The 288,358-nt window shown below is 40.2% G+C and overlaps 1 protein-coding gene across 4 annotated transcripts; it reads right to left on the reverse strand.

Moving 5' to 3' along the window:
* Positions 1-67,780: 67,780 nt before the first annotated feature.
* Positions 67,781-221,216, reverse strand: LOC149191246 (cold-regulated 413 plasma membrane protein 2-like). 4 transcript variants are annotated; one of them, XM_089406206.1, is made up of 4 exons: positions 220,980-221,215; positions 170,488-170,595; positions 68,963-69,033; positions 67,781-68,557 (listed from the first exon to the last, which is right to left on the reverse strand). In XM_089406206.1, the coding sequence occupies exons 1-4, from the start codon at positions 221,087-221,089 to the stop codon at positions 68,355-68,357; spliced, it is 492 nt and encodes a 163-aa protein (XP_089262332.1). In that variant the 5' UTR covers positions 221,090-221,215; the 3' UTR covers positions 67,781-68,354. The 4 variants fall into 4 exon arrangements, with proteins under 4 accessions (XP_089262332.1, XP_089262331.1, XP_089262333.1 ...); XM_089406205.1 differs by having other exon boundaries at positions 67,781-68,602; positions 220,980-221,211; XM_089406207.1 differs by lacking the exon at positions 220,980-221,215 and adding an exon at positions 220,616-220,953 and having other exon boundaries at positions 67,781-68,602.
* Positions 221,217-288,358: the final 67,142 nt, after the last annotated feature.

Genomic DNA, 288,358 nt, shown 5'->3' on the forward strand with positions numbered 1-288,358 from the left:
CAGCATCATCGGCATCACGGGCATCGGTATCATCGGCATCACCAGCATCAACATCATCGACATCACCGACATCAGTATCATCGACATCATCGGCATCACCGGCATCAGTCAATATCTGTCAGATCATCTAGATCAACGACATCAGTCAATAAACTAGGGTAGACAATATCTTGCAAACCGACTGTTGGATCAACTTGATTCCTTCACCAAAAAATGCAGCCTTCTGAGGAGAATAGATCCACCTACAGCGCAGTTTAGAGAGGGAGAAAGATGGTCAATGTTGGTCAAACTTTCGATCTACAATTGTAGCCCTAAATCTGCATCCTTCCTTCCACACATGTGAGAGAAGAGTCTCTTTCTGCGTAGTAGGAGAAGAGCCTCTTTTCTGCGCAAGAGAGAGAGAGAGAGAGAGAGAGAGATGTGATGAGAGAGTGTGTCCAAATGAGGAAGAGACCTCCTGTATTTATACACAACTGTTGATGATTGAATAGATGCGACTGTTGGGCTTCTGAGCCTACATGAGTTGTTGGTCGGTTTGATAAGTACTCCATAATCAAAATAAATTCATATCTCCATAAATACTTATCAGAATCGGATGATCTTTAGATCAATCCTACACCTCTTGACGAGAGGAATCTAATAAAAATATTATCAGCCATGAATAAGATGACCCACATGGAGTTTGGCCCTAGTTTCCAATTTTAACACTCCCTCTCAACTAGGGAGAACTCCATATGCAATCTTGTCTTTCAGTTGCTACTATTCATCCATCAAATGCACTTCCCTATATAGCTTGACCCCTGCCCTGCTCTGCTCTATCTTGTTCTGCCCTGTACTGATCTGCACTGTTCTATTTTGTTTTGTTCTGCTCTACTTCATTCTATTCTACTTTGCTTTTGTCTGAATTATGAAGAAGAAGAAATGATCGAGGATGTACCACTAGTCCCAGACCAGTCTCAGCTGACTCGAAGTTAGTGTCATAGTGGGTACAACTCCTATCACTGCTCTCAGACCAGTATCATCCTCCACTGACTCAAAGTCAGTCTCAGAGTGCATACCACTGGTCCTAGACCAGTCTCCACTGACCCGAAGTCAACGTCATAGTAGGTACAACTCCTAACACTGGTCCCAGACAAGTATCATTGATCCCAGATCAATGAAGGTCATCCTAGCATAGGGATTACAATAGATATAGCGATGCGTCCATTGGTACTACTATGGTCCCTATCTTCATTTCCCTACTCATTGATCAGATGAGAGGTACTTCCCATGAGTCCTGGACTGCATAGGTAGGATGCCTTGTCAAGAGAACTTAATCAATCCTGTCCTCACATGAGAACTAATCATCCTGCTACAATTTCATGGAGAACACATCATCCAGACATCACAGGAGAACTAATCATCCTGCTACATTTGTCATGGAGAACACATCATCCAAACCTCATAGGAGAACTAATCATCTTGCTACACAAGAGAGCAAATCATCTTGTCCACAGGAGAGCGAATCATCCTGTCCACAGGAGAGAGAATCATCCTGTCTCACAAGGGAGCGAACCATCTTGTCCCAATGCACACCACCAAGGGAGGGTGAGTCACCCTGTGGTCGTATGTTGCTCCAGTAAGAACTGCAAGCCCCCAGAGCTCCCAGAGCTCAATGTATGCAACATGCAGGACCCTTTTACAAGGGTCTCTCGACGACTCTAAGTCGTTCTGGAAAATCACAAATTTGATCTTTCCCCGGGGCTTTGTCAAAATGTCAGTGACCTGTACATCAGTCTCAATGTGATGGAGCCTCCTTGCTCATCGACTTAACATATCCCAGATAAGGCAACATCTGATGTTTATCTGCTGGAGCAATCATCGAATACGGGATTCCTCTATAATCGAATCCCACCTCTAGTTGTCATAGAGAATAATAGTGGTATTCATCATGTGTACAAGCAGCTCACTGAAGAGCTTCCGCAACCAGACTGCCTCACAGGAGGCCATGCTAGCAGCAACGTATTCTGCCTTGGTGGTTCTCAGAGCCACCGAATTTTGCTTCCTGCTCATCCAATATATCGAGGTAGATTCCGAAGAGAACTAGCACTGAGAAGTGCTCTCCACACTGCCTGCTCACTCAACATTCGAATAATCATGCAGTTTCATATTTCCGGCAGTGTATCTCAATCCATGAGAGATTGTGCCTTGAAGACATCTTAGAATATTCTTGGCGTCAATCCAATGAGGCTCAACCAAATATGAGCTCACCATGCTCATTTCAAAACATATGTCCAGATGGAGGTTCAACAAGAACATCAACGTGAATGAGTTTATGAAACTCAGAGGCATTTCTCAAATCTTGTCCGACATCACTACCATATAACTTCTGAAAGTTAAGATCCTTGAGGTAGTCACAGGCTTGCAGTCCACCATACCGAATCTTTCCAATATCTTCACCACATATTTTCCTTGAGATAGGAAAATTTCCCTTGGCTTCTGTCAAACTTCAAGTCCTAGGAAATAGTGTCAGCTCTAGGTCCTTCATTTCAAATACAGAAGCTAACTCCCTCTTACATTTGTGAATGAGAGGGTATGCACCTGTTAGAAAGAGGTCATCCATATGCAGCACCAGTATGAGAGGTTTTTCATCTTCAACCTTAGAGTAAAGGTTAGGATCGACATCACTCCTAGTGAATCCCAGCTTCATCAAGTAGCTATCGATCCTCTCATACTATGCTCGGGGTGCTTGCTTCAGCCCATAGAGAGCCTTATTCAACCTGCATACACGAGATTTTCAATCATGAATCTCAAATCCTTCGAGCTGCTCCACGTAGACCTCTTCTTAGATCGAACCATGTAAGAACGTTGTCTTGACATCCATCTGATGTAGGTTCCATCCTTGTGAAGCCGCAAGGGCTATGATCGAGCAGATGGTGGTGTATCTGGCAACAGGTGCAAATATCTCGTCATAGTCTATACCTTCCTTCTAGGAGAAGCCATGAGCCTTATATTTTTCCGTACTTCCATCTGCTGCATGCTTTATCTTGTAAATCCATTTATAAGTGACAGTTATCTTGTCCTGGGGTCTGGGAACTACTTCCCAGACATCATTCTTCGTAATAGACTCATATTCTTTGGTCATAGCATCCTTCCATACTTGATGCTTGACGACATCTGAGAATGATGAAGGCTCATTTTGTATGATTGTGCTCATGATGGTCAGGTATCCCTGATACCTGTTGGATTTCTTACTTTCATGGAAGGTTCTTCAGGGTGCAGTGTGTCCTTTAGCATCATCGAGTAAACCCCTAAGCCAAGAGGGCCTCTTCCTGAAAGAGGAGGGCTCAGGTGGATCAATAGGATCCATGGGTTCTTCCACATCAGGCATTGTTTCATCATCCTTTTCTTTCGGTTCCCTAGTGTTGGCTTCTTGAGAGCTCCTCAAAGTCAGAATATTGTCCACCTTACTGAGGGCCATATCTTCATCAAAGGTGACATCATGACTAATCACGACTTCCTTTTGACCGACAACATAGATTCTATAGCCCTTAGTATTTTCACCATAGCCCATGAAGATTCCTTTCTTTCCAGATGCACCCAATTTATTCCTTTTCTCTTTCGGCACATGAAAATATACAAGGCTTCCAAAAATTCTAAAATGATATACGTCAGGTTTCTTACCGGTGAACATTTCTTCAGGAATATTGGAACCCAATGCTTGATGAGGGCATCGATTTTGTACATATACGGCAATGTTTGCAGCTTCGACCCATAGAAACTTCGGAAGTCTTTGATCATGGAGCATGGCATGGACAGCTTCCACAATCGTACGGTTCTTCCTTTCCGCCACACCATTCTGTTCAAGAGTATATGGTGTAGTAGTCTCCCTCTTGATGCCAGCCTCTTTACAAAGGTCATGAAACTCGTTAGACTCATATTCAGTCCCATCATCAGTCCTTAAGATCTTGATCTTCTTTTCGGTTTGATTCTTGATCAAGGCTTAGAAGTGTCGAAACCAAGAGAACACTTCATCCTATTTTTCAAGAAGTATATCCAAGTCTTTCGAGAATAGTCATCTGTAAAAGTAAGGTAATATAAATATCCTCCCAAGGAGTTCACAGGCATCATACCAGATATGTCTGAGTGAACCGACTGTAATATATCGGAGGTCTTCCTTTGGCTTGAGGGGAATGGTCCTCTTTTGAGCTTTCCTTCGGAACATTCTGGACATACACCTTCTTTCTCTACTCGGAATTCCGGCATCCCTGTCACCATTTGTCATACATCGGGTAGATCTTTATAATGAAGGTGTGCAAACCTCCGATGCCAAAGTTCGGACTAAACAGATGTGTCACAAGACATGACACCTAACAGACTTCCATCGACCTGATATAATGAATCAACTCGAAACCCAAGAGTAAAGGCATCTTTAACTTTAAATAAACTCACCTATCTATCGTAGATTTCCTTGGAGGTGTTCAACTCAAAAACATAGGCCACAAAGTGCTTGTCGACAGAGTCCTGGATGATCTTCTTTGTTTTGACTTGATCGGTTTTCCATTTGTTTCTAGCAGCAACGGGTGCATTTGATGGAGGCTCAACAATATGCCTCTCACATGGTCCAACACTCCTTAATCTTCTAAGGTTAGATCAAGAGACATCTTCCATCCGTGACAGTCAGCGTTCTCACGGAGCTTGTCTTCGGTAGGGAAGGGTGTAGAGGAGCCCATAGTTCTTTAGGATAGCCTTGCCAATCTTTTCTTCGGTGATTGCTCTTGCTCTTGCTCGGGCTTTGTCTTCACCTCAACTCTGATACCATGTTAAGTTATGGTATGTTCTATGCTTAGAGTAATTTACTTACCTTTCTTATTATTTTCCACAGATTAGCAATCACATGTACATAATTAAAGTGCAGATAGAACATTAAACGATCAACAGAAAACAAGCCAAGACAAGAGACACAAGATGTGGCGGCTAGCCAGGGACAAAACCCAATATGGGGAAACCCTTTGATCAAATCTTCTTTTATCTTCAATAATTCAGCAGAGAGAAATAATACAAAAATCTGATTTATATCAGTAGCAAACCCTAGATCAGTGACATCAGCATTAGCACTATCAGCATCATTGGCATTAGCGGCATTAGTATCATTGGCATCACCGACATCACCGGCATTAGCATCATTGGCATCACCAATAGCAGTATCATCGGCATCACCGACATCATCAACATCACCAGCATCATCAACATCACTGGCATCAGCATCATCGGCATCACTGGCATCAGTATCATCGGCATCACCGGCATCAGCATCATTGGCATCAGTATCATCAGCATCACTAGCATCATCGGCATCAGTCAATATCTGTCAGATCATCTAGATCAGCGACATCAGTCAATAAACTAGGGCAGACAATATCTTGCAAACCGACTGTCGGATCGACTTGATTCCTTCACCAAAAAATGTGGCCTTATGAGGAGAGTCAAATCCACCTACATTGCAGTTTAGAGAGGGAGAAAGACGGTCAACGCTAGTCAAACTTCCGATTTGTAGTTGCAGCCCGAAATTTGCATCCTTCCTTCCACACATGTGAGAGAAGAGTCTCTTTCTGTGCAGTAGGAGAAAAGCCTCTTTTCTGTGCAGGAGAGAGAGAGAGATGTGATGAGAGAGTGTGTCCAAATGAGGAAGAGACCTCCTGTATTTATACACAATTGTTGATGATTGAATAGATGCGACTGTTGGGCTTCTGAGCCTACATGAGTTGCTGGTCGGTTTGATAATTATTCCATAATCAAAATAAATTCATATCTCCATAAATACTTATCGGAATCGGATGATCTTTAGATCAATCCTACACCTCTCGACAAGAGGAATCTAATAAAAATATTATCAGCCATGAATAAGATGACCCACATGGAGTTTGGCCCTATTTTCCAATTTTAAAACCCCCTAGCTCTAGTACTAGCTGATATGTTTGCTTAGTACGTAGGCGCCGACGTACAGAAAGCTATGACCTTCTCTTTTCTTCTAAGGACCACGTTTCATAAATTTTCAGACTGGATCCATCAACAACATCATTCAATCATCAAATATATCTACATCAACCAATCTCCTTTTGAACCAACCACAACCGAATCAGTTAATCATTTTGACAACCCATCAATTAGATCATTCAGAATGCTATCACCAGAATACAGTAACCAGAACCCAAAAATTTGCAACAGTAAAGAGAAACAACTGAAATAAATTTTATAAGGTATACGCTACTTCCATGTGTCGAACCTGCGTGTACACACACTTTGCTCAAAGCCAACCAGCGTATACATCTGCAAATATAAATTCAGAGTTTTGCAGCTATTCTAGACTTTAGTTATACCCAGATCATATCATTTACAGAATAATATATGCGTCAGTATTCAGATCTAGAATATACATGAGAAAAAACACATAATGATAGTTCATTTTACGCCTTAAGTTCTTGATCCATCATTAGATTTGATCTCTCATCATCAGCTAAGGTTCATCCTTGGTTTAGATCCAACAATGCACCATAACCCAATAACCTGCATACTATATCTCACACTTCATCAGATATTCGATACTTTCACACCTTGGCCTAATGATCTTCTCCTCCTTTTATAGCTTTAGGCCTTTCTCAATACCATGGAACAAAACCACTTAGGACCAATACCTTGGACCAAATATCTAGGGTCAATACCTCGGACCAGATACCTTGGACCAATACCATGGATCAAAATACCATGGACCAAATATTTCGGACCAAAAATTTAGTTTTCTAAGGTATACGCGCTTTTCCTTCTTTGAAAGTGCGTGAGTATGTATATGCGACTTGTATACAGTGAACCTGCATGTATACACAGTTTGGTCAATGGTGAACTTGCGTATACCTCTCTTTCTTCATTCTGTGAAGACTGATCTGTAATTCTTTGCTATATTGTGATCTTTCATCTGAGTGAGTTTCCTTCTGAACTGATTCCTTGAAGCTGCCCTGCATTTCATCACATCTGTAAACACTACTGTGATGCATTATGTCACATCTGATATCTCTTCTGTAGATTCATCTAGTTACCATATACAAGTGAGTTGTTCTGCTACAAGCGGGTTTCCATCAAGTACAACAAAAATGCCAACAACATGAAAAGTATATGGGAACACTCTCATCAAATGGTTACGCATTAGACAATACTACTACAAACTACACTTCCACGTATCGTCTAGTATATTTTGGAAGTCCCTTATAGGTTGTTATCCTCGCCATAGGTAACCGAGTCGGTTGCCTTATATACCGTGATACATCGAACACAACATCTGGGGAGATTTCATGCACGTAAGTTAAGTCCTTGGTTCGCCAAGGTGTATATTGTAGTTCATGGTTTCTTGGTAATCCTTTTACCTAGTTTACCCCTTTTTATTTTTATTTTGTGTCTTTAATTTCTAAAATAAATTAATTGATCGTGAAACAACATCCTCCTCGTGGAACAACTCCTTAGTGGATCTTAGGTTGATACTAATGGCGACAAATCCTGAGTCTACCAATCAAGGAAAACCCTCTGACGGGAATCCCATTCCTCTTCCTTCTTTTGGAAATATTGGTGCTCCTTATATGGCAACGTTGTCCCTTCCCAGATTTACCATTGGTTTTCCATTTTGGTTATTTTTGACTTCTTTGGTTTTGAATGTCCAAACTGGCTCTCAACCAAGTTCTCCTCCACCTGAACAATATCAACCTCAAGATGATCCTAAAATTGACCCTTTGCCATATTTGCCTGTTTAGTCTTCTTCCTCTTCTTCCTCTTCGTTTGGTGAAAGCCTCAAAGTTAGTAACCAAGTGGATAAGAAGAAGAAGAAAATGAAGATTAAGAAGAAGAAAAATAAGTAGGGAGACAACCAAGCAATCAATGCTATGCATGCAACTAGTATGAAGGAACCTTCCAATCAGCCCCGCAAATTTAAATTCCTTTGCAAGATTTGTAAGGTTGATCACCTTCTAAGAGATTGTCCTGGTATTCCGAAGGTGTTAGAAGTGTGGTCCACATGCTCACATCAGCCTTTGTCATCAGCCTTTGGAGATCATGCTGATGACAAATATTCAACTAGTGATAGTAAGGTCCATGGGAAAAAGGGTAAAGTCAAGTTTCCATGTAGGTTTTGTGAAGGGAATCATCTTATTCACATTTTTCCTTATATGGATGAAGCCTCAAAAGTGTTGGAAAACCCTATAGCTTCTCACCTTGTCTTTCTGCTAGTTATTGAAAGTTTTCTCCAAATTCTCCACTATTTATGAAGTGATTGATTAGAATCTGAATCCAATCAATCCCACTCTCTCTAAACATGAATCCCATGAGTCCATTCTTGACCAACCATTGGTTGAGAAAATTATTGACCTGATTCCACCTTCAGATGATCATACTTTTCCCATAGAGAGTGAGGATCATACAGATAGTCATCCAGTCATGAGTCCACCATTTTTCATCTATGGAAGTGTCTTTTGATCAGTGTACATGTAATGTTAGCTTATGTGATGAGTATGGGTATGCCTCCCAAAACAAATATTTCATGATGTAAATGAATTGTAACAGATGATGATCTCGCTAGTTGTTCTTGATCCCAACTTGTCACAAGGTAAAGCACTTCAGTCATTAGTTGTCATTTATGACTGCGCTTTAGGGGACAATCTGTTATAGTCCATTTTTTCGTATCTAGTCAATAGGCCTTCAAAAAGGATCATTAACATCCTTTGAACACTTTGTCATCCTCCCTACACAAATCCCTAAGTATGCCTCTCTCATATCCCTAAATTTCTACCTGAAACTGCTTCATTTCAGTGATTTTTAGGACCAATGCACCCTAGCCCCTCATTGGTCTGCTTTGACTACCAGGTTTCCCTACTCTGGGATTGCATTGATCACCAACAGGTTGCTCAATATTGGGGCGTGTTGATTCTAGAAATTTGGGAAAAAAAACCCTCTTCCAGAAGTTTACAGGATCTGTTGTAACTATTTACCTTGGATAAAAGTCTCGAACCCTATCCTATCCTACCTTGGAGTTTTCATCCCTTATCCCTTGAGCTCATCCTCCCATCAAGAGTGGATCTTAAGGCCAGATTAGTAAAAGGATAAGAATTCATGAACTACCTCCCTCATCTATTTATTTACTGCCATCCATAGGAAAGGGGTTGGATTTTGGAGATTGATTCTACCCTTCTGTTGTTGTTGTGAGATATCATTCCATGCATTAGGGTGATTAGAGGTGCACTTTGTGGAAAGGAAAGGATAAGTCAACTTGGAGGAGCTCTTCTACAAGATCAACACCTATATTTGGTTATAACTCACTCCATTTTTATTAATGCAAAGAGTTCTTTGTTTTCCTATATATGATGTTATGATTTCATGTATTTCAATCCCATGTTGATCTATTGAAAAAAGTGATTATATGATGCTACATAGATCTCGTAGATCGTTGGCTTGTGTTTTCTGATTGTGCGGGTTCTAATTATAGCGATCGAAGCTAGGATTGGAGCATTCAAGCCAAGGAAGGAGTGAAGCATATGACATATTCCAAGTAGGATTCATCCCGTTATCTATTTACTTTAAGGAAAACAATAGTCCCTTTGTCTTTTTGTTGTTCTAGGTCAATCCACCAGGGCTAGGGAAGATACTTATGTCCGTAGTTGTAGATTACATATAACAATTCCATTCCAAGTAAAAAAAAATATTCATCTTGATAAAAAAATTATTATATTTTTAATATTCTTTATAAATTTTCTTCCCTTTCTTTCAATCAAAACAGGGAATTTTAATATTATAAATTTGTAGTTGGGAACATGGTCATACATCAAAGAGTATAAAATTGGTAACTATTGCTATTGAGAACTATATAGAAGTAGGCCCTATGTGCATACAAAAACAAAAAATTTCTAACAACAACAAATCCAAAACTAATTCATTTAGTTACATTAATCCTCCAGAAAACATTCAAAAACTTAACGCATTTATAATGCATGGGCAAGATTTTGTGAGAGTGTGTGTTACTCTTTGCCTAGATCAATGTCATAAAAAGGATACATTGATACATTTAAGTCTAGAAGGGCAATAGTGGAAAAAATTACTAAATCTCCTAGAGAAGACCAACACAAATGATGTTGGCTGACAAAGAATTGGTGATCATTGAGTTGTTGATGGAGGGAAACAAGTTCATCTTCCATACTTTGCAATAGAAATCTATGGCTCCACAAAATTTCCATAGTAATAATCAAAGTGTATACTATCTAGCTATGATGGATTTGTATATGAAACAATTCTTGTTACAACCGATCAATGTCCTTAGCCCACTTTGAAAGGAGGACCTTCCTTAAACCCTTCTGATCCATATTTCGATCAATGAGATGGAAAGAGGGGAAGGGAAAAAAATACAAAAGCGGCCCTCGATATAACCTCTTAGAGAATACTTGAGATAAGGTACCCAAATTTCCTATCCTTTGAGGCCAACTATCGACTTTTGCATGATCACAGTAAACTATCAAGACTTCCCATAATTATAAAGTGAGAACCCGATACCCAAAGACTAAATGAAAACCCATTTGGTCCAATTACTGAACATATAAACAAACCTAATGAAAGAGAAAATACCTAGACACAGGAGATATCCTTTGTTGATGGGGGAAAGGAGACCCAAATTAACAGTCAAAGAGCATGACTCTCATGGAAAAGACATATAACTAGAGAGGAGTGACCCAGAATTCAGACAACCACTTATGGAGGAGAAATTCAAAATTGAAACACCACTATTAAGGAATAGAGAGAACAAGGAGAAGGTGGAGGAACCCCTAAGACTTTTCTACCCAAGCAAGGACTAAGCAGACTAGTCTAGCAGCCTCAACGCAACAATTTCCATCATCTATCAAAGCGAATGGAAATTTATATTAATTTTCATGCCACTAAGAACCAAATTGAAGTGATTAATCAACACAATCATGCCAGGGGAGTGACAAAGAACTAACAAACATGTAGATTCCCACAAGGATCACTAAGGATATAGACGCCCATCTCTCCCTTGTTCTCCTAAATACTCTCATTCCCACCATCTCTCATGATAATTGAATGCCACCTCGAGAACGCGAATCTTGGATTCCCATAGCTCCAAATAAGATAGCTCATACCAAGGGTCAATAATATCATCTTGCTCAAGTTGCACATAGGAAACTTGTGCCCCCACCTGTGTGTATTCATTTCTGCATCAATATTATTTTCATCCCGTCCTTTGCAAAACTTTATATGGAAGACTAACCTCCATCTCATCATCTATTTTTTCTAATCTTCCTACAAAACATTATTTTCTAGACAAAGGCTTATTCATGGGATAAGGTGATAGCTTGTATGATCTTTGATAAGGAATGATCCCCCCCGCATACTAATTTCCTTGTTTTCGATTTGATTCACCATGAGATTATTATGTTAGAGAATATGATAAAAGATAAAAGATGTAAACTTGGAAAGAAAATACCTAATGAAAAGGTTAAACTGACTTATATATCCTTGTGGATAGTACCCTTCCGACAGTGCTTATAATAATTTTTGAATCCCCGATAATTATTATCCTTGTAATCTCTTTATTCTGAACTACATATACCATATGCTTCTGCTCAATTATTGATGGCCTACCCTAAACCCCAAGCAAAATGAAGATCCATTTGTACTCTGGAGAACCCAACACCCCCCTTACCACATGTTTATACACCCCCCTTACCACATGTTTATAAATTTATTTTTCTTGAAAAGAAAAGGAAAAACTATTAATTTTTTTTAAATGTTTTTTACATTAAATTGATACATTTTTAAAATAAATAAATGAATGATATATATATATATATATATATATATAAACAATTATAATAAAAAGATAATAGTTAATTTAAAATAAGATAGATTTATTTTTTTAATTTATATATATTTTTAATAAAATTTTAATAATTATTCAAAAAAAAATTACATATATTTTTCTTATTATTTACCTCATAATAAGAAAAAATCAAGGTTTGTTTTGCTTTTCTCATAAAATATTAAAATAATTTATATTTTCTTACTATTTACTCTTTTTCATGCATTTTTTTTTCTCATTACACCCCTATTAAAAAATTATTTTATATTTTTCTTATATAATTTTTCATTTTTCTAATATAATTTTTAATTTTATAAAATCAACTTAATTTAACCATATTTATTTTATATTTTTCATCTATTGGGGACTCTTCAATATTTTTTCGTGTCTCTTTCTCAATATACTTGAACAATTTGATAGATTAGTCTATGTTAATTTCGATCCTGAACAATGCCAGCTTTTTCATAGTTTTAGATGTCTTGTTTTCTATTAAAGAGTGGTAAAAGATTTAGTTTTTTATTAACTTACAATTATATTAATGACTTTTTCGTTTTATATTAAAGAGTGGTAAAAGATTTAGTTTTTTATTAACTTACACTTATATTAATGACTTTTTCATATTCTTTCATAATTTAAATATATGTACTTTTTTCGCGAGATGTCAATGTTTTTAGCTAATTACTTAATTAGTATTATAATTTTTATTTTAACATATTGATTATCTTAATGGTATGTGTTAATGAGAAAATGCACCATTAATAATAAAGGGTCTCTCAGTGTGAAGTTTCAATTAGACCTCAGATTGGTTGGGATAGGAGCTCCATCTAGTATGTGGGTCTAGTTGTCATCATGATATTTTTATTCTTGACTATTTTTTGAAGAGAAATTAGCATGAAGCAAGAGTGAAATGCATAACAATGGGGACGAAATCAGGCCACCATTGATAACATGCAAAACATAAAACAAGAATATAACAACAAAATAACAAGTATATCTCAAGGAGTTTGTCAGCTAAAATCACCTATCATATACACAAATGAGAATGTACAAGTTTACTGCAAATTAGTTCATAATAAATTACTAGTATAGCGTGGAATGAGAAAGCAAAGATTCAAAGAAAACATATAAGACACAAGCCACGAATTAGTTTGTCAACATATACCCAATGTGTAAGCACACATGCACCCATAGTAAAAATACCAGATAACCATTACAAATACCATAAAAATGCATAGGAATTAATGCAAAGAGTGAAGAACTTCTCATTAATAACGTTGCAAACTCAAGTACATGTCCAACAGGTCCATCAAAATCTAATAGTAGAATGTAGGCCACTCACACCATCTTCAAGACAAAACCCTAGCCTCGCCACAACTCACCCTACTATCTACCAAGAGTAGAGTGCTTCTAGCTCCCTAAGCACAAAATAGCCATCTAATTGATAGCCAAGCTTAAATGAGGCATGGGGGTATGTTTATACAAATGAGGAGGTGGCTTTTCACCTTCCCTGTGACCTTTTGTATTCCTTATGACCATTCCTATTCCTTGTAGTCACAGTCGCAGTGACACTTTGTAGCCATAGTCACAAATTCTATTCACAGTCGTCCTTTGTAGTGAAAGTCACACTTTCTAGTCATAGTCACCCTTTGTAGTTGCATTCGCAATTTCTAGTCACAGTCACCCTTTGTAGTGAAAGTCACACTTTCGAGTCACAATCACCCTTTGTAGTCGCAGCCGCAATTTCTAGTGGCAATGGCACTTTGCAATCACAGTCGCAATTTGTAGTGTCAATCGCAGTGGAAAATTGTGACCAGAATAAGTCGCATGCGATGAGGGCAATGAGTACTTGCAAGTCACAAATCTAGAGGATAGCCGGTAAGTCACAAGGAACTGCAAATGCGATTTACAACTTGAATTGTCTCTCTAGCCTTTAGTCACAAGTCATAAGTCACAAATCTAAGTCACAAGTCGCAAGTCACATTTCTAGAAGGTAGTAAGTCACTAAACACTACAAGTGCGACTTTCCACTTGGGAAAATATCATATAGCCTATCGTAAATCGAAATTATAGATGTTAGAGTATAAGTCCTTAGTAATTAAACTTGTGATTTGTGACTTTGTGAAATTAGCCCTATAGCCTATGTCATAAAACGCATTTTTAGAGGCCATGCAGGGTAGCACTGCAAGTTGCAATTGTTACTTGTGACAAGGAAAGCAAAAACACAAATCTTTTAAGGCATAAAGCTAAACCTACAAAGGTGAAATGCGATTAAATTCAAGTCAAAGGAGAAATGAAATATTGAATAGGTAATAGGAAAAGAATCCTAAGAAAATTTCAAGTGGAGGGGACTCCAAACTCATTATCGCATGTAACATCACAGACTCATTGCCACTTGTAAACTCAAGTATGGATGAAGCCAATCTGATCTTTGTAGCAATATGCCATTAATGAACCACTGGTGGACCATGATGAATCTTCTAATGTCGTTGACCTAATAGTTTTTTCTTCACATTAAGAGCTACTTCTAGTAGTAGTAAGCCTTCTAGTATGATTGCAGCATCATCCAAACCCTGAACATACAAAAGGAACACATAAGTATAGTCTCGACAAATTCTTCTTAAAAATATAATACCCTTCACCTATATAAACCATGAATGGAGAAAGAGGGTTGATAAATATTTTAATTGATTGATTGCAAATGCCATAAACAGTAATAATGAGGATGAAGCAATATAGGTAAGCATAGGAAATTTGTCTCATGAAAGTACACAGAACTATAGCTTCTGATAATAATTAGGTCATTAGAGGGTTTTGACCAAGAGGGTACCATTAAAAACCTTGCTAAAGCAAAGGAGGGACCCAAAATTTAGGTAGACTAGACGAAAATTTTGGGGGGTGTTGTAGTGGCTACAACAATATGATAATAACGAGAAGAGTCACCTTATTCTTTTTATTAGTCCCTTACGATATAGGACTCTAACAATGATTTTCTAGTTAATAATTATTAGTTTAGAATTGAGCAATGCAACTTATAATGTTTAATTTTGAAAAATAAATATTTAATTTTCAATACTATTTAAAAAAAAAAACTATTTTTCAAATATTTGACTGGACCATAACTCAAAGGTCACTGCAAAGTAGGACTCTAGCAATGATTTTCCTATTGACCATTATTAGTTTAGTATTGAGCAGTGCAACTTATAATGTTTAATTTTGAAAAATACATATTTATTTTTGAACAATATTATTTAAAAATATATTTTCAAATATTTGATTGGACCATAACTTAAAGGTCACTACAAAGTAGGACTTCATCAACGATTTTCCTATTGACCATTATTAGTTTAGCATTGAGAAATGAAACTTATAATGTTTTATTTTGAAAAATAAATATTTATTTTTCAATATTATTAAAAACTATTTTTCAAATATTTGATTGGACCATAACTCAAAAGTCTTAATGTAGGTTTTGTACAATATAATACCTCAACATATTTATGTCCACTAGTGGGATGCTATAGTTTAATTCTCCCAAAGGTGGCTCCCATCCTCAACCCCTCCCCGTGAGATTTGAACCTATGATTTGGTGGGGATTAAACCCTGAACAAATCAATTAGTTTACACTTCATGGGTTATTTTAGCATATAGATTATCTATATCATAATAACCAGAAGACTCATCTAATTCTCCTTATTGGTGCCTGCCAAAGCATGACTCTACATATTTACCATTAGTTACTTCCCACCATAATTTATGCAAATATTTGCATAAAAATGGATAGGAATAAGATGTAAATAAATATACTTACTAAGAGTTACTTCCCACCATTATTTATGTTCTCCTCCGCACTTATGTAGAAGTAAAATTGTAAATGTGTAGACTTAATAGTGGTTACTACCAACCAAAATTTATGGAAATAATTCATACTCAGGTAAATAACATATTTACCATTAGTTACTGCCCACCATAATTTATGCAAATATTTGCATAAAAATGGATAGGAATAAGATGTAAATAAATATACTTACTAAGAGTTACTTCCCACCATTATTTATGTTCTCCTCCGCACTTATGTAGAAGTAAAATTGTAAATGTGTAGACTTAATAGTGGTTACTACCAACCAAAATTTATGGAGTTCTTGTGCCTGAGAAAGTAACTAATTTATTCACTTCATATCTCAATTTATTAATTCCTACCAAATCAAGACTATAGAATTCAATTTTCCTAGTGACAACTATTAATTTAGAATTAAGTAATGTGAAGCATATTTTTTTATGCAATTTTTCCCTAAGCATAGTTTCCAACTTGAATGGTGGGGAGTACTCTGCAACACTTGTTTTCAATAAGGTTATAATAAAATAATCTAAATTATTAATCGAAATAATAATTGGTTTTATTAGTCCACGGGGTCTTGGATAGATGGTAATCTGGTGCTCTCTTAAGGCTCTCCTTGATGTGAAGTCATTGGTTCAATTCCTCCCCCCAATTGGGGTGATATATTGGACATGATGAAGATGTAGTCGTGCCAAGCTTATGAAAAAAAATTGATTTTATTAATATATTTTAAAATTTAATCTGCAAAAATTGATTTTATTAATATATTTTAAAATTTAATCTGCAAAAATTTGTTTGAGATTTCAAAAATTTTCCGTAACAAACTTAATTAAATGCATCAATTGATTGACAATAAATAATACCTTATAAGCCATCAACATTTTGGTTTTTGCAACAATAATAACTCCAATTACATCTTGTAAAGGAAGATGAATCTTATACTCACTAACCACCTCACATTTATATTTCCCATGAACAATGGAACGTGACAACTACAAGTGTATCTATTTAATGTGGTTTCATTATATTTAAGTCATATCTTGTGCCTTCATTAAACATGTGACTTTGAAGATATGGAACTTATAGCCTTAGCAGAAAAAACCAAAACCATCTACTTGATTTGGAAGTATCTATATATTCAATAACCCAAATATATAGACTAACAAAAACATTATATCTCGACAACCCGTATTTCAATTCTCAATATGCATTCTACCTAAACACATTTACCATTAATCATATATATGACACACCATTTATGCCACATATATTCATCAAACTACTTTTGGAATGATCTCAAACTTGTGTAATAAATCTATTAGCATAATGGTAAGTTTGGGGATTGAGGGGTTAAAGAGCCTTCATTCAAATGAGTTTTATGCTCTATGACTTTAGGTAACCCCACCCACATAGATATAGATAGCTTCATAAGGGAAATGAGCTTAAATTACCTCTGAGTTTAAGAAATGAGAAGTGTATAAGCTATTTATTAGTGAAGGTCATCAAACCAGTGTAAGTAAGCTCTAATGTCATGCTACTGAAAATGTGATCTAACACATGACAAAATTCAAGGTTAATGTAACTTTATTATAACGTGAATTTTGAATATACGACCTTGGAATGGAAATGTTTCATATAGCTCAAAATCCCATGTGTCACACATGATGACGATGGCTTAGATTTGTAAATGTGGTTTGAAGTATAAGCCGCAAGCAGCATGCCTTAGATTATAACTTGACTAAGAATTATTTGATATGCCATATGATTAGCATGCCTTAAAATTTTAGATAACTTATTTTCTTTTTAAGGGTTTATGAATAAATAACTAACAAAGGATTTTGATGGCTAATCAAAATGAAATTTAACCGTGCAATAAAAAAAAGTATTGATATAAAAATAAACTCTCTTAAGGATTATTAAGGACTATTGGATTAGTATGAAATAGAGGATTATTGTTATGTCTAGAGACAACTTTATGAATCCTTAAGGACTATTGGATTAGTATGAAATAGAGGATTATTGTTATGTCCATAGACAACTTTATGTGCTCATTAAAGATTAAAAATTGATAGATTGAAGGAGACAAGCATTTTACATTGGCGACTGTAAATTTGACAATATGATAAATACAACATCTAATTATATAAAGCATTTTAAACATTAGAGCCCTTATTCTCTCGCGCAAACAAGTGCCTCCCTTAACAAAACTCAACTAACCGTTGATTCATTGATTCTAATAATATTTCTAATTCTAGAATCAAATAAGAATCCCCATTTAAATCTAAGTCCAAGGGAATCTCTAAGTCAAATACAAGTAGATTTTCGTTTTAGTGTAGCTCAATGAATGTTGAAAGTTAAGAATCATTTAGGTGTCTTAGAAATGTGGTCATTGATGGCAAAGGTGATGAGGATGAAGGCAAAGGAAAAGAAGATGATTGGAGATTGTGAGAATATGTTGTCAAAGGAGGTGCTCATTGATGTCAAGTATTGATATGTTATTGTTGACAAAAGTGTTGTTGGCAATAAGAAGGATGTCAATGATGGTGTATCCATATCAAAGGCAATGAAATGGAAGAAGCAGAGAATATTGCAAAAAGAATTAAGATCAACTCAAGGTATGTAAAAGGAAAAAGTAGAAATAGTGCAGAAAATTTGAAGTCATTTTCAAGTAAGAAGATCATTTTAGACGCAGTTGGGACCTACTCAGATGGATAAAACTCTGAAACAGATTTTCAGTGGTATATGTGTTATGAAACCAACTCACAAAAAGATAGAAAAATAGATGAATGCCTTATAAATAAGCCTCTTCGAGGGGGCAACCTCCTTTACATTACACAAATGAACAATTCTTCGATGATACAAATGACAAGACCTCCTTTCTATATATAGGAGTATAAGGCGTCATAATATAATCAGAGCCGACATAACAATAATAATGTAAGGGCACAATAATAACAATAGTGGGCTTCTATGGGGCGCAATAATAACAATATGGGGACTACATGGGCACAACAATATAGTAAGGGGGTTGTACTAATAACAATAAGGGGTTACACTAGTAGTATAGGGACCTAACATGCCCCTCTCCTTCAAAAAGTGTTGTCCCCAACGCTTGAGTAGTTCTTGATACTCCTGTATAAAATTTTTGTCCTCCCATGTGGAATCTTCAGCTGGTAAGTTCTTCCACTTGATGAGATACTCTGAAATTGATCGATTTCGTAGCTGTCGGGTTCTTGTTTCTATGACTGCTCCAGGCTCCAATATGATTTTTCCTTCCTCGTCAAGTTCTGACAATATTGTTTGGACTGGGATCTTCTGCAACTTTCGAATAAGTGACCACACTTCTTCATCCTTCTTCCATTCATCCCTTGCTTTGTTTATCCAATCTAGTTGGATAATAGAAATAGCACAAAACAATGCTTGCACATCCTCATCCTTTCTTGAGAGTGCATCTGCAACAACATTTTGCTTCCCTTTTTTGTAGATGATTTCAAAGTCGTAACCCAACATATTTGTGACCCATTTTTGTTGTTCTTCTAAAGATAATATTTGTTCTAAAAAGTATTTAAGACTATCATTATCTATTTTTACCTTGAAGTGTCTTCCCATTAGGTAGGGTCGCCATTTCTTAAGTGCATGTAGTATTGCCAACATTTCCTTCTCATAAATATCTTACTTGAGATGTAGCCGTAAAAATACCCAATCGCCTACATCAAAACTTCTTTCACTGTGATGTTGATCTACCTGTTGTTTCATTCGATTCTGCACCAAAATGACGTTATCCTTTAAAAGTTGGAGAACTTGTCATTAATGCTCAATGTGATCTTTCAATGCTTGAATCTTTTTCATCTTGTTATGTCCTTCTATATTGAGAGTTTGGGGAGTGGTAATTTCTTCCAATGCATTACAAGATATGGTCGGATTCATTACTTGATGCTCGATGTGATCTTTCACTTCTTGAACATTTTTCTTCTTGATATGTCCTTCTATCTTGATAGTTTGAGGAGTAGTAATTCCGGCCAATGCATTACAATATATGGTTGGATTCATTTCTTCTTTCTTGATGTGATCTTTCACTTCTTGAACCTTTTTATTCTTGATATGTCCTTCTATCTTCAGAGTTTGAGGAGTGGTAATTCTTATCAATGGTTTACAAGATATTGTCAGATTCATTTCTTCTTTCTCTGGGGTTGGATCCTGGTATATATCCTCTTCTTTTGATGTTTCTTGATCCTTTTCTTCCTCCTCTTCATAATCTATGTAAAATACTTTCTTCTCTGCACACTTATGACCTTTAATGTATTTGTTATCACAATTGTAACAAAGCCCTTTTTCTCTTTTTTCTTCCAATTGTTGTGGTGTAACCCTTGTAGGTTGTGGAAGGCTAGGAGAAACAACACTTCCATCTTTATAATTGTGAGGGGTAGACTTCCTTTTTGCCATAATTTTGCTTTCAACTTTGTAACAAATCCCTTTTGCTCTTTTTTCTTCCAATTGTTGTGGTGTTGCTCTAAAGAAGGTGTTGCTCTTTGTATCCTCATAATGTGCTATCATTTCCTCCGTGAAAATTGACCATGTAACAAGTTGTTTACAAGAACAAAACCTTTTATACCATAAAAATTGATTCAGTTCTAAATATGAAGATGCAATACATACCTTTTGTAACAATGGTACACCATGTAGATCAAAATATTGTTCCATCTGTAGTATCCAATTTACCGAATCCTTGCCATCAAACTTCCTCATATCGTCTTCTCCTGATTTTAGGAGCTCAAGCTTGAAATGATTGTAACTCTGTAATTTCAGATCTCAAAGTTCTGAAATTGTATTCTGTAGTAGCCCTTTGAGTCCTCTTTCTAACCCCGCAAGTCTGATCAGAATTTGATTCTCCAAGAAAAAGTTATGCCCAATCTCCTAAGATGACCTGATTATATAATGCTTCAGTAGAGAAAACTTGTATGACGTGCCATGTGTCACTGTTTCGACCTTCAGATCTGAAAACCATGCACAGAAAACTAGAGTCTGTCCTCTTTTTGTAACTTCTTACGAAATTTCAATTTGTTGCTCAGAGAGAAAGTTATGACGATTTTCCCAAGGTCACCTATTTGAAATGTAATTTGAGGGTCTCCAAAACCCTAACTTCCTCAGCTTATATCTTCGAAAATATAGCGAGACAGAATCTGAAATTCGGAGCCGCAGTTCAAACTAATTTCTTCTCAAATGGGTTTTTTCTTAGCTTCTAAAACTTTGTAGGGAAAGAGTTATAGTGCAAATTCTACGATGCCCTGTTTTAGATGAAATTCTAGAGCTTGCAAAAGCCCTAACTTCTTCAGATCATATCTCCGAAAATATAGCGAAACAAGGTATGAAATTCGGACCAGAGGTTCAACGAGATTTTTTCTCAAATGGGTTTTTTTTTTAGCTTCTGAAACATCATAGAAACAAAGTTATAGCAAAAATTCCACGATGACCTGTTTGAAGCAGTGAAACCCTAGAATCCAAAGCTCTGATACCAAATGTTATGAAACCAGCGTACAAAAAGATAGAAAAGATAGATGAACGCCTTATAAATAAGCCTTTTTGAGGGGGCAACCTCCTTTACATTACACAAATGAACAATTCTTTGATGGTACAAATGACAAGACCTCCTTTCTATATATAGGAGTCTAAGGGGTCATAATATAATCAGAGCCGACATAACAATAATAATGTAAGGGCATAATAATAACAATAGTGGGCTTCTATGGGGCACAATAATAACAAGATGGGGACTGCATGGGCACAACAATATAGTAAGGGGGTTGTACTAATAACAATAAGGGGTTACACTAGTAGTATTGGGACCTAACAATATGGGAGTTCCAAAATGGCCTCTTCGATCAGAAGATATTGTTAATAAAATTCATGTACCTCAAAGTCGAAAGTTGCAGAGTTATTATTATTGGAGGGCCATTTAGAGCAAGACAAGTTTCAAAGTTTGGCCAAACATGGCAGAGATTTTTAGTGGAGCAAACAAACAAATGGACCGGGTAAACTTGGCCTAATAATGATGTAGCGGGAAGCATTTTTATTGGCATGGTTGAGGTCCCACCCTAAGACTTCAGCCCGATGAAGGCTTTCCCGAAACAACATAAAGCAACGCACATAGGGAAGCCTAGAATGATTGAGCGTCAGACTAGCGTGGCAAAGAAAAGTGGCAGTAAAGGACCAATAGAGAGGCAGTCGGGCATTCGTGGCAGTCACAACAGTGTAAAACCTTGAATCTGGTGGTTTTTACCTTAAATATTTAATAAATAAATTGGTCGAAGAACACAAGGTCTGGGACCCTTTTCTCTCTCCTCTCTGACAGGCATGCGGCAACATTTTATTGGCCCAAGATGATGTTAGCATGACTTCAGTAAGGACACATGGCATGTAGATTCAACATTTTTGGGTGGCCTAATAGGCCAAATCTGAGTGACACATGTCACCACTCAGATGGTACCATGTGGCATTGGTGATGTAAACATGACATCATCCTGGAAGGGCTTTCCTGAAATATTTAAGGTGCACAGGAAGGTATCATTGAGCTAACTATACATCGGGCAGATGTGGCAGGTGTCAAAGACAAATCATCCCAACAATATTTTGATTCGTCCACGAGTGCAGTGGTGGTACCCACCGATGAAACTCATCCCTGTCCCCTAGCCCCAAAAGAACTTAAATGAGCACAATGGAGAGGCACCAAGCTGACTATGCGTCAGGCACATGTGGCATTGACAGTTCAATCTGGCCTTTTCATTGATTGGTTCTTGTATGCAATGGACGGACCCACCAGGACACATCATCCCAGACTTGCGATCCCGGAAGGATTTTAAGAGAACAAAGGAGGAACCTCCGGGCTGAAGAGGCTTTGGGACACAACAGAGTACAGAGAAAAGTGCAGCGACCAATGAAAAGAGAGCACAAGGCTGACCCACTAGACACGTTGTTACACAGTAATTTGTCATTGCCTTCATCCCAGTCTTCCTACTGTGTCATGAGTCCAAATCATTCATGCCCATGCTCTCTGATGTTGCCAAATGACTGACTTTGCCAAAGTTTTTGCACCATCGCGACTGTTGTCAAAATACACGCGCTGATGAGCACTCTAAAACAGACCGAATGCGTTGCCATTGCGGAAGTACACGTGATCCCGCGATGGTCAGATTTCATGAGACAGTGCGACTGTTGCTTATATTTGATCGCGATGACATGACCTTCTTCGTTATGCAGTAGCGATGTCAGCGCTCCAATACAGTTATGTACCCGCGATGATCCAGTCTGGGCGAGTTTGTTCTAACAGTCGGCCTTCCAGATGACTCCAGACCTGGTTGTTGGCCTTGTATATGTCGCCCTCCCTTCTCTGGCATGTTTGTTTCGTCATTTGAGCCACCTTCCTTGGAGATAAGCTCATTTTCCCACCATTCATGGAGACTCCTTCTCTTATTTAAGCCTGCACCATTGCTATGAGCTGCTAGTTTGGAATTCATAGTGTTTGGAGTGTTGTTGATAGTGTTGTGAGCTTGATAGGTAGCTGGTGTGACAAGTGTGGGATTGTTAAAGAGCTTAAAGACGGTTGTGAAGTGTTTTGATCTTGTGTAAACTTGTGAGTGAGAGAGTTTTGTCTTGGGAGATCTATCATCAAGGGTGAATGCTTGAGGAACTTGCTGGCTGGACCCTCTTGAGAAGGATTTGACGTCAGAACTATGGTTGTATTCTTCTTTGTTTATCAATAATAGACGACTATCATTATGGTTCCACTCTTATTGTCTTCATAATGGTGATTGAGTTATATCCTTTCTGACTGATATATAGTTGCATCTATTGGATTTTATGCTTGTGTTTGTATCATTCGTTGCATGTGCAGGTGTCTATTCACGAGGATCGTGGGGATTGTGACCAGACGGAGCAAAGGAACGAGAGTGACGACTCTTCTACAAGTACTAGCGTTGGAATCCAGGTAGGCCTTCATAATCGGTCTTTAATTTTCAATTAGGAACCTGCGTGTTAGCGTTGTTTTATTGTTGCTAGACCCTATTTGGACTAGTAGGGATCGCCTCTGTTCGCAGAGGGGATTTACCTCCACAACAATTTGGCAACTCCACTGGGGATGTTTACCTTGTTGTTTGATTTGTAAACTTTAGACGGAGCCTGAAGCATGGCCAGGTAGCCTTCGAAACGCTATTGCTCTGCATTAGCGAAGTAGATCAACGCCACTTCAGTCAATCCCCGGTTTGGTTTACAAACTGAACAGCTTGGAGCTAGCCTTTGTCCCTTTTTGTTCATTCTTTCCTTGAGTTTTTGTTTTTGGTCTCTTTTCAAAATTTGGGGATTAGTTCTTTATTTCTTGGTTTCCTGGTTTGGTCTGGGAAATGCCTTGTTTGTTTAAAGATTAACTGTCTTGGTTTGGGAGTTTTTGGCTCGATTGTAGCTGTTTTTGAACATCATCGCGGTTTATAATTAAACAATTGCGCTGTCATCGCGCACCCCTTTCTGTGATCTCTTGTTCATCGCGTTAATACACCTAACAGTTGCAATGGTTCTGTAAATCTAACCATTGCGGGTAAGGCATGTACTTCCGCGCTGACATCGCATTGTTGCTACGCGTAGTTCTTTATCAGTGCATTGTTGTTGTGTATCACCCGCGCTGATTCATGTAGAATTGAATTTCTTCAATTATGCCTCCTGAACCTGTTGGTCTTGCTATCCCCTGCTGTTCTCACTTGGTTTATGACTTGTTCTTCACGGTCTGGAGGTTGAAGCACTCCCTTGTGAGTTTTGTTGAGAGAATCTTGCCTTTTTGCTTTGTGACCTAGTTTTATTATTCCAAGTTTGTTGGATCAGCTTTGCTTGGTTACTCGTTTGCAAAGGTTTGTTTACTGCTTGCTATTGGTTTGATTGAGCCTTCCTCTTTGCTTGCTTTTGGTTGATTGTTTAAGTGATCATTGTTGAACCAATCTTGACATTGTTTCGATTTCTTTTCACTACCCGGACACAGATCACAGTTGTTTGGGGTCAACCGGTTTTCCACATTTGTTTGTTATCATTTCTCAAAGTTTGTTTAATGCACTTTGCCATCAACAAAAAGAAAAATCTCTTTTGCTTTGTATTAGTTAATGAGAACTAGAAGCTTTTCATTTTGATTAGTGATTAGTGATCTTGAAGAAAAGTTTGTGAATTTCCATTAGCTGCATTAGGGAAGTTATTTGTTGTTTTGTGATCATTTCATTTGCATGAAAGCCCTCAAACCCTCTCGTAACTAGCATTCATCGAATGAAATGACATATTTTGGCATATAGTTCGCATTTAGGGAATTTTGAGAGATTACATACAGTAAGGCCTGAAAACTGAAACCTAATACAAAATCAACCTTAAAATGAACTGAATGAACCTAAAAACGCATTGGAACATAACGCACACTGTTTAGAGGTCTAGGCTAGAGACGTGCTCCGGCGTCGTTAAACCTAGTCACTTTTGTTTCACTCAAGGTTGGGTGATTCCTCCTTCTGTGACTCAATAGTGGTCTAGCACGGATTTGAGCTCCCACGTACCGTCGAGTATATGGGGAGACCCCACTAGGTTATCATCCTTTATCCATAAGAAGCCGTGTCTGCCGCCTTACAAGCCATAACACACCGAACACAGCATTTAGGAAGATTGACTGCCGTACGGAAAGTCCTTGGTTTTCATATGACTGCCAAGGTGTATATGCAGTTTTACGGATTTGTTTGGTAAACCCTTTTGCCTAGCTCTCCAGAGTAGTCACTTTCGTTCCTTTTCGGACTCCCTAAAAGAAAAGGTCCATCTGAGCACTTGTCACTTCAGGCTCATTAAACATTCGAAGGCGACTAGAGTCATCTTTTGTCCTTTTCTCGTCTCTTAAAAAATGAAAAGGTCAAGTTATGTCCTTGCGTCTTAAAATTTATTCGGCCACGATTAACATTTACCCGGTTAGATCTTGTTTGCGTTAGTTTGAGTAGGGTCCTTTCTCGTTAGTTTCCCTAGGATTTTTTGAAGTTTGTCATCCTAGCGGAATCATCGATCCCGTCTCCCGTTCCAAGTGACCAAGGGTCTCCTTCTTCTGTTGCTCCTGAGGTACCGGTTGTGAGTGATACTCTCCCTATTATTCCGAGTATCCAACCGATTAACTCTCGCACTCCAGATGACGAGGCTTACGAATTTCACTGGAACCCCATTTGGGAGCCTTACGAAGACGATATTCCTTTTACCCCTACTGGTGTTTCGACCCCAATGTCTTCCTCTGACATGGATGACACATCTCCTAGAGCGAGTGAGACACCTGTTTTGTCAAGTATCGAAACTCCTATCCCGGCCACATCCCTGGTACCCTCACGCTATAAGTCTTTGAGGGATAATATGGGTACTAGGAACCCCTCTTCAAGTACCATGTGGGATCACCACATCACTCCCACTACGGGATCTTTTATTCCACAAGTTCACAATACACCCGTCACTTCAGTTCCAACTGTTCCGACTGTTTGTGTAGCGTATTCAACACTAGTTGTTAGTGTCGTTACAGCATCTTCAGCTGTGACTACTGTTGTTGGTCCGTCTCACGGCCTGGTAAGTAGTAGCTAGCCGGCACATACACCCAGAGTTGTTCATCCTGCACAAAGTGCCCCGCCCTCTTCTGGTCCCACTCCAGCAGGGGGGCCATATGATCGCTATTTGCAAGTTGTCCAGGATCCGAGCTCGCAAGGTCCGTTCTATTACTACGATTCCACTAGTCAGTACCTTTATCTTTCCAGGCCCTTGTCGTCTTAGCCTGTTGTTGAGGTCTCTGTATCATTATCCGTTGCTTGGGGCACCACCACTTATCATGGTGGCTAAGCAATGCCTGCACAGCTTCAGAGACTGCCTAACCAAGGCCAGTCGTCTTACGTGAAAAACCCCCAACGGCAGTAGTATTACGGCCAGTCTCACCCAGGGCAACCTAGGGGCCCACAAGGACAACCCTTTTAGGGATAACCTTCGGCCTCTGGTGGTCCGTCTTTCACTTATCTTGCTCAACCTTCTGGTAATCCGGGGCAACCTGGTGTTCAGCAAGGTTACCCATCTGGGCAACCAGGACAACCTTACATCCAACAAGGTCAACCTGGTGTCCAGCAAGGTTATCCATCTGGACAAGCAGGACAACCTTATATGCAACAAGGAAAACCTGGAATCCAGCAAGGGTACCCTTCTGGGCAGGGTGGTCAGCCTTACGTGCAGCAAGGCCAACCCACTGCCCAGCCTAGTCATCCATCTAGACAAGTTGTTTGACCTCAGGGTCAACCGGCCATCCAGTCCGCTTAGGCATCTGTTCTGCAAGGACAACCCTCGGTTGTACAAGGACAACCTAACACCCAGCAAGCTCATCCTTCTGGGTAAACGGGTCCGTCCCAAACTCAACCAGGGCAACCTTCTGGCTAGGTGGCCCAATCTCCACCCTTTCAAGGACATCCTTCTGGGCCCCACACTCAAACTGGTCTTCAGATGCAAGGTGGGTTTCAATCCCAACCTTCTTACCAAGCGCAGCCTGGTCACCAGGCTCAGTATGGAGCTCAGCAAGCGTATGGTTACCAGCAACCCCAGGGGCAAGCTCAGTTGGTCCCGTACCAAAATTATCAACAAATGCAGGTCACTCCTTATCAGAATTACCAGCAACAATATGTTGCTCCTGCAGGTCAAGTTGGTAACCAAAGGGGTGCTGGGGGGCAGATCCAGAGTCAACCGTCCGGTTATGGCTACAACCCCTATGAACAGAATCCCTACGGACATAACCCTTATGGGCCAGGCCCGTCCGGACAAAGTCCATGGGGGCAACCACCACCTGGTTGGAACTCTAGTATTACCTCTTATCCACGGCCACAGATGTCCTTCAATCCTCAGTTACCTTTCTTAGCAACATTGGAACTGCCGGATGTGTCCAAATTGACTAATGATCCTATTCTTCATAATCCATACTGGCCCCCAGTTCCAACCAAGATACCCGGTGATTGTCCCAAATTCGATGGCAAAGCTGGAGAGGACCCTCAAGCCCACGTCATGACTTATCACCTTTGGTGTTCGTCAAATTCGTGGCTTGACGATTCCATCTGGCTCCGCCTTTTCCAAAGGACTCCCACCGACTCGGCTGCTAAGTGGTACATTGAGTTGAATCGCGGATCCTTTCAAGATTTCAACTCGTTGGCAATGGCATTTCTAACTCACTTTCAGTTGCCCATTCGGTATGAGACGGGAACGCATCTCCTCACGTCTCTTAAATAGGACACAGCCACGCACATATCCGATCATATACATGAATGGAGACGGCGTCGTTGTTTGATCAAGTTCTGGATTCCTGATCAGCTCCTGACCGATTGGTTTACAACCTCCTTTGTCCCTACAATCGCGCGAGACATTGCTATGGGAGCTTGTGTAACTGAAGAGCAAGCTATCGCGTGTGCTCAGTACCTCGACTTAGTTTATTCTCAGTCAGGTACCTTATATGATTATTTGCTTGATGCCCCGAGACCCGGAACATCCAAAGCTCCGCCAAAGCCATCTGTTGACGGTGTTATTGGCTCTGTAAATCCATCTTCGAAGAAATCATCCGCGAACCCTGGGAAGCAAAAATCGAATGCTTCAAACGAAAACACTTCTCAGGGTGTATCTAATTCTGGAAATACTTCCGAGGTCAACGTCGTCCAGTCCACCACGGCAGATAAATCCTCAAAAGGAAAGAAGAAGGGGAAAGCGAAGAATAAATCTGAGCAGCCCAGAAAGGACTCCCCTAAACCTCCACTCGAGGAAGGAGCCAAATGTAAGCCCAAGTATCCTTGTCTTATCTGCGACGAGAATCACTATACTAAAGACTGCCCCAGGCGGTCCGAAGTTAGTCGATTGTTGAAAGGTGCTCCCAGGACTCCTGCTGTGCTCAAAGAACCTTTCCCCTCACAACAAACTCAAATGGTGGCTGATCCATCACAACCCTCTTCTTCATTTGGCTCTCAAGTATTTATGGCTAGAACGATCCCCGTCCACATCAGTACTCGGGCAAAAGAATATCCGTCGCATGCCCGGAAAGAACCTGAGGTCCCCTCCAACGCTCCTCCGTCCAGTTCTGGTCCGCTCCATATCGAGAGACCTAGCACTGAGACGCCCATCCGACCCCCTCCAAAAGGTGTACTCCGGAAATCTTCTTACAACCCTAATGCTCGTGTTGCCCAACACTACAGCATCGTTGAGGACTTAGCTCAGGCTCCGTCTGCTATGTCCGCCTTAGAAGTACTCCAGAGCTGCCCCTCCCAGAGGAAGTCCTTGCTATCGGCCATCGGTGGCATAGACCCGACCGACTCGGATCTAATTACTTTTGACCTCGAGGGCCATACACCGAGACTGCCTCACCAAATCGCCTTCCTCATACAGGTCATTATCAACACCAAAGCGATTCATCGTACAGTCATTAATGAAGGTGCTTCAACTTGCATCATGTTTGTTGCTCGTTGGAAGGCTATTGGTTCTCCGATGCTGAGCCAGTCTCCTACAACCTTGGAAGCCTTTGATGGAAGAGAGTCTTGTCCTTATGGTATACTCCAACGTTTGCCCATTTCTTTGGAAGGGAAGACGGTCGAAGTGGAAGTTGAAGTGGTTGATGCTAATCTTACCTACAACCTCCTCCTTGGACGTAGCTGGACATACGCCATGCAAGCCGTGGCTTCGTCTCTTTTTCGTGTCATTTGTTTCCCTCATCAGGGGAAGATTGTCACCGTAGACCAGCTCTCCTTCTTCGCCTCCTCTTCCGAAGGCAACGTGCCTTTTGTGGAGCATACCTCCAAATCATGTGAGAGTGTGGGAGCTGGACTTTTTAAAGATCCTGCCCTGATGGGTGTCTTTTCCCTCCCACCTCCTAATCTCGCTCCTATTAATATGATTTCCGTGCGCTCTAATCCGTGGGTTCTTCCCCCCACTAATCAGATAGAATATTGGGGCGATATGATGCCGTTGAGTCCTGCTGAGTTCAACTACGTTGAAATCATTGCTGCATCGGCTCCCCCTCCTGAACCTGCTCCTTCGAGCAGGGCTCCCGACTCGTATGTTCATTCCCCTTGGCTTGGAGATGACGCTACTTCAGATCCTTTAAAGGAAATATTTCCTTCCAATGAAGCCATTATCGAGACCATGTCTCTCGAGGAACCTCCTTGGTCTGACCATCACCATCGTTCCTCATTTCTCCCTGCCCATCAGGAAATGATCACTTGTCTCGAACGGTTAGCTCCTTGTCTCCCATGTCAACCCCTTCAAACACCTATCCATGTTTATCAAGTGTCCTCTGAAGGAAATATGGGAAACATCACGTAGACCCAACCCATCGACATCTCTGCAAAACCAGGGATTGTCGAGCACATTCACATTGGAGTCACTTGTACTCCGGAGGAAATTCAGCTCTATACCGATCTTTTTCGCGAATTTCGTGATGTCTTCGCTTGGTCCTACAAAGAAACGCCCGGCATTGACCCTAGCATAGTGGTACATGATATACCTACGTATCTGGGTGCTAAGCCTGTTCGCCAACGTCTACGGCCCGTGCACCCCCGAAAGGCTGCAGCCATTAAAGCGGAAGTTGAAAAGCTTCTCAAGGCTGGTTTCATTTACCCCATTCCACTCCCAGATTGGGTTTCCAATATCGTCCCTGTGAACAAGAAACAGGGTACCATTCGAGTCTGTGTTGATTACCATGACATTAACTGGGCCTGTCCTAAGGATAACTTCCCCACACCCTTCATTGATCAGCTCATTGATGAGTGTGTGGGGAGCGATATGTATTCATTTATGGACGATTTTTCTCGATATAACTAGATCAATATTGCGCCCGCTGATCAACATAAGACTGCTTTTATCTGTCCTTGGGGCACTTTTGCTTACAAAAAGCTCCCTTTCGGCTTGAAGAACGCCGGTGCTACCTTCCAACTTGCAATGTCCTATGCTTTTCATGACATCCGTCACATTGTACAACCGTACCTGGATGATCTACCAGCTCATTCAGTCAAACGCCAGGACCACCCCACCCATCTTCGTGAAATCTTTCTCTGCTGTTGACACTACCGCATCAGGCTTAATCCTCATAAATGTGTCTTCTGCGTTGAATCAGGCAGACTACTCGAGTTTATCGTCTCCTGAGAGGGCATCCGTTTGGATCCCCTTAAAGTCGAAGCTATTCTGAATCTTCCTCCCCCTGCTTCTTTGCAGCAATTGCAGAGCTTGCAGGGCAAAGCAAACTTTTTAAGACGATTCGTTCCGAACTATGCCGAAGTGGCTAAAGGCTTTACACGGTTATTGAAGCGAGATACCCCTTTTCATTGGGATGCCATCGCTCAAGAGTCTTTCGAGTGTCTCAAGGGTCTCCTTGTTTCTGCTCCATTATTGCGTCCTCCGAATTACCATCGCGATTATACTCTGTATTTGGCCGCCGCCGATACCACTATCGGCATGGTTCTCATGCAAGACGACGATGATGACACTGAGCATGTCATATATTACCTCAGCCGCAACCTTTTAGACACAGAAACTCGATATGCTTACGTCGAGAAGTTGGCATTGGCCGCCGTTTGTGCCGTCCAACGTTTCCGGCATTATATCTTGTTGCGTACTACGACCGTGATTTCTGATTGCAACCCGATGACATACATTTTGTCACGTCAGTTGCTGGGGGGCAAATACTCAAAGTGGATCGTCATCCTCCAAGAGTTTGACTTGGAATTCACCACTGCCAAGTCTAAGAAGTCCCTGGTCTTTGTTGAGTTACTTTGCTCTTTGCCATCTCCTACCGCACCCTCTCACTCAGAGGACCATATCCCGGATGAAACTCTATTCCTAATCAGCACCCTCGATCCCTGGTACGGGGATATCATTGTATATCTGCAGACGTCCTCTTTCCGTCCCGTTGTGTCCAAGGATGCTCGGCGACGGATCCGTCATCAGTCTCAACCCTACCGTATTATCAGGGACACCCTGTACCGTCTCGGCGCTGACTCCGTCCTCCGCCGATGTCTAACTCTTGAGGAAGTTGAGCGAGTCCTGAATGACTGCCATTCTGGCGCTTGTGGTGGTCACATGTCCGGATATGCCATGGCTCAAAAAATCCTCCGCGCCGGTTATTTCCGGCCCTCCATCTTTAAGGATTGCATTCTTGTCGTCCGTTCGTGTCACGAGTGCCAGATATACCAGCGGAAGATGCATGCGCCACCAGCTCCGTTGCACCCTGTTGTCACCGTTGGCCCTTTTGCAAAATGGGGCATTGATTATACAACCTGTAACCCTCGCTCGGCCAAGGGGCATGGGTATATTATCGTTGCCGTCGATTACTTTACAAAATGGGCCGAGGCGATGCCCACATTAACTAAAGACGGTCACACAACGGCGCAATTTTTGTTCAACCATGTTATTTCACGGTTCGGAGTTCCTCAGGCCATCGTCACGGATCACGGGAAGCATTTCCGTAATCACATGATGACCGAACTAACAACCCAACTAGGCTTACGACATGATAGTTCGACTCCATACTATCCTCAGTCCAATGGCCAGGTTGAAGCCGTCAACAAGGTTTTGGTTACGATGCTTCAACGTACCGTTGGCATGCATAAGTCTAATTGGCATTTGATGTTGTTCCCCGCCTTGTGGGCCTACCGAACCTCTGTGAAGGATGCCACCGGTTTCACTCCATTTCAATTAGTTTATGGACTGGAGGCTACCCTTCCTATCGAATGCGAAATCCCTTCGTTAAAATTGGCTGTCGAGTTGCTTCCCAACACTACTCCGGTAGAGGAATGTCTTCTTTACCTAGAACGGCTGGACGAGACTCGTCGGCTAGCCTCTCTAGCTATCAAAGCACAGAAGAAGAGAGTTAAAACTCACTTCGACCATACCATCCATCCTCGTTCCTTTGTTGAGGGAGATTTAGTCCTGCTATACGATCAAGCGAATGATAAGTTGGGGGCAGGCAAACTCGAGCCCATGTGGCTAGGCCCTTATATTGTAAAGAGAGTTTTGCAGAAAGGGGCATATGAGCTAATTGACTACGAAGGTAATCCTCTCGATAAGCCCCGCAACGGGCTGTACTTGAAAAAGTACTATGCGTGATTCCATGCACTTCGGTTTGTACATGCGTGTGTTTTAGCAGGTGTGTTGTATGTGTATGTTTTCATGTTTTTGGCTTGATGTTAAGGCGTGATTTCCGCTTATTGTGTCTTTTGCTTCCTGTGCAGATGTCTGGTACACCTTACGTTGGTTTCGCTGATGGTGCCTGCCGTAGCACTTGCAATTTGTCTTCTATGGCGTGGGTGATCTACGATCCTCACGGTGAGTTGATAGATCTTCAAGGTGTGTGTTTAGGCTGTACCACAAACAATGTCACTAAATATAGTGTTGTGATTGAATTACTGGCCGAGGCAATTAATTTCAATATTCGTACATTAGTTGTGAACCTGGACTCTCAACTTGTCGTCCACCAGCTCAATGGGCGATATTCCGTCAGAGACCATCACATTTTAAGGTTGTATTTACGTGTTAAATTGTTAAAGAGGAATTTTGATTTCATTACATATCAGCATATTCCACGACGATTAAACACATTATCTGATGCATTGGCTTATCATGTATTGGACAGACATTTGCGTAACATATAATCAAAACATCATACAAGAAAGCACATAAAAGCACAATAATAGACCATAGGAATATGTATATATATATATATATATATATATATATATATATATATATATATATATCGTGTGGCGCACCAAGGCGCTCAAAAATAAGTGTACATGTCTAAATAGGGTCTGTGTTCCCTGTACATTTGAGACACATGTCTCTCAAAAAATCACCAGTAAGAAATAAAGACCTAGATATCTATTGTGGCGGGTTGTGCTCCCTATACTGCACAGCCGCTTGTGCCACCCGCCTCAATAGGCGGTGCATCCTAGGTTCTACTCCTACTGTATGGATCTGGGACGCTATGGGGACCTCCTCTATCCCCATGTAATCTGGAATCCCTGTTAGCAGGCCCTCAAGGTTCCGGATCACTGTCTCCATCGTATCATCTCCCGGAGGAGCCAGGGCTAGAGCTCCAATGCCCTGCGCGTCCCTCTGCGCCTCTGGAGCCAGTCCAAGGGGTCTCGCCGGTCCTACATCTACATACCATAGCGTTCGTCATTAGGACATGTGCATGAAAAAATCAAAAACATCATAAAAATCAAAAAATGAGATCAAGTGTCTTACCACCGTCATCCCACTACTCTCCAGTGGGCAGCTGCATGTCAGGGTCTCCGCAGAAGTCTAGGCCGGCATACAGCCAGTCCTCCACGAAGATCGTCTGTCGCTCCAACCACTCTCGGAAGTATGTCCCCCATGCCACTGGTCGGCCGCCACCTCCTCGTGGCATGACATGGGCCCATCGTGTGGCCCTCGTCTCGCGTGGCCTGGGTGGGTCCAAAACCATGTCCTGCAGCTGCAGTGTAGGCACTCGCTCCAGCATGAGCGGGAGTAAAATCGATCCATAGCCAAACTGTTTCGTCTCACCGCGACGACAGTTGGTCAGTTGTCTCTTCATGTTTGTCGCTACTGCCCCTGCCCAGTTAAACATGGTGGGATTAAGGCATTCGAGGGCCAGTCGGAGATGGGTCTTCGAGGCCTCGTGTTGGGCCTGGGAGCCCGCTACCCGTGTCACCATGAAGAGCATAGCACGAAGGATTATGTCCTCCACCGTAGGAATTGCCACTTTTCCGCTCCTCGACTTGCGTGCCTGTGGGCACACCTGAGCCATCAGCATATCTAAAGTATCACCCCCGGGTCGCTGCCCCTCCAGAATAGGCATCTCACCTCGACGAGACAGCCCGGTCAAAAAATAGATGTCTGTATAATCGAACTCAATATCTCGGCCTCGGATAACAAATTTCCCATCCGTGGGATTCCAGGCCCTGATCAGGAGCTCCAGAAGGTCAGGCTGTGCCCGTAAGCGTGGAGTTAAGAAAAATTTGAGCAATCCGCACCCCCGCAATGCGTTTCGGCACCCGGCATCAGCAAAAGCCGCTATATCATCGTTATCATGAGCGCGTTCTTGCCAAACGAACGCCATTATAACCCTGCATGACCAAAAATCTCATTAGCACCCTGCTTGCAAAGTTTCAAACGTAAATTTTATTAAAAAACTTGTTGCGCGGCATCAGCGCGACTGTTTTTAAAACAGTCGCGCTGATAATGGGTGCCTTTGTTATTTTTCCCGGGTCAGCGCGGAAGTACATCACTTTTCCGCGCTGATCTGGGCGCGGCCTGTGGAAATTTGTTTCGGTCATCGCGAACCCGATAGCGAAATCCACGATGACCGAGAGCGGAATGCAATTCAAAAAAATGCCCAAATGACCACATCCCACCGTCAAAATGCAGGAAAAAGACATCAAAACAGAGCGTAGGGCAATGTGTATCTACCTGGAACTGGTTTCGGGATGAATGATGCACGTACGGGGCCGAATTTCGTTCGCCAACCTCAATGCTCCAAGTCGCTCCACAAAGGCTCAATGGTAACAATGGTAAAAATATGGTTTAACCCCCCCTATTTATGGTAATTTTGTAAAATTAAATATTATTTTCCATAAATATTGGTTTTTATCATGGTTTTTACTATATGCATGGTCGAAATATGTTTTTTTACTATGTTTTGATGCACATTGTTTATATTATCTTGAACGGGTTTACGTGTGCAGTGTTCCTTGTGCAGGATCTCAGGTGGTAGAATTACGACAGTTTTATACGCACTTGGTCCCGAGAAGTCGTCTTTAAGCTTTTTTCCGACGTGAAACAAGAAAAGATAGTCGAGTCTCCCTCTCAACTCGTTAAAAGAAGCGAGAGGCGGTCGCCTTTAAGCTCTCTTTTCGACCGTTTAAACTTAAAAAGATCGTCGGATTTTTGTCGTTTCAGACTCGTTATTGGCTATGAAACGACGTGCTTCTGACCGTTTTTTCACTTTTTCGGGTCAAAGTTACTACTTACGAAAAGTACTCCTCGATCATACTGGTCGGGCGGTTCTTTCAAGCATTGTTTTATACTTTTTCGGGCTCGAGAGACACAACTTTACGAAAAAGGACCCCCCTGGAGTTTCCTTTTCTGCTGTCTCTTCAGACTCTCTAAACATGAAAAGGCGTCGAGTTCTTCCTTTGTCAAACTCGTTAAAACTTAATGACATCGGATTCCGTCGAAATGACGCCTTTCAAGCATATGCTATCCCTGTCAAGCTTGTCATCAAAAAGTAATCGGGGTACTCGCCAGCAATGGTGGGGAAAATGGAACCACAATCATTGTCGTGTTGCCAGTATGTCGCTCTTGAACATGGCACTTGTCTGCATTCGTGTCTGGGTGGGGACATCTCATCTTGTTTTTTTTACACTTGCCTCTGTGGGTTTGGGTTATCCTGTTTGACCTCTCATCTGCTCATTGCCTTGTCACCATGACCCCTGATAATTTAATGTCAAATACTGCCAAGTCCATTGTCGTGCCGCCGATATATTCAAGAGAAGTTGATCTCTGCAAAATACTCAACCTCCCTCTGATACCTTACACAAAACATCTTATCCTTCTCTGTCTCGTGTCGATGATGTGGGAAACATTATGGCCCACCTTCGATCAAGGTCACTTCCTGTCGACTTCAACTCATTATCCAGGAAGTTGACCTAGAGACTCCCTTCAGGTGCCTTGGAGCCTGCATGCCTCAATGGCAGGTTCTTCGTGTTCGACGCGAGGTTTTCATCATTGGCCTCCGATCGAATGATTCTACGAGTGTTCGACGCCGGCTCACTGATTCGCACACCGTAGATTGTACCTATAGTACCTTGAGGACCATTGTCATTATTGGTGGTACCTCTCGCGTCTGTTAACAGTTTTCATCATTAACTGGTAATCAGACAATGTTCTTGCATATTCAACTTCAACTCCCATATTTGCATGCTTGAACTTGTACTTTATTCGGGTAGAGATAGAGCGCAAGACCCTGGATTTTGTCTGTTGGGATCCAGGTTGCGATTTTGTGGATTATTATGATCATTACATGACTCGTTGATGGATGGCTGCGACCATACCTTTATTATCATCATGGTCTCATTAGCCGGGTGGCTACGTCCATACCACAGACCTATTCCATATGTCTTTTGGATGGCTGCGCCCATGCCTAGACTACATGTAATTCGTTATCAGAGATATCAGTTGTACTTGCGTGCAGGTTCTTCCCGGTGGTGTTCCAGTTCAGTCAGTTTCGTAAAGCATTTCACCCCTCCCACTCTCTCGGGCTTCATACTTTAGGGGGCATCTATTACACAGTAATTTGTCACTGCCTTCATCCCAGTCTTCCTACTGTGTCATGAGTCCAAATCATTCATGCTCATGCTCTCTGATGTTGCCAAATGACCCACTTTGCCAAAGTTTTTGCATCATCGCGACTGTTGTCAAAATAAACGCGCTGATGAGCGCTCTAAAACAGACCGAACGCGCTGCCATCACGGAAGTACACGTGATTCCCACGATGGTCGGATTTCATGAGACAGCGTGATTGTTGCTTATATTTGATCGTGATGACATGACCTTCTTCGTTATGCAGTAGCGATGTCAACGCTCTAGTACAGTTATGTACCCGCGATGATCCAGTCTGGGCGAGTTTGTTCTAACAGCCGGCCTTCCAGATGACTCCAGACCTGGTTGTTGGCCTTGTATATGTCGCCCTCCCTTCTCTGGCATGTCTGTTTCGTCATTTGAGCTACCTTCCTTGGAGATAAGCTCATCTTCCCACCATTCATGGAGACTCCTTCTCCTATTTAAGCCTCCACCATTGCTATGAGCTGCTAGTTTGGAATTCATAGTGTTTGGAGTGTTGCTGATAGTGTTGTGAGCTTGATAGGTAGCTAGTGTGACAAGTGTGGGATTGTTAGAGAGCTTAAGGAAGGTTGTGAAGTGTTTTGATCTTGTGTAAACTTGTGAGTGAGAGAGTTTTGTCTTGGGAGATCTATCTTCAAGGGTGAATGCTTGAGGAACTTGCTGGCTGGACCCTCTTGAGAAGGATTTGACGTCAGAACTATGGTTGTATTCTTCTTTGTTTATCAATAATAGACGACTATCATTATGGTTCCACTCTTATTGTCTTTATAATGGTGATTGAGTTATATCCTTTCTGACTGATATATAGTTGCATCTATTGGATTTTATGCTTGTGTTTGTATCATTCTTTGCATGTGCAGGTGTCTGTTCACGAGGATCATGGGGATTGTGACGAGACGGAGCAAAGGAACGGGAGTGACGACTCTTCTACAAGTACTAGCGTTGGAATCCAGGTAGGCCTTCATAATCGGTCTTTAATTTGCAATTAGGAACCTGCGTGTTAGCGTTGTTTGATTGTTGCTAGACCCTATTTGGACTAGTAGGGATCGCCTCTGTCCGCGGAGGGGATTTACCTCCACAACACACGTAATCCCGGAAGGAAAGAAATCGGGGGGCTAAAGCTTAAGGACTAGGACTTGGTTTCGTGTGTCATAAATACCATAGACATGGGTGCATGTAGAAGAAAATAACCCCTCGATGCTAAAAATGAAAAAGCACCCAATAGAGGTTGTGTACAGTATTAATATGTATTGGCGTTGAGGCCCAACAAAGGACTAAAGTTATATTTGGCAGTGTTAAGGCCTTCGGGCACATGGAATTAGTCAGCAGCTTGGTGTTTTATTAAGAAGAGCTTGGGCCCGAGATTGTTATATGGTAGTGGAGTTTTATTAAAGCGCTTTGGCCTATGTTGAAGACTTATGCGTGAATGAGTCAGTAGCTTGGTGTTTGGGCTTATAACAAAGGGTTAGAGCCTAACACATGGAACAAGTCAACAGCTTAATTTTGGCATTATACGCCATATTTGGATGGAGGAGTCGGCAACTTTCAAATTTGGCTTATATGCCAAATATAATAAAGCACAGACTTAGAGCTAAAAAGAAGGCATGAACAAGTTGGCAACGCCACTAGCGGCATGGATATATCTGGAGGTAGATTTGGTAGTTAAGCTAAACTTGGAGTTCAACCAAATTTAGAAAGTCACTACTAAACCCTGTAAAAATTCCAGAATAACAAATTTAAGCATATGAACTTCAAATTTCTTGTAGTGACAAGTGACAAGTGAGTGAATACTTGAAGAGCACATTCAGAAGACTCAATTGAAGCAGGGCAAAGGAAAAAATAAATATTTATGCATTAGGAAGAGTGAAGATAACAAAATCTTTAATTCTAAAAATATCGGTCCAAATTTCTTTACAAGCATAATTTGAGCAACCAAGGTGAAGGCGTAAGAGGTTTTGGTGCAACAAGATGCATAATGTTAGTATGCATCAAGGGTAAATCAAGCATCAGATTTGATATCTAAGAGGTGGAGAATGCAATTGGTGATATTGATTTAATGGTGTTTTGGTGTATTTAGCAAAGGTGATTTTATGGTGAAATTAACAAATTGCTAAGGATTGATGTTGTTGATGTGTTTGGTGATTTGTTCAGTAATTAGAGATTGTTGAAAGTGGTGTTTATGGTAAGTGGTTGAAAAAAGAAAAGTATTTGTTTATGAAAGAAAACGACTTATTGATTTGAGTTTGAAAATGGATGAAAGATGGATCAATAGGGCTAGCAAGTGGTAGCTTGCATTCTAGGGGAAAGAGTCCCTTTCAGCAGTGGCTGATAAATGATCAGAAGTAAGAATCCCTTTCAGTAGTGGTTGAAAAACGAGCAGGGGCAACAATCCCTTTTAGTGAAAGTTGATAAACGAGCAGGGATAGAAGTTCCTTTGAGTAGCAACAAATAAACCTAAAAGGTGGAAGCTTGTGGGGCAATGATGTAATAGTGAATTGATGTTTCTATGTGCCAAAGAAATAAAAGGAAGATTGATGTCTTATATATATATATATATATATATATATATATATATATATATATATATGATAATGGATATAATGTTATGTTTCACATGATTGAGATATGTTGTTGATTCATGAGTGATTGAAAGTGTAATTTGTCAAGAGTTGTATAATTTGGTCACACCATTGATTAACCCCCCTCTTAGCAGTGTCTTGGTTTCCATTGTTTCTAACAAGGTGTTTCTCCCTTATTACCACATTACAAATTTTACCTTCCCCAGCTTATTACATCTTTACGTTATTTATTTATTATTATACACTCTATTGTTTTGTTTCACTGTTGATGGTAAGGCACACATACTAAGATTTTGGAATTGAAGATGTTACAACATCATTATCTTACCCATGAGGTGTAGATCACTTGGCTTGTGTGGGCTTTAGTCCCCATTAGATTTCAAGTTCAAATATTGTGGGGAAGGGTTGATGGTGGGAGAAAATTGTGGGGGTTACACTATTCCAAGGGGCATCCAGGCTCGACCAAGTCTCACACAGTCCTAGTGACAATAGCTTGTTGTTGGGTAGATCATTATTCCATCCAACATGTGGGCTAGTCATGACCTAAAAACAGCCTAATGATAAAGGGAAAAAATTACAACATGATTGTTTTCATCAAGAATAGCTTATAACATTAATATTATTTCCATTTCATATAAAACGTGACATTATTTGCATCCCTTCTTGTTGAAAATGTTGAGAGGGGGGTTAATCATATTTCACTTACAATTAGTTAATATTTTCCTTTCGGAGCATTAATTATTTTCATCATCAAATTAAAATCATAAATGCACAGAATCAAAGACAGTAGACACCAAAAATTTAGGTGCAAATCCTTCTAGGAAAAAAACCATTGAATGCTTCTCTAATAATTTATGAGTGCATCAATGCTTTAACTCCAACTAAAAAGGGAAACCCCAACTCCCTAGTAATTTATAGAAGGCGTTCTATTTTTATCAAGCAACTCCAACTCCTGAAAGGATGTTGCAACACATTGCTTTACCAGCAACCACTGGAAGGATGCTTCAACACCCTCGGCTCCAACTTGCCCTAGCACCACCCTACCACCCTAAAGTGTTTTCAGGCTCCAACCTGAAGGTGACTTCAACCACCTTCCTAGCACCACCCAACCTTCCTGAAATGATAATAGATAAAATCAATTATTGTGGGTTCCCATACCAAGGACAACAACCCACTTACATCAGAAAAAGATATAACAATGAAATCCCAAATACTGAAACCCTTACTACAAAACCCTGACAAATCCCTTACTACAAGATTCAGCTGATGACAAGTAACTCTTTCTGCCAAACTGTTGTAAGTAATAATGCCAATGAAATGGTTGTACCTTTTGATTGATGAGACTGCTCTACCCTTAATTTAATTGCAACCCTGACAAGATTCTTATTGCAGATGCAACCTAACAAAATAACTCTGTTTGCCAAAGATAATTTGATGTACCTTTTCAATTCAATGTCCTTGAAGAAATGATAAGACAGTTGTGAAATGAAGAAGCCTTGTTGATTGACGATACCCTTATTGTTGAAGATGCAAGGCTTTCCACAGACTGTTTGAAATGCCACAACACAGATCTTTGTTATATGAAAGGGAATGCCACCATAGGTTTGTTCTTATTTTATTACTTATTGCTGCTAATAATAAAAACCTTTATTGTTCTTAGATATGAAGCTTCTCGGAAGTGATTGTGATCTTCAATCTCATATTCATATATTCACCGAACCGAATTTATTTAGGCATAAGGAACAATAGTATATAATTGCAAACTTGTTAATAATCATATTGCACATTTCATAACTTTTGAATCAAACGTATCACTATGTATGGATCTAGGCATATCGCAAGCCCTTCTTGTGGCATCAACAAATCTTCAAAGATCAACAAAAGTATTAGCCATAATCATATTTTCATCATCACAATTTCATTGTTTTGATTTCCTTCACAAGTCACAACATTCAGAAGAGATCTAGGCTGCAAGCTGCTACAAGAGGTCTCCTCTTGATGCTACAATAGTGAAACGAATTAATCCTTGGTTGAGAACTGTATGCCTTGACTATTTGATTTGACCAAAGAGGAACTGCCACATCATTACCCTTTGGGTTTTTTTCCCACAGGATGGGGGCTTCATCTTCAAATGAAGATATCTCTCAAACAGTGAGGGCTCTCAGAGCATGCCACATACCACCAGAATCAGCTTGACAAGGAGAATCTAACAAAGATGATCCAGTCTTGAAAAGCCATGATTTTCCATGTCATTTTGGTCGACAAAAGGCAGGGCATATTTGGTGTTGCTTAGGTTAACATCAATGACACCATGTTTGTTAGGTCCCTATAATACTAGTGATTCCCCCATTACTATTGTCATTGTAGCCCCTTATTATTATTGTTGTGCCCCAGTGGTCCCCACATTGTTATTATTGTGCCCCATAGAATCCCACTATTGTTATTGTTGTGCACTTATATTATTATTGTTATATCGGCTTTGATTATATTGTGACCCCTTAGACTCCTATATATAGAAAAGAGGTTTTGTCATTTGAATCATCGAAGAATTGTTCATTTGTATAATGTAAAGGAAGTTTCTCCCTCGAAGAAGCTTATTTTGAAGTCGTTTATCTATTATTTCTTCTATTTTGTAAGCTGGTTGCATAATATTTGGTATAAGAGCTTTGGATTCTAGGGTTTCGTTGCTCCAAACAAGTCATCGTGGCATTTTTTATAACTTTTTTATATGACGTTTCAGAAGCTAAAAAAAAACCCATTTGAGCCAAAATCTTGATGACCCTTGGGTCCACATTTCAGACCTTGTCGCACTATATTTTCAGAGACATGATCCAAGGAAGTTAGGGTTTTTGCAGAATCCCGAATTACATCCCAAACATGTGACCTTGGAAAAATCGTCATAACTTTATCTTTGAGTATCAGATTGAAATTTCGTAAGAACTTACAGAAAGATGATGGACTATAGTTTTTTGTGTGTCGTTTTCAGGTCTGAAGGTTGAAACAATGACACGTGGCACTTCGCACAATTTTGCTCTACTGAAAAAGTGTATAATATGATCATTTGGGATATTGGGCATAACTCTTACTTGGAGAATCCAATTTCGATCAAATTGGTGGCATTGGAAAGATGACTCAGAGGGCTACGATAGTTCGAAATTTCATGCCTTGGAGATCTAAAATTTCAGAGATGCATCAGATTCAATATCAATCTCCTACAAATAAAAAAAAGATATGTAGTATTTTTAAAAATTTGCATAGGTTTTGTTTGAAAACTTAGTTTGAAGTGATTAAAATGGAATAGTGAAGAAAATTATTATTAGTTGATGCCCTGAAAAAAGAAAATGGCAACACCTAGTAAGCAACCCGAAAGCTATACTATGATACATGAAGAAGAGGAAGAAATGCAACATGGTATATCAAAATTACGAGACCAAGTGCAACAAATTTCTCTCTCACAAAAAGTAACATAAGTTAAGATGGATGGCTTGAAAGACAACATTGAAGATTGGAAGAAAGGCATGGAAGGTTGGAAGGAAGGTTTGAAAAAGTCTCTACAAGAAAGGCTTCCTAATGGCGAAAAGGTAGTAGAGAAAACTCATAATGAGAACAAAATAAAGGTTAATCATGATTCGAAGAAGGACAACATTGAATATTTGAAGAAAGACGTGGAAGGTTTGACAAAGTTGCTACAAGAAAGGCTTCCTAATGGCGAAAAGGTAGTAGAGGAAACTCATGATGAGACCAAAATAAATCTTAATCATGATTTCATAGATTCTCACGTTGGAATAAATACCTACCATGTTCCAAAGATCGAAATGAGGAAGTTTGACGGCAAGGATCTCGTAACATGAATACTACAGATGGAACGATATTTCGATATCCATAATGTGCAAAACACACAAAAGGTACGCATTGAAACTTTATATTTGGAACCCAATCAGTTTGTATGGTATTAATGGTTTTTCTCTCGTAAACAAATTGTCACTTGATCAATTTTTATGGACGAAATGATAGCACATTATGCGGATACAAAGAGCAACACCTTCTTTAGCGAATTGATAAATCTCAAACAAAAGGGTTCAATGGTGGAGCACATTGAGGACTTCCAAAAATTGAATATAATGGTAAATGATATTCCATAGGAGCATAGGATTGATGTGTTCATAGGGATTTTAAAGGATAACATCCAACATGAGGTTCTCCTTTGGGAACCTGATTCATTGGAGAAGGCATTCAGGTTGGCAAGAAAAATTAGAAGCAAAATTATGGAAACAAGGAAGCCTACCACTCACAACTATAAAGATGGAAGCGTTGTTGCCCCTAGCCGTCCACAACCTACAAGGTTGACACCACAACAATTGAAAAAAAAAATAGCAACGGGGCTTTGTTACAATTGTGATATAAAATACATTAAAGGTCATAAGTGTGTTGAGAAGAAAATATTTTACATAGATTGTGAAGAGGAGGAAGAAAATGAACAATAAACATCAAAAGAATAGGATATACATCAGGAACCAACCCTAGAGAAAGAAGAAAGGAATCCAACCATATCTTGTAATGCATTGGCATGAATTACTACTCCTCAAACTCTCAAGATAGAAGGACATATCAAGAAGAAAAAAGGTAATAGTGTTGATTGATTCGGGTAGCACCCATAATTTTATTCATTTTAAGATAGCCAAAGAATTGAATTGCTTCCTATATCCAACACCAAAGTGTCAAGTGATGATTTCAAATGGAGGAACCATAAATTTCTCTGGAAAATGCCATAATATCAAGCTATCCATGGGAGAATATGTATTGAATAGTCCTATGCTTTCTATTCCAATGGGTGGTGTTGATGTTGTATTAGGAGTCCAATGGCTACAATCTTTGGGTACGATAGCTTTTAATGTTCAATAACTTTTCATGAAATTTTGTTGGGAAGGAAAGCAATTTGAATTAAGGGGTATCGCAAAGAAACCGGGAAAGATAATCAGCTCTAACGACATGACAAATCTTCTAAAGAAAGAACAAGAAGGCGCAATTTCACAATTATGTTCACTAGAAGATCCCACATTGAAATCATCTATTTCTCCAAATATCCAAAAAGCCTTGGACGATCATTCCAAGGTGTTTGAGACTCCCAAAGGCCTTCCACCAATCTGTGATCATGATCATGTTATTCATTTGATTCCAAGAAGTGTTCCTCCAAACATCAGACTTTACAGATATCCCTATGCCCAAAAGAGTGAAATTGAACGTATGGTTGCAGAAAGGCTAGAGGCTGGTATAATTCCACCTAGTCAAAGTTCTTTCTCTACTCCAATAGTATTGGTGCACAAGAAGGATGGATCATGGCGCATGTGTCTGGATTATAGGGAGCTCAACAAGCTCACAATTAAAGATAAATTTCCCATTCATATCATTGATGAATTATTGGATGAATTACATGGAGCAATTTACTTCACCAAGTTGAATCTTTGTTCAGGATATCATCAAATCAAAATGAAGACTGGAACATTTCGAAATCAACATTTAGAACTCATGAGAGTCATTATGAATTTTTGGTCATGCCTTTTGGCCTTACCAATGCACCTTCTACATTTCAAGGTTTGATGAATTCCATTTTCAAGCCCTTAAAAAATTTGTGTTAGTATTTTTTGATGATATACTAATCTACAACAAGTCTTGGAAGGATCATGTTCAACATGTTGACAGGGTGCTCAAACTATTGGAGGAGAAACAATTATATGCAAAAACCTCCAAATGTTTTTTTTGAAGTAAAGGAGGTGGAATATCTGGGTCATGTTGTATCTCATGAAGGTGTTAAGGTAGACCCTAGCAAAATTAAAGCCATTAAGGAATGGAAAATCCCCACATCCATAAAGCATCTGTGAGGGTTTATCAGGTTGACAGGGTATTATCGTAAGTTTGTTAAGAATTATGGGGAAAATAGCAGCACCTCTAACAACATTACTGAAGAAAGATGCATTTTCTTAGACTCCAGAAGCAATGAAGGCCTTTGAATATCTTAAAGAGGCAATGTGCCAAGCATCAGTCTTAGCTACGTTAGACTTCACAAAAACCTTTATTGTGGAATGTGATGCCTCAGGAAATGGAATTGGCGTTGTTTTAATGCAAGAAGGAAGACCAATTTTTTTTTAAAGTCGTCCAATCAAATGAGAGTATTTACACGAAGCTATTTATGAGAAGGAAATGTTTGCAATACTACATGCACTTAAGAAATGACGACCTTACCTAATGGGAAGACACTTCAAGGTAAAAATGGATCATGATAGTCTTAAATACTTTTTAGAACAAAGATTATCTTCAGAAAAGCAGCAAAAATGGGTCACAAAGATGTTGGGTTATAACTTTGAAATCAACTACAAAAAAGGGAAGTAAATGTTGTTGCAGATGCACTCTCAAGAAAGGATGAGGATGTGAAAGCATTGCTTTGTGACATCTCTATCATCCAACCAGATTGGATAAACGAAGAAAGGGATGAATCGAAGAATGACAAAGAAGTGTGGGCACTCATTCAAAAGTTGCAGCAAGATCCCAATACATCTGATAAATTTAGCTAAAAATCGTTATAGTGCAAAGATCACTTATACCTCTATAAGAATTCCCAACTCAAACAAAATATTCTTCTAGAATTGTACACCTCTCGCTTAAGAGGGCACTCAGGATTTTTAAAAACTTACCATAGGGTTAAGAAGGAATTTTTTTGGGATGGCCTTAAATCTTATATTCAAAGGTTTGTGGCGGAATGTTTGGTCTGCCAACAAAATAAAGTTGAGACAAGTAAGACCCTGGGTTTGTTACAACCTTTATCCATTCCAAGTCAACGTTGGGAGGAGGTTTTGATAGATTTTATCATAGGTTTACCCAAGTCTGAAGGAAAGAGTGTCATCATGGTGGTAGTTGATAGACTTACCAAGTATGCACACTTTTATGCATTATCTCACCCATTTAAAGCCCGTACAATTGCTATTGCATTTATGGAAACAATTCAAAAGCTACATGGAAACCCAAAGATTATTATACGTGACAGAGATCCCATTTTCACTGGAAATTTGTGGACTAAATTACTTTCTTGCCTGGGTACTTAGTTAGCTCATAGTTTATCTTATCATCCTCAATCTGATGGGAAAACTGAGATAGTGAACAAATGTTTGAAAGGATATGTTCGTTGCTTTCTATCTGATAAACAAACACAATGGGTCAAGTGGTTGCCTATGGTTGAATGGTGGTATAACACTTCCTTCCATACTACAACAAAAATGACCCCATTTATGGCACTTTATGGATATCATCCACTTTCCATCACAACATCTTTAAGAGAAAATTCGAAGGTTCAAGCAGTGGGAGATCACATCGAGCATCAACCGCGGGTTCTCCAACTCTTAAAGGATAACCTCACTTTGGTGCAGAATAGAATGAAACAACAGGCAGGGCAACATCGCAGTGAAAGAAGTTTTGATGTAGGTGATTGGGTATTTCTACCACTACAACCATACAAACAAATGTCCCTCAAGCAAGCTAAGAAGGATAATAAGTTATCACCAAAGTATTATGGTTCGTACAAGGTGTTGCAAAACATTGGTACTATGGAATACAAATTGGAGCTTCTTGTATCTTCCCGAGTGCACCCAGTTTTCCATGTTTCATGCTTAAAGAAGGTTATAGATGACAAGCTCGCAGTTCAAACAATATTTCCAGAACTTGATGAGGAAGGAAAAATCATATTGTACCTGAAGCAATCACAGAAACAAGAATTCGACAGCTACGAAGTCTATCAATTTCAGAGTATCTCATCAAGTGGAAGAACTTACCCGCTAAAGATTCCACATGGGAGGATGAGAATTTTATACAGAAACATCCAAAACTACTCAAGCGTTGAGAACAACATTTTTTTTAAGGAGAGGCATGTTAGGTCCCTATAATACTATTGATTCCCCCATTACTATTGTCATTATAGCCCCTTATTGTTATTGTTGTGACATAGTTGTCCCCACATTTTTATTATTGTGCCCTATAGAAGCCCACTATTATTATTGTTGTTTCCTTATATTATTATTGTTATGTCGGCTTTGATTATGGTGTGACCCCTTAGAACCCTATTTATAGAAAGGAGGTTTTGTCATTTTAATCATCGAAGAATTGTTCATTTATGTAATGTAAAGGAGGTTTCCCCCTCGAAGAGGCTTATTTTGAAGTTGTTTATCTATATTTACTTCTATTTTGTGAGTTGGTTACATAACAATGTTTCAACGATCGCCCCCTTTGTCATTGATGGAAACACATGTACTCCCCTGCGATCACTTCTCCCCCTAACATGATGCCTCTAATCTTCCTATCTTGCTTTCTCTCTCCCTTTGACATCAATGGAAAAGGGTGGCTCCCCCTGACAATCTGCATGTTGTTGGTACCTATAACCTGCCTCTGCCCCCTGTCTACTTGGCTGGATAAAAGGCATTTTAATGTGAACTTGGAAGAATCCCAAGTTTTTGTCAAAGATACTCAAATGTCTCAAGCGATAATGGTTTGGTGAAATTATTAGCTATTTTCTCCTTTGTCCTAATATATTCCACCTTTATGTTCCTTTCGCTAACCTATTCTCTAACAAAGCGATATTTGAAAGGAATATGTTTTGCTTTTTAATTCATCATAGGATTTGTGGAGATGTTGATGGTGTTGGTGTTGTTAAATAACGTCATGATGGGTTCACCAACCTTTATTTGTAGATCTTGCAACATTTGTTTCATCCAGAGGACTTTAGTGCAACATGCTACTACTGTTATATATTATGCTTCCGCTCTAGACAAGGAGATTGAAGACTTCCTTTTACTCAAACACGATACAAGACATCCACGCAAATAAAAAGTTGCTCCACTTGTGCTCTTGCGATCATCAATGCAACTTGCCCAATCTGCGTAAGTATAAGGTGTAATGATCAATTCATTCCCCTTAGGATACCATAGACCAAATTTAATTGTCCTTTGAGATATCTGAAGATCCTTTTTGCAGCAAGGACATGAGATTCTTTTGGTGTTGCTTTGAATCGTGCAACCTGTCCAACTACCTACATTATATCAGGTCTAAAAGGTGTTACATACAATAGGCTACCAATCATGGATTTGTATAATTTCTAGTCAACTTCCTTGGATTCATCGACTTTGCTTAGCTTGCATCATCTCACATGGGAGTGTTAACTAGTTTGCAATCCTCCATTTGGAATTTCTTCAACATGTGTCTGATGTACTTAGATTAAGAAATGAATTTCCCATCTTCTTCCTAAGAAATCTGAAGTCGCAAGAAGAAATTTAATTCTCCAAGTAAGGACACCTCAAACTCCTTTTGCAAGTCGTCGGAAAAATTCTTACTCAACTCATCATCATTACTGCAAAAAATTATATCATCCATGTATACTTCTATGAGTGTTAGGTTGTCTTGTTCAAACTTAAAATATAAGTTTTTTTTAGCACTTCCTTTCCTGGAACCTTGCTGCTGAAAGTATTTATCCAAGCAGGCATACCATGCTCTTAGGCATTGATTGAGACCGTACAATGCTTTCTATAACCTGCAAACATAGTCATTCTTATTAGTAAGTATAAATCCTTCAGGCTGCTCTATGTAAACTTCTTTCAATTCTCCATTCAGGAAGGTTGATTTGACGTCCATATGATATACTTTGACCTTTCTAGAATAACCATATGTCGAAAACATCTCGATGGCTTCCATTCGAGCTACTAGAGTGAACGTATCTTCAAAATCAATTCCTTCCGCCTGTGCATATCCTTTACAAACTAATCCAACTTTATTCATGGTAATCTGTCCATCTTCATTCATCTTGTTCCTAAAGACCCATTTTGTGCCTATGACATTTTTTTCCTTTGGTCTTGGCACAAGTTCCCATGTGTCATTATTTTCAATCTAATCAAGTTCTTCATTCATGGCCTTGACCCAATGTTCATCTTTGCTAGCTTCATCAAAACTACTAGGATCAAAGGTGGATAGCAAGGCATAATGTTTTTCTTCTGCCACATGTACTTGTTGCCTTCTTCTAGTTCCAATTCCTACATCTATGTCTCCAATTATTTGTTCTAACAGATGATTTTTCTGGTACCATTTCTTAGGTGCTTTAGAGGATGCTTTGGATGTTTGTTGATCAGTATCTACTTTCTTATCTATTGATATGGCTCTTCTTCTAATGGCCCTTCCTTCACCTTCTCTTCCTTCCTTGGTTCTTCTATCTTTGGTTCTGTTGAATCTTGTTTGGTTTGTGTTTTACAGCGTTCATCAAATGTCACATTGATGCTTTTTATTATTTGTTGAGTCTCAGATTGTAAAATTTGTACGCCTTGCTTTTTGCGGAGTATTCAACAAATATACCTTCATCCACTCGAGAATCTAATTGTCCAATTTTTTAGTCATCCCTTTTTATGTAGCATTTACTCTTGAAGACCCTGAAGTGCTTGACATCAGTTGGTCTTCCTTTTCATAATTCATAAGGAGTCTTGTCACTATTTCTCCTAAGCATCCCTCTGTTCAAAATATGGATTGTAGCTTCAACTGCTTGGACCCAAAATATATTGCTTAACTTTCAGTCACTCAACATGGTCCTCGCCATTTCAACTACAGTGGTATTCTTTCTTTCTGTGACTCTGTTTTACTGAGGTGTCTGAGCTGCTAAGAACTGCGTTTTTATGCCATGTTCTTCACAATAGTGTTGGAATTCTTTGGATGTAAATTCACCTTTGTTTTCCGAACTTAAGCACTTTATTTTCATATCAGTTTCTTTTTTAACCATTTCTTTATATACCTTGAAATTATTAAAGGATTACAATTTCTTCTTAATGCAACTGATAGTTGTCATTCGAATGTAATCATCAATGAACAATATGAAGTATAACTCATATTTCAACCCTTTAGTTCTCATGGGTCCACATAAGTTGGTGTGCGCTAGTTTTTCCAATGGCTTTGATGTAAACTGTTATTTGGCATTAAATTCAACACTAGTATGTTTTCCATGCCGATTCACGCATTTCTTTGATTCCTTCCTTCTTGTTGACTTTGACAAGGTAGTCAAAGTGAATGTGACCCATTCTTTTGTGTCATAGCCAACTTTCATCTTCCTTTCCTACGCAACATGTTTCCTTACCAATTGTATCTAGATATAAATTATTATGTCCTTGAGATGTTGTAGCCACCACTTTACCTATCTCTTTCTTCCTTATTCACATTTTTTAAGTCAAAAAGAATTGTGTGCCCCTGGTCGCACATCTGACTCACAGTCAACAAGTTGTGATTAAAACTCTCAATGAGCAAGGCATTTTTTGCCTTGGCACCTTTACCTCCAACCTTAACTATGCATTTTCCCAAAACTTTGGATGATCCATCATTTCCAAATGATATCGTTCCATCTTTATCTTTTCGTTGTTGACATAGATTGTCATTGATGTCAATATGGCAATATTCGAGGAGCCAACAGGAGCAAACAGAGCTATTGGAGGAGCAAAGAGCAGACAGAGCCATCGGAGGAAGCAAACAGAGCTATTAGACCAATGAATGCCAAAGAATACACTATCGGGATCTATCGGGAGCAATATAGCATATATATAGGCCAAATACACAATCGGAGGCGCAAACACATATATATAGGCTATATGCACTATCGGAGGCAGAAAAACTTATATATATGCAAATACACTATCGGGAGGTGGAAAACATAGCTATAACAGGAATGCACTATCGGGAGTGGAGAAATATATATAAATAGGCAAATACACTATTAGCGGATCGGCCTCGGCAATGCCACGAGGCAAGGGAAAGACCCCCGGGGCCATGCAACATGCGACTGCGATGATTAGCGATAGCAAAATCGCATCACCGCGATGCAAAGGAGCAAGGCCCAATTACACAGGCGGACCCGATGGGTGTTATAAACCAGACTGTATAAAGTTTGAGTTCCGCGCATAAAGGTTTTTGTGTGTATTAACGGGTTTCGGTGTAAAAACCAAAATACAAAGGAAAATCCCCGAAGCAATATGTTGCGGACCCAAAGCAACATTATAGTTTGGCTTAATGTATATGTCGCATCCAACACATCGCAAGTTCTTAAGGCCTTGCACCCCTGAAAGCGTCGATTGTGATATACACAGCAAACCCAATAATGAGCCACGGTGGATGGCTCGAAACGTCGATGCAAACAATCATGGATGCGAGAACTCCAGAAGAAAACTACACACAAAACACTGATCACAGAAGCCTCAAAGCAATAAGACCTGATAAAGTTATAAATGTGGGCGAAATAAATTTGAAGTCCGCCCGTTTAGCGTTTTGGTAATTTTTTCATATGTTCCCGTATATTACATTTGTGACCATAAAAAGGCGGGCCTGCATTACTTGAGCATCCGACCCTCCACCGTTGATCATCCCTTTGTAAATCCAACGGTCTACATATATTTCGGGTGTACATATAGCTCGACGAATACCCACCCGAAAAAGTGGTATCCTCTTCCTTCCTATTGCTACGTGTCGCCTGTCGAGTGGAATCGGAAGCCATCTGCTGAATACCAGTTCCTGCTTAAGGCCCTTCCTAAATACCACTTGTCGTATAAGAATAATTATATTGCGCGAGGTTTTTTTTTTAGGCCAAAAGGCTTATGATAACAGTTTCGATAGTTTAGTTGGCCTGAACGAAAGCCGATTGCGATTGCAATTGGGATGTGGCTTGTGGGTCAGTCCTAATTGGTACAGTGTCTTCGTTAAACAATAAAGTCCTATATATGCCTATTATCATTAAAAGAAAAAGGGGCTCTGTTATAGTTTTAACATGCAACAGTGTGCACGAAGAGGCAGAGCAAGCCACAGCAACTGAAAAGCCAGGAAGTCGAAGGGTAAGCCAGGGCAGAGGAAACCGAAAAGCCAAAGCAATGAAGAAGAAGGAAGCCAAAGGAAAATCCAACAGAGAAGAAGCTGAAGCGAGCATTGAAGAAGCTGAAGAGCCAGTGGGAAGCGGAAACGAACAGTCAGAGGCATCAGGAATACAAAAACAGGAAAAAACAAGGAAGTGGGTGCGAATAATCAGTGTGAGAGGAAGCTGAAGTTCAGGCAAAGGCAGGAGAGGCAGGAGAGGCAAGATAAGCAGGAGAAAAGGAGTGAAGTAGGAGTGAAGTAGAAGCTCAGCAAGTTTGGGAGTAGAGAACTACAACAAAACAGTTTATACCAGGTTTGGGTTGGAGCCCACGGGGTTGGAGCCTCAGAACTGAAAGGATTGGAATCCTTGGGAGTTGGTGCTCCTAAGTGCAGAACTATTGCCTTGGAAGAACAGAGTTGGTGCTCTAGAGGTTGGAGCCTCACAAAAGTCCAAGTTAGTGCTTGGCAACTGATTGCAACCAATTATATATTGTATTTATTTCATTGCACTGTTTGTGTTAATAAAAGCATTTATTTCAGCTATCTATTTCTGTGTTCCATATATATATGTTTTGGTGATAAAAAGAACAATTAGAAATAAATATTGATTCAACCCCCCCCCCCCCGCTTCAGTGTTTCCAACAATTAGTATCAGAGCAGGCTTCTTCATATTAGCCTAACAACTTGAAGAAGGATTCGTAGTCATGATGAGAAATCATGAAGCATCAGGAAAACCTCCTCTGTTCGACGGCACCAACTTTGGTTTCTAGAAAAAGAGAATGACCTACTACTTAATGTCCCTTGGACCTGAAGTCTGGCATTTCATTCTAAATGAGTACCAAATTCCTACCACCCTTCCAACAGATCAAGACGAGAGGAAAGCCTACATTGCAAATGCAAAAGACTTGAACTCCATCACTAGTGGAATCATTGATTCCAAGTTTACAAAAGTCATGAATTGTAACTCTGCCAAAGAAATGTGGGATAAGCTAGTTGGCTTATACGATGGAGACTCAAAAGTCAAGAAGGCAAAGCTTCAAACTCATAGAAGGCAATTTGAAAGTCTGAAGATGGAAGATGAAGAAGATATTTCATCATACTTCCTCCGAGTAGCTGAAGTGGTCAACTCCCTTAAAGGATTGGACGAAAAGATTGAAGAAAGTACCATTGTTCAAAAGGTCTTAAGATCTCTTCCAGACAGATTTGACTCCAAAATAAGTGCCATAGAAGAAGCAAAGGATCTAGATGCTCTCAAGATGGATGAAATCCATGGAATCCTCACTGCCTATGAGATGAGAAAAGGTGGCCCAAGATCCAAAGATGCAGCATTCAAGGTCTCAAAATCAAAGAAGGGGAAAGAAAGGAATGACTGTAGTGATGACTCCGATGTGGAATCCGAATTGTCTCAATTTGTACGAAAGCTGAAGAAAGGATCTAAGCTAAAAGGTAAGCACCCTCTTATCTGTTTCAAATGTGGAAAAATAGGTCATTATGCTGCAAAATGTCCTCATAAACATGATAGTGATGATGAAGAAAATTCTAAAAGAAGGATATACAAAAAGAAAGGGACCAATAAGAACTTCTTCTCTAAGAAAGATGAGTCTGATGAGGATGAATTTGTAGTCATCAAAATGAAATCAAATGAGGAAAGTGACCATGATGAAAGCCAAGAAACATTATTCATGGCATTCACAAATGAAGATGACTCGAGGCTAAAAGGAAATGTAGATGAACTGTTAATAAGTGCCATGGAAGAAAATGAGAAATTACGAAATAAAATCATTTCTCTCAAGGTAGAAAACGAGGAAACAAGAAGAAGAGAAGATCTCTTGGAAACAAAGCTAAAAGAAAAAGAAGAGACTTGCGAAGAACGTGAAGCCGAAATAGTATCTCTGAGGAAGGAATTGGAGCAAGTTCAAAAAGGTTGGAAAAGCTCTCATATACTTGAGACTATCCTGAAAAGTCAAAAACCTCAACATGACAAGTCTGGAATAGGTTTTAAAGGAGAATCATCAAGCACTAAGAATAGTGTGAAAAGCTATGCCGATGCACTTTCCAACAACCCAAAAGAAGAAAAAGTATGTCATCAAAGGTGCATCCTAGATCCAAAGAATGAAGAGAGAATAACACCAAAGAAGAAGGTGGATTCGAATCATGGATACTATAGCAAATACAAACCAGTATTCCAACAAAGGCCCATCTCAAATCCAAAGAATGAAGCAGGAGTAATTCCAAGGAAGGAAATTGACTCAACGCGTGGCTACTACAACAGGTACAAAACTATCTTTCTTGGACATTGTTTTCATTGTAAAAACTTTGGTCATCAAGCCAGACATTGCATGGCTCGCAAGAGTGAAACACCAAAGCTAAAGGATCAAATAATCAAACCATATGGCCCCAAAAGGCAACGACAAATCAAAAACTTTAATTCGTTTAATCCCTTGACCAAATTTGATCTCATTTGTTCATTATGTTACAATAATGGACACTATGAACAAAACTGCCCTCTCAAACAAGGAAAAGCAAGTAGTGAGAATCCCAACATGGATAAATGTGGCCTGGATCTATATGCTCAATATAATGAAAATCATTGGTTTGTGGATAGTGGGTGTTCCAGACACATGATAGGAGACCAAAGGAAGTTTGTCTCATTGAGCAAAAAGGAAGGAAATGTGTCCTTTGGAAGTGGATCTGGCAGAATTGCGGGAAGAGGAACTGTTACCCTCATCAATGGAAAAGAAAAAGCTCAAGATGCTCTACTAGTAGACGGGCTCAAACACAACCTCCTGAGTGTCAGCGAAATCTGTGATCAAGGACATAATGTTGTCTTTAGCATCAAAGACTGTGAAATAAGGAACTCTTCCTCAGGGGAACTTGTGGCGAAAGGGGTTAGAACACCAAACAACATTTACATTCTGAATAAGAGTCAAGAGAATAAATGCTACCTGAGTCAGACAGATAAAAGTTGGTTGTGGCACAAGTGATTTGGACATACAAGCTTCGAAAATCTTATCAATATCAGCAAGATTAAAGCACGAGACATCCCAAGGCTATTCAAACCAAATCAAGGAGTATGTGGTCCCTGTCAACATGGAAAGAAAACCAGAACCAGCCACAAGATCAAGGAGCTCTCTACATCAAAGCCCGTGGAGATCATCCATGCTGATTTATGTGGACCAACTAGAAATCAGGCACTCCAAGGAGAAAGGTACTTTGTCTTACTTGTTGATGACTATACTAGAATGATGTGGATATATTTAATAAAATATAAATCTGAAACATATGAGTGTTTTAAGAATCTAAAAGCACTTGTAGAAAATGAAAATGACTCAAAAATTAAGTGCCTCAAAACAGATAGAGGGGGAGAATTCACATCAAAAGAATTTAATGAGTTCTGTAACTTACATGGAATTAAAAGAGAATTCTCTACTGCCAGAACACCCCAGCAAAATGGGGTAGTTGAAAGAAGAAACCGAACAGTTCAAGAAATGGAAAGAACAATGTTATTAGCAGCAGACTTCAGCCAAAATTCTGGAGAGAAGAAGTCGAGACAGCTATCTATACCTTGAATCGAACTCAATTAAGACCAAATTGTGAAAAAACTCATGAATTATGGAAAGGAAGACCTGATTCAGTAAAGTACTTCAAGATCTTTGGAAGCAAGTGCTTCATAAAAATCAATGATGGCTCACCAGGAAAGTTTGATTCTCGGGTTGATGAAGGGATATTCCATGGATACTCTACACGAAGCAAAGCCTACAAGTGCTACAATTTTTTACTAAAGAAAATAGTGGAAAGTATTGATGTAAAGATTGATGAAGACCTACCAGAAAAAGAAATTGAAGAACATGAATATGATCCTCTCATTGAAGAAGAAGAACCTAAAGAAGAAGAAATAGATTGGGAAGAAGAAGAAGAGGAAAAAGAACCACTTCATACCCCTTCAAAATGAAGTTTCTCCATAAATATCATCCAAAAGAGCAGAGTATTGGCAATAGAGATGAAGGGATGCAAACCCGAAGAAGGATGATAATTACACCAAAGAGAAACGTTATTGCTCTTCTATCCATGATAGAACCAGAAACATTTGCACAAGCAAGGATCCTCATTGGGTAAAAGCCATGGAAGAAGAAATGTCCCAAATTGAGAAGAACAAGACATGGGAGCTGGTACCTCGTCCAAAGGACAAAAACATAATAGGAACCAAGTGGGTATTCAAAAATAAAATGAATGAAGAAGGACAAGTTATCAGAAACAAGGCAAGGCTTGTCTGCAAAGGCTATTCACAAATTGAAGGAATTGACTTTGAAGAGACATTTGCACCAGTAGCTTGTATGGAAGCTATCAAGATGTTCTTGGCATTTGCTTGCTCAAAAGGATTCAAAATCTATCAAATGGATGTAAAATCAGCATTTCTGAATGGGGAACTCAAGGAAGAAGTCTACATGGAGCAACCAGAAGGGTTTGATCTAACGGAAGGAAAAGACTTAGTCTGTAAGTTGAAAAAGGCATTATATGGGCTGAAACAAGCTCCCAGAGCTTGGTATGCAAGATTGGATCACTATCTACAACAACAAGGCTTCAAGAAGGGAGTGGCAAGAAGTAATCTCTATATAAATACAAATGAAGGTAAGCTACTAGTCGCAGTTGTTTATGTTGATGATATGATTTTTGCTAGCAATAATGATGAAATGAGCCATGAATTTTCTCAAAACATGTCAAGAGAATTCGAGATGTCAATGATAGGAGAGTTATCTCACTTCCTTGGACTATAAGTACCTCAAACCAAAGCAGGATTGTTTATATCTCAAGCCAAATATCTTAAAGACATGCTTAAAATATATGGAATGGAAGACTGTGCAGCCATGAGCACACCTATGACCACAAATTGAAAATTGAGCAAAGATGATGACTCCCCTCCAGCAGATGCAACTCATTACAAGTCAATAATTAGAGCCCATCTGTACTTAGCTGCTACAAGACCCGATATAATGCAGGCAGTGGGAATGGTGGGAAGATTTCAATCTGGTCCTAAACAATCCCATTTGTTAGTTGTAAAAAGAATTTTCATATATCTGGAAGGAACTCCTGATTTTGGTCTTTGATACCCTAAGAGCTCAACACTGACTGTAACTACATACACCGATGCTAATTGGGCCGGAAGTGTAGATGATCGGAAAAGTGCCAGTGGAAATGCATTCTTCCTAGGAGACTGTTTAGTATCTTGGCTCAGCAAAAAACAGACATCCATATCATTATCCACAGCCGAAGCCGAGTATATAGCTGCAGCAGACTGTTGTACTCAAATACTATGGATGAAGGAAGCTCTAAAAGATGTCAACATAGGTACAAATCAACCAATTACCATCTATTGTGATAACACAAGTGCTATCAGTCTCAGCAAAAATCCAGTGATGCACTCAAAGACCAAACATATACCAATCAAGTATCATTTCCTTCATGAACAAGTCGCTGAACAAAACATCATCTTGGAATATATCAATACTAAGGAGCAGATAGCTGGTATTTTCGCAAAACCTCTTCCTCAAGAAGCATTTGAACATCTTCGTCAAAAGATGGGGGTTATTTCTTTAGCATCACTCAAGTTCATTCATAAAGATGTTGCAGGACAGGGGGAGCAGTTCTACAGGGGGAGCAGTTCGACAGGGGGAGTCCATATGCATTCCTTTGCCATTGATGTCAAAGGGGGAGAGAAGAAGAATATTGCCATCAATAACAAAGGGGGAGATTGTTGACATAGATTGTCATTGATGTCAATATGGCAATATTCGAGGAGCCAAGAGGAGCAAATAGAGCCATCAGAGGAGCAAACAGAGCTATCGGAGGAGAAAAGAGCAGACAGAGCCATCGGAGGAAGCAAACAGAGCTATCGAAGCAATGAATGCCAAAGAATACACTATCGGGAGCAATACACCATATATATATAGGCCAAATACACTATCGGAGGCGCAAACACATATATATAGGCTATATGCACTTTCGGAGGCAGAAAAACTTATATATATGAAAATACACTATCGAGAGGCGGAAAACATAGTTATAACGGAATACACTATCGGGAGTGGAGAAATATATATAAATAGGCGAATACACTATTGGCGGATCGGCGTCGGCGATGCCACGAGGCAAGGGAAAGACCCCCGGGGCCATGCGACATGCGACTGCGATGATCGGCGATCACAATATCGCATTGTCACGATGCAAAGGAGCGGGGCCCAATTACATAGGCGGACCCGATGGGTGTTATAAACCTAACTGTATAAAGTTTGAGTTCCGCACGTAAAGGTTTTTGTGTGTATTAACGGGTTTCGGTGTAAAAACCGAAATACAAAGGAAAAGCCTCGAAGCAATATGTTGCGGACCCGAAGCAACATTATAGTTTGGCTTAATGTATATGTCGCATTCGACACATCGCAAATGCTTAAGGCCTTGCACCCCTAAAAGCGTCGATTGCGATATACACAGCAGACCCGATAAAGTTACAAATGTGGGCGAAATAAATTTGAAGTCCACCTGTTTAGCGTTTTGGTCGTTTTTTCATATGTTCCTGTGTATTACATTTGCGACCATAAAAAGGCAGGCCCGCATTACCTGAGCATCTGACCCTCCACTGTTGATCATCCCTTTGTAGATCCAACGGTCTACATATATTTCGGGTGGACATATAGCTCGAGGAATACCCGCCCAAAAAAGCGGTATCCTCTTCCTTCCCGCTACTACATGTCACTTGCCGAATGGAATCGGAAGCCATCCGCTAAATACCAGTTCCTGCTTAAGGCCCTTCCGAAATACCACTTGTGGTATAAGAATAATTGTATTGCGCGGGGGTTTTTTTTTAGGCCAAAAGGCTTATGATAACAGTTCTGATAGTTTAGGAGGCCTGAACGAAAGCCGATTGTGATTGCGATTGGGACGTGGCATGTGGGTCCGTCCTAATTGGTACAGTCTCTCCGTTAAACAATAAATTCCTATATATGCCTATTATCATTAAAAGAAAAAGGGGCTATGTTAAAGTTTTAACACGCAGCAGTGAGCACGAAGAGGCAGAGCAAGCCACAACGACCGAAAAGCCAGGAAGCCAAAAGGTAAGCCAGCGCAGAGGAAACCGAAAAGCCAAAGCAATGAAGAAGAAGGAAGCCAAAGGACAAGCCAGTGGAGAGGAAGCTGAAGCGAGCGTTGAAGAAGCTGAAGAGCCAGTGGGAAGCGAAAACGAACAGTTAGAGGCATCAAGTATACAAAAACAGGAAAAAACAAGGAAGTGGGTGCGAATAATCAGTGTGAGAGGAAGCCGAAGTTCAAGCAGAAGTAGCAGAGGTAGGAGAACAGGAGTGAAGCAGAAGCTCAGCAGGTTTGTGAGCAGAGAACTACAACAAAATAGTTTATACCAAGTTTGGGTTGGAGCCCATGGGGTTGGAGCCTCAGAACTGAAAGGACTGGAATCCTTGGGAGTTGGTGCTCCTAAGTGCAGAACTATTGCCTTGGAAGAACAGAGTTGGTGCTCTGGAGGTTGGAGCCTCACAAAAGTCCAAGTTGGTGCTTGGCAACTAATTGCAACTAGTTATATATTGTATTTATTTCATTGCACTGTTTGTGTTAATAAAAGCATTTATTTCAGCTATCTATTTCTCTGTTCCATATATATATATATATATATATATATGTCTTGGTGATAAAAAGAACAATTAGAAAGAAATATTGATTCACCCCCCCCAGTATTTCCAACATTCGCAAGTCTATAAACTTGTCCTTGTCTCTTGTCATATGCTTTGAACAACCACTGTCAACTAACCACTGATGTTTATTACATTCAGCAACGAAAGAAAGGCTGCATATCTCATCTTTCTTTTTCCATACTTTTGAAGGAGCATTGAATTATGGCTTTGTCTCTTTCAATGGGGCGCTCATCCAACAGCCTTGTCCTTTATGTCCAAAATTATTGTATTTATGGCATTCAACTTAATTGTTTAGTAATGCAAATCTATTGTAGTTTCGATCTTCATGAGGTCTCCTCAAATAGTTGTCATGGGTTCTATTTATGGCACTGCAATTCACAGCTTTGTGCCCAAAATTGTAGTAAGAATAACAAATACCAAGGAAAATAGTTTGATAATTGGCAGAAGAGAATCTTCTTGGTGGTGTGTTTCTCCATGAACCTTCATGCACGTTGTCTACTGGTTGTTGCTTGGGAATACATCTAGTTGGTTGATCGTGAGTTGAAGATGTTTGTTCCTTCTTGATGGGCTCTTTAACAGCACAAGCAAAAGTTTTGTGTTCATCTTCCTTCCCTGTCATGGAGCTTGATCCTTTAACAAAGTTTGTATTGTATCATAACCCAGTTTTGTCATCACATGATCATTGACTACCTATGATCTCTTCCAACAGTTTTGAATTGTTCAAGAAGTTTTTCTTATGGGTTTCCCTTCGAAAGGAGACTATTTCTACTTCTATTCTTTCTCTCATCTTGGAATTTTCTTCCAATTCTTTATTGAGTGATTCTTCAATATTTTTCGCTTCTTCTAATTGTGTTTTCAGATTGATGATGAATTTTTCAGATTCCTCGGATTGTTCTTTTAATTTAATTAGCTCCTTTTTCAATTTTTTGACATTTTACCTTCAAATCATCGAGATCACTTATCAATTTGCCTTTCAGATCAACTTCTCCTTCCACATTTTCTTCATCATCAAGGACATCTTCATTTTCAAAAGCCATAAACAATACTTGTTCTAAATCATTGTCGTTATCACTATCACTATCAGATGCAGAACTATCTTCCTTAGAGTAAAAGCTTCTCTTAAGAATTTTCTTTTTGCCTTGTTTCTTATTCCCTTTTTTATTCTTGTTTTTCTTGGGAGCTTCATCCTCTTCTTCACTGTCAAATTGTTTTTCATAGGGGCATTTTGAAGCAAAATGACCAATTCTTCCACACCTAAAACATTTCGGAGGGAGCTTACCTTTGTACTTGTCAGTTCCTATCTTGAGTTTCCTTACGAGGTTGGCTACTTCTTCATCTGAATCTTCACTATTACTTTGGTTGGGCTTCTATTTTGGTTTTGTTGTAGCCGTTACAACACCACCCAAATTTTTGGGCATATTCAAAATTTTGGGTACCCCACCACTCGCCCCAAGCTACTAGGGTTTTAATAAGACCCCAACCAGTTGCTCTCCCCACGACCTTGCCTATCCAACCCCTTTGGTGTGCCCACTCACATTTCATGCATTGCATTCACGCATCATGTTTTATCTCAAATATAGGCCTTAGGATTGCATTAGGGTTTCAAAGGTTAATGGCTTCATTGATGCGTTAAGAGTCTCTCATGATTTTAAAACTCATCTTCGCATGATACGCATCGTGATCAGTGGATGTCCTATATTTGAACAAGCATGCGTTCAAGGTGGCTTCCGAGTGACAATATTAGGGTTTGGGAGAAACCCTAGATTGTCAGAAGAGTGATCCCCTCCCTATTGTCACCAAATTTGCATGCCTCTAGGGGTGCACTCTCATCGACATCACATGGTATCATCGTGGGAGTCATAGCAACACATTTTCCTCAGGACCTTGATGAATCCTTCACCTCAGCATGTGCATTAGGGTCTGTGGGAATTATAGCTTTCCCTTACATCCTTATAACTCTGGAATATGTGATTGATGGTCCAACCCTATTCTGAATTAGTCCTCACTCTCTAAGATGTGTGTTAACAAATATTCCTAGGTGTTTATCCTATGAGTAGGAAATTTCCTTGGGCCTCATATAATACCATGATCGCTTGTAATTAGTAAGCCCATTAAGGTGCTTGAATGCTGAACTGATTTCCAAATTAAAGCATGATTCACTCAACCATACAATGTATGACACCTTAATTTGGAATACTTGGGATGCATGTTCCTTTAATGAGTTATTTCCATTATTTTCATTAAGTTCCATGCTTCCACATGCAAATATATACATGTGTATGTTGTTTAGGTAAATTGATTGGTTTTGTTTCACCGTCTCTGCAGGGATCAAGGGGAGGTGGCTCGGGCACATATCCAACGAGGCAACCATTTACCAAAAAACTAATGTCAAATGTGGACTTGAAGGGTTTTGACAATGAGGAAACGTAAGAATGGAAGATTGTTTTGTTAATATACATATATATATATATATATATATATATATATATATATATATATACATATATATATTGGGCATAACGTTGGTTGTTGTATATGTGTGTGTGTGTGTGTGTGTGTGTAGAAACAACTCTACCATCGTCTTTCTCTCAACCTAAGCACTAATACAAGGAGTTAGGAAAGTGCTCATTATGGGGTAATTGTTAAATTGCCTCCCATTAAAATAGCGCAAGGATACGCATCGCACTCAAGGTGGCGAGAAGGTTATGATGGAATTAACGATGGGTGGCCCAAATGATGCATTTGGAAGCAATCTCAAACCATACCTGTAATGCCTTTAATGCCCATGAGTGTAGGCATGCATTTCCCAGAGTCCAACCACGCCACGTCAGATCGAAATATGCCACAGTTTTATGAATATTATGCGTGTTACTAGGCACACAATGCCAAATGTGCACTCCTATGCAAGCCATATGTTTTAACCCCAGAATAAACCAAGTCAGAGCAAAGGTGTGGCAATTTCTACCTGCTTCAGGTGATGGAAGACACACGAGGATGCAAGGGAGAACCTCTTGTCAACAAGTTTACATTGCCTTGGCTCTTGTCCATGGTCAAACGCATTAAAGGAAATGTAGTCAACAATGGGTTCGAGAGATTTATTAAGGCATATAGTAACCATTTTCAATGTCCTGCGAGCATGGGATCTGCTAAAAAAAAACATAAGGAACGGTTTCAACCTATTCTTGACAGAGCTTCTTAGGAAGCATGAGTGCAAGGATATATGTTTCAAGTGCCCGAGGACGTAGAACGCCTGAGAGTGATGGTGAAAATAAAGAGAATACCACACTCCCAAATTCTACAAACATCAAGATCAAAGGAGGAAGCCACAATTGATGAAATGGATTGATCCCAAAGAGTAAGTAAAGAAACACAGTATTGCAGCAGTTCAGGAACCTCCCATGCAGCGTTGGGTTGTTTGACCAAGGTTGGAAAAGTCGCACGATTAAAGCTCAAGGAAGTGATCCCGAAATGCGACTAGCTCGATGTTGCAACTAATACCTCCAGTGGGTCGCATTTCCACCCAGGTAGCGCGGTCGGACCTCAAGCAAGCCCCTAAGACGTGACCTCCATCAGATTGCGACTATGTGACCTCCACAAAGACGCACTCCCACTCACAGTCATTGGGTCGTATTTTAACATCTCTAGCGAGCCTTCAAAGAGCATGACCTGGTTGAGATACTAATTTGCGACCTCCAAGAAGTCGCTCTCCCACTCATAGTCGTCGATTGCATATTAAATCCCCAGGGATGCAGCCATAAGTGCAACTAACCATTATCTACAACCATGCAACCCCTAGTCGCAGACCCACACTCTAGCATGCAGCCATAAGTGTGACTTTCCCTCAAATGCAACTAGGCGACATATATCACAACAAAAGCGACTCTCTCTACGCTCCGACTATGCGACCTCTTCGATAGAGCTACGACCTAAGGAATATGCATGTCCAACTCTTTGTTTTCCAATAACATCTTCTTCATGGTAAAAGGAAATGGGATAGGAGGGACGTACTACAACAATGCGTAGGCCCGAAAGGTCAAATTTAACGTTGAAAAGCATATAGGTGGTCAGTTAGTCTTATAATTGTAGTGATCTCTTGGCATGAAAAAACAGAAAACTCCATTCGATACAATTTCACTAAGATATCAATATCTAATAGGTCAATATTCCAACTGTCCTCCAATAACAATTTCCACTAGTAAAATCTAACTTGTTTACAGTGACTAATTTCCACAGTTTAATACTAACCATATTTTTAGCCAGGTCTGGTCAAATATTGACCTGGTTAATCTTGCTCCTTGTAACCCTTCACTGTCTTAGTATGCCGCAGTCCTGGTTGCTTCCTTGATCTGCCACAGGTGATTGATCCGTCGTTCCTATCCAGCCCGCTTCAGATGCCAAGAGATTTTATACTTCGGCCCTGTGGTCTGCAGCCCCCTAGCAGAAACCTCAGATGCCTCACTGCTACAAAATCCACTCACTGTGCATCAGAACCCTTGATGTTTGCTTTAGGGGAATTCGGTAGGGTTTTCACCAGGGTTTTTCCACTAATCCGTCCACAGAAGATTATCCCTTGCACCTATCAGATAAACCATGGGAGTGATTTCCCTTTAAAAGATTATGCTAAACGAATAAGAAGAAGAAAAAGGTCGACTTGGGTGGAATGTTTCACCACAAAATTAGAGAGACTAGCTAGGGTGGGATCACCTCCATCGAAACTAGAGAAAGGAAAAGTTGTCTTAAAACCCTCAGAGCCTTAGGCTCAAAGAAAATATAGGTAATCCAATTCAATTCCACGATGAGAAAATGATTCAATCACTCCTTTATTTATAGATTCCTCATGGGGTTTTCTCTTAATCTAATGTGAGGGGTTACAAGTGCAACCCCCAATTTAGGCTTTTTGCTCCAGCTACCCCAAAATTTACCCAATTTTGCCCCAAAACATTGGATAGTGGGTTTCCCCCTTTATCAATGACTATAGCCTACAGGGTTGGATAGCCTACCGTGTCCTCCATTGGGCCATTAACAGGGAAAATTATAATGTTTCTAGGAAAAGAAGACCATGCAGCAGAGGAAAATGGAAATGTTGTTGAGCTGAAGAATTGCAACTGCAAATCTGAAAGAGACACAGACGAATGAAAGATGTGGCCATAATGTAGAGTCTAGACAACCACAGAAGAAGGAATGAGACAACAGCAGAGTTCGCAGAAGGAAGATTGGAGCTTAATGGCAAGATGAAGTACTTGTACAACCAGAAGAAGAAACGGTGCACAAGAGGGAGGAGAGGGAGGCAATGATACACCTTGGACCAGAGTTGCCACAAATTGAAGAGAAGTTGAAGCTGAAGCTGAAGATGATGAAAGTTGTAGACAATAGAGTCAAAGCAAACAAGGAGGCAGTGGCTGATATTGCAGAGCAAGGTAAGAGGAAGTCTTCAGAAGAACACTTGTGGATGTTGGAAAAAGAAGTTGGTAGAGAGTGTTGGTTATATGCAAATTTTGTTCACCTACCAATTGAGCAAGATGTTCAAATTTTCCAGCCAAGTGAGACTGATGTAGGAGCATCCCTGGCTTTGAAGGCTATCTTGCATAAAATTTTGAATTCAAAGTTAGAGTGGTAGGCTTAAAATTATGTCTAGGGAATTTCAGGTCTTGCATATGCCTACTTTTCTTTAAGCAAGCATGTTTGGAATATTTTCACAGTACAAATATTGTTCATATTAACAGTGGAAGAGTGTTATCATGGCATATGGAAAAATTTGTTTGTAGAGCATTGAATAAATATTCCAAAGCATTTTAATATTTTATAGAATCTGATTTGGGCTCATAACCATCCTTCAGTGTGCATTTCAAGCAGCCATCTGAACTTGATTTTCATTCTCTATATAATAAGCAAATTTGTGTTGTTTTTGCACTGCCGAGACTTTTTGGTATAGGAATGTAATTTTGTTGTGTAAAAAGCTCTGGAATGTTAAGGAGAACACGCAGCAACTTGAACCTCTCAAATTCAACCTGTATTGAAGCATGGGCATGTATTTTCATGAAATCAGTGCAAGTACCCAACTTGGAAGATCAGTTGCATGCATGTGGTAAGGATGATGGGAATTCTGCAATCTGGTTTTGTAGACTGAATGGCCAACTATCATCTTGCACTTCCAATTTTCCTTGTGTATTCATCTAAACCAGCCGTGTATTTGTATATGCCCTCATGGCATTTTTTAATCAGTGTTAAATTTTTTACGAGGTTGTGAACGACATGCAATATGTGATTTGCTGTGGTCTTCTTTTAGGCACCTTTGTGCCATGGCACAACTCGAAACGCCATGATAAGTGAAAAGAGGATGTGTGGGTGGTTGAAATGGAGTTTTTTACCAATTGTTTTGGATCAGCTGGAGCACCAACTCAACAGCTAATAGATACACATTGGCGCCAACACTTAGTCTCTGTATAGAGTATCAACCAGGGAATAAAACTGATGATTTGTAACAGGTTTTATACGTAATTGAAACTTTCAGGCACTTGAACAGATTACAACATAGTAAAAGCTTACTCAAAACACTGTGAAGAGACTTGTTCTCTGTACGGCTTTTTTGTAGATTGCAGATTTCACAGTTGCTTGAATCAGTATTGGGGCTTTGCATCACACAAATGTATACAGGGAGATAGTGGCTTCTGCTGACCATTAATAAAAGCATTGATTCTTTCTTCCATAACCTTTGCAATTCGTGATCATATTGCTGTGATTTCATGAGTTACTGGTGCTGTGCATATTTCATCATAAGTTTAGTACTTTGATCTACAGAGGTCTTTCGACCCCTTGCATCACATGGTTGGTGTTTATATCCATTAAATACCAGAACTTACTCAATGAAAACTCACCAAAAAATGTAGGAATGCTTTCCCCCATGGTTCCACTTATTTTTTCGCCTAAGTTACAGATTTTATCTCTTTTAGTTTCCTAAGTATCAGACACAGACCAGCTATAAGAATATCTTCTGATTTCAACTATTCTTTAAACTATCACCGTACCCAAATGCCAGCACAAGTCAATATATTGATCGCTGACAGCTTTAAACCAAAACATAAGAATTGTCTATTCTGTATGACATTGACAACTTCTGTTGCAGCAAAGTTCCAGGTAATTAGAGGACAAAGATTCAAGGCTTATTACAGGATTTCTTATAATATTTACTGGAGATTAATTGCAAATCTTATATTATTAACACTACCATCCATGCTAAATATCATATCATAAACTCTTGTGAAGTTTCAGAATTGGGGTACAAATATAAGAATATTATCTGGGTGTTTGAAAAAAGCCCTGATTTCTAGCAAAAGGCCTGCACAGACCATGTTGATTAGATATGTCCATCATAATGCATGCACTAAAGTTCACCCTTGTGATGGCTACAATATTAGTGAACAGAGAGACAAAACATGAAAAAACATCATTATCAGCAAGACCAAAGTACAAAAGGAAAAACCAGTCATATTATTTATTAAAGTTGCCCGTTCTTTAGTTCATGGAATTTCAGTTCCAATTCATACAAATCAAATCACTTCCAACACCAAGACTTAGCTGACTTCAAACTGTATTAAAAAATCATTTCAGATTCATACTAGGCCATATTGTTCTAGTATCTGCCAGTTCTTACAGCGCCGATAAGAATTTACATGAAATAATGGAGATACAAAAGGAGGAGATGAGAATACGGATAAAAGCTAGAGTACCTGAAGTTTGAACACCCCTTATTTTGCAGATGTCTGACCCACTAAGTAGCTATGCAGCAATAATTGCACATCTGATCCTTCCCATGCTAGTTTTAGAAACCATTACATACAGAAACAACAGCATGGAAGGAAATCCAAGTAATCTGTCTGGAAGATTCCAACGCTTTGAATTTATTGACGCCAGCCATCTCTTCCAGACCAAAAGGCAACTCAAACACAGCTATCAAGTGCCAGACTTCAAGATTCACCTCAAAACTTATCTAGCATATCATTTTAGTATCTATTTCTTACTAGAATGCCACCAAAATATCATTAAAATAAGTTGTAAAACTCCAAAAATGGGGAAACAAGCATCAGCATAATAGCTAGGGTGTTTGTGCAACCCCATTTTTCAGTAAAAGCCTGCCGAGGTCCTCTAGAACGAATATGCTCATCAAGAAGGTATATGCCTATAGCAATGCTCATGCTGACCCCAATGATATTATTGCGAAGGAATATCATCAGCAAGTGTGGAACTGTAACCAATGGCAACAACAGAGCTGTAGGAAATCCCAAATAATCTGCATGATCCCTATAACTTTTAGATTCATTGTGCACATAGAAAAGTTAATTTACATTAACTCGACATGTGTGTTTGAACTTTGTCTAACGCATGCATACTAAATATATGCTGTTATTTCTGCTTTCCAATGCAAATATAGAAGATTACAAAAATCCAAACCTCTTCGACTTCCTGGACAAGATAAATTTAGTATATGTTTTAATGAACATGGCAGAATTCAAATTTAAACCACAAATGGAGGACAGAATGTGAAGAGAGAGGGAAGCTGGAACTGCTTCAGAGAACTTAGTTTCACTAATAACTGATTTAATTAAGGAACATTTTCCATCTCAAGACTGGTAAGGCAGCAAAAACCTACCCAGAAAAAACTGTTGGAAGAAGAGATATGTCATGATGACCATTGAGGCAATCCACCTGCCAAGATCGCCCCTTTAAATTAAACAAAAATAAATATATCAGTATGGTAGTTAATTTAATCGTTTGCATATATAATATTTTAGATTTGTAGTTGTGCCAGAACAATGAAAACAACGTATAAGGTATCATAGAATAATATAAACTTTTTTCAACATATTGCATGAAATAGCCCATGTACAGATCTGTGGAAAACAAATTATGTTTATATGCACCCTGAAGATGAGAGCCACATGTCACCAAGAGTCTCTCCAAACGTCACCACCCAAACAATTTCATGAGTTCCAAATATGTAAGTGAACCTGTTGGGGGATGGTTAATCTAATGGCAATTCAAACTTTAAAATATGCACCAATGCCACCTTGTGAAGAATTTTGCATAAAATGAATGATCCAGATTACTGAGATTTTCCTAAAAAGCTTCATGGTTAAATAGCTACAGGGTATTGGGTGTAAAAAGCAGTAATCAAACCCAACCATTTACACATAACCAGAAAGGTTTTGTTGCGACTCAAACTTTCACATAAGGGAAAAAATCCTAACCTCAGTGGGAGGGCCAAGAGGCAACTCTCAAGCAAGCTACCCATTGTCACCTCAGTGGCCTTGCCTCTCAGTTTAAGGCTAAGGAAGGAGCTTCCTAACCTAAGGAGAGTGTTCCTATGGGTCAAACTAATTCAAAAATATCATTGAGTATTGAAGGGGAGCTCTGTTAATTTTCTTGAAACTCTGTGCACATGAATTGTTGAAAACAAGGCAAATGAAAACTGAAACCAAATTTACTTTCACCAAGATACAGAGTTTCTTAACTTTCAAAAAGCAGCGAAAAAACACCAGAGATAAAAACACATGCACACAAAATTGACACGCTTGTTTTACCCAGGAAACCCAAAAGGGAAAATCTGCTTTCTTTGTTGTGGTATGTTATTGATCATTCTTGAGCAAATGGATCTATTACAATTCATGCTGCTACTGCAGCCAGCAATCTGTCTCTGAGAAGATAGTCTCGACCTGCCCTGAGAATCCTGATCCCTTGCTCCACAATCCTTGCGCACTATTGCTCCTATTTCCTTGCGCGCTTGGGCTCCTATTTCCTTGTGCACTAGGACCCCTATTTCCTTGCGCACTCGAGCTCCTAAATCCTTGCGCACAATTGCTCCTCAATTATGTGCACTCCACACACAAAGAATGATCTGTGAATTATGTACCTTTGTCCTTCTCTTTATAGATAAAATTTGATGCATGCAAGTGGCCTAGTCGAATTTCAGTTCACACTAGTGTCACGAGTTTCCTTTGCTAGTTAACTAGAGCAAGTCCCAGTTAACTAGCTCGAGTTCCTCCTTGATTTAGTCTAGTTGTGATTGCGAGTTAACTAAGAACTCAACTCGTTCTCTCTCCAATCAACACTGAAGTCTTAACTCGTTCTAACTCAACTTGTCACTGCCACCTCATACTGTAGTCTAACTAGAGAAAACTCCAACTAACTGCAGCTCCAACTCTACGCATGCAAACTTGACGACCATTCCAGTGAATTGGAAATCAACTCATTGTAACTGAAGTCTATCTCATGAATTCGCATCCATGCTAGTGAAAGACTAAGACGAGATCTTCACTGCTAAGGCACAAGCCAAAAGACCTTCCATTGCTACATTTTCAACAAGCTCTATGACTTGGTTTCAATTGACAACTTCATACCACCCACTGTCATGGTAAAGGGCAAGTTAGTGAATCAAATTGCCAAATGTAAACAAGCTTAGGAAATTCAACTTAGACAAGCAATGCTTGTTTCATATATTGTAACACTTGGGAATGGAAAACAAAACTTGCTCAATGGTTTATGACAAGGAAATCACAAGTATATCACGTGAAAGAGCAAAGGGATATTAGAATCTTAATTCATTCATTCACCATTAAGAATCCAAACACAAGAGACTATGCCAGCAGAAAATTGGAAAAATGTTTTTTCCGATAACAATGAGATGACAATGAGTGAACCTGAACCATTTACCAAAGATCCAGTGTAATATGAAAAATATATGGACTCATCTTATTATGTGTCAAAGGTGCTCAGATCATCATTTAGAAGATATTTACTCCACACATTTCACAGTCAGTAAACAGAGATAAATTCCACCACCCAAGACACATTCATTATCATGACTTACTGCTGAGTTTCATCACAGAGCATGAATATAAGCAGTTGTCAAACTGCAAGTACTCATTAAAAGAAGTTACTATAGTTTATAACTTTATACTAATGAGTAAATACCATGCAATCTGGCTTAACGCAGTACTTGATGAGAGAGCAAGGCCAAAATGTATCAGTTCTGGTGAGTACTTCTAATGCATGATCATAGTGCCAAATAAACAATGATTTGTCATATATCCACAACCTTTACCAAAGGAGGAAATATACCAACATCTAGAGCGAATTTGCAACCAATAAAAGGCTTCAAGGTATATCAAAATGATGCCATTCAAAGTGAGCCCCAAAATGATCTTTCATGTGGCATCAACTATTAATTATGTGAAAGATAAAAGATTTACAAACATTCAACTGTGAAGTTAAGAGCAGATAATCATTAGTCCAGAGAGCTCTTAACAACCAGGGGAGCACATTTTATGAGTTGACTTTTTATGCAAGACTGCCAGTATAACACGTGCTTGTTACTGTATAATTTGAGCAGATTTCAAAATGTATCACTACTGTACTCAGAGCAGAAATTCCTCATTCAAAACAATAAAAGAACAGTGAGCACCGACAGTACTTTAAAGAGAGTTACTCAGAGCATATTCATAGTTATCAGCAGATTGCAAAGCACAATGGTTACCAAAATAGTGATGCGATATCCCCCAGAGTTTTACTATTTAGAGCTTTAAGACATGTATGATCTGATGTCACAAAGGAACCATAAACTTTAGCAAAAACCAATAGAGAAAACTCTTTAAACAATGATGAATTTAGTGGGATGCTGACATCATTTATTAGGGAATTTCTTCTAATTTTGCATCAGTTTGCACTAGAGGACATTCAAGATCACAATGAGCCCCAAAACACTGCAAAGGGAGGACTAACAAGTCTGAATGTACCATTAAACATGAACAAGCCTCTGTCCGCAGTAATAGGAAATAACCTGAATAATATCACATGTATTCTGTTAATTTTGGCAGCTTAGTGACAAATTCCAACCATGGGACTAGGTTCCTCTTTTCGAGAGGACCAATTTTGACTATTGAAGTGCTCAATTTGGACAAGGGGAAGTATACTTACGAAGAAAACCCCACATATGCACATTTGGACAGTTCGGCCCTAACAGGAAATTGGTCACCGTTGAAGCCCATAAAATTAAATACAAGTGACCTCAAGCTCATTTGGACATCACCAAGCATCTTCTTCTTCTCTTCTTCATTGATTGGTTCACACAAGTCTGAGGCAAGGTCGAGGAAAGTGGTTCGCATAGGTCCGAAAATACAGGGTCCGAAGCTCACACGTGTTCTAAGGTTTTGGGTCTCAACCACAAGCTCGTCAAAGGCAATTTTCGGCTATAACCACAAGCTAGCAGGCTCAAGGGTGGGGTTGGAAGGTCTCAGTGCATGCACAACTCTTCCTCCATGCAGTTGGACTCTAGGGCAAAAATTTGACAGCTGACCGCAGTTGACCGAAGACAGGGCAAGTTGACTTTGATCTGGGTTTGATGCTAGAAACATATTTTTGAATGTTGTTGGGTTAATTTTGTTGGATGATTTTTTATTGGGCTCATTGTACTCTCTGTTGAACATTTTATGACAATCTAATAGAAGAAGAATTTTCAAAGGGTTTTCCCCCTTATGGGGTTTTTCCCTGGTCTTTGACCAAACTTGGTGTCTCTTGTTGATGTGTTGATTGTCTCCTTTATCATTGCATTTATTATTCTATCTTCAATTACTGTTGATGATTGGAAATATTAATTGTTATTGAAAATATTGCTAATTGAAGAATTGAATTGGGCTAAAAGTAATTGAAACAACATAGAGCAGTGTGAAAATTAACATATTCAACTTGTTTGGTTCAGAGACAGACTTGTTCTCATGTTATATGCTAAAACACTCGGATAAAAAAAACCTCAAAACCTTGGATGTCATATTTTTAAAGGATAAAACAGTCCCAAAATGCAAGTCATTTGCCCTAATTTGGCATAGATTTTCCCTTCATAATGCATAGATCATGAAGCAAGAGCAAGTTAGATATTTAACAAGTGCTTCCGAGCATGATAAACTTAAAAGATACATGAAATCAAGTACCTGAAGAACTAAGCAAGATAAACAAGATCCATGCCTTAGCTTATACCAACCAAGAAGAATATATTATGAACATACGGTTAGCATGGGTTAGATCCATGTCAAATGAAATCTAGTTAATGAGAAAAAGAACTTAGATCTTAGCAACCTAGATCAATAGATTATTCAAACAAAACACTAGGCTGCGAAAACAAAATGAAAAAAGGGGGAAAGCGAAAAAATGAAGTTTCGTTTAATTTTATTTGGGTTGTTTAGTTGAAGAAGATGATAGACCGGTACCTTTAGAAGGCTATGGGGTTACTACACAAGTTCTAGGTGAAGCTTAGGACTTAGAATGAGACAATCTTGACGCCACCAAAGAGGATTGCCTCTCAAGCATTGGCTAGGGCCACTAGGTTTTCTTCAAGGATGGATGGGGAGATTGATCCTCTAGGAAACCTCTCCAATTACTAGCAAGGTGATCTCAAAGGCTGGCAAAGGCAAGAGGGAAGAGCCCTAGGATGTCCTACCTCAATGCAATGGAACGATTCTCCAATGGTCAAAGGGGGAAGGAAAGAAGACTATATTAGAGTCTTAAAGTCACAGTGATCAAAATTACTCTTTTCACTATTGGTTATAGTCTTAGGTCAAATTATAATATTTTCAAATTAAATTTGACATCTCTCTTGGTTGTCAAATGGTTCCAAGTCATTGTCTAGGTGTCATTGCTACTCCCTCCACTTATTCAAGGTCACAAACAGCCATCATAGTCATGTCATTATTTCCTGTCATAAGTCATCAAATGAGTTAGTTGGTCATCATACTGGTCATAGAATCATAAAGTGCATACTTTGAGAGTTAAAATTCTAAGTCATGGTTTAGGATATGCATTTGATGGTCATCGTTATCTCAGTCATCAATATCAATTTAAAGAGTCATGTCATCCATTATGGTCATCATCATGGGAGTTAGCAAAAAAGAAAATAAAGTACATCAAGAGAATCAAGCTACATCTATGTCACATGGAGGAAAAGACATCTGCAGCTGAAATAATCATCATATCTTTTGTATAAATGTATCATCAAGCCTTATCTTAGCTCAAATCATCCAAATGACGGAGAAATTGGTCATCATGACAAAGGGAGGTAAAATTTGAATTTTCAAGTTATAAAATGCTTCAAGGAGTTTGAGTTGCTTCTATTAACAATGATACGCATTCAAGGAGCTCAAATTCAGCCTCAGAAACTTTGCAACTTGGCCAAGAAAGAAGAATTAAAGCAGCGCTGCGCATCTACTGCGCTTCTGGGAAGCTGCTAGGGTTTTTGCTACACTTTCCTTCTTCCATGGTTCATAGCTTCATTCAAGAGTCAAAACCTTTCTTTTTATGTTCACACATCCTCCATGACCCTTCATTGAGAATTTTCCATCATTCCCCTCATTAAGATCCTTTCATTTCATTATCTTCCCAAAAAACCCTAGAAATTTGCTGCATTTTTACCCTAGGTTTGTGTTTTGCCCTTTTCACCCCTTATTTCTCGCTTATTTCGAGAAAAACCACCTTCATTATCTTCCTAACATCTATCCCTACCCCCCTTTCCACTCATTCCCTTCCCCCAAGTTGTTGCGCTTTTAACTCTGTTTTTCTATTCTACAGAAACGCAGCAACCAGTTGCTGCGCTTTTTCTCAAAAGGTTAGAATCAAGATTGTCAAACATGAAAAGGATTGTTGTTGCGCTTCTGGAAAATCAGTTTTGGGATCAAGTTTGAAGAAGCTAAAATCATGTTTTTTAATGGTTTAAAGGCTCCAAGGTGTAGTGGACATCTCCAAGTTTCTTCACAGGTCTTCAGCAACACTCAAAGCTCTTTCCAAGCTATCAAAATTTCAAACCAAACAGTTGTTGCATTTCTGCAAGATTTGTTGCGTTTTTGTGTGACCAACTATCAAACTTGGATTGTGGGACAGATAGCATGCAACAGCAAGCATGCAAAGGACAACAAGAAAGCAAGATGCAGCCAGCACATAAGTCAGTATGGCAACATGGTGCAACAATGGCACATAATGCAGTACAGTGATGGGTACAGTCATGATTAATGAAGCATGATGAGATGCAGCATAGCGATGATGGGTGCAGCATGGTGCAGCACGGTGAGGTGCAGCATGATGGCGAAATGCAACACAACGATGGGTGAAGGAGTCACCTTGGAGAATCAGTTGAAGCAACATGTCTTCAACTGATCTCATGTATCATCTTCTTAAAGATGATCTGTGCTCTTATCTAGATAAGTCAAAGTGTTGACTTCTGTTGTAAACGCACTATCTCTCTCTCTCTCTGCTGAACTATTGAAGAACATATAAGAAGAATTAATCAAGGGTTTCCCCACATTGGGGTTTGTCCCTGGCTAGCGCCACATCTTGTGTCCTCTTGCCTGCGATTTATGTTTATGTTCTATCTACAGTTTACTTTAATGCTGATGTGATTGCTAATCTGGAAAAGATATTGAGCTAACTGTGAAAATTGAAATAAATTGCTCTAAGCATAGAACATACCTAAACTTAATAGATTCTGAACAAATGGGAAAGTATTTTTGAAAACTGGAGGAGGTTTCTGTTCATAACATACCCAAATACAATAACCTCTCTCAGTTTCTACACAGGTATCATAGATTAGGAGATATTCAACTTTCTTGGAGGCCTATTTCAGAAAATCAAAATTCTCCCATTTTTCTTGTTTGTTTTAGCTATTATTTTGTGGCACGGATTCAGAGCAAATGGAAAGGAATTTCCAAAAACTAAGAGAGGTTTTTCTCAAAGACAACCTTATCTACTAAAACCCCTTCCAGTTTTGTAACAAGTGTTATGGTTAAAGAGATATCAGTTCGTTTTTGACCCCTATTTTTCGCTACGCTTCTGGGATACCAAGCACAAACTTCAGTTTTTGAGGTCGTTTTCTTCATTTTTGAGCAGGATCAGCTATGTAGACATCAAGTACACATCCTCAGCTTTCAATTCATGTCTTCAGCAACAAAAAATTCATCAGAGAAGGTCTCCAAACTAGCATGCAAACTTTCGCTACGCTTTTGTTACATTTTTGCTACGCTTCTGAGTAAAAAAACAGTGTTACTTTTCTAATTTGTAAAAGTCATTTTGGATGCATGTAATCAATTAAACTAAGAGTTTATCTAAGGAGCGTTAACATTTTGGTGCTGTTGTCGGGGACCGAAATGAAAGTTAATCTTCTCCGGGAAAGATTGTTCACGTTGTAGATCTGATTGTTGATGGTGGACAATAGTCAAACATATGAAGGATGAAACATTCACCCGACGACTCTAACTTGATCCAAAGACTCCACCGACAATAGGATCCAGAAATCGAAATGAGTTCTCAATCTAGAATGTATGCTCCTATGCATTGAGATCATGTTCCAGGCTTTCCAAATTGTATGCCTCAGGTAAATTGGCAAACATACTTGCCAAATTCAGAGATGGAAAAGGTGATGATACTACACTTCATTTAATAAGATTTCATATGCATGTGCGTAAGCTGAGGATTAATTTTCATGAAGATTGTTTAATGAAAATGTTCATGATCACATTAGAAGAAAGAGCACGATTTTGGTATGAAAGCTTGCCTCTTGCTTGTATTTATTCTCTCAAGGATTTTCACTCAATACTTTTTGAGAAGTATAGAGAAGCCTATCCTTCTTTGCTTTTGATTGAGGATTGTTGTGATCACTTTGAGAATTTTATTCAAGAGCTGGAAAGTGCTTATGGCAATGAAGAGTTTATGGATGATGAACTCTTGGATGCTTTGAATGAAAACACTTTTCACCACCATGAGAAGATCATGGATTCTACCCTGGATGACAGCGAACTTGAGCAAAATTCTTCAAAAGATGACATTGATCTTCCATTTTCCGAAGTTGATGATAATTCGCAGCAGTCTTGCCAATTTTCAAGCGATCAAGATATATATGAAGATGTTTTTTCTACCTTCCCTTCATTCCTTTCCTCTTCTGAGTTTTTAATTCAGGAGGAAATATGTGCAGATCAGAATTTTGAGTGTGCTTGTATAGAAACTCTAGAGAGTCATGATTTATCCATTGAGGTTAAAAATAGTGTACAACAGGTTTGTTGTCTTGAGTTTGATGAATATGATCAGCAACCTTCAAAAGATCAAGATATAGAATTTTTTCAAAGCCAAGACAATTTTCTTTCTGATAGACATGAAAAGCCACTTGTAGATATTTGTGTTGATGCTGATTTGGCTACCTCAATTGAAGATCAAGAACAGAGAAATCTTGTCTCTGATCTGGATCATATGGAAGATCACACTACTGCATTTCCATTTAAGAGGGATCAACCAAATGAAGAAGAACAATCAGCCATTATATTTGAAAGCATCTCCCTTCTTTTTGCTGATCCACAAGAGGTAATGTTTCATGATTTTCAAGACCCCTTGGGCAGTCTTTTGGAAGCATCAGAAAAAGTGGAGTTTGTTTTATTCACCAACACAGGTTTTGGACTCAGGTATCATTTTGAGTTGCCATCTTCTAAATCTTTCTTTATGCCTGGTGGAGTTGAATACAAGCATCAGTCAAGTAGTCACGTACTTGATTGGTTACACTGGATCTTCGACTTCACTTGATCAAATCACTTATGGATCAGTTAGAGTAGATAAGGTGTGATGAATAAGCTCAACATTATGAGCATCTTTTTTAGTGTCAATTTCCAGTAGAGTTTGTAGTTGATGGTTCAGTTCAGTTTTCAGTGTAATTTGAGTCAATTTCAAGATTGCCGCTGCAGTGACTCCATTGCCCAATGAACAAGGCTACCTAGTCTACGGTGTTCTTGACACCTCCTAGAGAGTTGTCATCCCCATTGGAGCCAATGTTAGAGTCTTAAAGTCACAGTGAACAAAATTATTCTTTTCACTATTGGTTATAGTCTTAGGTCAAATTATAATATTTTCAAATTAAATTTGACATCTCTCTTGGTTGTCAAATGGTTCCAAGTCATTGTGTAGGTGTCATTGCTACACCCTCCACTTATTCAAGGTCACAAACAGCCATCATGGTCATGTCATCATTTACTGTCATAAGTCATCAAATGAGTTAGTTGGTCATCATACTGGTCATGGAATCATAAAATGCATACTTTGAGAGTTAAAATTCTAAGTCATGGTTAAGGATATGCATTTGATGGTCATCATTATCTCAGTCATCAATATCAATTTAGAGAGTCATGTCATCCATTATGGTCATCATCATGGGAGTTAGCAAAAAAGAGAATAAAGTACATCAAGAGAATCAAGCTACATCTATGTCACATGGAGGAAAAGACATCTGCAACTGAAATAATCATCATATCTTTTGTATAAATGTATCATCAAGCCATATCCTAGCTCACATCATCCAAATGATGGAGAAATTGGTCATCTTGACAAAGGGAGGTAAAAATTGAATTTTCAAGTTATAAAATGCCTCAAGGAGTTTGAGTTGGTTCTATTAACAGTGATATGCATTCAAGGAGCTCAAATTCAGCCTCAGAAACTTTGCAACTAAGCCAAGAAAGAAGAATTAAAGCAGCGCTGCGCTTCTGGGAGCTGCTAGGGTTTTTGCTGCACTTTCCCTCTTCCATGGTTCATCGCTTCATTCAAGAGTCAAAACCTTTCTTTTTATGTTCACACACCCTCCATGACCCTTCATTGAGCATTTTCCATCATTCCCCTCATTAAGATCCTTTCATTTCCTTATTTTCCCAAAAAACCTAGAAATTTGTTGCATTTTTACCCTAGGTCTGTGTTTTTCCCTTTTCACCCCTTATTTATTGCTCATTTCTAGAAAAACCACCTTCATTATCTTCCTAACATCTATCCCTACCCCCCATAATTTTCTCAAAAATTTTCCTACCCACATTTCCACTCATTCCCTTCCCCAAGTTGTTTCACTTTTAGCTCTGTTTTGCTGTCCTACAAAAACGCAACAACTAGTTGTTGCGCTTTTTCTCAGAAGGTCAGAATCAAGATTATCAAACATGAAAAGGACTGTTGTTGCACTTCTGGACAGTCAGTTTTGGGATCAAGTTTGAAGAGGCTAAAATCATGTTTTTGAATGGTTTAAAGGCTCCAAGGTGTAGTGGACATCTCCAAGTTTCTTCACAGGTCTTCAGCAACACACTCAAAACTCCTTCCAAGCTATCAAAATTTCAAGCCAAACAGTTGTTGCATTTCTGCAAGATTTGTTGCGTTTCTCTGTGACCAACATCAAGCTTGGATTCTGTTAAAATTGGCAACTAGGGCCAAACTCCATGTGGGTCATCTTATTAATGGAAGCTGACATTTTTCTTGGATCCCTCTCATCGAGAGGTGTAGGATTGATCTAAAGATCATCCGATTCCGATAACTATTCATGGAGATATGAATTTATTTGTGTTATGGGACAATTCGTCAAGGTCGGCCAGCAACCAAATAAACCCCACTTGTGCTCAACGTTTTAGTATAAATAGAGGTGGCCTTCAAGTCATTTCAACACATTTGGGATCTCTTCCTCTCTACTTGTCTTTGGGTTTTAGTAGGAGGAGAGATCCTAAGGGATAACGCTGCCCTAATCTAGAGGGCAGAATCCGGAACTGCCAGAACTGCCAGGAAAAGCTGTAATTCTGAAACTGTCGGGAATAGCCGCAATTGCCGGAACTGCCGGGAATAGTCGAAATTGTAGGAACTGCCGGAACTGCCGGGAACTGCCGAACTGTCAGAAATAGCCGGAATTGCCAGAACTGGTGGGAACTGCCGGAACTGCTAGGAAAAGCCGAAAAAGCCGGAAAAGTCAGAACTGCCGGAACTGCTGGGGATTGTTGGAACTGTCGGGAATAGCTGGAATTGTCGGAATTACCGAAACTGCCAGAACTGTTGGGAATAGCCAGAATTGTTGGAACTGTCGGAACTATTGGGAACTGCCAGAACTGCTAGGAATAGCCGGAATTGCTAGAACTATCGGAACTGTTAGGAATAGTCGCAACTGCAGGAACAGCCGGGAAACCTAACGCGGAGGGCAGAAGCTGGAATTTCTAGGAACTGCTAGGAAAAGCCGAAATTGCCGGAACTGCCGGAAAAAGCCGGAATTGTCGGAATTGCAGGAACTGTCGGGAAAAGCCAGAATTGTCGAAACTGCCGGAACTGTCGGGAATAGCCGGAATTGCCGGAAGTGCTGGGAACAGCCAAAATTGCCGAAACTGCCGGAACAGTCAGAGCATCTATCTCTGAAGGAGAGTAGCATGCAAGGGACAACTAACTAACATTGGGACAGTTGTATGGTACTTAGCAGCAAATACACCAAGCATGCAATGTTACAGCTAGCATGCAACAACAAGCATGCAAAGGACAACAAGCAAGCAAGATGCAACCAGCACATAGGTCAGTATGGCAACATGGTGCAGCGATGGCACATAATGCAGTTCAGTGATGGGTACAATCATGATTAATGAAGCATGATGAGATGCAGCATAGTGATAATGGGTGCAGCATGGTGCAGCATGGTGAGGTGCAGCATGATGATGAAATGCAGCACAACGATAGGTGAAGGAGTCACCTTGGAGAATCAATTGAAGCAGTATGTCTTCAACTGATCTCATATATCATCTTCTCAGAGATGATCTATGCTCTTATCTAGATAAGTCAGAGTGTTGACTTCTGTTGTAAACGCACTCTCTCTCTCTCTACTGAACTATTGAAGAACATATAAGAAGAATTGATCAAGGGTTTCCCCACATTGGGGTTTGTCCCTGGCTAGCGCCACATCTTGTGTCCTCTTGTCTTGGCTTGTCTTCTGCGATTTATGTTTATGTTCTATCTGCAGTTTACTTTAATGCTAATATGATTGCTAATCTGGAAAAGATATTGAGCTAACTGTGAAAATTGAAATAAATTGCTCTAAGCATAGAACATACCTAAACTAAACATGGTATCAGAGCTAAGGTGAAGACAATGCCCAAGCAAGAGAGAAAGAGCAATCACTGAAGACAGTTGGGAAAGGACAAAAGGATCAGTGGATTCCTCATCCCTCTTCAAATTCACCAAGGGTGAAGTCGAAGTAGAGAATATTATTAGAATGGCGCAGCGGAAGTTTCTGATGGCCTACCTAAAGATCACTTCATTGGATAGTCTGAATCTAAGGGTGGAAGTAAAGGCAGATGCCTTGGTTGTAATAAGTTCAACCATTATGCGAAGGAGTGTCTTAGGTAGAGACACATCACTTGATGAAGATAATAATCATTCCAGGGACATCTTCAATGATCAAAGGAATGATAGGTAATGCAAGTCATCAAGGAAATGGCCGACTCTTCAAAGAAAGCAAGGAACCCCAGGTATGAAGAATCAAATGTTGTTTCTGAAAAGATAAAGAAGCGTAATCTTGTATTGGCCCTCTCCTTCAGATTCTTTGGGAATCTGGCTTATTGATTGTAGTGCTTCAAGGCACTTCATCGAATGGAAGGGTGCACTCTCTAATTTGGTAGAGATGGAAACAATCGTGGGATGATACTTGGAGCCGATGCCACCTATCCCGGAAAGGGTGTAGGGAATGTTACCCCTCAATTGAATGAGGGTAACTCGATTCATTTACAGAATCTCTTTTATGTACTTGATTGCAAGAAGAACCTGGTGTCCATTTCAGCGATGGAAGTCAAAGGTTACGAGGTGGCACTCATCGATGGAAAGGTACGTGTTTGAAAATAGAATTTTCAAAGATGTTCTTGAGTTCAGGGTTGTATCAAGTTGCTGGAAGTCCACTGGGAACCATGTCCATTAACACATAGCACCGGAGGTCTGTGAGTCAAATGGTGATAGGGATGCCTGAATTCAAAAAGAGCATGAAAGTACATGTCTGAGATGTACCGAAGGAAAATCTTACAAAGGGACCATTCCCCTCATGTAGCAGGTCCACAGGTTTGGTACAACCCAAGGAGTTTGAGATTCATGATCGGGAATCTCATGTATACAGGTGGAAGAAAGCCCTCTATGGCTTGAAGAAAAACACCCTGGGCATAGTATGAGAGGATTGATAGCCGTCCTATGAAGCTGAGATTCACTAGGAGTGAACCCGATCCAAACCACTGTTTGAAGGTTGTGGATGATAGACCTCTCATACCAGCACCTTATGAGGACGACCTATTTTTGACAGGTGCAGACCCTCTCATTTGCAGAAGTAAGAGGGAGTTGGATTCCGGATGTGGAATGATAAACTGCAAGCCTGTGACTACCTCGAGGATCTTAACTTTCAGAAGTTATATGGTAGTGATGTCGGACCAAATTTAGGAAATGCCTTTGAGTTTCATAAACTCATTCGCGTTGATGTTCTTGGTGAACTTCCATCCGAACATATGTTTTGCAGTTAGCATGGTGAGCTCATATTTGGTTGAGCCTCACTGGATTGGTGCCAAGAATCTTTTGAGATATCTTCGAAGCACAATCTCTTATGGATTGAGATACACTGTCGGAAATATGAAACTGCATGATTATTCGAATGCTGACTAGGCAGGCAGTGTGGAGGATCACTAGAGCACATCTCAGTGCTGGTTCTCTTTGGATTCTGCTTCGATATCATGGATGAGCAGGAAGAAGAAGTCGGTTGCTATAAGCACCACCGAGACTGAATACATAGCTACGAGTATGATCTTGTGTGAAAATGCATGGTTGCAAAAGCTCTTAAGTGAGCTGTTTGAACTTTGTACACATGATGAATACCACTATGATTCTTTGTGACAACTAGAGGGGGGATTCGATTATTGAGGAATCCTGTATTCGATGATTGCTCCAGCAGATAGACATCAGATACTGCCTTATCTGGGATATGGTAAGTCGATGAGCGAGGAGGCTCCATCGCATTAAGACTGATGTACAGGTCGCAGACATTTTGTCAAAGCCCCAGGGAAAGGTCAAATCTATGACTTTCCTGAATGGCTTGGAGTCGTTGAGAGACCTTCTTATAAGGGTCCTACATTTTGCATGCATTGAGCTCTGGGAGCTCTAGGGGGCTTGGGGTACTTACTGGAGTGACATACGACCACAAAGTGACTCACCCTCCCCTGGTGGTGCGCTATGTACAGGATGACAGGTTCAACCTTCACCTGTGATACCCCGTGGCGACTGTGGAACAGGATGATTAGTTCGCCTGTGGGCCGGGATGATTAGTTCTCCCGTGGCAACTGTGAAACAGGATGATTAGTTCTCCTGTGGGCCGGGATGATTATTTCTCCCGTGGCAAATGTGAAACAAGATGATTAGTTCTCCTGTGAGCCGGGATGATTAGTTCTCCCATGGCAACTTTGGGGCAGGTGATTTGTTCTCCTGTGGACAAGATGATTAGTTCCCCTGTCAAGGTATCCTACCCATGCAGTCTGGGACTCATGGGAAGTACCTCTCATCTGATCAATGAGCAGGGAAATGGGGTTAGGGACCATAGTAGTACTATCGATGGACGCATCGATGTATCTACCGTACTCCCTATTCTAGGATGACCTCCATTGATCTGAGATCAATGAAACTGATCTGGGATCACTATGAGTGGTTTGAGACACTCTCTTGTGATATTGATTTGGGATCAATAAAACTGACTTCAAGTCAATAAGAGTGATGTGACACACTCTCTTCAGATGAAATTGACTTCCGGTCAGTAGAGAATGGTATGAGACATTCTCGATCAATTCTTCTTCTTCATGGTTCAGCAGAGCAGAGTAGAGCAGTGCAGGAAACTGATGGCAGAGATAGTACAGTCGGGCATATGGATCAGCGGATGGAGTTCTCCCTAGTTGAGAGGGAGTGTTAAAATTGGCAACTAGGGCCAAACTCCATGTGGGTCATCTTATTAATGGAAGGTAATATTTTTCTTGGATCCCTATCATCGAGAGATGTAGGATTGATCTAAAGATCATCCGATTCCGATAAGTATTCATGGAGATATGAATTTATTTGTGTTATGGGACAATTCATCAAGGTCGGCCAGCAACCAAATAAACCCCACTTGTGCTCAACGTTTTAGTATAAATAGAGGTGGACTTCAAGTCATTTCAACACCTTGGGATCTCTTCCTCTCTACTTGTCTTTGGGTTTTAGTAGGAGGAGAGATCCTAAGGGATAACGCTGCCCTAATCTAGAGGGCAGAAGCCGAAACTGCCAGAACTGTCGGGAACTACCGGAACTGCCGGGAAAAGCCGGAATTGTCGGAACTGCCGGGAACAGTCGAAATTGTCGAAACAGCAGAAACTACTGGGAACTGCCGAAACTATTGGGAATAGCCGGAATTGTCGGAACTGTCGGAATCGTCGGGAACTGTCGAAACTATCGGGAATAGCTGGAACTACCAAGAACTGCCGGAACTGTCGGAACTGTCGGAACTGCGGGAATTGTCGGAATTGTTGGGAATAGCCGGAATTGCCAGAACTATCAAAACTGTCGGGAATAGCCGGAACTGACGGGAACAGCCGGAACTGCCGGGAATGCTGACGCAGAGGGCAGACGCCGGAATTGCCGGGAACTACCGAAACTGCCGGGAAAAGCCAGAATTACCGGAACTGCCGAACTGTCGGGAATATCCGGAATTGTCGGAACTGCTGGAACTGTCGGGAATAGCCAAAATTGCTGAAACTATGGGAACAGCCAGAGCATCTGTCTCCGAAGAAGAGCAGCATGCAAGGGACAACTAACTAACATTGGGACAGTTGTATGGTGCTTAGCAGCAAATACACCAAGCATGCAATGTTACAGCTAGCATGCAAGGGACAGCGAGCATGCAAAAGGACAACAACAAAGCAAGATGCAGCCAGCACATAGGTCAGTATGGCAACATAGTGCAACAATGGCACATAATGCAGTACAGTGATGGGTACAGTCATGATTAATGAAGCATGATGAGATGCAGCATAGTGATGATGGGTGCAGCATGGTGTAGCACGGTGAGGTGCAGCATGATGACAAAATGCAACACAACGATAGGTGAAGGAGTCACCTTGGAGAATCAGTTGAAGCAACATGTCTTCAACTGATCTCATGTATCATCTTCTTAGAGATGATCTGTGCTCTTATCTAGATAAGTCAAAGTGTTGACTTCTGTTGTAAACGCACTATCTCTCTCTCTCTGCTGAACTATTGAAGAACATATAAGAAGAATTATCCAAGGGTTTCCCCACATTGGGGTTTGTCCCTGGCTAGCGCCACATCTTGTGTCCTCTTGTCTTGGCTTGTCTTCTGCGACTTATGTTTATGTTCTATATGCAGTTTACTTTAATGCTGATGTCATTGCTAATCTGGAAAATATATTGAGCTAACTGTGAAAATTGAAATAAATTGCTCTGAGCATAGAACATACCTTAACTTAACAAATTCTGAACAAATGGGAAAGTATTTTTGAAAACTGGAGAAGGTTTTTGTTCATAACATACCCAAATACAATAACCTCTCTCAGTTTCTACATAGGTATCATAGATTAGGAGATATTCAACTTTCTTGGAGGCCTATTTCAGAAAATCAAAATTCTCCAATTTTTCTTGTCTGTTTTAGTCATTATTTTGTGGCACGGATTTTGAGCAAATGGAAACGAATTTCCAAAAACCGAGAGAGGTTTTTCTCAAAAACAACCTTATCTACAAAAACCTCTTCCAGTTTTGTAACAAGTGTTATGGTTAAAGAGATATCAGTTCTTCTTTGACCCCGATTTTTCGCTACGCTTCTGGGATACCCTGCACAAACTTCAGTTTTTGAGGTTGTTTTCTTCATTTTTGAGCAGGATCAGCTATGCAGACATCAAGTACACACCCTCAGCTTTCAATTCATGTCTTCAGCAACAAAAAATTCATTAGGGAAGGTCTCCAAAGTAGCGTGCAAACTTTTGCTACGCTTCTGTTACATTTCTGCTATGCTTATGAGTAAAAAAACAGTTTAATTTTCTAATTTGTAAAAGTCATTTTGGATGCATGTAATCGGTTAAACTAAGAGTTTATCTAAGGTCAGTACGTTTACTAGTGGTTACTATAGTAAAATATCTTGTAATCAATGTATAGAGAGATAAGCTCTTATGGTTAAGATAAAGGAGGAAAGTTTGTTCTAACTCCTCCTAGGTTTTAGCAGAGATAGGATAGGTGCATGTGCCTGCTTAGTTGACTTTTTGAAGATAGAATTCGACCTCCTTAGGAGGAATTTGACCTCATCTCCTATATTAGGTTGAAATGTAATGTAATAAGGAGTTGGATACTTGAAGCTCATACATTTTGAACTAGTGTACTTGATTTTGGCATAAATAATATACAGTTGCAACTATTTTTATGGGATTCATGTGTTGTGGTCAGTGGCATTGTTTTTCTCATGTTTTCTTATGTAATTGATTGTTAGATGTTTCTAGCAGCCATCTATACTTCTTCTTATGCTTAATCTCTTAAGTGTTAAACATAATTCATTGCCTAAATGCTCTGTTTTGTTTGAGATTAGCATTTAAGTGTTTTCCTTCTAGATAAGTGAATTCATGCATGTATGCTCACTTAGTTTCTTCTATCTAATTTCCTCACTACCATACTACTACGACAGATCTATTTGTGTCTTTGATTACATCTATATTGCCTCATTTAATGACTACAACTGATCTTTTGACCTACTTGGATCTATTTCCTAAACCTAGTGCTTCTTATCCAACAAAACCTAAATCGAAACCCTACTGTGCAAATATCTAGCCTAAAACCCTAATAATTCCAACCATATTTTGGTTAACTTCAGAGAAAACCCTCTCTGATTTGGTAGGGCTAGCTGCCAAGTCAAAAGTTTGGTCTGAGGTTACCTCTTTGGTTTCCTTTCTCAGCCTTGGGAAACTAAGGAGCGTTAACAAACTATACCTTCAATTACCTTTAAGTGGAGCAAGATGCCCTTCTTTGGCCTTGTAGTAGCACTATCCTCTAGCAAACCTGAAAAAATATCCCAGTCTAACCCTTAGACAATATATAAACAATCCCTTAGAAAAAGGTAGATGCACAATAGCTCTTATGCAAGCTTTCTCATTAATCTCTTACAAATAAACATGAGATAGCTCTCCCCTTTGTATAGATAGGATGCCTTCTCTATACACAATATGTGTTTAGCCCAAACTATCAGCAAAAATCATTCACCCAAGTGCACCTCCTTCAAAAAAGACCAACATCCATCAAAATAAGTGAAAAAATGGTTAACCAAGGGCCTTGTTACCCACCACCTGTGGGTAATGTATATAGGAGAAAAAAATTCCCCTAGATGGTCCTCATCCAGCAGCCAACATCCCCTTGCAGCGATCAGATAGCTCGATGTGCCATTATCACCGCCACCTAAGCCAACTATGTGGTCCCACGCCCACTTGTTATGATTGTATGGCTTTTCATTGGTATAGTTGAGTAATTTTCCTTACTTGTCATGGGCACTTTTGGGCATGGATTTGGTGGGGGGATTCGGCAGAAAGAGTGGGATAGGTATGTACTCTCATCTCCATTGCCCAATTTTGTGGTTATTCTTGTATCCTAGTCTCATGGGATCTCCTTTACTAGCCATTAGCTTTAGGGTTGGCACTACATAGGAAATCCCGATTTTGGTTGCATGATCCCGCTCCCCAACACCATATACATCACTCCCTTCCACTATTTTAGCCCCATTCATCTCTTTTCCCATCCAGTTCCACATAGGGTTAGCCTCCCACTCTCCTTGTCCACACCTTGGATCAGGCCTGGAACGATGCCCAGAGGTTGATGCAGCTAAAAAGAAAAGAAAAAGCATAATTTGACCGCTCTCAACCCGAAATGTACCACAAAATGCAAAATATGTTCGGGACATACAAATTTAGCACGTAGAAAAAACCCAAACAGGAGCTCTACACCTTATCCATGGCCATCACCCTGGTTTCTATGGGCCCTAGATGAGCCCCCTCCATCATTAAGGAACCCATGATTGTCCCAACCCCTGGTGAGCGATGAACTGCCCCACCTTAAGGGGTTATTCACTACTATATATTACACAACATGCTCTCATTCCTTGGAGCCCCGAGCAGTTATGAAGAAAAATCAATCAAAGGCAAAAGGCATATGAAGAAGGGTGGAAAAACAAAAGTCGGGGTAACTCATGTACCACGATTTTCTCCCTCCTACACTCATATACCCAGGTGTGGGCTTCCCTTATTATAGCTACCCTTGTACCATGACATGTGGTCTGGATGATTCCCCTGATCCCCACTCTATTCCATTACTATATCATTTGCCACCTGCCACTTGAGGGATGTACCATGGACATGTCACCCCCTTTAAAGGTTGAAACCACCTAATAGGGTCCTTGATTAACCCCTTATTGAGCTTGGAGACACTTGTACATGCCAAAGCCCACTATGGAAGGGCATGCCACCATGAAGTGCCCCATTGATTCCATGACTTGTAAGCTCTTTTACTTGATTATTTTAATGATTTGTTGTATTGGAAGGCAAGGGGACGCATTGGATCTTATGCAAGATTGCAGGTGGGTCTCCATTTGGGGCTTGGTCTCCCTATACGAGGTCCTAGCCCTCCAAAGGGCCACATTGGCACTTGTAGGGTGAGCGTTGAGAGCCATGGGCCTCCACCATAGCAGAGAGTACTTCATGGATCCCCAACACCACTCATTGATTGCTCGTGTTCCACCTTTTGGATGAGGATGATGCACCTGGTTCACCATGACTAGTCAGCTCCACACTTGCACCATACATTTGACTGATGTTCCAAGGTCCAGATGAGGATGTATCAGGGCTTATGTCGTCATCCCAACCCTTATAGATGGTTTACAAGCATTTTCGATCCACTTGGAGACCCATGAAGATGTCCTTGTGCCCCTCACACCCACTTGGGGGCACCACAGAGATTTGCTTGGAAAACAAGGGGCCAACCCCTTGTCCATTATGTTTGAGGTCCATTCTCACATCATGGCACACTCTAGAGTCTAGACTTCATTAGACCCCCTCAAAGGCCCAACGACTCACTTTATTGATCATTCTACCCTCTTGAGAGGCTTATTATTATGTTATTGAGCTATCTTGGTGGGCTTGTCACCAAGGGATGTTATTATTGCACATTATTTTATTATTTGGGGCTCAATTAGGCCAAATTAGGCAAATCGAACTCATTAGTGATTGTATAAATAGAAGTGAGGTGATTCATTTTCATCATCATCACTTGAATTGGGATTTAGTAGCTCTTGAGAATTTTGCATTACCTTCCTGGGGACGAGTTTGGATGTTATGGATGAATTTTGATGTTTGGATCTATTTCTCGTCTTGGAGCTTCATTCTTGGCATAATATGGTGATTGGATATACTCATTTGTACATGTAAGTAATCCTTTCATGCTTATTCCTGTTATTTACTTTGTCACATGAATGTTGTTGGGTTTTTCGCTATACAAGTCTGAAATTTACTGCTTTCCTATGCGAAATTGTGGAAATTTTGATATTTTGTAGCGTTGCATTATTACACGGGCCATGTATGAATGGGTGAATGTTCCTAGAGATTATTTTGTTGAAACACATCTTGATAAGTCATTAATTATTTCATATTGAAGTATAAATATCTCAAGTAGTTGCTCTCATGCCCTAATGCCATGCAAAGTTGCTTGAAGACCTCCTTGATTAGGTAAACCTCTTCCAAACCATAAATTCTCTTTGACTCCATCTCTCCCAAAGGGCAAGGCACTAGTCCTTCCATAGGTGGTCACCTTTAAAGCATATTTCTCTCACCTCTCCTTATCTTTCTAGGCCTAGCTTCCATAGGTCATCTAGGGCATCACTTATCTCACGTTCTAGCCATCAAAAGACTTCGATCTCTTGTCCATTACTGCGCTAGGGTTTCCTCTAGAGGCCCTCCAAATTTCAAGAAATTTCGACGATGGGATCTTGAGATAAAGCAAGCCCTAGCTCAAGGATCGTTTCTTGCCCTAGGTTTCCCTTGGCTAGTGTCCTCATTTGGATCATTGCATTCTATTCTAAGAAGATTTGTCCTTTGATCCTCTTCTCTTCCACAATTAGGTCAAGCCCCTCTTTGGTTAATCAATTCTACATCCTTGACCTAATTTTGGGTCCACTTGGTCTTGTGTGATCTCGCAACCTAATAACTCCAATTTCACAAAGATCATATAAAGACCAATTTTCCATAAGGATTTCTAGGCCTAAGAATCATCTTTACAAGATACATCCCCAAACCCTAGCCTCGAAAAATCCTCTTAGCCCTTCCTAGAGAGCCTATCACCTTGCTTTCCAAGCAAGAAAGCCATACAATTGAGTCTCTCTTGTGAATAGGTCTTGGGAATCACCCTTCATCCTTTCATTGACATATCCATTATTGTAATTCCTCTTATACCAGGTCTCCTCCCATCGGTGAAAGCCCGTAAAGAGCAAGGAGCCTTAGCTGAGGTGGCAATGGGCTATCGCTCCATTGTTGCCCTTGACCTAGTAGTTGCTCTGTAGGATTCCCTCCTAGGACCCCTGCTAGTTTGAGCGGTAACAGGCCTAAAGGCTATGGCACGCCTCCAACCAACTCCGAGAGGCAAGGAAGTGGACAAAACCAAAAATAAGGTGGTCAACTACCATGTCATATACGACTACTATAACAACTTGTGATCTTGTGTAACCACCTCCTAGGAGTCCCCAAAAGTCCTGACAAACTCCAACATGTTGTCCAAGGAGGTTATAATTATGCACATGTGAGGAAAAGGCATCCAACTTCGCAATGGGGCCATCTATAAGTGGTCCATGTGTCAACTATGATGATGTGGTGACCTCATCATGGCTTAATGCACTGTCACATATCTCAATGCAATGACACATATCCCAATAAAGTACATGGATCCTAATGTCAATAGATATGGACAAATACAAGTACATGGATCCTAATGCAATGTCATAGATCCAAAGGCATGGTACACAAATCCCAATGTAGCATGATTGATTTGAATACAATGTCACAAATCCGAAGGCATGGTACAAGGATTCCAATGGAAGGTACCCAATTGTAGCGGTGGGTCCAAATTTTTGATGTGCCATTAAGTGGTATACCCTGAGTGATTTCATCCACCACAACAAAACAAAGGTTAGCTTTAAAACTTGTCTAAGTTTGATAATGGAAGTACAACAATTGACCCGTATACATTTGTCAAGTCCTAGGTCAAAAAGTATTTTCCAAGTCCCTAAGTAAAAGATAGGTGAGGTAATGGGAATAATGAAGGGGGGAGGGGGAAACTTCATGTCATGACCCTCAAAAGGAAGTAACAATGCATAGGTCTTGTTGCCGCAAAATCTAGAAGCCCCAATGCAAAGCCTCACTAGGTCGGGCCAAACCTTATGACAACAAGAGAAAGGGTTGCCACTATCACCTCAACAACCTTTCTCCTACACCTTAATGGTAATTAACCACAAGGGAGGCTTCCCTAGATAACCTAAAGGATATTCTTATGCTATTGTGAAATTTCCACGAATGCACCAACTGGAGTTTAATCTTCTAAATATTAGCAGTTTATTTGTTTATGGCAAATAATGATTAAATCATTGATGCATTCTTCACAATAAAGATGTTGCGGAATTATAAAATAGGAACTCAGAAATAGATGCACACACACAATAAAAATGACACCATTATTTTGGACTAAAAGTCTCCAAAAAAACCCCAAAGGGAAAACTGGTGCAACAGATGAGAGTTTATTTTATTATGTAGCGAATATAGAGAATTACAATTGTTGGCCTTCTTGGCTCAGCTCCGGTAATTTTTATCAACTAGGAAATATTTTCCCTCACAACAACTCTCTTGGCCCCTCTCCAACAAACTCGCTCTTCCTAGCTAATTCACAAGGTTGGACTGGAAATGTGCAATGCTTGCTCAAATGAGTTCGATCTACCTCCGAAACTCCTCCAGATGAGTTGTCCCGCCTGTCTCTACCTTCAGAAACAATTCACTAGGCCTCACGGGACTTGATCCAAGCACCAGCAATTGAATCAATCCCTATCTCGGCAACTCACACTACCAAACTGGGCAACTTGCACTGCAAAATTCGGCCTCCCTGCTGGATATTTCGACCTCCCTTTTCCTTCTCCGGAAACTGGAAAACCTCCTGAGAATTTCTCCGGAAATTCTCCCTGCTACAAACCCCTACTACTCTCCTTCCCTGGCACGAACTACACCCTCATTGAAAATTACGAACTGGATAGCTTGATCTGCCTTGCGCACAATGATCACACCGATGCTCTCTCCAAGCCCTTCAACCTACTCTTATAATCTCTCATTGGAGTCTCAACAACCATGATTTAATCTCCATCAACGGCTAAGATCAATTAGACTTCATCAATAGAAGCCTCTAGAGCAATCTCGAACATCCTTAATTAATTAACTTTAGTTTACCACTTTTCATAAGTTAGACTTAGGAATATTTTAATTATGGAAAATTATTTTAATTAAGGTGTTTCCCAAGCTTATCTCGCAAAACCTTTTCTAGGTTTTGGAGATCTAGTGTTCCTTAACTTCTTAGCATCATCTGAGACTAGAACGCCTGTCTGATGCTACCATATCCATCAAAAACTAACACTCCCTCTTAACGAGGAAGGTGTTCTCCACTATATCCATCATATCTACTATACACCTAATGAACATCCTATAATTGGACTGTCCAAGTTGTTGATGTCTAACTCCTATTTCACCTCCCTTTTTCACATCTCAACTAATCTGACTCCCTGTCACTGGAAATCACTGTGAAGAATTCAACCTAGCAAACATTGTCCATCAACCACTACACATACTCTGATCCATATCACACTGTTGTTGTTGCTCTTCTGCTACAACTACTACAATCGTGAGTCTGATCTCACTTGATCTCCCTCTGAAACAAAACTAGGAAATCTCTCCTAGATAGAAACTCCTTCTGAGTCTCGCTTTTGATGGAACTGCACCTGCAACCTACAACTGGGTAATTCACACGGCCTCCTCCCAATTACACGAATTTCCTGTGACTACAACTAGAAACTCGATCTCTACTAATCTACGGTGTCATTGCAACTGGTTCTGCACCTATCTTTTAAGTCTCTGACTGCAACTAGCTCTGCACTATCTACCGAGCACCTAAGTACGCCCAACTAGCTCTGCAACTACCTCTCAAATATCTAGCCGTGCCTTTGTTGACTCTTCGATCCTCCTGCTACTTTAACTACGGGCTCCCGTAGCAAAGGTATTGATCCATGTGAACAGTAATTGGATCTGATCTAGACTTCTTGGTGCGCCTCATAAACCCTGCCCATACTAGTAATCTGAAGCATCATGCTCCTCCTCCATCTAGAGGTATTGTTGTTATCAATGTGAATTCCTCCAATCTAGAGGTCAACTCATCGATCTCTGTCGAAGTTGTTGTTTGTTGCCCCTTCTTGTCCTTCTTCCTCTTTGGACATTGGGTGATGTAGTGACCAAACTCACCACATCCGAAGCACTTGACCTTCGACAAGTCTTTCTTCTTCTTCTCTCCTCCATTTGAGTCTTGTCCCTAACTGGGACCTTTCTTTGCCTTTCCATTTCCTGCAAGGGCTACATTTTCTTCTTCCTTATCCACCTTCAGTCCCTTGCCAATGTTGTTGGTAGCACCTTCTGCTAAACTAAGCCTTAGCTCCCACTAAGTGAGGTCACTCCACAAGTGTTCCCAATCTGGTAGCTTATCTCGTCTAGTGATTCCTTAAACAAAAGTTCGTCATTCCTTGGTAAGGCCATTTAGAGTTGTTTGCACCAATTCACTATTTGTTGGCTTTTCTCCTACAGCTGCAATCTCATCTCGAACTCCCTGAATCCCGGTGAGATAGGAAGTTACGCTCTCACCCTTTTGCAGCTTGGTCATTCTCAGCTTCTCCTTGAGAATCATTTTACGATTCTCACATGGACCTTGGTACAGCTTAAGAATGGCCTCTCACATTTCCTTTTCCATATTCTTTTCTGCAATATGTGAGACGATATGATCCCGAACCCCGTCTAGGACCATCCTCTTTGTTTTTGCCATATCCTTCTTGTAATAAAGATACTAGATAGGGTCTATCGGTTTAGCCACCACTGTTGTCATGAACTCCTTCAAACCATGCTCATCCAAAAGGAACTTTATCCTAGTCTTCCAGACATCAAAGTTTGAGGTTCTATCAAGTTTGTACTGATCTCTAAGTCTTGTTGCAACCATCTCTGGGGAACTCAAATAAACTGGAGAATTATATGTTGGAAATCTCCTACTCCTTCTAACAATTCGGCCTTCTTTTTGCTACACGCACTCCCCTTGGAATGCACAGACCTACTACTATACTTGTCTTCCGATGTCCTTTCTGAAATTCGCACTACCTGTTGCTTCTATTAAGTAACTCGCTCTACCTCCAGGAAATCCTTTGAAATTTGGCACATGCAATACTAACCCTGAAGCTCGTACTGATTGGACTAACAAGTCTTCTACGGCCTTCTACTGCTATAAATCACGGCCTCCTTTCCTGCAACTGGAAAATAGGAAACCCACTAAGAAATAAACTGGAAATTCCCCTCTATGTGTTTTTCTCTTCCTGCCCTGCGCAAATCTGCGACTGCAAACCCTTGCTACAAATCTCTACGCCCAGATCTACTCTATGAAATCACTAATCTGCTCACCAAAACCCTCTCTAGAAAATCCACTACTTGTCGCTACTGCTTTTCGGACAAATCTAGCTTTTCCTTCACCCTGAACTGGAAGCTAATCTTCTTGCCTCAACAATTCACACTACTTGGCTGGCCTGCGTAGATCTGGAAATACCGTGCTCAAATCTCCCTTTGAAACTGCACAATTTCGATTCCTTCACTTCTAAGACTCTGATCTGATCAACAATGCTCTGATACCATGTGAAATTTCCACAAATGCACCAACTGGAATTTAATCTTCTAACTATAAGCAGTTTATTTGTTTACAACAAATAACGATTATATCACTGATGCATTCTTCACAATAAAAACGTTCTTAAATTATAAAATAGGAACTAAGAAATAGATGCACACACAATAAAAATGGGACCGTTATTTTGGACTAAACGACCTCGGGAAAACCCCGAAGGGAAATGTAATGTCCCCATTTTTATTTTTCTCCATATTACAGCCAGGGTGGGTTTTCAGGGCAGGGGATGGCCAGGTCAGTGCAGTAGGTTTATGTCATCAGGGGTTCCAATGGAGTTTTGGGGAGTTTTTATGGGGTCTGATGGAATTCGCTTGGCATATTTATCATCATGAGCAGTTTTGCACATCTTATTTTTGGTTCTATGACTTTTTGATAATTCCCATAAAACAGGATTATTATTGGTCATAACTTAATTAATTATGCTCAATTTGGTGTTCCAAGAAGATTATTTGATGGAACACCTTAGTGTAATAGCTTGTTTGAACCGGAATGAGAAGATCTACAGGATGGGATGCTAAGAAGTGAATTCTAGTGGTCAGAGAGAGTATGGTGGGCAAATTACCATTTTCCTTAATTAAAAATGATTTTAATTAGTCATTTAATTAGGGAAAAATAATTAATTTGAGGAAAAGGCCCAAAAGTGACTTAGTAAAATTAAATTAAATTAAAAAGTCACTTAAGATAAAGTCAATGGAGGAACTTCTAGAATAATAATAAAATAAAATGCTTCTAGAGGCTTGGAGATTTATCCATCAGATCTATAAAAGAGGAAGGGGAGGTCATCTTGAGACATCTTGGATTTGTGTATTGTCTTTGTGGTGAGGTTTTGAGAACCCAGTTCTTTACTTCACCAGTAGCCCCAAGATGGAAACCCTCGGGTGATTCAATGAGAGTGGGTGAGCAACCATTTCTTTCCTTGGTGGATCCATTCAGGGTTCACAGGTTGCAGTTTATTGATTTTCAGTTTGTTTTGGGAGGCCAATTGCAGTATTATTGTAGATCTATTTGGGGCCATCATCTCAGCCATATTCTTGCTCTTGTACTAGCTTTATTTACATATTAATAAAATAAGGTTGAGAACTTATGCATGTTTCTATTGTCTGTTATTCAATTGCAGATTCTATTTCCAATTTTTGCCGTAAATTTTGTGGTTTAATTTGTGCAAATTGTTTATGGTATTGACGGCTTAAATTTCTGACTTGGAATTTCAAGAAAACCCCAAATTGTTCCATTTCGGACATTATAGTGGTACCAGAGCCAGGTTTTCCTGCCAGCCTGAGGGTTTTAATTGCAGATTATTTGAGGGTTTATATTGGAGGTGTCGAAAGAAAATTATTTTCAAATGAAGCAAGATTAAATTCTTCTACTAGTCGTGTTGAAGGAAAGTGTAACTAGGTTCGATCTTCATACATGTACTTTTGATATTTGTACTTACTGAAGAAAAGAAATATTATTTTTATAATATATGTCAATGAGTTTCTTGCTCATTGAAGTAGGTCTAGCACATGTCAAAGTGCTATAGGTGAGTCAAATAGTCAAAAGGAAATGTTGAAGGCCTTAAGGGCATGTTACACCATGTATAAATATATATTAAAGTTAAAGGGAAAAACCTCCAAGCAAATTCAAGTCCACTCCTATGTTATGGCACCATCAAGAAGCTCCTTCAAGCATGCTACACCACCATGGAAACTATCTGAAGTCTACTCAACAAATCAGCCACCAAACTGCCCTCAAAGTCGGCCTACAATTAAGAGGACTAGTCGGCCTAAATGGAGGGACAGTCCTCTATTTATAGAGGTTGTCCACTCCAAATAGAACGCACTACTTGAGCTTTGAAATCCACAAGAGAAAGAGGACAAGAAGAACGAAGAAAGCCAAGGGAAAAGGTCTACTACGGCAGCGAGGTAAGGAGGAAGAATAGCGAAGTCTAAGGGATTGTTTTCTAGGGTATACATAGTGACATGTGCGAGAAAATAAGGGACAGTCTGTGGCTATATCAGCAATAACGTCACAGTTGTATATTTCTCTTTGTTTGGGGCTAAAACTAGGCCTACAAGGCCTCCTACTCCAGCGTGGAAGAAAGACACTCAAGCGAAGCAGAGAAGAGCATATAACACCTAGTAATCCTCCCACACGTGCGAGAAACTAGGGCAGCAAAATAGAAGCACTGTCATACACTCATATCTCAATAAGGATCTCGGTTGGTCAATGTTGAAGTCTACTTGTGCAAGGGATAGAAGAGGAACACCTCACCTAGAAGACTCACTCAAATAAAGTCTATCTCTAGACAAGATTCATAGTAAGAGAACGAAGTGCCTGAAGAAGGAGGACAAAGTGTCGGAGAACAAGTGCCGGAAGAAGTGTCAGGGAATAAGGTGCAGAAAGAAGGAAGGACTTGACTAGTGCTTGGAGGATACTCTTGTCAAGGGCCAAGGGTTTGGCATTGATCAATAGAAGCTTCAATAAGAGAAATTCACTAAAGGGTTTTCCTCCCAAGAGAAGAGAGGTTTTGGCCATGGCAAAGAGCCAACATCTTATGTTCTTGTTCTTATGTTTCGGTAGCAGTTTGATGAAGTACACACATACATTAATAATAAGAAGAAGAAGATTAAGCTAACTAGAAAAAGTAAAAAAGACTCCACAAATTGTTATCAAGTAACGAAGAATCACACTACACTACTTTGCCCTAGATTCTTCAATAAGTCGAAGCTGTGATTTTTCTCCAGTAAAATATGTTTTATTGGAGAAACAAGCTATTATTGTTTGTGGATTAAAATTGTTAATCTATTTGTCGGAGGATAATTGTTTGTGTCAAAAAAAAAAAATTTGGACCGGATTTATTGCAATGCTGAAATTATTCTGCTAAGCCAAATTCATTTTGTTGGGCCAAAATTATTTTACTAGATCAAATTTATATTCCTGGACCAAGATTATTTCGCTGGGTCGAATTTATCTTTCTATACCGAGATTATTTTGTTGGGCTAAATTTATCTTGCAGACTGTGTTGAATTTCTCTTGATGAGCCGAAATTATTTGTTGGGTTTAGTTTATTTGTTGCAGCCCAATTTATTTTCCCAAGCCTAGTCTATTTGCCAAAGCCAAACTTATCTATAGGGGCTAAGTTTATTTGTTACACCCAATTTATCTTCCATATCCCACTTTATTTTTTAGAGGTTTTGCAAGAGATTTATCTCATTTAAACCGATGATTTTGCAGTGAATTTGTTGGACTGAAGTGTAGGAGTATTGTGGTACAAATTTATCTTATTTGGAGCAGTGTGCAAAGTTGGGTGGAGTAGGAAACTTGCACTAAATTGGGGCTTTCTGTATCTTCTGGAATCCAACCAAAAAAATTATGGGGTTTTTTGGGTTTTATGAGAGGAGTTTGTGGTTAGAATTTCAGAATTTTCCGGGTAGTATTTGGGCTGCAAATCAGTATTCCTTCAGCAGTTTGTTTTATTGGTAAATTGGGAAATTCACACCACTTGGTGGGTTTGATCTCGGCTTAGATTCAAGCCAAACAATTTATGCGATTTTATGAGTTTGGTGTGTGGAGCTCCGGGTTAAATTTTCAGAATTTTTTTGGTATTGTGGGTAGAAACACCAATTCATCTTCAACAACAGCAACATAATTTATGGCCAGTGCGAAATAATTATTTGGGTTATTTTGTTGGGTCAAAATTATTTTGTTGGGCCAAATTTATCTTCTTGTACTGAATTTCTCTTGCAGGGCCGAAATTATTCTGGGATGAATTCATCTTGTTGTGCGGAAATTATTTTGCTAGAACCCAATTTATTTACTGGAGCCTAGTTTATTTACTGGGGCCCAATTTATTTGCCATAGCCTAATTTATCTGTCGGAGCTAGATTTATCTATTGGGGCAGGGTATTGTTGTGAGCAGTGTGAGGTTGTATGTGTTGGTTGAATGATTATATTGGTATGTTATAGTAGCCCTGCACTGCTATGTGCGTTGTATAGTCATAGTCTAAGTATGTTGATTATTGATGCCATGTAAAGTTGAGTAGAGGTTGAGTCAAATTTTGTACAACATTGTCACCCTTGCTGCAAAATGATGGGATTTGAGGAGACTTTTGAAAATCTCAAAAAAACTTTTAATGACTTCGAAAGAAGTCGGTACCAGCTACAGTTTGAAAAATCATTTGCACTAGGTGCTTGGAGTTGCAATGCTTCCTTGGATCAAAGAGAAAAACTAAACAACAAACCCTTTTCAAAGGGGATATATGCCATCCTACAGCTGGAGCAGATAAGGGATTTGCAGAAAGAGCTGGAGGTAGGGAATTGGCTCTTTGCACTTGGATCTGATTTGAAGAACCTAAAGATGACCGCAAAAACTTTCCTTAATTTGGAGAAGTTGGATTCACATCTTTCTAAAGTGAGCCAATCAGATTTGAGGGTCCTAAATTGGGCACTCAAACCAACAATGCTTGCTTTGATTCAGCCAAGATTCTTGGAGCATCCTTGTGAAGGAGTCAGACTTATAGTAGCTTCTTATCTCAGTGAGATTATCAGAATAGCTTCACCTATGCTTCCTTATAATGATGACATTATGGGGAAAATTTTCCAGCTAATAGAAGAGAATCTTCAAGATCTACGTAACATCTTAGGTCTTTACATTGAGAAGAGGCTCAAGATCATAAATAATATGGCTAGAGTGATGGGTAACCATGATCACATTTGCAAAATGTTGCAGTCTAGGTTGTTGGCCATTTGGAGGAAGGAACAGTCTATCTCACAAGTTACTTATGAACTAGCCGAAAGGTTGGTTAAAAAAAAATTAAAATTGTTTAGGAGACAATTGACCAAGGAGGAACTAGAGAGAATGTGAATTAGAGAAGAACAAGGTGTCAAGGCTCAAACATGCAGCAAAAATGAATTGAGGAGAAAAGGTCTTTGCTCCATTTGCAGGGAACTTTGGGGACCTGACCACTCATGCTTGAGTGACACCGAAGAGATCACAAGGGTAGAGTAGGCTGAGATTCCTTTTGACCTTCAGGGCGAGGATTCTTCTTTGGACAAGTACATGGGTACTCTTTTTATCATGTAAGTGTTGTTTTCATGCGAATTTCATAGTGTTTCCTATCTAATGTATGGAATGATATGTCATGATTTTACTTGTGCCCTAAAATTAATGCGAATTTATGAAACACTTGTAATCTTGACTCGTTGCATATGTTATTTGTCTTGGCAAGAAGAACAAATTTTCCTAGGGGTAGGTTGTGCACCTTTTACCTTGAAACTCCATCAAATCTTGCATATCGAAGTATAAAAGTGTAAAGTTGCAATGAAGTTGCATCCACAAAGAACGTAGCTGCTTCTTTAGGCCTCCTTAAAGAGCGAAGTTCCTTAATCTTGATTATTTCGACTCCAATATTCCCAATAGCTAGGCACTGGTCCTAGATCCTTGGTGATCACATTACCTTAACGAAATATCATACTTTCACCTCTTTTCTTCCTCTTTTTTTCGTCCTCTAAGGATAAGGAGATTTTCTACGGCTTAGTGTGAAATTTTAATGGGGAAGAATTTTAGGATTTCATCCAGACAAGTTTCTTCATTTATGTCTCCTCTAGGCATCCTCTAGTTTTGAATGAATTCTAACAGTGGAATTTCAAATAAATTGATACCCTAGCTATCACACCAAGAGGGAACCTTTGAAGCTCCTTTGACTTGGGGATTTCATGAAGGTTTGCACTTTGTAGTTCATCATTCAAAACCTTTTCTCTTAACTATAGGTAATCATTGGATGAGCCATTACCACAGTGTATCTCTCAACCCTTGGTCTCTTATAGTATTTCTCTCAAGGGATTTTTCATGGAAAGTCACCCTAGCTTCTTCCAAAGCTCACACTTTAATTGAATCTTTCCATTGAATGAGCCATCCTTGCCTCTCTTTGAATCCTAGTATAAACACGTCAATCACAAGTGAGGGACTTTGGAAGTTTTGATCTTAGGTGTTCATCATTATTGAATATTCCTAAGCTTGAGGTCATCCTTCATAAGTCTTTCTTGGGGAGCCTTTTAGTTTTTCTTTAAGCATTTGAACCATTAATTGACCCTCTCCTTCGAATGGGCCTTGGAAATCACATTATACCTTGCCAATGATCCTATCATTCAAGTGATTTCCTCCGTATTGGGACTCCTCCCATAGGTGAAAATCCTTAAAGAGCAGGGAACATCGACTAATGTGACAGTGGATCCTTGTCCCATAGTTGCCACTTGGTTTAGTAGTTGTCTGTTAGGTACTCCTCCTAGGGCCCTTGCTAGAGCGAGCGGTAACAGACTCAAAATATGTTATTTGACTATGTAAATTTCTCTTTCACTTGGATAGCCTTTGACATCAATAACAACCATTTTCAACAATCTTCCCCTTTGTTATTGATGGCAATACTTTAGCATTTGCTTCTTTCAATAGTTGTTCCCCCTGTTTGCATTCTATTCATACTTCTTGTCAATTGCTCCTCCTATCTGCATTCTCTCCCCCTTTGACATCAATAGAAAAGGGTGCCCCCCGAGTTTGTGCTTTCTATACTAAGATAAAGGAGAGATCACTCCCAACTTTTGCCTAAAATATTCAAAGGATTCTTTGGGATCTCTAAGACAAGTCCCTTAATTTCACGATCGCTAGCACCCTTTGAGATTGCAGCCTCCAACTTTTGAGACAACCAGATACTTATCCAATGCTTCCCCTATGTTTAGAGAGGGCTCCAATCCACAAGTCTCCCTTGACACTCCTCTTTTTGTCTAGCTAGATGTTGCATCTCTTCTTTTTTTCGAGCAAGCTCTTGGGTTCTCTTTGTGTGAAAATTCCAAAAACAAGAATCCTATAGTAGCAACTGGAAATTATTCTCGCGATTGTTAATTTGATTTAACAATTTATTTACTATTTGCTACAGCAAATACTGAATAAATCACACTGCAACCTACACAAATAAAATTGCAGAAGAATAAATGTTGGAAGAAATGCTAGCACACACACATAAAATAACACAGTTATTTTTGGACCAATGTCCCCAGAAAAACCCAACTTGGGAAAATCGGTGCAGCAACTGAGGGTTTTAATATTAAGCAACAGTGAAATAATCTGAGTACAACTGGATGCCAAAACTGGCAATCCTATAGAGAAATATTGGCAAGAAAAATCTAGTGAGGAAGAATTCCTCACTCCATAGGCAAACCCGAGCTCTGGCCTCAGCGCAAATTGAGTCATCCAAACTGGCTCTGCGCAGCTACTGTGTCACGCTAGCGCAGCCATTCTACACTCAGTTTGAACCAGCTTCTCCTCAAATCGTCTGGTCTGCTATTGTCTGGGAAAATGTCTCTCCTGCCCTCTAGAACCTCTTCCGAGCTTCTGGCACTAAAACTCGTCTTTCCCTAGCAGAACCGAAACTACCTCTAGAGACTACTACGTTGCCCCAACATCATCCTCTTTGTGTGTCTCTTGCATCTCTACAAATGCACTCACCGGATCTAGAAACCTTCCTCTGGCTTCATTGTCTCTGCCCCTCTTACTGCTTCAATCTCACTGGCTCTCTCTCCAACAACTGACTGTTGCCACTCAGGAAATCGATTTGCTCATGAAATCAAACTGCTCAAGTGTCTTCTTCGAGTGTCCATCGACTTCTTCTTATAATCCTCTGTTGGGATTCCAACGGCCAAGATTAAATCTTAATCAATGGCTAGAATTAACTTGAAGTCAATCTGTGTGAGTTTCTAGATCATTCATGCCTTGACTTAATTAATTCTGATTAATTAACCATATTCGCAAAGTTTAGACTTAGGAAATATTTAAAAATTGATTAATAATCTAATTAAGTCATTTCTAGGCGGAATTTCCAGAATCGATTTCTGGGTTTTGGAGATCTCACGTATTCTAGCCTCTCCACAAAATTTCAAGGCTAGAACACATCCGATGCTACAAAAACTAACACTCCCTCTTAGCGAGGAATCTGTTCTAATGCTATTGCACACCCTGTAGCAGCACTCTATCTCTGCATCATCTCCTGTCACGATGCTGATGTCTAGACATACTGCCCAACAACCACTGCGTAACTCTGATATATGTTGCATTTGTGCTGCTACTAACCCTCCCATATTGCTGCCAACACTGCATCTGCACTGCAACTCCCTCTCATTTGTCGTTGTTGCCACTGCAACAACTGCAACTAAGAAGCATCCTAAATACTGAATCAACTATGATCAGTATGATGCATTTGTCTCCCGAGTCTCTGACTGCTGCTAGTATCTACACTATCACTGAAGAATCTGCATTGCTGCTGACTTTGCACTGTGCCAACTGCATTGCATTCCCCAGCATCTAACTGCTACTAGACTCCGCAACTATCACTCTGGCATCTGACTGCATCAACTGTCACTAATCCCTCCTACTGAATAATGTGGGCCCCCGTAGCAAGGTATTAATCAATGAGGTGGACTCCTCAAGGATCCTACCCATCTGTAGCGCTCTAGGGTTACAACAACAAGTCCCCCCACCTCACTCTTGGAGGTATATTGGCAAACATTGTGAAATCTTCCTCCAATCTGGAGGATAGCCTATCGATCTCAGCATGTGCTGCAACCTGGTCCTGCTTCTCATCTTTGTCCTTCTTTCTGAGAGGACACCGGGTACTGTAGTGACCGAGTTCACCATACCTGAAGCAGACCTTCAACAGGTCCTTATTCTTCTTCCTCTGCTCCCCCTATCCCTAACAAGGACCCTTAGATGCGAAGGCCACATTCTCCTCCTCCTTCACCTACCTCTGTTCACCGCTAATGGAGCTCTTCAATAGAGCTCGTCTCAACTCCTCTTGCTACAAATCGGCCCACATTCGGTCCCACCTTAGCAAGGTATATGTGCCCAAACTACTTTGTACGAATACAAGCCACTCCTCGAAGACACCGTTTAGTGCAAATCGCTCTAGCTCTATGGGTTGAGGCGCTACCCCAACAGCTGACAACTGGTCTCGGACCTCCTAAATCCTGGTGAGGAAAGAGTCTATGCCTTCCCCCTTCTGCATCCGGATGAGCCTCAGCTTCTCCTCTAAGTACATATTTTGCTACTCGGAAGTTCCCTGGTACAACGTGGAAAGTGTATCCCACATCTCTTTGGTCATTCCCTTGGTCGCTATGTGTGATACAACATGATCCCAAACACCATCTAGGATCAATCTCTTTGCCCGTGCCATCTCCTTTCTGTACTCCTTCAGCTGATCTGCATCCTGGGGTACTGCTACCACTGCATCAATATATGGCTTTAGGCCATATTCATCTAGAAGGAAGGACATCCTTGCCTTCCAGATGACATAGTTGGAAGCTCCATCCAACCTGTCCTGATCACGAAGCCCAGCAGTGGCCATCTCAACAAATGTTGAAAATCTCCTCTTCCCTTCTGCTTAGTTGCTACTAGGCTATTCGCACTCCCTTCTAGAGTGAGAAACTCTGCTCAAAACGATTGTTGATCTGCATGGAAAATCAAACTTCTTGAGACTATAAGTTCCTTGAGGAAAATTTTCCATCTATGTGTGCTCTTCTTCCTTCCACCTGACGCTATCTCTCCTCTAGTAAACTGCTGCAAAAATATTGCGTCCAGCTAGAGATCTGCTCTGCGGAAATATTGGGTTGCTCCCTCTACCTCTGGAATCCCTCAAACTAGAGAGATCGAATTTTTCTGTCCCTCACTTAGAAAAATCGAATCTCCTCAAGAAACTCGGCCTCTTGGCAAAGTGACTGCACTGCCACTAGGAGTTTTGATCTATTGCCCACACTGAACAACGAAACTCCTTTTGTCTTCGCTACTAAGCTCTCTCACTGATCAACTACGCTCTGATACCATGTGAAAATTCCGAAAACCGAAATCCTATTGCAGCGACTAGAAATTATTCTCCTTATTTGCTATAGCAAATACTAAATAAATCACACTGCAACCTACACAAATAAAATTGCGGAAGAATAAACCCAAGAAGAAATGCCAGGACAGACACATAAAATAACACAATTATTTTTGGACCAATATCCCCGGAAAAACCCAACTTGGGAAAACTGGTGCAGCAGCTGAGGGTTTTAATATTAAGCAGCAGTGAAATAATCTGAGTACAACTGGATGCCGAAACTGGAAATCCTACAGAGAAATACTAGCAAGAAAAATCTAATGAGGAAAATTCCTCACTCCATAGGCAAATCCGGGCTCTAACCTCAACTCAAACTGAGCTGTCCAAACTAGCTTTGTGCAACTACTGCGTCACCCTAGCACAGTCCCTTCTGCACTCAGCTCAAACCAACTTCTCCTCAAGTCGTTTGGTCTGTTGCTGTTTGGGAAAATGTCTCTCCTGCCCTCCGGAACCTCTGCCTAGCTTTTGGCATTGAAACTTGTATTTCCCCAACAATACCAAAACTACCTCTAGAGGCTACTGCGTTGCCCCAGTGTCAACCTCTCTATGGCTCTCTTGCCTCTCTACAATTGCACTCATCGGATCGGGAAACCTTCCTCCGGCTTCACTATCTCTGCCCCTTTCTTACTACTTCGATCTCACTCACTCTCTCTCCGGCAACTGACTGTTACCACTCAGGAAATCGATCTACTCATGAAATCGAACTGCTCAAGTGTTTTCTCCAAGTGCCCATCTAATTCTTCTTATAATGCTTTGTTGGGACTCCAACGACCAAGATTAAATGTTAATTAATGGCTAGGATTAACTTGAAGTCGATCTGTATGAGTTTCTAGATCATTCACGCCTTGACTTAATTAATTCTGATTAATTAACCATATTCCCTAAGTTTAGACTTAGGAAATATTTAAAAACTGGTTAATAATCTAATTAAATCATTTTTAGGGAGAATTTCTAGAAACGATTTCTGGGTTTTGGAGATCTCATGTATTCTAGACTCCACAAAATTTCAAGGCTAGAACACATCAGACGCTACAAAAACTAACACTTTGTTGATTTCCTAACAATATTTTTGAAATACTGATAATTATTTTTGATGTAGATCTTTTTTAAATTTATTTCAATATATCATTCAGCAATTATACTTTAGAAATTCAATAATAAAGAACAGTAGAGATCACAATGCGCAAAAGAGAGACAAGATTTAACATGGGAAAACCACTACGAGGAAAAACCCAACAACCTTTTCAATAGAGAAATTCTTCTTGTTCAATGAGAGACACACCTAGACCTAGCGTCAAACCTAGTCTTCTCCTCCAAGTCAAGTCACCCAAACTGATCTTGCACCTTGCTCTTGATCCTATGCTTCCAAAATTTCGGCCCTTCTGAAATAGCCAGTTGCCCAGAATTTCAGCCCTGCAACAGTTGCCCCAGTAACATAAAAATTTGGGCCCCCGCAACAGTTGCCCTAGAAACTGAGAATCACAAAGAGAGAGATTCTTTCACACGTGCAAGTGCTAGAGAGAGAGAGGAGAGACAAATTTTGGCCTTCTTCTTCGTCCTTCTTTGTCCTTCTTGTCCTTCGCTCACTTGCCCATAAATTGTCTTGAGAGAGGAATGTGAATTGCCCAAATGAGGAGCTCAGGCTGCCTTTATATAGTGGTTTTTCTAGAGTGAATGGATGTGTCTCTTAGCCAAGGCCAAACTTGACTTGGAGGGAAGTTGACATGTCACTTTCGAGCCAAAAATTTCATTTCAAAAATTCAAATTTACATCTTTTAAAAATCGCAATGGCTCTTTGACTCAAAATAAATTTTATTTTGAATCAAGCATTTATAAATATGCTTTACAATGATAAATATCATTACATCAAGCGACCAAAAATTACATTACATAGACCGACCATAGTTACAAATTCAACACTCCCTCTTAACTAGGGAGGTACTCATAATCACTGTCATAGATGTTCTCAAATTGAACAAATTTCTCTAAAGAAAAGGTTATCCATTATTACCAACATCATCATCTATCATAAGAATTTGCTAGTGGGCATATAAGGGGTGGTACTTGTTGCCACCATGCTGGGGTGGTACTTGTTGCCGTCTTGCCGGGGTGGTACTTACACTTCTTTATATAATAAGAGCCAACACGTTTTCACACATGTATTGTATCTGTTGTAACACTGATCTTTAACACTTGTAATGCATGTTGCTTTAACCTGTATTCTACATCTGAACTGATTCATTTGTTGTAATGCATAATCTATTAATGGAAATGTATTGTATTTGTTGTTAATGCTGTCCCGTCCATGTCGACTGCTCTGTCAGACATTAGATAGACCTTTCACATGAATCTTGTTGTAACAACCATTGCACTCATTCGGATTGATCTGTGAGTGGTGTATGTGTTATCTTACCTTGTATGTTGTGACTACCGCATCCGAGTGGACTGCTCCGCCAAAAGTTGTGTATGTCTTGTGTGTTGTGTGTTCCTAGCCGAGTTGGGACTGATCCCTTTCAACCTAGAACTCACCTTCACCCTCATCTCAACCCACCTGTGTTAGAACCTCTCATACACCTTCCTTGACTCACTGCAGCAGTCACACCCTTGCTACTGACAGAGTTATCTTACTTGCCTCTATGTGATATCGCAGTCAAGGCATTGCTTTACAACCCACTGTTGGGACTCCTACACCAAACGGTTTGAGGTCTTATTGGGACTTCTTACCGGGGAGATCTCCTTACATGTTGGCGGATCCAGCACCATCAACATTTTGGCGCTAGAAGGAGGACTAGATGACAATATGCATCGTCACATCTGTTTTGAATCTCTTCACATCTATCATGACTAACTACCGAGTTGCTCTTTCGGAATGCATGTCTTATGGAAACGATTTCATCATTTCGAAAAGGCTCTCGGATAACTTGTCTCATAAAACATTTGATGGTGGAGGCTACGTAGCCTTGGTAAGGCACGCGGTCGGTGTTGTAGGCTCATGCGAAAGACATGGATTCTTTGAGGAATACATGAGTTGCGCGTTGTTCATCTCCACGCTTCGAGGGCACCCAATGCACTAGTGTGCCATGTTGCCCGAAAAATCTATTCATTCTCTTGCTCATTTGGTCGCAGAGATAGACCGTGCTTTCAATCACTATGACCGTAAAGCACTCAACAAAGAAATTCTGAAATTACGAAAAGCACCCGATGAATCTGTTGAACAGTTTCACACACGCTTTTGTAATCTTGCATACCGATTCCCGAAAGATGATATTGATTAGGAATTTCTTGATGGAAGATTTGAGTATCTTCTTCACATATTCGAACCCCACTCAGCACACTTCGGTGATGGAGTTGCGCAATCACAGGCAGGCACAGTCGTTGTCACAAGTGATTGTCCGCCTTCACCTCATCAAACAGCTCCACCACCGTGAAGTGATGTGGGAGATCATGCACATGCCTCTCTTGAACTGTCACACTCTCCCACCCCCCCTGCTCTTTAAATTTGCGCAGATTTGGCTAGCAAGCCTATTGGTTATCACGTGGACTCTTTTCCTCGACCTCCGTCCTCGCATTCTGTTGATCCTCCGGATTGTACTGTCTTGTGTTCTCCCATTCCAGACTCCTCACCTATTGTGAACAAGGATCAAGTTGTCGACGGAGTTGGTGTTATGTAGCCAACCTGCGCCATCATTCATGATGAGTGTGTGCGGGAATCTAAAGAAGAGCCCGCGGTGAAGGATGACTCCCTTCCAACTGCGCCTCATCCGCTTCATCCTGACATCCCTTGTGATTCTACCATTCCTGATTTCCCCTGTGAAAACTCATTTATGAATGCTTCTACTTCCAATCATTCACAGGACACGTTGGATGTCAGTCTGTCATTACAGTGCGAAGAGGACACATCTCCCTCGGAAAATCCATTCAATCTGTCATTTATCTTTCTTGAAAACACAGAGGGTGAACATCTTTGCTTCTCATCTACCCCTCTGCCCGATTCATCAAATCATGAGGATGCCGACGAACATCTCGAATTTTCTGATCTTGGTTGTCATGATCTATTCACTTCCTCATCCAATCACGATGTTGATTCAACCGTTGTTAATCTATCCAAGAAATTGGTCTACAATGATCTATCTGTCAACGAAGTCGAAACCCCCCAGACTATCGAGGGACTTCAACCCGAGCTGATGGTTATGTCAGGCTCGAGCTGTCCTGAGGTTGGTTTCACTGTCAGTCAGGAAACTGTTGAAACACTCAAGGTTCCTCATCACTCTCTGCGTTGCATAGAAGATCAACCAAACACCCAGATTTCACTTCCTCCACTCGGACTACACGATTCCATCGCTCATGCATTGGAGGAATCTTACACAAAAAGCACACATGCACAACACAAGTGGTCTACCTTTCTCACATTTGCTTGCATGTCACAGTCAAGAGAATGCATACACTCAACATCTGCACACGGTGTAGCACAACATCATGGCAGCACCACAGAATGCATGTCATGCACTTTCACTCATCTTTGTTCTGTGGTCACTTATAAGCTCGAAGTGTGTTTGCCTTCACTGTTATATCTTTCTTGTTTGTTGGTTCGCACAACTGTCTTGTTCGCAAACCATGCCTTCACCAACATGGGTCAACCAATGCATCGGTGGCTGCATTGGAAGTATCACTTCACGTGAGATGACCCATGCACTGTTAGCTTAGGAGTAGGAGTAGTGTTTTCTTTTGAGTTGTTTGCTTGCATGCTTGTTTGCTTACTTGCTTTGTTTGTTTGTTTGTCTGCTTGTTTGCTTACTTGCTTTGCTTTCGCTTTTGCTTCTGCTTTTTCTCTACTTTGTTGTTTGTTAGTTCGCTTGTTTCGTTTCATAGGATAGTTTCGCATGAAACTGTGTATGACTCTTGAAGCAAGCTAGGTAAAGTACAAGAGGCCTTGTGCTGCTATCACAACTTGGTTATCTAACATCTTTCCTCTGTATGAAGAACTTGTTATTTTCAGTCCACGATATGTCAATGGAAAATACGTATTGTTCGAAGTGAACATTGGTGAAAACACAATGCTTGCGTGCTAACTCATGTCACCTACTCTAGTCAGTTGTTTTTGGGTTAACCCTTGTCAGCTCAATAAAGTAGAGTAAGGTGAGGGGGAAAACCTTAATAGGCACGTCAGAGGTATAATAAACCACTGCTATGCAGGAACAACCTCTTCTGCTCTCAATAAGTCCGGATCCCTCTTCCACTTATGAAATAAATAAGTGCTATGCACAGTTAAAAAATGAAAAAAAGAAAGGGAAAAAAATTCGAAATGAAAACTGAGTAAGGCGAAAGAAGAGAAAGGCTTCCTGCGCAGAGAGGTGATGCAAGTAACTCTGTCGGGGTACTGACTAGGCTCACTTGCAGCGGAGCCATGCTTGTGTTCCTATGTGACTCTGTCGGGGTACTGTCCAGGCCTGCTGGCAATGGAGCAACACCAGAAATGAAACTAAGACTCTGACGACTATACTACTTGTGCATCAATATACCCCTCGACCCTAATCGAAACAACTGTGTTGCCTTGACTTGGAATGTGTGTCAATCAACCAAGAGCTTGGTAGATACTACATCTTACAATCAATTTAGTGTGGAAACTAAGAGGAGCTGAGAACTGAACAATACTTCCTGAGGTGTTAGACTTGCTTTTCACAAATAAGGTCCATTCAGAGAGCTGGAGTTCTACCAGTGTATCGCCAAGTGTTGTAGCGGCTACAACCACCCTCCAAAATTTTGCCTTAGCTTCATTTTGGAGCCTCCCTTCCAACCTTCACAGCAGTTTGCCTTACTTTGTCAAGTTCACTAGCTTCAGTGTTTTTCTTACACAAAGGCAGCCTGCCGACCACAGCTTCATTCCCCTCATAGGTTGTTCACCCAGACTTGGTCCAGCTACAAACTGAGCAGCTTCCCCTAGAAAATTGCGCATTTCTGGAGGGCAACCAGCCTTCCCTCTAGAAATTGTGCAATCCTGTCTGACAGCGTGTTGGGCTCTAGGATTGTGCAATCCTACTAGTCAACCCTCCCAGTAGGAATTGCGCAATTTTCCCCAGCAGCGCTACTCAACCCAAAATTTGCGCAAATCTGGGCAACAGTCAGCTGCTCTACCCAGAAATTGCGTAAATCTCTTGGGCAGTCAGCCCAGCTCCTAGCCAGAAATGCGCATTTCCTTCAAGCAATTAAGCAGTCTCTTGCATGTGCAGCTGAGTTGATCGGTTCCCACCAGGACCGAGCAAAATGGACTTGCATGCATGGTTGCTTCTCCCAAGGCAGCGAGCAAAGGCATCCCTTGTTTCAGGGATCTATGTTTAGCAGTTGGAGGTTACATGCAAGGATCATTTCAAAAACCTCCCACCAAATGTCGCTTTCCCTAGATTTGTGGCATGCACGTCACAACCTTGATGTTATCAAAACTCATCAACTGAACATTGTAGAGATCATCCTCACATCAACCTTACAGCTTTGACATCCCACATCGCATCTAGGAGCAGTCGGCACACTCAAATCAACTGTTTTGGGGAAAGCCCACTTCCCATGCCTTGTGTTGCATTTTTGTCGTTTTTTGTGTTTTCGCTTGTATGAGTATTGTTTGCTTGATTTCTTTGAACGTTTGTTGTCGTTTACATGTATATTAGCTTGTCCTAGCACCGTTTCAGTTTTCATCAACATCTCACTACTGTCGCATGCATGAAACTGTTTTTCGCGAACGGTCGCCGATTCGGCGACTCGCCTCACCCACATGCATGTTGTTCCATTTTCTGAATCTGTCATTCACCATTTGCATGCATGATCATTCACTTATGCTTACACTCAGTATCAGCATGCATTCGCACTCACATTCACTTTCAGTTGCTCGTCGGCGAGTTTGGCCAACCTCGGTCCAGACTCTGCCTCACCAAGACAGTGTTGCGCAATCCTGAGAGGGAAGGCTTTGCCTTCCTCCCCAAAAATGTGCATTTCTGCCCAGCAGTTGCTCCCCAGGCCTGCTTTGTGCAATCCTGAGGGACAATGACTACTGGCCAAGAAAATTGCGCAATGCAGTCATTGAGCCTACAACCATTGCCAGCTGAGATTGCGCATTACGCAATTCTAGCAGTCAGCAGCCAGACTGGACTATGCATTGCGCAATTCCAGTAGTTAGTCAGTCTCCCAGCGGCCCACACTGTGCCTTGTGTAGTCTTGGCAGTCAGTCTTTCGGCTGAAATTGCGCAACCTTCATGATCAGTCACACAGGTATGTTGCAAGTCAGTTCCCAAGTTCATTTTGGTTTTCGACTAACAAATTTCTTGCCATGAGTGTTGCCATGTCTCCAAGTATTGCAAGTATTCATCTATCTCTCAGCAGTGCAGGTACAATGGTTTCCAAGAGAACGGAGTCGAAGACACCATTCAGAGCACACTTGGAGATGCAGTCGATCAAATGTCTATGAGCTTGCCTACTCACGAAGATATCAAGTTGTTCGTAGACAAGAACATCAAGATATCACAACAACCAGCATCATGAACAGCAACGGAAGGCAGCATAGCGAACGCAACGAATGCAGTAGATGCAATGTATGCAAGAGGAAGGTTGTTGACAACACAGAGGCGAAACAAAGTTGCAAGATCAAGCAGATCCATTGATAATGAAAGCAACTTTGGAGACTCAGGCTATGAGGTGACGGTGCGACATGAAGATCGTGTGAAGACAGAGAATGGAACAGAGAAGGAGTTGCATGTGCTGAAGCAGCAACTCAGGAAGAACATGAAGCTACACAGACAGATGAATGAGTTGCAGCAGGAACCGAAACAGCAGTGGGTGCAACATGCACTCACAGATGAAACTGCACCCGTACAAGTTAATGATCCATCCCAACAGCTGACACGGAGCAGACATGGTGAGCAGTGTTGTTGATCGCATGCAAGGGATTCAGCAGCATGCAGGTCATTGTGTGCACGCATACAATCCAACCCATTCAACACACTCACCAAGGCGAAGACAAGAAGCAAGTCCAACTGGAGTTGAACATATACTTCGGCAAGTTGATGCGCATGACCACCAACACACACTTGAAGATCAGCACGGACACTATGCATCAGTGTGTTGTCGGTTCAGCCACACCCAAGAAGACCATGCACATGTTAGCAAACGTGTTGGATGAAGGGTCCGAATCAATGCACCGGTTGCAACGGCAACAAGAGTTCGCTTCGACTAGATGTCACCATGAGGTGCATGCACCCCATCACGAACGACCAAGCTTGGCATCAGGTCACCACCTTCACCATCACAAGCATGTCAAAGAGTTTGTCTCATCACAGCGGACCGAGTGTTAGTGATGTCCTGCAAGGCTTGCTCAAGCCATGTTGTCTCACATGAGTGAATGTGCATTGTAATGTTGAATCATGTCAAGCGTAAGTCAAGTGCCAATAGTTGGATGTAACAGTCATAGAGTAGGTGAAGAGTCATGAGGGTAGTTGAACTGTCACAAAGGGGAATGTCAAGGGTCACCCCACCCTTTGCTATAAATAGTCCCTCATAACTCATTGTATAGGCTTTTGGTCAGCCAAGCTTCTGATAAGACTATCTTGGAAAGAGCTTCGACAGTATTGTAACGCGCCTTGGCTTCTCCACTGCACAAAGCTGGTTCATCTCTTTGGAGGAGCAGGCAAATGTGGCTGTAACGTTCCACTGTTGGGGCTAGCGGGTTTACATGGATGTATTGTATGATGGGAACTTACACTTCTTTATATAATAAGAGCCAACACGTTTTCACACATGTATTGTATCTGTTGTAAGACTGATCTTTAACACTTGTAATGCATGTTGCTTTAACCTATGTTCTACATCTGAACTAATTCATTTGTTGTAATGCATAATCTATTAATGGAAATGTGTTGTATATGTTGTTAATGTTGTCCCGTCCATGTCGACTGCTCTACCGGACATCAGACAGACCTTTCACATGAACCTTGTTGTAACAACCATTGCACTCGTTTGAACTGATCCATGAGTGTTGTACGTGTTATCTTACCTTGTATGTTGTGACTACCACATCCGAGTGGACTGCTCCGCCGAAAGCTGTGTATGTCCTGTGTGTTGTGTGTTCCTAGCTGAGTTGGGACTGATCCCTTTCAACCTGGAACTCACCTTCACCCTCATCTCAACCCACCTGTGTTAGAACCTCTCATACACCTTCCTTGACTCACTGCAATAGTCACACCCTTGCTACTGACAGAGTTATCTTACTTGCCTCTGTGCGACATCGCGGTCAAGGCATTGCTTTATGACCCACTGCTGGGACTCCTACACCAAACGGTCTGAGGTCTAATTGGGACTTCTTACCAGGGAGATCCCCTTACATGTTGGCGTGTCCAGCACCGTCAACACCTCCTTCACTGGTTATTCTTGCCTTTCTTATCCTTCAACAAACTTTCTTGGATGATTCTTTCAAAGGAGGTCGAGCTCTTATATACATAAGCTTCTTATGAGGTCGAGTTGCCCTTCATGAGGCCGACTTGTCTTTTGTAGACCGACTTCCCTTCTTTCAGGCGGACTTGCTCTTAAAGGAGGGCATTTGACACTTTTTGACATACAAAAATTCTCTTTACATGATACAAAGTGCCCAATAAGGTCTTTTACATATGACAATGACTCTTTGACGCCTAGACTTTATGACAAAGCCCTAGAAGCACTCAATGGGTGCTTGACCTATAAATAAATTAACCTTGATCATGAAACACATGCTAAAATAACAATAATAAATTTATTTTTTCTCTTTACATCAAATACATAAAATCAAATTTACATAAAGACATTATTAAGACTGAACTTAGTTACGTATTTCAACACCCCTCTTAACTAGAGAGGTATTCATAATACATACGAGGTACATGGACATTCTCATACTAAAGAATTCTCATAAGAAGAGTCGGATTGCTAAGCCATCTCATAAGCTATCTTCTCAACTTATATCAATGCAAGTCATCATATCAACTAGCATCGTCACATAGCAAGGTCTTGACTAACAACCCTATCTCTCCACAAGATTAGAGCACAATGATGGGGAGACAAATGATTTATAAACACCTTCATCATTGTCTCTCAAGGCACATACCCCATCCAAATGTTCACAAGGTATGTCCTTCTAGGACCATTCCTGTCTTGGATTAACACATCCTCAAGGAATTTCCCCTTCGACTACTCTTACCTATTGGATTCCCTACCTCATCCTCAAAGAGTATTGGAATTCAGACGCTTACCCAATCCTCCATTATTTCTTCATAGCATGAAGACAAGAATGATGTGTCTATCTCTCCCTCTCAACTAGGGAGGATCTACTCATTCCTATCAAAGGAATATACCCAAGTTCCCTCTTAACTAGGGAATTTCCCAAGCTCCCTCTTAACTCGGGACTTGTTACCAACAATAGTTATCTGCTCTCGGTGGAGATTATGGTACTTTCAGCTGCTTAGAGAGCTCCTCCTTTTTGTATCATGTCATGGATGAACTTCAACTTCTTCATCGTGGATCCATCTACTTCTAGAACTTCTTCGTAGGGCTTTGGCCATCTCCATCACTTCCCTTCAACAAAACAAAGTGTTGAACCAATAGTCATGTCATCCTTCTCTTCATCGGGAAGTGATCTTCTTAGTCATCATTTGGCTATCCTTCATACTACTACCTCTTCCAAACCATCATTCTTTCAAAATCTTCCATCCAATCTTAGTTGTAGATGAACTTCTACAACCCTCTTTCAAGTTTCAGTAGCCCTGTTACAACCCAACCAAATGCTTTTCTTTCAAAAATCAAAAATGAACATCAAATCAACATTACCTCTTTATGATGGCCCTTTGTCATGGCATTTGCTTCTTACAACATCAACATCCTTTCACATACTGTATAAATCCATCTCCAAGTCATACATTGCCAAGGTTCTCCTTCTCCAACATATCAGGGTCTTCATACCTTATCCATGGAGATGTCATAGATAATCCTTCTTAATATCAGATGTTGACCACTTATTTTATTTTACTTGACTATAGATACATCTTTCATGAACTCTTATTTCACCTTTCTTCACATATTGCTTCCTCGGGATCTTTTATACATAGTTCCTTCATCATAGGAACCATAGTTTCCAACCACCTCATATTCTTCATGAGGTCATATCATGTTGATTTCATCTTGTCAATATGTAGAAGAGTTCAAGGTACATTGTATTCATACCTTCATGTATCATTCATAAGGAAGAGTTCCTTCTTCTTCAATCATGCTCATGAGATAGAGCATTCAACCATTCTATCTGCAACTATATGATGACATGACTTTATCTATCAAATATATACATACCTCTTCCTTATTTTGGTCATCTAGACTTCCTTCTAGCAGCTTCCTTTCCTTGCTTGAAGATGAAAGTACTTCAACTAACTTGACATGCTACACATCTTTGTCATCATACCATCATCCTTCTAAATTGTGGATCCCACACAAGGTGGAATGTAGACTATCACTTGCTTCTTCTAAGTAGAGATGAATCTTCTAACAAAGACTCCAATGGAGGATCTTGATGATCCTAATTCTACAAATGCTTCTTTCTAATGATGATGAGGTGTGATCTCTTATCTGGTTATTTTGCTAGATGACTTGCTTCAACCATTCAATATATTAATTCGGTTATTCTTCTATGCTTCTAATGAATATGCCAAGAGTTGCTTTCTTTCTATCATGTATGGTGACTACTTCAACCATATAGACTTCTACTATGGTTGTCCTTCCATGCCTCTATGATGTCATCTTAATATCATGATTGTGATTCTTTCTGCTTTTACTTGCTAACCTCTATGCACTTGAAAATAGATTAAGTGTGTGAGAGACCTTCTAATAGTGGAGGTCTATCACTTCTTCCTTCTTTGTCTTCTTCTTTTCTGGTTCTTCTATTTCTTCAATTCTTTCTTTTCTCTTCTTATTGTCCTTCTTCAGTTTAGGACAATTCCTTTTGAAATCCCATATTCATTACATTCATAGCATTGAATCTTAGACATATCGATTTTCTTTTGAAATCTTTTTCAAGGCTTCCCTTTCTTCCTTTCCCTAGTTGCATATGCTTGAGTTTGCTCACTTGATCCAATGACGTTCTTTGCCTACAATCTGGTTTCTTCAATTTTGCATGACGACCATAGATCATTGAATGGGGTGGTTTCCTTCTTTCCATAGATACTTGATACAAAGTTGCCCCATTCATCAGGTAGTGCATTGAGCACAATGGTGGTCATCTCTCGATCAGACATTAATTCTCCTAGCGCTCATAGTTTATCTCTTATTTGAGATACCCTCATAAGGTATGACCCTACCCCCTTCTTCCTTTGATACCTTCATCTTGTATAGTTTGGTTCTTAACAATATAATCTCCTGCAGTACTTACAAAGAACAATTCCACCAATTTTTCATTGTCTTCAACTTTGCTACATAGGGAATGAGTGAATCCTTGATTGACTCAATAAGGATTCTTTGAGCTCTTACTTCTCCTTTCATATACTTTGATAGTGCTTGGGATTGCTCTTTAGAAGGTTTGGTGATTGAGCTCGTGACATATTCACTAACTTCATTTCCTATGAGGATCAAATCTCTTCTCTTCTTCCATGCAAGGTAATTCGATGTCCCAACAAGTTTGTTGTTCTCCTTGCAAAAATAAGTCATTGTAGATAAAATATAGAATACCAATTTCTTAAGTGAAGATGCTCTTTTGATGATGATATCTTCAACTAGATGCCTTTGATGATGTTGACTTCCACTACTCCTTGGTTGTTGACAACTGAAGATGCCTCCTTGATGATGATTGCTTTCTTGATGATCTTCTTTCTTCAAAAGACAATGCTTCTTCTTTAAGATGGGGAGATATGGTCATCTTTTGACATGTGATCCTTTCTTCAATGTGAGGGAGATCACTTTGATTCCTTTGATGATGATGAAGTGCCTCTTCTTGCTTCCTTTGGTTGATGATTGTAGAATGTGTAAGCTTCCCAAGAATGCTTCAAGTGTAGATTACTTGTTTGAATGGAGATAGGGTCTTTGAGGTCTTCTTCTTCTTCCAAGAGTTGCGATGATGTGATCCTTGTGATGTGATGGGTAGTCCTTCTTGATGCCTTTATGTTAAAATTGGCAACCAGGGCAAAACTTCATGTGGGTCATCTTATTCATGACTGATAATATTTTTATTAGATTCCTCTCGTCGAGAGGTGTAGGATTGATATAAAGATCATCCGATTCCGATAAGTATTCATGGAGATATGAATTTATTTTGATTATGGAATTATTATCAAGCCGACCTACAACTCATGTAGGCTCAGAAGCCCAATAGTCGCATCTATTCACCCACCAACGTTGTGTATAAATATAAGAGGACTTTTCCTCATTTGGACTCACTCATCTCATCACATCTCTCTCTCTCTATTGCGCAGAAATGAGTCTCTTCTCTACTACGCTGAAATGGGTCTCTCTCTCACACATGTGAAGACGGAAGCTGTTGAATTTGAAGCTGCAACTGCAGAAGTAAAGATTGACTTGCGTGGCCTAGAAGATCTCCTCTTTGGAACTGCGCTGTAGGTTCATCTGAACCTCCTCTGAAAGCCGCAACTTTTGGTGGTGGAATGAAGTCAATCCGATGAACGGTTTGCAAGATATCGACTGCCCTAGTTTGAAGCCGGAACTGTTGAAATTGAAGCTGCAACTGCAGAAGTAAAGATTGACTTGCGTGGCCTAGAATATCTCCTCTTTGGAACTGCGCTGTAGGTTCATCTGAACCTCCTCTGAAAGCCGCAACTTTTGGTGGTGGAATGAAGTCAATCCGATGAACGGTTTGCAAGATATCGACTACCCTAGTTTGAAGCCGGAAACTGCTGAAACTGAAGCTGCAACTGCAGAAGTAAAGATTGACTTGCGTGGCCTAGAAGATCTCCTCATCTGAACTGCGTTGTAGGCTCATCTGAACCTCCTCTGGAAGCCGAAACTTTTGGTGGTGGAATGAAGTCAATCCGACGGTCGGTTTGTGAGATATGGTCTGCCCTAGTTTGATAATGAGGCCGCTAATGCTGATGCTGTTGATTTAGGGTTTGCTACTGCTAATATGAATCAGATTTATTGTACTATTTCTCTCTGCTGAATTATTGAAGATAAAAGAAGATTTGATCAAAGGGTTTCCCCACACATTGTGGGGTTTGTCCCTGGCTAGCCGCCACATCTTGTGTCTCTTGCCTTGGCTTGTTTTCTGTCGATCGTTTAATGTTCTATCTGCACTTTACTTCATGTACATGTGATGGCTAATCGGTGGAATATAATAAGAAAAAAAAGTAAACTGTTATAAGCATAGAACATACCATAACTTAACATGGTATCAGAGCTGAGGTGAAGACAAAGCCCGAGCAAGAGCAAGAGCAATAATCGAAGAGAAGATTGGCAAGGCTATCCTAAAAGAACTATGGGGTCCTCAACACTCTTTCCTGCCGAAGACAAGCTCCGTGAGAAAGCTGACTATCACGGATGGAAAATGTCTATCGATCTAACCCTTGAGAATCAAGGAGTGTTAGATCATGTGAGAGGCAATATTGTTGAGCCTCCATCAAATGCATCCACTGCTGCCTGGAACAAATGGAAAAATGGAGAAGTCAAAACAATAGAAGATCATTCGGGACTCTATCGAAAAGCACTTCGTGGCCTACATCTCTGAACTGGACACCTCTAAGGAAATCTACGATAGACTGGATTACCATCCAAATGGTACGTGTTCAGGACTACTCTTCTGAACTAAAATGTAATTCCTGGTTTCAAGGAATTAATGGCTAGATGCATTCTAGAAGAAACAAGGGAAGAAGTGCAAGAAATGCCCATGCCTAAAGGTCCTCCTGTTTCCTTTTCTTCTCATGCTAAGAAAAGAAATAATTTCGGGACTAAATCAAAAGGAAAGGCTGGACCTAAGGCTAGAAGAAAATGACGATACTACATTTGCGATAAAGCAAGTCACTATGTATGAGATCATGAGCATCATGATGAATGATATCATGGACATAAAGGGCAACATGAGATCATGGACATATAGGACAGCATGATGATGATGCACACTAGTTTGAGCAGCATTATGATGGATAAAATCATGGACATGGGCAGCATGATGATAATCATGATTAGAGCAGCATGGTACAGTATGCAGTGGTGCAACTAGAAATCCCTCTGATGGCAATCAAAGGAATGACAAATTCAACAACAAAGGTAAGAGGAGAGCTGGGAATCAAGGAAGAGGACAAGCATTCAAGAAGGCTAGAAATTCCAGGATGTATTAAATGCACCTGACCTCAAAAAGAACCTAGTGTCCATCTTGGTAATGGAAGACAAAGGCTACAAGGTAACCTTCAACGATGGCAAGGTACGTATATGGAAAAATAATGTTAAAGATGCCTTTACTCTTGGGTTTAGTGTTGATTCATTATATCAGGTCGATGGAAGTCTGCTAGGTGTCATGTCTTATGACACATCTCTTCAGTCCGAACTTTGGCATTAGAGGTTTGCCCCCCTTCATTATAAAGCTATACTCGGTGTAAGACAAATGGTGACAGGGATGCCCGAATTCTGAGTAGAGAAAGAAGGTGTATGTCCAAGATGTGCCGAAGGAAAGCTCAAAAGGGGACCATTCCCCTCAAGCCAAAGCAAGACCTCTAATATATTACAATTGGTTCACTCAGGCATACCTGAGGTTGACATTAAGAGGGAGACTACTACACCACATACTCCTGAGCAGAATGGTGTGGTGGGAAGGAAGAACCGCATGATGATGGAAGCTATCCAGGCCATGCTACATGATCAAAGACTTCTAAAGTTTTTATGGGCTGAAACTACAATCACCGCTGTATATGTACAAAATCGATGCCCTCATCAAGCCTTGGGTTCCAAGACTCATGAAGAAAAGTTCACCGCAAGGTGAACAATCTTCCGACTTTGAGAAGCTCTCAAGAAGCCAACTCCAGGGAACCGAAAGAAAAGGATGATGAATCAATGCTTGATGTAGAAGAACCCATGGATCTGATTGGTTCTCATCCACATGAGCCTTCCTCTTCTAGGAAGAGGCCTTCATGGCTTAGGGGGATACTTGATGATGCTGAAGGACATGCTGCACCCTGAGGAACCTTCCATCAAAGTAAGAAACTTAACAGGTATCAGGGATACCTGACCATCATGAGCACGATCATACAAAATGAACCTTCATCATTCTCAGATGTCATCAAGCATTAACTATGGAAGGATGCTATGACCATAGAATATGAGTCTATTATGGAGAATGATGTCTGGGAAGTAGTTCCCAGACCCTAGACAAGACAATTGTTACTTCAAAATGGCTTTACAAGATAAAACATGCAGCAAATGGAAGTATGGAAAAGTATAAGGTTCATTTTGTTGCTCGTGGTTTATCCTAGAAGGGAGGTATAGACTATGATATTTGCACCTGTTACCAGATATACGACCATCCGCTTGATCATAGCCCTTGTGGCTTCACAAGGATGGAACCTACATCAGATGGATGTTAAGACCACCTTCTTGCATGGTTCTATCAAAGAAGAGGTCTATGTGGAGCAACCTGAAGGATTTGAGATTTATGATTGAAAATCTCATGTATGCAGGTTGAAGAAGGCTCTCTATGGGCTGAAGCAAGCACCCTGAGCATGGTATGAGAGGATCGATAGCTACTTGATGAAGCTGGGATTCACTAGGAGTGAAGCTGATCGTAAACTTTACTTTAAGGTTGAAGATGACAAGCCTCTCATACTGGTGTTGTATGTGGATGACCTCTTTCTAACAGGTGCAAACCCTCTCATTCACAAATGTAAGAGGGAGATGGCTTCTGAATCTGAAATGGACCAAGGACTTGAAGTGTGGCAGAAGCCAAGGGAAATTTTCCTATCTCAAGGAAAATATGTGGTAAATATATTGAAAAGATTCGGTATGATGGACTGCAAGCCTGTGACTACCTCGAGGATCTTAACTTTTAGAAGTTATATGGGATGTCGGACCAGACTTGGGAAATGCCTCTGAGTTTCAAAAACTTATTCGCATTGATGTTCTTGGTGAACCTCCGTCCGAACATATGTTTTGCAGTTAGCATTGTGAGCTCATATTTGGTTGAGCCTCACTAGATTGATGCCAGGAATCTTCTGAGATGTCTTCATAACACAATCTCTCATGGATTAAGATACACTGTCGGAGATGTGAGACTACTTGGATATACTGATGTTGATTGGGCAGGCAGTGTGGTGGACCGTAAGAGCACTTCCGGGTACTATTTCACCTTGGGATCTGCTTCGATATCCTGGATGAGCAGGAAGCAGAAGTCGGTGGCTTTGAGCATCGCTGAAGCAGGATATATTGTTGCTAGCATAACCTCGTGTGAGGCAGTCTGGTTGCGAAAGCTCTTCAGTGAGCTGTTTGGATTTACATTGGATACCACTGTGATTCTCTATAACAACCAGAGGTGGGATTCGATTATTGAGGAATCCCGTATTCGTCGATTGCTCCAGCAGATAGACATCATCTGGGATATGGTAAGTTGATAAGCAAGGAGGCTCCATCGCACTAAGATGATGTACAGGTTGATACACCTTGTCAAAGCCCTGAGGAAAGATCTAATCTGTGATTTTTCCAAACGACTTGGAGTCGGCAAGAAACCCTTGTACAAGGGTCTTGCATGTTGCATACATTGAGCTCTGGGAGCTCTGAGGGCTTGCGGTTCCTACTGGAGCAACATATGACCACAGGGTGACTCACCCTCCCCTGGTGGTGCACACTGGAACAAGATGATTCGCTCTCTTGTGGGACAAGATGATTCACTCTCTTGTGGAACAGGATGATTCGCTCTCCTGTGTAGTAGGATGATTAGTTCTCCTGTGAGGCCTGGATTGATGTGTTCTCCATGGCAGCCTGGATTGATGTGTTCTCCACGGCGATTGTAGCAGGATTGATGTGTTCTCCTGTGAGGACAGGATTGATTAGTTCTCCTGTCGAGGCATCCTATCCATGCAGTCTGGGACTCATGGGAAGTACCTCTCATCTGATCAATGAGCAGGGAAATGAAGTTAGGGACCATAGTAGTACCGATGGATGCATCGTTGTATCTACCGTACTCCCTACGCTAGGATGACCTCCATTGATCTGGGATCAATGATACTGGTCTGGGACCAGTGGTAGGAGTTGTACCATACTATGACGCTGACTTCGGGTCGGTTGAGACTGGTCTGGGACCAGTGGTACATACTCCGAGACTGACTTCGTGTCAGTGCAGTACTGGTCTGGGACCAGTGAGAGTGGTACATACTATGACGCTGACTTCGGGTCGGTTGAGACTAGTCTGGGACCAGTGGTACACTCTCTGAGACTGCGATACTGGTTTGGGACCAGTGGTAGGAGTTGTACTATACTATGACGCTGACATTGGGTCGGTTGAGACTGGTCTGGGACCAGTGGTACATACTCCGAGACTGACTTCGTGTCAGTGCAGTACTGGTCTGGGACCAATGAGAGTGGTACATACTATGACGCTGACTTCGAGTCGGTTGAGACTAGTCTGGGACCAGTGGTACACTCTCTGAGACTGCGATACTGGTCTGGGACCAGTGGTAGGAGTGGTACTTACTATGAAGCTGACTTCGGGTCGGCTGAGACTGGTCTGGGACCAGTGGTACGCACTCTGAGACTGACTTTGAGTCAGTGGAGGATGATACTGGTCTAGGACCAGTGGAGTTGTACTCACTATGACGCTGACTTCGGGTTGGTTGAGACTGGTCTGGGACCAGTGGTACATACTCTGAGACTGACTTTGAGTCAATATGATACATCCTTGATCATTTCTTCTTCTTCATAATTCGGACAAAAGCAAAGCAGAACAGAACAATGCAAGAGCAGAGCAAAACAGTACAGATCAGTGCAGGGCAGAACAAGACAAAGCAGAACAGGCAGAATAGAGCAGAGCAGGGCAAGGGTCAGGCTGTACAGGGCAATGCATTTGATGGATGAATAGTAACGACCGATAGACAGATTGCAGATGAAGTTCTCCATGGTTGAGAGGGAGTGTTAAAATTGGCAACCAGGGCAAAACTTCATGTGGGTCATCTTATTCATGGCTGATAATATTTTTATTAGATTCCTCTCGTCGAGAGGTGTAGGATTGATATAAAGATCATCCGATTCCGATAAGTATTCATGGAGATATGAATTTATTTTGATTATGGAATTATTATCAAGCCGACCTACAACTCATGTAGGCTCAGAAGCCCAACAGTCGCATCTATTCACCCACCAACGTTGTGTATAAATATAAGAGGACTTTTCCTCATTTGGACTCACTCATCTCATCACATCTCTCTCTCTCTACTGCGCAGAAATGAGTCTCTTCTCTACTGCGCTGAAATGGGTCTCTCTCTCACACATGTGAAGCCGGAAGCTGTTGAATTTGAAGCTACAACTGCAGAAGTAAAGATTGACTTGCGTGGCCTAGAAGATCTCCTCTTTGGAACTGAATTGTAGGTTCATCAGAACCTCCTCTGAAAGCCGCAACTTTTGGTGGTGGAATGAAGTCAATCCGATGAATGGTTTGCAAGATATCGACTGCCCTAGTTTGAAGCCGAAATTGCTGAAATTGAAGCTGCAACTGCAGAAGTAAAGATTGACTTGCGTGGCCTAGAAGATCTCCTCTTTGGAACTGCGTTGTAGGTTCATCTGAACCTCCTCTGAAAGTCGCAACTTTTGGTGGTGGAATGAAGTCAATCCGATGAACGGTTTGCAAGATATCGACTACCCTAGTTTGAAGTCAGAAACTGCTGAAACTAAAGCTGCAACTGCAGAAGTAAAGATTGACTTGCGTGGCCTAGAAGATCTCCTCATCTGAACTGTGTTGTAGGCTCATCTGAACCTCCTCTGGAAGCCGAAACTTTTGGTGGTAGAATGAAGTCAATCCGACGGTCGGTTTGTGAGATATGGTCTGCCCTAGTTTGATAATGAAGCCGCTAATGCTGATGTTGCTGATCTAGGGTTTGCTACTGCTGATATGAATCAGATTTATTGTACTATTTCTCTCTACTGAATTATTGAAGATAAAAGAAGATTTGATCAAAGGGTTTCCCCACACATTGTGGGGTTTGTCCCTGGCTAGCCGCCACATCTTGTGTCTCTTGTCTTGGCTTGCTTTCTGTCGATCGTTTAATGTTCTATCTGCACTTTACTTTATGTACATGTGATTGCTAATCGGTGGAATATAATAAGAAAAAGATGTAAACTGTTATAAGCATAGAACATACCATAACTTAACACTTTATTTTTCCTTGATGCTCTTCTTATGCTCGGTCCTTATGTATCCTTCTTCAATTGGATGATCTTCAAGTTGCCTCTTCTTGTTGTTGTTGTTACCTTAGCTCTGATATCATGTTGAGAAATCAAGGGCAGCTAGATTAGGGTGATTTCTCTTACTATGATAATTGCTTGTGATGTTCTTTTACTTAACTTGATGTTCTTGTAGTTAGCTTCTTATTTACTTTTATAGTGTTCTTTTATCATCAAACAGCTACCAAACTATGAATATAAATGAGACAATAGGACACAAAAAGTAGGCTGCGAACCAGAGCCAAAACCTCTCCTCTTGAGAGGAAACCCCACAAGAATTATTCTCTTCTTATAGACTCTTCAAATGACGAATTCCAAGACCCAAGACCCAAGAACAAGACCCCTCCCAGTCCAAGTCAATCTCTCCTTTGATGAGTCTTCTCTTCCACAAAGTCAACTCAAGTCAAACACTCCTTTTGCACAACTTTGACACCGGCTACAAATTTCGTCTCCTTTCGCAGTTCTGCAACTTTTTAGCCCTTGCAATCTCTAATCTCCAAACGTGTGGGTGGTTTAGTGGTTGAAATGACCTCCTCTCTCCTTCGCTTAATGTGCTTCCTCTTCCTTGATAACTTGGCTTCCTTCCTTGATCTTCTTCCTCTCAAATTTTGGCTTCCATTGGTAGGTCTGCAATTTGATCTCACTGCAATAACAATGATGCCCTAGTTTCGCACATGTGAGAGATGAAGGCCCAAAACAATCCTTAAATACTTCGATTTTTCTCTCCTTTTGTTTCCTCCTTCGTTGGTTATTCTTGCCTTTCTTATCCTTCAATGAACTTTCTTGGATGATTCTTTCAAATGAGGTCGAGCTCTTATATATATAGGCTTCTTGTGAGGTCAAGTTTCCCTTCATGATGTTGACTTGTCTTTTGTAAGTCGAATTCCCTTCTTGCAAGCCGATTTGGTCTAGGAGGAGGGCATCTGACACTTTTTGACTTACATAAATTCTCTTTACATGATACAAAGTGCCCAATAGGGTCTTTTACATATGACAATGACTCTTTGACTCCTAGATTTTATGACAAAGCCCTAGAAGCACTCAATGGGTGCTTGTCCTATAAATAAATTAATCTTGAGCATGAAAACCATGCTACAAAATAACAATAACAATTTTCTTTTTCTCTTTACATCAAATACATAAAATCAAATTTACATAAGACATTATGAAGACCGAACCTAGTTACATATTTCAAGAGGGTCATTCCTAGTTCTAGGCCAATTCGAGACTTGTGCAATTTCAATTCCAATCAAAGTTCTAGTTCTGATAACATTTGTATCTTTCTCATGCTACCACAGTCTTGCAATCTTGCCATGCCCCTCTCATCAAGCAACCCCTATGTCTCCCCCATAATTTTTATGTATTTATGCCACAAATTAAAAAAATTATATCTGGTTATGTCTTGGATTCCATCTCCTTCATATTCACGTTTTTCAAATAAGACGATTATATCTTGGCTTGCGCTATCCACCCTTGATCTAACCTCTTCTCTATGGGTATCCCTAGCAATTCCACATCATGAGTTTTAGCTTCTCTTGGGTCACCGAGGTCATGCCTCCTTATTTCGTTATTGTGCTTTATAATTACTCCACCTTGGCTTTGTCATTCTAATGTACTACCCACTTGCCCAATTGCCTTGTCTCCTTGAATTCTACCCAATATTTGGATTTCTTCTTGTTGAATTAGTGTGAGGTCTTTGTTGATGAACCATTTTGATCCTTTAAGGTGCCCTCTTCCTCTTACAATTTGGACCTCTTCTCAAACACTTCAAAGGACTATCTTCAACAATCGTTCCTTGTTGTCTTAACCTTGCATTTTCCCCAATCCTTTAGTTGTTTATAGCACATCTAACCAACCCATTACATCTTTGAGGAAACTATTGCTACTTCTATGGAGTCTTCAATTTCAACGCTTTCCTTGACACCCTTTGTAATTGTTGATTTTCCTGGTGCAATTAGGGTTAGCACAATATTTTTGAAATTATGATAATTACTTTTGATGTAGATCTTCTTTTAACTTATTCCAATATATCATTTAGCAATTATACTTAAGAAATTCAACCATAAAGAATAGTAGAATAGTAGAGATCACAATGCACAAAAGAAGACAAGATTTACCCAGAGAAAACCCACCAAGGGAGAAAACCGGCAACCTTTATCAATAGAGAAATTCTTCTTGTTCAATGAGAGACACACCTAGACCTATGGTCAAACCTGGTCTTCTCCTCCAAGTCAAGTCGCCCAATCTAATCCAGCAACTTGCTTTGTTTGCCTGACCCAGAATTTCGGCCCTCTTGCAATATCCAGTTTGTTGAAGAAAGTGTAACTAGGTTCGGTTTTCATAAATGTAATTTTGATCTTTGTATTTATAAAAGAAAAGAAATATTATTTCGGTTATTTATATCAATGAGTTTCTTGCTCATTGTATAGGTCTAGCACATGTCAAAGTGTTATAGGGAAGTCAAAGAGTCAAAAGAAATGTTGAAGACCCTTAAGGGCATGTTACACCATGTATATATATGTATTAGAGTCCAAGAAATACCTCCAAGCAAAGTCACAAGTCTCCTCCATGCAACGACATCACTAAAAGAAGCAATCTGAAGTATAAATGACAAGTCAGCCTAAAGAAGGGACAAACCTCTATATATAAGAGGTTGTCCACTCCTCCAATGACAACGAAGATCACCTTTGAAATCAGCGAGAAGAAGGGACAAGTTAAGGGTGAGAAAGGGACAAAGAAAGGAGCCTCTAGTGCAGCGAAGGAGGAAGAAAAAGTATCGAGCCTTAGAGGATTGTTCTAAGGTCAATTGCAGTCACACGTGCGAAGAAAAAGAGGGTCTCTCTGCTGTCATAGCAGCCCTCCACCACAGTCATACATATCTCATTTTTTGGGCTAGAAAAGTAGGCCTATAAGGCCTCTCACTCAAGCGAAGAAGAAGTTCACTAAAGCAAAGAAGGAAAGAGGACTTTCACATAAGGTTCTAGAAGGAATCCCTTCACACGTGCGAAGAAATAGGACCACATTGTTGTCATATCAGACCTGCAACTATATCTCAAGAAAGAGCTCAGTTGGAGAAGGGATAAAGTACTCTTCATATGTGAAGGAATCTACTAAGGATCAAAGAGGAATATCTCTTGTAGAACAAGCATAAAAAGGACTACTATCAGTGGCTGGAAGAAGGACGAAGTGTCGGAGGAAGGAGGATGAAGTGCCAGAAGAAAAGGGACAAAGACTTGACTTGTGCTTCGAGAATATTCTTGTCAAGGGTCTAGGGTTTGGCATTTATCAATAGAAGCTTCAATAAGAGAAATTTGCGAAAGGGTTTTCCTCTCTAAGAGAGAGGTTTTGCCCTAGCAGAGAGCCAACATCTTGTGTTCTTGTCTTTTGTATTTTGGTAAGCAGTTTGATGAAGTAAAAGAACATACACTAATAATAAGAAGAAGATCAAGCTAACAAGAAAAGTAAAAGTGCTTCACAAATTGTTATCATTGCTAGAAGAATCCTATCATAACTAATTGCCCTAGATTCTTCAACACAGTTGCCCCAGAAATTTTGGCCCTCCAACAATTGCCCCAATTAACCATAAAATTTTGGCCCCCTGCAACAGTTGCCCCAGAAAAATGCAAACCACAAAGAGAATATCCAATCCACGTGTGAGTTGCAAGAGAGAGAAGCGAGAGAATTTGTCCTATTTGTCCTTGTCCTTCACTTGCTTGCCCAGAAACTGTCTTGTGTGAGAGAATGTGAATGCCCAAATGGAGGAGGTCGAGTTGCCTTTATATAGTAGTTTTTCTTGGGTGAATGGACATGTCTCTTGGCCAGGGCCGACTTGAATTGGAGGGAAGTCAACTTGTCACTTTTGGAGCCAAAATTTACATTTCAAAAATTCAAATTTTCATCTTTAAAAAGTCTCAATGGGACTTTGACTCAAAATAAATTTTCTTTTAACTCAAGCATTTATAAATATGCTTTACAATAATAAATACAAGTACATCAAGTGACCAAATATACATTATGAAGATCGACCATAGTTACAAATTCAACACTCCCTCTTAACTAGGGAGGTATTCATAATCATTGTCATAGGTGTTCTCAAATTGAAAAATTTCTCTAAAGAAAAAGGTTATCCATCATCATCAGCATCATCATCTATCATCAGCATCCACTAATGGCCATATCCAAGGTGGTACCAAACCCATGGCAATGTCATCAGCATATCAGGACTCACTCCTCTAGAGTGATCGGTCCTCAAATCCCATGGTCTCTTCATAGGCCAAAATGTTGAGACCCTCAACTAGCAAGCACTTACTCACCTTCCTGGTGAGCACTTTGGGCCAAGAACTCACTCAAACCCTTCTTGGTTGGTGATTGGGTCTAGATGATGAAAAGACCTCACTCTAGCTTATCCAATGTGTGATTAGGGTCCAGGACCTCACTCCACCCCTTCCCAGTGTGTGATCAGGGTCCATATGCTAAAGGACCTCACTCCACCATGTCTGGTGTGTGATAAGGGTCCAAGATCTCACTCCACCATTCCTGGTGTGTGATCAAGGTCCTCCTACAAGAGACAATCACACAACCCTACCTATTGAGCACTATGGGTCTCTTGGACCCATTCTCCCTTTCAGGAGAATGTCCATCCGTGATGCAGTCATATCAGCACTCCCTCTCAACGAGAGGGGTAATCTCCATGAGGCCCAACTTCTCTCTAAAGTACACGAATTTATCTCTCGGCAACAACTTCATCAAAACATCAATTGTCTACTCATCCATGGAGATGTACTTGAGCCTTATTGCTCTCCTCTGCACCATGTCACGGATGTAGTAGTACTTTATCTCAATATGCTTCGACCTGTCATGGAATACGGGATTCTCAGAAAGATTCACATAGCTTTGATTATTGCAGTGTATCATTGTCGGTTCCAACTCTTGGCCGAACAATCCTGCAAACAACTTCTAGAGCCATACTGGTTCCATATAAGCCTCATTGGCAGCGATGTACTCTGCTTCAATAGTGTTGAGTGCAATCACCCTTTACTTCCTGCTCATCCATGATATAATAGTGGATCCCAAACTAAAGCATACTCCCAAGATACTCTTCCTATCTTCAACACTTCCTGCCCAATCAGCATCTATATATCCCTGAAGTTGTACATTCTTGTTTGCAACAAATCTCAAGCCATAATTCACTGTACCACATAAATATCTCAAGATGTGCTTTGCTACAATCCAATGCTCATGTCTTGGTTCAATCTAGAACTGGCTCAATGTGTTCACAGCAAAGCATATGTCCGGCCTAGTATTAACCAAATACATCAACGAACCAATCAGTCATCAATACATAGATGGATCTACCAATCTGAAGTCGAAGCCTCTTAACTTCTTCAAGTTAGTCACCATGGGAGTCGCCATGGATTTGCAATCCATCATACCAAATCTCTGAAGGATCTCTAACACATACTTTCCTTGACCAAGGAAGACTTCACCAAGTTTCTGCCATACTTCTAATCCCAAGTAATAGTGCATCAACCCAAGATCCTTCATATCAAACTCAGAACCCAACTACTTCTTGCACTAAACGATAAGGGACTCAACACCTGTCAGAAACAAGTCATCAACATATAATAATAAGATCACAAATGCAATCTTCACAACCTTAAAGTAAAGGCTTGGATCGACATTGCTCTAGGTAAATCCCAGTGTCGTCAGATAGTTGTCAATACGAGCATACCAAGCTCTTGGAGCTTTCTTGAGTCCATACAAGGCCTTCAACATGCAAACATGAGATTCTTTTCCATATACCTCAAAGCCTTGAGGTTGCTTTATGTACAACTCTTCCTCAAACACACCATTGAGGAAAGCAGTTTTCACATCCATCTAGTGCAATTTCCATCCCAACGAAGCAACAAGAGAAATGATGGATCTAATAGAGGTATACCTGACAACTGGAGCAAAGCTCTCATCATAGTCTTCTCTCTCTTTTTGGGAGAACCCTCTAGCCTTGAACTGCACCTTGTATATGTCAACATTGCCATCTACAACATGCTTGATCTTATATATCCACTTGGAAGTCACTACTGACTTCCCTTTAGGCCTTGGCATAATCGCTCATACATCATTCTTCATGATCGATTGGTACTCTTCATTCAACACTTCCTTCCACACCTATTGGCTAGCTGCTTCTTCATATGTGGAAGGTTCTGCATCAATGAGTTTTGTCATGAGAGTTGCATAGCTAGAAAACCTCTTGGGTTTCTTAACTTCTCTAGATGTGCCATCAATAGTTGCATGTCCTTCCGACTCTTCTAATGTGGTTCTAAGCCATGCTGGTCTCTTATTGATCTTGGAACTATGACTGGTTTAGCTAGATATTGAGGCCAACCTCTCTGCTTACCTCAATCCGTTGTTGCTCTGGAATGCATATTTTGTAGGCCTTTGATGAATCGCTGTAACCAACAAATATGCCTTTCTTTCCTGAAGGCTCGAGCTTGTTTCTCTTATCCTAAGGAACATGAATATATACAAGACAACCAAAGATTCTCATGTGACCAACCTCTGGCTTCCTTTTTGAAGAATGCTTCTTCAAGAGTCATACCTTCCAGAACTTTATGAGGACTTCTATTTTGAATGTACACAGTTGTCTGCGATGCCCCCCCCATAAGAACAACGACAAGTCCAAATCATGCATCATGGCCTTGACAGATTCTTTAATGGACCTGTTCTTTCATTTTGCTACACCATTTTGTTGTGGATTATAGGGGACAATTAACTCCCTCTCAATCCCAGCCTGTTTTCAAAAAGCAACAAGATCCTTTAAGGTGTATTCTCCTCTATTGTCCGATCTCAGTATCTTGATCTTTCTACCTATCAAGTTTTCCACTTCAGTTTTGAATCCCTGGAACTTGTCGAATACCTCATCCTTAGTCTTCAAGAGATATATCCATGTCTTACAAGAGAATTCACCAATAAATTTCACATAGTACAACGAAGCACCAAGCCATTTCACGGGCATTGGACCACACACATCAGAATGAATCAAGTCCAAAGCTTCCTTAGATTTGTTATCACTATTTGGAAATAGTTTCTTGATGTTCTTTCCAAGAGCACAACCTTTACATATACCATCGTTCTTTATTTGCAATTCAGGAACCCCTGACACTATTTGACTCAACTCAGGCAAAGCTTTGAAATGAAGTTGTCCATACCTTCTATGTCATAGCTCACTTGGATTTATCTAATCATGTACTAGCGTTGATATGTTTGACTCACAAGTCTATACAACCTTCTATCATGAATCCCAATAACCCTAGCATCATCTATACTAGAGCCCTTGGACCAAACAAGTACTTTGCCATCCACAAAAGCTAATCTATCTCCTTTATCTTCCAAACAAGAAACAAAGACAATATTCTTTTTCAAACCCAATACATAAAGAACATTGTTGAGATGTACATTGCTACCAGTTTCCAGCTCTATGGATGTCTTTCCAACTCCTTTGACTGCATAATTGTTGTAGTCTCCCAATTCAAACCTTTGAGATAGTTTCTTTTCTATCATGCTTGAAAGATTCCCACGCTATCTGGTCATGTGTCTTGATGATGGGGCATGGGATCAGATGTGGGCAGCTCTTTGCCAAGAAGAGATCAGACGGTTGACCAAGGCAGGAAGTAGCAACAAAGGAGGTCGAATCAAGAAAGAGGAGGAGGAGGATGCGGCTCTGGCATCTGCGGGACAGCAGGGGAAGAGGAAGAAGAAGGACATCTCCAAGGTGAAGTGCTTCTAATTTGGGGAGCTAGGTCATTATGCAACTCAGTGTCGCAGGAAGAAGAATAAGGGAGAGGCTTCTGACTCCAAGGCAGCTCCAGCTAAGGCGGAGAAAGAAGTCGAGACGGATGACGACTGTGCCATGAGTGCTCATGCACCTCTAGAGAAGAGGTGGGGAGACATCGAGTTGTAGTCAGGAGGACTACTAAAGATGAGGGGCAGGATCTTTGAGGTACCTAAACTCTTGGATCATATGCGGCTACATGAGCCCTGAATGACAGTAGCAGGATGACGGATGTCGGTAGAAGCAGGATGCGATGGAGCAACAAGGCAGTGCTAAGAGTGCAGAGGTCTGTAGCAGCGCAATGGGGGTTGCAACAGTGCAAGAGGCACAGAGATGGTTGCAGCAGTGCAGAGAGGCACAAAGGTGGCTGCAGTAGTGCGAGAAGCACAGAGGTGTTTGCAGCAGTGCAAAGGCAACAGAGGGAGCACAAGATAGCAGCAGAGGTAGCTTCAGCATCAGGAGGCTTCCGGACTGACAAGGATGTCAATATTTGGGTAGATCAGTTACTTACTTCTCGGTAACTGAGTTGCAGTGCAGAAGTTAGCAGTGGCAGTGTTATGGGCAGCATGATGCAGCATTTGGAGAGAGTTGTAGTGCAGATGCAATGTTGGGAGAAAGGACCAGCAGCAGCACAAATGCAGAGGGAGTTGCAGTACAGATGTAGCAGTGGCAGTGGCAGAGCCATGGGCAGCAGTACAAGAGGCAGCAGTGCAGTGGATGTTGGGCAGCAGGCCAAGCATCAGCACAAGTACCGGTGTTGGATGATCAATGTGATGTTCAGTGTTGGAGCATTACTAGAGCACATTCCCTGCTAAGAGGGAGTGTTGATTTGTGGTAGCATCGGACGTGCTCTAGCCATGAAAATTGGTGGATAGGCTAAAGCACATGAGATCTCCAAAACCCAGAAATGGTTTGGGGAAATTCCACCCGATTAGAGAAATATTAAAATAATTAATATTTTTAATGGGGTTCCTAAGTCTAAAATTAGGAAAATTAAAATATTTATGGGTATTAATATAAAACTGGGTGAGAAGGTTCTAAATGACATGGATCAAGCCAAATCTAATCTTAGCCGTTGATTAGAGACTTAATCTCAGTCGTTGAAGACTCAACAGGAAAAGTATAAGAGGAGGCTTGAGGGTCAGTTGGAGATACACCAAGATTGATCAGTCAATTCGATTTTCTGGAGCGGGGTTTGCTGAGAAAAATCGAACAAGTGATCTGAGTTGCAGCGAGGGGCAGTGAGTACATAGCAAAGAGGCAGAGATAGTGCCAGAGGGCCAACGCAGTGATTGAGGAGGCTACACAGAGCCAACAGGAGCCACGCAGAAGGCTAGAGAGACTGCACAGAGGCTAGCAGGGCCTGCGTGGGTGACGCAGAGGGCCAGAGAGCTGACGCAAAGAGGCAGAGGGCTGACGCAGGGGGTTCCAAAGCTACGCAGAGGTTAGCAGGGTTGACGCAGACCCTTGGATAAGTGCTGGAAGGATTTTCGTGAGGCAGATTTGCCAAATATCTAGTTCCAAAGAGAGGTATTACTGCCAGATAGAAATCTCTGTTGGGTGAACCAGTTTGGCACCCTAGTTTTACTCAAGAAAATTGCTTAATAATAAAACCCTCAGAACTGTTGCACCGTTTTCCCAAGTTGGGTTCTTTCGGGGACGATTGTCCAAAAATAGCGTTGTCCCTTGTATGTTTGTCTATTATTTCAATTGATGATCGGTATATGAGTTGAGACTGCATTTGTGTTTATTTTCAGTATTTATATGGTTAAATAACTTGTTAAGGAATAAACAAGTAGGTGAAATAAACCAGATAATGCAGGAAGAATTTCTAACATGTTAGACTTAGAAATTTCAACACCTTTCGGCTAGCTCATAAGCAACAGGTGAGACCAACTGCTCTCTCCTCCAAACAGACAACAATCGAGACTACAACTCTTGGCAAATGGCATCACGGCCTCTCATACATGATGACAAGCTGGACTGCATGTGTGCTATGACTCTGTCAGGATGATGTTTCCTAATGCTGAAGAAGCATTGGAAAATTTGCAGGATCAAACCATCACACTCTAGATCAAACATTATTTCATAAGTCCTAGTCATGGCCATAACTTCTAAAATATCAAGATTCTTCCCAAAGGTAGAGCCCACACTATGGTCCAAGTCCCGAAAAGTTTCTACTACCAGTCTGAAGGCTCTCCTCAAAACATCATCATTGTAAGGAGCTATGGGGGCGGTTAGTCTCATGATGTTACTGAGACAAGATGCAACTGGAAGTCCAACCCCTTCACAAGGTTCCTCCAAGAACTTGTGTTGTATGAGAGCAAGCATCACTGGTTTTAGAGCCCAAATGAGTTTCTTCCCTTCTAACTGGTTCACTTCGGAAAGGAGTGTATCTAGTTCATCTAGTTTGAAAAGGACTTTCCACGTGACCCTCATGTGCTTCAAATCTATCCCAATTGCAAATATTTTGTGCCCTATTTCATGCTACTTTTGCACATCTCTTGGTTGTTCCTTCTGAAGAATGGCATAGATCCCTCTTGAAAAAGGTTTGTTGTTCAATTTTGTTTTCTGGTCTATATGGCAATCCATGGAGGTACTATTGTGTTGGTTCATGAAGCATTCTAAAATTTCCATTATTCAATGGCATATACAAGGTTATGGTGAAAATACAATAGTGTTGTCATATATGGTAGTTATGGATCCAATAACAATTTTTCTCTCATAGCAAATACAGCCAAATCTAGTTTTGAAAGGACGACTATAACACTTCACTAATACTCCCAGTATCAGGGCCTAGCAATACAATGTATGACAGCAATATAACCAATTCTTACAACAATAGTAATGCATACTGCACGCAGACTCCAAACAATGAATCTTGACAACAGAGCAATGAATCCATACACAATTCCAATTATATAGATTTCAATTATGTTTAAGAGGAACCTGGTTTATGCCTAATGTGTGGTCTCCAGCCAGCATATAACAGCTCTATTCAATAAAGACTCATTCCTCCTTTTGCCTTGATGTCCCCAACTCTATGCTTGGGTTGTTGGAATTGAGCCCAAAACTCATGCTCGATTGACTATTCAATTGATCAACGCCTAGGAAAGAAGCCCAGCACTTTCAAGCGACCTTCATCTTTACTGGAATGAGCGATGAATATGGCTATAATACACTAATCAGACCTGGAGTCTTTTCAACATCTTCTTCATGACACACGGTAATACTCATTGGGTCCACTGATCTTCTGCCACACAATAAGACAACAGATCAACCTTTTGACAGTGGGATTCTACAAACAACTTCTCTCTCTCTGTTATGCATACTGTCAGAGGCATACTTCATATTTTCATGACAGTGTTGCCAAGAACTGTGCTACAATACTTATCCATCGCTTTACCTTCTGTCAAGCGTACTCCTTAATTCATCAATCTAGTGCCATTCACACTCCATTCAGATTTTTGAGACTAATTTATCAACCATACACAGGTACTCAACCTTCCGATAACGTGCAATAATTCGCCCGCTTGGCAGATCGATCTCAGGCACACAACTCGAACCCTGTCAAACAATGTTGATGTTGCTCTACGCCTTTACAAAGAATTCCCTCAATCTCGCAGTTCCGTTGCGCTCTGATACCACATGAAATTAAATCGACCCCTTTTTAAAATAATTTCATTGACGTCTCCCTTGGGAAATTAGATTGATGACTTCTTGCTCTCGATATGGAGAATGAAATGGCCATGGGTTAAGAGAAATCGTTCTTTAAAAATATATATTTGGCCTTCGAACCAGCAAAAGTCGTTTTGCAATCAATTTCTCAGTCTTGGCCCACAACTATGTCCCCAACTAGCCAACCCTTTACTGGATATGATGCAACCTTGTATCCATTACGTCCACCGTTAACTTGGCTTGAAGACTTAATATAATCAGATGGCCTTCAACACTCCATGCGGCCACAAAATTAATCGACTCGGTCAAATGATTGATTTGGCCCCTCTAAAATCCTTCGACATCTCCATTAGAATTTCCAATCAACGAATTTTGGCCAAAATAATTTTTTCCTCTGCTGCTTTGATTAGAAGAATAATTAGCCCCTTTTAATTAAATCAAAATGATTTAATTTTTCAGCCCTGGAAAATGAGATGTGGCCTCGATTTGGGGTTTGGTCATGATTTTGGCCACAATAAATTTATTTTCCCCCCAACTCAACTCTGAGTTTGGCTGCCTGAATCGCCACACACTTCCATTCCTTGTAAGTGCATGCCGTCGACCTCGGCCTCTTGGGGAATGTTGAACCAGCCTATGGATGCCCATGTCAACTTCACAAAGACGCGTTCGGCCCTAAAATTCTAATTTCGATAATTTTGCTTATGGCCCCCCATGGACTTTGATCAACATAATATTTCATGGCCATTGAAAACCCTTGAAAAAAATTATAATGGCCAAATTTGAAACAAGAATTACACGCCTGCTCACTTGAGGGAATTTGTGAATTTTTACAATGCTTGCAACAATTTGTTAGAGATTTTGTAGGGCATTTAGCAAGAGAAATTTGTCGAGCCTTTTTGTAAATTGTTATTTTGCTCCAAACACTGAGTATTCTTCTTTTCCGGCAAAAACCTCTTAATGATAATAGCCGCAACTGAAAACTAAAAAATCCGCAGGCTGAACCAAGACCAAGGCTCTGATACCACTGTAATGTCCCAAATGAATTTGGGGTTTTCTTAAAATTTATCTCATAAATACTTTGGATAAAATTTCCATCCAGAAACAAAAGATTGCCATGTAAAATTTAACAACATAGAACATGCAAATAACGATAATGAGCAGAAGGAAAACTCAGCTTTATTTATAATATATAAACTGGGGTTTTACATGTCAAAACAGCTGATATACCTGAGATAGAACTGGCCTCAAGAATCTGCTCAAATGTTGCGCTTGCCCTCCACCAAAACCAAACTAAACTGCCACTACTAAGCTCTCCTATGAATTTTGGATGAATTCACCAAGAGGAGATGGGTGCTCGCCCAATCTCTCTAAATCACCCTAGGTTTTTGTCTTGGGGCTACTGCTGAAGTAGAGAACCGGGCTCTCAAACCTCTCCACTAGAAGAAAATACAAATCCAAGATGTCTCCAAATGACCTCCTCCTCCTCTTTTATTGTTAAAATTGGCAACTAGGGTCAAACTCCATGTGGGTCATCTTATTTATGGCAGTTGATATTTTTCCTTGATTCCTCTCGTCGAGAGGTGTAGGATTGATCTAATGATCATCCGATTCCGACAAGTATTTACGGAGATATGAATTTATTTGTATTTACTTAACAAATTGTCAAGGTCGGCCAGTAGCTAAATGTGTGGCACACATGCCCAGCGTATCATATAAATACAAGTGAGGTTGAGTCATTATTCACTCATCAAATCTCAACTCATCTTCTCTCTCCTCATCTCATTGGGCTAGCGAAGGAGCAAATTCTCTCACACGTGCAAGAAGAAGGATGCATTTTCTGTTTAGGGTAGCATTGACTTTCTGGGCAGCGTTGACTTTTCTAGGGCTATGTTGACCAAGTGCTGGGTTGTTTTGTGAAGCGTTGACCAAGGGCTGACCTGCGCATGTTGTTTGGGTGTTGCATTGACCAGCGTTGACTAGTTAGGGCTGACCGCAGACTGCTGATCTTTGACTGTTGTTTTGACCATTGACCAAGGGCTGTTTTGGGCTGCTGAAGTTTGTTGTTGAAGACCAACTTCTTCAAGGTTGACTAGAGGTCAATCCGGCCCTGTTTGACTAAATTTGACTTTGTTGATTTAGGGTTTGTTGTTGTTGTCATAAAATTACAGATTTCTGAATTTGTACTATTTCTCTCTGCTAAACTATTGAAGATTAAAGAAGAATTGATCAAAGGGTTTCCCCGCATTGGGGTTTGTCCCTGGCTAGCCGCCACATCTTGTGTCTCTTGTCTTGGCTTGTTTTCTGTCGATCTATTAATGTTCTATCAACATTTTACTTTATGTTTATGTGATTGCTAAACAGTGGCTAATAAGAAGAAATCGAAGTAAAATACACTAAGCATAGAACATACCATAACTTAACATGGTATCAAAGCTGAGGTAAAGACAAAGCCTAAGCAAGAGCAAGAGCAAGAGCAATCACCGAAGACTGTTGAAGCAATCTCAAAGACTTCATGGGGTCCTCATCACACTTCCCCGTTGAAGACAAGCTCCGTGAGAAGTCTGACTATCACGGATGGAAGATGTCTCTCGATCTGACATTAGAAGAGCAGGAAGTGTTGGACCATGTGAGAGGTAGAATCGTTGAGCCTCCATCAAATGCATCTGCTACTGCTAGGAACAAGTGGACTAGGGGAGAAGTCAAAGCAAAGAAGATCATTCGCGACTCTATCGACAAACGCCTGGTGGCCTATGTTTCTGAGCTAACCACCTCCAAGGAAATCTATGATAGACTAGTAAGCTTATTTAAAGTTAATGATGCAAATCAAGTTTTGTTCCTTAGAAATAAGCTGAAGGAAATTAAGAAGGACAAAGATGAGAGTATGCAAGCATACTTCTTAAGGATCACCAAGATCAAGAATGATCTCCTATCTTGGGGAATCCGTTCCTAACAGTGAACTGACCATCACAACTCTCGGAGGGCACCCATCTGAATGGTATATATTCAGGACCACTCTTCTCAACAATAATGTAATTCCAAGATTTGAGGAACTGATGGCGAGATGCATTGAGGAAGAAACTAGGATGGAAGAGCAGGAAATGCCTGCACTTAGAGGCAATCCCGCTGCATTCTCCTCTCATGCTAAAAGGAGAAATAATTCCGGGGCAAGATCTAAGGGAAAGGCTAGACCTAAAGGTGGAAGGAAAGGTAGATGTTACATTTGCAACAAAATTGGCCACTATGCAAGGGAGTGCCCTGATAGAAAGGACACATCTCATGACGATGATCAAAATCACTCCCGAGGCAATTCCAACAACAATCAAAGGAAGGGCAGGTTCAATGGCAAAGGAAAAAGGAATGACGGAAATCAAGGAAATGGTCAACCCTCCAAGAAGGCAAGAAACTCCAGGTATAAATCTAACGTTGTTAACAATAAGCAAGATGAATATTATCTACCAGCGGCCTCTCTACTACTGCTCCACCGGACTTGCTGGGAAATTGGCTTATTGATAGTGGTGCCTCAAGGCACTTCACTAGTTACAAAGACGCTCTCTCTAATCTAATAGAGAAGGAGACCAACCTGGTAATTGTTCTTGGGGACAACTCTAAATATCTCGTAAAAGGCGTAGGGAATGTCTCTTTACAATTGAATCAGGGTAACACAATTCACTTGCAAGAAGTCCTATATGTACCTGATCTAAAAAAGAACCTGGTGTCCCTTTCAGCAATGGAAGACAAAGGCTACAAGGTGGCCTTCATCGATGGCAAGGTACGTGTATGGAAAAAGAATTTCAAAGATGCTTTCACTCTTGGGTTTAGGGTTGACTCTTTATATCATGTCGGAGGAAGTCCGTTGGGTGTCATGACTTGTGACACATCTCTTCAGTCTGAACTATGGCACCGGAGGTTTGCCCACCTTCATTATAAAGCTCTACCAGATGTGAGACAAATGGTGACCGGGATGCCCGAGTTCAAATTAGAGCAAGAAGGTGTATGTCCTAGATGTGTCAAAGGAAAGCTCAAAAGGGGACCATTCCCATCAATCCATAGCAAGACCTCCGATATATTGCAGTTGGTTCACTCCAACATATCTGGTATGATGCCTGTAAATTCCTTGGGAGCATATTTATATTACCTCACTTTTACTGATGATTATTCTCGCAAAACTTGGATATACTTCTTGAAAAACAAGGATGAAGTGTTCTCCTAGTTTCGTCACTTCAAATCCTTGATCGAGAATCAAACCGAAAAGAAGATCAAAATCTTAAGGACTGATAATGGGACTGAGTATGAATCCAATGAGTTCCATGACTTTTGCAAAGAGGCTGGCATTAAGAGGGAGACTACAACACCATATACTCCTGAGCAAAATGGTGTGGCGGAAAGGAAGAATCGTATGATTCTGGAAGCTATCCGTGCTATGCTCCATGATCAAAGGCTTCTGAAGTTTCTATGGGCCGAAGGTGCAAATACTGTCATATATGTGCAAAATTGATGCCCTCATCAAGCATTGGGTTCCAAGACTCCCGAAGAAATGTTCACTTGTAAGAAACCTGACATATCTCATTTTAGAATTTTTGGAAGTCCCGTATATTTTCATGTGCCGAAAGAGAAAAGGAATAAATTGGGTGCATCTGGAAAGAAAGGAACCTTCATGGGCTATAGAATCTATGTGGCTGGTCAAAGGGATGTCGAGATTAGCCATAATGTCACCTTTGACAAAGATATGGCTCTTAGCAAAGTTGACAATCTTCCTATATTGAGGAAATCTGGAGAAGTTGTCACCAGGAAACCAAAGGAAAAGGAAGATGAGACGATGCCCGATGTAGAAGAACCAATGGAACCATATTTATCCCCCTCCACAAGAACCTTCCTCTTCTAGGAAGAGGTCTTCATGGCTCAGGGGGACACTTGATAATGCTGAAGGACACGTTGCACACAAAGGGACTTTCCGTGAAAGTAAGAAGTCGGCCAGGTATCAGGGATACTTGACCATCATGAGCACGATCATTCAAAATGAACCTGTTGACCACTACGTGTCAACGACCCGTAGCAGTACACCCCCTTTTTTCACAAAAGGGATAGCACCTGATCAATGTGTCTGCGTCGTCCAGCTTTCATCATCAACTTGATTGTCATGTTATAATGTAAATCCATTTTGCATGTATATGATGTAAATAATCTCAGCAGACCTATGTCATATATGTAATTGCCTAGGTAAACCTATTTTTCTGATGACGATCTACATTTCGAGAGGTTTTTTGTCTCACCGATTCACTCTCGAATGGTCGGCAGAGTTTTCCTTCAGCCTTACCCCAAAGCCGAAATGAATTTTGTCACTGGGATCTTAGGCGAGTCATAGTGTTATAGATCGAGTCTATGTAAAAGTGATTTGGGAATAATCCTAACTATTTGGTTAGGTTATTTTATTACAAATTGCTTAATCTATTGGATTATATTTGTGTCGCAGAAATGGGTAGTCTGTGAGGGTCTATTTCAGATGGGTTTTCCCCCTTGTGATGTAAAAGATATGAAAATGATGATGTAAAGTGTCTTGAGGGTTGGAAAAATAATTTATCCCCTCATAGGTTAATTAATTAAATTTTCTAGCCAAAATTAATTAAAATCCTAAGCCAGAAATTTAATTAATTATAGGTCCTAGGTAAATTTAAGTCTTCCAAAGGCAAAATTCGTGGGTCCTTAAAATTCAAATTTTAAAATGTCCCGGGACTAAGGTAAATTAATTATTTTGCTAAATTTTAAGTCTTTGGTCACTGGGGTTAAGTCAAAGTCAAATTTTTAGGAAATTAATTCAAAATTTTAATTTTTGAATTAATTAAAATGCATTTAATTGAAAAATTCGAATTTCCTCAAGAATTTAATATTTCGACGGATGAGATTAAAAGAAATTATAATCCTCATCAACGGTCGAGATTGCTTTGACAAGGATCACTCAAACTAGCCGTGGAAAAATTTATCTTTAAATAGGAGGTCATTTGTCAGTTGATCCATCCGATCTTAGAGTCGTGTGGTAAGGGAAGAACTCTCTTGTAATCTTTTTATGAGCAATAAAGAAAAACTTTGGGGTTAATTTCTACTGGTGTTACTCTTCGTGGAAACACTGCAAGATGTGTCATTTTCATGCATAGATTTCTTTTTTAGCCATTGATGATAGCTTTTTGAAGAGTGATTTGAGTACAGATATCTTGCTCAGTTGCTAGGGTTTGAATGATAACTTAAGTTTTGAATACAATAGCAGGTATCTCTATTTATCTGAATTTTATTATCATTTTCTCGCTCTATGTTAATGGTTGAATTGAGTTTTGCAGGAAATTCATGATTTTTAGATCATCGGGCGTTCAGGGAAGTTTTCAGTTCGACCAGCCAACTCGCGATTCGTATTTTCTGAAGAGCCCAGCTTAATTTGATTTTGGGCTTATCATAAGAAATTTTATTGGTGATGCGTGAAGGGTTTTGGGCTAAGCACCTCCTTTTAAACTTGAAAAATTTTAATTTTTTTCTGTGCTAAATTGATAAATCTGGCTTTTAAGAGCCTTAGATTATCAGATCTGGGAGCGTAGTTGGACTCACACTCACTAGATCTGATAGATCTGCTATTCCTTTTGCATAGATTTGTAAAGTTTTTTTGGGTTTTCTGACTTGGGTTCCTGGGGTTTTATTTATTTTTGCATATCTGGGTTCTGGGTGTTTTGCTTTCAGGTACATGTTGCAGATCTGAAGGTGAGGTTTGATTTTAAAGCTAGATCTAGGCCCTAGAGGGTAAGACCTGGCCTCGAAATCATTTTTGCAGGGATACTATCCAGATTTGTTGCAGTCCAAGGATTTAAATTTTTATTTTAAATCTGGAAAAAATCTAATAGGGGTCTTACATATGAAGGGTTTCATATTTTCTAAAAAATTCTTAAGATCCGGAAAGAAAATTTGATACAATTTTTTTTGGGAAATTTCTGGGTTTTTTTCGCTGCCTGGGATTTTTGTTTCGCAGTCTTGCTGAAGAAATTTCAAGTATTTGTAGGAGAAGGTGCAACTACAGATCCACAGTACTCCCTTCCTCCCAAGCTGATCCAGGTGGATGTTGGTGGCCACCCACCTATCCCAGTTGGACCCCCACAACTGTCTCTTTCAGTTTTTCAGTTTCCTTAATTATAGCGCAGTTTACTATTTTTAGCAGTTTTTCGGGTCCTAAACTTCCGGAGCCGTTTTGAGGCCCTAAACGACGTTTTTTGGGAAATCTACCGTCAGCGATTTTTTTGATAAAAATCGTCTTTGTCGTCATAGTCCTCGGAGAGATCTTTCCAACAGGCTACCATGCGCGTCAAACGGAGATAATACGACCAATTCGCGACCCCAGGAAGTTGGCTGTCCAACTCACCCCAAAACGGGGCCCACAATTTGGCGTTTCATCTTCTAGGGTTAGGTTTTGGAATGTGAAGGGTTTTCCATTGTTTCTCAATAATAAATAGGCCTTCGAGCCTCATTGTAAACACAGTTCGGAACAGTTCAGAGGCATGTAGCCGACACATCTCTTCTCATAGATAAGCTACCATCGCCCTAGCTGGGTTATTTCTATTTCTATTTGTAAGCATATTTCAGTATTTCCCATTAATTAAATGAAGTATTATTTCCGCTGCATGTCTGTCTTTATGGTTGTCTCTATATTTTATTGTGTTCCTATTTAAATCTGGATCAGTGGTATCAGAGCGGTCTGCTTTTTTCTCTGTTTTTCTTTGCATGTCCCCAACGAGGTCGGGATATAAGGAGTTAGGGCTTGAATTGGTCGAACCTTTGCAAGACCAGCCTCGCAAATCTCGACAACCTCCCATGGTGGATGAGAAGAAAGATGAGGGGGCAGGAGATCCTATCAGAATCTTGCTCGAAGAAGCCCTCGAGCAGCAAAGGAACGCGATGATGGATAGCTTTGCGCAGATCCTTCAGCGGCTACCCAGAGGTGACGCATCGGCTTCCAACAGCTACTCTGGAAACGCCACACCGTTTAAGGTACAAGTTAATTTTGAAATCCCCATCTTCGAGGGTCAAATAGACGCAGATGTCGTAGATAAATGGTTAAATCTGCTAGATGGGTATTTTTTTGTTCATGAATTTTCAAGTCGAGAAAAGATTGTTTTCGCTCTTCTCAAAGCAGCCCCCCACGTCAAGGACTGGTGGGAAACATACTGCGAGCAGAAGGATGAAAGTACAGGCTCACTGTTTTCAGCCGCCCCCACTTGGAATGACTTCCGGGATGCCATCAAGGAGCAGTACTACCCTGTCAAAAGCTATGAGGACAAATACATCAAATGGACCACACTGCTGCAGGGACGAGACCAAGATGTGCCAGAGTTCACAAATATTTTTCATACCCTTTGCACACAGTTGGGTTTCAAAGATTCTGAGCTGCATCTAGTACTCAAATAACGCGGCTGCCTACACAGATACATCCAGAAAGAGATGGAGTTCTTGAACATCTCCTCACTCGGCACAGCATACCGATACACTGTCAAAATCGAGCAAAAGTTCAAACAAAAGAAGCGAGACTTTGGATCTGCAAATTCGAAGCCCAAAGGACAAAGCCAAGGTGGGGTGACCCAAGACAACCCCTCGAAGCTGCAAGAAAAGAACAACACCACGAAGCCGAAGAAGGACACAGGAAAGTGGTGTGAGTTCCACAAGAGTCCCACTCATAACACAAGTGAGTGTTAGACCAAGCAGTCGCTGGTGGCCGAGTTGAAGGCTTCCGAATCAGATGCATGTTGCGACTCTAAGCCAGAACCCGACAAGGGGGACGGCAAAGGGAAGCAAATCATTGATGCGGATCCTAGGGCCACTGTTGCCACTGCCAAGATCCAGAAAAATGAGCCCGAAGAGCCAGAGGAGGGGGAATGTCTTTTCCACTCACAGATGTGGGTGAAGGGTTCGCCGCTGCAATTCATTGTCGACAGCGGCAGCCAAAAGAACCTCGTTTCAGCAGAGGTTGTGACGCGGTTGGGCCTACCAACTACGCCACACCCACAACCGTACAGTATCGGGTGGCTTCACGAAGGACGAGATCTCAATGTTCGCCAGCAGTGCCGCCTTCCCTACAGCATCAAGCCCTTCACAGATCAGGTATTGTGTGATGTTACACCTCTGGATGTTTGTGATGTACTATTAGGCCAGCCATACTTGTGGAGGCGACATGCTGTGTATGAGTCAAGGCCTCGCGCTGTCATTATTTCTTTGGATAATTCATTATACAGGATACCAGATGTAGCTCCACCTACCGCCACCTCTTTGATCACTGCTAAGAAAGGCAGCAAGCTCATCTCACAGACTAGGAAATTTATTTTCTATCTGGTTCGCTCCCGAAGTAAGGGGAATATCGTTGCTACATCCATGACCCCCGCAAAGGGTTCCTCCACGCAGTAGCAGCAACATAGGTAGACAGTCATGACAGAACACAGGAACAACTTCTCCTTACCCAAAGGGGTACCACACAAGTTTCAGGTGGGCGACAAAGTTTGGTTACATCTGCAGAGAGAACGCCTTACCAGAACCCATCAGAAACTCAAACCACTTCGACATGGTCCTTACACCAGTAACAAGGCTGTGGGCAACAATGCTTTGAAGCACAGCATTCCTCCATTCCTTTGCTTGCAACAATTGTTCAATGTGGACCATCGCCGACTATGCTTCCCACCATTTCTGGACACATCAGAGATTGCAAAACAGCTCACCAGAGACCCAGCTCAGCAGAAGCTTCCTCATCTCAAGGAGGAACTCAATGCAATGGGGACCATTGCTTCCTAAGGGGCCAGGAATGATCCAGGTGGATGTTGGTGGCCACCCACCTATCCCACTTGGACCCCCACAATTGTCTCTTTCAGTTTTTCAGTTTCCTTAATTATAGCGCAGTTTACTATTTTAGCAGTTTTTCGGGTCCTAAACTTCCGGAGCCGTTTTGAGGCCCTAAACAACGTTTTTTGGGAAATCTACTGCCAGCAATTTTTTTGATAAAAATCGTCTTTTCCGTCGTAGTCCTCGAAGAGATCTTTCCAACGGGCTATCATGCGCGTCAAACGGAGATAATACGACCAATTCGCGACCCCGGGAAGTTGGCTATCCAACTCACCCCAAAACGAGGCCCACAATTTGGCGTTTCATCTTCTAGGGTTAGGTTTTGGAATGTGAAGAGTTTTCCATTGTTTCTCAATAATAAATAGGCCTTCGAGCCTCATTGTAAACACAGTGCGGAACAGTTCAGAGGCATGTAGCCAACACATCTCTTCTCAGAGATAAGCTACGATCGCCCTAGCTGGGTTATTTCTATTTCTATTTGTAAGCATATTTCAGTATTTCCCATTAATGAAATGAAGTATTATTTCCGTTGCATGTCTGTCTTTATGGTTGTCTCCATATTTTATTGTGTTCCTATTTAAATCCGGATAAGTGGTATCAGAGCGGTCTGCTTTTTTCTCTGTTTTTCTTTGCATGTCCCCAACGAGGTCGGGATATAAGGAGTTAGGGCTTGAATTGGTCAAACCTTAGCAAGACCAGCCTCGCAAATCTCGACGACCTCCCATGGCGGATGAGAAGAAAGATGAGGGGGCAGGAGATCCTATCAGAATCTTGCTCGAAGAAGCCCTCGAGCAGCAAAGGAACGCGATGATGGATAGCTTTGCGCAGATCCTTTAGCGACTACCCAGAGGTGACGCATCGGCTTCCAACAGCTACTCTGGAAACGCCACATCGTTTAAGGTACAAGTTAATTTTGAAATCCCCATCTTCGAGGGTCAAATAGATGCAGATGCCGTAGATAAATGGTTAAATCTGCTAGATGGGTATTTTTCTGTTCATGAATTTTCAAGTCAGGAAAAGATTGTTTTCGCTCTTCTCAAAGCAGCCCCCCACGTCAAGGACTGGTGTGAAACATACTGCGAGCAGAAGGATGAAAGTACAGGCTCACTGTTTTCAGCCGCCCCCACTTGGAATGACTTCCGGGATGCCATCAAGGAGCAGTACTACCCTGTCAAAAGCTATGAGGACAAATACATCAAATGGACCACACTGCGGCAGGGATAAGACCAAGATGTGCCAGAGTTCACAAATATTTTTCATACCCTTCGCACACAGTTGGGTATCAAAGATTCTGAGCTGCATCTGGTACTCAAATACCGCGGCTGCCTACACAGATACATCCAGGAAGAGATGGAGTTCTTGAACATCTCCTCACTCGGCACAGCATACCGATACGCTGTCAAAATCGAGCAAAAGTTCAAACAAAAGAAGCGAGACTTTGGATCTGCAAATCCGAAGCCCAAAGGACAAAGCCAAGGTGGGGTGACCCAAGATAACCCCTCGAAGCTGCAAGAAAAGAACAACACCACGAAGCCGAAGAAGGACACAGGAAAGTGGTGTGAGTTCCACAAGAGTCCCACTCATAACACAAGTGAGTGTCGGACCAAGCAGTCGCTGGTGGCCGAGTTGAAGGCTTCCGAATCAGATGCATGTTCCGACTCTGAGCCAGAACCCGACAAGGGGGACGGCAAAGGGAAGCAAATCATTGATGCGGATCCTAGTGCCACTGTTGCCACTGCCAAGATCCAGAAGAATGAGCCCGAAGAGCCAGAGGAGGGGGAACGTCTTTTCCACTCACAGATGTGGGTGAAGGGTTCGCCGCTGCAATTCATTGTCGACAGTGGCAGCCAAAAGAACCTCGTTTCAACAGAGGTCGTGAAGCGGTTGGGCCTACCAACTACGCCACACCCACAACCGTACAGTATCGGGTGGCTTCACGAAGGACGAAATCTCAATGTTCGCCAGCAGTGCCGCCTTCCCTACAGCATCAAGCCCTTCACAGATCAGGTATTGTGTGATGTTACACCTCTGGATGTTTGTGATGTACTATTAGGCCAGCCATACTTGTGGAGGCGACATGTTGTGTATGAGTCAAGGCCTCGCGCTATCATTATTTCTTTGGATAATTCATTATACAGGATACCAGAGGTAGCTCCACCTACCGCCACCTCTTTGATCACTACTAAGAAAGGCAGCAAGTTCATCTCACAAACTAGCAAATTTATTTTCTATCTGGTTCGCTCCCGAAGTAAGGGGAAGATCGTTGCTACATCCATGACCCCCGCAAAGGGTTCCTCCACGCAGCAGCAGCAACATAGGGATACAGTCATGACAGAACACAGGAACAACTTCTCCTTACCCAAAGGGGTACCACACAAGTTTCAGGTGGGCGACAAAGTTTGGTTACATCTGCAGAGAGAACGCCTTACCAGAACCCATCAGAAACTCAGACCACTTCGACATGGTCCTTACACCAGTAACAAGGCTGTGGGCAACAATGCTTTGAAGCATAGCATTCCTCCATTCATTTGCTTGCAACAATTGTTCAATGTGGACCATCGCCAACCATGCTTCCCACCATTTCTGGACACATCAGAGATTGCAAAACAGCTCACCAGAGACCCAGCTCAGCAGAAGCTTCCTCATCTCAAGGAGGAACTCAACGCAATGGGGACCATTGCTTCCTAAGGGGGGAGGAATGATCCAGGTGGATGTTGGTGGCCACCCACCTATCCCACTTGGACCCCCACAACTGTCTCTTTCAGTTTTTCAGTTTCCTTAATTATAGCGCAGTTTACTATTTTTAGCAGTTTTTCGGGTCCTAAACTTCCGGGGCCGTTTTGAGACCCTAAGCGACGTTTTTTGGGAAATCTACAGCCAGCGATTTTTTTGATAAAAATCGTCTTTTCCGTCGTAGTCCTCGGAGAGATCTTTCCAACGGGCTATCATGCGCGTCAAACAGAGAAAATACGACCAATTCGCGACCCCGGGAAGTTCGCTGTCCAACTCACCCCAAAACGGGGCCCACAATTTGGCGTTTCATCTTCTAGGGTTAGGTTTTGGAATGTGAAGGGTTTTCCATTGTTTCTCAATAATAAATAGGCCTTCGAGCCTCATTGTAAACACAGTTCGGAACAGTTCAGAGGCATGTAGCCGACACATCTCTTCTCAGAGATAAGCTACCATCGCCCTAGCTGGGTTATTTCTATTTCTATTTGTAAGCATATTTCAGTATTTCCCATTGATGAAATGAAGTATTATTTCCGCTGCATGTCTATCTTTATGGTTGTCTCTATATTTTATTGTGTTCCTTTTTAAATCCGGATCAGTGGTATCAAAGCGGTCTGCTTTTTTCTCTGTTTTTCTTTGCATGTCCCCAACGAGGTCGGGATATAAGGAGTTAGGGCTTGAATTGGTCGAACCTTTGCAAGACTAGCCTCGCAAATCTCGACGACCTCCCATGACGGATGAGAAGAAAGATGAGGGGGCAAGAGATCCTATCAGAATCTTGCTCGAAGAATCCCTCGAGCAGCAAAGGAACGCGATGATGGATAGCTTTGCGCAGATCCTTCAGCGGCTACCCAGAGGTGACGCATCAGCTTCCAACAGCGACTCTGGAAACGCCACACCGTTTAAGGTACAAGTTAATTTTGAAATCCCCATCTTCGAGGGTCAAATAGACGCAGATGTCGTAGATAAATGGTTAAATCTGCTAAATGGGTATTTTTCTGTTCATGAATTTTCTAATCGGGAAAAGATTGTTTTCGCTCTTCTCAAAGCAGCCCCCCACGTCAAGGACTGGTGGGAAACATACTGCGAGCAGAAGGATGAAAGTACAGGCTCACTGTTTTCAGCCGCCCCCACTTGGAATGACTTCCGGGATGCCATCAAGGAGCAGTACTACCCTGTCAAAAGCTATGAGGACAAATACATCAAATGGACCACACTGCGGCAAGGACGAGACCAAGATGTGCCAGAGTTCACAAATATTTTTCATACCCTTCGCACACAGTTGGGTATCAAAGATTCTGAGCTGCATCTGGTACTCAAATACCGCGGCTGCCTACATAGATACATCCAGGAAGAGATGGAGTTCTTGAACATCTCCTCACTCGGCACAGCATACCGATACGCTGTCAAAATCGAGCAAAAGTTCAAACAAAAGAAGCGAGACTTTGGATCTGCAAATCCGAAGCCCAAAGGACAAAGCCAAGGTGGGGTGACCCAAGACAACCCCTCGAAGTTGCAAGAAAAGAACAACACCGCGAAGCCGAAGAAGGACACAGGAAAGTGGTGTGAGTTCCACAAGAGTCCCACTCATAACACAAGTGAGTGTCGGACCAAGCAGTCGCTGGTGGCCGAGTTGAAGGCTTCCGAATCAGACGCATGTTCCGAATCTGAGCCAGAACCCGACAAGTGGGACGTCAAAGGGAAGCAAATCATTGATGCGGATCCTAGTGCCACTGTTGCCAATGCCAAGATCCAGAAGAATGAGCCCGAAGATGTGGGTGAAGGGTTCGTCGCTGCAATTCATTGTCGACAGTGGCAGCCAAAAGAACCTCGTTTCAGCAGAGGTCGTGAAGCAGTTGGGCCTACCAACTACGCCACACCCACAACCGTACGGTATCGGGTGGCTTCACGAAGGACGAGATCTCAATGTTCGCCAGCAGTGCCGCCTTCCCTACAGCATCAAGCCCTTCACAGATCAGGTATTGTGTGATGTTACACCTCTGGATGTTTGTGATGTACTATTAGGCCAACCATACTTGTGGAGGCGACATGTTGTGTATGAGTCAAGGCCTTGCGCTGTCATTATTTCTTTGGATAATTCATTATACAGGATACCAGAGGTAGCTCCACCTACCGCCACCTCTTTGATCACTGCTAAGAAAGGCAGCAAGCTCATCTCACAGACTAGGAAATTTATTTTCTATCTGGTTCGCTCCCGAAGTAAGGGGAAGATCGTTGCTACATCCATGACCCCCGCAAAGGGTTCCTCCACGCAGTAGCAGCAACATAGGGAGACAGTCATGACAGAACACAGGAACAACTTCTCCTTACCCAAAGGGGTACCACACAAGTTTCAGGTGGGCGACAATGTTTAGTTACATCTGCAGAGAGAACGCCTTACCAGAACCCATCAGAAACTCAGACCACTTCGACATGGTCCTTACACCAGTAACAAGGCTGTGGGCAACAATGCTTTGAAGCACAGCATTCCTCCATTCCTTTGCTTGCAACAATTGTTCAATGTGGACCATCGCCGACCATGCTTCCCACCATTTCTGGACACATCAGAGATTGCAAAACAGCTCACCAGAGACCCAGCTCAGCAGAAGCTTCCTCATCTGAAGGAGGAACTCAACGCAATGGGGACCATTGCTTCCTAAGGGGGGAGGAATGATCCAGGTGGATGTTGGTGGCCACCCACCTATCCCACTTGGACCCCCACAACTGTCTCTTTTAGTTTTTCAGTTTCCTTAATTATAGCGCAGTTTACTATTTTTAGCAGTTTTTCGGGTCTTAAACTTCCGGAGCCGTTTTGAGGCCCTAAACAACGTTTTTTGGGAAATCTACCGCCAGCGATTTTTTTGATAAAAATCGTCTTTTCCGTCGTAGTCCTCGAAGAGATCTTTCCAACGGGCTATCATGCGCGTCAAACGGAGATAATACGACCAATTCGCGACCCCGGGAAGTTGGCTGTCCAACTCACCCCAAAACGAGGCCCACAATTTGGCGTTTCATCTTCTAGTGTTAGGTTTTGGAATGTGAAGGGTTTTCCATTGTTTCTCAATAATAAATAGGCCTTCGAGCCTCATTGTAAACACAGTTCGGAACAGTTCAGAGGCATGTAGCCGACACATCTCTTCTCAGAGATAAGCTACCATCGCCCTAGCTGGGTTATTTCTATTTCTATTTGTAAGCATATTTCAGTATTTCCCATTAATGAAATGAAGTATTATTTCCGCTGCATGTCTGTCTTTATGGTTGTCTCTATATTTTATTGCGTTCCTATTTAAATCTGGATCACACGCTGCCTAAACCCTCAACTCGTCCTCCTCTCTGTCTACGCAAGTTTTCATTCCATAAGTCATCCAAACGTTGGTGTAGCCTCCTTTATCCACTGATCTCTTCACCCACGGATTTTGTTGTTCCACGCACCCTTTTTTTTTAGCTACTCCCTTCCTCGCTGCCTCCATCGAACCTTGTCATCTATCCGCAGCCATCATCTTCTTCCCTCCTCACTGCGACTACCCATCCGCATATCCGTCATCCCACCTGGAAACAAAAAAAAAACTCCTTTCTTACTCTGTCCAGCTCCTCCATCTCTACGTTTTCTCCCTCTTCACTAAACCCCTTGAAAAAGATCATTGCCTTATCAATCACTGCATGTTCCTTCTTCGGCCATCGACTTTTCTCCAAGCCGCCAAACGTGCACTCATACATTTCGATTTTCATTTTCCTTTTTTTTTAAATTTGTTTGTGGCTTCGTTGGGTTAGTTAGGTAGGGTTAGGTTTTGATGCCTTTCTGTTTCATGATTTTCGTTTTGTTCTAATTCATTTTGAATTTTTTATTTTATTAAAAATCAAAAACATAATCCAACAAATAAAGATTCTAAGTTTCGATTTATTGGCTTTTTTTTTATTTTTCTTTTTATTTTGATTTTACTTTTGTTTTTGTAAAATAAATAAATAAATATATATATATATATTAAAATCTAAAAAATCTAAAAACCCTAGAAAAAAAAAAAAAAAAAACTAAAAAAAGATAAAAGCGGCTTCACATTAAAATTTATTTTATGTGACTTTGAGACATACTAAATTTTTTAAATCAAAAGTAAATTTTTAGCGTTAAAAGATTTTAAATTTTTTGTGGCCTCTGGCCCATTAAAAAATTTTAAAATTATTAAATCTTTTGATTTATTTTGGTCACATTTTTTTTTTTATTTTGCCACATTAAGTCTTGCTTAGCATATTTAAAAAAAAAATCTTCCTAAGGACTGATTAAATTGTCAATTTAAAATTCCTTTTGGTGTCTTTTTGTGCTAAGGACGGGATATAAAGAGAACTTTTGTGGTATTAAGCATTTTTCAATTCTCTATAGTTAAACGTGCTTAAATTTTTTATATCTAAAGGTTAACTATAGGAAAGTGGTAAATTTTCCTAGATTTGGGTCACTAAACATAAATCTTTTAATTCTAGGATCGAAGTTGGTTAGCATTTCAATTTCATGGTTGTTTAAAGTATTTGGATCTCTAGAAATTTAATTGCTAAGACATTGTGCATCTATTGAAATTGATTGAATTATTTAATGCTCGTTACATGTTAAACATTTTGTGAATATTTTCAAGCGATTGCTAAAGAGCTCTGTCATGGAATTATAATAGATTGCATATCTCTGTTTCCTAAGCTGAGTAGTTTGGAAAATCTGTTGACATTGATATTAAATTGAAAAGAAGTTTTTTTTTGTTCTCCTTGAGCTATAATTGTATCAGAAAGATTTGAAATAAGCTTGTGTTTTAATTATAATAACTTTAGGAGTTTATTTTTTAAGGCTTCATCCATAAAGTGAATAGAACATTTGGGTAATTGAGAGCTTTTGCGACACAAGTGTTTTCCCATCCTCCAGTCTAACTTCATCTCATCTTCCAGTGCATTTTCATATAAGTTAGTTTTGCATAAATAAAATTTGCTTCCAAGCATAAGCTTGGTCGAAAGAGAGATAGGTACCCATCAATCTTTGCTTGAGAAGCCTGTTTTAATAGTACTTAAAACAGTGACCTTGCAGTCGTCAAAGCCACAAATTTCGGCAGCACCGGAGGCATTGGGTATGTTAGAATTTCAAGAGAGTTATCGTTAATCACACCTTAGTGTGCTTCTCCTTATCTTCTCTCTGCCAATTACTACGAAATCAGGCTCAACACAGGAAGGATCGAAGGATTCACACTTAAATAGGCATTTAATTAAAATTAATCAAGATTCTTGCATCTCACCTTAGTTTTAGGATCTACATTTCATATAAGTTCATCTGAGCAGCAGTTGTTAATCAATTACTTGGTCTTCATTTCCCTAGCAAGATCGTTGACTCCATAAGGCACTGGTATTAATCGTTTAAAACCTAATCAAATCCTCAGTCTTGCTAAATCTTAATCAAATACTTGATCGCCTCACTATGTCTCCCGAACCGGTTGGCTCCCAACTAGTTCTTCTTCATTCCATTTTTCCATAGGGTCTACCCCCCTTAGCCTGTTGTAGGGAGATAGCTTAAACGGAGAGATTGGGGATCAGGGTGACAGCCCCCGATCTGAGCGTTGTCGCGGTGCCTAGACACTCTGTGCAACAACAGAGTCTTCATTGTTTGCAGAAGCTGTCAAGCATCAAGTATGGAAGGATGCTATGACTGAAGAATATGAGTCCATCATGAAGAACGATGTCTGGGATGTGGTCCCCAGACCCTAGGACAAAGCAGTTGTCACTTCGAAATGGCTTTACAAGATAAGCATGGAGCTGATGGAAGTGCTGAAAAGTATAAGGCTCGTTTTGTCGCTCGTCACTTCTCTCAGAAGGAAGGTATAGACTATGACGAGATATTTGCACCTATTGCCCAATATACCACCATCCACTCGATCATAGCCATTGCTGCTTCGCAAGGATGGAACCTACATCAGATGGATGTCAAGATCGCGTTCTTGCATGGTTCGATCAAAGAGGAAGTCTGTGTGGAACAACCCAAAGGATTTGAGATTCATGATCGAGAATCTCACGTGTGCAGGTTGAAGAAAGCCCTCTATGGGCTGAAGCAAGCACCCCGAGTGTGATATGAGAGGATCGATAGCTACTTGATGAAGTTGGGATTCACTAGGAGTGAAGCCGACCCTAACCTTTACTTTAAGGTTGAAGATGACAAACCTCTCATACTGGTGTTGTATGTTGACGAACTCTTTCTGACAGGTGCAGACCCTCTCATTCACAAATGTAAGGGCAGTTGGCTTCTGAGTTTGAGATGAAGGATCTGGGACTGATGCACTATTTCCTAGGACTAGAAGTCTGGCAGAAGCTATGGGAGATTTTCCTATCTCAAGGAAAATATGTGGTGAAGATATTGAAGAGATTCGGTATGGTGGACTGCAAGCCCGTGACTACCCCGATGGAGCTTGACTTCAAGAAGTTAAGCAGTAGTGTTGCCGAACCTATTTTGCAAAATGTTATCGAGTATCATCAACTCATCGGAGCATTGATGTTCTTAGTGAACTCCTGTCCAGATATATGCTTTGCAGTCAACACATTGAGTCAACATATGGTTGAGCCTCACCACACACATTGGATTGGTGCCAAGAATCTATTGAGATACCTTCGTGGCACAATCATTCATGGGTGGATTTACACTGCTAGAGATGTGAGACTACATGGATATACTGATGTTGACTAGGCAGGCAATGTGGTGGACCGAAAGAGCACTTCCGGGTGTTGTTTCTCTTTGGGATCTGCCTCGATATCCTAGATGAGCAGGAAGCAGAAGTCGGTGGCTTTGAGCACCACTGAAGCAGAGTATATTGCTACAAGTATGGCCTCTTGTGAGGCTGTCTGGTTGCAGAAGCTCTTCAGTGAGTTGTTTGGATTTACATTGGATACTACCATGATCCTATGTGACAACTAGAGCGGGATTCGTTTATCAGAGAATCCCGTATTTCATGATCGCTCCAAGCATATCAATATCAGGTGCCACTATATCCGAGATATGGTGCAGAGGGGAGCAATAAGGCTCTAATATATCGGTACAAATGAGCAGGTCGCTGACATTTTGACGAAGCCCCTAGGAAAGGTCAAATTCTTGACTTTCTGAGAATGACTTGGTGTTATTGAGAGACCTTCTTATGAGGGTTGTGTATGATGCATACATTGAGCTCTAGGAGCTCTGAGGGGCTTGAGGTAATTCTTGGAGCAACATGCGACCACAGGGCAACTCACCCTCCCCTAGTGGTGCACTATGTACAGGGTGAAAGGTTCAACCTTCCCTTGTGATACCCCGTGGCGACTTTGGGACAGGATGATTAGTTCTCCTATCAAGGCATCCTACCCATGCAGTCTAGGACTCATGGGAAGTACCTCTCATCTGATCAATGAGTAGGGAAATGGAGTTAGGGACCATAGTAGTACTATCTATGGATGCATCGTTGTATCTACCATACTCCCTATGCTAGGATGACCTCCATTGATCTGAGATCAGTGAGAGTGGTATGACACACTCTTTGGGACTGACTTCAGGTCAGTGGAGGATGGTATCATACCTCCTCGATCATTTCTTCTTCTTCATAATTCAACAGAGCAGAGCAGGGCAAAGCCGAGCAGTGCAGGGCAGTGCATTTGATGGCATAGATAGTACCAACGGTCAGACAGATTAGCAGATGGAGTTCTCCCTAATTGAGAGGGAGTGTTAAAATTGGCAACTAGGGCCAAACTCCATGTGGGTTATCTTATTTATGGCAGCTGATATTTTTCCTTGATTCCTCTCATCGAGAGGTGTAGGATTGATCTAACGATCATCCAATTCCGACAAGTATTTATGGAGATATGAATTTATTTGTATTTACTTGACAAGTTGTCAAGGTCGGCCAACAGCTAAATGTGTGGCAAACATGCCTAGCATATCATATAAATACGAGGTTGAGTCATTATTCACTCATCAAATCTCAACTCATCTTCTCTCTCCTCATCTCACTAGGCCAGCGAAGGAGCAGATTCTCTCACACGTGCAAGAAGAAGGGTACATTTTCTGTTTAGGGCAGCATTGACTTTTCTAGGGCTATGTTGACCAAGTGTTGGGCTGTTTTGTGAAGCGCTGACTTGCGCATGTTGTTTGGGTGTTGCGTTGACTGGTTAGGGTTGACCGTAGACTGTTGATCTTTGATTGCTGTTTTGACCGTTGACCAAGGGTTGTTTTGGGCTACCGAAGTTTGTTGTTGAAGACCGAGTTCTTCAAGGTTGACTAGAGGTCAATCTGGGGCTGTTTGACTAAATTTGACTTTGCTGATTTAGGGTTTGCTGCTGCTGTCATAAAATTACAAATTTCTGAATTTGTACTATTTCTCTCTGCTGAACTATTGAAGATTAAAAAAGAATTGATCAAAGGGTTTCCCCGCATTGGGGTTTGTCCTTGGCTAGCCAAAACATCTTGTGTCTCTTGTCTTGGCTTGTTTTCTGTCTATCTATTAATGTTCTATCAGCATTTTACTTTATGTGTATGTGATTGCTAAACAGTCGCTAATAAGAAGAAATTGAAATAAACTGCACTAAGCATAGAACATATCATAACTTAACACTTATAGATCTAATCGGTAGATCTCCAAGTCTCTAGAAGCATCTTATTTTATTATTTTATTATTATTCTAGAAGCTCCTCCATTGACTTTATCTTAAATGACCTTTTAATTTTATTTTATTTCACTTTAGTTACTTTTGGCCGATTTCTTCCAGTTAATTATTTTTCCTTAATTAAGTGATTAATTAAAGTCATTTTTAATTAAGGAAAATGGTAAATTGCCCACCATACTCTCTTCGGCCACCGGAAGTCACTTCTCAACATCCCATCCTGTAGATCTTCTCGTTCTGGTTCCAATGAGCTATTACACTGAGGTGTTCCATTAAATAATCTTCCTGAAACGCCACCTCGAGCAAAATTAATTAAGTTAGGCCCCATTATAATGCTAAATTTTGAAAGTTGTCGGAATGCAACAAAACGAAAGGGAAACTTTGCGGATGATGAAATACGCCAAGCGAATGCAATTAGATCCCATAAAAACTCCTAAAAACTCCATCGGAACCCCTTATGACATAAACCTATTGCACTGACCTGGCCACACCCTGCCCTGGAAATCCACCCTCGCTGTACTATGGAGGAAAATAAAAATGGGGACATTACACACTTGCCAGTCATCTGAAGCACTATCCAGTGTCAATCGTACAAGCTTTGTGGGTCGGGGTTCCTCCCCAACAGTTGCAAGTTGATCTCAGACTTCCTGATTCCTAGTGAGAAAGTCATCTATGCTTTCGCCCTTTTGCATCCTTATGCTCCTCAGCTTCTCCTAGAGAAACATCTTCCATTGCCAAGAAGAACTCTGAAATAGCTCGGAGAGAGCATCCCACATCTCCTTGTTCGTACCTTTGTCTGCCATATGTGAGACTAGATGATCTTGGGTTCCATACAAAATCATCCACTTCGCCTTCACCATCTCTTTTCTATACTCCTTGAGCTAATCGGCATCCTGGGGTACTGCTACCACACTCTCCACATAGGCTTTCAAGCCATATTTATCCAAAAGGAAGGACATCCTAGCCTTCCAGATGACATAGTTGGAGGCTCCCTCCAACCTATCCTTATCTCTAAGCCCAGTTGTGGCCATCTCTAGATCTTGTCGAAAATCTCCCTCTTTCCCTCTGCTCGGTTGTTGGATCTGCTACACGCACTCCCTTCTGAAGTAAGAAAATCTGCTCATAGCTACTGCCACTGGAAAAATAAAATCTCTAAAACTCGAGATCCCGTGAGAGAAATTTTCCCTCTGTGTGTGTTATTCTCTTCCACCTGGTGTTGATTCCGCTGCTGCACAACCCTCTGTGCCCAACTAAGGAATCTGCTCAATGAAAATCTGAGTTGTTGTTGCTCCCTTTGCCTGCTAGAATCACTAAATCTGGCAAGAGGAATTTTTTTGCCAACCTGCACTGAGAAATCGATCTACCCAGCAATTCGAATTCCCTGGCTTAGGCTCTGCGTAGCCTCCAGAAATTTGTCTAGTTGCTTCCTTAGAACAACGAATTTTTGCTTTCGCTTCTGAGCTTCTTTGTCTGACCAATCACGCTCTGATACCATGTGAAATTTTCATCACTGAAATCCTATTGCGGCAACTGGAATTAATTCTTCTAATTGTTAATTAATTTAATAATTTATTTGCTATGACAAATATTGAATAAATCACACTACAACCTTCATGAAAATACTGTGGAAAATAATAGTGTTGGAAACTAATAAATAATCTAACACACAGACATAAAAATTAACACAGTTATTTTTGGACAATTGTCCCCAGAAAAAGCTAACTTGGGAAAATCGGTGCAGAAACCAAGGGTTTTATATTATTATGCAATAGTGAAATAATCTGAGTACAACTAGATGTAGACACTGGCAATCTACTATAGGAAAGTTGGCCACAAAAAATTAGTGAGACAAATTTTGTCTCACATGCCACTGGTCCAACTCCGAAACTGGCACTGAATGGGCTCCACGAAACCCGTTCATCAGCCTCTGCATCAAGTCTGCGCAGGAACCAGGACGCTCTGCTTGGAACTATCACTGATCAAGCTGTCTGCCCAATCCAGCGTCTCAGAATGACTCCCTGTCCCCTTCCGGAAATCTTCCTAACCTCCATCAACTTAATCGACCCTCTATCTAGCTAAATCGAACTCTGCCTCTGAAGTTTCTAGCACTATGCAGCCTCACTGAGGAACTCGGCCTCCTGTAGCTGACTCTCAAGATTTGGAAAAACTTTTCCTCTGGACTCACTGTCCCCGCGCCTCTTTATCTATGCTTCCCATCTGAAGCTCGAATTTTATTGGCTACTACCTCTAGAAAATCAAACTCTCCAAGGAAATCAATCTCTTTGTGTGTGTCACAAGTGTGTTCTCCATCTACCCATCGACTTCTTCTTATAATCTTTTGTTGGACATCCAACAACCAAGATTAAAACTTAATCAAGGGCCCAGATTATTTCCCAGTCAATCTATGTGAGTTTCTAGATGATTCATACCTTATCTCAATCAATTCTAATTAATTAACCAATTTAGAAAATATTAAAAATAGGCTAATAATCTAATTGAGACACTTCTAGGTGGTATTTCCATAAACGATTTATGGGTTATGGAAAACTCCTGTGTTTTAGCCTTTCCACAAAGTTTCGAGACTAGAACACCTCTAATGCTAGAAAAACTAACAGAAGTGTCCATATTCCTAACCGCCATAACATTGAATCTTTGCTAAGTATTTCTTCTTCTTAGAGGAAGAAGATCCCTTTTGTGACTTCTTGTGTTGAGGTCCAAACTTCTTCTTTCCCTTGTTCTTGAAGCGAGTTGCCAGGGCTTTGAACTTCCCCATCTTGATGATCTCTAGTCATTGTGAAAATTCCAAAACTGGAATCCTATTGCAGCAACTGGTATTATTTCTTCTAACTAATAAATTAATTATTCAGTTTATTGCTATGGCAACATCGAAATAAACACACTGCAACCTTCGCAAATAAAAACTGCAGAAATAAAATAGCGCTGGAACTGAGAAAATACTAGCACACACAATGAAAATGACACTGTTTTTTTTTTACAATTGTCCCCGGAAAAACCCAATGCGGGAAACCAATGTAGCATATGAGGGTTTATTATTATGCAGCAGTGAAATCTGAGTACAATCTATGCATGCCCAACTGGCAATCCAAACAGTAAGTAAATCTGGCCAAAATTATTTAAGGGAAATTACCCTTCTTCCACAAGTAACCCCAGCACGAATTCTGTTCAGAAACTTGTCCTTTTGGATCCTCTGCGTCAGCTTCTACACAGACCCTATGATGTCAAGCCTCCGAACTGCCTCTGATGAAGTCGTTATCCCTGTCTCTACTAAGGAAATCACTTCTCCGACACTTTGGACCCTCTTCCCAACCTCTAGAACTAAAAACGAATTTCTCTCTAGCTGAATCGAATTGCTTCTCTAAAGCAACTGCATAGTCCTCTACGCTGCCTCATTAGGAATAACTCAGCCTCTTGTTGTTGCCTCTCCGGATCTCGAAAACTTCCTCTGAATCACTGTCTCTGCCCCTCACTGATCTTGCTTCGATCTCTGGCTCTCCGACAACTACTGCTACTCTCTAGAAATCGATCTACCAAGAAAATCAAACTACAAATGTATTTTCCCCAAGTGCCCATCAACTTCCTCTTATAATCCATTGTTGGAGCATCAACAGCCAAGATTAAAACTTAATCATTGGCTAGGATCATCTTGGAGTCGATCTGTGTGATTTTTTAGATGATTCTCACCTTATCTCAATTAATACTAATTAATTAACCATATTCCCTAAGTTTAGACTTTTTTAAAAATGACTAATAATCTAATTGAAACTCTCCTAAGTGGAATTTCCTGAAACGATTTATGGGTCTTAAAGAACTCATGTATTCTAGCCTCTCCACCAAATTTCGTGGCTAGAACACATTTGATGTTGCAGAAGCTAACACTCCCTCTTAGCGAGGACTGTGTTCTCTCCAACTAGTGCTCACAACTCATGTTGCATCCTGCTGCTACAACACCCTATTTCTGTATCACCTTTGTCACGTTGCTGATGTTTGGCTACTACTGCCCACCAACCATTGTGCAACTCTGATGTTGCATCTGTGTTACTACTGACACTGCCATACTATTGCTAACACTACTTCTACACTGCAAATCCCTCTCATCTATTGTTGTTGCAACTGCAATTGAAAAGCATCCAAAATATTGAATCAACTGTGTTCAGTATGATGCATGTGTCTCCCAAGTCTCTGACTGCTACTAGTCTCTACACTGTCACTGAAGTATTGCGCTGTCGTTGACTATGCACTGTACCACTTTGCACTATTGTGAACATTGCATTGTGCTCCTCAGCATCTGCTACTAGCCTACAACTATCAATCTAGTTCTGACTGCATCAACTGCCACTAATCCATCCTGCTATTGAATCTTGTGGGCCCCCGTAGCCAGGTAATATCCATGAGGTGGACTCCTCAAGGACCCTACTCCAAGTCACCCCACCTCACTCTTGGAGGTACGGCTGCCAACATCGCGAAGTCTTCCTCCAACCTAGTGGACAACTTGTCGATCTCAGCTGACGCTGCCTGCTAGTCCTGCTTCTCCGACTTGTCCTTCTTCTTGAGAAGACACTGCGTGTTGTAGTAACAGATCTCACCACACCTGAAGCACTTGACCTTTGATGTGAGGGCCACATTCTCCTCCTCCTTCACCACCTTCGATCCGTTGTTACTGCTACCACTGATAGAGTTTTTCAGCAAAGCTCGTCTCAATTCCTCTTGCTGCAAATCGGCCCACATTTTGTCCCATCCTGGTAGCATGTCTCTGCCCAATATAGTTTGGACGAAGACCTACCAATCCTCTGAGACACAGTTGAGTGCCAATTGTACTAGCTCTAAAGGTTAAGGCACTGCCCCAACAACTGAAAGTTTGTCTCGGACCTCTTGAATCCTGGTGAGGAAGGGATCTATGCCTTCCCCCTTCTGCATCCTGATGCATCTCAGCTTCTCCTCCAGGAACATCTTTCGTTGCTTGGAAGTACCTTGGTATAGTGTGGAGAGAGCATCCCACATTTCTTTCGCTGTTCCCTTGGCCGCTATATGTGAGACTATATGGTCTTGGACTCCATCCAAGATCAAACGCTTTGCCCGTGCCATCTCCTTCCTATATTCCTTGAGCTGATCTGCATCCTGAGGAACTGCCACTACATTATCAATGTAGGCTTTCAGGCCATATTCATCTAGAAGGAAAGACATATTGGCCTTCCAAATGACGTAATTGGATGATCCATCCAACCTATCCTGATCTCTAAGCCCTGCAGTGGCCATCTCAAAAACTGTCGAAAATCCCCTCTTTTCCTCTGCTTGGTTTTTGCTCTGCTACTCACCCTCCCTTCTAGAGTGAGAAGATTTGTTCACAACTACTGCCAATCTGCAAGGAAAAAATTGAACTTCTGAGACTTGAAGCTCCCTGAGAGAAATTTTCCCTCTACTATGTGTGCTTTTCTCTTCCATCCAACACTGGTTCTACTGTTGCACAAACCCTTTGCATCCAACCAGCAATCTGCTCAGCGAAAATTTGTGTTGCAACTGCTCCCTCTGACTGTTAGAATCACTCTCTTGGGAAAGTCGAATTTTTTGCACTCCTGCAATTGAAAATCGAACAGTTGGCTCGAAAATTTAGCCTACCTGTCTAAGCACTGCGCTGCCTCAAGAATTTCGGCCTGCTGCTCCCTCTGAGCAACAAAATTCTCCCTCCACTTCTGAGCTTCCCGACTGATCACTCACGCTCTGATACCATGTGAAAATTCCAAAACCAAAATCCTATTGCAGCAATTGGTATTATTTCTTCTAACTGATAAATTAATTATTCAATTTATTGCTACGACAACATCGAAATAAACACACTGCAACCTTCACAAATAAAAACTGCGGAAACAAAATAGTGTTGGAACTAAGAAAATGCTAGCACACACACAATGAAAATGACACCGTTGTTTTTTGACAATTGTACCTGGAAAAACCCGATGCGGGAAAATCGGTGTAGCAGATGAAGGTTTTATTATTATGCAGTAGTGAAATCTAAGTACAATCTATGGATGCCCAACTAGAAATCCAAACAACAAGTAAATTTGGCCAAAATTATTTAAGTGAAATTACTCTTCTTCGACAAGCAACCCGGACACAAATTCTCTTCAGAAACTCATCCTTCTAGACCCTCTGCGCATACCCTATGATGTCAAGCCTCTGAACTGCCTCCGATAAAGTCGTTATGCATGTCTTTGCTGAGGAAATCACTTCTCCAGCACTCTGGGCGCTCTACCCGGCCTTTGGAACTAAAAACGAATTTCTCGCCAGCTGAATCGAATTGCTTTTCTGAAGCAACTGCAGAGTCCTCTACACTGCCTCACTCGGAATAACTCGGCCCCTTGCTGTTGCCTCTCCGAATCTAGAAAACTTCCTCCAGATCATTGTCATTGCCCCTCACTGACCTTGCTTCGATCTCTGGCTCTCTGGCAACTACTGCTGCTCTCTAGAAATCGATCTGCCAAGAAAATCAAACTACAAAAGTGTTTTCTCCAAGTGCCCATCGACTTCCTTTTATAATCCATTGTTGGAGCACCAACGACCAAGATTAAAACTTAATCAATGGCCAGGATCATCTTAGAGTCGATCCGTGTGAGTTTCTGGATGATTCTCACCTTATCTCAATCAATACTGATTAATTAATCATATTCTCTAAGTTTAGACTTAGGAAATATTTAAAAAACAGCTAATAATCTAATTGAGACACTTCTAGGTGGAATTTCCATAAACGATTTTTGGGTCTTGGAGAACTCATGTATTCTAGCCTCTCCACCAAATTTCGTGGCTAGAACACATCTAATGCTACAGAAACTAACAGTCATCAATCTTGATTCTTCTTGAGCACAAGATGTCCATAGTTGTTCAAATGTAGGAGCTTCCTTGCAACTACTTATACCTGCTACAAAAGCATCCCATGATCTAGGAAGACCATTGAGTATTGTAATCATTAGTTCTTGATCAAGAATGGATTCACCAATTGCTTGAATCTGATCTCTTATTTGTGAAATCCTTACAAAGTAGAAAGCCATAGTGTCATCATTAGTCATCCTTGTATTTTGAAGTTCATTCTTCAAGCTCATTGATTGACCAACATTCTTGATAGTGTAGAGATTCATTAGAGAATCGTACATCTTCTTTGAAGTATCAAGTTTTGCAACGTAGGGAACCAAATGATCCCTAATGGAGTCTAGTATAAGACCCATAGCAATGATGTCATCTTCCTTGAACTTTGTTTTTCCTGGTTCATCTTCTAGTTCAACAACCTTCCCTTTCAGGCTTTCACAATGTCCAAAACTTTGTTCTTGGCAAGAATAATATCTATTCTAACGTTCCCAGCACAGAAGTTTGATGCCCCCTCTAGCTTGTTTTCAGATTTCATAGAGGAAGCCATAGAAACCAATTTACAAGGACTTGAATAAAATGCTCTCTAGGGTTTAGTCAAGGTGATCTCAATGTTCCTTTCTTTCGTCACATACCATGTTGATTTTCTTAGTCTAATTAAGGTTAGCACAATATTTTTGAAATTCTAGTAATTACTTTTGATGTATATCTTCTTCTAACTTATTCCAATATATCATTCAGCAATTATACTTCAGAAATTCAACCATAAAGAACAGTAGAACAATAGAGATCACAATGCATAAAAGAAGACGAGATTACCCTGGGAAACCCACCAAAGGAAAAACTTAGCAACTTTTTTCAATAGAGTAATTCTTCTTGTTCAATGAGAGACACACCTAGATCTATCGTCAAACCTAGTCTTCTCTTCCAAGTCAAGTCACCCAATCTAATCCAGCAACTTGCTCTACCTGCCTAACCCGAAATTTCGACCATTTTGCAATATCCAATTGCCCCAAAAATTTCGGCCCTACAACAGTTGCCCCAGTTACCCAGAAAATTTCAGCCCCCTTCAACAGTTGCCTCAGAAAAATGTGAACCACAAAGAAAATAGCCAATCCTCACATGCGAGATGCAGGAGAGAATTCATCCATCTATTTGTCCTATTCGTCCTTCTTGTCCTTCACTTGCTTGCCCATAGATTATTTTGTGTGAGAGAATGTGAATGCCCAAATGGAGAAGGTCGAGCTGCCTTTGTATGGTAGCTTGTCTTGGGTGAATGGACGTGTCTCTTGGCTAGCGCAGACTTGACTTGGAGGGAAGCCAACTTGTCACTTTTGGAGCCAAAATTTACATTTCAAATTTTCGTATTTAAAAAGTCACAGTGGGACTTTGACTCAAGATAAAATTTCTTTTGACTCAGCGTTTATGATGATGATGATGATGATGGTTAACGTCCACTGAGACCAAATTGGTCTATCGGACCTACAATTTTCTTAATTTTTACTTGTCTGGCTCCTCGTCTTTCTTGGCGAGATTGGTGTTGTAGCTTTCTTTCTTTTCTCTACGGTCTTCCAACTTCCTTTGTCTTGCATCTCCTTCATCTCTTCTGGTTCTTGGGACATTGGTGTCTTAGCTTCGCGATCTATAGTCGGAGAAGTTTGGTTTAGGAGATCTGCTTTGCTGTTAAATGAAGATTTATTTTCTGCGGTATTCAAATCCTCATAACTGTTGATTTGTTGGGGCGGGCTTTCTCCTTGCTTGCTTTGAGAGTTGTTTCCTTCTTCCTTGATTTCTTGTGACTCAGAGTTTTCTCTAGAATATTCTTCTTTGATGACAGTGTAGTGTTCTTTTTGTGCTCCTTCCCACCATGTAGATCTGTGGTGGTTTTTTCTAGCAAAATTTTTCTCAGAGGCTTTTGGGCAATTTTTGGCTAGATGCCCCGTCTCAAAGCACGATCGACATCTGAAGAGGACACTTTCATAATCAAGCTTCTGGTTCCACACATAGTCTTTACTTGTTAGGTTTATTTCAGCTGGGAATTCGGCGCTGAAATCCATTTCCACACAGATGCGTGCATAGGTGGTTCTGGCATATTCTTCTGTTTCTGGGCACCTGCAGTAAAATTTCCCAATTGCATTTCCGATGGCTTTTAGCGAGGAGAGATTCCAGAGATGCAAGGGTAGGCTTGGCAATCTCACCCAAACTGGTGCTGAGGTTATCACTGCTGTAGAGGGATCGAATGATGGGTTCCATGGCTTCATGAATAGGCCTGATTTTTCCCAAAACCAAGGGCCGGAATCTAGAATACATTGTCTGCTTTCAGGATTTTCAAAATCTACTATAAAGAAACCTCTAGCACAGGGGTAGATATTAATTTCATCAGAAATGATAGGCTTCCATACCTCCGAGATCCAATTGTGGAGTGCTATCAGCCGCGGCCAAAAACCATTGAACCGGCAAATTAGGGCACTTTCGGAGAACTTCAAAGCTTCATCGAGTGAGTCCTGGACCACTTGGATAGTGGGAGCTGAGGCTTCACTCACGATATGGGCAGGAGATTTCCCTCCAGAGGCGGATGAGCCACCAGTTATTTTTGCGAAGCTCGGAGCCATATTTTACGCAGATCTGCACCAGATCGAAAGCCAAACCGCAGATCTGAAGAGTTCGTCCGTGGTCTGGTTTCGTTGTTCATAACGATTCAATTTATCTTTACAACCTGCGCATAGCTATACGACCACTGCTGGCCATACCCTAACAGCAATAGCAATCCTTGTACCCTCGCATCAACTGCAAGATACCGATCACGCTGCACTGAATGGATTCGAAACGGATAATCGTTCCCGTGGTCTGGTTTCGTTTAAGAACCGCAGATCTGAAGAGATGCCACGCCCTTCTGCGAGATGCAGACGAAGAGAATTCACCGGAACCGCAGATCTGAGGGACCGCAGACAATTCACCGAATTCACCGAGAACCGCAGAGAATTCACCGAATTCACCGAGAACCGCAGAGAATTCACCGAAGAACCGCAGAAAGAATTCACCGAAGAACCGTAGAATTCAGAGAATTCGCAGATCTGAAGAGTTCGTCCGTGAATTCAATACTTCAAATCTGCGGTTTGGGTAAAACCTTCGACCTAGGTTGATATGATAAATACATATATGCTTTACAATGATAAATACAAGTATATCAAGTGACAAATTCAACAATAATGGCATTCCTGAGCTTGTTTTGCATTTCCTGCTCGTCCTATGTAATGTTTCAAACCTCTTTAGTCGTCATAATTTTTTGGACCCAATTTCTATTTGGTTGCCTACAATTTCTACCCATGTCTAGGAGGTTTTGAAGTGTTCTTTGATTATTTACTTTACCTTCTTGACTTTGGTGATGAGTGATTTCATCTCCACATGAACTTTTAAATCGCTTTTTAACTCCCTTTCTTCCATTTTCGACTCAATTCCTTTTGTCCCTTTGTTTCACGCTTTTTTGAGTAATCATTTAACTGTTTGACTTGTTTTAATTTTTTGTTCTCGAGTTCCACTTTCTCAAGTTTCTCTTATTAACTCAATGGTTTCAACCATGCTTTTCTCACTCCACTTTAGCTCTTTGATTGTTTTTATTAGGTATTTGATTTTTTTGTCCATAAAGTCGCATCTTCCTAAGCATTGAGTACCAATAGTGTGGTTGTAAAGTTGTGGGGGTTGAACTAGCATGGCAATATTATGTTTCACTTCATTGTTCCAAATCTAGAACCCATGCACTTTTGACAAGTGCATGTGAGTGACTAGTGCATTTGCCTCCTAGCTACAATGTGGATCTAGGGTGTCGAAGAAGATGAGGAAGGCATAGGAGGCCCTACCCAAGTTGCAAGTTCTGTGGAGTAGTCGAGAAAGGACAAGGAGGGCATGGGAATCCCTACCTAAGTTGCAAGCAAATGAAAAGGGCATGTAAGAGGATGGTAGTGGGCATAATCAAGTTGCACAAGGATGAGAAGGGTGTGATAAAGCATAGGGAGGGCATGGGAATCCCTATTTGAGTTGTAAGAGGGCAAAAAGGGGCATGGGAGAGAATGCAGCGGGTGTTGGAAGAACTACTAGAGTTGCATGGGAGTGGGAAAGCACAAGAAACCCTACCAAAGTTGTAAGAGGACTAGAATGGAGTGGAAAAGGACAGGGATGGTGTGGGAAGCCTTTAGTCAAGTGGTAGGAGGAAGGGAAGGACAAAGGAAACCCTACCAAAGTTGCATAGAGAAAGAAAGAGATTATATATCTAAACCGATTAAATTTTCTACTCTAATTCTTATATTACAAGGATTTATATTTATAATAAATCAAGAAATTTCTAATCCTAACTAGATGCACTCCGTGCAAATGTCATAGTGGATGCAACATGTCCAATAAATGCAATAGCATCCATGTAATCAATTAAATGCACTAATAAATAAGTCTAATAAGTGAAACTACAATTCTATTCACGGGTTCCCTCTCATAAAGTTCATATAATTGAATACTAATTAATGATCATTAACTGAATTATAGTCCCTTCAGATCTTATAACAAAGAATGCTCCCCATCAACATTTCTCTATCACAATAAAGACATCTACTTTGTAACCTATGCGGTTTATAAATTTGTTGATAAAAAAAGGGGACAAAAAGATTGAATTGGCTTAACCTACCCCCCAGTTCCATAGGTCTAAAATTGACAGCTCCACGTCATTTAGATCTAGTTTTAGTTTAGCGACTTTCTATCTCCTTCAAAAACTTCAGGAGTTAGCATAATGTGTTCATGTATATGTGGTTTACTGCAAGCTTCCAATTTACCCCTTCTTATTTACCATATTGGCTTATATACTATTAAATTGTTTTTGTGCATTAGAAACCTATTTTAATGGTAGAGCATTATACAAAAAATTATTCTTCAAGGAAAAGGTCTCCAGTCCTCTTTCCAAGTCATCCATGAGTATTGTGTATTACATAATCATTGTATATGCAAGGATTAACGCATCAGTTTTAATTCACACTATTAGTGGTGGAGTTATTCTATATAAAGTTGTTTCTAGATAAGCCTATCATATTCTGATCAACTTCCAATAACCAAATCAGTGAATCACAAATTGATCAAAGGGTAGATGCAGACAATCACAGAGTATTACATTTAAGTAACAACAGCTCATGCCACTGAAAACCAACACAATACAATGTTGATATCGATGTATACAAAAGCGTGAATACCAGGAATTCACTTTACTTGTACCCCTACCAATTATAAGTACTTAACTAGGAAAATGCTAAACTCATACATGAACATAAGGAATTTTCATGGAACATAAACTTGCATATAAGAAAATTTCAGAAACATACCGTATAATATTGAATAGTATTGATGGCAAATTCAATCCTATGTATGGAACAAGCAGCGTGGGCATTATGTTCATACGCCAGTTTGTTTTGCATATGACAAATAAATACCTACAACATGAGAAACCATTTTAAATTTGTTATTCAGCTCATTATTTGGTTTCAGAATAATTCTTAAAGCAGTGTGCTTTTATTTCATCATGCACTTAACATTTTGACGACAGAGCTGATAAGAAAAGCAGGAACAAGAAACAACGAATTTGAGATCAATGTGGAAACAAAACATCGCTGGAAGAAGGGAAAAAGGAAAATTTAATTTGTTGAAAATAGCAGTGAGAAAGGACCATCTTTGACTTGTGCCTTAGTCAAAGAGACCAGAAGCAGTTTTTCCTTAGCATGCACAAGTTCCTCTAAGTTAGCAACCAATTCCTATAAGTTAAGAGCTAATTCTTAAAAATTAGAACGAGTTCCTAAAATTTAGGGCGAATTCCTAAAAGTTAGGACGTGTGCATGAAGCAGTTTGACGGTTTGACTAGTGCAGAGTTGGAGGCTCAGTTATTTGTCTCCTAGTGCTAGTTTATTTGGCTCAATTATCCTTACCATGCACATTGGCAACGGGAGCTTCCCTTTAGGCTCTGTTACCGCTCAAACTAGCAGGGGACCTAAGAGGGACTCCTAAAGGGACAACTGCTAGATCAAGGACAACAATGGAGACTTAGTCCACTATCACCTCAGCTAAGACTCCCTACTCTTTACGGACTTTCACTAATGGGAGGAGACCCAGTATATATAGAAGGTCACTTGTAAAGGATAAATCAACCAATGAATATGAAGTGACCCTTGTAATCCTTTTCCTAGAAGGGGTTTTAAGAATAGAGCTTTCTTGCTTATCAAGCAAGGTATGAAGATTTCCAGGAGAAGGAGATGAGGACTTGAGGGTTAGGTTTAGAGGAATATGCCTTATGAAAGAGTTTCCCAATCCTAAAATCCTTATTGAACTTGACTTCCTGAATGGTTCTTGAAGATTTGACTTTTCAAAGATGCTGAACCACACGGGACCAAGTGGACCCAACCTAGGTTATGGGGCAAGAATTTAGCAACCAATGAAGTTCTTAACCCAGACAAGGAGGGGGAAAGGATCAAAATAAGGATTTTTCACTTACAGGCGTCAAATTGATCCTATGAGAAACTAGCTTTGGGGATGTTAGGGCAAAGTTTGATCTTGGAGCTAAGGCTTGGGTTATTTCACAACTCCACTGTCGGAATGGCTTCAAATTGGGAGGCCTTGAGGACACACTAGCGAAGGAGTGGCTAGGAGATCGAACCTTTTAGAGGGATACTTTGTCAGGAAAGTGATACCCTAGGTGACCCAACTTGGCTAGACCTAGAAGTAGGTGAAAAAGAGGTTATTTTTGAGTGACCACCTCTTGGTAGATCAGTGCCCTAGTCTTGGGAGAATGGAGTCTAGGATAAATATGAATGAGAACCTTGTTTCTTAGTCAAGGAGGTCGTAAGACTACTTCACTTGCCTTCTAGGGCAAAGGGAAGCAACCTTACAGCTTTATACTTCAACTTGCAAAAGGTGATGGCTTATCAAGATGAATTTGTTGACAGAATTATCCATAGGAAAATTAATTCAAAATTACATGGCCCATACATTGAGAGCTGATATATAGAGACAAAATTCCACAATTTAAGCAGTAAATGCATGCAGTAATTAGCCCTAAAAAAAAAGCGAAATTCCCAATCCAATGTATATGACAAAGTAAAATAAAAAAAGCATTAAAAGCATGTACTTACATGTAATAGAACATATCCAACCATCCACAATTTGACAATAGAGAAGCTCCAAGATAAGATATACCAAATCCAAACATCAAAATTCATCCATAAAGCTCCAATTCATCCTCCAAGAAAAAATGTGAAATTCTCAAGAGAGAAAAGAGATCCAATCCAAAGCGATGATGAGCAAATGAACTCATCTCACTTGTATTTATACACTAATGAAGAGTTCGAATTAGTCTCCTAGACCTACATAAGTTCCAAAAATAAAATAATGTTCTAATAACCTAACTTTTGGTGACAAGCCCACCAAAATAGCTCACAAATGAAATAATTAACCTCTTAAGAGGTCAAATGATAAATAATACATGTCGTAGGGCCCTCCAAGAAAGCTGATGAGGTCCATAGGTTCCATAATGAAGAATAGGACCCTCAAAAGTGATGGACAAGGGGTTGGCCCCTTGTTCTCCAAACAATAAACCTGTGGTGCTCCTAGTGGATGTGGCAGCACAATAATAACCTCATGGGTCTCCAAATGAGTTGAAGATGCTTGTAGATCATCTGTAAGGGCTCTGAAGATGGTGTAGGTGATGCCACATCATCCTTCAAGTCCTAGATCAGCTACCAAGTGCATGGTACAACTGTGGGGTTGGTTGGGCAGAGATGAACCAGGCCTCGTCCAATAGGTGAATCTCGAGCAATCTCTGAACATCCTCGGGAATCCATGGAGTGTTGTCTACTGTTGTGGAGGCCCATGGCTCTCAACGCACACCCTACATGTGCCAATGTAGCCCTCTGGAGGGTTAGGACCCTGTATAGGAAGACCAAACCCAAGATGGAGACCATCTGCAATCCTGCATAAGATCCAATGCGTCGCCTAGCCCTCTAGTAAAACAAGTCATTAGAGAAATCAAGTAAATGAGCTTACCAACCATGGACCACAAGTGGGGACTTCATAATGGTCCGCCCTTCCATAATGGGCTTCGGGATGTGCCAATGTCTCTCAAACTCCAAATGGAGTTAAGCAAGTGTCCTATTAAGTGGTTTCTACTTCTAAAGAGGATAATGTGTTCAAGGTACATCTTTTAAAAGGTGGTGGTATGTGATAGAGAGGTGAATGAAGTAGGGGATGAGAAGGGGCAACCCTGGGCCACATGTTGGGGTACGAGGGTAGCTAATAAAAGGGAATCCCACACATGGGTGTATAATGTATAAGAGGGAGAAATCGTGGTACATGAGGTGCCCCGGCCTTGATTTTTCCACCTTTCTTTATATGCCTTTTGCTCTTTTATGATTTTTTAATTCACTGCTCGGGGCTTAAGGGGTAAGAGCATGATGTGTGAGATGTAGAAGTGGATACCCCCTTTTGAGGTAGGGCGGTTCATTGCCCACCAGGGGTTGCGACAATCATGGATTCCTATATGTGTTGATTTGGGGTAGCAGCGGATGTGCTCTAGCCATGAAAATTGGTGGAGAGGCTAAAACACATGAAATCTCCAAGACCCAGAAATGGTTTGGACAAATTGTACCCAGTTTGAGAGATATTAAAATAATTAATATTTTTAATGGAGTTCCTAAGTCTAAACTTAGGAAAAATAAAATATTAATGGGTATTAATATAAAACTATGTTAGAAGGTTCCAAAAGTCATGGATCAAGCCAAATCTAATCTTAGCTATTGATTAGAGATTTAATCTCGTTCATTGATGGACCAAAGAGAAAAGTATAAGAAGAGGCTTAAGGGTCAGTTGAAGAACACACCAGAGTGATCAGTGATTCATTTTGTTAGAGCGGGATTGCTAAGCAAAAAAGAATCAGTGATCAGCAGCGAAGGGCAGTGAGTATTGGGCAGAGAGGCAGAGACAATACTGAGAGACCAGCGCAAAAACAAGCAAAGCGAGAACAGCAGCCAGTTCAAGCCACACAGAGCCCAGCAGAGACAGCGCAGAGGCAGAGGGACTGCGCCATCCACGCAAAGGATGCTGGAGTGACATTGAGGGTCCCAGAGGCTACACAATGCCTCAGAGGGCTGATGCAACGGGTCCTGGGGTTAACGCAGGTCCGCAGATGGCTAACGCAAAGGCCAGAAGGGCTAGCACTGAGCTTCAGTTGTGTCGGAAAGGGTTTCGTGGGACAGGTTTTCTGAATACCTGTTTTCGGATATAGAGGTATTGTTGCCATGTATTTTTCTCTGTCGAGTGAGCCAGATAGGCACCCAATTTTACTCAGATAGACTGCATAATAATATAACCCTCTGAATAGTTGCACCGGTTTTCCCGCATTGGGTTTTTCCGGGGACATTTGTCCAAAAATAACGGTGTCACTTGTGTGCTTGTTTTCTTTCAGTTGATGATTTGTAGATGTTGTGACTATATTGTGTTTATTTCGGTATTTAAATGTATTAAATAACTTGTTCAAATTTAAACAAGTAGAAGAAATAAACCAGCAGAATACAGATTAATTTTCTAACGAATAGACTTAGAAAATTCAACATGGTATCGGAGTGTGGTTGCAGATCACAAGAAAACTGAAGGCATCAACTTAGCAAAGCATTTGCAATAGATTCAACTGTCCCGAGTGACAGAGTTGATCCTTAAAGAAAGCGACAGAGGAAGGAGTGACGCAGAGGGACTGCATCATCAGTCTAGCCAGAGAAAGGCAGCGCAAAGGCTGAGGAGGGCAGAAACAAGCTCACGCAGAGGCCAAGTGGGCTGAGGGAACCATCTTGCCGATGCCGGGATTGCGTGTAAAAATTTCTCATTTCCCACCCCGGTTTTCAGTTTCACCTTATTTCTCCCATATAGTTAAATGCCCTTTCCCATATCCATACATTCAACGACTGAAAAATAGATTTTTGCTGAAAACACAAATTCTGGAAATTTTACAAAATGCTGGAAAATGCAGAAATAAAAATCAGCAGGTACAAACAGCCATTTAACACATTTGAACACAGTGATTTTTGGTCAATGTGACCCTAGAAAAACCCCCTACAACTCTTGGGGAAAACCAGTTCGAGAGCTCTTTCTTATTTCTAAAAAATGCTTTTACAGTGAGAAATATTTAGCAAAAAATCAGCAATAATACTAGCAAACACCAAAACAGGACAACAATAAATGTTGTACGGCCTCCTCGATTTTCGTGCCCACTTTCAGCCTTAAATGTTGTTGTACGACCTGCAATAAATACGCTATATGGACCTCGATTTGCATGCAAAAAAACAACAATACGCTATACGGATTTCCTTGGAAAATCTGCCAGCAAACTGCTCCTCGATTTCTGTGCAAACTGCTCCTCGATTTCTGTGCAACCAGCTATACGGATTTCTAGAAAATCGTGCCAAAAATCTGTCTTTCATGTGTGTTAACTCAATTGTACGGATTTGCTAAACTGCTACCTTGGAATGTGTGCCAACCTGCTGTCTCCTTCTCCTCCCTGTCCAGAAATCTCCCTTGCTCTCTTGCTCTGCTTCTCTCAATCTGCTCATGAAAGAATTAATGACATTTTCCTCCTTTTCCTCCTTTAATCTAACCCTAAGTGACTTTTGGGTGATCTCTAAATCCAATGGCTGAAATAGATTTAGATCTAGGGCTGAGATTAAATGCTCATTTAAATCTCACTTTCTATTTTTTAATTCACCCCACTTTAATAAAGACTCACTTAGTCATTTTTATTTCCAAAGTCACTTTTCCTTTCTAATTTCACATTGACTTTATTAAAGTCACTTTAAAATTAGACTTTAGTAACTTTATCACTTAAAGTCACTTTTAAATTAGATTTGACTTTATAAGAATTATAAAGTCACTTTAGGAGAAAAATTAAATTCTTTTTGGACACTTTTCCCTAGGCCAAAGATCAAAGCCTTAGGGAACCACCTATCCTCCGGTACCAAATTTCAACACTCCCTCTTACCGAGGAAGGTGTTCCTCACCACACCCATCTTGTCTCTGAAGTAGTCATGTTTTCCCCGTGGTAAGGCTTTGGTAAGAATATCTGCAACCTGCTCATCAATGGGAATATACTCAAGATTCACAGCTCTTTTCTGAACACAGTCTCTGATGAAATGATATTTGATCCCGATATGCTTTGACCTGTCATGAAATACTGGATTCTCCGTGAGTTTAATGCAACTCTGATTATCACAGTAAATCACTGAAGGTCTCAACGGCTGACCAAATAAGCCAAACAACATCTTGTGAAGCCAGATGGCCTCACAACTAGCTAGACTGGCTGCCATATACTCTGCTTCCGCTGAACTCAATGCTACTAACTACTGCTTCCGGCTGAACCATGACACTACTGCCGAACCCAACCCAAAACAGCACCTTGAAGTGCTCTTCCTATCAGAAGCACAACCTGCCCAATCAAAAACAGTATAACCTGCCAATCTCACTCCATCCCCCTGCCTGTAGTCCAGACCATAATCCACTGTCCCCTACAAGTACCGCAAAATGTGTTTTGCAACCACCCAGTGAACCTTCCTAGGCTCACACATAAACTGACTCATCGTGTTGACTGCAAAACAAATATCTGGTCTAGTGTTGACCAAATACATCAAGGAACCAATCAGCTGCCTGTACTATGTGGGATCCACCAACTCGGAATCTGAAGCATGAAGCTTCATCCAGTTGGTGATCATTGGTGTCGACATGGGTCTACAATCCTCCATGTGGAATTTGCCAAGGATGTCCACAATATACTTCCCCTGCCCCAGGAAGAAATGCCCCTCCTCCTGCCACACCTCCAAACCCAAAAAGTAATGCATTAAGCTGATATCCTTCATCTCAAACTCTGCCGCAAGATCTCTCTTGCAGTGCTCTATGAGTCTCTCTGCACCTGTAATGACCAAGTCATCCACATACAGCACCAGAATGAGAGGCTCCTCACCTATCACAATATAGTAAAGGTTCGGATCTGCCTCACTCTTTGTGAAACCCATCCCCTGCAAGTATGTATCTATCCTGGAGTACCAAGCTCTGGGAGCTTGCTTTAGGCCATAAAGGGCCTTCTTCAGTCTGCACACATGGGACTCCTTCCCATGCACCTCAAAGCCCTATGGCTGCTCAATGTACACCTCCTCCTGTATGAAGCCATTGAGAAATGCAGTCTTCACATCCATCTGGTGGATCTTCCAACCCATTTCTGCTGCTATCGATATAATGAAGCGGATCGAAGTATATCGAGCCACGGGAGCAAAGGTCTCCTCATAATCAACTCCCTCTACCTGGGAGAACCCTCTAGCCACAAACCTCGCTTTGAATTTCTCAATGTTGCCATCTGCAGCATGCTTTACCTTGTAAAGCCATCTGGAAGTAACCACGGATTTGCCCTCAGGCCTCGGCACCACCTCCCAAACATCATTCTTCATAATAGAAGAATACTCCTCCTGCATGGCCTCTCTCCAGACCTACTAGCTAGCTGCCTCCTCATAGCTAGAAGGCTCAGAGTCAAGGATGTTGGTAGCCATTGCCATATAGCTACAAAACCTCTCAGGGGTCTACTCTCTCTAACCGGCCTCTTAGGCTCAACAACAGATGTGGCATCTCTCAAGGTGTCCTAAAGCCACTTGGACTTCCTCTTCCCTGAGCGTATTTCTCCCATAGGAGAATGAAACTCCTCCTCATCATCATCATCAGGAGCCTGAACTCCTGACTGTCTGTCTGCTGTCCTCCTGCCTGCACCTAAACTTGTGGAAGCTGAGGTACTGTGTGAACTGTCCATCAGTGGACTCCCTAGTGAACTGCTCTGTGAATTGCTTTGCATGCTGCCCAGAGCACCACCCCTCTGGCTCGACGAGCCACTGCTCACTGACGGACTTGACATCCTCATAGACGTCCCTCTGGATCCTCCTGATCCCTGCCCACTGGATCCCTGCGATTGACTCAACTGCTGTTGAGGGTCTGGCTGATCCAGATACTCTAACTCCCATGACCTCTTGAAGGCCCTGTCCTCCTCGAACTTCACATCCCGCCTGACAACAACTCTCCTCTGTGCAGGAATGTAAATCCGAAAGGCCTTTGAGGTCTCACTGTAGCCCACAAAGATACCCTTCTCTGCGGTGGGCTCTAGTTTGGTCCTCTTCTCCTTGTGTATGTAGGAGTATGTAATGCATCCAAAGATACGAAGATGACCAATATCAGGCTTCTTCCCAGAAAAAGCCTCCACCGGAGTCATGTGCCCCAAGGCACGATGCGGACTCCTATTCTGCAAATAAACCGCTGTGTTGCAGGCCTCTGCCCACAAAAACAATGGCAACCCCTGATCATGTAACATGGCTTTGGCAGCCCCTACGATGGATCTGTTCTTCCTCTCCGCAACCCCGTTCTGTTGGGGGTTGTAAGGAACAGTGAACTCCCTCCTAATGCCTGCCTCCGCACAATAGTCAACAAACTCTCCAAGGGTGTACTCTCCTCCATTGTCCGACCTTAGGGACTTGATCTTCCAACCTGTCTGTGTCTCCACAAGAGCTCTAAACTCCTAAAACCACTTGAAGACCTCACTCTTGGTCTTCAAGAAATAAATCCAGGTCCTCCTGGAGTGATCATCAATGAATAAAACATAGTACTCATATCCACTCAAGGAAACATGAGACATCCGACCGCTCACATCAGAATGAATCAAATCAAGTATCTCAATCGCTCTGCTGTCACTGCTGGGAAAAAGGGATTTGGCAAACTTGCCCATTGCACATCCTCTGCAAGTATCAAAGTGATCAGTACTGAAATCTGGCACACCTGTAGTGATCTCCCGCAATGTCCTCAAGGCTCCATGATACATATGTCCCATCCTGCGGTGCCAAATCTCACACAGCTCAGAACTACTAGCTCTCCTGTCGGAACTACTGCTCAATGCCAAAAGGGACTGGAATGCAAACTTGTACACCTTTGCATGGCGTACACCTATCACTCTAGCTAAATCAGCGAGAGTGCCCCTCGGATACATCAATACCTGTCCTCCCCTGAACAGTACCTCATATCCTCTGTCCTCCAAAGCTGATACGGATATGAGGTTCTTCCTCATCCCTGGCACATAAAGAACATCTGACACCTTCAAGGGAGGTTTGGACTCCCTCTTAAATGTCAGTGTCCCCACCCCGCCTGCTCTAACAACTCTGTCATCACTGAGTACTACCTCTATATCAGTGCCACTCTCTGAAAGCTCTGAGAAGTACTCACGGACTCCTGTCATGTGATGTGAAGCCCCACTGTCCACATACCCGATACCCAAAGATGCTCCACTAATCGAGGGAAAAGCATGCTCCCTCTGAACCTGTGTGGCAGGTAATCCTGCACTAGAAGACTCATACGCAGTGAACCCAAACTCCCGGTCAAAACGAACTGCAAAGTCCTCAACCTCTGCTGAAGCTGCCACGTTCTGGTTCTTCCGCTTCTTCTTCTCCTCCGGACACACAACTGCATAGTGTCCCATTTTTTGACAATTCCAACACTTCACCTTGGAATAGTCCTTCTGTGTTACCCTGTTTACCTTTACCTTTGCCTTTGCCCCCACCGTTGCTTGTGGAAGCCTGCTTCTTCCCTTTGCCTTTCTTGCCTCCTGCCGACAGTGCTACATCCTCATCCTGCTCAACTGGCTTGGCTGCCCCAAGCTGACCTTTCCTGATCTTTGTCTGAATGCAATCATCCCAAAACCTCTCCCATGTGGGAAGGGTCTCACGTGCACAAACCCCATCAGCAAAGTTCATCCATGAACGGAGGAGGCCATTCACTGCAATCCGCACCAACTCAATGGGTGGAATGTCCTCTCCAACTGCTACCAACTCATCTCTCACATTAGTAATCTTTGTGAGATATCCAGCTGCACTGTCATTACCCATCTTAATGGTCTTCAACTTCTCCTTCAAGACCATTTTCCGGTTCTCATTGGTACTCTGGTAGAGATTGGACAATGTTGTGCACATCTCATGGGCATTTCTCTTTCCTCTCACATGAGGAATGCAATGGTCTTTGACTCCGTCTAGAATCAGTCTCTTACCCTTGTTGTTCTTTTTATTATACTCAGCCAACTGAGAAGCATCAGTAGGCACAACAACAGGGTTTTGTGTGGTATGCACCATGATGTCCCAGACTTCTGCCTCCTCAAAGATACTCTGCATTCTCTCCTTCCAAACGTTGTAGTTTGTATACCCATCCAACCTATCCTCCACCCTCAATCCCAATGACATCCTGTTGTCCTAAAACTGAAAAATAGCACTGCTGTAGTAAAGATAAAAACTGTTGTTTGTGAAAAATCAGCTTGTTGGAATTTTCTGAGTGAAAAATCAGCAGGCTGTAATTTTCCTCCTTGTTGTCCCAAACTGCACTTCAGCACTCAAGCTCCGATACCATGTAAAAATTTATCATTTCCCACCCCGGTTTTCAGTTTCACCTTATTTCTCCCATATAGTTAAATGCCCTTTCCCATATCCATACATTCAACAACTGAAAAATAGATTTTTGCTGAAAACACAAATTCTGGAAATTTTACAGAACGCTGGAAAATGTAGAAATAAAAATCAGCAGGTACAAACAGCCATTTAACACATTTGAACACAGTGATTTTTGGTCAATGTGACCCTGGAAAAACCCCCTACAACTCTTGGGGAAAACCAGTTCGAGAGCTCTTTCTTATTTCTGAAAAATGCTTTTACAGTGAGAAATATTCAGCAAAAAATCAGCAAGCAAATTTTACAACTTATCTCGTTTTCCGTGCCTCACAGCCAACTGGAAAATACTAGCAAACAGCAAAATAGGACAGCAATAAATGTTGTATGGCCTCCTCGATTTTCGTGCCCACTTTCAGCCTTAAATGCTGTTGTACGACTTGCAATAAATACGTTGTACGGACCTCGATTTGCGTGCAGAAAAACATCAATACGCTATATGGATTTCTTTGGAAAATCTGCCAACAAACTGCTCCTCGATTTCTGTGCAACCAGCTGTATGGATTTCTAGAAAATCGTGCCAAAATCTGCCTTTCACTGTGTGCTAACTCAGCTGTACAGATTTGCTAAACTGCTGCCTTGGCATGTGTGCCAAGCTGCTGTCTCCTCCTCCCTGTCCAGAAATCTCCCTTGCTCTCTTGCTCTCCTTCTCTCAATCTGCTCATGAAAGAATGAATGACCTTTTCCTCCTTTTCCTCCTTTAATCTAACCCTAAGTGACTTTTGGGTGATCTCTAAATCCAATGGCTGAAATAGATTTAGATCTAGGGCTGAGATTAAATGCTCATTTAAATCTCACTTTCTATTTTTTAATTCACCCCACTTTAATAAAGACCCACTTAGTCATTTATTTCCAAAGTCATTTTTCCTTTCTAATTTCACATTGACTTTATTAAAGTCACTTTAAAATTAGACTTTAGTAACTTTATCACTTAAAATCACTTTTAAATTAGATTTGACTTTATAAAAATTATAAAGTCACTTTAGGAGAAAAATTAAATTCTTTTTGGACACTTTTCCCTAGGCCAAAGATGAAAGCCTTGGGGAACCACCTGTCCTCCGGTACCAAATTTCAACATTGCGCAAAGCCAAGAGGCTCAATCATTCAGCCGCTGGGGCATAGGAGGCTGTGGGTAGTTTGTGGAGCGACGCTGGTGGGGCACTGTGGTCAGAACAGTACCTAACAAGGAAGGACCAAGGTGGAGGGAGTTGCTGCTGAGGCAGATTTCTACCAAGGAATCCGAATCAGTGTTGCAGTTTCACAGACAATCGGAGTGGGGCAACATGACGTTGGCAGAAGGATTTCTAGAAGGGAAATCGGGACTCATAGGGAGTCCAAAAGAGAACTTCCAGACGGGAAGTAGAGAGACTCAGCAGGAGTCGAACCGAGAACTTCCAAGCAGGAAGTAGAGAGAATCGGAGGAGTCGACAGAGAAGAGCAGCGAGATGGCCGTGAAAGGGCTGAGAGATCAGGACAGGCTGGACGGAGCATCCAAATTTGTGGTCTGGAAGGCCAGGATCTTGTCCATTCTAAACAGACATCGTATCAAGGGCCTCACCTTGAGACTGATGGCTATCCTAGTTGACCCAGTAGCTAATGAAAGGTACGAGGAGGCAATGGCGAAGGCAAAGTGCATCATCCTTGATGGGGTCAAGTATCATGTGGTACCACATATTACCAAGGAAATAAAAAAGGAGATGTGGAACACTTTGAAGACATTGTACCAACATACTTCTGTGCAGAGGAAGATGCTCCTGGAGAATCAGCTAAAGGTCATACCAAATGCAAAAGGGAGAGCAGATAGATGTCATCCTTGGTCGGTTGAAGGAGATCCGTGACCAGCTAACTTCCATAGGGGCCATAGCGGATCAAGAATTGATGGTAAGGACCGCACTGAACGCAGTCTCCGAGGATTGGGAGACATTTGTCCAGAGCATACTCGGCAGGACGAGTCTTTCGGATTGGGAAGAACTGTGGGCGGCTCTTCGTCAAGAAGAGATCAGACGGCTGACCAAGGCAGGGAGTAGTGGCAAAGGGGTTAGGATCAAGAAGGAGGAGGAAGAGGATGTGGCTTTAGCATCTACGGGAAAGCAGGAGAACAGGAAGAAGGACCTCTCCAAGGTCAAGTGCTTCCATTGTGGAGAACTAGGTCACTATGTGAACCAGTGTCTGAGGAAGAAGAGTAAGGGAGAGGCTTCTGACTTGAAGGCAGTGCCAGCGAGTGCGGAGAAAGAAGTCGAGGAGGATGATGATTGTGCCATGAGTGCTCATGTGCCACTTGAGAAGAAGTGGAGAGACATCGAGCTGTAGTCAGGAGGACTACAGGAGATGAGGGGCAGGATCCATGAGGTAACCAACCTCTTGGATTATACCTTGCTACGGGAGCCCCAAAGAGGAGTAGCAGGACTGGCGGATGTTGGTAGAGACGGATGCGGATGAAGCGGCAAAGAGTGCTACAATGCAGGAGTTCCTGGACAGCTTGAGGCTAGCAAGCTGCAACAGTGCTAGAGGCACGGGAGTGTTGCACCAGTGCAGGATGGCACAGAGAGGTGTGCAACGGTGCGAGATGCAGGGAGTTGTTGCAGGAGCACAAAGGTCAAGGGAGGGAGCACTTGTTAGCGGCAGAGGGAGTTTCAACCTCGGGAGTGTTTCTAGCCTGACAAGTATGTAAGAGTTGGGTGGATCAATTACTTACTTCTCAGTAACTGAGTTTCAGTGTAATAACAGTGTGCAATAGCACGATGCAGCGTGATGAGAGGGGGATGCAGTGCTGGGAGGATGGACCAGCAGTAGCACGGATGCATAGGGAGTTGTACTAATGCAACAGTGGCAGTGGCAAGGCCATGGGCAGTAGTACAGGATGCAACAGTGCAGAGGATGTTGGGTGAAGAGGCCTACAATCAGCACAGGGACTGGCGCCGGATAATCAGGGTGATACTCAGTGTGGAGTATTACTAGAGCACAGTCTTCGCTAAGAGGGAGTGTTGATTTGGGGTAGCATCGGATGTGCTCTAGCCATGAAAAATGGTGGAGAGGTTAAAGCACATGAGATCTCCAAGACCCAAAAATGGTTTGGACAAATTGTACCAAGTTTGGGAGATATTAAATAATTAATATTTTTAATGGAGTTCCTAAGTCTAAACTTAGGAAAAATAAAATATTAATGGGTATTAATATAAAACTAGGTTAGAAGGTTCCAAAAGTCATGGATCAAGCCAAATCTAATCTTAGCCGTTGATTAGAGATTTAATCTCGGTCGTTGATGGACCAACGAGAAAAGTATAAGAAGAGGCTTGAGGGTCAGTTGGAGAACACACCAGAGTGATCAGTCATTCATTTTGCTAGAGCAGGGTTGCTAAGCAAAAGTGAATCAGTGATCAGCAGCGAGGGGCAGTGAGTACTAGGCAGAGAGGCAGAGACAATACTGAGAGACCAACGAAAAAGTAGGAGAGCGAGACCAGCAACCAGTTCAGGCCATGCAGAGCCCAGCAGAGACAGCGCAGAGGCAGAGGGACTACGTCATCCACGTAGACGTTGCTGGAGTGATGCAAAGAGTCTCAGAGGCTTCACAGTGCCTCAGAGGGTTGATGCAGGGGGTCCTAGGGTTAACACAAGTCAGCAGAAGGCTGACACAGAGGCCAAAAGGGCCAGCGCTGAGCTTTATTTGTCGGAGAGGGTTTCGTGGGACAGGTTTTCTGAATACCTATTTCCGGATATAGATGTATTGCTACCGTGTAATTTTCTCTGTCGGGTGAGCTAAATAGGCACCCAGTTGTACTCAGATAGACTACATAATAATATAACCCTCTGAATAGCTGCAATGGTTTTGCCGCATTGGGTTTTTCCAAGGACATTTGTCCAAAAATAACGGTGTCACTTGTGTGCTTGTTTCCTTCCAGTTGATGATCTGTAGATGTTGTGATTGTATTGTGTTTATTTTGGTATTTAAATGTATTAAATGACTTGTTCAAATTTAAACAAGTAGAAGAAATAAACCAGCAAAATACAGATTAATTTTCTAACGGATAGACTTAGAAAATTCAACAATATGATGAAGGAGGCTCATAGAACCTGTAGGAACCAACGTGATGGCCATGATGATGGGGTAGACCTCATGTATTGGCTTTTTCCCACATGCTAAATGTGTTTGTCCCAACCATCTTTTGCATTTTGTGGTAAAATTTCCTATTCAATGTGGCCAATTATGCTTTTACTTTTCTTTTTAGTTGCATCAACCTCTGGGGCATCATTCCAGGCTTGAGCCAAGGTGTGGGCAAGGGGATGGGGAGAACTAACCCTATGTGGACCCAGGTGGGAAAATGAGGAATGGGGTAATAATGAGTGGAAAGGGGGTAATATATGCGGATGAGGAAGTGGGACCACGCAACCAAAATCAAGGTTTCCCATGAAATACCATCCCTAAGGCCAAATGGTCAATAAAAGAGCTCCCATGGGAGTAGAATCCAAGGTTAATATCCAAAAGGGGTCTAGGGGACAAGAGCACAGACCTAATCCATTATTTCCACCGAATCCCCCCATTAATCCATGCCCAAAAGTGTCCATGATAAGCAAACTACAACACTCAACTACAAAATGACAAGGCATACCTTTAGGTTTAGGAGTGTTGAAATTTCGTGACCTTGGATCTAGATTAGAGTCTTATATCATTGATGCTACCAAACCAAGAGTCTCAACTATAAACTACTTTGCATAGCAAAAATTCTAAAGCAGTAAATCATACATGCACAATATACATAGTTTTTAAACAAAATTGTACAATAATGTACAATCACCAATCTTCATTATATTAACCCAAACTGATAAATACAACAGTCCATGGTTACAAGATACAATGACAAACTTGCTTCACTGCTTCTCTATCGTATCTTGTCCTGTCGGTCCGTCGCACCCGTTCTGCTCAACTTCGGGAGGGCTACCCTCTAACACTTATTGCACGTCCTTCTGCACGGTGTACTTGGGCTGATCCAATCTGCTCCTTTGGGCTGGCCAATACCTGAGCTCCAATCTGCCAGGCTAGCAACAACTTTCGTCCATCAAAGTGCTACACTTTTGCACCGTCCTTCACCCAACCTTCAGCTGCTCTTTGTCCTTTAAGATAGCTTATCAAGGGCTCCTTTAGGTGGTCAACTCGTTGCCCTCCAACAGCTCTATGCCACCCAATCCTCTACTGCAGAATCTACTCCTTATTGAAGTCTTCCAAACACCCTTGTCCACTCCAATACTTGCCTTCCACAGTCACATCACCAATCTACCACTGTTGGATCTGCACCTAAGAGGATAATTGCACCCCATAATATGTCTTCTACTTGGCTCCAACAGTCACCAACAAATATGATCCAATTCTGGTCAACAAACTGTGACCCAACACATACCAAACGTTGTTGTTCTGACTTGCTGCAATGCTACAATTTTGGGACTGGTTAGGGCACTAACCACAGTCCCTAACTACCCAACAAACTAGCCCAGAATTGCTTCTTATTGTTGCGATTGTCCTCCAATAGTAGGTTGACCTTCACAATGCTCCTTTAGGGACGTTTCAAGCCCAATACAGAGACTCACCTCCCTAAGACAACTGCGGCACCCTACAGGACACTAGCTAGGCCTGCTGCAACCTCATCGGAGGATAGTCCACCCTCCAGGAAGCCTCCAAACTGCTTCGTTGTCTCTGCCTTGGCTATGGCCTACAAGAACAAGGCCCCGACCCTCCGAACAGCAATTATGTCCTCAAAAACGACTCCTGAAACAGCCCATAAACCCTTGTTGTTCCTAACGTCTCTCGCTGCGGCCAGGGCACAGAAATATCCTTCTCCAACGATTCCTTCTCTAAGGTATTTGTCGCACTTGATGGATGCCTTAAATGAACTCAATACGCCTTGTATTTATACGCATACAATGGCTCAACGTCACATTTGAAGTGACACTTGTCAAGTCGGCCTACTTGACAATTAATTAATTATGTCAACTTCAAAAATTCATATCTCTCAAACGACAACTCAGATTCGGACGATTTTCGATGCGTTGGAATCATCTTTCTGAGCACTATTATCATCATCCATCACATGTCGTGTAACCATCATGGTTCTGCCCCAAAAACACGATTTGTGCAAAAACCCCTTTCTTGGGTTCCAAGCCCACGATTTGTGCAAAAACCCCTTTCTTGGGTTCCAAGCTCACAAGTTGCCCTTGTGGTGCTTTGTCCTCCAACACCTGAACCCTTGGGGCCTGGAGTACCTCCCAATCTACAAAATTCAACACTCCCTCTTAGCGAGGGAGGTACCTCCGCGACTCAGAAGTACTTCATCATCATCATCACTCCTCGCAACATTTGCCCAACTCCTATTGCTCACAATAGCAGCAATCCCTGAAGCATGAACTATGCCTTCCTCGGAAGTGTCGCTGTGGCTCGAAGCCTCCTACTTCTTTTTCTTTTCCTGCAACGCTTTCCATTCCTTCCATGGTTCCTTCATGCCAGATGTGGAAGCACCCTTGCTCCCCACTGACCATGCGCTCTTCTTGGGTTGCAGTTTCTCCCTCCGAGTCTACAAACTCCCTCTCGAACTTGACTCCTTTTGAGCCTCTAGATCCTAGACTTTCTTGGAAAAGTGTACCTTCTTCTCGGGAACCTGCACCTGCTCCTTTGAAGCCTGCAACTGCACCTGCACTTGCTCCTGCTCCTCTGGAACCTGGACCCCCTGCTTCTTTATATCATCCTCAAGTTTGCCCGTCAACCTGTAGAGACCGTTCTCCCTGACTCCAAGCACAATCCCAGCGGACTTAGAGCCTCTAGTCTTAAGTCTCGCCTTCCCATCTTGGAACAAGACCTCAAAACCCTTCCTCTCCACCATCAAGACAAAGAGCACATTATACCTGAGTCCTGGTACAAATAGTACATCCTAGACCCTCAACATACATCCTGTCTCCAACCTGAATGGCACCACACCCGATCCTCAGATCTCCAACTGACTCTTGTCACCCAACACCATGTGCAACTTCGAGTCCCATTCAGCTAGAGTCTCAAAAACATCATGTGACCCTGTCATATGCTTTGTCGCACCACTGTCCACGTACCATCCATCCTCTTTGATAGTACTTTCTGAGAAATGAGAAATTAGTGAAAGGGCATCCTCTTCTTCTTCCATCTTTGCTTGATGGGCAATAAGGGAGGCATGCTTTCCCTTTTTCTTATCATCATCTCCTTTCTTCTTTGGACATTTTAACGCATAATGACCCATCTCGCCACAGTGAAAACACTTGATTTTACTCAAGTCCTTCTGCTTACCCTTCATTTTTGCTGAAAGTGCCACGTCCTCATCTACCTTCTTGGAAGGATGAAGATTCTCGTCTCGCAACTCTTCCCGAATGAAGTCGTCCCGTAGTCTATTCCAGTCTAGGAGCTTCTCCCTGGCAACAATTCCTTTGATGAAGGGTTTCCATTCCTCGGTGAACCCTTTCAAGGCAATCCTTACCATCTTTGCATCTGAAACTTTGACCCCGACGGCAGCAAGCTCATCTCGAACCTGAGATATCCTTGTTAGATACGAAGTTGTTCCTTCACCCTTTATCATCTTGGTGGATTTCAACTTATCCTCCAATACCAGCACCCAATTCTCGTTCTTGTTCTGGAACAAATTCTGAAGAGCCATCCACATCTCGTGTGCATTGTTCTTCCCGGACACATGAGGTATCAAGGGATCCTTCACACCATCAAGGATGATCAACCTCGCTTTTGTATCCAAGTCTTCCCATATTTCCAGCTCCTTAGGGTCAGATGGCTTCTTGATCTCTTTCTCGGCAAAATCCCAAATCCTGTTGACCTGCAAGACCAACTTGATCCTTTCTTTCCAAGTAGTGTAGTTGGACAACCCTTCCAACCTGTCTTCATACCGAAGACCAACTTGCAACTTCAACATTGTAGTGACTCCTTCACTCACAATGTGACCAACTCCCTCTCACGTTGTACTTCATTGTGCAAACTCTGATTTACTAGCTTTCAAAGTAGCTCAGATATGCTTTTATACCATGTTGAAATTTCGTGACCTTGGATCTAGGTTAGAGTCTTAAATCACTGACGCTACCAAACCAAGAGTCTCAACCATAAACTACTTTGCACAGCGGAAAATTCTAAAGCAGTAAATCATACATGCACAATATACACAGTTTTTAAACAAAATTGTACAATAATGTACAATCACCAATCTTCGTTATATTAATCCAAACTGATAAATACAATAGTCTATGGTTACAAGATACAATGAAAAAATTGCTTCATTGTTCTATGTTGTATCTTGTCCTGTCGGTCCGTCGCACTTGTTCTGCTCAACTTCAGGAGGGCTACCCTCTAACACTGATGCACGTTCTTCTGCATGGTGTACTTGGGTTGATCCAATTTGCTCCTCTGGGCTGGCCAATACCCGAGCTTCAATCTACCAGGCTACCAGCAACTTTCGTCCATCAAAGCGCTGCACTTTGGCACCGTCCTTCACCCAACCTTCAACTACTCTTTGTCCTTTAAGATAGCTTGTTAAGGGCTCCTTTGGTTGGTCAACTTGCTGCCCTCCAACAGCGCTATGACACCCAATCCTCTACTGCAAAATCTGCTCCTTATTGAAGTCTTCTAGATAGCCTTGTCCACTCCAATACTTGGCTTCCACAGTCACATCACCAATCTACCACTGTTGGAACTACACCTAAGAGGATAATTGCACCCCACAATATGTCTTCTACTTGGCTCCAATAGGCACCAACTAATCTGATCCAATTTTGGTCAACAAACTGTGACCCAACACATACCAAACATTGTTGTTCTGACTTGTTGTAATTCTGGGACTAGTTAGGGCACTGACCACAGTCCCTAACTACCCAACAAATTAGCCCAAAATTTCTTCTTAATTCTACTGTTGTCCTCCAATAGTAGGTTACCCTTTACGCTGCTCCATTAGGGCAGTTTCAAGCCCAATACATAGACATGCCTCCCTAAGACAGTTGCGGCACCCTACAAGACCCTAGCTAGGCCTGTGGCAGCCTCTTAGGAGGATTGTCCACCCTCCAGCAAGCCTCCAAACTACCTCATTGTCCCTGCCTTGGCTGCGGCCTACAAGAACAGGGCCTTGGCCCTCCCAACAACAATTATGTCCTCAAAAACAACTCCTGAAACAGCCCATAAACCCTTGTTGTTCCTTCCTTCTCTTGTTGCAGCTAGGGCACAGAAATATCCTTCTCCAACGAGTCCTTCTCTAAGGTATGCATTGCACTTGATGGATGCCTTAAATGAACTCAATACGCCTTGTATTTATACACATACAATGGCTCAACGTCACATTTGAAGTGACACTTGTCAAGTCGGCCTACTTGACAATTAATTAATTATGTCAACTTCAAAAATTCATATCTCTCAAACAACAACTCAGATTCGGACGATTTTCAATGCGTTGGAATCGCCTTTCCAAGCACTCTCATCCTCATCCATCACATGACGTGTAACCATAATGGTTTTGCCCCAAAAACACGATTTGTGCAAAAACCCCTTTCTTGGGTTCCAAGCCCACAAGTTGCCCTTGTGGCACTTTGTCCTCCAACCCCTGAACCCCTGGGACTTTGAGTACCTCCCAAGCTACAAAACTCAACACTCCCTCTTAGCAAGGGAGGTACCTCCGCGACTCAGAAGTACTTCATCATCATCATCGTTGCTCGCAACACTTGCCTAGCTCCTATTGCTCACAATAGCAGCAATCCTTGAAGCATGAACTATGCCTTTCTCGAAAGTGTCGATGTCACTCGAAGCCTCCTGCTTCTTTCTATTTTCCTGCAATGCTTTCCATTCCTTCCATGATTCCTTCGTGCCAAATTTGGAAGCACACTTGCTCCCCACTAACCATGCGCTCTTCTTGGGTTGCAGTTTCTCCCTCTGAGTCTACAAACTCCCTCTTGAACTTGACTCCCTCTGAGCCTCTAGATCTTGGAATTTCTCAAAAAAGTGTACCTTCTTCTTGGGAACTTGCACCAGCTCCTGCTCTTCTGGAATGTAGACCTGCCCCTGCTTCTTTATATGATCCTCAAGTTTGCCTGTCAACCTGTAGAGACCATTCTCCCTGACTCCAAGCACAATCCCATCGGACTTAGAGCCTCTAGTCTTGAGTCTTGCCTTCCCATCTTGGAACAAGACCTCAAAACCCTTCCTCTCCATCATCAAGACAAAGAGCACATTATACCTGAGTCCTGGTACAAATAGTACATCCTAGACCCTCAACATACGTCTTGTCTCCAACCTGAATGGCACCACACCCGATCCTCGGATCTCCAACTGACTCTTGTCACCCAACACCATGTGCAACTTCAAGTCCCATTCAGCTAGAGTCTCAAAAACATCATGTGACCCTGTCATATGCTTTGTCACACCACTGTCCACGTACCATCAATCCTCTTTGATAGTACTTTTTGAGAAATGAGAAATTAGTGAAAGGGCACCCTCTTCTTCCATCTTTGCTTGATGGGCAATAAGGGAGGCCTGCTTTCCTTTTTTCTTATCATCATCTCCTTTCTTCTTCGGACATTTTAACGCATAATGACCCAACTCGCCATAGTGAAAACACTTGATTTTACTCAAGTCCTTCCGCTTACCCTTCATTTTTGCTGAAAGTGCCACGTCCTCATCTACCTTCTTTGAAGGATGAAGATCCTCGTCTCGCAACTCTTCCTGAATGAAGTCATCCCATAGTCTATTCCAGTCTAGAAGCTTCTCCCTGGCAACAATTCCTTTGATGAAGGGTTTCCATTCCTCAGTGAACCCTTTCAAGGCAATCCTTACCATCTTTGCTTATGAAACTTTGACCCTAACGGCAGCAAGCTCATCTCAAACCTGAGATATCCTTGTTAGATACGAAGTCGTTCCTTCACCCTTTATCATCTTGGTGGATTTCAACTTATCCTCCAATACCAGCACCCGATTCTTGTTCTTGTTCTGGAACAAATTCTGAAGAGCCATCCACATCTCGTGTGCATTGTTCTTCCCGAACACATGGGGTATCAAGAGATCCTTCACACCATCAAGGATGATCAACCTCACTTTCGTATCCAATTCTTCCAATATTTCCAGCTCCTTAGGGTCAAATGGCTCCTTGATCTCTTTCTCGACAAAATCCCAGATCCTGTTGACCTGCAGAACCAACTTGATCCTTTCTTTACAAGTAGTGTAGTTGGACAACCCTTCCAACCTGTCTTCATACCGGAGACCAACCTATCTTCATACTGGAGACCAACCTGCAACTTTGACATTGTAGTGACTCTTTCACCCACAATGTGACCAACTCCCTCTCACTTTGTACTTCGTTCTGCAAACTCTGATTTACTAGCTTTCAAAGTAGCTCAGATATGCTCTGATACCATGTTGAAATTACGTGACCTTGGATTTAGGTGAGAGTCTTAAATCACTAACGCTACCAAACCAAGAGTCTCAATCATAAACTACGTTGCACAGCGGAAAATTCTAAAGCATTAAATCATACATGCACAATATACACAGTTTATAAACAAAATTGTACAATAATGTACAATCACCAATCTTTGTTATATTAATCCAAACTGATAAATACAACAGTCTATGGTTACATGATCCAAAATGCATTTTGGATAGACTCCTAAGTCTAAGTGTTCCTCACAGAGTAAAATGAAAGTCCAAGGAAGTTCCTAGAAATAGCCCCATTGCAGAGATTTTTTCCTTCTGAATCTACAGCAACTTGAATGGGCTAAAATGGACTTAGGGTGCAGAAGTTACGCAGAAAGAAGATGCCCTGCTTCTTTGGAAAAAGAGGCAAAATCCCCTAAAAATGGCAAAAAACCCAGTGTTCCACGGGGACTCGCCCCCTCCCCTAGGGGTCTAGTTTCCTCGCTCCCCTGCGCTCCGGGGACTTGGGGACGAGTAGGGGACGTTTCCCCACGCTCCCAAAATGGAGGAAACTCAGGGGGACTTGCCAGGGAAACGTTTCCCTTCCCTGAGGGGACGTTTCCCCACGCTCCCAAAAAATGGCCTTGCTTATAGTTTATGATTTAATAGACCTAAAGTGGTACAAAGCTACTCATGTTCTGTATGGGGATAACGTCTTGTGCTGTCTTTTGGTTTCAACAAGTGTTATTTTAGAGGGTCAGTATCATGGAAATTTGCTGGACCATATAGCACGTACATGAATTTTCCCTTTTAAAACTTCTCCTTTTTTTCTCAAGTGATGGTTGGATTACAGTGGGGAGATAACTGGAGTGACAGGCAAAGAATATGAGACATTCAGTTTGTGTTTTTAATTTGCATGACATTTGACATACAAACTATGGAAGCAGCACCTATGTCATGTGGAAAATAATTGGGTGGACTATAGACTAACATGCGTTTACTGCAAGCATGACAAAATACTATGGGCAACAAGAAATCTCAAGAACTGTCGTTATATATGAATTTATACAGTTACAAAATTTACACAGAGCACAGTTGCTCAGCGTGAATTCTCAGGTCTGAAAATTATTTTCACCCCTGAAATACACTGCTAGTTTGAAGTTTGAACTGCATGGCATTGCTCTAATAAGGTAGACAAATTATCCATGCCATCGTTGGTCACCCAAGTTGGTTCGCAGATGGTCATCCTGCAGTCAATGTCATTTGATAGTAAACTGTCAGAAACTCTTTCATGTGATCTTCTCATCTCTCCTGGAACTAAAACTCTTCTTTCAGCATATGGTGTACTGTCTATATTATATATAATATAACAAAATTTCTAGCTATTGGATCCAATACAGCTCGACAACCCATTGTAGTTGCCCCTTCTACTGCCAATGCAGTGTTCCTGATCTGTTCATTTACCTTTTCACAGAATTCAGTGGCTACCTTATCAAGCTGAAGCTCTCCCTCTGTCTGACCAAAATCTAAATTAGAATCTGAACAAGCTGAATTAGAATTTTAAATTTATTATTTTATATGATATTATAAATTTGGATAATGTCAAATGATATTCATATAAATGATCATGCTTTGCAACTTTTCAATTCAAACCAAATTGTCATAGTGGACTCAATTAATAAATTATATTTTATATTTATAAATTTTTAATACCCTGACGCTCCCCCACGTTTCCTAAAAAATGGTAGGGAGCTTTTGCATAGGCCGCTCCCGCGCCCCCTCGCTCCCTCGCCCCCTCGTCCCGGAACCTTGGTGGAACATTGAAAAAACCCTTATAAAGGGAAATCGCATCGGAAAAAGGCAAAAGACTGGACTTAAGCGGAGACGGAAGGAGTCCCGATCAGCCGATCCGATCAATCGGGTCGGATACAGGCACGTATGCAATATCGGGACCCCAGATTTGGCGATTGCAATCATGCGATATGCCGATTGTCGATGATCGGATCGGCGAATCGGTATCGGCGATGGACAGAACTGTTGGGTCGTGCCAAACGCGATGTGCGATAGCGATCGCGACAAGCAATCTCAGCCGTCGGATCGAGAAAAGGAATGGACGGCCAGGATTAAATCGGCGACTTGCGATTGCCGGACCCGACGGATTTCATAAGCGCAATTTATAAAATTTGAAATCCGGTAAAAGGGATTTTCTGTGTATTAGCACGTTTCGGTGTAAAAACCGAAATACAAAGGGAAACGCCCGAAAGTGATAAAGCCGGACCCGAAGGGATTTAAAAGCCCGATTCCATAGAATTTGAGTTCCGTAAAGGCGGAATTTCGGGCGGGCCTTAGGCAAAAAAGCGGTTTTGGGTTGGCTCTGCCCGATCCCACAGACTGGTCGACACGTGACTGGCAGAGGAGAGAGGAAAACCGCCTTTTCGGGCGGGTAACCTCCATACTCGTAAGCCGCCCGAAATCGCATATTGACCGTTGGATCGGAGATCACCCAGATCGACAGTGGGGATTGCGATAGCAGCCAAAGGCGAACCTAATGCGATATTAGGGCGGATGCGATAATATTTGAAGTTCGATAAAAAGGATTTTGTTGGGTTTTTGAATGTTTTTCCGTGTATTTGGGATTTGCCCAATATACATTTGTGATGCGATATAACGCCTAATGGCAGACCCGATAGGGATTTTAGGGGCAATTGAATGGGATTTCAAGTCCAAAAAACACGCCCGATAGTGTATTTTCCGGAAAATGCTCGTGTAATGAAATTTTCTCCATTTTTGGGTTTTTGCCTATGAGAAGGCCCCGAAACCTCTGTAACTGCCCCTGATCATCATGCCACGCTGCAAGCAAAGCATTTTTACAGGCAATGATGCATTTTGAAGCCATGGAGCCGTAGAGCCAGATGGCCAGTCGAACAGACAAGGAGCAGGGAAGCCGCAGAGGCACAGAGAGATGATGAATCGCAGAGAAAAGGCTGGGGTAGCCGAAAAGCAGGAAAAGGACCTCAAAGGAGGCAGAGAGCTCAATTGAGAGGGCAGCAAGAGGCAGTTAGAAGGAAGAGAGCAGAGAGAGCGAAAAGCTACTGCGCAGAGCAGCTGAGGGAGTCTTTGGGGTCACTTGGAGGTCAAGTGAAAAGCCAGAGAGCTGAAGGCTGCAGAAAGCCAAAGCCGGAGCTGAAGAAGCCAGAGCCGAGGAGCCAGAGCCAGAGCCAAAGCCAAGAGCCAGAGCCACGAGCTAGAGCCAAGAGCCAGAACCAGAGCTAGAGCCAGAGCCAGAGCCGAGAGCTAGAGCTTAGAGCCAAAAAGCTGAGAGCTTCAGAGCCAGGGGATAAGATGGTGTTCTGAACCCATTGTGTTATGTGTAAACCAGTGGAGTTGAGCGTGGAGCTTGTAAAAGGACTTAGACCATAATCCTAGAGAGCCTAGTTGAGTTGACTAGAGCTCAAGGAGACGTAGCCCAAGAGTTTTGTGTGAACTCCATATTAAATTGTTGTCTTATGTGTTTTTATTTGCTACACTGTTTTACTGTTATATGCATGTTATATCAGCATAAACAACAGAGTTTTAAAGCACATAAACAGTTTTAAAATAAACACCAACATACACCTTATTTTCAAGCACACATTTAATTCTGCATTGGTTAATCATAAAGACTTGGGAATATTTAACCTTTGGAAGTGGGAGAGGTTCTTGTAAGTTAGATAAGAAGCCTAAGAACCCCATTTTCAGATCATTACAAGATACAATGACAAACTTGCTTCACTGCTTCTATGTTGTATCTTGTCTTGTCAATTCATCGCACCCGTTCTGCTCAACTTCAGGAGGGCTGCCCTCTAACACTGCTACATGTCCTTCTGCACGGTGTACTTGGGCTGATCCAATCTGCTCCTCTGCGTTGGCCAATACTCGAGCTTCAATCTACCAGGCTAGCAGCAACTTTCGTGCATCAAAGTGCTGCACTTTGGCACCGTCCTTCACCCAACCTTTAGCTGCTCTTTGTCCTTTAAGATAGCTTGTCAAGGGCTCCTTTGGGTGGTCAACTCGCTACCCTCCAACAGCTCTATGACACCCAATCCTCTACTGCAGAATCTGCTCCTTATTGAAGTCTTCCAGGCAGCCTTGTCCACTCCAATACTTGGCTTCCACAGGCACATCACCAATCTACCACTGTTGGATCTTCACCTAAGAGGATAATTGCACCCCACAATATGTCTTCTACTTGGCTTCAACAGTCACCGATCCAATTCTGGTCAACAAATTGTGACCCAACACATACCAAACGTTGTTGTTCTGACTTGCTACAATGTTGCAATTCTGGGACTGGTTAGGGCACTGACCACAGTCCCTAACTACCCAACAAACTAGCCCAGAATTGCTTCTTATTGTTGCGGTTGTCCTCCAATAGTAGGTTGCCCTTCACGCTGCTCCTTTAGGGCAGTTTCAAGCCCAATACATAGACCTGCCTCCCTAAGACAGCTGCGGCACCCTACAAGACCCTAGCTAGGCCTGCAACAGCCTCTTAGAAGCACTGTCCACCCTCCAGCAAACCTCCAAACTGCCTCGTTGTCCCTGCCTTGACTGCGACCTACAAGAACAGCGCCTTGGCCCTCCCAACAGCAATTCTGTCCTCAAAAACGACTCTTGAAACAGCCCATAAACCCTTATTGTTCCTTCCTTCTCTTGCTGCGACTAGGGCATAGAAATATCCTTTTGCAACAAGTCCTTCTCTAAGGTATGTGTTGCACTTGATGGGATGCGTTAAATGAACTCAATACACCTTGTATTTATACACATATAATGGCTCAACGTCACATTTGAAGTGACACTTGTCAAGTCGGCCTACTTGACAATTAATTAATTATGTCAACTTCAAAAATTCATATCCCTCAAACGCAACTCGGATTCAGACGATTTTCGATGCGTTGGAATCACCTTTCCGAGCACTATCATCCTCATCCATCACATGTCGCGTAACCATCATGGTTCTGCCCCAAAATCACAATTGTGCAAAAACCCCTTTCTTGGGTTCTAAGCCCACAATCTCCCCTTGTGGCACTTTGTCCTCCAACCCCTGAACCCCTGGGGCTTGGAGTACCTCCCAAGCTACAAAATTCAACAGGGAGGCCCACCTTCAAACATACGATCATGGCAAATGGGTGAGGGACCACATGGTTGGCTCAAGTGGCAGAGAAATGGCACAATGAGCTAGTTGGTGGCTGCAAGGGGTTGTTGCCTGCCAGTTGAGGACAATCTTGGAGAAAAAAAAAGTTTTCCTAGGGATATCACCCACAAAATGGTGGGTAACAGGCTCATTTTCAAAGTGGCATTGAACCATGATGGTGTAAACACCTCCTACTCCTTTATTTGATAGTTTAAACTTACTACCTATATAACCTTCATTATCAAAATAATGCTCAAGAATGAGAACATCTGCACACTATGGGAAATTATCTTGTGTTTCACTTTTTGATATATGCAAAAGATCCCCTGAGGGACCCTTCAAACTCAAGGAGGTCACTACTTATTCTTCAATTCTCCAAGTTGGCACCTTTGAGCGAATTCAAAAACTAAGATCTCATACAAACACTAAAACCCTCGGTATTTCATCTTCATTCCTTGTAACTATATGGATTGTGTAGAAATGGATTTACTCTCATCCTTATCTTCAAAAGTTTCAACCTCTTAGCCAGCCAAAGTTTAGGACTTCCCCAAAGTATCTCATTGGTTATTGTGGAGGTTTCAACATCTCTTATTTCCCAAACAATTGTTGGACTGCTAGGTTTTCCCATGAATCAAACCTTTAACTCCTCGTATCATTATTTGCTCCAATGGATGGCCCACATGGCATTGTATGGGAGTGGAATATCATACTTACGTTTTTGGTGAACGCTATCTTTTTTAGCCCTCAACAATTGTTACCTGTTGATTTTTTAGTAGCTTGGGAGGTACTCCAAGTCTCAGGGTTCGAGGTTTGGCAATTGGAGCACCACAAAATCATTTGTAGGCTTGGAACCCAAGCTTGGGGTTTTGCACCCATCGATATTTGGGCCAAAACCATGGAGCACTTTGGACATGTGATGGATGGAGATGATAGAGGATGGCAAGGAGAATCCAACGCTTCGAGAATCATCAAAATTCAAGATGTCCTTAATGAGTTATGAATTTTTGAAATTGACAAAGTGTTTTTGGGCATTCAAGTCATGTAGGCTTGAAGTGATTTGTCCAAAAGACATGTTTTTTCATGAATTCATTGAGCCCTTCTTTTTGTGTATATATAGAAGAAGAGGAGATCATTTCTAAGCATCCAATGTGCATCCATTCATAGGAGATACACTTATTGGGTAGCCAAGTTAGCTAAGGAAGCAGAAGAAGCTTGTTTGGGACTGTTATTGGGTTAGTTTGTCTCTTGCAAGGCCAAAGTTTGAACAAAAGGTTGCTGCATTACTTGAGGTCCGTTTGAAGTGGTGTTTTGGCAAGATTTTGGGTATGGTTTCCTTCCTACAACAGGTTGCAGCCCTAACTGTGATTTAAAGGCATGTTGCAGGCCTAGACTACCCTAAACAAGGGTTGTGTTCATCATAGGTTGGCCACAGAACTTGTTCTTGGAGAAAGGCAGGCCGTGATGCTGGTGGAGGGTTGTAAATAGCCCAGAACAGTGGTTAAGGGTGGGCAGACTCAACTCAAAGGATGCCACAGTCAAAACAAAGGGTTGGAAGGTGGAAAGAGGGTTGTAGCAGCTTGCCTACAAGCCCTAACCAGAGTACTAAACTTGCAGAGCTAACACCAGTCCCTGGGAACACAGGAATGTGATAAATCGTTGGTATATTCGTGTTGAATTGGGTGCTAGTGGATCAGTCCTATTGTGTGGACGTTTGCAGCCTGTGGAAGCCAATTGTTGAGGTTGACTTGGGTGGTTGGAAACTTCAATTAGGAGCAAATCTCAGAGTGAATTGGAGACAAAGGTATTAGACATCAGTGGTTTGTTGGAGGGCAGTGTGCAGATGTCCAAGAGTAGCCCTTGAGAAGCAGTCATAAAGAGAGCTTGACAATTGAAGGTTGGGTGAAGTTGTGAGGCCTAATGTGCAGTACATTGATGGACTAGTGGACTGCTAGAAGGAAGATTGGATAGCTCAAGTATTGGCCAGCCTAGAAGAGCAGATTAGATCAGCCCGTGTTCATTAAAGCAGAAGTGACTTGTAGCAGTGATAGGTGGCAGCCCTCGTGGAGACTCTATGTGTTGTCCTTTGATGGACTAAGGGGCAGCTAGAGAGCAGAACGGAAGCGAAGGACCGGCAGGACGAGATACGACATAGAGATTGCAGCGAGATTGTCAGTGTATCTTGTATTCTTGTACTTGTGGATAATTGAGGGTCATTATCCCTTGTATGGGAAGCCCTAGACTGTTGTATTATTCAATTGGTTTAATATAATGAAGATTGGGTTGTTGTACATATTTGTACAATATTTTGTAAAAAGTTGTCTATACTTGTGCATGTGTGATTTACTGTTACTTATATTCCGTTGTGCAAAGTAGCTTGTTGAGATTCTTGGTTTGGTAGCGTCAGAGATTTAAAGATTCTATCATAGACCCAAGATCGTGGAAATTCAACATGGTATCAAAGTCAGGTTTGAGCTATACTTTGGAAGACAATGAATCATTAGAGTGCACAGCGAAGTACAACTTAAGAGGGAGTTGGTCACATTGTAGGTGAAGAGCTCACTACAATGTCGAAGTTGCAGGTTGGTCTCTGGTATGAGGACAGGTTGTAGGGGTTGCCCAACTATAGTCCGTGGAAGGAAAGGATCAAGTTGGTCTTGCAGGTCAACAGGATTTGGGAGTTCAGTGAGAAAGCCATCAAGAAGCCAACTGGACCAAAGGAGCAGGAAGTGTACAAGGATTTGGATACGAGGGGAAGATTGATCATCCTAGATGGTGTGAAGGACCCCCTAATACCTCATTTGTCCGAGAAGAACACTGCACATGAGATGTGGATGGCTCTTCAGAATTTGTTCCAGAATAAGAACGAGAACTGGGTACTGGTATTGGAGGATAAGTTGAAGTCCACCAAGATGATACAAGGTGAAGAAGTGACTTCGTATCTGACGAGATTGTCTTAGGTCAAAGATGAGCTTGTTGTCGTCGGTGTGACTATTTCAAATTCTGATATGGTAAGGATTGCTTTGAAAGGGTTCACTGAGGAATGGAAACCCTTCATCAAGGGGTTCATTGCTAAAGAGAAGTTGCCAGACTAGAATAAGTTGTGGGACGACTTCATTCAGGAGTTGCGATACGAGGATCTTCATCCAAAGAAGAGGGCTTCAGATGATGACATGGCACTTGCAGCATGAATGAAGGGTAAGCAGAAGAAGGACTTGAGTAAAGTCAAGTGTTTCAACTGTGGCAAGATGGGTCATTTTTTGTCAAGATGTTCGATGAAGAAGAAGGGAGATGACGAGAAGAAGAAAGGGAAGCAGGTCGTCGGTGTTGCCACTTCTGCTGAGATAGATGCTCTCACCAGAAGATTAGAGGAGGACCTTGCTATGATCTCTCATTCCTCGCAGGGTACTATCAATGAGGATGGATGGTACATGGACAGTGGTGCGTCAAAACATGACAGGGTCACAAGACGTTTTTGAGACTCTAGCTGAATGGGACTTGAAGTTGCACATGGTGTTGGGTGACAAGAGTCAAAAGGAGATCTGAGGATTGGGAGTTGTGCCATTCAGGATGGAGTCAGGACGGGTGATGCGAGTCTAGGATGTGCTGTTTGTACCAAGACTCAGATATAGCGTGATATTTGTCTCGATGATCAAGAAGAAGGGGTTTGAGGTCTTGTTCCAAGATTGGGAAGGCAAGACTCAGACCTAGAGGCTCTAGCTCCGCAAGTATTGTGCTTGGAGTTAGAGAGCATGGTCTATACAGGCTGACGGGCAAGCCTATGGATCATGGGAAGAAGAAGCAAGTGGACCAAGTGCAGGTTCGAGAGAAGCAGGTGCAGGTGTAGGTGCAGGCTTTAGAGGGGCAAGTACAGGTTCCAGAGAAGAAGTTCCAAATTCCGGAGACTCGGAGAGAGTCGAGTTCTAGAGGGAGTTTGCAGATTTAGAGGGAGACTTTGCAGCCCAAGAAGAGCATATGGTCAGTGGGGAGCAAGGGTGCTCCTACAACTGCCAAGAAGGAATCATGGAGAGAGTGGAAGACATTCCAGGAGAAGAAGAAGAAGCAGGATGCTTCCAGTGACAGTGACACTTCCGAGAGAGGCGTAGTTCACGCTACAGGGATTGCTGCAGTGGTAGCGCCAAGATTCGGGAGAGTGTTGCGAGCAGTGATGATGACAATGAGTTACTTCCTAGTCTTGGAAGTACCTCCCTCGCTAAGAGGGAGTGTTGATTTTTGAGTATCTTGGGAGGTACTCCAAGCCATAGGGTTCGAGGTTTGAAGGTTGGAGCACCACAAAATCATTTGTGAGCTTGGAACCCAAGCTTGGGGTTTTGCACCCATCGATATTTGGGCCAAAACCATGGAGCATTTTGGACATGTGATGGATGGATATGATAGAGGATGGCGAGGAGAATCCAACTCTTCGAGAATCTTTGAAATCCGAGATGTCCTTGATGAGTTATGAATTTTTGAAGTTGACAATGGTTTTTTGGGCATTCAAGTCATGTAGGCTTGAAGTGATTTGTCCAAAAGACATGTCTATTCATGAATTCATTGAGCCTTTCTTTTTGTGTATAAATAGAAGAAGAGGAGATCATTTCTAAGCATCCAATGTGCATCCATTCATAGGAGATACACTTCTGAGGTAGCCAAGTTAGCTAAGGAGGCAGAAGAAGCTTGTTTGGGACTGTGTTTGGGTTAGTTTGTCTCTTGCAGGGCCGAAGTTTGAACAGACGGTTGCTGCATTACTTGAGGACAGTTTGAAGTGGTGTTTTGGCAAGATTTTGGGTATGGTTTCCTTCCTACAATAGGTCGCAGCCCTAATTGTGATTTAAAGGCATGTCGCAGGCCTAGACTATCCTAAACAAGGGTTGTGTGCATCACAGGTTGACCGCAGAACTTGTTCTTGGAGAAAGGCAGGCCGTGAGGCATGGTGGAGGGCTAGAAATAGCCCAGAACAGTGGTTAAGGGTGGGCAGACTCAATTGAAAGGAAGTCGCAGTCAAAACAGAGGGTTGGAAGGTGGAAAGAGGGTTGTAGCAGCTTGCCTACAAGCCCTAACCAGAGTACCAGACTTGCAAAGCTAACACCAGTCCTTGGGAACGCAGGAATGTGATAAATTGTTGGTGTATTCATGTTGAATTGGGTGCTAGTGGATCAGTGCTATTGTGTGTACATTTGCAGCCTGTGGGAGCCAATTGTTAAGGTTGACTTGGGTGGTTGGAAACCTCAATTAGGAGTAGATCTCATAGTAAATTGAAGACAGAGGTATTGGACATCATTGGTTTGTTGGAGGGAAATGTGCAGATGTCCAAGAGTAGCCCTTGACAAGCAGTCATAAAGAGAGCTAGACAGCTCAAGGATGGGTGAAGTTGTGAAGCCTAATGTGCAGTACATTGATGGACTAGTGGACTACTATAAGGCAGATTGGATAGCTCAGGTATTGGCTAGCCTAGAAGAGCAGATTGGATCACGCCGTGTTCATTGAAGCAGAAGTGACTTGCAACAGTGATAGGTGACAGCCCTCTTGGAAACTCTGTGTTGTCCTTTCATGGACTAAGGGGCAGCTAGAGAGCAGAACAGAAGTGAAGGACCGGCAAGACGAGATATGACATAAACATTCCAACGAGATTGTCAGTGTATATTGTATTCTTGTACTTGTGGATAATTGAGGTTCATTATCCCTTGTATGGGAAGCCCTAGATTATTGCATTATTCAATTGGTTTAATATAACGAAGATTGGGTTGATGTACATATTTGTACAATATTTTATAAAAAGTTGTTTATACTTGTGCATGTGTGATTTACTGCTATTTATATTCGATGTGCAAAGTAGCTTTGTTGAGATTCTTGGTTTGGTAGCGTCAGATATTTTAAGATTCTATCCTAGACCCAAGATCGTGGAGATTCAACATTACCCACCACCAGTGGGTGACACCAATAGCAATAGGAGAAATTTTCTCTTAGATTTGTCTTCAGCCGACAGCCAGCAGCCCCTTGTAGCCACCAAATAGCTCGATGTGCCAACATTATCCGCCACCTGAGTCATCCATTATGTGCCCTCGCCCATTTGTTATGATCATATGTTCGAAGGTCGGCCTTCCAACCCCAAAGGTATGGTTTTTCATTATGTAATTGGGTAATTTTGCTCTTATCATGGACTCATCTAGACATGGATTAATAGGGGGATTCAACGGAAAGAATGGGCTTGGTCTATACTTTTGTCCCCTTGTCCAACTTGGTGGTTAGTCTTGTATCCTAATCCAGTGGGATCTCCTTTATTGGTTACTAGCTTTAGGAGTGACACTACATGGGAAACCATGATTTTGACTGCGTGGTCCCGCTTCCTAACAGCACATACATCACTAATCTCCACTTGTTATAACCCCCTTTCACATATTTCCCATTTGGGTCCATTTTTATCCATTGGGTCCATAAGGAGTTAACCTCCCCCTACCCTTGTCCACACTTTGGGTCGGGCCTGGAACGATGCCTCGAAGGTTGATACAACTAAAAAGAAAGTTAAAAGCATAATTTGGCCACTTACAATAGGAAATGTACCATAAAATGCAAAATATGGTCGGAACATAATACTTTAGCACGTGGGCAAACGTCACATATGAGCTCTACCCCTATTATTACGGTCATCGCCTTGGTTCCTAGGGCCCCTATGTGAGCCCCTTGCATCATTAAGGAACCCATGATTGTCCCAACCCCTGGTGGGTAATGAAATGCCCAACCTTAAGGGGGTATCCACTGCTATATCATTCACATCATGCTCTCATTCCCTAGAGCCCCGAGCAATTAAAAGAAAGAAAAATCAATAAAAGGCAAAAGGCATATGAAGAAGGGTGGAAAAACAAAGGTCGAGGTAACTCATGTACCACGATTGCTCCCTCCTACATCTATACACCCATGTGTGGGCTTCCCTCATTATAGCTACCCTTGTACCATGGCATGTGGTTTGGAGCCTTCCATGTTGCCCCACTTTGTTCCATCATTATTTCACACGAAACCTGCCATTTGACGAATGTACCATGGGCATATCACTCCCTTAGAAGTAGAAACCACCTAATAGAGTCCTTTATTAACTTCCCTCTTGAGCCTAGGGACACCTGTACATTCTAAAGCCCCATTTGGAAGGGCATGCCACTATGAAGTGTCCACTTGGGCCCCTGATTTGTAAACTTATTTACTCGATTGCATTAATGAATTGTTGTACTGGAAGGTGAGGAGACACGTGGGATCTTATATAGGATTGCAGGTGGGTATTCCTCTTGGGTTTGGCCTCCCTATATGGAATCCAAACCCTCCACAGGGTCATGATGGCACTTGTAGGGTGAGCGTTGAGAGCCATGGGCCTCCTCCACAATAGAGCATTGATTGCCATGCCATGGGATCCTTCAGCACCACATTGGACTTGTTCATGCCCCACCCATGCAGAGATGATGATGTACTTGGACCACGTTGCCCAACCAACCACATGCTTGTACCAGACACTTGGCATATGATCCAGGGGCCCAGATGGGGTTTTCTCTCACCTAGGGAGACATGGGAGGGCTTGTATCATCATTCTTGCCCTTATGGATGGAGTATTGACAAGTTGATCCAGTTGGAGACTCACGAGGCCATGCTTTGTGCCCCCACAACCACATGGGAGCACCACAGGTTGTTTGCTTGGAGATTAAGGGCTCACCCCCTTCATCACTGTTATTGGAGCCCTCCTATTCATTATGACACAGGAGGGACTTGATTTGGCCTTCCAACGGCCCTATTACTATTGTGTAATCATTTTGGCCCTCTTGAGAGGCTTATTATCCATCTTTTGGAGCTATTTGGTGGGTTTGTCACCAAAGTAGTGTTATTTTGTACATTAGAGTCATTTTAGGGGCTCATTAGGCTAATTTGACCAATTCAAATTGTTTGAGGCTCATATAAATACAAGTGAGAACTCGTTTGTAAAACATCATCACTTGGATTGGATTTCTTCTCTTAAAAAGAATTCGGACCTGCACTTTTGGACGAGTTTTGGAGAGTAAATGAACTTTGATATTTGGATAAATTTCGCACTATTGCCTTGGAGCTTCTTTGGCATGTTGTGGATAGATGGATATATTCTTATAGTCATGTAAGCGTTTTGATGCTATCTTTTTCTTATGTTAAATGCCTAATGTATGGAATGACTTTCCTATATCTTGAATGTGCCCTAAATTAATGTGAATTTTTCACTTGCACTAAGATTGTGAAAATATTGCATGCGTTATTCATAAGCAATAAGAATGAATGTTCCTAGAGGACTACCATGTATGGTGCATCCTTGAAACTCTAGCATAACATTTTCAACTAGTGTTATCAGGACCAAACCGAATCAGTCTGAACCGGTCGGTCTAACCGGTTTGAGGCCAAAATCGATTCAGACCAATGACCTGAGCTGTTTTTGGTCGGTTCGGTACTGAATCGGCCATTTCATTTATGAAACCAGTCGGTTCGGTATCGAACCAGCCATTTCATTTACGAAATTGGCTAATTCGGTACCGAATCGACCTTTTTTCATTGAACCGGTCGGTTTTGTACATTGTTGCCAAGGGCCCTTAACCTTCGAATGCTTTTCAAAAAAGCAATGATTTATGATAGGGGAAGCCTATTGTTGTCGCACAGAGTGTCTAGGCAGCGTGACAACGCTCAGAGTAAGGGCTGTCACTCTTAAATCCGTACTCACTCCGTTTAGACTCTCTCCTAGACAAGTCAAGGGGGGTAGTGCCTAGGCGAATAGATGAGAATAGCCTGTGAAAAAACAGACTCTAGGAGATTTTAATGATGGATAACTTGGTGAATTTAAATGATTAAATTAGATTGATAGATTAAACGCCAAAGTAAACAAGACATGACCACGAGATATAAACAATTTTAGACCAATGCCTTCAATATTTGAATTAACCATCAATAAAACAAGTTATCCAGAACAATTTTCAATATGTGACAAAAAGTGACAATTATAAATAATCCACGAAAATGCCCAACACTGTTATATGCAAAAGATTCCAGATTTAAAATGATTATCGTTAATAACAAGATCTAGAACAGCCAATATGATTTATCGCGCCTTGACCATAAAAAAATCATGAGAAATGCATTTAATAACACTAAGGAACTTTCAATTTAAATTTTAATTATTCCTTAGGCAATAATGTTTAATGGTAACTGAAAAATTTTAAATCTTTTAATGCAAGGGAAAAATGAATCAAAAGGGGTTAAAAGAAAAAATTCAATGGGCCATAGGCCACATTTAAATTTTTTTAACGTTAAAGCGCAAATCCCTTTTGATTTATTTTAAAATCCTTAGTCACCAAAATTTTAAAATTTTTACAATTTTTTAAATGTTTAGGATTTTAAATATTTTTTAGATTTTTTAATTGTAGAATTTAGAATTTTTTAATGTTTTTAGATTTTTTAAAACCTAGTATTTGACTATATTTCTCTACTAATGCTATTCAATTCATGGTAATGTTAAATTCTTAAAAGTAAAAGTGACATTCTCCTTTATCTTTCATTTTCATCCTTTTACTTATTTTTTTAGCATTACCATGAAATGACTCATGATGTTTGAGAGTGGTTCTAACCTCATTTGATTTCATATGGAGAAAGTAGAATTTTAGATCTCACTCAAAATCCAACAGACTTTACAGTTTTCAAGGATTTCAGGATTGGGGAGATTGCAATGCTACATTGGATTTTGTCATGTACAAGGGTATGGAACTAGTATTTAATCATGAGCACCAAGCCCTCTATGTACGTTGATGTTAGTGGCATTGGTTGTTGAACTCGCCTATCATGAGCCTACTAAAAAAAGTACTCACTCAAACAAAATCTTGACTTGACATGCTATGTTTTTTTTATCTTATTTTAATGCTTAGAGGGTGATATTGATGACGAAGATCCCACTGTAGGCAATGATTTTGATGATATGTAGGTATTTGTTGTAGCATAATTTTTTTGGATGTTGAAGGCCATGTGGAGCTTGTTTGCTAATGTATTTTCAGTTTAGAGATGGATTGCACTCGATGCTATTTTGGTTTTGTGCACCCTTACATGCTATATAAATTAGAACTTTTTCTTATTTGTGTATAAAATGGTTTGGATTCATATGGATGAACATGAATATATATGTTTTTCTTTAAAATTTGAATATTTTATGTGTTTATGGTTGACCGGTTTTTTTACCGATTTCCATCTAGTTCTGACCAATTCCCGACCTGAGGGGTCTACCAATTCAATGACCGGTCCAGTTCTGATAACTATGTTGTCAACAAGTATAAAAGTCTAGGGTAGTCGTAAGCCTCTCTTGTTAGGGTTTGCGAAGCTATAATAGCCCTCCTTGAGATAGCAAAGTTTGAAAAACAAGATTCCTTAAACTCCAATTCTTCCAAAAGGACTAGGCACTGGTGGTCACTCAAATCATTTTTCTTTCACCTTTTTCCTATTTTTCTGTCCTAACCCTAATAGCCTCCTAGGACCTAGTGCGAAAAGCATTGGGTTGGTCCAAACCAAGAGCGAGTTGGTTTATAGCTGTGCTAAGGTGTCCTCCAAGTGTCCTCATAATTTGAAGCACTTTCCACAATTAAATTTGGGGAAAACCTAAGCCCTAGCTCCAACATCATTTTCATACTTAGGTTGCTTTGGTTAGTGGCTCTTGAAGGGTCATTTCTCACTCAAAAACTCAAAGGAAGTTCATCTCTTATTGACCCTTCTTCTCATCCTTGCTTGACTTATTCATATTGTTGATAAACATCCTGAACCCTAGGCCTCGCTTGGATCCTCTGGGTATCTCTTGTCGTCCCAAACCTTTACATGTTTGTTATCCCACAAAACCCTAAGCGAGATCCTCCTATCTCCTTGGGAATCCTTGATCTAGGTACATCCCTTGTGTTGAATATCTTTTTCACCTAGGTTTAGGCCTCCCTCCCTACAAGCCTTTCTTGGGGAGCCCCTTACCTTGCTTTTGAAGCAAGAAAGCGATTATCTAAGCCTCTCGTGTGAATGGTTTTTGGAAATCATATTGTACATTATCATTGACCTCTACCTTTCTAGTGGTTTCCTTCATACCGGAACTCCTCCCATCGGTGAAAGTTCGTAAAGAGCAGGGGACATTGACTGAGGTGACAGTGGGTCCTTATCCTGTTGTTGTCACTTGGTCTAGTAGTGGTCCCTTTGGAACCCCTCATAGGACCCATGCTAGATTGTGTGGTAACACAACCATTGCAATTCAAGTAGGACTCCCTTATTCTCTTTACCTAGTATCTCTTCTCATCAAGGTTTTCCTTCGTATTTGGTTGCCCCAACTTTTTTGCCTTCCCTTCTCTCTCAAATGTAGCAAGCATTTGCTAACCATTGTCTCTAGCGCCAATGAAGTCCAATCTCAGCAACCAATCCTTGTGTGTAGATACACATCAATTAAAGCATTTATTGTTAACCACCTGGATAGTGGATTGCAAACCCCTGTGGTGCGTGCTATGAAAATAAAATTGATAAACCACCTGGATATGGATTCAATCTCCTGGACAAAGTAATACCCCATTTGAACCCTAGGTGAAGACCTATAATTGAACTTAGGGGAGTAAGTGAATCATTATGGTGCTTACTGCTAGAGGGCAATTGATAAACCATCTCAACAATAGACTCCATCTCTGAGTGTTTACCAAGCCATTGGTGTGAAGTTTCCCTTGAGAAAGCATTCCCTCAAACTTTGGATCTAACTCGGGCTGCAAGAAAGACTGTGATGTAGTTGCCCTATGGATGGGTAGAGAGTGGAAGTCCCTCCTTCAGTTTCAAACCAATTTGACGCATTCAAGTAAGTATATTTATGCATATTTGGATTATGGGCTATGATAGTCCTTGTTACGTTATTGATTGTATATGATCTTGAATAATCATGATTGAATGCCTGTAATTCATTGTCATATTCATTTGTAGCCACCTTACATGCGGTTGAATGAATGTACTCGAATTGTGCTAGCAAAACAAGGTGATAGACTGTGAGTTTTTGCATTATCATGGTATTGTTGTGACAAATGGTTACAATGGTTGAAATATAATGAGATTGCACTGTTTGAAAGATAGACAGTGGATCTTTTTGAATGGTATGCACTCTTATAGATCTCATGATTGATGGATTCATCTCTCATTGTAGAAGTTTAACTAGCCCTGCTCTAGGCAACAGGGTTGAACTATCTCATATGTTTTCATCAAACAATGTGTAGTTTGTGTAAATCGGTCATGGGGCCATGTTGGAAAATGCGAAGTGGCAACTATTAATTTCAATTTTCCTTAACCTTAATACTTGCTTGTGAACTTTACTATTCTTCTTGTGTTTCCTTATTAAATTTTTTTCATCAAACAAATATCAAGAACAGAAACAGTAACAACAAAGGATACAGAAATTAGGCTCTCAGCCAGGGCAAAACCCCTCCAAGGGGAAAACAGGGAAAACTCTTCTCTTCTTATAGAATTTGTTTCAAATGAGACAACAAAGACCCAAACGCTAAACCAAGTCCTCCTCCAAGTACCAAGTCAACCCTTCCAACAAGTCCTTCCTTGATCTAGCACCAACCAGCGTCAAACTGCAACTTCGACCTCCCAGCTTCAATATTTCTACTTTGGCCTTCTAGCTGTTGCAGAAACCCTAACTCGGCCCTTCAAGAGGTCTTCCTTGATCAAGATAGCTCCTTCCAAGGTCAACAAAGTCAAACCAGAATATCTTGCTCTCCCAGCGATTTGATACTGATACTGCAACTCGAACTTGCAAATTCGACATTCTTGGAAGCTGTAGAAACCCTAATCCGTCGCATGTGTGAGAGAGAGAAACCCCAAAAACAAGATTTCCTTCCTTTCTTCTTATGGCACTTCACTATCTTCTCTTGCTTTCCAGCTACAGATCGAACTTCCTTCTTGAGATCAAACTACTCCTTTATATAGCCTTTCCAAAGGGTCAAATTCCCTCCTTTAGGCCAACTTGAAGCTACCAGGGTCGACTTGTACTTTTGGAGGTTCTAAGACTTTCTGGACTCAAAATTGATTCTTTTAAAAGATACATTTTGCCCAAAAGGATCTTATAAACAGATGTTGACTCCTTTGACTCATGACAATAAATCCTATGACCTAACAAACCCTAGAAGCATGAAGAATATGCTTTTACCTAAAAGACCATCAATAATGAGCATGAAACCCATGCTCTTCTCTTGTTTGTTACATAGAATACATATTGAAATGAGTACAACAACAATTATGAAAGCCGAAACTAGTTACATTTCTAACACTCCCTCTTAACTAGGGAGGTATTCATAATTGTACAATTAATATAACACCATTCTCAAACTGAAGAGTTCTTATAAGAAGAGTCGGATTGATAAGCCAACTGTAAGCATTGTTATTATGACCAGCACTATCTATGAGGCCTAACTAGACAAGTTCTTCTTCATTCATGTTGGACACCCAATCCTCAATGGGTTAGTGTGGAAGCTGAATGGACAAAAGGAGTCCAAGAGACCTTGGGATGTGAAACCCAATGATCACAACAATGTACTATAAATGTATATCAGTTGTTAATAAAAATTGTACTGTCATGTTTTATCTTTCCTATTTGTGGTTTGCCCATGTGTGTTTAACATGGTATCAAAGCGGGCGTACTCCTGCCCTGCTTCAATTTGAGCCTCTGGTTTTGTATCATTTCTCTGTGTGTCACTTCTGCCCTCTACTCATTAGAATTGATACCATACCCTCTGCTACTCGGAATTGTTATCAGCAACCGTCTCTCTTTTAGATTCTGCCCTGAAGAGCGATCTATCTGACCATTTGCGTGTTGGCCTGACAAAAACACCTTTGTTGATTCTCTGAATGCTCAACACTCATTGTGGTAGCTCTGCGCTCAAATAAGGCCTGGATCAACACCATTAGAGGAATCGCTTTCATCCTGGGAAATTTTCATGGTTGACGTGGTTGCTATTTCTCGAGACTGTTTGCTAAAGTGACCTCCGCCAGAAAGATAAGATGTCACCATAGAAGCTTCATGTAATGCAGTTGGGAAAAGGCACTGCTCAAATTGGTACTGCCTCAGCCGAGGACCGTCCCATGGTATAAACGCTCCTCCATACTACTCCGATACAATGCTACGCTGGTATATAACGTTGTCTCCACGCTACGCTGGTATATGACGCTGTCCGGTATGATATGTGGCCTTCCATGTGTTTTATGGTCTAATCAAGCTCAACATTTAGTTTTCTACATTTACTTGTTCAGTTCTATGCCTAATGGTGATTATAGATTCCTTTAGCCGTTCCATTTTATTGAGCGCACTCTACACATGTCAGTGCTGTCAAATCTGGCGGATTTGAATGCGGATAGATGGGTCAAATCTATACATCAGTCGGCCCTCCTCACTGTGGCTACGCTGGATATCACAGCTCCGGTTAATATGCTAGTATCAACTCCCATTGCAAACACTGCCCATACCATACATGCGTTTGCTGCATATACATGTATCCACCTCCATAGAACACGGTTCACCGAATGCTGCTTCCCTACGCATTAATACTCCCTCTCTCATCATTCATACCACCGCTCCATTCAAATACCATCACACCACAACTGTCCATATACGTTATATCAGCGTTGTCCCGGCTGACATCTCATTGAAAACGTTGGCCTGGCATCTCATGCCGTTTTAATATGTAACGCTGGTTTTGATTTAAAACGAAATCTCAGAATTCCTATTCTGGCTTGGGCATTTTATCTTCCCAAGGAAACCTAACGCTCCTGCGCACTTGAGCTCTGCCAATTTGCTGACATTAATGATTGCCACCGCTCTGCTCCATTGAATCGTTTGCAGCTTGTCCCAACGAATTTGTATAGTCGAATCTAGCCTACAAACCGATCCATCAACAATAAGGGGACACTCATATCACGGTCACTTGTAATATTTGAGAAAATTTGGCGTCGACAGCAGGGAATAAAACCTGCTTCCCTTGCATGGGACTTGCAGCATGATTTTGGCGTGATGGAAATCTGCAAACACTTAAGCGTTCTAGTGACAGTTGTGTGGGAACCGAAAATGAAATAATCAGTCATTCTTGAACAGAAGGTTGCGGTCTTTCCTATTCCCCATTGCGCTTGCTGAATAACATCGAGACCTTGGCAGAAAGGAACAATTCCTCTCTACTGGATAGCAGAAGGCTTCTCAAAACCATATGCATAAAATCCTCTTTAGAGGTTTTCCTAAAGCCCCATGGAGTCGAACGTTTCATTAACTTCCTCCCAGGTAGAATAAAGTTCTTCTCCTCCAAGGAAACTCTACATGTTCTTTTCATATTTCTTGGCATCGAAGTTGTTTTCGGCCTGCTCCACAGCTGCCATTTCCAGTTTTACTTTGTATTTTCGCCCTTGATCTGAAAAAGAACGCTGAAAGGAAGATTTCTGTAATCAAAAAAAGCCGAAGAGAATAGAATATGTTAGATTACCTGGGCATCGTATCAGCGCTCGAGTAATTTCAATCCCTCTGTCTATGGCGAAGTCTACTTTCTGAAGCATCACCGCTCAACCATTTATATTGTTGAAATCTAGTCTCCGTGTACCTCCAATTTTTGAAGGACGAATGGTATGGTGATGGTATTGAAGAATAGTATAGTGTTATATGCTTTATAATACATGTTGGAAACCATGCAATGTAAATCTGATATGCGATAAGGACTGTGCTCAGCGTATGCTACAAAATCAGTGAACCTTCAGTGACCTGTGCGTTGTCACCTGTGAGCTGCATTGATTCTCCTGCTTCTTTGAAAGAGAAGAAATTTGCAGATGATGCTTTGTTTGATTATATTTTCTGATTTGGAGTGCGTTAATCTGTTTTTCGTTAGAGACTGTGCCTAAACTTAGGTTAGGCTCTAGCTGTTATATGCGTTGAGGTCATATTAAGAACCAGTCATTACTGCTCATGGTTGGTGTGTATGTTGATTGCGCTGGATAAGGGTCCTGGTATGGCATATGCTTTAGCCTTGGATGATTTATTAAGTAGAACTTTGTTCACAGTATTGTTAAATTGTTGAGTTTGCAACGCGGTGGAGCACCTTTTTATTTGATTGCATTCATTGTTGGAAAATGGCCGATGGAGTGTTGGAATTACTAAACAATTTAATACATTCTACTGTCAATAGTACAATTATGATTGATAAATCAATTCTCAGAGACATTCAAACCTGTCTACAAAATGCACATGAAAAGATAGAGTTTCTGCAACTTGAATCACAACTACAGCAGGAAGAATTGCAGCAATGGAGTCATCATTCTGAACCTGTTTCTGTTCAGAACATTGAAACAGAATCCCATAAGCAGCAAGTTGATTCAAATCCAGTGCCCAAGGAAGCAGCAAAGTCACATGCAGATGCAGAAGTTCAGTCTGCACTTCCCAAGCCCATCATCAGACCTTGGGAACAGCTTGTCCACAACAAGCACAGAACTGATCTTGGATATGACAAGGACTTGTCCTTTCATATTCCAGACTATGCCAAGCCCATTCAGTTTCAGAGTGTTGGATTCATTCATGACAGTTCACCTGCTCCTCATGACAGTTTAGCTTCAGCTGTTCCAGATTCTGCCCCTCTACCACAGCAGCGACAACAACAACAGATTGTGAAATGCCAACACTGTGACCGAGTTGGCCATTTGAAAGATCATTGTTTTGATCTTCATCCATGTAAGCACTATCATAAAACCAGTGATTCTTCAAACAGATGCTTCAAAAATAAACGTCCTGCAAGAACAAAGATTCATCTTGGATGGATCGCTTATTGGCAATGGGCATCAACAACCAAGAAGATATTCCAAACACATGTCAGAATTTGTTCCAGAGTATTGAACAGTCTTGCAGTTGAGTTTTCTCCATCATCTCACCTTGTATCTGACAGGGGGGGAAATGATGGTCATCTACAAGCTTCAAAGCCACATCAAGCGAGCCTGAGCCACAACCTGCCACACCAGTTTCAGAGTTGTAGCCAGAGACAAAGATGCCCATGAACATGCCTTCAGTCGGTAATCTGGGACACTTCCTCTAGCAGAAGACTTCAGCTTCTTGCCAGTTTCGGAAGAATTCTAGGAACAAAATTGAGAACACTTCCTCTAGCAGAAGACTCCAGCTTCTTGCCAGTTTTGGAAGAGTTCCAGGAATTGCATTAAGCATTCCAGAGTTGTTGGTCATCCTTAAACCATCACAGGTTGAGACTTCCCTTTTCAGGTTGAAGTTCTCCCTTTTATGCGGGGTGAGACCTCCCTTTCATGGTTGAAGGTTTCCCTCTTTAAAACAATAGGAGCACTTCCTCTAGCAGAAGACTTCAGTTTCTTGCCAGTTTTGGAAGAGTTCCAGGAACTGCACTAAGAGTTCCAATGTTGGTGGTCATCCTTAAACCACCGCCCTTTATACCAACATTTCAGAGAGCACATTCAGCCTTGTGCTGCCATGCATTTTTGCACATTTTGTATTACAGCTCTCTTCTTGGACTCATACATAACCCTTCGGATTAGGGGGGGGAATGTTGGACACCTAATCCTCAATGGGTTAGTGTGGAAGCCGAATGGACAAAAGGAGTCCAAGAGACCTTGGGATGTGAAACCCAACGGTCACAACAATGTACTATAAATGTATATCAGTTGTTAATAAAAATTGTACTGTCATGTTTTATCTTTCCTATTTGTGGTTTCCCATGTGTGTTTAACAATTCAAGAGCATTATGCTGGGAGGCTTTATGTGATACCGCCTCAAACTAAAACGTTCTCATAAGAAGAGTCAAATTGATATGCCAACTGTAAGCATCATTATTATGACCAGCGTTGTCTCTGAGGCTCAACTAGACAAACTCTTCTTCATTCAAGAGCATTATGCTGGGAGACTTTATGTGTGATACCACACTACCGCTATAAGGCACATACCCCATCCGAATGTTCACAAGGTATGTACTTTTAGGACTATTCTTATCTTGGATTCCTAATCATGTATCCTCAAAGAATATTAGTCCCCTTCGACCACTCTTATCTTGGATTCTTGTCCCATCCTCAAAGAATGTCGGCACCTTTCCTTTCTTGGATGCTTTATCATCAAGGAAACCATGGATGCTTTATCGTCGAGGAAACCACGGATGCTTATCTAATCCTTCACCATTCTCTCTCCAAGGCCTTCACTTAGACTTACGGTTGTTACTCCTGGTCAAGTGCATGATACATGAAGAAGAGAATGCACATGTGATATCCATCATTACTCCCTCTCAACCAAAGAAGACATCTCTAGTCTCCTTTTGATTAAAGAATAGATCCCTGCTCCTATTCAAGGAGATTCCTTTGCTCCCTCTCAAAACCACAGGAGATTCCAAACTTCATTTCAATAGTGGAAGCCAACACCACAAGCCTTATAGCTTATCATCATGAGAGTTTCAACTACTTGTTCTTCATAGCTACATGGCTCCCTCTTTCCATCGCATCTCTTGTATCGAGATTTCTTCTTTCCGAGGTATTATGGAGCCATCTTCACTCTTCAATCTTGTGACAGGATCCAAGTCATCTTTCTTGTTTATCACTTTCATCTTGTCATGAAGGCATTGTGTTGAGCCTTTCCAAACTTCAAGCTAATCATAGTTTTTGCATGAAAGTGATCTCCCTTGTTGACCTTCAAGTTATCTTCTTGAACTGCTACCTTTCAATTCAAGATGAGCATATCTTGATTTCACAGTTGTCAAGTATCATATATTGAGCTTCCCTCAACATACTTCATACATTCCATCCATACAGTTGAACTTGCCTCAATTATCATCATGTATTCCTGCAACATCCTTCCAAGTAGCAAAATAATATGTTAACCAGATAACCAACAATAATTAAAATTAGACTTACCTCATCATGATGACCTTCTTGTCCAATCAACATCCTCATGGTCCATCTCCATATGAATGTTCCTTCATGCATCAAAGTGCCCAAGGATCAAACTTGATTACCAAGTTAAAACTTTCTTCTGGAGATTATACTGGATATTAATCATTATTTTATATATTCTAGAGAAAGTCTTAATCCTTTATTTGTCCTTAAGTAAGTCAACTTCTTTTCTTTAAACATCATATAATCAGACTATGCATGTTACAAGATTTTGTACATATAAATCTTATCCAAGAGTCACTTTCAATATGCATTCCTATGCTTCTTATTCTATCATCTAGTTATATGTCTCATAATGAGCCCACAACCTGACCCATTACATTCCTTCATCCCTTTAAAGTATTGTTTCCATACTATATGGAATGTATACTAACCTTGTCATAATGCTTCTTCCAAGAACCTTCCAAAATGATGGTTCTTCCAGGATCATGATGATCCACCTAAGCAAGATGACTGCCTCTAACATAATGTTAGATAATGCCTGGATGAACAATATGCAAAATGGTCTATTTATCTATAAAGACTAGATGATTTCTACAAAGCAACTTAACCAAGTAGACTCTAAGTATACTACATGCTTTTCTCTATGATGCTATACAAAATCAAGACTCTTCTAGAGTAAACAACAATGTATACTATTCTAAATGAAAAACCAATTTCACAAGGAACTTGACAGAGAGGATGCCTTCTTTAATAGTAGAGATCTTTGACTTCTTTCTTCAGCTTCTTCTCAAGTTCTCCCACTATCTCAGATTCATGAGCTTCGCTTCTTTCCTTTCTTTTGTTATTCTGTTGGTTTGGACAGTCCCTCTTAAAGTGTCCATATTCATTGCACTTAAAACATTGAACCTTGGACAGATCTTTCTTCTTGGACTCCCTGAACTTTCCCTTCTTTAGCTTCTTGACTCTAGCTAGAAAGGCTTGAGACTATTCATCTGATCCAATATCATCCTTTACCTTGATCCTAGATTCTTTCAAAATGCATTGAACCCACAACTCATCAAAAGGAGTTGAATCTTTCTTAGAGTAGATGCTTGTTGCAAAGTTGCTCCATTCTGGTGGCAATGCATTTAATACACAGATGATCATTTCCGAATCAAAAATTGTCTCTCCAAGCCCCTGCAAGTGATCTCTTAATTAAGGAATCTTCACCAAAAAGGATGTTATGTCCTCATCCTTTGATTTCTTCATTTTAAAGAGTTTATTCCACAAGGACATCTTTTGTCTTGATGTACTTACAGAGTACAAATTCACTAGCTTGTCATACATGGCCTTAGAAGTTTTCAAATTTGCAACAAATGGAACAAGAGGATCCTTAATGGATTCAACTATGATCCTTTGTGCCCTTACTTCTCCTTTCTTGTACTTTGCTAGTTCTTGAGTCTTGTCTTTGCTAGGTTCAGTAATTTCACCAGTAACATATTCCATTACCTCATGTTCTATAAGAGCCAAGTTAATCATTTTCTTCCATGCTAGGAAATTTGATGCTCCAACAAGCTTGTTGCTTTCCTTGCAGAAAGAACCCATATGACCTGTAGATTCAGACATGGAGTAGTAATATGACACTTAATAACCAAAATTCTTCTCTTCCTTGATGATGTCTTCAACTTTCTTGATGCCTCCAAGATCTTTGAAGAGACTTCAATAATGTCCTTGAAAGATGTTTCCTAGGATTCTTCCAACAACAACTTTCAAGAGTGATGAATGATACCAAGATTTTGTACGCTTCCTTCAAAGATGACTTTAAATAGATCTCTTTCCAAGCAAGATCAACAACCTTCTTGTAGTCTTCCTCTTCAAGCTTTCTTCTAATGAGACCTTTCTTCTAGGTCAATAGGTTTTCCTTTTCTCTTTTGCAAGCCCTTCTTGTGTCCACAAGATGATCCTTCCAGTTGCCTTCTTGTTCACTTTAGCTCTAATACCATGTTGGAAAATGCAAAGTGGCAGCTATTAATTTCGATTTTCCTTAACCTTAATACTTGCTTGAGAACTTTATTATTCTTCTTATGCTTCTTTTTTAAATCTTCATCATCAAACAAAATCAAGAACATAAACTAACAATAGAGGGCACGGAAATTAGGCTCTCAACCAAGGCAAAACCCCTCCAAGGGAAAAACCTGGAATATTGTTCTCTTCTTATAGAATCTGTTTCAAATGAGACAACAAAGGCCCAAACCCTATACCAAGTCCTCCTCCAAGTATCAAGTCATCCATTCCAACAAGTCCTTCCTTGATCTAGCACCAACCAGCTTCAAACTGCAACTTCGACCTCCTAGCTTCAACACTGCTACTTCGACCTACGACTTCAGCCCTGTAGTTGCTATGGAAACTCTAATTCAACGCTTCAATAGGTCTTCCTTGATTAAGATAGCTCCTCCCAAGGTCAACAAAGTCAAACCAGAATATCTTGCTCTCCCAGCTACTTGATACTGCAACTCGAACCTGCAATTTCGGCGTTCTTGGAAGCTGTTGAAACCCTAATCCTTCACACATGTGAGAGAGAGAAAGCCCAAAAACAAGATCTTCTCCTACTTTCTAGCTACAGATCAAACTTCCTTCTTGAGATCGAACTTGTGAGTGAGTCCCAAATGAGGTCAAATTGCTCTTTTATATAGCCTTTCCAAGGGGTCGAATGCTACCAGGGCCAACTTGTACTTTTGGAGGTTCTAGGACTTTCTAGACTCAAAATTAATTCTTTTAAAAGATACCTTTTGCCCGAAATGGTCTTATAAGTATAATGTTGACTCCTTTGACCCGTGACAATAAATCCTATGACCTAACAAACCCTAGAAGCATGAAGAACATGCTTTTACCTAGAAGACCATCAATAATAACTTTTTCTTTTCTTCTCTTGTTTGTTACATAGAATACATATTGAAACAAGTACAACAACAATTATGAAGATTGAAACTAGTTACATTTCCAACAGGCCATGCTCTTATCTCCTCTCATTTGCTTTGGTGTATTTCAGGGCTCGCTAATATCCAACTTTTTATTTTGGTCATGGAATGGTACTTTGAGGGTCGAATTTTCGGGCCTAGTCCATGTTTACCAGGAATATTGGCGTTTGTGCTATTTCCCTTTGCCTTGGAAACTTTCCATATTCCCTATTCCTTAGCACATTAGTAAAATCCAAAAATTTGGGGGTGCTGGCAGGGAGAAGCCTATGTTGTAACAGCTCAGATCTCTCAAGCACTACATTTCCTTCTAAAGTGGAAATCACATCTGGGGGTGTCATTCCTCATGGCTTTGGATTTGATCTTTTCAACCTTCACATGGGGCTCGCACCGCATAACATAGTAGGGGCCCGTGCCAATCACTTCACGTGCAACATAGGTCCAGGAGTCTGAGCACCTAGGGGTGGCAAGGCAAGCAACTATTTGTAACACCCACATGCAACTTGGATTGGATATGGAAGTTGACCCACCAGTAGAACTGTCTACTAGGTTATCCGAAGATCTTGGGTTGGCAAAGGTTTTGCGCCTTTTGCGCAGGCCCAGATCCACCCTTGGCCAGGTTTCATATTGTATCCGGGAATCGAAACTTCCGAGGATGGCAAAGAATTGTTCACCTCCTAAGAGTCTGGAAGCTCATAGGCCTAGACAGCTCCCTTTTTACTTTTGTGTGGGGAGGCGCAACGCATAAGTAATATCGGGGCCCATAATGCATGTTGTACTAGCTTTGAATCCAGAGATCCGAGGTTGGCGAAAGGTACATGTCTTTCTATAACCCAAATAAAGAGTAAGTCAGATTCGTTCTTGGTGATGGAGCGCTAGCCCACCAACAGAACCGTGTCATTGTGGAACCCTTCACCAAGCTATCCGAGGATCAAGAAGTTGCACAATTGCGCAAGTTTGGATGTGGTCAAGGCTGGATACACTAATACCACGGTGGAATGTTGGTGTGGCAGAGACACGTGGCCGGATCAAGTACATGTGGATGCCACATGATAATATAAGGGTGACATGGCTGAGATGACATGGAATAACTTTCAATCCGAGACTCGGATTGAGTATCCGAGGGTCAAGAAGTTGCACAATTGTGCAAGTTTGGATGTGGTCAAGGCTGGATACACTAATACCACGGTGGAATGTTGGCGTGGCAGTGCCACGTGGCCAGATCAAGTATATGTGGATGCCACATGATAATATAAGGGTGACATGGCTGAGGTGACATGGAATAACTTTTGATCCGAGACTCAGATTGAGTTAAATTTTATATCGTTAGAAAGCTCTTGACAAACTGATCACCATGGTGATACCAAAATTAAATTCCACAAATATCAAAAAACAAAGTTTTTGCTGATCCATCTTCACAACAAATCTTGGAGATCAGGTCAAAAGGACGAGATAACACTTACCACAAGACGAGATAACACTTACCACAGCCCAAAAAAAGCCAAAAGGGTGGAAGGGAGTGTTACATGGCAGTTCTCGACCATTATTTGACTTTTATCTTATTTAATTAACCATGTCATTATGGCATGAATATCACTTTTTCTCCTTTGTTGCTCTTCATCAACGGGTGCACATCTCTTCTTAAATCGTTCTCCCAATTAGCCCACATTTCGTCTCTTCTTCTGCTGTTCTCCTCTCCTACTCTTTCACAGTATCTCTCGGCCACATGCGGGACAGAAACCTATTAGATTATTGGGATACAGTCGCAGGTTTTCAGAGCTATCTTCCTCTAACCCTAAACACTAACTCAGTAATCTGATAGATAATTCCGAAATATAAGAACACTTACAGAGCAGCAGCGATGGAGAGCCATCTGAGAAAAGTTGCGTCTGCAACATAAGCCTCACACATAGGCACTGCTTGTACGGCTGCATCGATCGGGGATGCCATCGCTGCCATTTCTGTACAAATTTGAAGCTTTCACACAAATGTTCAGCGATCTCTCAGGACGGTACTTCATTAATTCTTTGCGTATGTATATCAAAAATTCAAACCGGAGTCTTGATGTGGCCAAATATCTCTCTTATTTTATAATAGTTGGCGTAATGTCACGGAGAAAAGTTCGATTGGATTGAATTTTTATTAATTTAAATTAAAAAGTAAAAAATAAGAATAAAATATATATATATATATGTTTTGAAATTTTATACTGAATTAGTATAATAAATTTTAATTTGGGTTTGGAGTATGTTAAAAATTGTTTTTATTTGGTTAAGAGTTTTTTTAGGAGGTAAGGACATAGGTTAGCAGTGTTTTATGGATTATCAACTAGTAATTCTAAGTAGTTTGATTTTCCTTATAAAGGTGATGAGTTAGCTTACATTGATAACCCAAGTAGTAAGTGTCCTCAATGTTTTTGTTTGACAACTGAGTTATGATAGGTTTTCCACTATGTAAAACATATGATGTATTTTAACTTTCTTTTTATTAGTATGGTCTACTTGAACTCAATGTTTATTAAATGCTATGAGGAATTCAAAAAGTTTACATGGAAATCTCTTTGGTATTATGTCTTTTATTATTGGTTATTGGTAATGTGAATTGATTATAAAACTAAATAATAATATTAAATAAAATTTCAAATAAAATAAAGGTTTATGTTTTTTTATAGAGATTATAGGTTTAAATTTTTAAGGGTAGAGTATGTATAGTTTCATTAACAGTGAAATGGAGGTGGATCATTTATGTCATACACGAATTAGGTGTATCACTTGGCCATGACCTTGAAATTAGATTATTATTATTACTTATAATTTCAATTTTATAATATTAGTTTTTATATTGAGTTAAAGTTACATGGAATAAATGATTATAATGGACTTTTTCTTCAACTTTGCATTGTAAAATGCATCTTATTTCTCTCCATATACAAAATTCTGTGAACAAATGTTTTCACAATCCATACAATGAAACATCTTAGAATTGTTTCATAGCCAAAGATTCCCTACATAGGACCTATGTGATGGCCCAATGCCCCACACATAGCCTATGAACCCTAAAGGAAAATGTTATGGAATAAAGCATTGTATTTTGACCCTGGATCATGGCCTATTGCTTAGAACCATACATATTGTCCCACACTTAAAATGGACACCATATCCACTCATACAAAAAATAAATTATATTTATAGATACAGAAGTTTTTCATATTATATATTTCATTATGAAGAAGGTTAAAAGTTTTGCAATTTCAATCTTTTTCCAATTTGCCATCACCAAAATTCAATGAAGTAATCTTATAGTAGTATTTTTTTTAGAATATAATTTGGTGCCCCTACCCATTCCCTAGCTAAGCTATTATCTAAGGAATTCAACCATTTATAGGTTTTACGCCCTCATTTATAAGAGACTATGATAGCTTTACCTATGAAATTTGAGATTTTAACCTTAATGACCAAGACATTTTAGTGAGTTTAGATGTAATTTTTATTTTCACCAAAATCCCAATCTCTAAACCTCTTGACATCATTTTTGAAACTTATCACTTGAATACCTTAAACCTTATTAAGATTCACCTTAACTCTACCTTCTTTAGCTCTAAAGGTAAATCTTATAAACAAGAGAAGGCCATTGCAATGGGATCTCCATTATCCCCCGTAGCAACTGACAACTTTATGGATCATTTTGAAGCTCTTTCCCTTAAGAATTATCCTCTCAAACCCAAATGGTGGTTCTTATTTGTGGTTGACACTTTCATCATCTAGCCCCATGGCATTTTCAACATAAACTCATTATGTGATCATCTTAACCTCTTACCCCTTCACATTCAATTTAAAATGGAAATAGAACGGAACAATTTTTTTTATGTGGTTCATGAACCCCGGAGATTGATGACCACTACGTCCATGGAATATTTGTACCGAGTAGATCCACCCGAAGGGATCACTTCCTACTGACTCAACCACGGAGCCTGACCCCAAGAGTGTCAAGAGCATTCTACACGTGACCTCTCAATAGCAAAGGTGTTTTAACGATGAGGACTCAATTAATTGAGTTAACCCTTAGGGCTTAAATTGAATAGGACAATTATATACCCATTTTAGATATTTTAGTTGTGTGTCAGCCTAATTGTACCCTCTTTCATCAAGTTTTTTTGAAAAAAAATAATCGTACATATAGATAGCTCCATGCCCATTCTCATTGCCACCTTACAAAAAAAAATTGTGTTCCTCAAGACTCTCATATCTAGAGCTACTTAAACCTCTACCTCCCATCACTTCAACAAAAATGGCACCTGCCTCACCAATGCCATTCAAGCAAATATCCCATATCAACAAAGCTTTATGAGCTACCCTTCAACCGAAAACCATGAACATTGAATCCACATCTCTCTCCCCATGTTATCTCTCTTAAATTTATGGTGTCACTAACCAATTATCCAAAATCCTAGCAAAAAATATTATTAAAACTTTCTTCAAGCCACATATAGCCCTCAAACAATTATTCAAATGTGTCAAATAAATCTCACCCCTTTGTCTCTCAAGGTGTTCATCAAATTCCATCTTATTGTGGAAAATCCTACATTAGTGAGAGTAATTAGTATATTCAAACTCCCCTCAAGGAACATATTACTAATGCCTTTTACAACCACCTATCTATGAAAATTTCTACGAATTTCCTATTGCAACAACTAGAATTAATTCTTCTAATTGTGAATTAATTATGTAGTTTATTGTTATGACAACAATGAATTAATCACCCTGCAATCTTCACAAATAAAATATTGTGGAAAATAAAAGCATTGGAAACTAAGAAATGCTAGTATACATACATAAAAATGACACTGTTATTTTTTGACAAAAGTCCCCAGAAAACCAGTTGCAACAGCTGAGGGTTTATATTATTATTATGCGGCAGAAATTCTAAGTACAATAAAATGTCATCAAACTGGAGATTTTGTCCAATAGAAACATTGGCAAAAATATACTGAGGGATTTTACTCTCTTTCCGAACAATCTCGGCACCTAACTGCCTCTGAAAAGCAAGTTGTCCACCTACTCTGCACAGGCCTTGCATCACCCTAGCGCAGACCTTCACACACTTGGCCTGGAACTGCTACCAATCTAGTCGTTTTGCTTGTTGCTGACTAGGAAAATGTTTCTTCGACCCTCTGAAAAATCTTCCCGACCTCTGGAACTGAAAACGTCCTCCCCTTTAGTGAAATCGAATTGTTATCTTGAGGCTCTACATTGTCCCTACGCAGCCTCCTGGAGATAAATTTCGGCCTTCTCTTTCTGGCTCTCCGGAACTAGAAAACTTCCTCTGAATCATTGCTAACCTCTTATACCACTTGTAACTCACCTCCTAGCTCGATCTCCACTATTGAATCACTCCTGCACTTAGGAATTCGAACTGCCTGGGCAACTGAGTATCTGCACTGGTGTGTTCTCCATCTACCCATCGACCTCTTCTTATAATCTCCAGTTGGGACTCCAACGACCAAGATTAAAACTTAATCGATGGCTGAGATCATCTCCAAGTCAATCTGTGTGAGTTTCTAGATGATTCACACATTTCTCAATTAATTCCTATTAATTAACCATTTTTCCTAAGTTAGGAAATTTTTAATTATGGTCAATTAATTTAATTGGGCTATCTCTAGGTGGAATTTCTAAAAACCATTTATGGGTTTTAGAGAACTCCTGTGTTTTAGCCTCTCCACAAAGTTTCAAGACTAGAACACCATCTGATGCTACAAAAATTAACACTGTCTAAATCTACTACACTCTCATGAATCTAAGCATTTAGTTTGCTTTGACCAAACCAAAATTCTAGCATCCACCCCATTACTCTTGTTGCATCAAATAAGTCCTACAAATTGATATGCATCAAAACAATCTTAATTAAGAAGATGACTATGAACTTAGTTAATCCTCAAAGTATGTAATCCACCAACTTTACTAATAAGTTTCATCATTTCTACTCATTTATTCTCTTTTATTCTAAATTGCAATAATCAATTATAATTATTCCTCTTATTTCCACACCTAAGATCTTTTAATTTTCAACTTTTTCCTATTTACAACCCCACCTATTTTTTGTGCTTCAGCCTTTTTGCACTATAGTTACCCTTACTTAAACTTTATATTTATTTTACTTATAGTTGATATTTAACTCTTTTCCATTATGGTAAATATGTTGTCATGTAAACATTTTGACTTTGTCAAAATAAAATAGGCATAACCTTATGTTAACAGAAAAATAACTTCAAACTAAATAATAAAATTAAAAATTCTAAGTCGTTATTCTTGTTGTTATTGTTGGATAGTTAAAATAAACTCGATTTGGTCAAGTTACTGGTGGTTTTTGAGCTCAAGGTGTATGAGAACCTATGGTATTGACTCTTGGTATTCATGTGGAATATGGCATATTTAAAGGGGGGAATTAAACCAACCTAGATCCATTTTAACTCCAAGGGTCAAGAGGGATCAAATCTAAAGGTTTGCATCTCAAGAAATTTGTTCCGTCTCAATGCTTGGTATATCTAGATTAAGATGGATCTAGGCTAATATTAAGCAATCTCATCTTATATTAAAAAGTTGATCCTTTATAGAAAAAGATTTTTTCATAAATTAGTTTGAGCCCATTCTCTATCATATTTTTTCCTTAGTTTTCTAAAATCTCATTACTTTGTAGAGGGGAGGGTTAGTAAAGAGAGAACTCGTTCTTCACTAAACCAACTTGTCAATACTCTCTAAGGTATAACATTTGATTTTTCCCTTAATAAATATTTGAGATTCACCCCAATCTCATGTTCCAACTAGCTCTCCGTGAACTATCTTTCCTTTCATGCTTGTGAGGTAGGTATGTGAAGCCCCCCTTCTTATTGACCAACGATATGACCTTTCATTCAAGTATGTCCAATCCTTTAGACTTTATTTTATCACTATTTTATTTTATTACTATATAAGTTTGATTAAGTTCTCCTTTTTATAATCTATTATTATTATTATTTATAAATTACAAATAGCGAATTTAATATCTTAATTTATGAAATATTATATAAAGGGATTTTTTATCTTTTAAAACAATTTTTATCCCTTTATAATGGGTAGAGTGTCCTTTTAAAATGTCGAGATACTTTAGCACAAATTATATTCCAAAAAAATTACTAGTACTATGATGAATTATGAAAATATGCATTCTCAATTACAAAAGCAATCTTCACTAAAATTGCATTTTGGATTGATGGAATCATTGACTTTAATGTATAAAAGGATTAAACATCTTCAAATACCCACTCTACAAACAAATGATGCAATGTCAACATTTGACATTTGTGAATCCCTTAATCCAAATTGTTTCCCTTTGGATTTCTAGCACTTGCGTTCTAAATACACACAAAAAAATACAATTCGTTCTCTATCTAAATTACTCATTTCTTTAGGGATGGCAAGTGTAGGGGGTCCCTTTTCAACCCCGAAGGACAAAGCATGTTATCTTAACCATGGAGTTTGGGCTTAAATTCGAACAACCAAGTGGAAATGTATGCCTGCCTCCAAGGAATAATCCTAGCCAAGAACTATCCCATCACATCCTTAATATTAGTTGGGGACTCAAACAACACTATTAGACATATCAACTTGGGAATAGCTACATCTAATATCAATCTAAGCTCCTTGTACCAGAGAATTTTGACACACGTATCCTCCATCCCAGGCACACAAACCAAACATGTGTTAAAGAGATAAATTCTTTGGTAGACTCCCTGGATAATCATGTAGTTACTCTTGCTAGAATAATGTTGGTATTTGAAACATTAAGTGAGGCCCCAATTCCTTAATTTGTCTTCATGCAATCATATGGAAAAGTGATTCCTTTGGCTCGATCTGCATGTGCGAAACAATCCAAGAATATTCCACATGTTGGAAATCATGGATCATAAATACCATTAAAAGTTCATAGTTTCTTCCTTGAGTTATTGAATGCCAACCTGAGGCAAAAGGATGATGCCCTAAGCAAGCAAATGGGGAATCAGGTAGTTGACTTGGTTGCGAGTGTATGAAATGGGAAATGTAGAGATTCAAGGTCAATGAGATGTTAATCTTCCATGTGTTTCATTCATTGGCAGCTGCCAAGTAAGATGAGGAAACATAGTGCTCGAAGGCATTAGGGATTAATTATTGTGCAAACATTATAAAGATATGTTATTCAATATATATGGGTTACAAGGATGGTTTTGTTCAAGAAATATTCATGCAAAGGGAATAAAATATGCAACTTCGCTTTCTGAAGTGGCCAAACTCTCTCGTCCTTCTCCAGACTAGATATATAAGGCATGACTTCTTCTCTGGATGGGTGGGCATTCACCCTCTAATAGAAAAGTAGCCACCCATTAATGAGGTTAAGGAAAACAAATATGTTCGATGGAGGTCCCTGGGAATGGAACTAGGAAACAAGGAATCAAATGAATAGTTTGAAATTGTCTCACTCAACATGAAGATTGATAAGATATCCACTAAAGTTGACACTCTTGAAAATTGTGTCTACTCAGAGGCTTCAAATTTGGGACCTCAGAGAGGAAATCAACAAGGTAAAATCACAAATGGCATGAGTACAAGCAACTTATCAAGGAGGAGGTCGAGACATTTTGGCTCGAGCTTCATCTGCAAACTATGCTTACATTGTATCACCCAAAAATCTATGACCTAACTTAGGTTGCACCATTGGACAATTTAATACTTTTCGATGATTATAGCTCAATTTTCGCAATACCTTCTGTGATCAATCCATAATTTCCCAAGGTTGTGAGAGAAACCCAGAGGTAACCAAAAAACCACTTTGGAAGCTGAGATCTAGCCCTTCCAGCTTTAGAGAGAGGGATCTCTTTATATGATTTAGATTTGTTGATTTAAGATATTAGGCTAGTCGTTGAGTTTTGAGTTTGGTTTTTTCAAAGATTTTGTTGAAAATGCAAGGACAATCCATTGGGCATGGAGTCAATTGTCTTAAGGTGATCAAATAAGTGAATGTCAGAACAGATGTAACAGGGAAACATAGGCAGACTTTTGGATCTTTAGAGCATTTATGGAATGAATGGGATGAAAAGACTTAGATTCAATTAAACATAGAGCATACTAGGATGAATTCTATATTTAATATCAAAGTGAAAACATTAATATTGTTTATAAGCTAGAGCAGAGTGTATTTAAACAAATTTAGCCCTTAATCTTCTTTAAGCAAAAGAGACAGAAAGAACATATGGAAAATTGGAAAGATAACAATTTTACAAGAGATGAAACTTCACCAATTGCCTACCACAGGAATCCTAGAACAAACTTTCTGTATTAATGGAAATGATCACTTCATTACATGCATAGCTTTACATCAAGGATCTGCTTTCTTCATAAGAGTTCCAACCTTTTGTACTTCGAAATATGAAGTATTTATACAAATTTATCAAAATATCTTGATTTAAAATATCAAGATGTTTCTACAAAATATCCTAAAAAATTGTTTACAAAAATAGTACAAGAATATAGGAAAACTAAAATTGTTGAAGCTCTTTGGCACTGACTTCGAGGATTTTGGTGATGAATCGACCTGGAAAAATTATTGCTTTGCTGTTGAAGATGAATAGCTATTTACTCTATAATTTGACATAATTTATCCCATCTGTCTTAATCTAGGGTGGAGAACTTGATTAACTTTCTATAGGTTTCATCCACCTCGATATATTTTCTGGAAAGTGGGCTTAATTACAAACAGATGTTTTATTTCATGTTTGATAAGAAAGTCGAACTTAAAACCTTCCATGAATGCTTTCCTTATAATGGTTCCCTTTATGGTGGAGATTTTTTATTTATCTCTCGCTATGGAATATAACTTTTGCTGATAATCCTCTACCTGAACTAATTTATCTCCAACTCCATTTAAACTTGGAAGCCCCTTTTACTGTAGTATGTTGAACTTCTTGTGGAATTTTTGAATGCTAGACTTCAAGCTATGACATTTATTCTCTAATTGTAGCATTAAATTCCTTTTTGTAAGAACTCTTCTTACCTCAAGAATTGTCTCAGTTCTGTCTATAATCTCATATTCTTCCAGTTCTTCTTTTGTCTTTGAATTCATAATTCTTATTAAGGCAGTAGCTTCACCTGGTTTCTGACCCAAACTTTCCTTTATATCTTCTATGACTTCTTTTGATATCTGCACTAATTCCTCCAACTTAAAATAATTGCAATGGAAGGCCAAATTACAGTGATGACTTCATTAATTTCTACCCAAATGTTCTCCTTTGTCTGTGCAATTGTCTATGCCATGGCAAATTCATTCTCTAAAAGTTCAATTCTTTGAGTTGATCTGTGAGTTTTTTGAAGCCCTAACACATATACATTATCAAGTTTTAATTTTTGCTCTTCGAGATTACTAAGCTGAGCTTTCAGCTTTTCAATCTCCTGACCTCTGATAGACAAGTCTTCCATAGCTCTGATTAATTCTCCTAATGTATCTATAGATTGTGTCTCTGTTGTAGTAACTGCTGAAGTAGAAGCCCCTGTTGTTGATGTACCTATAATTGGAACTATTGTAGAGGAATGATTTCTAATTGAGTTGATTGTTCTTTCTCTTTTATCAAATTTTCTATTTCAGTCTCCATTTGTTTAATCTGTCCATTCCGTTCAATGATAATTTTAAACATATCTTCTTTCTCCTTTTCTAACTTACAAACTTCCTTTGTTTGTGGATCTTCAGTAGATGGAACTTTGAGCTGCTTCTTCAGGGTTGCAATGTCAGCGTTTTTTCTTTTAACGATCTCCTCAACAATTTTTACATTACTGGGATCATATCCCAGTTTAATCAATAAATCCTCTAAAGACTTTACCTTAGTGTCTTTAGCTAAAGAAGAAAGTTTCTCTAATTTTTATTGAGATTGAATATTGTTGACTGATGCATGAAGTCTAGATGTTGCCATTGTTGAGTTTATCAGGGTAGAATACAACATTTCACCTCTTTGCTTGTGCAAATCCATCTGATCAATAGGGTGGATTTGATCAATGTTAAAAGAAAATATAAACTTCTTGTATTCATCTGTGTTTTAGGAAAAGGAACTTGAGATTCTAAGAAATCTAAGTGCATTTTCCCTTCCTTGGTGTCAAAAGCAGAGAGAAGTTTGTGTTGTGAAGAGGTTGTTTGTTTCCAGAACTGAGAATAGGTTGTTGCTTTCAGAAGTTCAATTTTCTTTTTTATTTCCTTATACCTGGCAAATATACTTGGTTCAGCTTTGTCATGGACCAATTATGTTGATTGAGATGTTTCCAGTGGTTCTTGAGAAGTTGAAGATGATGGTGACCCTATGAAAATGGCTTCAATATGACAGAAAGTAGAAGTATAAGGACCTGTCAAGACTATTGTAGATTGAACATTTTCTTCATGTGAAAACTCTGCTATTGGATTGGTTTTCTGCCTCTTTTTATATATTTGGAATTCTTTCCCCTGGATTTTTGAGACTGAAGGGGAATCATCCTCCCTTGGTTTTTTATCATATTTTTCCTATGGCACCAGTGTTAGTGATGTCGTAGTAGAAAGTACCTGGTCTTCTGCCTCCTGCAATGTGTTTTCCTACCATTAATTTTGATTCATATATTGCTCAATTTCAAGTCTGGGAGTATGAGTGTAAGGAGTAGTTTTCTGCGCTAACCTCAACTTTGATATTATTCCTAAAGGATCATATGACCAAGTGAAAATGAGTTTAAATTTCATTTGTTTGAGGAGAAGATCTGCTTCTTTTGTTGTTGTCCTGGTATTACAAATGAAAGGCCCAACATGTGCTTTGATTTTGAACTGAGATTTCCTTTTGGCTACCACAAAGTGCAAATCATCCATATTTATCATTTGCCTAATATACTCTAATGAAAAAATTCTTATAGGAACAAATTTAGGCAATTTATATGGAGGCAATTAGCATCCATACACCCTAATCCCAGTGTAATTTTGATACAGGTACCAATTAGTTGTCTTAGTTTGTTCACTGAGATGCATAATTTTCTTAATCTCAGGTCCAATTCTAGGTTCAGCATCATTATTAAGTAGGCATGAAATTGTGTACAAAAACTAGTCCACATAGTCATTGAGATTGAATTCATTGGTATGCTTCCTTACCAAGGAATTCCAATGAATCACAGACTGTGCATTTCCCTGTTCATCCAGTTTTTGTAGTGGAAATTTAAATATGTTTTCTTGATGGAATAGGAACAAGTAAACTAAAACCGAAGCATGTTTGAAGACTCCTTCTGTAGAAAACATAAGGAATTATTCATGGATGAACTCTGCTAAGAATTCACTATAATGAAAAATCAATGAAGGTTTCTCTTCTATTGAAAACACTGATAGAAAACCTATGATGGTTTCATCAATCCATTAATCAGTTTGATGCCCAATAAACAAGAAATTATAGAGATAATTTGTTTTGTCATTTCAGGAAACATTTCGGATGGATAAGGAGGGTTAGTTTTTGGCAATGGGACATTCTCAAGTAGAAATGTCTCGAAAATTTTGGCTATGTTAGGAAAAGTCATGATTTTGTAGAGTTCCATGAGGGAATATATTGAAAAGGGTTTCAGAGAGGCTGAATTTTGAATCATAATCGTTTGGCATATGGAGTCAGGGGTAATTGTGACCATAATGTCATTTTTCTAAGCAACAATTGCTATTTGAGTGGATATGTACCTGAAATGGCACCATGAGACAAATTTTGGAAAATTATGGGTTTGGGGAAAAACGAATTGAGGCAGGAAGGAGTCCCACAAACTCAATTCATCACTAAGATCAAGAAATTTTTGTTTTAACCAATTGTGGAGTTCGTAGAGGTCGAACTCACAATTGGTTTCAAAAATTTTATAGTGTTGGTCCACTAAGGTTTGATGGTCTAATTCAATCACAGGGGGAAGCATAGGGTTTTCCCCTGTGGCTTTTGATTTTCCTTTCGAAGACATGTTGAAAGAAATAAAATGGAAATAGTATAATTACCCGGAAGTTGGTCGGAGGAACCCTGTTCGGCTTGATACGGTTGTAGTAGCAATAACAGGCATTCACTGTCGTGGGATTGCAGAGGAAAGGCCGATTGAAAGGGGTTCGGGGTTATTTTATGGGCAAGATCACTGTACCATTAAGTTTTGTTCCTTTAACGGGACAGATTCATTAATCTGGGAAGGGTTATGTCTTAAATGGATATTACCAGTTAAATGACTTGTATGGGGATGTGACAACAACGGGAGCGGATTAGAGGGGATATGACATGTGTTGGGAACCCATTGGAGTGGAGGGAGAGGGGTTAATGAGTATTATTAGGCAGGAAGAGGGGGAAAACAGATTCCAGAGGGGGGGTGAGTGGTAAGTAGTTTAGGCGCAGGGGGGTTCAAAGTCCATGAGGGAGTGACTCAATGCAAACGCAGGATTGGGAGAATCCACTTTTCGGGACCCCCCCCCCCCCTGATTAAGTGTCGGAGGGGTGGAGGGGTCCAAAGTCAATAAGAGTCATCGATCTTGGCAAGGTAGATCATGATCGTAGATTACAACACGACTTCTATTACATAACGACAAAAAGCGTCATGTCAAAAATAACTTTATTAACACATAATTAATCATGATTACATTGTGTGATTAACTAATTAAAATTATTTATCTAACATCTAACGCAACATTTAAGCTAGCATCGCATATTTTTAATTTTTCTAAGGGGTTTTTCATCATATTTTTTTATTTTTAAATATATATCTATTTTTTCTTTTGTTTTTCACACATATATCATTTTTTTTATATCCCCTTTTTCATTTCATTTTATTTTTATTTTTTCTATATTTTTTATTTTTATTTTTTTTAAATAATTTGCAGAATAAAATATTGTTTACAACATCTCATGACATGAAAATCAATAGATAATAATCAATTGAGCCTATAAATTATAGGACCCTAACAGTGGCTCCAATGGGGATGGCATCCTTCCTGTGAGGTTTCAAGAACGTTGTAGATCAGTAGCCTTTGTCCATTGGATAATCTGTTCTTATTTTGTAACTGAATTAATTACCTGTTGTTATTATAAATATTGGAAACAATTTCACCAGAAGCTTAGGGCATTCTCTTCAGGCTTCAATTCTTGATGTCAACCACCCTTTCTTGCAGTGAAATGATAAAATGATATTTACAATGCCATGGATGAAAAATTTATCTATTCTTGAGGAAAATAGAGCTTGAATAGTCTTCCATTGATAGGTCCTCCTGGCAGTTCTTCTCCAGTCAAGTCTTTCAGAAAGGATGCATTGTTACCTTGAAAAGCTTCAATTTTATAGGGTACTTTCCACAGTCTATCAAATTTTCTATGCTTACCTTTCTCTTCATTACTTGAGTCCAATCTCAACACAAGATCTCGGCCAGGTTTGGAATGAATCTTCTTAGGAAGTTGATCCTACCGATAAAAGACTGAATTTCTTTTTTGTTCCTAGGAGGATCAATCTTCATTATGGCTTCTTCTCTATTAGGGTCTATTCTGATGCCTTCTTTTGAAATAATGTCACCAAGTATCTTTCCTTCCTTTAAACCAAAAAGAGATTATTTGGGGTTTAAGGAAATACCATATTTCTTGCATTTTTCAAAAACCTTCCTCAAGTGTAGCAGGTGATCTTCATATATTTTGGAAAATACAGTAATGTCATCCAGGTAAATTACAATGAATCTATCCTTCTCATCAGCGAATGCAATATCCATTTCTCTCTGAAAAGTGGCCTACATTCATAAGGCCAAAGGGCATTTTTACATACATAAAGGTTCCCCAAGGTGTAGTGAAAGTTGTTTTATGTTGATCATCAGGATGTACCAAAATTTGGTTATATCCTGAGAAACCATAAAATAAAGAAATTATGTTGTAACCAACTACTTTATGTAAGATATGATCCATTTTAGGTAGAGGGTAGTTGTCCTTGAGAGAAACTTTGTTCAGATTCCTGAAATCTACATAGATCCTTATTTCTCCTGTCTTTTTTCTTGTTGGCACTAGATTAGACACCCATTTTGAAAATCTTAAGGGTACAATGATTTTTGCATCAAATAGTTTTTTAACTTCCTTTTGTATCAAAGGTAACAGAACTGGATTTACCCTCCTTAATTTTTGCTTGAAGGGTTTTTGGTCTTCTCTGATGGGAATGATATGTTGTATGATATTGTATCATATGCTTTTAGATCTTCATAGCTCCAAGCAAACACATTAGAGAATTATTTTAATAGCTCAATGTACTCATGTTTTTTTTTGGGAGGCAAGGATTTGGACAACTTTACAATCTTAGGACTTTCCTCAGTACCTATATTACAGTACTCTACCTGAACTCCTACAAGTTCTATTTTTGGCTTTTGGCTACATCGTTAAATTCAAACAGCTCTTCTAATTGTTGGAAATAATACTGAGAGGGGGCAAGGGGGGGGGGGGGGTGGGGGGGGGGGGGGGAATGAGTATTAGCAAGTCAATAATATTTCATTTCCATACTCAAATTCATATACACTACTTCAGTTAATGGAACTTGCGTGTATACGCAACTTTTATTAAGGAAACTAGCGTATATCCTGCAAACTTATGATTTAGTTAATTTTTCATATGTTGACCTTTAATCAATGCATCAAAACCATATAAACAGTAACCAGGTGCAATAAAACAGAACAGACAATCACACACACATGAACACAAGATATAAGGTGGAAACCCAATGTGGGTGAAAACCACCTGCTGCAATCGTCTCTATCTTCTTTTAATAAGAAACTTCTTTTTACAATTTTTGTACTGGTGCAGTCTTATACCAGTACGCAAGCTTCTACCTGCAAAAGGCTACAACCTTCTCTCATTCTCCAGATTCTCCTGGAAGGGAGCTACAACCCCCTAGATCTTGTACTAGCTGATGTGTTTACTAGTACGTAGGTGTAGGCCTACAAAAGGCTACAACCTTCTCTTTTCTTTCAGGGACCACATTTCATAAATTTTTAGACTGGATCCATCAATAACATCAGTCAACCATTAATTATATCTACATCAACCAATCTCCTTTGCACCAACCAAAACTGAATCAATCAATTACTTCTCAAAATGTTGTAACCAGAATACAATAACAATAACCAGAACCCAAGCTAGAACCCAGAACACTGCAATAACAAACAGAAGTAGCTAAAGCATATTTTATGAGGTGTACGCTCCTTCAATGTGTAGAGCCTGCGTGCATACGCTCTTTTCTCAAGGTGAACCTGCGTATACGTTGTTTTGAAATGCCGAACCAGCGTGTATATGCGCCTTTGCTATAGTGAACCTGCGTATAGATATGTAAATGATGATTTAACCTTTACAACTATTCAGACATCAGTTATACCCAGATCATCATATTTACAGATTATGAAACGCGCCAATTATTCAGATAAAAGATCAAAACCACACAAAGATACTTCACTTCAAGCCTTAAGATCTTGACTCATCAATAGATCTTATCCTTCATCAAGCGTTGAGGTTCATCCTTGATTCAAATCCAAATGTGCATCATAACCCAATTAAATATTCAAGTCATGAGTGCCTTTGCCTAATGATCTTCTCCTCCTTTTATAGTCTTAGCCCTTACTCAATACCATGGTCCAAAACCACTTAGAATCAATACCTTGGACCAAATACCTGGGGTCAACACTTCAGACAAGATACCTTGGACCAATACCATGGATCAAGATACCATGGACCAAATACCAAATACCACAGACCAAAACTAAGTTTTCCAACATGTACGCGCCTTTCCTTCCGTGAAAGTGCGTGTGTACGCTATACGCGCCTTTTGGTCTGCGAACCCACACGTACACGCAGCTTGGTCAATAGGGAACCTGCGTATACCTTTCTTTCTTCATTTTGTGAGCCTGAACTGTGATCTGCCATCTGAGTGAGTTTCCATCAAGGACAACACCTGTGTCATAGTGAAAATTCTATATCATAATGCCAACAATCTCCCCCTTTGGACTTGATGGCAACCCCAAGTCACTCTTCCCCTTTGTCATCAAGGGCAAAGGGTTATGCTCCCCCTGAGTACATGTTGAATTCTCTGATATGTTGAAGTGTGATGTCCATGCTCCCCCTGAATATAAACAAGGTCTGCAAAAACATGACTTTATACATCATAAATGACCTTCCTATCACTAATGACTCATACATACATCCATCTCCCAACCAAGTGGGGATATACCAAGTTTGACTCATCCACCCAATCAAGTGGGTATATACCAAATGTTTATAAATGTCAAAACAAAAATATTACATCATCCATCCCATGCATAGTGTGGAAACAAAATAGGTCGTTTCATGACCTTGACAATAAAAGATATACATGACATAGAGACCAAATATCTAAAACAAGACTATGATAGTTATCAGCATCTATCATCAGTAGCATCTGTCAATCACCATCCAGACCAGCAACCATGATCTCCCCCTGAACCTATTCCACCTGAATAAAAAACAACTGTGAAGTTGTACCAAGATCTTCTAAGATAATGCCAACAATGCATTACTATAAGTATATGCTCCCCCTGAACCTGTGCCAAATGATCACTGTCAGACCCATATCAGACTCCTTTCATCCACTATTTTTCTTCAAACCAACATATACACAACTGTATCCACAGCAACCGGCGTATGTACGTGGATACACTTCATGAAACTCGTGTACAACCACTTTTCTCTGAAATAGATAAGTTTTAACAGCAAGATGATGCATCAACTACTCCAGCTTCTATATGAGATATTCAAATGTCTCTTTGGGTAGTGGTTTAGTGAATATATCAGCAACCTGTTCTTTGGAGGGAACATACTCCAATTTGACCTTTTGTTCAAGCACTTGTTCACGTAGAAAATGATATTTATGGGTATGTGCTTGGTCTTGGAATGCATGACTAAATTCTTTGAAATGCTGATTGCACTTGTGTTATCACATAGAATGGAGATGGGTGGAGTAAATGTGATTTGAATGTCTTGAAATGTTTGCAACATCCAAAGGAGTTGTGTGCAGCAAGATGCAACAGCCACATATTCTGCTTTAGTTGTAGATAATGCACTTGAACTTTGTTTCTTGCTGAACCAAGACACTAATCTGGAACCCATATAGAATGCACCACCATTAGTGCTTTTTCTATCATCCACTCCTGCCCAATCTGCATCTATATATGCATGAAGTGTAAGATTTGTGTCCCTAGGATACCATAAACCAAAATTCTAAGTTCCTTGAAGATATTTGAAGATCCTTTTGATTGCCTGAAGGTGTGATTCCTTTGGATTTGCTTGGAGTCTTCCAACTATTCCCACTGCATGCATGATGTCTGGTCGGGTACCATTTAGATAAAGCAAATTGTCAATCATGGATCTGTAGGTTGGTTGATGTACTGCTGTTGATTCATCATTTGAGCTGAGACTGCATCTTGTTACCATAGGGGTACATACTAGTTTAGAATCTTCCATGCCATATTTTTTCAAGATCTGCTTGAGGTACTTGGTTTGTGATAGAAAGATACCATCTTTATTTTGTTGAACTTGTAAACAAAGAAAATATGTGAGTTCACCAAGTAGGGACATTTCAAATTATTTCTACATTACCAAAGCAAAGTTTTGACTCATGGCTTCTTCATTGCTACCAAAAATGATATCATCAACATACACAACAAGTATTAGCAATTTATCATTGTCAATCTTTGTATATAGATTGCTGTCAGCTGATCCTTTTGAAAAACCTTGTTGATGGAGGTATTTGTCAAGACGGTAATACCAGGTCCTTGGGGCTTGTTTTAGACCATAGAGAGCCTTTCTGAGTCTGCATACAAGTTTTGGATCATTTCCAAGGATGAATCCATCGGGTTGCTCAATATATACTTCTTCTTCTAAGTCACCATTAAGAAAAGCAGATTTTACATCCATTTGGTATACTTTGAATTTATGAAAGCTAGAAAGAGCAAGGAACATTCTTATGGCTTCAAGTCTAGCTAACAGGTGCAAAAGTTTCTTCAAAATCTATACCTTCTTATTGAGCATACCCTTTACAAACAAGTCTGGCCTTGTTTCTAATAACTTCTCCATTTTCGTTCAGCTTGTTTTTGAAAATCCATTTGGTTCCTATGACATTCTTATCATTAGGTCTAGGAACTAATTCCAAAGTATTATTCTTTTCAATTTGCTCAAGTTCTTCATTCATGGCCTTGACCCAACATTCCTCTGTGCATGCTTCATTTACATTTTGCGGTTCAATGGAGGAAAGCAATGCTAGATAGCTTGAAGCTTCTGTAATAGGTCTTCTTGTCTGCACACCTGCCTCTTTCTATCCCAAAATTTGAGTCTCTGGATGATTTTTCTGAACATACCTGGATGGAGTCTTTTCTTTTACCGTTATCTATTCTTCTGGTGCTTCATTGGTTTCTTCATCAGAATTAGTCTGATTTGATGTGGAAGGATAGTCCTCATCTTCTTCATAATCTTCGGTTTTTACCTGTTTTGGATCTTTGCCTGCTTCATCAACCACGACATCAATACTTTCAACAATTTTCTGAAGTCTTTTATTATAGCACTTATATCCTTTACTTCGGGAAGAATAACCACGGAGAATGCCTTCATCTACTCTAGGTTCAAACTTTCCAAGCTCTTCATCAGTCCTTTTGATGTAACATTTGCTTCCAAAAACTTTGAAGTATTTTACAGTAGGATTCTTACCATACCAAAGTTCATGTGGAGTTTGGGTGCTATTTATGAGAATATTTGTTTTATTGAGAATAGTGACAGCAGCAAATGCAGCTTCACCCCAGAAGGTTGCAGGAGTTCCAGATTCATCTAGCATGGCACGAGCCATTTGTTAAACAGTTCTATTCATCCTTTCTACTACTCCAATTTGCTGAGGAGTCCTTGCGGTGGATAATTCCCTTTTTATTCCATGTTCTTCACAAAAGTCGAAGAATTCATTTGAGGTAAATTCCCCTCCTCGATCAGATCTGAGGCATTTGATTTTGTGATCCGATTCATTTTCCACCAAGGCTTTGAAGGCTTTGAATTTTTCAAATGCTTCATCTTTATGCTTTAGAAGTCCTATCCAACACATTCTGGAAAAATCGTCAATGAACAATATAAAGTATTCTTCTCCACGAGGTGACTTTTTCCTTGATGGACCACATAAATCAGTATGAACAAGTTCAAGAGGCTTACTAGTTGATCCTTCCTTCTTAGGGAAATGTGCTCTAGTTTTCTTACCAAATTGACATGATTTTCATATTGTATTTTTTGGAATGCTGATATCAGGAAGATCACGAACAGCGTGGAATTTGCATGCTTTACTTATTTGTGGGAAGCTTAGATGTCTCAATCTTCTGTGCCATAGCCAGTGTTCATCATTTTTTCTTAGATAGCATTTTTGTTGTCCTCCCTTGAGTATGTATAAGTTCTTTGGAGTGCTTATGCCTTTGATCACGATTTCTCCTGTATCAAGCTCACGAACAACACATCCATTTGATCGAAATAATACTTCATTTCCTTGATCACACATTTGACTGACACTCAATAGGTTATGCTTTAGACCATCAACATACATAATATTCCCAGCTTTAACCTTTTCCTTTAAGAGAACAAAACCTTTACCTTTTATGACAACAGGAGTGTCATTTCCAAATGAGACGTTCTTTTCCTTTTCTAAGGCATTGTATGACTGAAGTTTTTCTTTATCACTTGTCATGTGTTTCGAGCATCCATTGTCAATGTACCACTAATTTTCTTGTCCTTCTGCATACAAGGCTATACCACATCTTTCTGTTTGTGGTTCTTTCTTCCTCCATATTTTGGGACTCAATGAAGTTTGCTTCTTCTGAGATGTTTCCCGAAATTTACTCCTGCATTCAGAATCTTCATGACCAAAGTTGTTACATATAGAGCATTCTATTTCATTTTCAAGAAGCGAAAAGTTATTGTAGGTCCTTTTCATGATCCCTGTCATATTCCTTTGATTTCGTGCTTCTCTAGTCATGATGGTCTTGTAGGCAACACATTGAGCAGCTTTGTGTCCAAAGTTATGACATGAAAAACATTGGCCATTAAAGAAGTTCCTGCGATTATCGAATCTACTGACCTGGTGATTGTAGTTTCCATTGATATTCATTCTTGAAGAAAATTGAGTATGATTTACCTGAGGTTAGTTGTAAATTTTGTTCATCCTTGAAGTAGATTGAACCCGATTTACCTGGTGATCTGCTTTATGCCTTTGCTGACGATTGTCAAATTGTTCACTTCTCTTTGCTACATCAAGATAGCTTTTAGTGGAGGTAGACGACTTCTGTGCTTGAGATGCTTCTTCAGTATATCCAAGACCTGTCTTTATCAGAGGAGAGCGTTGCACTTTGATAATTTCATCTAAAGTTTCTGATCCTTTAGCAAATCTGAGATTGAGAGCTTTTGTTTCCACAATATCTTTTCTTAGACCCACAATTTCACATTCTAGTTTTTCATTGTGTTTTTCTCTTTCAGCAAGCTAGAATGTCAGAGTATCTATAATCATATTCTTTTCTTATAAGCAGACTTTGAGTTTGGAGATTTCTTCTAAAGTTCATCTTCATCTAAAGCATCCAAGAAATCATCATCTTCAAAAGCCATTAGAAGTCTATAGTCATTAATATTTTCATCTTCATCACTATTTTGATAAACCATCACTATCTTCATGAGTATAGTAGCTCTTCTTACTTACACTTGGTTTTTTATTCCATTTTGCTAATTCCTTACCTTTATCAAGTTTATCTTTATGAGGACATTTGGCAGCTTAATGACTGACTCTTCCACAAGCAAAACATTTGAAAGGTAGTTTACCTTTGAATCTCCCGGAACCCCGTTGAAGGTTCTTGACAAAGTTTGCTTCTTCTTCTCCTTTTGAATTATGTCCTGATTCATGGAATTCTTCTCTTCCTGAAGCTTTGAATGTGGCTTCTCTCATATCTGATGGACCTCCTTTTCTCATTTCGAAGGCAGTTAAGATTTCGTGCAGCTGTGTCATAGTAATGGTCTGAAGATCTTGCTTTTCTTCTATGGCAGATAATTTTGATTCAGATTTAGTAAACAAGGATCTTAAAACCTTTTCAACTAAAATAACTTATTTTATCTCTTCACCCAAGTTCTTCATCTAATTAACAATCTCATCTATGCGTAAGAAGTAACTAGCGATACTTTCATCATTATGCATTTTGAGAGTTTCATATTGAATTCTGAGAGATTGCAGTTTTGCACGTTTTACCTGATTGTATCCTTCATAGCTTAAAACAATCTTGTCCCATATTTCTTTGGCGGTTTTGAGCTGCATAACTTTGACAAATTCTGATTGTGATAGACTCCCTAATAATGTATTGACAGCCTTGGCATTGGTTTCATATTGCTTCTTACCTACCGTATCTGTAGGAATTGCTGATGGAAATGTATATCCTCCTTCCATGATTTCCCAAACATCTGTTCCAAGAGATTGAAGATAGGTTGTAGTCCTTACCTTCCAATAAACGAAGTTGCTCCCATCAAAGATTGGTGGTCTAATGGATCCCTCTCTTTTGTAGTTACTCATGATGATAGATCTTCCTTCAAGCGATCAAGCTTCTTCTGAAGGACCTGCTCTGATACCAATTGTTGGAAATAATACTGAGAGGGGGGGGGTGAATCAGTATTAGCAAGTCAATAATATTTCATTTCCATACTCAGATTCATATATGCTACTTTAGTTAATGGAACTTGCGTGTATACGCAACTTTTATTAAGGAAACCAATGTATATCCTGCAAACTTATGATTCAGTTAATTTTTCATATGTTGACCTTTAATCAGTGCATCATAACCATATAAACAATAACCAGGTGTAGAAAAACAGAACAAACAATCACACACACATGAACACAAGATATAAGGTGGAAACCCAATGTGGGTGAAAACCACCTACTGCAATCGTATCTATCTTCTTTTAATAAGAAACTTCTTTTTACAATTTTTGTACTAGTGCAGTCTTATACTAATACGCAGGATTCTACCTGCAGAAGGCTACAACCTTCTCTCATTCTCCAGCTTCTCCTGTAAGGGAGCTACAACCCCCTAGCTCTTGTACTAGCTTGATGTGTTTACTAGTACGTAGGTGTAGGCCTACAAAAGGCTACAACCTTCTCTTTTCTTTCAGGGACCACGTTTCATAAATTTTTAGATTGGATCCATCAATAACATAAGTCAACCATTAATTATATCTGCATCAACCAAACTCCTTTGCACCAACCAAAACTGAATCAATCAATTACTTCTCAGAATGTTGTAACCAGAATACAATAACAATAACCAAAACCCAAGTCAGAACCCAAAACACTGCAACAACAAACAGAAGTAGCTAAAGCATATTTTATGAGGTGTACGCTACTTCAATGTGTAGAACCTGTGTGCATACGCTCTTTTCTCAAGGCGAACTTATGTATACGCTGTTTTGAAATACCGAACTAGCGTGTATACAACTATTCAGACATCAGTTATACCCAGATCATCATATTTACAGATTATGACACGCACCAATTATTTAGATAAAATATCAAAACCACACAAAGATACTTCACTTCAAGCCTTAAGATCTTGACTCATCAATAGATCTTATCCTTCATCAAGCGTTGAGGTTCATCCTTGATTTAGATCCAGCTATGTACCATAACACAATGACCCGTATTCTAGATCTTGCTCTTCATTAGATATTCAATTCACGAGTGCCTTTGCCTAATGATCTTCTCCTCCTTTTATAGTCTTAGGCCTTATTCAATACCATGGTCCAAAACCACTTAGAATCAATACCTTGGACCAAATACCTGGGGTCAACACTTCGGAAAAGATACCTTGGACCAATACCATGGATCAAGATAACATGGACCAAATACCACGGACCAAAACTAAGTTTTCCAACATGTACGTGCCTTTCCTTCCATGAAAGCGCGTGTGTATGCTATACGCGCCTTTTGGTCTGTGAACCCACGTGTACACGCGGCTTGGTCAATAGGGAACCTCCGTATACCTTTCTTTCTTCATTCTCTGAGCCTGAACTGTGATCTGTCATCTGAGTGAGTTGCCATCAAGGACAACACCTGTGTCATAGTGCCAAATTTGTATCACAATGCCAACACTAATGGCACCAATCCTCTTGGTAACACATTGGCTTTCAATTATAGAACCTCAAGTTCCTCTGGATTATCATCGGTGTCATTCAACACTATTTCATTTATATTCTCATCTACATCATTATCTGCATCAATATGTACACACTCAAACTCTTCTTTTAACTGTAAAAAAATTTCTACCTGCTTATCACTACCAAAAACCTGCCAATATCTTACATTATCTGGAATAGTTGGCCTGTGTTTCACTTCCACCTCATATTTTCTATTAGGATGGAATGGCATTTTACAAGTACTAGCTGAAGTAGCCAAAGCATCAGCTAAGATATTTTTCCCTCTAGGGATAAGAGATAATTGATATTGAGGAAAACATTGTATAAAATCTAAGATTACATTTTTGTAGGCTCTTAGCCTAGGGTGTTTAGTCGAGTACTCACCTTTAATTTAGTTAATGATGAGTTTAGAATCCCCATGTATAGAAATTATTTTAGCTCCCAACCTCTTCAAAATTTGCAGTCCTAAAATCAATGCTTCATATTCAGCTATTATTTGTACATTGGAAATTAAGCTTGTAAGCATGTCCCTTTTCTATACATGTTTGTGTGTTTGAGATGAAAACACCTGCCCCTGCTCCTTCCTTGCTCACAGCCCCATCAAAATCCATGTTCCAAAGGGCTTCTTCCTCTTCATCTTGTTTCCCAGCATCTAATTTTATCTCCTCTGTCTTGCTCAATTCAGCTTCCAAGTGTGACACTTCCTCATCTACACATTCATCATTATACAAAATAAAGGAATCCATATTTGAATGCACAGAATATAGGGGGTAATTATTTGGTTTGTCTTGGTTGCTCACCATATATTTCATTAATGTTTCCCTGTATAACCTTCTCTGCTGACCAAAAACAAGAATGGTAGCATAGGTCATGTCCATCTGCAAAGTACCATGTAACTTTGCTCCCCGTGATATTGATAGCAACATTCCATACTTGGGAGGTATGTCTACCACTACAATATTCGTTACCACACTCTTTGCTAGTATTTGGACCAGAGTAACACATAAATCTTTGATGAGACCTAAGCATCTCACTTTGCTCGAATCAAAAGAATATAAATCTTTGTAGGGTCTTGTTATGTCTAATCCTAGCTTCTCCATGATGGCTCTAGGCATAAGATTGTGCGAAGCACTAGAATCAAGCATAGCATTGTGCAAAATTTTGTCATGAATATTCAAACTGATATAGAAAGGTGGCACACTACCATCCTAAGACTTCCCTTCAACTTCAGGCCCAAACAATAACTCAGGTTGGTCATCAGTTAAGTTGACTGTGTTTGTTCCTTCCCCTATCTTCAGAGCCTTCATGACTTGAGATCTATATGCATTCTTGTTAATCAATTCTGTCAGAGGAATATAAATTTTTACCTTAGCCAATTCATTTTCAATACTAAAAGATGTTTGAGGTTTATCTATTTCTTTGATATTTACATCATGTTTTTTAGAAGTCTCCTTTTGAGAATCATCTTTTGGTTGGCTATTAGAAGGGGTGTCACTCTGAATATTTTTGGGAGGATTTCCAACAGCCCTATTACTCCTCAAATTGTACTTCTGTGTACCTCCATGATAGCATTTTGGTATCCTTGTTTATAATCATCTGACTCTGAAGGGATGACTTCTGGTTGTGATAGCAAGAACAGATCTTGCTCCTCCTTAGTTAAGAAAATATGGTCAATTTCACTTTCCTCAAATAAGTTTATTTGATTTTCTTCAAGATCCTCTGGTATCTCAGCTTCTTCATCTACATAATTCTCTTGGAAAGGAGGTCTAATTTGTTGTTGATTAGTTTGGCCTCTTTGTTCTCTCTGTTTGATTTGAGGTGGGTTTTTTTTCTAAAATTAGGATTTCTAATTGGAGGACCACCTTGATTATCCCTTGGAGGAGACCTATTAGTTACAATTATCCTTTCCGTCATTCTCTCCATGGTTTTAACTAAGGTATCCAACTTAATATTTGATGAAGAAGAAGCAGGTTCTTCCTTGATAATGACTCTCCTCTTTGCCTTTAACCTAGCTCTCTTTGCCAACAAATTTACTTCCACACTGACTGCATTCCTCGACATTTCCTCAAGGGTAGTAGGATTTCTTTCCCTCGATTGGTAAGACATGTCTAGATCAAAACCATCTGGAAATTTAATCAGAGCTAGTCCTGGTGGGGGTTGTATTGTAGTTGGGATAGAATTGTAAATGTTATTGAATCTAGTGCAATAGTCTTGAATTTTTTCACCAGGGGCTCTCTCTATACTCTCATATTCAGCCAAGATTTGGAGAGGATTCTTCTTTACTTCCCATCTTCTAAGGAAATTTTGGTGAAATTGTGTGAGATCTGGGATAGAGGCAGTTGGCAATGCCTTAAACCATTTCTTAACTTCTCCTATGAGACTTTGGGCAAATAGTCTCATCTTCACATCATCATCATCAATTTCTTGCAAATCTAAATAATCATTCATTTTGTCTATATGTTGTTGAGTAGTGATTGGCCCTGTGCCATCAAATTGAGGTATTCAGCTCTGATAATCTTGTGGCATGGCATTAAGTTGTCCAGGTAGGACCAGGGGGCATAACGAGCTACCATGATTGGTAATTGGGAATGAGAAGATGATGAAACTACAATAGGTGTGGATATGGGAGGTATTAAAGGGGGTGGGATTGTACTTTGTTGAGTTGATGTAGTGGTGGTAGGGATAGTAGATGAAATGGGTATAGTGGTAACAAGGGGAATTATTGGAGGGTTAGTAGTAACAAAGGGAATCACCGGTGGGGTGGGTGCTGAGGTAGAAGAAGAAGAAACTAAAGATTTAGACGATTGTTGAATAACAACTGCCTGCACAGCCTGATCTAATTCAGTCACCAAAACTTCAAGCTTGTTAAACTGTTTTATAACATAGTCATCAAATTCTAAATTAACATGTTGATTCTTTGAGATATAGGGTTTCAAAATACTTTCATCAAAATCTCTCTCAGGTGCAAAGATGTCTGACTTGGTAGGAAAAAGTTATGCTCAAAAGGTAAATCAAATTCAATATCCTCAATTATTACAAAACTTTCAAGAAGAGAATTAACTCTGGGCAGTGGATTATTACTTGCTTGGCTCTCAGTAAGACTCCTCTTTCTAATAAGTTTTTTCAGGGTTATCTATAATTTTTGGTGGTTTAGGATATCGATGAGCTCTAGTGTATATCTTTCTTGGAGCAAGATCTACTATAGATTATTTACAGGTAGAAATATGTACACATTTTAGGTGGAAAACATCCTTAATAACATCTATTTCACAGTCACACACTTGAAATAACTTTAAGCTTCGAAATAAATTTTTACTAGGGAAAAAATTCAGTTTATAACAGATTTGTTCGAAGTCCCAAGTATGGTCGCCATAATTTTATCACTCTGTAATTTCCCAAGGCTATGAGAGAAACCCAAAGGTAACCGCAAAACCACTTTGGAAGCTGGGATCTAGCCCTTCCAGCATTAGAGAGGGATCTCTCTATATGATTTAGATTTGTTGATTTAAGATATTAGGCTAGTTGTTGAGTTGTTGAGTTTGGTTTTTTCAAAGATTTGATTGAAACTGCAAGGGCAGTCCATTGGGTATGGAGTCAATTGTCTAAGGGTGATCAAATACAAGAATGTTAGAACAGATGTAACAGGGCAAGATAGGCAGGCTTTTGGATCTTTAGAGCATTTATAAAATGAATGGGATGAAAAGACTTAGTTTCAATTAAACATAGAGCATACTAGGATGAATTATATATTTAATATCAGAGTGAAAACATGAATATTGTTGATAAGCCAGAGCAAAGTGTATTTAAACAAATTCAGCCCTTAATCTTCTTTAAACAATAGAGATAGAAATAACATATGGAAAAATGGAAAGATAACAATTTTACAAGAGAGGAAACTTCAATAATTGCCTGACAAAGGAATCCTGGAATAAAATTTTTGTATTAATGGAAATGATCACTTCATTACATGCACAACTTTACATCAAGGATCTTATTTCTTCATAAGAGTTTCAACCTTTTGTACTTCGAAATATGAAGCATTGATACAAATTTATCAAAATATCTTTATTTAAAATATCAAGATGTTTTCTAAAAAATATCCTAAAAATCTGTTTACAAAAATAATATAGGAATATAGGAAAACTAAAACTGTTGAAGCTCTTTGGCACTGACTTCGAGGATTCTGGAGATGACTCGGCCTGAATATATTTATGCTCTGCTGTTGAAAAAAGAATACTTGTTTACTCTAGAATTTGACATAATTTATACCATCTGTCTTCATCTGGGTGGAGAACTTGATAACTTTCTATAGGTTTCATCGACCTCGGTATATTTCTGGAAAGTGGCCTTAATTACAAATAGATGTTTTATTTCATGTTTGATAAGTAAGTCGATCTTCAAACCTTCCATGAATCTTTTCCTGTAATGGTTCCCTTTATGGCATAAAATTTTGATTTATCTCTTACTATGGAATATAACTTTTGTTGATAATCCTCTAGTTGAACTAATTAATCTCCAATTCCCTTTAAACCTGGAAGCCCCTTTTGGTGCAGTATGTTAAAATTCTTGTGGAATATTTGAATGATAGACTCCAAGTTATGACTTTTTTTCTCTAATTGTAGCATTAAATTCCTTTTTGTAAGAACTCTTCTTACCTCAAGAATTGTCTCAGTTCTGTCTGTAATCTCATATTCTTCTAGTTTTTCTTTTCTCTTTGAATTCAGAATTATTATTAAGTCAGTAGCTACACCTGGTTTCTAACCCAAACTTTCCTTTATATCTTCTATGACCTCTTTTAATCTATACACTAATTCCTCTTGCTCAAAAATAATTTCAATTGAAGGCCAAATTTCAGTGATAGCTTCATTAATTTCTACCCAAATCTTCTCCTTTTCCTGTACAATTGTGTGTGCCATGGCAGATTCATTCTCTAAAAGTTCAATTCTCTAAGTTAATCCGTGATTTATTTGAAGCTCTGACACATATACATTATCAAGTTTTAATTTTTGCTCCTCGAAATTACTAAGCTGAGCTTTCAACTTTTCAATCTCCTGGCCTCTGGTAGAAAATTCTTCCATAGTTCTGATTAATTCTCCTAATGTATCTGTAGACTATGTCTCTACTGTAGTAGTTGGTAATGTAGAAGCCCCTGTTGTTGATGTACCTGTAATTGGAACTACTGTGAGAGGAATGACTGCTAATTGAGATGAATGTTCTTTCTCTTTTAGGAGCTTTTCTATTTCAGTCTCCATTTGTTTAATCTATCTATTCTGTTCAATGATAATTTTAAACATATCTTCTTCCTCCTTTTCTAACTTACCAACTTCCTTTGTTTGTGGATCTTTAGTAGATGGAAGTTTGAGATGCTTCTTCAGGGTTGCAATGTTAACATTTTTTCTTTTAACGATCTCCTCAACAACTTTTACATTACTAGGATCATATCCCAGTTTAATCACTAAATCCTCTAAAGACTTTATCTTAGTGTCTTTAGCTAAAGAATACATTTTCTCTAATTTTAATTGAGACTAAATATTGTTGACTGATGCCTGAAGTCTGGATGCTGCCATTGCTGAGTTTGTCAGGGTAGAATATAACATTTCACCTATTTGCTTATGCAAATCCATCTGATCAATAGGATGGATTTGATCAATGTTAAAAGAAAAGATAGACTTCTTGTATTCACCTACATTTTTAGGAAAAGGAACTTGAGGTTCTTAGAAAGCTATATGCGTTTTCCCTTCCTCAGTGTCAAAAGCAGAGAGAAGTTTGCGCTGTGATGAGGTTGCTTGTTTCCAAAACTGAGAGTAGGTTGTTGCTTTCAGAAGTTCATTTTTCTTTTTTATTTCCTTATACCTAGAAAATATACTTGTTCAACTTGTCATGGACCAATTATTCTGATTAAGATGCTTCCAGTGATTCTTGAGAAGCTAAAGATGATGGTGACCCTATGAAAATGTCTTCAATGCAAGGGAAAGTAGAAGTGTAAGGACCCTTCAAGACTATTGTAGACTGAACATTTTCTTCCTGTGAAAACTCTGTTGCTGGATTAGTTTTCTACCTCTTTTTATATATTTGGAATTCTTTCCCCTGAATTTCTGAGACTGAAGGGAAATCATCCTCCCTTGGTCTTTTATCTTGCTTTTCCTGTGGCACTAGTGTCTGTGATGTCATAGTAGAAAGTACCTGTTCTTCTGCCTCCTGCAATGTGTTTTCATGCCATTGATTTTGATTCATATATTGCTCAATTTCAGGTCTAGGAGTATGAGTGTAAGGAGTAGTTTTCTGCTCTACTCTCAACTTTGATATTATTCCTAAAGGATCATATGACCAAGTGAAACTGAGTTTAAATTTCATCTTTTTGAGCAGAAGATCTGCTTCTTTTGTTGTTGTCCTGGTATTACAAATGAAAGGCCCAACCTATGCTTTGATTTTGAACTGAGATTTCCTTTTGGCTGCCACAAAGTGTAGATCATCCATATTTATCATTTGCCTAATATACTCTAATGCAAAAATTCTTATAGGAACAAATTTAGGCAATTTATATGGAGGCAATTCACATCCATACACCCTAATCTCAGTGTAATTTTGATACAGGTACCAGTCACCTGTCTTTGTTTGTTCATTGAGATGTAGAATTCTCTTAATCTCAGGTCCAATTCTAGGTTTAGCATCATTGTTAAGTAGGCAAGAAACTATGTACAAAAACTGGTCTACATAATCACTGAATGTGAATTCATTGGTATGATTCCTTACCAAGGAAGTCCAATGAATCACATACTGTGCATTTCCCTGTTCATCCAGTTTTTGTAGTGGAAATTTAAATTTGTCTACTTGATGGAATAGGAACAAGTAAACTAAAACTGAAGCATGTTTGAAGGCTCCTTATGTAGAAAACTTAAGGAATTGTTCATGGATGACCTCTGCTAAGAATTCACTGTAATGAAAAATGACTCAAGGTTTCTATTATGTTGAAAACACTGATAGAAAACCTATGATGGCTTCATCAACCCATTGATCGGTTTGATAGCCCAATAAACAAGAAATTATAGAGATAATTTGTTTTGTCATTTCAGGAAACATTGAGGATGGATAAGGAAGGTTAGTGGCAATATGACATTCTTAGGTAGAAATGTCTCGAAAATTTTGGCTTTGTAAGGAAAAGTCAAGTTTTTGTAGAATTCCATGAGGGAATCTACTGAAAAGGGTTTCAAAGAGGCTGAATTTTGAATCTGAAGCATTTGGCATATGGAGTCAGGGGTAATTGTGAACAGAATGTCATTGTTCTAAGCAACAATTTCTCTTTGACTAGGTATGTACCTGAAATGGCACCATGAGACAAATTCTGGAAAATGATGGGTTTGGGGAAAAACGAATTGAGGCAGGAAGGAGTCCCACAAACTCAATTCGTCACTGAGATCAAGAAATTTTTGTTTTAACCAATTGTGGAGTTCGTAGAGGTCAAACTCACAATTGGTTTCAGAAATTTTATAATGTTGGTCCACTAAGGGCTGATGGTCTAAGTCAATTACAGGGGGAAGCATAGGGTTTTCCCCTGTGGCTTTTGATTTTCCTTTCGAAGACATGTTGAAAGAAATGAAATGGAAACAATGTAATTACCCGGAAGTTGGTCGGAGGAACACTGTTCGGATTGATACTGTTGCAGTAGCAATAATAGGGATTCACTATCGTGGGATTGCAGAGGGAAGGTCAGCTGAATGGGATTCAGGGTTATTTTATGGGCAAGATCAATGTACCGTTGAGAGTTGTCCGTTTAATGGGACAAATTCATTAATCTGGGAAGAAATGGATATTCACGATTAAATCACTGGTACAGGGATGCGACAACAGCGGGAGTGGATTGGAGGGGATATGACATGTGTCAGGAACCCATTGGAGTGGAAGGAGCGGGGTTAACAGGTATTATTAGGCGAGAAGAGGGGAAAAGCAGATTTCGGAACGGGGGGTGCGTGGTAAGTAGTTTAGGAAGAGGGGGGTCCGAAGTCCATGAGGGAGCGAAATGTTGCAAATGCGGGATTGGGAGAATCTGCTTTTCGGACCCCCCACCTCTTATTAACTGTTGGAGGGGCAGAGGGGGTCCGAAGTCAATAATAGTCGTCGATCTAAGTAGGGTAGATCACGGTCGTAGATTGCAGTATGACTTTTATTACATAACGACAAAAAGCGTCGTGTCAGAAATAACTTTATTAACACTTAACTAATTGTGATTACATTGTGCGATTAACTAATTAAACTTATTCATCTAACATCTAAGGCAACATTTAAGCTAGCATCACATATTTTTTATTTTTTCTAAAGGGTTTTCCATCATTTTTCTTTAAATATATATCTATTTGTTCTTTTTTTTTCACACATATATCATTTTTTTTATATCCCCTTTTTCATTTTATTTTTTCTTTTATTTTTTCTATTTTTTTTTAAAATAATTTGCAGAATGAAATATTATTTACAACATCTCATGCATGAAAATCAATATATAATCATCAATTGATCCTATAAATTATAGCACCCTAACACCTTCTTATTTTTCTATAATTCAAGGCATCTTTTACAAACAATATACATATAGGAATCTATGGATGTATGCAATAGGATTTTGGTATAAAAGGTTTGGGTGAATTATAATTTTTTTTAATCATCCAGGAAAAACTTGCTCTCTAAACATTGGATGTGATTATATTGTGCCCCAAGCACATATTATGCTAATAAAATTTTTACGATTATTATTGGAAAAAAAATTATTTTATTTATTTGATTATTAATGTTCTTATTTATATAAGAATTAATCTATAGTAAATGCTTTGCTTTAATGTAATTCTTGATATTAATTTTTGAGTCAATTCCGAGAAATCTCAACATGGATGACGATTGGAAGATTAGCAACTATTGGATCCCTGCCCTTTCCTCTCCCCTATTTCGTTCCTTTTTACTCCCTCGTCTTCTTGATTTTTTTGTTTTCTCCTTTATTCTCTTTGCTATTGATTTTTTTTTAATATTTTATTCATATTAATTCTCTTATATTTTATTTTTAAATTAGAAATAAGGGGTTAATAAAGCTTCCCCTTTTCATTTATTTATTAGGTTAAATTGCTTAGTTTAAGTTCTAAAAAAATTTAGGGTTTATCTAGTTTTTATTAGTCATAATTAAAAAAAATTATATATAAAACATACACATATAAAATCAAATTATCTAATTAGTTGATTAATTAATAAACATTTAGGTTTAATCCCCATTTATCCCATGATACCTTTAGTAAATGAAATAAATAAATTTAATAATCAAATTAACCTAATTAATTATAAACAATTTATCCCATAATACTTCATAGAATTAACACTTATTTTATTACATATATAATGAAAGAAATAAACTTAGTAAACAAGTTAACTAATCAACTAACTAATTAATTATTCTTTTTTATGAATTCATATAATAATACAAATCTTTATATAGTTTATTTAGTTTTAAAATAAAAAAGAGAACAATAAATTATTTAGGTTTCAAGTTCTGAGTTTAAGTTCATTAAAACAATTTAGTTAAATATAAGTAGATTTATTTAGTTACAAAAAAAAAAAGATTTAACAAACAAACTAATTACTTATTAATTAACTAATTAATATTCCTTTCCCTATCTCTTGGTCCAATCAAATATAGTTGTTGTCTAATCCTTTGCAGTTGTTTCCTTGGTCAATTGTAGTTGTTTCTTTCTAGCCGTTGAATGATCAGTCTCTCTATTTAACTTCTTGTCATGATCTGGTTCTTCATCTTGTCCTAACAATTAACCACACTTGCTGATTTGAAACACATCGACAAATGAATTTTGATGTAATTATCGCTGAAAACCTTCTCAATAAACTTGATATAAATCACAAAAACTTAAATTCAATAATTATAAACATCTTTCTTATTACAAAATTATTCCTATGATAATCTAAAATTTTTGGAAATTAACACACTACTTAGATAACAATTGATATACACTGAGGATCAGATCGATTTCAAATTAATCTTAATTTTTAAAGCAATTGATTCCATTCGAGGCTCACTTACACACTAATACACAAGATGTTTTGGCATTCTCCCATTTTTGGATTTGACTTTTGGTTCATGTTTGTCATTTACATTAAAGCTTGCTCATGCGTTTCATGGTGAATGACCCTAGTTTAATGCACTTGGAACTTGCTTTAGTGGCTTATGGCATCATATCCACCACGACAATGTGTGATTATTTTTAGTTGCCATGTTGGAATGTGAACCTTAATGCATCTCCAAATTGATAACAATTTAATCTCTACAATTATGTTACTCAATACACCTCATTGCAAGTATTTGAGTACAATCAAAATAGTGTTAAAAACAACAAATATCCTCATTGCAAGTATTTGAGTACAATCAAAATAGTGTAAAAAACAACCCATATCCTCTTGGTGGCCTCTCAAAATTGGCTTTCTTGCACCAATGATGATCCTTTATATGGACATATATGTGTCATTGATTACAACCACAACTGTGTCCAAATTATGTCTACAATTGACATTATTACATCGATATTGGATACACCTTTACATCATTCATATAATTGGCATTACCATTAAAAATAACATCTACACTTATCTCTTGACATTGTATTTTGGTTTGGAAGATGATATGGGAGGTCTTGCTTTTGCATTTGGTCACATTAGCATCTACAAGTGTGTCTAAATTGTTAATTTTTGAGAAAAAAAATTAAATATAACATAGAATTCATGCATATAGAAATACCAACAAGCACACCAAGTTAATATTTACCCTAAACCAACACTCAAGATATGTATCTTTACTAACCTTATCCAAGCTAGCCAAACACTAGGTCGCTTGAGGCATCTTATAATGGATTACCTCAATCCTTTACATATACTTCACAACAACTAATATCATGAGTAAATACCATAGGTTTCCCTATACAACGAGCCTATAAACCATCAATAATAAACCCATTAATGATTGTATCAAGGTGTTAAACAACAAAAATGTAAAAAACAAGGGTAAAATAAATCGTTAAATGCATATTATTCACAAAGATATACATATGTATACATTGTTTTATGACCCCTGGTTTTCATACTTCAAATGGTCTTTTGGAATCCAATGACCATTCACGTTCCACACCACAACCCTTAGTGGATTAGGTGTCCAACATTGCCCCTCTTAATCTGAAGGGATATATATGAGTCCAAGAAAAAAGCTAAAATACAAAAATGCAAAATATACATGGAAACAATTGGTTGACTATGCTCTCTGAAATAATGTTATAAGGTGGGAGAACTCAAGGTCTCAACTGGTGGTGGTTTAACGATAACCACCAACACTAGAACACTTAGTGCAGTTCCTGGAATAGTTCCAAATCTGGCTAGAAGCTAAAGTCTTCTACTAGAGGAAGTGCTCCCAAATTCCTGGAAAAGGGAGACCATTGAGGTCTCAACCTGGAACACTTGATGCAAATCCCATAACAATTCCAAATATGGCTAGAAATTGAAGTCCTCTGGTAGAGGAGGTGTTCTGAAAAGGGAGATCATTAAGGTCTCAACCTATGGTCGTTTAAGGAAGGTCACCAACCAAAATTTATGCTCATGGGGCATGATTTAGTCTCAAGCTACAACTTTGAATCGAGGTATGGCCGAATCTGTATCTAGGCTTAGGCAGTAGGCTCAGGCTCACTTGATGTATCTTTGAAGCTTGTACATGACTAGCAATTCCCCCACTATCAAATACAAGGAGAGAAGATGAAGAAATTTCAACTACAAGACGTGTCAATACTCGAGAACAAATTATGTGGTATGATCGAAATATATTCTTAGTTGTTGAAGCCCATTATAGAGAAGCAATCCGTCCAAGGTGAATCTTCGTTCGTGCAAGAATCTTGTTTTTGAAGCATATGTTTGAATGATGAGTGTTCTTACCATAATTCTCACAAGGGTGAAGATAAAAACAATGGTCTTTCACATGGCCAACTTGATTACAGTGCTGAAATTTGACAATCTATGGTTGTGAATGTGGAGGAACATGATTTGGAACATGTGAATATGAATTGCTTTGAATAAACCCAACACTTTGAAATTGAATGGGCTTGGAGTAGTCTGGAATATGAAATCGCACATACTTGTCATTTCCAAGACTAGTTCTATTCTTGTTGGTGGCAAGCTCTTCCCAAGGTTTGGATGATGAGCTTGGGAAGTGCAACCTGAACTTATGCATCTTTATGCAAGTATGCTCCCGAGATGGGCTCAGTGATCTGAACAATTTTTGGTTGTTGATGGGAATCAACTTCAAACTCAAAAACGGGATTGTTATGAACAAAACAAGTTCAAAATGATGTCATTTCTGTTGTAACTCATATTGTTGTGGCTTTGATTCAAGTTAAAATTCAATCTTTTCTAGTGCATTTTGTAGACAAATTCTAATGTCAACAAGAGAGCTTTTGCTTATTTTCATTATGTCATCGGAAGCAGATTGTATCATAGTTTTCAGGAACTCTAATACTTCACCAATTTGAATCATTTTTCAAACAATTCAAACTTAAAATTGAAGCGTTTCAATTTGTACTGAAAATACACCAGCAATCAGAGTAAGAAAATCAGTGAAAAAAATTTCTATGCAACAGTTGGTCTCCCAGTCATAAATGAAAACAAGTTGCAGACCTTTAAAGCATAGTCATAAATGAAAACAAGTTGCATGCCTCTAAGGCATAAGAAACTACAAAAATCCGAAGATTATGGTCAACGCTGCAGCAAGATACACAATGGCTCCAATCCTTTTATAGAATCTCAATATTACCTCCTATGCTTTCCGAACACGAAGTGTCGATAACAATGCCAAGATGGTAATATCATACAAATGAGCCTTTCAAAAGTTTTAGGCTCCAAGACTTTTGTACCAAATTCTAATATAGCTCCTTTGGCTACAGATGGTTATGGTCCAACCACTTTTAATAACCAATGGACACAACCCCTAGCACCAATTCTTAAATCGCTACCCCTAGCACCAATTCTTAAATCGCTATAAAATTGGAATTTTCAGTAAGCCAACATCACCATCAACAAAGATACTTTGAGCTTTGGAAAGAGCACATCATTGACCGAGATACTTTGAGCTTTGGAAAGAGCTAGTCTCATGAGTGTGGTCAATGGTTAGGTGGGGAGGTTTGGTCCCCATAGGTCTTGTGGTCCAATCTCAGACAAGACTATGTACGACTGGGTTGTGGTCAATGGTTAGGTGGCGAGGTTTGGTGCCCATAGGTCTTGTGGTCCAATCTCAGACAAGACTATGTACCACTAAGAGCTCTGATTTCTTCGGTTGAAAAAAAAAAATCTCCATATGCAATCCACGAAGTATTGATTTCAATGTACAAAACCAAAGATGCAATGTTATTCTCTGCTTTCTTGCTTCTATCAGACAATATAATCTTACAAAATAAAAATTGTGATTGTATAGTCCTTCTGTTCACTGTTAAATCTCCGAACTTTACAACATAACGAAATCACTGGCCTTGTTGCTTAATGTACATACATTCTTGACAAATTGATTAAACTCGTAACTGGAACACAATGGCACTATACCTGCAATGGCTACACACTCTAGACAACGTAGCAAATCATGTTGATTTTTTGTTTGATGTAGCGATTCGGGATGGAGTGTGTCGCTAGATTTAGTGCTTATGCAACCGACCCTTGGAAATCTCCCACAAACACCAGAGATAACCAGAAATTCTCGTCAATTTGCTCATATCAGCAATAGAAGGCATTCACAGAGCCAATCCATCACTCAAATAGAACTCAAGAATCCAAATCCAACAGAAATTCGCTTCTTAGAGTTCCTTCGACCCCAAAAGAATCAAACCAACCAGGCAATCAAATCAACTGTCATATATATCAATTTGATTTCTGAGACGCCAAATGCATCAAAATCCTTCAAACAAGAACACCCCGATAAATGCAATAACCACAGTAAGATCGTCGACAAAGAGCTCGAATTTGCAAGCAAATTACTCAACGACATGTCTGCACTGCGATGATGCAATTTACCAACATTTATTTTAATTTTAATTGTCTTCTCTATGCCACCAGAAGGCAAGAACAAGGGAAAGGGCGATGCTCTAGGGTCTAAAAAGGCCACAATTGCTAGCTCTCAGCGAAATGATCCTTCGGTTCTAGTTATGAATGTGGGGACTAAAGCTCCAATTGCTGAGGTGGAAAATGTTGCTAGTCTTTATCCTAGAGAATGAAAAAACTCATGTGAAAAGTCCAAGAGTCCAACGTGCAAGGGTGTGTAGAATACACTAACCAATAAACCGCTCTGATATATTGCAGGTTTGAGAGATATTACCACTGAGTGAAAGCAGGACCAGAGGAGTGCAAGTCTGAAAAATTCGAGAGAGGCAGACAAAAGAAGTAAAGTTGGATGCATCAAGGTTCACTACAGTCGCTTTAGTATGTGAGGGATAACATGATAATTCAAATGGTAAGGTCAAGTAACATATAACAACCTCTTATTCATTTACAGTTCAGAACTGAGAGGAGATGGTAGAGCTTACATGCACACAAAGGTCACAAATCCAATGTCTCAAATTTGAGCAGAGCAGGAATTAGTGTGTTGTGATACAATGTTAAACAATGAGCAGAGCAGGAATTAGTGCGTTGTGATACAATGTTAAACAACAAGAGTGAGATAAATCTTTGAATGCATATTATTCACAAAGATATACATATTTATACATTGTTTTATGACCCTTGGTTTAGACTCCAATGACCATTCACAATCCACACCATTACCCTTAGTGGATTAGGTGTCCAACACAAGGTTATCTCAACTACTCTATGACTACTCAATATTAACCCAACACAAACAAGTTTGAAAACTGAAAAAAATTTAAATAACAAATATAGTTGAATATGATTGACTAGGTTTGAGTGTGGTTGACTATAGGCATTGATGGTTGAATGGCAATATTATATGTTAATTCTTGATGCTACTAACCCACCAATCCACTAAACACTAATGCCATAATCCCTAACCCAATAATGATGTTTGATTGCTGCTATATATGGTTGATTTTACCCCACTAACTGACCACTAACAAATATAGTTTACTACAGTTGACTGTAGGTGTCAATGGTTGAATGTAAATTGAATGGTTGACACTTCTAAACCAGTGGCCTCACAAACCTTAAACCAAGGTTGAGCACGGTTGCAGATAATTGTCCATAGTTGACTCTACCCCACTAATTGATCATTAACCCTTAACTTGATGACCATTAACACATGTTTATTAATGGTTAACCATTTTTTTCAGGGTTGAATATAGGTGTACATGGTTGAATGCATTCACATTATGTCAAGTGTTGAAACTAACACATTAATCGGTTAACCCTTCAATGCCTAACCCGACAATAATGGTTGACTATGGTTGATCATGGTTAATGCCACCCTACTAACCAATTACTAACACTGACATAATGACCACAAACATATGTGGTTGAGTATGGTTCATTATGTTAAACCATAGTTGACTAATGGTGTCCATAATTAAACATAAACCTAATGTGCTAATGGTTAACACTATTATCCCAATAGCCCTTATAAGCCCTCAACAAGTAATGATGGTTGATGATGGGTTGGCACTAGCTTTCCATGATTGAATATATTTATTCATGGTTGATGCAATTCCACTAACCAACCACTATCCACTAAACTGTTGAACACTAAATTTAAATACAATTAACTATGGTTGACTATAATGTTCATAGTTGATTATAGCCCTAATATATCAATAATTAGAGTTTTTAACTAAATAACTCACTAATCACTAACCCCCTAAATCCTAACCCAACACGATGGTTAAATATCATTATATATATAGTTGACCATCATCAACATTACCTCACTAATTGACCTGTCACCTATAAGTTATTAACAACTAATAAATATGGGTAAGTATGGTTGAATATGTGTATATCATTGAATGCAACCATATTACATCAATGTTTAATGATATTAACCCAATAACCCCTAATCTAATGCTAATGGTTCACTATGGTTGACCTAGGTCGCTATAGTTTTCCATGGCTAACTATGGCCAACACTACCTCACTAACCAACCAACTAACCCCATACTCAATGACCACTAATGATATGTTTGGTTATGTTTGACAATAGTTGGAAATAGATATTCATGGTTGAATGTGGCCATAATGTTTCAATGATTAATGTTACTAACACACTAAACCCTAACCCATTCTTAATGGTTGACCATAGTTGCATATCAACATACATGGTTGATGCTTTCCCATTCACCAACCACTAAGCCCTAACTTAATGACCAGTAACAAATATAGTTGACTATGCTTGACTTTGGTTGACCATAAGTTTGCATGGTTGAATATAGCTCTAATAGGTCAATGGTTAATGTTACAACCCAATAACCCACAAACTACTAACTTCACAATCCATAACCTAAGAATAATTGTTAAATGTGGTTAACCATGGTTGACATTGTTCCACTAACTAACCAGTAACTCCTAACCCAATGAACACTATCAAATATGGTTGGTAATATTTGACTATGGTTGGCCATGATTGACTAGAGGTGTCCATGGTTGAAAGTAGTTATAATTTGTCAATGGTTGATGTTACTAACACATTAACACCCTAACCCCTAACCTGACAAGGTGTTGACTAAGGTTGGCCATGGTTGAGCCTAGTTGACCATTTCTACATTTCATTGTCTATGGTTAATGCTACAACACTCACTAACCACTAAGCCCTACCTTAATGATTACTAACAAATATGGTTTCCTATAGTTGAATGTGTTTGATGTTGGTTAACTATAGGTGTCCATGTTGACTATTGTCCTAATATGTCAATGGTTAATATTGTTAACCCATTAACCCATTAAATCTATGACCTTTAAAACACTAATCATGGTTAACCATGGTTCCATATTATTGTCCACTATTGATACTACCATATTAAATGATTAGTAACCATTAACTTAATGGCCACTAACAAATATGGTTGACTACAATTTATTATGTTTCATTAATGTTAATTATGGGTGTCCATGGTAAAATGTAGCTCTAATATGTCAATGATTTATGACACTAACATAATAACCTCCTAACCCTTAACATAGTAATGATGGTTAAACATGATCACATATGATTGTCCTTGAGTTAAATTGCCCCACTAATTAACGACTAACCCCTAACCCCTAATGGCCAATGACACATATAGTTAACTATGTTTAATTATGGATGTAATCATAATATATCCATGTCCAATGTTAATAACCCCCTAAACCAACGACAATGATTAATATGGTTAGCATGGTTAATAATAGTTGCAATTAGTTTTCCATGGCTAATGCTACCCCACTAACTAACCACTAACCACTAACCACTAAACTATTAACCACCAACAAATTTGGTTAATTATGTTTGGCCCTGCTTCGCTATAGGTGACCATGGTTGAAAATAACCATAATATGTTAAAGGTTGATGCTTCTAACCTACTAACTCCATATCTCCTAAGCTAGTAATAATGGTTAATTATGGTGGACCACAACTGACCCTGGTCAACTATGTCTGGCCATGGTTGATGCTACCCCAATAATTAGAAACTAATCCCTAACCTAATGAGAACCAATAAATATGGTTTACCACAGGCATGCATGATTGAATGTATCTCTCAATGGTTTATGTGACTATCCTAGTAACCCAATAATTTCCCCCTATTCCTAACCTAGAGATGGTTTACTATGGTTGATTAACATGGAGGCCACCCTACTCACTAACCGCTAATCCCAAACCAAATGACTACTAATAATTATGGTTGACTATAGGTGTCCATGAATAATGTAGCCTTAATATGTCAACAATATATGATGCCAAACTACTAACTCTTTAACTACAAACCCAATAACGATGTTAACTATGGTTGACGATGGTTGCATATATTTGACAATTGTTTATGTTACCCCACTAATTAACCACTAAACCCTAGCTAATGACTACTATTAAAAATGTTTGTCATGTTTGAAAATGGTTGATTATATGCATCCATGATAGAATGTAGCTTTAATATGTAAATGTGGCACTACTATCCCACTAAACCACTAACAAAAAATCAATATATACATCATTGAACTAGCACATGAAGTTTATCATGCACAAACTATCATTCATACATCATACTCACTCCTAGGGCATCACCTTTTATATACCTCATGTCAAGAGATTCTTTGCACCTTATGGGATCACACATGCTCTTATGTGTCTCACTTTCCTTTTTGTATGTAATGTACTAGCTATTAAAGTCCAACTAATATTATTCATACAACTTCATCTAACATAGATTATTTTATGACCTTTATCCTCTTCCCACCAACAACGAACCCCCACCTTAGTAATTTTGGTTTATTGTGGTTGAATATAGTTATCCACCATGAACACTACTCCTCTCAACATTTACTAACTCGATGACCACTAACAAATATAGTGGGCCACTAACCTAACTTTATAACAATCACTAACTCCCTAACCCCTAATTTATAATAAGCATAAACCATATGACCTTGTTAAATCTATAAGACTACTAAACCTCTAACCCCACTAGCCCCCTAACCCTAATCCCATATATCTCGCTAAGCTATATAGCATCATTGACCACTAATAACCCTTAACCCTTACAACCCCAAATAACCCTCATCGACCTTAATCCTAACCATTATAACCCCTAACCCATAACCACTATTAAAATATAATGTATTAAATATGATTGAAGTTGAAGCATAGAAGATTCAAGTATATACTTGGTATGCCATGCTGATTTGTTATCACTAGTCATTCCAGCTAAGATTTATCACACAAGGCATGTGAATATTTAACATGTGAAGGATACCAATTTGATTTTTTCTTGGTGAGTTAGGCCCTAAATGTTCTAGATATTTTAAAAGGCAACGTTATGTTCATTTCATGGTCCCAAGTAACGTTGCCCTTCAACAATTTTGGAGTAGTTTATGTAAATTATTACAATGGTTAGAGCCCCTATTAAGAGACATATATTGCTAAAATGAATCATGGAGTTATCTTAATACTTTATAACAAAGAGTTCAAACATGAACTCATCTAATGAGCACAAACAACTTGTATGTGTTGCAAATCTTAGCAATGTTGGAAATACCTTCAATATTTCTTCATTGTTTGGAATTTTATTTTCCGATCAATTATCACTCTCCAAAAAAAAACATGTAGTTTAAATTGCTTTTATCTTGAGTTGGAGAACATTGGGATTCAAATATGTTTTCATACATGTTAAATGCCCACATTTTTAGGATAGAAAGATTTAAACAATTTTAGATCATCATGATCTATCTATTTACAAATTCTTCCATACTAGATACATTTGCACAAATAGATTTGTCGTCTTTGATGAAATAAGGGTATTTAAATTAACTTCAAAGTTAAGTTTGCCAAGATAGGTTGTAAATCATCAATGGCAATCATTGAAAGTTTAAGTCACCAATTAAAATGTCATTATGCAAGGTTGTAATATTATGTATCTATTGATATATATAACATGAAAGAAATATATCATCCACTGCCTAACAGAGAGATTAGAATTAAAATAAACATGTACCTACAGGAAAAGTGTCATGGTTGTAATAGAGTTGCATAGACACATATATGATATATGTGGTTCCACTGTTCGTAATATACAAAGCATGTTCTTTAACACTGATGATTATTTGTATTAATAAAAATACTTGTTGCATCCTTACCTATACAATCTTCATCCAATGTGAAAACCATCCAATGTTAACTTAAGTCATAGATAAGACAATTGTGTTCTAGGAACACCACATTCCAAAAAAAAATCAAGTCTTCATGCTCCAAAATTTGTAGGAGTAATGCCTTATAAGCTATTTTAGCAATTAAATAAACTTATAAAACATAAATAAACAAGAGCAGAATGAAAATCCTTATAGAGAACCAACTACTGACTCCACCTGACTAACAACATTTGACTCCTCCCAAGTTCTCATGGATTGGAGAAGCTGCAAAAGTCATCTTATAGGGGAGAAGATAAACATAACCATCCACATAGCCAAGGATATCCTGTATTGCAAAAAGGGATGCTTCAAATTCCACATAATTCATTTCAAGAATGGAGATAGAAATCCAAGATTCCTTCTCCTAGTCTCAAAATTCAAGAATGTACTTTCCAAATTCCAAAGTAAACTAATCATAGGATTTATTTTCATTTTGTGAACTATATTTCAAATTGGGTTTTCAATGCCTCTAAAGTCAAAGATGTCCAAGGTAGACTAGCTTGAACTATCTACTTTCTTATTGCACCTTTGTAAGCACCTCCCTTATTCAAGAACATATCCTACTATGGAACAACAACAATTGCAGTGTTTCATGTCCATAGTAGAGGTCCAAACCCCTTTGCAACAAGACACCCCAACCTCAAACCATGTAGATTAATGGGAGAGAGAAAACAACAATGAAATCTTGAGGAGTAGAAAGGAATAGATGAGAGAACTAGAACACCCTAATCCTTATGCTATTAAGTCCCACATCTCTTGCAATGACAGCCAATACAACACGTATCTCTTACCAACTTTCCACGCATGTATTGAAGGGAACCACATATTAGATATTTAAGCCTTGGGTATTCCAATAGAATAGTTTCTTGGGAATTTATGATGAACCTCAACAAACCTCATTTAATTCTTGAACTAGGTTGTTCACCATTTCATCAACTTTTGGATTATGTACTCAGTTCAATTGGTAGAAGGTGACTTCTCAAAATTTAGGAAGGAATAGATCTATTCTCTGAACGGTTATGGTTGTGAAAGTAGAAGATAACGTTTCCTCATATTTTTCAGGTAGTTTTTACGTCCTTTCAAACACTTATAAACTCGGTTACATTAATTCATCAATCCGAACTTGTATACTTATTAAATGTATACAAAAGTTGTGTGGTCCATAGTTCATTCATAGTTCTAGACTACTGAGATTTCCTATTGTAATGATCTAGGCGGATATTGGTGGCCACGTGCCCATTCCACTTGGACCCCCACCATTGTTTCTTTCAGTTTCCTTAATTGTAGCACAACTTATAATTTTTGGCAGTTTTTCGGGTCTTAAACTTCTGATGTCGTTTTGAGGGCCTAAATGACATTTTTTGAGAAAACAGAGAAACGATAAAAGTGCAAAATTGGATTATTGGAATTTTTTTTAAATGGCCTCCTCTTGGAGATCTTTGAAACGATGTATTATGATAGCCAAACAGAGAACGTATGCCAAAGTTATGACGCTGGGAAGTTGACGTTCCAACTAACCCCAATGGGGCCCACAAGCTTTTGGCGCTTCATCTCCTAAGGTTAGGTTTTTGAATGTTTAGGGTTTCCCATTATTTCTTAATGATAAAAAGGAATTCAAGCCTCATTGTAACATAGTTCAAAAGGCATGTAGCCGCCACATCTCTTTTCATAGATACGCTACCACCATCTGAGCTAGTTTATTTCCATTCTGCATGTAACCGTTTTCAACACTTCGTTATTAATGAATTGAACATCTGTTTTCATTGTATCTTTGTGTTTTTGTCCATGTCTATATTTCATTTTGTTCCTTCTTCATGGTGTTGTTATTTGTTTATGACTTTGGTGGGTTGTCTTGGGTCACCCCGACTTGGCTTTGTCCTTTGTTCTGCAATTTGGTGATGCTCTTGCCCTGCTTCCGATTCACAGATCCAAAGTCTCGCTTCTTTTGTCACTCGAGGGCTTCTTCGAGCAATATTTTGAAAGGATCTCTTTCTCCCTCATCTTTCTTTTCTTCCGCCATGGGAGGCCAACCTTTCAAAGGTTCAACCAGTTCGAGCCCTAACTCCTTATACACCGACCTCATTGGGGACATGCACAAAAAAAAGAGCTCTCCATAGCTCGACTAGTCGCAGACCCTTTCAAGTGCATTTGGGATTTCAACCATTGTGTCTTATTGATGATGTCATGCCTTACGCGACTACACAAACAAAATCCACACATGTACAGTTCGAGACTGATAAAACAACCAGGTTTATTGAACGCATCCGACACGTATGCCAATAGGTTCACGACATCTTGGAGAAGTCTAATGCCAAGTACAAGTATGAACATGATTAACATTGGGTGCCACATAAGTTTCAGGTGGGCGGAAAAGTTTGGTTGCATTTGCAGAAAGAATGCCTTGTCAAAACCCATCAAAAGCTCTAACCACTCTGATACGGTCTCTACACCATCACCAAGGATGTGGGTGACAACGCTTTCGAGCTCAACATTCCACCATTCTTTGCCCTGCACCCAGTGTTTAGTGTGGACCGCCTTCAGGCATACTTTCCACCATTGTTGGACACATCAAACATTGCAAAACAACTAACACCAAGAGAGCTCAACCCAAATTGCATGGAACAGGCCAAAACTTATCAAATTATGGACACACAGATCAATACCACTCATCAACAGGAGATCCAACTGTATCGAGTCGTCAAAGTTGGTTAGTTCTTGCACTAAGGCAAGTGGCTCACCAAGGACCAAGTTCAGCAGAAGTTTCCCCATCTCATGGAGGCACTCAATGCAATGGGTACCATTGCTACCTAAGGGGGGAGGAGTGATCTAGGTGGATATTGGTGGCCACCCGCCTATTCCACTTGGACCCCCACTTTGTTTCATTCAACTTCCTTAATTGTAGCAAAACTTACTATTTTTGGCAGTTTTTCAGGTCCTAAACTTTCAGAGCCATTTTGAGGACCTAAACGATTTTTTTTTTAGAAAACAAGAGACTAGATATGCAAATAATTGGTTTGTTGGGTTTTTTTGGCCTCCTCTTGGAGATCTTCGAAACGAGGTATTATGAAAGCCAAACGGAGATCGTATCCCAATGTTACGACCCCGAGAAATTAACATTCCAACTAACCCCAATGGGGCCCACAAGATTTTGGCGCTTCATCTCCTAGGGTTAGGTTTTTGGATGTTGAGGGTTTCCCATTGTTTCTTAATGATAAAAAGGCCTTTGAACCTCATTGTAACACAATCCACAAGGCACTTAGCCACCGCATTTCTTCTCATAGATAAGCTACCATCGCTTGAGCTAAGTTATTTCCATTCTACATGTAACAATTTTCAACTTATGTTTTTGTTGTCTCTGTTTTTCTGTCCATATATGTATTTCATTTCGTTCCTTCTTCGTGGTGTTGTTATTTGCTTGTGGCTTCAGAGGATTGTCCTAGGTCACCCCTCCTTGTCTTTTTCCTTTCTTTTGTGGTTTGGGGGCGCTCTTGCCCTACTTCTGATTCGCAGATCCAAAGTCACGCTTCTTTTGTCACTTGAGTGCTTCTTCAAGCAATATTTTGAAAGGATCTTCTACTCCCTCGTCTTTCTTTTCTTCTACCATGGGAGGCCATTAGGGCCGATGAGGGAAATTTTACAAAGGTTCAAGAAGTTTGAGCCCTAACTGGTTATATCCCGACCTCATTGGGGACATTCACAAAAAAACATATCTCTCTATAGCTCGACTGGTCTCATTCACTTTTAGGTGGGTCTGGGATTTCAACCATTGTGTTTGATTGATGTTCCCATGCCTCATGCGACTACACAGACATAATTAACACATGTATAGTCTGAGGCTAAAAAGCAACCAAGTTTATTGAACACATCCAACAGGTTCACAACATCTTGGAGAAGTCTAATGCCAAGTACAAGCAGTGGCATGATCAACATCGGGTGCCACATAAGTTTCAGGTAGGCGACACAGTTTGGATGCATTTGCAGAAAGAACGCCTTGTTGGAGCATATTGGAAGATCTAACCACTCTGATACAAGCCTTACACATCGCCAAGGTTTTGGGTGATAACGCTTTCGAGCTCAATATTCCCCCGTTCCTTGACCTGCACCCAGTGTTCAATGTGGACTGCCTCTAGCCATACTTTTCGCCATTGTTTGACACATCACACGTTGTAGAACAACTAACACCAACAAAGCTCAACCCAAATTGCATGGAACATGCCGCCACTGATTGGATTATGGACACACAGATTAATTCCTCTCACCAACAGAAGATCCAACTGTATCAGGTTGTCAAAATTGGCCAACTCTTGCACCAAGGCGAGTGGGTCACTAGGGACCAAGTTCAACAGAAGTTTCCCCATCTCATGGAGGCACTCAAAGCAATGGGGACAATTGATTCCTAACGGGGGAGGAGTCATCCAGAAGGATATTGGTGGCCACCTACCTATTCCATTTGGACCCTCACTATTGTTTCTTTCAGTTTCCTTAATTGTTGCAAAACTTACTATTTTCAGCAATTTTTCGGGACCTAAACTTCCATAGCCATTTTGAGGGCCTATATGACATTTTTTGAGCAAAAGGAGAGACTAGAGAATTGCAAGACCAATTACTAATATTATTTCGGCCTCCTCTTGGATATCTTCAAAACAAGGTATTATGATAGCCAAACGAAGATTGTATGCCAAAGTTACGACCCCGAGAAGTTGACGTTCCAACTAACCCCAACAGGGCCCACAAGCTTTTGGCGCTTCATCTCCTAGGGTTAGGTTTTTGGATGTTTAGGGTTTCCCATTGTTTCTTAATGATAAAAAGGCCTTCGAGCCTCATTGTAACACAATTCAGAAGGCATGTAGCCACCACATCTCTTCTCAGATATAAACTACCATCACATGAGCTAGTTTATTTCCATTCTACATGTAACAATTTTTAACACTTTGTTATTAATAAATTGAATTTCTATTTTCGATGTACCTCTGTGTTTTTGTCCATATTTGTATTTCATTTCATTCCTTCTTCGCAGTTGTGTTCTTTTCTTACGGTTTTGATGGGTTGTCCTGGGTCACCTCGCCTTGCCTTTGTCCTTTGTTCTGCAGTTTGGGGGAGCTCTTGTTATGCTTCTAATTCGTAGATCCAGAGTCACACTTCTTTTGTCGTTCGAGGGATTATTTGAGCAATATTTTGAAAGGATCTCTTGCTCCCTCATCTTTTTATTCTTTTGCCATCGTAGGCCGGTGGGTCTGGCGAGGCTAGTCTTACAAAGGTTCAACCAATTCGAGCCCTAACTCCTTAGACCCCAACCTCGTTGGGGACATGCACAGAAAAATAGAGCTCTCCATAGCTCGAATGCTCACAGTCCCTTTCAAGTGGGTATGGGATTTCAGCCATTGTGTTTGATTGATGTTTTCATGCCTGATGCGACTACACAGACAAAATCCACACATGTACAATCTGAGGCTAATAAAACAACCAGGTTTATTGAATGCATCCTGCACATCCGCCAGCAGATTCATGTTATCTTGGAGAAGTCCAAAGCCAAGTACAAGCACCGACATGATAAAAATCGGGTGCCACATAAGTTTCAGGTGGGTGAAAAAGTTTGGTTGCATTTGCAGAAAGAACGCCTTCCGAAGCCCATCGGAAGATCCGTCCACTCCGATACGAGCCCTACATATCCACCAAGGTTGTGGGTGACAACACTTTCAAGCTCAACGTTCCCCCATTCCTTGGCCTGAACCCAATGTTCAATGCGGATCACCTTCAACCATACTTTCCCACATTATTGGACACATCAGAGATTGCAGAACATCTAACACCAACAAAGATCAACCTAGATAGCATGGAATAGGCCACAATTGATCAGATTATGGACACATAGATCAAGACCACTCACCAACAGAAGATCCAACTGTATTGGGTTGTTAACGCTAACTAACTCCTGCCCCAAGGCAAGTGGCTCATGAGACACCAAGTTCAGTAGAAGTTTCCCCATCTCATGGAGGCACTGAACGCAATGGGGACCATTTCTTCCTAAGGGGGGAGGAGTGATCTTGGTGGATATTGGTGGCCACCCACTTATTCCACTTGGACCCCCACCATTGTTTCTTTCAGTGTCCTTAATTTTAGCACAACGTACTATTTTTGGCATTTTTTTGGGTCCTAAACTTTTGGAGCCGTTTTGAGGGCCTAAATGACGTTTTTTGAGAAAACAAAGAGACCAAAATCAACGTGTGAAATTTACCATTATTATTTTGGTATTCTCTTGGATTTCTTCGAAACGAAGAATTATGATAGCCAAACTAAGATCGTATACCAAAGTTACAACCCCGGGAAGTTGACGTTCGAACTAACCCCAATGGGGCCCACAGGCTTTTGGTGCTTCATCTCCTAGTGCTAGGTTTTTGGTTGTTTAGGTTTTCCCATTGTTTCTTAATGATAAAAAGGCGTTGAAGCCTCATTTTAACAAAGTTCAGAAGGCATGTAGCTGCCACATCTCCTCTCAACGATAAGCTACCATTGCCTAAGCTAGTTTATTTTCATTCTACATGTAACCGTTTTCAACACTTTGTTATTAATGAATTAAAGTTTTGTTTTTGTTGTATCTTTGTGTTTCTTTCTATATCTGTATTTCATTTCATTCCTTCTTCGTGGTCGGATTATAGACACACAGATCAAGACCACTCGTCAACATAAGATCCAATTGTATTAGGTTGTCAATGTTGGCCAATTCCTACACCAAAGCAAGTGGCTCACTAGGGACCATGTTAAGCAGAAGTTTCCCCATCTCATGGAGTCACTCAACGCAATGGGTACCATTGCTTTCTAAGGGGGGAGGAGTAATCCATGTGGATATTAATGGCCACAAGCATATTCCACTTGTACCCCCACCATTGTTCCTTTCAATTTCCTTAATTGTAGCACAACTTACTATTTTTTACAGTCTTTCAGGTCCTAAACATCCAGAGTCATTTTGAGGGCCTAGATGATTTTTTTTTTTTTTTGAAAACTAGAATAATAGAGAAGTGCTTGTTCAATTTATTAGTCTTTTTTCGGCCTCCTCTTGGAGATCTTCAAAACGAGATATTATGATACCCAAACGGAGATCGTATGTCAAAGTTACGACCCCGGGAAGTTGACATTCCAATTAACCCCAATGGGGCCCACAAGCTTTTGGCGCTTCATCTCCTAGGGTTAGGTTTTTAGATGTTTAGGGTTTCTCATTGTTCCTTAATGGTAAAAAGGTCTCTGAGCCTCATTGTAACATAATTCGAAAGGCATGTAGCCACCACATCTCTTCTTAGAGATAAGCTACCATTGCCTGAGTTAGCTTATCTCCATTCTGCATGTAACAATTTTCAACACTTTGTTATTAATGAATTGATGTTTTGATTTGGTTGTATCTTTGTGTTTTTGTCCCTACTTGTATTTCATTTTGTTCCTTCTTCGTGGTGTTGTTTTTTGCTTCTAGCTTCAGCGGGTTGTCTTGGGTCACCCCGCCTTGGCTTTGTCCTTTATTCTGCGGTTTGGGAGCGCTCTTGCCCTGCTTCTAATTCGAAGATTGAAAGTCACACTTCTTTTGTCGCTCGAGGGATTCTTCAAGAAATATTTTGAAAGGATCTCCTACTCCCTTGTCTTTCTTTTCTTCCGCCATAGGAGGTCATCGGGGTCGGCAAGGTTGGTCTTGCAAAGGTTTAAATAGTTTGAGCCCTAACACCTTATATGCCGACCTCATTGGGGACATTTGTATAAAAGTAGAGTTCTCCATAGCTTGACCGGTCACAGTCCCTTTCAAGTGGGTCTAGGATTTCAACCATTATGTCTAATTGGTGTTGTAATGTCTCATGCGACTACATAAATAAAATCCACACATGTACACTCTGACGCTGATAAAGAAACCAGGTTTATTGAACACATCCAGCACATCTACTAGCAGGTTCACGACATCTTGGAGAAGACCAATGCTAAGTAAAGACAACGACATGATCAACATCGGGTGCCACATAAGTTTCAGGTGGGCGACAATGTTTGGTTGCATTTGCAGAAATAACGCCTTGCTGGAGCCCATCGGAAGATCCAACCACTCTTATACGAGCCTTACACCATCACCAAGGGTGTGGGTGACAATTGTTTTGAACTCAACATTCCTCCATTCCTTGGCCTGCACCTAGTGTTCAATGTGGACCGTCTTCGGCGATACTTTCCACAATTGCTAGACACATCAAACATTGTAGAACAACTAACACCCACAGAGTTCAACCCAGACAGCATGGAACATGCCACAACTGATAATATTATGGACATACAGATCAAGACCACTCACCAACAGGAGATCCAAATGTATCGGGTTGTCAAAACTGGCCAACTCCTGCACCAAGGCAAGTGGCTCACTAGGGACCAAGTTCAGTGGAAGTTTCCCCATCTCATGGAGGCACTCAAGGCAATTGGGACCATTGCTTACTAAGAATGGAGGAGTGATCTAGGTGGATAATGGTGGCCACCCGCCTATTCCACTTGGACCCCCACCATTGTTTCTTTCAATTTCCTTAATTGTAGCAAAACTTACTATTTTTGACAATTTTTCGGGTCCTAAACTTTTGGAGCCGTTTTGAGGGTGTAAATGATATTTTTTGACAAAATAGAGAGACCGGAAATGTGCAAGAGTGATTTACTGATAATTTTTTGGTCTCTTCTTGAGATCTTTGAAAAGAGTTATTATGATAGCCAAATGGAGATTATATGCCAAAGGCACAACACCGGGAAGTTGACATTCTAACTAACCCAAACATGGCCCACAAGGTTTTGGCGTTTCATCTCCTATGGTTAAGTTTTTGGATGTCTAGGGTTTCCCATTATTTCTTAATGATAAAAGGCCTCTGAGTCTCATTATAACACAGTTGAGAAGGCATGTAGCTGCCACATATCTTCTCAAAGATAAACTACCATCGCCTGAGCTAATTTATTTCCATTTTGCATGTAATAGTTTTCAATACTTTTTTATTAATGAATTGAAGTTTTATTTTTGTTGTATCTTTGTGTTTGTGTCCATTCTATATTTCATTTTGTTCCTTCTTCATGGTGTTGTTCTTTGCTTGGGGCTTCGATGGGTTGTCATGGGTCACCCCGCCTTGGCTTTGTCCTTTGTTATGCGGTTTATGGGCACTCTTGCCTTGCTTCTGATTCGCAAATCCAAAGTCGCACTTCTTTTATCGCTCGAGAGTTTCTTTGAGCAATATTTTGAAAGGATCTCTTGTTCCCTTGTCTTTCTTTTCTTCCGCCATGGGAGGTCGTCAGAGAGGTCGGTCTTGCAAAGGTTCAACCAGTTTGAGCTCTAACTCTTTATACCTCGACCTCATTGGGGACATGCACATAAAAACAAAGCTTTGCCTAGTTCGACTAGTTGCAGTCCCTTTCAAGTGGGTTTTGGCTTTCAAACATTGTGTTTGATTGATGTTGTCATGCCTCATGCGACTAAATAAACAAAATCCACACATGTACATTCTTAGGCGGATATAGCAACCAGGTTTATTGAGCTCATCCAGCTCATCCTTCGGCAGGTTCACGACATCTTGGAGAATTCCAATGCCAAGTACAAGCAGCGAGATGATCAACATCGGATGCCACATAAGTTTAGGGTGGGCAACAAAGTTTGGTTGCATTTGTAGAAAGAACACCTTGTTGGAGCCCATTAGAAGATCTGACCACACTGATATGGGCCTTACACCATCACCAAGGATGTGGGTAACAATTCTTTCGAGCTCAATAATCCCCCATTCCTTGGCTTGCACCTAGTGTTCAATGTGAACCGCCTTCATCCATACTTTCCACCATTGTTGGACACACCAGACATTGTAGAACAATTAACACCAACAAAGCTCAACCTAAACTGCATGGAACATGCCACAACTGATCAGATTATGGACACATAGATCAAAACCACTCGCCAACAGAAGATCCAATTGTATTGGGTTGTCAAAGTTGGTCAACTCCTGCACCAAGGCAAGCGGCTCACCAGGGACCAAGTTCAGCCAAAGTTTCCCCATCTCATGGAGGCACTCAATACAATGGGGATCATTTCTTCCTAAGGGGGGAGGTGTGATCCAGATGGATATTGGTGGCCACCTGCCTATTCCACTTGGACCCCCAATGTTGTTTCTTTCAGTTTCCTTAATTGTTGCAGAGATTACTATTTTTGGCAGTTTTTCAGTACTTAAACTTTCGGAGCCGTTTTGAGGGCCTAAATGACGTTTTTTGAAAAAAACAGAGAGATTGGTGATCTTTGAAACGAGGTATTATGATAGCCAAACAGAGATTGTATGCAAAGTTACGATCTCAAAAAGTTGACGTTCCAACTAACCCCAATGGGGCCCACAATTTTTTGGCGCTTCATCTCCTAAGATTAGGTTTTTGGATGTTCAGGGTTTGCCATGGTTTCTTAATGATAAAAAGGCCTCTTAGCCTCATCGTAACACATGTAACCGTTTTCAACACTTTGCTATTAACGAATTGAAGTTTTTTTTTTTCGTTGTATCTCTGTGTTTCTATCCATATCGGTATTTCATTTAGTTCCTTCATAAATATGGATCACATAAAGACTCTTAACTATTTTATACAAAAAGGTTAAGAAAGACTAAACAGTTGTAAAATGAAAAGGCTAAGCACACTTATGAAATCAATACAGAATTGTATCAAATATTTTACTAATTATCGACTAAAGTTGTGATTGTGGAGCCTTAGGTCACAATGTGCATTTAATTGGAAAGAGTGTACACTTTAATCAACCATTTCAATAACCAACAACAAAGAATATTTCTTAAGATTTAACAGCCTTTGGACCGTCTCTAGCAGCAAAGTTGGGATGGAGATTAATTAAGATGGAGAACCTATGGACAATGGTTGTCAAGAGGAAATATATCGACCCCATCCCTATGGAGGATTGGATCAGGAAACCAAATAAGAAGAAAGGAAACACTTCAGTGGTGTGGAAAGCCACCTTAGATGCTTTCAATATCATTGAACAAGGCCTATCCTGACAAGTAGGGAATGGAGAACAAGTTAGGATTAGGAAGGACCCATGGGTGGAATGCAATGAAGGATACTCACTCTCCACGGGACTCATGAATCAGTTAGACACCAAAGGCATACAGTACATAAACCAGATCTGGAAAAATGGCCACTCCACCATATGGAGACAAGCCTGGTTAACAGGGGCAGATTTAAATCTTAATCTACATTGGAGGGAGGAATAGCACAATTTCACCAAGGAACTGACCAAGTCAAATGTTAGACTAAGAGATAGACCATACCAACTGGTATGGACACATGCGGACACAGGCTCTTACTCTCCTAAACAAGGCTATAAATATCTCATGTCGAGGAAAGGTTGGGGGATCTAGGATTGGTGGGTTAGTTCAATATGGAAGCTTCAATGCCCAGCGAAAGCTCGAATGTTCTTTTGGTGCATTCTCCAGAGAAAGGTGCCAACTTGGGATATGTTACAGAGGAGATACAAGTCAGGGCCAGGGAGATGCGCCTTATGCAAAATTGATGTAGAAACAATCCAACATCTCTTTATAGAATGCTCATACACAAAGAATGTATGGAAGAAAGTAGGGACACTGATCCAGAAGAGGGTGTCTTGGGAAGGGGAGTCACTAGAAAAAAGTATGGAATAATTGGTGGAAGAATAACCCAGAAGGAAATTTGAGGAATCTACCTCTAATCATTGCATGGGGTGTCTAGTTAGCCCGGAACAACACTATTTTTAAAGAACAAAACTCCTCGGCTGGAAATGCCGCGGTAGGATGCATAGCAATATACTCAAGCATCCCAGAGCCAATCCGGGAAGCATGTACTCGCCCTGTTAGAGAGGAGCAAATTAGGGAAGGAATCCCATGGGCCTACTTTGATGGGGCATCCGATCAAAACAACAAATGTGGGGCGAGATTGGTGATACACCTGAATGAGCACAGAAGCCTCAAAGCCTTGGTGGGATTGGGGAGTGGAACCAATAATTTCGCATAACTATCCACATTAAAACTCCTATGTTGGCTTACCCACCTTGGCATTCCATCGGTTTAGATCTTTGGGGATTCGATGAATATCATTAAATGGTTCAACGGTGTGAGCAGATGCCAGAATTACATTTTATACCCATTGTTAGAAGAAGCAAAACACCTAAAGTTATATTTTAATGATTTTTCTTTATGCCATATATATAGGGAACATAATAACGCAGGAGATCAACTTTCTAAAGCAGGTCTACAACAAGCTATGGACAGTTGGAGATAGAGGAAGCAGATCGAGATGAGGTCTGTGTGTCAGATCAAGCACCATATGCATAATGTTGACATATCACTCTGGTTTTTGCATAGGCTTCCAATTTATGACAGTTATTTAGTCTTTCAGTGTTAGACTCGTACACAACAGAACATTTTGTTTGTTTTACTTTTACTTTATCAGAATATGTCAATGAACTGGTATAAAACTTTAACTTATAGCTAAACACATTCCTGTTTGGGCTGTTTTCCTCAATGAGGAGGCCCGAGAATGGCTCAGAACATATTTCTTGAGACTTTGATAAACATTTGACATATGTTTTAGATGGTTTTGGTTTTTGTTGATAAATTGTCACTGACAACTGATCCATTATCTCGTTTGGGTTGTTTTCCTCATTGAGGAGGCCTGGGATAAAAGGATCAGTGATTTTTCTCCAGTCAAAGTGAGATGGTAGAGTTGGAAGATACTCAAACACCATTTCAGAACAACTCTATGATTAGATCAAATCATACAGTTAATTGAATGCTTAATTGCATATACTATGTAACTTTTTATAAATCGTAATAAAAGGTTTGATTTTTTCCTTGGAAAAAAACAAAGAATATTTCTTGTAGGTTGCAATAATAAACCAATTTATCAATCAACATAATTATTCAATTAATTCATGCCACACAAGAGCAAAGTATCCTAGTCTATGAAATAATTCAAGTACATAAGAAATAAAAAGAAATAAATTAAAACTATACATGTACTAAAAATATGAACCCTCCTAACCTGGAATGTGTTGCAAGAACGCTACAATGTTAAAGAATTGTTAATCACGCAATATGAAGCATCAAGGAAACTCTGAAATATATATCAACAAGTTACAATGTTCATAATATCTAGTTTCAATCTACCTTTCACTAATTGTTTCCATGGATCATAGTGTTTTGTTTATGAAATATTACACATTCAAAATATAGTGTCATTGGATAATGTACTAAGATTGAACGCTTATGGTTTTTGGTCTATCTTATTTATTAATGAAAGTTATGTTAGAAAGAAAATAAAGCATTTATCCTTGCACTGAATCTAGAAATAAAGATAAAAGACAAATTTCATGAAATTGTGTTCCATGAAATCTGATTTGTGCCTTCAACCTCATTGCTCCTGTAACGACCAATTGTATACTATATATGTTTAAAATAAATCACAATAAAATACAACCAGATGAGAAAAACATTGGGAATTCAAATTTATTCAGCACGGTCTAACACATTCCTAAATTTCAATTCACTGAACATATCATAAATTTACATATATTTACACATATGTACCATTCACCAGAAGGCGAGACTCCACTTGATTTGCCGTTACTTATCTTCCCTTGTTGTTGGTCACCTCCAAGAGTGAATGATGACGTACTTGATCTGAATGCGATGACTCACTGTTAACCTCCCAGCCTACTCCTTGGGTACTCTTCTTCCCCGTGGACCCCCGAGCTGCAATGGGGTTGTACAATGGAGGAATGCACTAGCTGGTAGAGGAGAGCACTCCTTGGCTCAAGAGTCCCCTCTCTAAAATCCTCTACCTCACCAAACTCACTATAGTTTCATAATCACTGCTCTGACATCGTCTCATCCATCCAACAATAGGGTTCCCCCCAAAAAGTCCCTTCTCCCATGGCTTGCCCCTTCTTTTATAGGAGTCCTCATAGGTGACACTTGGCATGTCATGCATAATTAATTATTTTTTTATAATTCAATAGCTTGATTATTCACCCACCCATGTGTCACTCTCTCATCAAGGGTCTCCCAAAATTATTTACTTAAATTTTAATTTAAAACTAATATTTTCCTCACCTCAACAAGATTCCTATTTCTTCTCCTAGTTGCCTCTTTATCCCCATTTTTATTCCTTAATTTGTGTTCATTACTAAAAGTCAATTAATGAGTCAAGATTTGATCCCCTATCTACTCCCTAATTTAACTCAAGTTATCTCTTAGATGGATATTCTTATGTTGGTTGTTGCCACATGGAGGTTCTCTACATTTCTCTAAATTTAATTTATTATTCTTATTTTAATTCACCTTCCTCTTCTGTTTATCTATATTCTGATGATATGTTAGTGGTTGTAGGCATAGATTAGTTGCTTGGCTGAATGACTCACATATGGGTAATGGGGTTGTACAAGTGGATGGAACTACATGGGAGGGGTGGGACAGTGTCCCTGATTTCACCCACTAGCACTCCCGCCGTGACTTGGGCTGGAAGGGTTGGTTGTACAAGTGGATGGAACTACATGGGAGGGGTGGGACAGTGTCCCTGATCTCACCCACTAGCACTCCCGCCGTGACTTGGGCTGGAAGGGTTGTACAACCCCATTACAAATATGTGAGTCATCCAGCCAAGCAACTAATCTATGCCTGCAACCACTAACATATCATCAGAATATAGATAAACATATATAGCAGGTTTCAAAATTGACTTAGAATTTCAAAGATAAAATAATACAAATTTTCATCAAACCAGTTGTCGTCAACTCTTCATATGCGAGTGCCTCTGGTGGTTTCCTGCCATACTCAATAATCATCAGTAACAATATTTCTCAGTGTTAGCCATTGTCATAATAACATCATCGCCATCACCTAGTCATTCGCATCATTGTTCATTGTGAACCAGAACTAATGCAAGTAGGTAACATCAGGGACACATCCATCAGGGCTATCATCATCATAAATTCAATAGAGAACAAACATAACCATTTATGCCACAATCATCATAATATCAATAGAGAATGTGCATAACCATTAATACTATCATCATCATAACCACTAATATCACAATCACTAATAATAGAGTCACGAGTCCGAATCCTCAACCTGAGGTCTTCAAATAATAAAGTATCTAAGATAATGTCATATTGGATCAGGAAACTAGAGTGGGCACTACAGCTCCTACCATTACCCTCTCACTCGAATGCCAACTATTGACCATTTGTTATAGCTTTATAGAGATATGATAGGGCATACACCATGTCATGAAGGAAGAGCAGAAGGTAACAAATAAGGAAAGAATCTTTTATCTCTTGTTTTCTAGATTTTTCTCTCCACAGCAGCACGCATATGTGAGGTTTTGTGGAACCTAGGATCTCCATGAGTGTGAATTTTTGCAGGGAAATTGGTAGATTTCGTTTTAAGAGCAGATCTGATGTTGGGTGGTTGACCTAGTCTTGGTGAGTTGGTCTTGTGTTTATGGTCTTGGAAGTCTTCTTTGAATTGATTATAAGGAGGAGTTCTATGGGTTTTCCCTTATTTATGGGTTTTGCCCTGGTTCGGAGCCTATCTCTGGAGTTCTATGTTGATTTTGGGTAGCATCAGATGTGCTCTAGACTTGAAAATTGGTGGAGAGGCTAAGGCACACAAGATCTCCAAGACTTAGAAATCGTTTTGAGAAATTCCACCCAAGTGAGGAGTTATTAAAATAATTAATATTTTATTGGGTTCCTAAGTCTAAACTTAGGAAAATAAAAATATTAATGTGTATTAATAAAATATGGGTGAAAATTTTCTAAGTGACGAGGATCAAGACAGTTCTAATCTTAGCCATTGATTAGGGACTTAATCTCGGTCGTTGATTCGTCAATAGGAAAAGTATAAGAGGAGGCTTGAGGGTCCGTTGAAGACACACCAAGAGATCAAAAAATTCGATTTTTCGAGGCGAGGTTTGCTGAGAAAATCGAGTTAGTGATTAGAGTTGCAGTGAGGGGCAATTCAACAAGGAATTTTCAATCGAGGCTAAAGAATACATAGCAGAGAGACAACACAGTGCCGTAAGAGACAATGCAGGCCCTAGAAGGGCTGACGTAGAGGCCGTAAAGTTGACACAGAGGACGCAGAGGGTTGACGCAATGAGACATAGAGGTTGACGCTAGGCCTTAGAGGTAGCGCTGGGGAGATTCTGTGGGCCAGACTGGGAGTAGATCAACAGATTCTGAGTTCGGAGAGGGTGACGCAACTCCTGGAGGAGTGACACAATTCTAGAGTAGTGCTTGGGGCAGTTTTCGTTGCCAGCATAAGGAACTGCTGGAGTCACTTTGGGGTTGATCATCCGTTTGCTGATTTGTCGGATATCCTTCTCCGGATAGAGGTACTATTACCGAGGAAATTCTCTGTTGGGTGAGCCATTTTTGGCACCCTAGTTGTATTCACGAAATCTGCTTAATAATACAAACCCTCTATATGTTGCACCGATTTTCCCGAATTGGGTTTTTCGTGGGACGATTGTCCAAAAATAACGGTGTCCCTTATGTTATTGTCTCTGTTTATTTCAGTGCATGATTTGTATATTTGTGAAGACTACAATAGTGTTTACTTCGATGTTTATGCAATTAAATAACTTGTTAATGTAAAGAACAAGTAGGAGATTGTAAACTAGTAATTGCAGAAGGGGTTTTTGATGTATTAGATTCCAGAATTTTCACATTCTACTGTTGCATTTGTGATATTCTTGTTTTGACATTTTTCTTGATGATGAAAGATGTGATTACTTAGCAATTTTGCTAAGTAAATGACCATTTTTTCCAATTTTGCCAATTTTGAAGTTTTGCCATCTTAGACTTAGGAAAAGTGGGTTAGGAGGACCGGGATTTTTGGCTTAATGAGGCTCCAACATAGGGAAAATCTGTCAAATCGAATTCCTAGTGGAAGGGGGGGCCACCCCAAGAGGAATACACACCCCTTGGAGAAAAAGGCACTTGTGGAGAGAGAGAGAGAGAAGAAGGGGGCGATGTATGGAGCCCACATGGAGAATGGAGAGCTCTAAATAGGAGGAGAAGGCATCATTTGGGGGTTTTTTGATCACGTGACAAACACACCCTCTTGTACTCTTGACTTGTTGAGCCAAGTCTACAAAGTGTTAATTCGCACACGAGATTTCCAATGGGAGATCTCACCTCCTTCTTTGGTGGACTTCGAGTGCCAGCCTAGGGGAGCCATTGCCACACTTGAGGAGTTGTTACGGGAGACATTACAAGGAAATTTGAGCTACACTTGGAGAAGACTGCGCGCAAAAAAGGGTCCACACCTTCTTGTGGAGTGATAGTTCCAGACAGAGTTGGTTTCAAGCTTTTGCGAGCACATTAACTTGGCATTTGGCAACATTTTTGCAATGGTTTGGTGGGTTGATTGAGTGACCATCTTCCAGGCCGAATTATCCCTTCTTTGGCATGCACAGAAGGAGCTTCTTTGGGCATGTGCAGTCACTTGAGGAGGGAATTTGTGTGAGAGGCTTGACTGAACATTTGGGGTTGAGTTTTGTTAGGGTCCTAAGGAGAATTGTTGGAGAGATTTCTTAGCGTTTTTGGAGGGCTTTGGAAACAGATCTTTAGGTGGTGCAAATTACCCAACTGATGGAAGAGCTTGCTCTAATTGGGGGTAATTTTGGAAGGTTTGAACGAGGTCCAACCCTTTATGTCTCTTTGTGGATTTGATGAGGAGAACCCACGGTTAATTTTCCATAATTTTATGAGCACTCTAGAGTGGTCAAACAACAATCCCTTTCCAGCTACCACCAGTGGATTTCCAAGGCCAACTCAGAGGTTGAAGAGGAAGTACCTTCCAACATTCAAGCAACACATTTTGTCACCTGGAGCAAGCCTAGGTACACATTCCATACACATATTGTATTCCTCTCTTTGATAATAAAATGGCTCAGTGTGGCACACTTCTTGGCAATTTTATGGGTGTCTAATTGCTTGTCTGAAATTTTGTGTTGCATGTGTGTTCTGCTTGATTATCATTGTTAATTTCCCTATTAGGAATATTACAATGGTACCATAGCACCAGTCTTGGCTCAGCCACGGGGGAAATATTTTGTGACCACAGAAGACAAGCAGAACATTACTTACAAGAGGCATAGATACAGAAGTCGGGAGAGGGAGTTGGAGATCACACCTGATACTAAGGCCACAGAACAAGAGTTAAAGGAAGCAAACATGTTGGAACCTATGAACAAAGAGGAGGAAACATTCAATAGCCTCTTGAAGGCTTTGAGTGACCTAAAGGGTAGAAAGAAATGTTGGAAGAGATTAAACAACAGAACCGGGATCAGAGCGTCCACTGGGATTTTGTGCTCTAGGAGACCTCAGGGGCTTTCCACCAGTACGACCATCATTCCCCTTTGACTCACCCACATGCTTTTAGTGTGCCAACTAGGACTACATTTCCCACGTTTTTACCTTCAAGATCTAGTAAGCACGCTGGGTAGGACAAGATGCCCATGGGAGAGTATTTCTGGGAGTGGCAGCCCATGGGGGATGAATTTTGAGCTACACGGACCTTCTGGAATTTCTGCTAGCTCAAGCAAAATGATAGGGGCAAGGGCATAGGAAGTCTAGGCACACAGAATTCAGATTTTCAACGTACCATTAGGAGGATGTATCTCTCCACATTCGATGGTTCATCCAAGTGCATAGTTAGGGCATGGGTGGAGAAGTTAGATATGTATTTTCAGCTTAGCCAGATGACCAAGGTGGAAGCCATCAAAATGGCTACCTTGCACTTGGAGGGAGAGGCACGCGATTGCTGGTTCCATGGGTTGACCACGCTGGGGCATGCCAACGTGAATTCCTATGGACTTCACTCGAAGGGTTGTGAAGTGTTTCAACGAGAGGGATCTGGAGGCACATTTCATAGCGCTGACCCAACTCAAGCAAAGAGGCAGCCCCGAGTATTAAATATCATAGTTCTTGAGGGTGTCTCAATAGTGTTAATAGTTGTAATGTATTATAGAAAGAGGCAACCAACTAAAAATGCATTTGTGTTGCAATATTTATCAATATGCATACTTTTTTCAAAATAGTTTCTTTGTTCAATTATGATCTCTTTAATTCCAAGTTTGACACTCATTCATCATTTTTTCCGTATAAGTGCAAAGTTTATTTTTTGCCAAATAATTAGACTAATCATCATCTTCATTTTTCCTTTCTAATATTTTTATTGTTTACTTTTTAAAAACTTCAAAAAGGAAGTGGATTTGATGTCCACGTATATTAAATTGATTTTTTACGCTTTGTATTAGAATTTTAAAGTTATTCAAACCTTACAAATATGCAAACTAACCCTTGATTTGAACATCAAAAACAACTAAGAGACAATTGCTTCATATTAAATTTTCTTAGGGCATATTGTTATTTGCTTTAGATAATTGCATTTTATCATTTACATATAGAATTCACCCCACAATTTCAGATTTACAGCATTATTGAACAACATATGCAATTATGTAGAAATAATAATATCATCACCAATGCAACAAAACATAAAGAAACAATACAAGAAAAGCAATCACACATAGAGACACCAGGATTGGTTGGAGACCAGAGAAAAACCATTTCAAATTCTTCTTCTTATTACTAAGATTGGCATTGAATGATTCAACAAAAGAGAGTACAATGATACATATCTTCATCCATAGTCCTATCCAGTAAAATCGGCTAAACAACATCCATGAGATGAACCCAACCATGCTAATAATCAAAACCATGCTTTAGATGCATGCAGTCAATTGCTGAACACTGCGGTCAATAGAGGAAATTTGTGGTCAACTAATAAAACCAAACCTTAGGTCCCAACCGCATGCAGAGAGTGATGTGCATGTGGCTAAAACCCTTCAATCGCACACATATGCATGCATGCCTGTGGTTACAACTGAAATTTCCCTGTAGCATGCTTGCGACTGGGAACCGACACCCTAGATCACACGTGCGAGCTTCAAACCCTGTAATCTTGGACTTGTACAAACCAATCTCCACGATCTTCCTCAAGACCTATGCACGCCAAAACCAAAGAAGGGAACAAAATAATGCTTCAGGATTATATCCAAATGAGTTCAAGGTCACTTGTATTTATAGACTTCTAAAAGTGTGAAATTTGTTTTAGGGCCGACCTGATCAAATGTGCACATGTGGGCTTTAATTCAAAAATACACTTTTCCTTGTTCAAATTGAGCACTTCAATAGTCAAAATTGGTCCTCTCGAAAGAGGAATATCATTTCGTGGTTGGAATTTGTCATTGAGATACCAATTAACACTCCCTCCTAGCTAGGGAGAAATTCCAATGGCATCATGTAATCATCGCAAGTATCCTGTCATCAAACCATATCCTATCTCAAGTATCTCATCATCAAATGTCATCATTGTTCATCTCGGTTCATCTTTGTTTATCCTTGCTTATCTCTTGATTGTCTTTACCCATATGCTGAATATTCTCAAATCTAAAAGAAGAAGAATCGTCGAGGAGCATTAGCTACCACCCTTTATAACGTCAAAGAGCACATCTCTACCTGAAACTACATCAGGGAGCACATCTAAACCCAGAATCTCATGGGGGAGCAAAACATTTCCTACCCTATATTGAGCAATAAGAGTTATCACATAGGGGAGTAGATCTCAACCCATCCTATTTCCCATTGATCTTCCCAAAAATGACCATCAAGAGTCATGTGGTAGAACCCCTGCATCATAATCAGCTTGGGTTGTACACCTCCAAGCACTCTCTCAACCCATTGGTCGGAGGATCAGTGGTATTCCTAACAAGCCCAGCATGTGGGTATGATGCCAACTGGGGTATACTCTGCACAAACCAAGATAAGGGAGCTAACATCTCTGACCCTATGGGTGACAGATAGGGGAGCAACATCTACGACCTTATTTTCTAGAGATCCCTTAACCTAAGAGCCCTCCATCTCAATTCCTCACCCTGGGAGCTCAGACAACGGGGAAGAGCTGGCTCAATGTCCTCGATCAGTCCTGCTCTCTGTAGATCATAAACATATCATGTGCTCACATCTAGTATCAACTTGAACAAATCACTAAACAATTCAATTGTAATGTCTCAATAACAATAGTGTCTTGTTCATGCAGGACATCAAATCAAATATTATATTAGAACAAATATATATATATATATATATATATATATATATATATATCACAAAAAATAATACCTTATTCATCCTCCCTCTCATGGAGGTGGCAACCACAAGCCTAAGCTTGTTTCATACAACAACATTGTCTCAATATATGAAGATATCTCAGTCCCAACTATATACGGGATTCTTTGCCAATTGGATCCCACTCATTATTATCGCAATGTATCCTTGTCATATTCAGAACCTACTCAAACAACTCTCCAAAGAGCTTCTTCAACCTGCCTCACAGCTAGCCATGCTAGCAACATTGTACTCAACCTCGGTCGTGCTTAAAGCTACGAACTTCTCATCCAAAAATATCATGGCAAATCTCATACTAAGGCAACACCCAGATGTGTTCATCTCATCAATAACGATCCCAAACAGTATCAGTACATCCATGCAATCACATATCATAGGAAGAATATCTTAGACCAAAAATTGATCGTCCCATGCAAATATCTCAAAGGGTGCTCAACGACAACTCAATGTGTATGAAGAGGCTTAATCACGAATTGACTCAGATTCTATGCAAAACATATAAATATACGGACGAGTATTCATATGGAACATTAGTGCTTCAATTAATTATTGATTTCCAAGTCAGGTTCAACAATATAACTTCATAAATTCTTGAAATTCAATCGAAGTGTCTAAGGATTTGCATTTCCACTCTTCAAAACTCTTCAATAGCTTCACGATATAGATTTTCTTTTCCAAACTTCAAAAAGTAATTCATCATGCCAAGATTCATCATTTCAAACTTCAGAGGCCAACTCCCTCTTACTTTGATCATCAGAGGCTCATTACCTGTCAAGAATATACTATTAGTATATAAAACCAAAATCAAAGTCATACCTTGGACCACTTTTGAAGTAGAGGTTTGGATTGGCACATCTTCCTGGCTTCACCAGGTAACTGTCAATGCGGACATACCAAGCTCAGGAAGCTTGCTTCAAACCATACAATGTTATCTGCAAACATTATATTGATCAAACCAATATGCTCAACCTCACACAAATCAATATTGTGCAATCAAATCAACTAAGTCAACTTATCAAGCCTTAGATGTCAGATCAAAACTAATATCAAAGTCATAAAAGTTTCTTCCAATATCCTTGTGACAAACTCTTCAAACCAAGTGTCAGGTAGAGCTCACATCCAAATACCAAGTTATGACTTCATCTATTGTCATGTCAACAATTTGTTATTAAACAATATCAAATTATGTCAGGCCATCCAAACAATCAAAATATAAATTATTTTTGTCACTAGATGCAAATGCATATACCAAGGATAAGTCACAATTGTTTATACTTCAACTAATGTATCAAAGCCAATGATGCTAATACAGAATCTCTATTGAATACCAATATTAGTGATTGAATGTCACTATGCCCACATAGTATTGTCATCAAGGCAAATCATCAACGATCAAGTCAAAATCTTAATTTGTTATCACAATGAGTTCAATCAATCCATAACCCAAAACATATTTATGAACTATCAAGCATCATGTCAAAGTTCAAAGGCATCATCAATTATCCAAGCCAATATTGTTCACATATACTAAGTTAACTCAATAAGCTAAATCTTCTCAAACCCTTGCAATTGTTATCAAACACTGTCATATGCTAGCTTCAATGATCAAATCAAAATAACATACTAATATGCATATTTGAGCCCCCTGCAAACACAAGTCTAGTCAACATAATCACATTCTCTATAGTAAGTCAAACATTCAAACTTCCCTACTCATAGGACTTTCAATTGTTTGCTCCATATCTATATGATTGTCATACTTTGTTGAGATTTGTAGCTTGGGAGGTACTCCAAGCCTTGAGGATCAAGGGTTTGGAGAAAGGAGCTCCACAAGTGGCCTTGTGGGCTTGAAACCGAAGCTTGGGGTTTTGTACCCATCGATGTCGGGGCCAAAACCATGGAGATAATTTGACATGTGATGGATGGAGATGATACAGGACGTTGAGACAAATCCAAGGCAAAAAAAATCATCGGATATCGAAGTCTACAAGTGAAGATATTAATTTTTATATGTTATGGTGGGCAAAGAAGCACATGAAGGCAAGTCGGCCTTCTGTTAGAGGTGCCTTTTGGAGGATTGTTCGATCCCCACATAAAACATATAAATAGAAAACCTTGTGAGACCTCATTAGAACAACCAAGAGCATCGAAGGAGCACCAATTCATCTATGAGGCAACTGTAGTCACTTGAGGACAAGGCGTGGACCAAAAGAGGATTGTTTTGGGTTGTATTTGTCTCTATTGCAGGTCTGAATGATTGCAGGGGGAGGCTACACTATTTGAGGGTGTTTTGAGGGTTGTTTTGTGGTCAAATCTTGTGGGGAAAGCCTATGTTTAGACAGGCTCAGAGGTTCATCATATTGTAGGAGGTCAAAAGGCTTGTTTAGAGGTTGTTTGGGGTTGGTGTAGGGTGTTGCAGGCCTAAACAAAGATTGGGAGGAGAGTTGGGCACTTTGGAGAGGGCTGGAAGGCCTAACCTAGGTCTAGTTTCCCCCTAGATAGGCAATACTTGACAACAGAAGCAAGGAGGGTGACCACAGTTGTAGGAGAGGTTTTGATGTAGGATTTAGGTGCTGGAACAGTATGTTATCATCCCTAACCAGGACTAGCACCTACAACAGTTGAACAAGCTCCAAAACAAGGTATATATTGGTGAAGTCGTAGTTGTTTTGATGCAGGTGGAGGGTGTCCAAGGGGTGGACAATTGGTGAAGTCTGTTACCAGCCAAGTGGAAGGTTTTCGTAGGTGTTGGATACCCTAACCAGGAGAAGATGCTACAACAAGGTTTGGTCACTTATGGTTTGTTGGAGGGCAGCGTGAGAGTGGATCAAGTGTGGATAGTGGATTGGGAATTTATGCTCTGTTGGAGGCCAGTGTGATACAGTGTGATAGTGCCCAAGTTGGAGCCCGGTGTGCACCATCTTGATGGACTAAGGTGGTTGGTAGAGTAGCAGAAGCAGAGCTCAAGGGTCTAATCAGCCAAGAGCAGTTTGAGTAGCCCTAGACTTGTCGTGTGGAGAAGGAGATCTACAGCAGAAGATGGGAAGTCCTCCTAGCCCGTGTTCATTGTGGGAGATGGACACCTTTTAGTGATAGGTGGAACCCCTTTGTGCCCTATGATAGTCTTCAGTAGAGCAACACAAGAAGACTATAGTGGGTTGAAGTCCCTAAGTAGCTGAGGAGCAGCAGTGGGTTGAAGTGCCTGAGTTGTTGAGGAGCAGAAGTGGGCAGTTGTGACTTGTGAACAACTCAACAAGAGTCTTGATGTGTTGATGGATGAATGATCAACGAGAGAGCAGATTGGATAGTCGAGATTCAGTGGCCAAATGCACTTGGAGCATTGATAGAGGCAGGTGTTGCAGATCGGGAGCCAAAGGACAAAGCAGGTACAAGGTACGACCATGAGTTGAGAGAGCACACTACATCATCCAGATGATCAGAGTATCTTGTTGAGGGTAGATTGGTTGTCGATGGACTGACCCCAAGCCCCAATTTTGTATCTTTGTATCTGTGGATATATGAGGGCCATTATCCTTGGTACGGGAGCCCTATACTATTGTATTATTCAGTTGGATTATTATAACGAAGTTGGGTAATTGTACAAAATTGTGTAAAAAGTGAGGTAATATTTTGTGCACTAGTAGATTTACTGTTGTTCATATTCTGTTGTGCAAAGTAGCTTCGTTGTGATTCCTGGTTTGGTAGCGTTAGTGATTTAAGATTTTATCCTAGACTCTAGGATCGTGGAAAAACAACATGGTATCAGAGCACGTCTAAGCTACTTTGAGAGACAGTGAATCAGAGTGTGCACAACAAAGCAACTCAAACGGAGTTG

Source organism: Pinus tabuliformis, chromosome 2_2, assembly GCF_031772625.1.
Source record: "Pinus tabuliformis cultivar Carrire ecotype Pingquan chromosome 2_2, CPIR1, whole genome shotgun sequence".
Lineage (NCBI taxonomy): Eukaryota > Viridiplantae > Streptophyta > Pinopsida > Pinales > Pinaceae > Pinus > Pinus tabuliformis.

Bases quoted from the DNA above. Each gene is read 5' to 3' on its own strand.
- LOC149191246 (XM_089406205.1), bottom strand. From the start codon at position 221,089: ATGGCAGCGATGGCATCCCCGATCGATGCAGCCGTACAAGCAGTGCCT. The intron at 170,596-220,979 runs GTAAGTGTTCTT...CTCATGTTGTAG, and splicing joins CTCTCCATCGCTGCTGCTCT to GTATTTATTTGTCATATGCA. The intron at 68,603-68,962 runs GTAGGTTTTTGC...GGGATCATGCAG, and splicing joins CTTCCAACAGTTTTTTCTGG to ATTATTTGGGATTTCCTACA.